A 288,358-nucleotide genomic window follows, 5' to 3' on the forward strand; every position below is an offset into this window, starting at 1 on the left:
TTCTATGCTCCTTCCCAGCTGCTTGGTGTCATTTGTTCATGCCTCTGTCGTCATTGCTGGCTTTGCCTGATGCTCGTTTCCAGGGCTTAGTACTCCCTTCTTGATGGAAAGGCTTGGAAAACAAAGAGCTTCAACTAACAACGCATTACACACCATTGAGAAATACTCTTTGTCATAATTTTGGTAAGTGGCAAACAACTAGTGGACCTTTTTAAAATCTATTTTGTCACCTCCCAACAAAGAGTGTCCTGGAAGACTTTGGGGAGCTCTCTGGTGGCTCAGGCTTAGCAATCAATTCTATTTATTCAAATTAACAACATGTCCAGTAGTTGGCTTTTCAATTCTCTTTGCTTTCACTCACTTCTTCCTTCAGTCCCACTTGCCAGTATTGCACTTAGCAGCAACATGGTCTCATGTAAGACACTAACCTCAGGTTCTGCTTTCTGTTGACTCCCAGCTAAAACAAGGCCCTCAAAATATTCCTGTCTCTGTTATTTAAACAATTATGGGGCTGTTACTAAAATTAAAAATATATTTTCATTCTTTCCTTAATTAAAAAAAATCCATATGTTCACATTACTTTCTAATAAAAGATAAAATGTTTTACTTTAAAAAGTATCTTGTCCTTTTATTACCAGTTTCTTCATTAAGTAGGGATTCCATTTTCAAAAGTATGAGTTTGCAAAAAGTATTCAAATTTCAATAAGCTCTTAAAAATAGATAAATATTATAAAAAAGAATATGAGCAGATGAGTTAATTTTTATTAATTTTATTGAGACTTGTGAAAAACTTATATTTTCAATAGTCCTTACTGTCAAAGGAAATGGATAAAAATAATTTTTGTCATTCAGGAAAATAGTGTTAAGTCTCCACATAAACCATAATAGCATTTTATTTGTTTTGGTCTTTAGTAATGGAACTTTTAATAATTTGAATGATTTGTGGAAATATTTTTCTTATATCTAAAAGAGCAATGCTTTCACAGAAAACTTTCTACAGAAGTGCTTTGTAGGAGAGTAAAAATTTCCCATCACCTTTCAAAATACAAGTAAGCAAGTAACCGGCTACTAAAAACCACTGCTGTGATTTAAGTAAGTTAAGGTAGTAACTACTTGTAGCGTCTTTTCAGATCCTCAAAAGGTAGTTTCACTCACAAGGCCATATAAGAGATCTTAAATGTTAGCATCTAATAGTCTCCATATAAAATTATGAAACTGATCCCCTTACATATCAGCTTTTCTTCTGGAAACCTTCCATTCCTCTCCAAAAATCTTAAAAGAAATCCCTGCTCAATTAGCTCAATATCCAATAGCCAACAATCTACTGTCTAAACTAACAGGCCTTTCCAGGTTTATTTGCCTTATCCTTCTACATGCAGTCTCTATAGAGAGACTCTTTTATTAGTTTAATTGTGATTCAGGGTTAGCTGTGTCTCTCCTATTTGTAGGTAGCCTAATGAGGCTGGTATTCGTATGATTTGCTTTTGGATTGAGAATGTTTTCTAGGAGGAAGTTTCCTATTCAGAGGTACAGTATTTAGAAATATAAACAAGATCATAGCTTCCTCTTTAACCTTCTATCTTTAGTATACATAGCCTGCACACAATATGTGGATGATCCAATGAACCGGGATGAGATAAAAGGGAAATGGCAAGGTTTGCTTTCATAAACTAGTTATCAGTGTCACAGAGAAAATTGGTGCAGGTATGCGCTGAAGGAGTATTTCCCGGGATGTCCTCATGAGACATTACATCTCACATAGCCCTGCTTTGGGCCTTAGTGAAAAATGAAACACAGAACCTTTGCCCATTACTTATAGAAATAAAACTTGACTGCTGCACTTTGAGGACTGGAATATAATATGGCCTTTGACAGAAATGAAAGCAATGCTGTTTCTTTTTGATCATTCATGGTAAAGATACTTTAAAGAGAATCGTAAGATAGCTTGCTGTGGAGAAAGTCAGCTTCCTTTGGGAGGCATCTTCTACAGTGCCAGCTGATTGAAGTCCCTGAAAGTGCACATGTATGAGCTCACCGAGATTCTGTGTTTTAGAGCAAGGCAGTGCTACCAGTGAATCTCTACATTGTCTAAATTTCAGCAACTCTTAACTGGTCTTTTTCAAAATACAGCCTCTGCAGCTTTAATATTTATTTATACCTTGCCCTTTGCCTAAACTGTCCTATATGTCTTCTCCACATATACTTATTGTTATTACATTTATACTTTAAGTTCACACTCTGATTCTATTGTAGAGCTTGACTAGATTCAATGTCAAGAATAGTCATTTACAAATGAAGGAGGCATCTCTAATGTCAAGTATACTCTCACCCTGCATAGGTCTCCAAAGTTATGACCACCCAGGATTTACTTTAAGCAGTGTTCCTGAAGACTCTTTGTAAAACATCACAGCTTTTAAACACTTACAATCTCTATGACGTTTTTATTTTATGCCCATTTACCATATTTATTATACTTGAGTAGAGAGGAGGGATAAAAGAACATTTCTAAATAGCATAAGAAGATAGCTCCTTGACATTGGCTTTGCTGCCAGGGCTTTTTGGGGTATCACACCAATAGTTGAGGCCATGAAAGAAAAAATCAAATAAATGATACTACATCAGACTTAGAAGATTCTGTACAGCAACACACAAAATAAAGGCAGCTTATGAAATTAGAAAAAAATTACACATATTTAATATATAAGCTATACACTTGATAAATAGTTAATATTCAGAATTTATAAAGAACACATACATCAATAGCAGAAGAACAAATAACCCAATTTTTACTATTGGATAAAAGATCTGAGCAGACATTTCTCCACAAAAAGGCAAATACACAAAGCCAACAGGTATATGTAGAGGTGCTCAATGCAAATTAAAACCATGAGCTATCACCTCACAATGATAGAATGAGTACTATCATCCAAAAGACAAGAGAAGACAAATGCTGGTGAGGATGTAGAGAAAAGGAGTTGTTGATTGAAATGTACACTGGCACAGCCATTGTTGAAATAAATAGAAATTCCTTTTAAAAATTAAAATTAGAAGTGTCACGTGACCAAGAAACCTCTTTTCTGTGTGTATACCCAAAGGAGGTGCATCAGCACCTCATGAGCATATCTGCATCCTGTGTCCAGTGCAACATTGTTCACATTAGCCAAGGCATGGAAACAACCTAAGGGTCTGTCAGTAGAGGAATGGATAAATAAAAGAGATTCTACCATTTGCCACAATATAAAAAATCTTGGGGGACATAAGAGAGCAATTGAGAAAAACTAGTTGAATGAAACCAGGAATTGATGACTCGGGAACCCTCAGCCTATCTAGATTTCAAAAGAAACTAAAATTAGAAGAGTCATTGCTAGGAAAGTATGCTCTGAAGAGAAAGCCAAGATTGAGGCTAGACCAGATGGGGCATGGGGAGATTCTCATCCACGGCTGTGGGAATGTGAAGTGATACAGCCACTCCAGACAGAAGACAGCCTTCCAGAGTCCTAGAAAAGTGGACACACTGTTTCCGTGTGATCTAGCAGTCACGCTTCTCGCTATTTCCCAAATGAGTTGAAAGTTTATGCCCACACAACATCCTGAACACAAATAGCAACTTTATTCTTAATTGCCAAAATCTGAAAGCAACTAGGATGAATGAACAAATAAAGTGTGGTACACCCAGACTGTGGAATATCACTTATTGCCAAAAAATTACCTATCAGATGAAAAGTCACGAAAGAAATGCATGTGTGTGTGTGTGTGTGTGTGTGTGTGTGTGTGTGTATTTAACTGGGGATTGAAACCAGGGCCTCATGCATGCTACATCCCTTTTTCTTCTTATTTTAATTTGAGACCATCACCCTGCTAATTTGCCAACACTAGCCTCAAACTAGCAATTCTCCTGCCTCACCCTTCTGAGTTAACTGGGAGTATGGGCATATACTACCAATCCCAGCTCCAGGCATGGAAGAAACCTACATGTATACTAATAAGTTAATGAAGCAAAATCAAAAAGGATATTTACTACATGATTCTAACTATAGGACTGACATTCTCAGAAACAAATCTACAATGATATTATTTGGCTCTATGAGTTCCAGGAGTTAAGGAGAAGGGATGAATGATTATGTTAAGCACACAGAATTTTTGTGTTTTCTGTTTTGTGTAATGCTATAATATTGGATTTATGTCCTTTTACATTTCTCAAATTCGTAGAATGTATATTGCCAATAGTGAACACTAATGCAAACTACGGACTTTGGGTGATAAATATGTAACAGTCAGAACTTTTGACCAGTGCACTAATTAATGAGGGCTTTTAGGGTGTAAGGTTGTGCATCTGTGGGAACAAGGCATTTGGAGGAACTGTACTTTCCACTTTATTGTTCTGTGAAGGTAAAAGTGCTCTAAAAATCTGTGTTAATGAAATAAGCCAAGCACAAGAAGAAAAATTCTACATCTTGTCATATAATACAGAAACCAATACAAGTTGACTTAATAGAAGTAGAGTGTGGAATAGTGCTCATTGGAGACTAGGAAGAATAGGCCAAGAAGGGCATAGATAGAAGTCCCGAATCTATAAAGAACTTAAAAAAAGAGACCTCTCAAATTTAAAGACCAAATCCAAAAATGGGCATCTGAAATGAACAGACATTTATCAGGCAAAAAAGTAGAAATAGCAAATAAATACATGAAAAAATGTTCAACATCACTGGTCATTTGAGAGATGCAAATGAAAGCAACACTGAGATTCTACCTCACTCCAGAAAGAATGGCTGCTATCAAGAAATCAACCAATAACAAATGCTGGTGGGGCTGTGGGGAAAGAGGAACCCTTCTCCATTGCTGGTAGGAGTGCAGACTGGTGCAACCACTGTGGAAATCAGTATGGAGATACCTCAAAGAACTAGGACTGGAAGTCCCATTTGACCCAGCTATTCCTCTGCTGGGTATCTTTCCCAAAGAATTAAAAGAATCATACCACAGTGATATATGTGGACCCATGTTCATAGCAGCACAATTTGTAATAGTTAAAATTTGGAAACAGCCCAAATGCCCATCAACTAGAGACTGGATAAAGAAAATGTGGGGTTTTTTGTAAAATGGAGTACTACTCAGCCATAAAAAATGAGAAATTTGAGCCATTTATTGCAAAATGGATGCACATTGAGGCGATACTCTTAAGTGAAATAAATAGGACACACATGTATAAATATCAAATAGTTTTTCTAGTGGGAGAAACTGAAAGTGTAAATAAGGACTAAAAGGTATAATAGATAATGTGAAATAGGAAGAAAAGTGGCAAAGAGGAAGGGGAAGTGGGAGGGGTAGGGAAAAGGAAAGAAGGGAATGGAATTAATATGAGAAAATGGAAAAATGCAAACAAAGTCTTTGTAAATGGAGAGGGATGGAGGGGTTGACGGGAGAGCAGGGGAAGGGGGAAAAATAAGAACCAAAAGAGATTATGTAAAGGTGCAAATTTCCAATGATGAATGTCATTATATTGTATACCTAAGATGTACCAATGATTAGAATGAATAATTGATAATCCGAAATAGGAAGGAAAAGTTCCAAAGGGGTAGGGGAAGTGGGAGAGGCAGAGGAAAGGAAAGAAGGGAAAGGAAAAATTATGAGAAATGGAAAAAATGGAAACAAAGTCATTCTAAATAGGGAAGGGTGGAGGGGGTGAAGGGAAGGCTAGGAATGGGGAAAAAATAAGAATCAAGATATATCATGTACTGGTATAAGTCCCAGTGAGAAATGTAAATGTGTTGTATACCTAAAATGTACCAATAAAAGAATTTTTAAAAATTATTGTTCCTTGTAAAATGGTACAATTAAACAATAAAATAATATTTTTTAAATAGTCTATTAAAAAAGAAAGTATTGTGTATTATCCAGCTTATTGTTTTTATAACAAGATATCTGAGGCAATTAACTTATAAAGAGAAAAGGCTTGAGCTCACAGCTCTTGAAGTTTCCATCCAAAATCAGGGGAATCTCTAGCTTTGGGGATCTGGCAAGGTACCCTGAAGATTCCCCTGCCTTCTTCTAGTGCCACCTTAGGCACCAGGCTCTAACATATGGGCACTTGAAGGTCCTCGTTCAACCTACAGCAAACTCAGGGTCAACTCTGAGTCTAGAGGATGAAGTGAGGGCCACAATGATTATGTCCAGGTCTTGAGACTCAACAGAGCTCAAGATTGGTTAGATTTTGTAATTTCTTTGGACCAGTGATATTTTTCCCCTCTTATTGCTTTTAGGGTTAGAACATTAGAAGAGCAATAAAACTGATTTCTGTTTTATTCCCAACATTGTATTTGGAGAGTAGATAATTTGTGTTCTAGTTTCACAGGTCTACAAATGTTGTGGAACTTTGCCTTGGTATTGATCACATCCCAGAAATCCAAGTATGTTGGATTTAGATGAAGGCAGTTTGCATGTGGGATGTACATGAATGTTTGGAGGCTATGAAGACGGTCTGAATAATGCCCCCTTTAAGGTGCCCATGTCTTGGTTCTTGTAACCCATAAATGCTAATTACAAACAAAAGGGACTTTGAAGATTTAATGAAGTGAGTGATTTAGATATGAAGACATTATCTTCATTTATCTAGATGGGCCTGATATATAATCCCAAGTCTCCCAAAATGGAATCACAGGGAAGAAGAACTAGAGAAATGATCATGTGATGGTGGAAGCAGAGTCTAGACTATTGTACTTTGAGCAGAAGGAGACTGTGATTATTAATTTTATGTCAAGTTGGCTAGGCTAGAATGCCCAGATGTTTGGTCAAACACAATTTCCAAAATTGCTGTAAAGGCATTTTTAGATGCGATTAACATTTAAATCAATTGGCTTTGTGTAAGGCAGGTTACTTTCTATAATGCACATGGACATCATCCAAACAGAGGAAAGCTCTCAAAGAAAAAGACTGAAGTTCTTCCAAGAAAGTAGAAATTCTGCTTCCAGACTAGCTTCAGACTCAAGAATGCAAAATCAGGCCTTCCCTGGAATTTCAGCCTGCTGGAATTCCCCACAGTTGGGTCAGTTAATCCCTTGAAATAAACCATTCCATGTGTTTGTTTCTGTCTCCTCTTCCCTATATATTCAAATATGAAAGATAAAGCATATATATATTTACACAAATATAAATATACATATGTATCTATATCTACAATAAATTTCTCTAGAGAACTCCAATACAGCAACATAAATTTAAAAAAACATCAACAGTTTCTATGAGTTGAATAAGACAAGAAAGCGTAGTGTGCCCTAGGGTATCCAGATGGTTTTACTGATGTGTTGAATTTAGTCCAAGTTAACTAATTTTGGACGGCTGGCCTTTAGAACAGGAGCAGAATATATCTGTAATGTTTTAAGCCATCAGGTTTGTGGTATTGTCTTATACCAGCTGCTGTATTTTGGATATGTTTTGAGTGCATCCCCCTAGGGTTCATGTGTGGAAAACATGGTCCCTATGTAGTGAGGTTGAGAGGTGGTGTGGAACCTTTAAAAGGTGGGGCTTAGCACAAGGATGCTTGGTTATTGGGAGTGCTGCTATTGGGAAGAATTGAAGTAGCCTTTGTGGGACCCTGTAGTTCTCAAGATAGGCCACAAAAGAGCAAGACAGTCCTCCTACCCATTCTCTGGCTTCTCATCTCTTTTGCATGTGACTCCACCATGATGTCATCCACATGATGTGACCCAGCCTGGGAGGACTTCAATAAGACTGATACCTTGCTTTTTGGATATTTACCTTGCAAAATCATGAGCTAAATAAATCTTTTTCTTTATATACAACATAGGCTCAGGTATTTTGTTATAGCAATGAGTGGCTAATAGAGTGGCCATTGCAAATGAATAAAAATATTATGCTCACTTAATTAGAAAAATATACTTTTTCTAAAATATGTTTAATATATATTATTAATATTTTTCCCATGGCTGAAAGAAAAAATATAACAGGTCAACTTGTATCTACATTTACATTATTTTGGCCTGCCTTTTTACTCCAGTTTTTGCTGTTTGCAGGTATAATCTCACTTCAGCTGAATGGAGTAACTTCTTTTCCTGAGTTTCTTTTCTGTTGTTCTGGGGAAATCACCAGAAAACACTGTGATACAGGAAAAAAATTGTAATTATGGGAGAGTTAAATCCAATATGGCTACTCTTAACCAATGAGTGATGGAAGCAACTAGATAAATTCTTTACTCTTGAAAACAAAGGAAATATATGAGCTCTTCCTACATGTCTCTTTCAAGACACCTAGAAAAATGTATAAAATATCATAGATGTCTGCTGTGGTGATTAGCATAACTTTGTTAGATTGGCCTGCTGGTTTTCATTCTTTCTTCCTTCCCTCCTTTTCTCCTTCCTTCCTCCCTTCCCTCCTTCCTTCCCACCTTTACTCTTACCGCTTAGAGTCACTTCTAAGACCAAGGTATCTGAACTATCTCCATGTAAGCCATCATTTCATACCTACCTTTGGAGGTAATTAGCCTAATTTGCTCAAGAATAGCAAAGGCCCTAGAAAACTTTCCATCAGGATGGGATCTTGCAACTAAAGTACTCACCAGTCACATTGCAGTAAGGCCCGTGTTGCTGGTGGTAAATGGATAACAACTCCCGCATATAATTACAATCTGTACTAAGAATTGTACCAGTCATCAGTTGGGATACGGTGCAAGTAGAAGGTGAAGTTTCAGTCTCCAAGGCAGTATTAAGTGATGACATTTTAATTAGAAAAGAGAGACAGTAATTCTTCAGCTTCACCTTTGGCTGATTTTTATTTACAACTTCAATAGCTTTGTTAAAAAATAAAATAAACTGAGAGACTTAGACAGTTACACTGGGAAAATAAGGAAGCCTTCATGGAAACATTCAGAGATCCTCTCTCCTGCAGTTACACAGACTCAAGATCCAATGTTAGAGGAAGCAGAGCTACTGAGGAGACTGCGTAACTTCAAAAGGTCTGTTACCAAGACCAGGTCCCGACAGAAAAAGAATGACAAAGAGGCCTTCCCCTTTGGATCTTTTCTTCCTATTTCACATTATCTATTATACATTTCAATCCTTGTTTACACTCTCAGTTTCTCACACCAGAGAAACCTTTTGGTATTTACACGTGTGTCCTATTTATTGCACTTAAGAGTATGGCCTCAATGTGGATCCATTTATCTATAAATGCCTCTAGTTTCTCATTCTTTATGGCAGAGTAATAATCCATTTTCTTAAAAATAAACACATTTTCTTTAGAGTAGGAGAAAGTAATAAATACAAAAAAAAGGAAAACATGGAAACAAAGTCTTTGTAAATAGGGAGGGGTGGAGGGGTTGAAGGGAGGGTAGGGCAATGGGGAAAAAAATAAGCACCAAGATGCATCATGTAAAGGTACAAATGCCCAATGATGAATGTCATCATATTGTATACTGAAAATGTAGCAATACAATCAATTTTTAAAAAGCTAGTATACAGGTTCCTCAATACTTGGAGGAAAAACAATTCACCATATTGAGTTCTGTAAGAACAATCTTTTCAAGGAAAGCAGAAGCACCCTGGGGGAGCTCTCTGGTCACAGATTTCATCTAAGGGGAAATACATAACTCTAAAGCTCAGCTGAATTACATTGGGCAAAACATTTTCCTAAAAAAAAAGAATGACAAAGAGGGGATTTCTTGCTTTACCTCCATACTAATAAATATATTCAACATGAGCAGGTAATGAAGGAGGAAGTAGAAGAGAGAAGAAAATGGAATAAAAGGTTAACAATAGGTAAATATGTACCAAAAAAAAAAAACATAAAAAGGCCGGTAACTTAGCTCAGTGGTTCTGCCGCCTGCCTCGCAAGTGCAAGATCCCAAGTTTGATCCCCAGTACCAAAAAAAACCAAACAAAAATAGGTAAATATGGGTAAAAGTTATATGGATATTCTTTTTTGTGGGGGGGGGGGTTACTGGGGATCGAACTCAGGACCTTGTGCTTTGTGAGGCAGGCGCAGAGCCACTGAGCTAAATCCCATTCATTTTTACTGTCTTCATTTTTCTAAGTTTTAAAGTATTTCCAAATGAAAATATTAGAAGTGCATAGTTTTCAAACTGTACTTTAAAGAAATGAAGAATCAGCTTTTCCATAAGCATTTCCTAACTTCTTCATCCCTAAGAGGAGCCAGACTTAGGCACATGTTCTTTGATTAATTTAAAGAGTTTGAGATCTTTGAAAACTCATATTCAACTTCCTCCAAAATACTTTAGAAATAAGTTTTAGATGATTAGTTGAATGAGGTCCTCTTTCTATCTAATAAAAGCACTTTCCTTAGACGTGACAGAGCAGGAGGTTGTGAAATTGGTACGAGCTGATTCAAAAGTAATCTGAGTCCTTGCTTGCATTCCAAACAAGCAAGATCATAAAGTAAGCTTAAGGAGCAGGTTGTTTCTTAAGGCTTTGACTTCTTTGACTTGCAGAAATAGCTGAATTTTAAGAAGTAAGACACCAGCAATTTAGTTGAATTTTCTGAGTCAATTAAATTATAAGATTTTATCATGGTGTCCAAAATGAATCTGAACTTCTATCTAGCTAAAAATTTTTAGGAAAGTTTTTTGCTTATTTTAAACATTTATGATATATGACAGGGAAACCAATTTTTAAAATCTGTCTGGGATTGTTTTATTGTGCCAATTAATGAATTATTTTCACCCACTTTTATAATTTAAAACCAAATTACAAATGACAAAATGCTTCAATTAATATGTAATCTGTTGCTTTGGAATGATTTAGGATGTATATAGTTCATTATTTCCCTAATCTGACTACTTGTCTGCCTTTTCATTGCAAAAATCAGTATCCTAGTTGCATTGGGAAACAAAAGACACACTGTAAACCCTCTTTCCTGAGACATTTATCATTAAACTGGGCATTCAGAGGCAAAAGCGTATCACCCATTGCAGAGATGACAACTTCAGAAAAAGATTTAGCAGTTCTTTCCTCTTTCTCACTTTCTAGAAATTACTTAGGACTTAAAAGCCACACCAGTTCCGGCCCCTATAGGAAGTGATCTATGTTAATAAATTAACGCTTTTAAGTTTTGCTAAAACTATCAGGTGAGTGAGCCCTTCCCTGGGTAGACAGACCGCATTCATTCTTCAGGTTATGATTTCACTGCCTAGGCTTCATTTTAAGCCCTAATATTATACAGGGAGAGGTTGTGGCCTAGACAGGGGAAGAAACCTGTCCAAAGCTGAGTCAGTGACTTGTCTCTGTCCAGTGTCACCTGTAGCACAAATAGAAGGCTGGTTTTGTTTACTCTGCATTTACCCTGCTGGTGACATCGGCCCCAAAGCCCTGATTCCTTAAGCTGATGATGGGACATGGATGATTATCTATGTGGTAATTTTAAAGTGAAACAAGATGTTTATCTGTGAAATCCAGCTGTTTCTGCAGAATTCAAATTACTTTTATCTTTTTATTTGATTGATGCTTTATTTTGGCTCAAATCTTTAAATTTTACTGTTTTTAGTTTAAAAAAATTGTTTTTCTCTTACAACCATTTCCTATATTTATTACTATTATAAGTCTTACTAAGAAGCTGAAAAATTCAATTGTTTTCTAATTGCATAGCTCCCTACTTGGGTGGAAACCAGAACAGAAAATGCCATTAGAACCCGAAAGCTATGTCTAAAATCCTGGTTCACAGGAACTACCTCCAGACCCAATAACAGGGGCACTGAGGTTCAGAAAATGTGTATATATTCATATTTTCTTAGACACTCTTACTTGTTTTAATTGCTAGAGTAACACAAAGTGAAATATTTTCAAGCAATCCAGATATGTAAATAATAGACCAAAAATAGAATAGAAAGGACTGTTGCAGTAATATCCCACAGGAGTAGCTATTGTTGATAACGTGGAGTTAAAGTTTTTCATAATTGATCCAGTTATACAATTATTTCAGTAATTAGATCATTTCATGTCCACTGTCCTGCTTTTTCTTTTAATAATAAATATTAAACCTCTTTCTATACAAAAAAATCTATTTTATACACTGTAGATTATTCTACTAGATAGATACAGCATTTGTTTTAAAAATGTATGGTTTAGGAGTGTAACTGAAGAGTAGAGTACATCCTTAGCATGAGGAAAACCATAGGTCCAATCCCCTGCTAATATACGTGTGTGTGTGTGTGTGTGTGTGTGTGTGTGTGTGCTTTAAAATATCCTCACTGTTTATGACTTTATGAAACAATAGTTTACTTGAGGAAAGACTCAAAGACTTACAAAAGTTTATAATATAAAGAGAAACCACCTCTTACCCTAACCCTACTTTCTAATGGTAACTGCTATTAATAGCTTGGTGTCATTCAAAATTTTATACAAACTTTCTAACTTATATTTATTAATATAAGCACTCATACTCTCTATCCTTTTTGTGGCTGGGGATTGAGCCCACATATGCATGTACACTAGGCAAGCATAAGTGGTATCCCTATTCCCTAGTATTTACCATCAGCAAGAAGAATGTGATATATTATTGTATGACCTGCTGGTTTTCACTTTGAACATGTGGATAATTCTCCATGTTGGTACGGTTAATCTACCAACAAGAATCCTCTACTGATGTGCATCATTGTTGTTTCTAATTTTTATTATTATAATTAATAGTTAAATAAATTTGTCTGTTTGATTTTTGGTACTAGCGATGATACCTGAGGGTGTTTTACTGCGAAGCTACATTTCCAGAACTTTTTATTTTTTACTTTGAGATAAAATCTCCTTAAATTGCTCAGGCTGGCCTCAAACTTGTGATCATCCTGCCTGAGTCTCGCTAGTAGCTGAGATTGCAGGGCTGCTTCACTCGGGCCCCTAATAGAATAAACATTTGTGAACATGGATAATTCAAAGTTCTATTTCTGGAGTCAGTTCTTCTAAATGGAGTTGTTCTGAGAGAAAGGATATATGCGTAAATCTGTAGAGTCGTGTCCTATTTTTACACTGTTCCTGGCAATAACACTGCCACAAGTAAAGTTGTGATTCTGTCTCAGTGTCATTTACCACATACGTCATAGAAGTCTTTGAAAATGATTTCTATTTTGTTGTTTTGATAGTGTTGTGTTTTTTTGTATATCCTTTTATTGGTACATTTTAGGTGTACAACATAATGACATTCATCATTGGAAATCTGCACCTTTACATACTCTCTTGGTTCTTATTTTTCCCCCTTCCCCTACCCTCCCTTCAACCCCTCCATCCCTCCCTATTTACAAAGACTTTGTTTCCATTTTTTCGTTTTCTTGTATTAATTCCATTCCCTTCTTTCCTTTCCCCTACCCCTCCCATTTCCCCCTCCCCTTTGCCCCTTTTCTTCCTATTTCACATTATCTATTATACCTGTTAGTCCTTATTTACACTTTCAGTTTCTCTCACTAGAGAAACTATTCGTATTTATACATGTGTGTCCTATTTATTTCACTTAAGAGTATCATCTCAATGTGCATCTATTTAGCAATAAATGGCTCTAATTTCTCATTTTTTGATGGCTGAGTAATACTCCGTTTTATTAAAAAAAAACACAACAATTTTCTTGATCCAGTCTCCAATTGATGGGCATTTGGGCTGTTTCCAAGTGTTAACTATTACAAACTCTGCTGCTATGAACATGGGTCCACATATATCACTGTGGTATGATTCTTTTAATTCTTTGGGGAAGATCCCCAGCAGAGGAATAGCTAGGTCAAATCAAATGGGACTTCCAGTCCTAGTTCTTTGAGGTATCTCCATACTGATTTCCACAGTGCTTGCACCAATCTACACTTCCACCAGCAGTGGAGCAGGGTTCCTCTTTCCCCACAGCCCCACCAGCATTTGTTATTGGTTGATTTCATGATAGCAGCCATTCTTTCTGGAGTGAGGTAGAATCTCAGTGTTGTTTTCATTTGCATCTCTAGAATGATCAGTGATGTTGAACATTTTTTCATATGTTTATTTGCCATATCTACTTCTCTGTCTGAGAAATGTCTGTTCATTTCAGATGCCCATTTTTGGATTGGGTCTTTAAATTTGGGAGATCTGATCTTTTTAAGCTCTTTATAGATTCAAGATAGTAGACCTTTGTCTGAGGAAAAGCAGGTAAACATTTTTTCCCACATTGTGGGTTGTCTCTTCACTCTCCTGGTGGTTTCTCTTGCTGTGCAGAAGTTTTCAGTAAAAAGAGATCCCACTTGCTGATTGTTTGTGCTAGGTCACGGGCAACTGAGGTTTTGTTCATAAAATCTTTTCCTACACTAATGTCTTCAAGGGTTCTACCTAACCTCTGTTCCAACTGGTTCAGAGTTTCTATTTTAATATTTCGATCTTTAATCCATTTTGATTTTAGATTAGTGAATGGTGAGAGATATAGGTCTAGTTTTAGTCTTTGGCAAGTTGAAACCCAATTTCTCCAGCACCATTTATTAAAGAGACTATCTTTCCTCCAGCGAGGGTGTTTGGCTCCTTTGTCAAAGATGAGGCAGCTGAGTGTGTCTGGAGTTCTTTCTGCATCTTGTAATCTGTTCCACCGGTCCTCAGGTCTGTTACTTTGCCAGTATGATGGTGTTGTTTTGACTTGTTTTAAGTTAAATTTGCTTTCAATATTTTTCCTAGAAAATTATCCAAATAATCTATTCTACACATTCACATTTGAATAAAATTTGACACAATATATATCTGTTGAATAAACTTGCTTATCTATGTTCTGATCTGCCCCATAATTACTCATGTTAAGCAGATTTCTTTTTACTTGTTAGTATTGCTATTAATGTAACTATTTTATTAGTTTTCCATTTTGTATCAATATTATTGAATTTATCCTACTTATTACTAATTTATTCACTTTTAATTAACCCTTTCTTTGGATGTTATTATTGTTATACTATCTCTAACATTGTTAGTTGAATGCTTACTCCTTTTATTATTCAACTCTTTTGCTTATTAAAATATAGTTCAATTTTATAAATGTTCTTCTGAGTAAATTCTTGGCTATATGATTTTTACTTTTCTAAACTATATCCATTTTGTTTACACTTTATTTCAGATATTTTAGAATAATATTTAAATTTGGTTATCTATTTTTAAATAATTTCTAATATTTTTGTATCACAGGGAAATAATGTGGCCTATAATGTTTCTACTCTGATGAATCTCTTAAGGCTTTCATTTTATAGAATACAGAATAAATTCTTAGAAAGTTCAATGGCATGTGAGAAAAATACATGTTATCTCTATTTTACAAATGTTTATATATACAGAGAGTGCATAAATTTTCTTAGTCAAATCCTACAAGTTCTTATTTTTGTCTTACTTGATCTGTTAAGACCCAGGATTGCATCAGTTTATCAAGTTTACTGTTTATTCATTTTCTGAGAGTTTTATTTATATTGTATGGCTATGCTTTGTGTTCATAAAGAATTATGATTCCGATTCATTTTTATGTAGTATATATTATATCATAAAATAACCTTCATGAATTCATTTAATACTTTGATCTTCGGTTGCTATCTGGCTTTAGTTTGTGTTAGATTGATGGAACTTTACTCCTCTGTTTATTGTCAGCTATTTAATGTCTTTTGGATAGAATCAGCTATATTAAATAGTTATATTTTCTTCTTACCTTAATGTGAATATTTCAGTTTTTCTTAGGAAAGTTCACCCCAAACAGGTAATTTGGAGTAATTCATATGTTTGTATGTGTGCTTTTTGTTTAATGTTTTGATAGTTATTATTTCTTACATGACCTTATTCTTTTCTCCTTTCTTTTAACCATGTTTTCTTGTAAATGCGGTTTGTTAGGATTTATTACTTTCAATATTTCTGATGCTTTATATTAACCTTCCCCTTTATGAATGTCTGTCTCTTTTAGGTCATATCTTGAATTGACTATTTTTAAAGTTTTTCCTATTATTTTGCAAGTTATGAAAGCTTATTTTATTTCATTTATTTTTGTAAATCGAATATGCATAGTCAATATGTAAATATGTGAAGTAAATGCCTTTCCGTACATTGCTTGAGCATTGCATGCTTTGCCCTCTCTTTTTGCTATTATTTTCAAGTATTTTAGTTCTTTATATTTCTTACATCTGCAAAACATCAGTATTCCAGGAAGCTAAAGTCTATTTAGACTTACTAGCACATTTGCTACTTTTTACTTCATTACACCTTTAGCTTCCTAGTCACCTAATAAATGTCATAACTTATCTCAGAGGGAACTTTCATTCTATCCACACTACATTGAGAATTTTCCCTCCCAGGATATTTTTGATTGCTTCAAAATGCATTTTTTTTCATTTCCATCCATAAAATAATGTTTACCCTGCAGTATGACTCTAGGTCTTTGGCTATTTTATCTCAAAATATTAAAGGTAACATTTCCCTGTGCTTTTTCACTGTTGCTATTGAGAATTCAGGTAAGTCTGATATCCTACCTTGACTTTGTTTAGGCCTTTGGTGATTTCTCACTTTATTGCAAGCTTTCCAAAACTTTGCATTTTAAAAATCATTGTTTGTTTTCTTGGGAACATAATCCAGTGTATTTCAAGTTAGCTGTAAATAAAAGAACACGTTGTTTCAAACCCAGATTGGAAGTTAAACTATCCATTTGTTCAACAAGATTTATTGAATTTCCATATGCTTCTAGAAACTGGAGATGCAGAAATAAATTAAAACAAAGTCCCTAACATCATGAGCCTATATTATAGGAAGTAGGCCATAAATCAGTAAATATGTAAGTAGGTCTGGGGAATTCCCTTTCCAAACCTTTTATGGTAGAACTCAGTCTATGTTGAACTTCACATGGGTCCTGATATGAGGAGTTGTTACCAGTTAGATGGTAGAAAGATTTAGTGTGGTAGCTGTCTTAGGGAGGGAAAATGAGTCAAGAAGTAGGGATTTTAATAACTTGTGTGTATGTGTGGTACTGGGGATCGAACTTGGGACCTTGTGCCTGTGAGGCAGGCATGGTGCCACTGAGCTAAATCCCTGGCCCAGAATTTAATAAATTTTAATTAAACTGAATGATAACTTCAACTTAAACTCTTGCATTTCCTTATTTTACCCAGGAGAAAAAGCACCAGAAAATACGTAATTTATTATAATTCTCTTTAGTAATTCAACTGTCAATCACTATGAACTTTTTGGGAAATAAAGGCTTTTCTTTTCCTACTAACTGAATCCTACTTTTCACTATATATTCACACTTTACAGATATTGAATTTTTTGAGGATATGGACATTCTCAGCAATGGTATGTTGAAATTTTTCATAAGTTTGAAGAGAATGTAATTCATGCCCCAAATTTCTGGCTTTTGCTTTATTACTCATAATTTGAATGAATCTCCATTTTAAAAAGAAATATATAATGCAATTATATATTACTCTTTGTATATCTACCTTATTTATTTTCACTAAGATGTTTTAAAAAACGTAACCATGACAGTTAATGAAAACTTCATGTGTATTTGTATATAAAATACATTTTAAAGAATCATATTTAGTTTGTTTCAAAGAGCAATGCTGAACCTCAGCAGAGTATTTCATGGTGCTTATTTTATCTCATATACAATTTTAAAAGAAAAATGTCATCTTTTCTTCTTCCTTATTGGTTCATCACTCAACTAACAGACAACTAGTATTGGAGACACAAAGATTTGCATTATACAATGTGTCACATTCCTGGGCACATGCATTTTCATGACCATCATAATGCAATATGCCAAGTGCCATAAAAGCAATTTATAAAATCACTCGCTGAGGATGAATTTGAAGTGACTCACTTAGTCTGAAGGGGTATAAACATGGAATTTTCATAGTATTTCATAACGCGTTAGCCCATTTTACCAAGACTTTAAAAAAATAAGTAATGGAAAATTTCTGGGTGTTCTGTCAAGCAGTAATGACACAATAAAGGCATCCTGTGTACAAGGAGGGTTTTGAATATACATCAAAGAATTTTAAATTTGTTCCCTGTATAAAACATGGTAACATTTAACATATGTCAGGCAAAGAAGATAATATATGCAAAGTCAGGAAGCTATGAAAAAACACAAATTTTTGAACATCAAGAAGGAGTTTTGGGGCCGGGGATTTAGCTCAGTGGTTCCACCACCTGCCTCGCAAGCGCAAGGTCTGGAGTTCCATCCTCGGTACCAAAAAAAAAAAGAGTTTGTATGACTAGATAGAGAGATATTTAGGGACTGGATTTCTACATATGGTAAGTAGAAGTCAATTTAAAATGGTTGTGTATGGCTTGCTGCGGAATATGGATTTGCCTTGCAGAACATAGTGAGCCAAAAATATATTTTTCCACAGTATGATTGATGTGATAATTATTTTTAGTAATGCGTGTGATGCACCACTAACCCTTTTGCACATCTGATGTCAGCCTGTGCCTCCTCCTGTGAGATGCATGACTCACTAAGGCAGTAGAACATGCTTGGGAGGAACACACCGGCTGTACTGGGAGAATCATCCCAGATCATCCTCTCTGAGCCAAGGCTGAGATGGAGCACAGGGTTGGCGACCGTAGTTTTTATGGGGCCTACGTGAATAAGAATGGCCAAGTCTTGGTGCTTAATCATAGCAGGAAAGCTGGATCTAACTTCACATTTGCTGTAGCAACAAAGGTGTTAGAATATTAGGAATCTGTGGTGATTGGCCTCAGTGATCCTGAGGGTGAAATAGATGACCTGTAGCTGGATAATCATAAAAATAAAGTATTGGTGAACAGAAAGCTGGTTTCACTGACTGCAAAGAGAAAAGTGCTCCTTCACCCAGTTTCTTTATGTAAAACAAAACAATTGGAGCAACAGTCCACCACTTTAAAGGGAGGGTGAGTCTTTCAGAGAAAGACTCCCCAATGATTACCACGTATCTATTAAATAGTTACTTCCCAGTTCTTCTCCCAAAGAAACCAGTAGCCATTCATGAGTAACAGCTCACAGGTATTTCTAAAACAGTGCGATATAGAATCTCAATTGCCATTAGATCTAAATATGGGTTCCGAAAGACATTGTGTAATCATCAGCCTGAAGAGTGAAATTAGGATCCAAGTGTATCCCAGCATACAAGCAGCAGACCTGTGGACCAGCATCCTCTGGTCATTTCCCTCATCTCAAGCATGTGACTGGGATGGGCATTCTTAATGGCCAGCAGAAATGTCCAGTATCATGACTGTGGAGTGAATGGCTTTATGCTAAGAAGAACCGAGTGACTGGTCCTAAAACTCTCCCATCAAACTACCAAGAGAGTCAGACAGTAGCAGTACCGCATTTCAGGAGAAACTGCCATGGTTAATGTCATTGGCAAAGACATAAAGTATATTGCAATGGTGGTCAAGTGAGCTATATGATATCTGCAAATTCAGATGGATCATGGAAGGTAACAGGAAGATAAGATCTTGCTCTCCAAATAGTGGGGTCAATAGCAGCTTTACTAGCTGTAGATCCTTGGTGGAATAGATGAAGACAGTCTTTGGTATTTGGTTTACAGTGGTGGATACAGATAATAAATTCTATTCAATCCATATCAATAAAGAAAAAAATAAGTGTTTTTCATGGGAGGTCAATTTTTATGCTTTCCATCACGTTAGTTTTCAGGGACATTGATCATCTTAAAATTCTATTTATTATTGTACTAGGCAACTGTATTGATCCACCAGGCTCACTGGACATGAGAAGGAGGAAATTGAAAGGACTTGAGTAATTTTTCTGTAATTTCAAAAATTGCAATATATGCCCTAGAAAAGTAACTACAATATTTTATGTATCTAATCCTCTAATATAATCCTATATATTTGGGGGTATATCTTGAGCAGTTAAATATTTTCCTTTCTAAACATTCATTTTAGACCCAATATTGGGTAAGCACCAAGCTCTCTGTTGATTTGCAAATATATATTTTCAAATATGTTAAATTGTAGCTGGGCAAGGGCTGCCTGTAGTCCCAGTACTTTAGGAATGAGTCAGAAGAATCATAAGTTTGACCTAGCCAGGCAACTTAGTGACTTAGTAAGACCCTGTCTCCCACAAAAAATAAATAAATAAAAATAAAAAAGGGCTGAGAATTCAGCTCACTGTGAAGGACCTGGTTTCAATTCCCAGTACTTTTAAAAAAGTTAATGAATTTATTTTATGTGGTATATTATTTTCTATTTTACACATCTATTTTATCTAGTACTGCATGTGTTAACTCATAAAAATGTATTCACATATATGCCCATTTTTCCATCTTTTGATATTCTTACCTGTTTATATTTTAAGCTGATTTTTCTTGTCTCATTGTAATTTCAAGAAAAATCACAGTAGGTCTAATTGTTAAGTAATAATAAGTATGAATTAATTTAGGAAAACTGGAATCTAGAAATTTAGAAAAACTTATCTATAATAAAAGTGTAACCACTTATTTTATATATCCAACAAATTATTACTGTTTATTAATTATGCACATTTTTCATTAGGTTAATCACTAGACATTCTGCATTGTTATCTTTGTTAATGTCATCTACATTAATTAATAATTTTCTTATAAATAAACATCAATAAGGTAAACAAAAAATAAGCCATAAAAATGCATTGTACATTATATCATGTAAGACTAAATTTTATAAACATGGATATACTTTAGGGTATGGAAACAGAAATCATAATAATAGAGAAAGTCCTTTATATCACATAGGAAAACAATTAAATGAAATAGCATTTAGCTTAAATAGATTAGAAGTTTCTCCTATTGAGTTTTTCATGGGAGTAGATACTCTTGTTATCATAAGAAATACGAGCGTGCTATGTATCAAAATTTAAAGGTACAGTGGACCCTCGAGTTACGACCAGCCTGACATACTAACGATTTGGGTTACAACTGGAATTTTAATTTTAACTAATGAACAAAGTCTTGAATTATGACCCAATGGCAGGCGGTCGCTTCCAGATGGTCTCAGATATAGATTTAACCCTTAAAGAGTTCTGGAAGGAACATTACAGTATCCTTTCCTGTGTGGAGTTAATTGAGAAATTCTGGGCCAATGTCTCTCTAAGGACACTGAGATCTGCAGTGATACAGGAGAGAGACTTTGAAGGCTGTGTAGAGGAGCCTGAGCCTTCAGTTGACCAACATGAGTTACAACCACCTCTTGCGAACAAAATGAGTTTGTAAGTTAAGGGTCTACTGTAATGGATGTTGCAAAGTATTTTAATCAATTCTTTTAAAGATAGTATAGATTCTCTAGTAAGTACTAAGTAATTTCATGTCTTGCAGTTATGCAGAAAAAGAGACCTCAGAAGGATATTTGTGAAACAGTTCAAATTTTGGTAATGATAATTTAAATATAATCAAACAGTTAATATTTGATAATGAACAACTTAATGGCTTAGTTCATTTATTCTTCACTTTGATGGTCTCCTAGTCCCATGAGTAAGATTTATGATCTTAAAAATATGGTAGAGGGGGCCGGGGATTTAGCTCAGTGGTTCTGGCGCCTGCCGTGCAAGCTCAAGGTTCCAAGTTCAATCCCCAGTACCAAAAAAAAAAAAAAAATATATATATATATATATATATATATATATATATATATATAGTAGATCCTCATTCCCATGACTGTCTTGTTCAGCCTGTAGCTCAGTAGATACTTCATTGGCAGATGTAAATTGTACCTGTAATATAGGAAATCCTTTGAGGACACAGGCATTATTTGAAATTCCTTCAGGGTTCATTTTAAAGGTATGGCTTCAGTTGATGTTTATGGATTTGATTCACATTGTTAAATACTTTAATAAAAGTTGGAAAGGCCAACTTACATTCTTTTGCATGTGAGCAGAATAAATCCCCTAAGAAAAAACCAAGAAGGATAACTGAACTAAGTTAGCTTTTGTGCCTTTATTTGTTGAGGAAGTCCAAAGTGCCATAAGACTGATTAAATCAAATAAATAGTTTGGGGTTGACACTTTGGGTAATTTGTTCATTTCTCTTTGTTTAATCCCTTTCTTAAGCATTGCCAAACCCTCCCCATGCAGACAAACGTGACTACTGGTAAATTTTCACTTTATGGAAACTGAGCTAACACTAGTTCCTCATTTAAAGAAATGAATGTTAAGTCTAATGTAAATACCTAACAGCCCACTCCTGTTTGTGTTTCGGTTGGGTGGTTTAAATGGTTTATGAATTTTGTTTCCTCACTTACAGAATCAGCTGATTCTCACTTTTAGCCTTCGATTCCAAACTGCTAACTTCATTTCATTTGAATACAAATAGAACGACTCTGAATCTCTTGACAAGGGTTTTAAGAAAACATTTATTTTTATATTTGGCATTCAACAATACATTTCCAAGCATTTCTGTAGGTGACACATTTCTCTAGAGAGAAACAAAAAAATCGCAAATCAGATTTTGCTCAGTGAAATTCAGGCATCTCTGGAACCCTGATTATAAGTTATATGCCAGGATCTATGTCAGTTTCTAAGGATGGAGGGTGAACTCAGTTTTTGGCACAAAGTTGTTTGCAAAGTGATGGGCAAGAAAAGAAGTAGGAATAATTCTTTATTATCATAACAAAATCCATGGGGTACAAGAGAGATACAATGTCACAAAATTTCCTGAGTCAGAGTGAGCACTTCTGATTACAGAAAATGTTGTGTGCTGAGAAACTGAACAGGGTTTGAAAGAGGAAAAATTTATGAGGAAGAGAAAGTAAGACCCAGTAGCAGGGAGGTAGTAGTCTGCTTTGTAAGTGAATCAAATGCACTAATGAATTTCAAAAAGCTTATGCTTTAGTCTAATGTAAGGTGAACATTGCCCTTTACAGCAATTATTTTTATAACTAAATTAGGTCATCCATAAAGGCTTGGTTATTTAGAGACACTGGAATTATGTATCACTATAAAATCTCCAGAGAAGTCTGACCTGATACTGCATATAATTGAGACATTCCTCTTTCCTTCAGGGAGTAAATCAGTTGATTTTCAACTCTTTTGTTCACCTCTAATTTCAGTGTCCTCTTTCTAAATGGCAATTTGACCCAGAACATCTTGAAAATGTCTGAGACATTTAGTAATTCCTCAAGGGGCTTTTATACCTGTGAGTCCTGATGAATTCAGAAGGTAGAACAAGTTAATGACTTTTGGAAAAAATGTATTTGATGTGGTAGGATTCACTTCCAGGAAATCACTTAGCATAAAATCTAAAGGTCAAGAGCATGGAAAGGTACAATATGATTGCCTAACACCATTCTTTAGGGTTAAATACAGGAAGTTTCTGAGTGCTTTTCAAAAAAGATCCTTTTATAAACCAGCATCTGAAAGGCAGCATGGTGTTGGTGACAAAGAACTAGGATAGGAATTGGAAGACATGAAACCCAGTTCTAGATCTCTGATGGATTTGTTTTATGGGTCTCATAAGGTTAGTCCTCCTGCTACCCCCAGGCTTTCTCCTTCATCAGCCCTGGGAAAGGACTGGAGAAAATTAAACTTTAAGTTCATGACCAATTCTAATAATTCTTCTATTATCATCCATTTGATTCTTTAAGAGTGTGAATGAAGACGGACACCTGATTGAGTTTACAAGCTGAAAAGTTTGGGAGTTATTCTATTAGTGAATTGGGCAAAGCCAAATCACAATTGCAACTGCATTAGAAATGGAGCTGAGAGGATCAGAAATGGATAACTTGGCCAAAAAGCCTGTATCTGAGACCTCGGGTTGAAAAACACAGAATATATTAATTGGTAGCATAATTTGAGGTTTTGCATTAAATTTGAGATACCGTTTAGAAATCTTGACATAGTAGGTACATTTACAAAATGTAAATTTTGCAAAATCATAGTCCTAACAATGACTAACTAGTAGGAAACATGTTGACCAATAAAGACTATAAAGTTCAAAAAATGAATTGTCTTTTCTGTTTTTAATGATGAATGTTTGATTGATTACATTTAAATGATAGATGAGAGCTGATTCAGAAAGTGGAAATATAAGGATTGAATAAGGCTTTTTAAAATATCCAGTTGACACAAAAAATGTAAGCCCCAGAAAGATTTGCCTGAAGAGAGAGAAAGGGCAAGGGGAGAGAAAGAGAGGATAAAAATTAAAACTGTATTACTGAGAATATGTATTTTATCATAGAAAAAATAAGTTGAATAAATAAATAAGCCCCAGTCATGCTGTGTGGCATGGCTGCCGCAGGAAATAATCACAGAAATGATAAAGCAATCTGAGACAAGTTACTTTTGCAAGAAGTCCCTGGTCAAGCGTCAGCTTCCATTTCTCCTGCTGTGAGTCACATGGCTGAATGATGATTGGGCTTACCCTGTTGCGAACCTTCCCTGTGTTTTGGATGAAGGTAGAAAATTCTAATACATGCTTCATGAATTTAATCTTCAAAGAAAAATTAAAGTATGAAAGTATTTAAAAACATTCTAGTGACAAGTGCAAGTTTGCCACATAATATTAAATATCAACTTTCCTGGATCAGAAAACTCCTGGAGAGGTGAGTGGATCATGCAGGGATTGTATCATCAGTGGCTGAACCTACTGAGGCTCTAGCAAAATGTACTGTTAGGCTGGGGAACCCAACTAGAGAAGATGAGTTGCTGGGGGGATATATATCTCTCTCTGGTGCTATTCACTGCTCTCTTTCTGGCTGCCATGATGTGAGCAGCTTTGTTCCACCATGCCCTTCTACTATACTTCCCTGCTTTGGAGCTGACCATGAACTGAAACCTCTAAAACCATAAGCCAACATAAATCATTTCCATTTATAAGTATTGCATGTTAGCCATTTTGTCTTAGTAACAAAAAAAGCTAATGATATGAGTGACAAGATATCATCTGGATGTATATGTGTATTTTAAAAATGAAGAATACAAAGATAAAAAAATCAAGATAATGCTTAGGCTTAAGTGATAGAAATATGACACGCATTATTTATTTATTTTAAAGTTATTCTCAAAGTAATAGTGTGTTTTTGTGCATGTGTATCTGTATGCTTGTATGGTGTGTGTGTGTTTGTGTGTGTTTAAGAGCTGCTGTCTTTAGTAGGTACTGATGAGGCTTTTGAGTTGGTTACATGTAGCCCTCTCATATCTTCAGCATGGCATCTCTGGAGCCACTCCAATTGTTCACTTGACAAAACAGCAGATATGTTAGCAGAAAACTGGCCTACAGATACGTAGATTTGACAGGCTTAAAAAGAAATCCAGCCCAAAACAAACAAAATCATTTGACTGCATAAAAACAAAGTCACAGAAGCTCTTTCTTTAATTTGAATATTATTAATTTAAAAGACCTGTCTTCCTAGTTCAGTATCAAATAAATCTAAGTTTATTGGAAATTGTAGAAATACATAAATTCCAGGGATTTTGATGTGTTAGCATTTCCAAAGTTGTCTCCTTTCCTAGAAACACATCCCTGCATTTGTCATGACCTGACCTCAAAGGGTTTATATAACCAAAAATATCAGGTCAGTGGCAAGACTGGATTAGCAAAAACTTTTAAATTGGACTTCACATTGCACTCTGAAAATTGAACTTCACTGTAGACAGCATAGAAATATTAATTTTGGAGACATCATTCAGGGTTGTTTAACCAATGTAATAATGGAAATTTTATTGCAACTTAATTAGCTGCTTTATCAGGAATTTCCAAAAGGAAATAGTAGCATATGACAAGATATAGGATATTTAAAATGCCAATAAATTTGTAAACAATGAGATATCAAAAGAAATTTCAAGCCTAGAAGAAGGAGATAAAATTTTCTTTTTAGAATAATAGTACTGGAAAAAAATAGAAGATAGAATGATCAAAAAGATAAAAGAAAGAAATTACATGTATATATTACACATATACTATTACATATATATTACATATATATATATATATATATGGAGAGAGAGAGAGAGACAGCAGAATGTGATTCCTAAAATACAATTAGTATGATTTTGCATCTCTAGCATAATTCTCTTCGGATTAGGATATAAAGGCAGAGAAAAGCAAAGGGCAACTTTGAATTTTCTAGCTTGGAAAACAAAGAACTATTTAACCATTTATCAAAATTAAGATGAATTAATTATCAACAATCAAATTTGTAAACTACATTGCCTTATTTCTTTTTGTCAGTTTTCGTGTATTTAGCCCTGCTTTATGCAAGTACAAACCTACCTGCAGGGCTGCAACTGTCTTCCACACTCAGGGAAATTCCAATCTATTTGGGGATAAGAATATGGATACAGTGACAGAAGACAGAGTGCCACAACAATTATAAAATCAGTATCAAATGCCATGTGAGTGCCAAGAACAAAGACGCTGATTTTGACTTCTCAGGGTTATGAATGCTGTAACTTTAATGTGTGGGCAAACGTACACCGGAAGAAACGGAATTTTACGTGGACAAAGCTTCGATGGAACGAATGGGCTAGTTTAGCCAAGAGTACCTCTGAGGTCTTATCTCAAAAGCTTTGAATTAAAGTTTTTGAAGGCAAGGATGTTGTTCCCCTGTTTATTATTTTGTTTCATAGATGGTCCTGGTATATGTTATCTAGTTGAAAATGGAGCCCATTTGCTAAGTAAGTCAGAATCACTTTCTCACTTAAAAATAAACTAAGATCAGATCCATTGTCTCTGCCTACCTGGCCATTTACTATGCATGGTGGGCTCTTGGCATTAGCTGATACTATACTTCACCAAATTCAGACAAGTAATCACATACTTAGTAGTTTTTCATAAGCAACTACTGAATCTCATCATGCTATGTTGTTTTGCTATTTAATTAGCTCACATAAGAATGGCTTGCAAAATACTTAACTAGACAGAACATTTCATTTTTAAGTATCTGGATATTTTCAGATACTTTTGCTTAGTAGTGGTAAAGGTGATTTATTTTTTGTATGTTTGAGCTCTCTGAATTTTCCCTGCCCCCATTTTTGAGCTGTCAAACTCCACTCACATATGCCTGTCAGTTCTGTACATTGTCCCTGTCTGTAGACACTACCTTGGAGGATCCAATATCAGCTACTGCCTCCCCAGCCACCTTGAGAAGAAGGCTGGAAAGAATGAATTCCTTAAGTTAATATTTTCAATATTCTTAGTTATTTGAGATTTATTTCCTCCTCAAGCATCTTGAAACTGTGGTCATACATCTCAGTTGTGGAAGTTGCTCCTGGACAGGCTGCCAAATCCCTGTATTAGAAGGACCCCGACTGCTGGAGTATCCACACCAAGAACTGATGTACACTTTCTGTGGTAGTGTATGGCTCAAAACTGGGGTTTGGGCCAGTTGAGCAGTGAAAATACCAGTTCTATTGCTCAAACTTAATTGCTCAAAATAATGAAATTTCTGAACAGGTGCTGAAAAATTTGGACTTTTGATTTAATCTTCTGTTAGGAGTCATATTTTTATTAGGCTTACTTTTCCTTTTGACGTTAAACAAGTTTCAGTCCAAACAAGAAAGAGAGCTCCATCCCTTCATATACTTATATTTCCTCCATACTCATCCCACCTGAATGGGTATACATTTATCCTAGATTACTTTTGACATCCTTTGCCTGGAAATAATGTCTACCCCACTTCCAATATCACCAAAAAAAGACAATGTAATGAGTATTTCTCATTATATAAAAAAAATCATAAAATTTAATAAATTTGGGGAGGATGATCGTTTTTGAATAAATTGTTATATTGACATCAATAATACTATCTTTTTAGTGATGGTGATGGAAGTTGGAGGAGTTGATTTTTTAATAAAATTAATAGATGGTATTGAGATTCCTCTAGCAAATCTTGGTTGATGACCTGAAATTAAAAGAAATCCATAAAATTTTGAAGCTACTTTACTTTAAAATCCATTAGTATATATTGGACTTGGAACACTATATGAACTCCTACTTAGAATTAAAAACTTGAAAAAGTTACTGAATGTTCCACAAACATTTTGCTTATTCCCTGTCATCATCATCATCATCATCATCATCATACTTTGAATTTTAAAAATATGTAGAAATACATAAATACTCTTAGACAAACACTTACTGAATAGTCATGAAAATTCTGTTAGCTAGGCTTTATTATCCTTATTTTAGAGATTATAACTATCAAAAAACATGCAGTTTACCCAAGTTAATGGAGTATTAAGAAGAGGAGGCAAGACTAGGACATTTGATTTCTGATATGAGCATATTTATTAAGAAGAACTTGTACAAAGCAAATACAATTGCATGAGGAGACAGACAATAGGCAAACAGTATCAAGTAAAATCACCCACTTTGGTCTCATTAACCGAATAACACTTAAGAGGTCAAGATCATTTATTACACTGTCCCTGTTCCTCTCCTGAGACTGCAGCTCTTTCCAGCACCAAAAGCTATTTCGACTGTAGATTGTTTTCTTTATGAACTTGATGTTTTTCATTCCAGGGTGAGAAACTGGGATAGCAATGTAATGCTCCAGGATGAAAGAGAAATAGTAGGTTTGGGGCCTACTACAAGTAAGAATGCCAAAAAATTGTATCTTGAAGTATCGCATATATCATTTCTGGAAAAATTATTATGCAGATTTTATTCACCCAGTGTCACACAGAAAACTGTCTCAGCAACAGGACTTCACATCTGATCTCCAAACTCAGTATAGTGCTCTTTCTACTCTTCTAACATGTAACTAAAATCTCCATATTATATTGATCTATCATCTCCCAAACTCCAGAAGTCAGATTTAAAATATTCTTGCAAAATTGAAGAGTAAAATATAGGATGGATAGAAGGAAACAGAGAGAGATTTATTGGAAATGGGAAAGGGTTCAAGAGGCCAAGGGCAAGGGAAGTGGATGATAGGAAGGGAAATCAAAGATCTAGGATCTATCGTGTACATGTACCAAATGCCCACAATGAATGTACACGTTGTATGTCATAAACATAAACTAAAAATAACAACAGTAATGAAAATGGTGAAAGCGGTTCTAGAGACAGAGGGAGGGAGGTGGGTGGTGAGGAAAGGGAATAAGAAAGAATCCGGATGTATTATGTACAGTACCCATTTCCTAAGATAAATGGAAACTTCGTGTATTGCAAATATTTACTAACAGAATCAAATTTTTAAAATATAAATAAATAAATTCAAACTGTGATGAAAAAGAACTCTCCAAGAGGAATGGGATTAGAATTTCAATACTTTTTGGTCAAAGACAACTAGGAGGACTAGTTTTAATCTGCCATTTTTTATGAGAAGTCATCCGCCCCCTAAATACTAATTCTTTATTATGATTACTAAAATAAATACATCATTTATTGAAAATATCAATGCTCAAAAATACAGGTTTAAGAAAGAGGGCTACTGTGATGATGCAAAGAATAAGTTTGTGTTCACTGGCAGTCATTTCAGTAATTAAATCCATCCTCATATTTACATTTCTACAATTAGATCCAACTATTTACTTGAAGTGAGATTTCTATTTAATGCAATCATTATTATCAGGCAGTAAATAATAAGCTTAAATTGCACTGATATATTTGGAAAGTATTATTTTTATAAGAATACCTTTCTAATGAAGCCCTATTATCAAAGCTTTAACCCAACACCCATTTTGGGCAAGGAATGTCAGTTATAACAGGTAGAATTCATAGACTCAACACTGACATGACTTACAGTGAAGTTGAATGAAGTCTCATAATAATACTTAGCCAGTAAAAAATATGTGACAAAATATAAAATGTAAATAATACACAATAGATGAGGTGAATGGTATGAACTCCAAGAGCTCAGAAAATAAAGATGTAAACTAAGAGAAAAAGATTGTGAAAACGTCATTTTCTTTCATGCAAGTGAAATACACTAAATAGAACAATTTCATCCATAACAATGAATCCTAAAATATCAGAGAGACTTTGAACCTGGCTAAGTGATTTCTCATTTAGTTTCATTGCTACCACAGCACTTAAGGTCTTATTAGCTATAAATTTATCAAAAACTTTGAGATATTAATCTCTCAAAAATATGTTTTCCCCTTCACTTTTATCTCTATATTATTTTCTTCCCACAGAAATAATTTTATCAGTCTATTGTATTTGGCTGGCAGAATATCTGGGGACCATAAAAGATTAAAGTTTAGACACATCATCAATTCCTTCATGTCATACCATCATTTTCTCCTCTGGAAAAGGATGGATATGAGAACCTTAAATCTGTTATTACTTCTTTAGACAGGTCTGTCCTTTTTATTTCTAGTAGTCACTTAGACGTTTTCCTCTTTTGGGATAAGGAAGCAAACCTTCATCAATAGCTCACTTTTTATTAATTATAACAATTCTTTAAGACAGAAGTGCTACAAATGTATTGAGCAGAAGACTGGCTCACTCTGTAGTCAGTGATAGGAGTCATGTAGGAACCTAGAAATCCTAAGTTACAGAAGTCAAAGTGACAGGTGTTCTGGACAGATATCTGCTCACCCAAGAATTTCCCTTTAGAGAAGGAATCCTGGTGTCAGCAGGTTGGTAGGCCCCTTGTCTATAGGAGAAGAACATTTCCTATTAAACAGTAAAATCTTTAAGGGTAAGGATTGTATCTATGTGCACACCTCTCCAATGTCTGTGGAGCCACAAACACAGTAGTAATGATAATGAGGGGAGGAGATCTAGAGACAGAGGGAGGGAGGTGGTCTGAAGGGGCATTAGAATAAAATATAGGAATTAACATCACAGACTTGAAATCAAAGCTCTTCACTACCACAACCCAGTTGTAGACTGTTGGGTACTGGTATAGGGAGGCAGAGGCAGTGCAATGGGATGGAAGGAGTAGAGCCTCAGGAAGCACACCATCAGCATTTCAGTCCCAAAGCCATCTTTCAGATACTCTGCATACTTAACCTCTCTGTTCCTCTACTTTCTCATCTTAAAATTGGGCCCAAAATGTTCCCTATTCAGAGAGATTTATTGTGTATTAAATGAGCTAATGTGACTGTACTCTTAAAGCATGGCCTTGTGAATAATAGGCACCAGATAACCATTCATTATTTTTATGATTAAACTGTTTCATTTGACTCCTCTGCCTTCCTTATCTTAAAAACAGAAAGATAGATAATATACTGACCTCAAAGGATTGATATTATAATTAAAGACTACATTGTAGGTAGAGTGCATAATACAGTGGCAGCACATGGTGGACCAACGTGTTTTATCTATTAGTATTATTACCATCATATCAGACACTGACTTCATTAAAATATTATATTTTAAAATATAACTGGTTTCTTGACGTAATTGAGTGTCTCATTAATGAGCCCATGGTCCCCTAAGGCCATTGCTCTCTTTAACTAAAGCTAGGCTGTGGCCATCAGAGCTCTCTGGTAATTCTCCCTTCTAAGTGGCAATTGGCCCAAAGTGTTATTCAGAAGATTAAGTGTCCTTTAATAGTACACTTAGGCAAGAAAAAAGAAAAGTTTGCGTTAGTCTCAAAGGTTGTTCTCTCATATGCCACTTTTCATTTTGAAAGTATGACCCTCCTGGGTGACAACTTCATCAGGGAAATTTCAATGACCCCATTACTTTGCAATGGAAATTGGTGAGGAACTAATCCAGCAGGAAGGAACATCTAGCAATTTGGTTTGTAGGGAATACTTTTTGGTTACATTCACAGGAAACAATAACATTTTTCCCTTCAACAGAGTATTTTTGCCTTGGTAAAGGGTATTTCTAGGGGTGGTCTTTGGATGGAATTACTTCTATCTTTCAGTCTTTAGCCATAGACTTGGTCTATCAGGAAATTTAAGGAGTTAGGAAACACATACGAAGTATAACCTCTTAGACTACCTTCTGCTATGAAAATCAAAGTCTTTTCTAGGTACTGCAAATGTCCATATTCTACCTTAAACAGAAAATGTTCAAATTTAGCTAAGGCAAAAGAAAGAACAAAGCAATACAAATACAGCCACCTCATCTAAAGAGATTACTTTTGTGCGTACAACGGGTAGCAGAATGAGAAGGAAGCAATCTATCTGTTATGAGAGGATTTTTGCCACTTTAATGGATTGGACACACTTGAAACCAGATAGCCATCATGGTTTGCTGACAGCTGAGGTCCAACAAAGAAATATAAACAAAGTGTTAGGGTTTTTCTGATGGATTTTCTTTCTGTCTTATGCTTAAATGCACGTGTAATTCATCCAGAGATTTTCTAGCCAATGAGAAATACTCAGTTTCTCTTTTTAAGTCTACCTAAGTGAATTAATTACTCCAATGGCTTTGCTTTCCAAAAATGCAATAAGACATTCTGCCAACAATATAGATTAGATTAAATTCTGGCAGTTTTCATAGAAATAACTTTTCATATCTGTTCCATTCATACCTCTGAATTGACTCGAACCAGAAAATACTTACTTTCTCCAACCTAAAAGTCTTGATGTTTTCATTGAGCCATGTGGAACTAGGTTAGCTAGAAGTTCATGTGTGTCTAAATATCAAATGTGGCTTTTCCAGGTAATAAATTCATAGCAGTACAATGACTAGTAGTAACTTAATAGGTAGAAAATTTGTACACATAGTGTTAGTAGTAGATTGACATTGGATAAAATGTTGAGTTTCATTTAACATACTTTGCTGGATTTAAAAAAATAAATATTGATCTTCTGGATTAATTTAACTGGAAATGTGAATTTATATGGTTACTAAAGCATTCTTAGGTTCTATTTCTCTTCCACTTCATGGTAGAAATCAAAAGGAGGTAGGTTGTTAACTGAAGGAATCAAATCGTACTCCTGCAGCAACATTCAGATTTGAGGGGGGGAGTCCAAATACATTCTCATATCAAATCACCAGGTAGAAGAATTGAGTAGATTAACCATAGAATTTTAATAGACAGTGTGTTCCAAATATAACGTTATCTTCTTTTTCCCTTGAATCAACTTTGGAAATTATATCAGTAAAATACTAATTTTCAACTGTCATTATCAACTACAGACACAGTCCCAAGATATCATTTTAAAATGCCATCCCTATAACAAAACCACTTTCTACATACTGCCAGATCTGACTTCTAATAGTTTGTTTTGTTAAACAAATTTCTATCTATGTTCATAGTTTTTTATTCTATTATCTTTACCCAGTTTTAGGATTAGCACAATGTTGAGTTCCTAAAATGAGGGGAGAAGTGTTCCTTCTTTTTTCTGCTTTAATTGTTTGATATAATTTGTCAGTTAAAATGTATATGAGCCTGCTGTTGTCATATAGGTAGATTTTCAAGCTAAGAATATACTTTCATTAATAGGTGCTATTCAAATTTTATATTTCCTCCAGAGTTAGTTTCATTAATTTGTCTTCCAAGGTACTTCTTAGAAGTTGTCAAATTTATTTCAAAACAGATTTTTGAAATATGCTTTCTATATCCTTTTAAATTCTGTAAAATCTGTGGTAATGTCTCCTAGATCTTGATATTGTAATTTAAAAAATGTATAATTGATATTGTGTAACAGGAAGAAAAGGTCTAAAGGTGCTGGGGGAAGTGGGAGGGGTAAGGGAAGGGAAAAAAGGGAAAAGAAAAAGTATGAGAAAAGGAAAAAAATGGCAACAAGGTCTTTGCAAATAGGGAAAGGTGGAGGGAGTGAAGGGAGGGCAGCGGAAGGAGAAAAAAATAAGAACCAAGATACATCAGGTAAGGTACAAGATCCCAATGATGAATGTAACTGTATTTTATACCGAAAATGTACCAATAAACTTAATGAGAAAAAAAATAAAATAAAAAATAAAATAAATCTTTGCCCTTTAATTGGCATCTCTTGGTAATATGACTAGAGCATGTTGTTCAGAGGGTGATCTCACCACAATATTCAATGCAAAATGTAGAGACCTCAGTCCTTTTCCTCTTCCTCCTTACATAATGTTTCATTCCTCTGATGAAAATTCAAAATAAATAACATGGGAATGTTTACTGTATTTCTTAACAAAGGGTCTCAGATGACCAAACTTTATTAAAAGCAATGCATTAGCTCTTCTAAACAGCATCCTTCCGACCACAAAGACCTACGCAAACATACCCAGAGTTGCATCTCATGACAAGTAGATAAATCAACCTGTGATTAAAGAAATTACTTTTGAAATGACTTAGTTATTGCTATTTCCCAAGCCTATTCCTTATGGGGGTCTCCCCATTTGGAATACTTTCATAGAAGGAACAATCGCATGGCTATGTTTAAATCCCAACTATGCTGAAGAGGATCTGCTATATGGCTAATGTTCAGTAATTATTTTGGATTAAATAATATCATCTATCTCAATGTTCTGTCCTCTAATTCAGAAAATGATTATAAGTGGCTGCTTTGTTGCTTGGATTTTTTAAATAATAACAACAAAAATGACGACTATTTTTAATACGATATGCATCTATTATGTTTTCTTTGCCCAGCAATCTGATCACTCTTGCAGAGTGGTAAGATAAAACCAATCAAAAATTACACTAGAGAAGAATGTTGTGGCACATTCCGGTAATTCTAGCACTTGGGAGGCTGAGGCAGGAGGATGGCAAGTTAGAGTTGGAAGAGAGACTAAGTGAGGTCCTGTCTTGCCAAAAATAAAGGCTGATGGAGTACCTGAGTGCAAAGGTTCTGAATTCAATACCCAATAGTGCCATCATAATAATAATAATGACAAACAATAATAATAAAGTGAGAACATCAGTGGTTATCAAAGCCTGCTACATATTTGTTCCTAATACATATTTATTCCAAACTTACCTTTTCTATGCATTGAAATGTGACAGAGGTCCTATTTGCTCTCCAACATAAGAAAGCCTCTACCATTTAAGAGGAAATATGCAATAAATGATAGAGAATTTTCTCACTATTCTATCTTATACATAGTAAGGGTCAAAGAAATACAAGATCAAACAAATTAAGGCCAATGTCCAGCAAATGTTTCAAGATAAGTTGAACATCATACTTGACTCACTCTGGGAAAAGAGCAAACCCATAGAGGACAGAGTTCATGCATGGCTTCTTAACCATGATGAGGTATTCTTTCATGGGTTTGTTCCTCTCTGCTTGTATGGTGTGAGACAGCAAAAGCTCCAGATGACAATATACCCCCATTGCTATAGGTTTCTTTAGCAAAGCAATCTTAGCCAACAAAGGCCAAGTGGACAGTCTTGGGAATGATATTGTTGGTGTACATTATTCCCTTTGTCCCATAAGATGTCTCAGTTATGAAAGAGAGTTTCACTGAGAAAGAAATAGATGATTTACTGCGACATATTTATGAAAGAAATAAGTTCTGGAAGTCTATTATACAGCATGGTCACTATAGTTAATAATAGCAATGCATTGTGTGTATGAAAATTGCTAAGAAAGTAGATTTTAAATGTTTTCAACATACTAAAAAAACAAATAAATATGTGAATTGGAAGATAAGATAATTAGCTTGATTGAATCCTTCTACAATGTTGCATATATCAAAACATCACATTGTTTCCCAGAAACATATATAATTTTTGTCCAAAAAAGCAATAAATAATAGTTATCTATAATTTTTAAATACTTCAAAATAAAATTATGAATCCTAATTGACTTACTATAATAATAAGCACTTATCAAATACCTATAATATGGTGCTAGTAACTGTAAACACAGTCTCCTGCTGAATTCTAACAACAACCCTATGGGATACAAATGAGAAAAATGAGACTTACAAAGAAGTAACTCACCCTAGATTATATACCCAACAAGTGGTGGAGACACTTTCTTTTCTAATTGGACTGTTGAAAGTGTCTCTCAGATTTGGCTCTGGTTTCTTACTTACTCTTATCTTTTAATACACATACAAACCACCTCACCCACTTACACACGGTTCTTCTTTCATTACCACTAGCATAATTATACTAACCCAGAGATCTAGTAATATCTCATTATTATTTAGAGAGAAAACATATCCAGTGACCTACATTGCCACTCCCTGCTGAATAAGTATCAATAGTTCGACCATGCTCACCAAAGTACTGTGTTTAGTATTCTAGGTGTTTCCTAATCTGGCCTCAAAGTGAAACTTTTCCTTTTCATATATTTTGTGCACGAACCACAGCCACCATATTTTCTCAATTTCAAACACTCTTCACCCAATCTTACAAATTGCATTGAAATCCATTTATCTTTTAAGATGCAATTCGAATGTCATCTCATTAATACACAAAAAGGCTTAAGAAAGATTCAGATTCCTTTCTTAACCCCTAAATGATAAACCTGAGGTGAATACTGTAAAAACACTAATGGTGGTCCTTAAATACTTGAGAAAACAAAACCAAACAAAAATGCTGTTACAGACAGTAAAACCTAAGAATTGAGAAAATAAATCCTGATTTGAAGTGTCTCCTTATCCGCATAAGAAATATTATAACAGTGTTCAAATAAAGGTGTGTGTTCTTTGAAAAATTTCATCTCTGCAGATTTTCATTGGATATTTTGTTTTAATGTCTCTGGGATTTGATCTATAGTTCAGGTCACTAAAGGATAACACAACACAAAATATAGATCTTGTCTTTTTTTTGTTTTTTTTTTTTTTGCAGGACAGGGGATTGAATACAGGGTTTTCATTCTGAGATATATCCTCACCTTTTTTATTCTTTGAGACAGAATCTCACTAAGTTGTTAAACTGCCCAGGTTGGCATTGAATTTGTGATTCTCTTGTCTCCATGTCCCAGAGTGCTGGTATTATAGGCAAGCACCATCACGCTGGAATATAGCTTACCATTGATCCTGTATCAACTACTTAAGACACTGACAAATGACAGAAACTATTTCTAGATATGTAAAATGGTATAAAATACTTCTTGGTATACCTTACAGTTTAATATATGAATAAAATTCATTAATTCATTCAACATATTTTATAGCATATTTGTATATGTGTAACATTGAGCTGTGAAGAAAAATTACAATTCAGATACTTTGTACATTATTCAAATTCTTACAATATAGTCAATACCTGATGTGAAAGCCCTCTGAATGCTCTAAAATGTTCACATATGTAAAGCACTATCATTGTGAAAAGTAGACATCCAGAACAACTGTCATATACCATCTAATAATTTGTCCATGAGAGGGGAGGATTTAGCTCAGGGGTTCCACTGCCTGCTTTGCAAGAGCAAGGTCTTGAGTTCAATCTCTGCTACCAAAAAAAAAAAATGCTAGCCTAATTTGTCCATGAGAAAAACTTCTGTATTAAAAAATAATCTGTAGAACAAGACCCATTGCTCACTCGTCTTGTTAGGCATACCTTTCTTATAAATTTAACTTAACAATTGCTTAGATGTCCTTGTAAGTTTGTTCTGTTCTACCTTTGATAGTGATATTTCACCAAAAGATGTGGTTAGTAACACATTAATAGTTTTCCAGATGTGTAGGGTTTAGCAAAACATTTAAATCCGGTAAAAAGTTATGGATCTAGGTCCATCCATAATTCTGCCCAAAGATAAATTCCCATGATTGTATCGGGGAAAGAAAAAAGTCCTTAACAGATTAGAATAAAACAGCATTGGTACCTGACATTCCAGAAAGCTGATAATCACTATAAGTTAATATTTAAACCATGTTTACTAGGATCTGCATTCAGTTTCAAGTGTTGGCTAACAGATGAGATAATAAGCTAATCAGAAAGGGTTCCCTTTCCAATTTGTAAATCAACATGGATTCATGGCCATCTTGGAGATTGTCCCTATACACAATTGTAAGTACATATTTAGATAGAATTTTTTTTTCTCATAGATTTGGAGATGTTTCCTTTTCAAGTCTTTTTAGAATAACATCCAGTGGAGGTTTATTCACTATGATCTTTGTTTCCTATAGTACTTTGAGATCACTCATCTCTTCCTAATTCTGGTGTGTACTCTAGAAATATAGTTTAATTCCAGTGTTGGAATAAAATCATAACAGAGGTATTCAGATGATGGCAGATCTAACCTTACTCAAAAATGTTTACAGAATGAAAAAATATATAAATTTTAAGATTTACTTTAAATTTTTGAAAAATTGTGCAGTTGTTGACAGTATTTGAAAACAATTGGAGACCCAAGACTGTTTTAATACCGAGGATTACAAAATATTGAGCTGAAAAATGTCCATAGGAACAATTCCAGTACAATCTTTGTACCTCACATATGAGAAAATGAAGTGCCCCAGAGGCAATATGATTTGCTTAAATAAGCAAAAGTGACTAAAGAAACAAAGACAATAAAAATGACTAAGATCCACCAGTTGGTGATAAAGCCCGACCTCTTGATACTGTTTCAATCCATTCCATGGTCTCACACCAACTGGCTTCTCAAAATCTCACTCTGTGACTTAAGACCACATGCTTTTCACAAAATGTACTAATTCACACCATGAAAAGTAGGCCTTTTAGATTCTTTAAATCTTTTTCTGATTATCCATGTTATTACCTGTAGAAAATCTAAAACATTAAAAGAAATATAAAGGATCTAACTGATCGGAGCTTTCGATGATACCAGACCTCTTGAGGCAATGATTTAAGTTGAGTTCTAAAGAATGATTAGGCACCAGTCACAAATTGGTGTTGCTGGGAAGAACATCCTAAGTGGAGAGAACAGCATAAGCAGGAAATTCCTCCTCGGTACTTTCCAAAGATTGGAAAAGAAACCACAATGGTTGGGCCTAAGGAAATGAAGCAAAACCTAAGGCTTCCCAGTGAGTAGGAATCAGCCTGGTCAGACCTGTGATCCATGGTAAGGATGTATATCTTATTCTTTGTTGTTATAGAAAATCTTTCAAACATTTCAGTCCAGAAAATGACATGATATACATATTAGAAAAGATCCTTTGTGGTTCCCAGATATGTAAGAAATGGATAAGAATGGGAGTGAGTTCTTCCAGTCGGAGGTCTTTTAGATAATCTAGAAGATGAGAAAGGGAGCAATGGAGTTGGGGAGAGAAGCACAGACTGGAGCTTTATTTTAGATGTAGAACTAACAGAGGTGCAACGTGCTTCTCTGAATAAAAGGATTTGCACTGTTTAGTCAAAATTATATAATCATGTGAGATTGTTTCTGTATTGATTCCTATTTTATGCTTGCAGAAAAAAATGCTGGGGGATCCTCATAAACTCTCCAAGAAACTGTTATCTAGGCTGGATCGGGTCATTGGGCTATTCATATTTCATATGATGTCTATGGAATTGACCTTCTCTACACCCGGATCCTGATTTATCCACTCAGCCACAGGAGAACATGGATACATCACTAAACTCCTTAAATTCCACTTCTATGAAGATAAGGTTAACACTTCTCATCTATTTACCTTCATCTTAACTTGCAATTTGTTATGAGGTTTAATAAGATGCCATTTTGTAGTTTAAAAAGCAAAAGCACTTTGATCATTTCCTCCTCTTGCACACTTAAAATACACCCAAAGCCAATATTGGTGGAATCATTTCCTCCGATTTAGTTAGCCCATGGAGAAAGACTACATCACCAAAGTCCTCGCTCATCACGTTGCTCCTAGCAAGGACCCAACAAGCACTGAGTTCCAATCCAATCCTGTGTCCTTGTTCTTAGCAGGACCAGCCAACTGCCAAGGATGGGCAGATAGCTCAAAGAATGAACTAATATAAAAGATAGAGACAAAAAATGGGCCGGGGATTTAGCTCAGTCCCTAGTTCGATCCCCAGTACAAAAAAAAAAAAAGACAAAAAATGTAACTTGGAGTAAGTAATGCCTATGTAACTAGAAGGAATTTCTGTAAAAACCTACAATTTTTGTCTTCACAGCAATAAGAAAAATATTTCAGCCATGAAACAAGAAGTACTATAAATAATTCAAAGAACAAAAACATCAAGTAGTAGAAGTGAGACGCTTAATAAAAAGTTGAAAAGAACAGGTTGAAAGAATGATAAAAAAAGGGAATAGCAAGAATGAAACATGAAAAATTGGAGAAATATTAAAATTAAAGGAGTTCAAGAAATGCAACTTATAAGTGAGAAGAAAAGAAAACGCAGGAGAGAAGAGTACTTATATAATGCATCAGAGCCTTTGTTCAGAAATAATCATAAGCTGTAAATAGAAGAAAATGCATAAAAATTGAGAAAAAGAATTGTGCTGGGCGGGGATGTAGCTCAGTGGTGCCGTGCCTGCCTGGCAAGCTCAAGTTCCTGAGTTTGATCCCCAGTACCGCATAAAAGATAGATAGATAAATAAATAAATAAATAAATAAATAAATAAATAAAATTCAAAATGAAAAAATAAAGAATGTGATATGAAGAGGAAAAATCTTACAAATTTTTAGGGAAGTGGATGGATTTGGACTTCTCAACAAACAATACTAGCAGCAAGAGGAAACTTGAACAATGCCTTCAAAATTCATAATTAAATAGTGAACATCCCAGCATTGTAATAAAACCTAATTAAAAATTACTTCCAAGGATAAAACTAAGACACTTTGTTCACAAAAGATTCCATCAACCATTTGCAGGAAGGTTCTGATTTTGTTTTCTGTTTCAATACAAGATCCAGATGGTCTAACACAGGTAAGAAGATACCCAGGATCATGTAAAAAGGCTAACCCAGGATGCCAGTTGAACAAAAGATATAGAAAGCAACTAGATTTAAGCAATGTGACCCCAGAAATAGACACCCTAGTTACTGTCATTAGTAAGAGCCACTGTTCCTAGTGAGCTGCATTCACATTGTCATCACCTGCACTACATCCTGATGAAGTTCTAGGCACTTGGAAAATGCCATTTACCTCACCATACTGGAATTTCCTGAGAGCTGAAAGTTGGACATGGTGAGCTTAGAAGAAAAAAAAATATCAAACCTTTCTATTCCTCTGACCACGTCTGTGTCAGGTGTTGCCTATTTGGGCCACTTTGTAGATGCTGGATTGTGGAGCTTTCTATTATTTTCATAGCCTCATTCACTACCTTTCCTACCAAATTTCCCCATGCTCAAAGAGAAAGTAAAAAGTGACTCAGATTCCACCTAAGTTATTTTCTGCTGGGATCCTTGTTCTTAAGAAAATGTGGCTCTTCTGTATACACTTTCATATTCGTCTACATGTAAATAATCTGAGAATTAGACAAATCAATGATGAAAGAAGTATGAGAAGTGAAGTGCCTGATGTATGTATTAAGTGCTCAATAAATCACGAGTACATTAGCTATAATTTTAAGCCATCTTTAGATGACTTGGGTTCCCGCCAAAGCTCCTATTGGTCTACACTCACCAGTATTTTAGGAAGAGCAGTCACTGGCCTTTTCTTAGCTCTTCCTACTCTCCACTAGATCTTCTTCTGAAGTTCCTACTACATCTGTGTAAGGTTGAAATCCTATAATAAATTCTTTATTCTCATAAAGCTTCTAATGACTCTGTTTCCCTCATGGACAAAATTGCAACAATGGGTTCTCAGGTTCCAAATCTGACATTCTAGGATTCTCTGATGTCATTCTGTATGATGCTGGATGATCCATCCCTGTCTCAATAAACAGCAAGAAGCAGATTCAAGCTCACTCCTTCATTTATACCAGAGAGTGGGGAAGTTAAATCTACCATAATTTTTCACATGATTTCTCAGAACACCAGCAAAGAACTGAGTTCTCATATTTCAAATTTATGACCAGTAAAAGGATTTACAATGACTGCATATGGATTAAGTAGACATTCAGACTCACCTGCATAATAGTATATATTTAGAGTATATTGCTTTAAAAAAAGAAATTGCATAAGAAATAACAAATCCTTCTATTCAAGCCTCTTAAGTATACAAAGGTAAAATGGAAACTAAAGATTTGTTCAAGAGTCAGAGCCATGGCTGAGAGTCCACATCCAACTCCTTCCTACTGGTCCTGAATTGCTGCAAAAGTATTTAGCTTGTACCTGAAGAAACAATAGCTCAGAAACTGTTCCAAGACAATAAATCACAAAATCTGGTTTGTCCACATTTTTTCCTTTTCTTTCTACTCTTGAGGTAAACCCCACATGGAGAAAGTTAAACCATGCAAAGGATTCAGCAAAATAAATGAAAAAATATTTATATTCACATAGGGATTCTTTTTTGTGGCATAGTTCCAACCAATAAATAGCTCTGGAAGAAGAAAAACGTGTTCATGTTTGTGTGTGTGCCTGTGTGTGTGTGTTATATGGTTCCTTAACTTTATAATTACAGCTGTTCAAACATTTATCATTTCATGTTTCAAAATAAGAAATTCACTGAAGCACAAAAAGGCAGCATATTCTTCCATCAGTTTTGCATTTGTTCTGGGATTTAAACAAAATAAATTAAGAAAGCATGTGGTTTTCATATAAACTAACGTGGCTCATCCACAACTAATTCCAAAATTGACCTTTCTTTGCAGCCTTCTTTTATGGAAAGCATTACCAATCTACCATTGCTGGCCACGTATATTATAAAAGTTAATGTTGGTATATTATTTCACACTTTAGAAGATGCTTCCATGTATGTAAAATAGGGCATCAAAATATAGAAAGAAGAGACATTAGCTTTGGAATCCTTCCCATGTGTGCAACAAAGTGGGTGGATTGTGGGTGGGGGATCACAACCATTCTAAGGATTCAGAGGCTCAAATTTCTTACAGATTTTCTATAAAGCTTAGATGAGATCATGCATGTGAAGGTGATTTGTAGAAATTCTGAAATGAAAGGTATAAATAGTATTAAATCAAATGGCATTAAATTCATTTACATTTTACAGGTGGAGAACAGCCGCTAAATGGTTCACTTAAAATTAAATAGAACAATATCAAGTCCAGAAATCCAGCGTCTTGATTTTGAATCCAATATTCTTTCTATTGCATCTCATTGCTTCTTGGTTTTTTTTTTTTTCCTTTTCTTTCTCTCCCTGACAGACTACATCATTTCATGTAGAAATAAAAAAGAAGGAACTGAAAATTAAGAGCAGATGATTGGAATCCAAAGTCTCTGAGTTTAAGTCTGAACTCTTTCCCTCACCAATTTCGGGACTTTTGTGTATATTAGTTAACTCCTCTGTACCTTGGCTACATCATCCGTAAAATCAGAATAAAATTAGCATCAACATCATAGGGCTATTCAGAAAATTAAGTGAATCATCTATAAAACACTTAGAATAGTCCTTGGGATATAAGAACATTTCATAAGTGTTAGCTAAATAGTGCTATAGTGTCTCTGGGGTAATGTGATTGCTTATACCAAACTTGGCAGCGATAATCAGAGAAACACCACTAGTATTCAGGTCTCCTAAGAGCATTGGCAGTGAGGTGAGAAGTATATTGCAGGCTGAAGCTAGTTTCACTGTCAGACCCTGAACAGGACCACATGAGAAAAGTTCCAGTTATAAAGTGAACAACACTCTTCATTACCAGAAAGTCCAGAATGCATGGAAGAACCGTATCTGGTTATAGGTATGTATTATTTATTTATTCTTAGGAAAAACTGTAGGAGTCTTCAACCTCTTAGTAATCACTAGGAAATATACAAGGTGAATTTTTTTTTCTATATTCGGTCAGATATTTAGAAACTCAATTAACAGAAAAGCCTTTTGATTCATAGAAGAGCCCTTTGATATGATACAGCTATAGGAAATAATTTATAGCCAAACCCAAATCCTAGAATATCAGGATAGGAAATGAATTAAGGGTCACTATCATCTCTGTCTTATCCAATAAATGACTTTCCCCTTCAGAACTCCTTATAAACAATCTCAAAGTCACTACTTAATAGTCTGGAAGCCAGCAAAATTCTAACCTCACAAGAAAATTAACCATCTGAGTTTGGATTTTTAGGAAGTTTTCCTTTGCTTTGAAGACAATTTTTTCATAGTAACCTCTATCTACAGAAACTGATTTTTTTGTCCACAGAAAATAATGATATTTTTATAAACAGGAGATATGAAAAATGTTATAAAACTTAAGTTGTTGCTATTACTAAGCATCATAAAGCAATCTATATTGCGTTTTATGAGATGGTCTTGACCATGGGAGCCCTGAAATTAGACACCTCATGCTCTTTGTTATGTTTTTCCAATTTCCAATTGTGATAAACATGATCTTTCTGTTTTCGTTGTTGGCTATTGTCCCATTCTTCCTTTTGTCTCTGAGCCCTCAGTATACTTTGAGTAGACCTCATTTCCTCCTGATCAAATTCGTTTGTGGATGAAATGTTCATTTTATTTTACCCCTTTCTGGACTTACCTTTCATTAATACTGATAATATTTCTCAGTTGTGTTAGCTAACAATCTTTTTTTTTTTTGGTACCAGGAATCGAACTCAGGTCCTTGCGCTTGCGCAGCAGGCAGCAAAACCACTGAGCTAAATTCTCTGCCCGGCTAACAGTCATTTTAAAAATAAAATTTTTTGAGCCATCTCCACACTGATTTCCACAGTGGTTACACCAGTCTACACTCCCACCAACAGTGGACAAGGGTTCCTTTTTCCCCACAGCCCCATCAGCATTTGTTATTGGTTGATTTCTATGTAATAGTCATTCTTTCTGGAGTGAGATGAAATCTCAGCATTGTTTTAATTTGCATCTCTTGAATGACCAATAATATTAAACACTTTTCACATATTTATTTGCCATTTATATTTTGTTGTTGTTGTTGTTGTTGTTATTTGTTCTTTTTTGGTACCGGGGATTGAACTCGGGTCCTTGCACTTGCGCAGCAGGCAGCGAAACCACTCAGGTAATCCCCAGCCCATCATTTATATTTCTTCATCTGAGAAGTATGTATTCATTTCAGATGTCCATTTAAGAATTGGGTCTTTAAATTGGGTGGTTTAATTTTTTCAGTTCTTTATATGTTCTAGATATCAGTCTTTTGTCTGAGGAACAGCTGGCAATTTTTTTCCCACTCTGTTGGTTGTTTCTTTACTCTGTTGGTGATTTCTTTTGCTGTGCAAAAGTTTTTTGTTGTTGTTGTTGTTGCTACCAGGAATTGAACTCGGGTCCTTGCGCTTATGCAGCAGGCGGCGAAACCACTAAGCTAAATACCTGGCCGCAAAAGCTTTTTAATAAGATGAGATCCCAGTTGTTGATTCTTTGTAATATTTCCCATGTGATCAGGTTTCATTCATGAAGTCTTTGCCTATACCTATGCTTTCAAGAGTTCCATCTATTCTCTCTTTGAGCAGATTTAGTGTTTCTGTTTTAATATTTAGATCTTTGATCCATTTTGATTTTAGCTTAGTGCATGGTGAGAGACATGGGTACAGTTTTAGGCTTTGGCATGTGGAAAGACAGTTTTTCCAGCACCATTTATTAAAGAGGCTATCTTTCTTCCAGTAAAGGTGTTTGGCCCCTTTGTCAAAGATGAGGTAGCTGAGTGTGTCTGGAGTTGTTTCTGCATCTTCTAATCTGTTCCATTGATCCTCAGATTTAATTTTTCCCAGTACCATGCTTTTTTTTCACAGTAGCTCTGTAGTATAACTTCAGGTCAGGGATTGTGATGTCTCCTGCCTTGCCTATGTTACCTGGAAATGTTTTTGCTATTCTAGGTCTCTTCTGGTTCCAAGTAAATTTTGGAAATGTTTCCTCTAATTCTGTGAGGATGCTATTGGTATTTTGATTGGGATGGCATTAAATCTGTATAACAATTTTGGAAGTATGGCCATTTTTAGTATGTTGCTTCTTCCTACCCATGAGCAAGGGATGTCTTTCCATTTTCTGATATCTTCTTCAGTCTCCTTTTTCAGACTACTGTAGTTTTCAATGCAGAGATTTTTTTTACTTCTTTTGTTAGATTGATTCCTAAGTATTTCATTTTTTTTGATGCTATTGTGAAAGGTGTGGTTTTTGGACTTGGTCCAGCTATCCCCCTTCCCAATAGAATTAAAGAATTAAAAGCATCATACCACAGTGATATATGCACACCAGTGTTCATAGCAGCACAACTGCAGAATTTTTAATTAGCTAAATCTTGGAAATAACCCAAATGCCCATCAACCAATAAATGTCTAAAAAGATGTGGTGGGTTTTTTTTTTAATATACGGTAGAATACTACTCAGCCATACAGAAGGGTAAAGTTGAGACATTTATAGTTAATGGATGCACCTAGAGACCATACTCTTAAGTGAAATAAATTTGACACACTGTTTCTCTCATATGAAAATCTGAAAGTGTAAATCAGGACCGAAATGTATAATAGATATTATGAAATAGGAAGAAAATGTTCAAGTGGGAAGGGGCACAAGGGAGGTGGGAGAAGGAAAGGAAGGAAGGGAAAAGAAGAAAAATGAGAAAAGAGAGTTAAAATAAAAACAAACATCTTGTAAATAAGGAGAGGAGTTGAAATGAGGGGATGGGAATGGGAAGAAGTATGATTCAAGTTGTATCATGTACAGGTACAAATTCCATGTGATGAATGTGAGCATTATGGATATCTAAATTATACCAATAAACTTAGATAAAAATAAATAAAAATGAAATGTTTATGACATATCCAGCAACATTTTTACAGGAATTGAAAACAGTTTTCTAAAATGTACTCATCATTGCCTTGAACTCCTCAGTAATGTGAATACTATTATTCATCTAACAAAGTCATAAGAAGGCTTTCCGTAGGTCTAGAAGAAAAACATGTAACGAGAGTGGAACATTGTCCTTACATTTTCTTTTCTGAGAAGTAGGAGTGTAGTTCAGCAGTTCCCAGATTTTGCATGTTACAGACCATAATATTTTTCAAATTCAGCAGTTAACTTTTAATCTACCTAATTAACACATTTATGAATATTATCACTATTGTTACATTGTTTTACATATATATTAAATGCTGTTATCACATCAAACATTGCAAGGAATTTAATTTCAAAATAAAGGACACTACTTTTAATGAAATACTTTTAACTTCGTTAAAACTTCATTTTTCTTATTTTCCTCATCTGCCATTGGAAAATTCATCAGTGTTCAGCAATCCACATTGTATGACTTTGAGTAAATCTCTTAATCATTTAGAGATTAAGTTTCTTAATTTCTATCTACATAGTCAAGGAAGGCTGAGGACTAGGTGAAAGAATAGTATTTGAAAATACACTTCGTTATAAGTATATAAGTACAGGCAATAAATATTGCCCATTAGTCATTCAGATGCTGACAGTCCATGGCATCTACCCCACTGTCACCAAATATGTACAAACCTGTTCAATGTCAACTAAAGGTGCCTCATCTCCTTTGCATATTTCCATCATGATACTACCCACGCGTGTCCTAGGTAACTCCTCAATAAGTGAGTTTCTCTCCCTAAAACCTTTCTGGCTTGCCCTACTGATATATGCACAATGAAAAGGTTTTGTGATTTAAGTGGTATGTCTTATTGCTGTGCTGTTAAGGGCCTTGATAGAAGAGGGAAGGGGATCATTGCAATAATCTCAGAGAAATGATGGCAATTGAAGCTGAAGAAGAGGTAGCAAGTGTCCAATTATGGATTATTGATCAGATAGTGAATTTGATAAAATAGGAGAGAGAGAAAGAGAGGGGGGGGTCAAAGATGACAATAGCCTTTAGCTTTTTTCACCCAAGGAACTGGAAGTTTCTATAAACTGAGATGAGAAAACAGTGTTGGCAGAAATATCAGCAACTGATATTGGAGACCTGCATTCTGCAGACATTGAAGCAGAGTTTTAAGGTCAGCATTAAAAAATAAGAATTAGGAGTGTATGAGAGAGACACAAGTTTGAAGAAATAAATTTTTGAGTCACTTTCTATAGGTGGTTTCCTAAGTCATGAAGCTGAAAGAGATCACAAAAGAGATGATGCAGATGTAGGAGAAAAGAAGATCTATGCCTGATCCCTGGGCATGGAAGTAAAGGCAACTGAGGAAGAGCAGACATTGATGGCAGACAATCAAGATTACAGCACTGAGAGCCGAGTGGGACCATCTTCAGTAGCCAGAGGTGAGAAGATCCCCTGTGATCTTTGTAATTCAGACAAATGAGTCCCAGTAGCCCTAAAACCAGCCACTTCCCCCAGAGTTGCCAGTAACGGAGGCTATAATGTAAAGCTTTTAATATACAGTCGACACAGAGGCACACTAAAACCAATTCAGGTCTGAAAACCATGTCCCCTCACCCCCAGTCTCCACTTGCAATCTGAGCACTCCAAGGCATATAAAGAGAAAGTAGAACTGAGAGCCACAGCTTCAAGATCAGAGGTAACATGAGTGGCCATGGAGTGGAGCCAGTGGACTAGGTCCATGACAGATTGGAGATTTGGAAATCTGATTCATTCTTTCAACCTGTGACTACACTAGTGATATGTCAAACTTTAGCTTAATAGAAAAGCTGTGGATTTATTCAAATGCTAAAGTAATATTTGCTTTCTAAAGTTTCTTTCCCTATGCCTAACTGACCTGCTTCTGCTGTCTTCTCATGGTGACATTGAGGATGGTGACATCCTTAATAGGTGCAGGTTTCAGAAACTCAATTTTCAGCAAACTGCTAGTGAACACATATTAAATGATACCAGGCGCATGAAGTGGAAAGCTGTAAATCAGCTATTACATCAGTGTTAACAATAAGACAGGCAGAGGACACAATCTATGGTGACCCATACTATATTTTACAACTCTTAAACCTCAGTCTCGGTGGCAGCATAACTTATTCTGAGACATCTGATTGTACCTTAGTTGTTCGGGTTTGCTGTGTTTTTGTCTGACCTAATAGCCATCATCTCTTTTTTTTTTCAATTTTATTGGTACACCATTAGGCATACACTATGATGACATTCGTCATTGGACATTTGCACCTTTACATAATATATCTTGGTGCTTATTTGTTCCCCATTCCCCTGCCCTCCCTTCAACCCCTCCACCCCTCCCTATCTACAAAGACTCTGTTTCCATTTTTTCATTTTCTCATATTAATTCCATTCCCTTCTTTCCTTTCCCCTACCCTTCCCACTTTCCCCTTCCCCTTTACCTTAGCTTTCCTCCAGTTAAGGGTTTGTTAAACCTCCCTCTGCTGACTGCCAACGCCCTCCAGTGGCACTTTGGAGGAAAAATAAACCTGAGTAAAAGGTCCCATTTCTAACAGAGTGTGAAAGGATGAAGATCTGAGTGATACTGAGAAATCATTGCCAGACCACTTGAGCATTCGCCAGCTTTCTTTTCCTTTCTGCTTTTGTATGTTCTCCTGACAATCTAACTTTCTTCAAGTTCTATCCAAATATTCTTCCTTTTCTCACATTACTTCCAAACATATAAATCAGTGTTCTGCATCAGTGCCATCTTGATAAGGATTTATATGTTTAGAGAGAATTTATGGCGTAATGGGCAAACAAAGGCAGACCATTTTTAACTTGCATGGATCCTAGAACAAAGCTGAATATTATTTGCAGAAGTTCTTATTCCTGGAAAATTAGTGTGAAAAATAGTGTTCGCAGCATGCTTTTCCTAAAATATGTTGCCTAGTGACCAAACCGAATCAATTGTCAATTGATGTGATGGGAGCCTCAATGGATGGTCTGTCTGACTACACTTTTCGAGGAAGAATAACAATGATCAGCTTGTAACACTCTCTCTCCAGGGGAAAGAAGTCCCTGGCAAGATGAAATCAGACAGCAGATTGGAGCCAAGGCAGGGAAAGAGCTATGTGAGTGAGAATAGGAGAGGAGAAGAAAGGTTTGATTAATTTTGTTGGAAAAAATGATCACTTTCATGTAAAATAAAGAGAGGACAAATACAGAGTATTTATAACAATAATATCTTTATATTTTCCAGGCTTCATCTTTATTATTAATGTCTAATGTCCACAACGGTCTGATGAGCAGAGAAGTACTAATGTTAGTCTTCTCTTACATTTTGGAAGATTTAGTAAAAGCAAGTTAAGGAATTTTGCCAAAGTAACAGATACTTTGTGTCCCAAATCCATTCTCTTACAATTATGGGGAAAAAAAAGAAAAACTAGGAAATAAAATGTAGAAGATTGGAAATTAGTAAGAATACATAAAAAATTAATGTGTATATTAACACATATGTATTTTATATATATATTATATATTATACATATGTGTGTGTGTCAGCTTGGATAACTGTAACACAACACCATTGACTATCAAGTGGCTTATACAGGAATTTATTTTCTCACAGTTCTACAGGCTGGTCTTCCCAGCTCAATTTTCCTTTAGGTGGGGCTCTTTCCCTTCCTGTGCACTCAATGGGCCCTCTCTCTACTCTACGTACAAAACAATATTCGTATTTCTGACTTTATTAAACTTTAATTACCTCCTTAAAGCCTATCTCCAAAAAAATTCATCTCCTCTGGGGATAGCATCTCAACAGAGAAAGAGAACAAGTGTATTATTCCCTGGATGACCTTCATCTAGGTTGCTATATGTGACCTCAACACTCAGTACCTGTTCCTTGCTATGATGTAACCAAATCCACACATTCTCTGTTATTTAAATCCCATCCCAAAGATGACTTTCCAATCCATTCTTCATTTAGATGTGAGAGAAGTTCCTGAGGAATCTCCTCAGACAAGCTCCTGTTGGAGTTAGCTTAGACAAATATTTAAAACAAAGTTACCGGAAGAAAAAAAAAACTAGTTGGAATTGAGAATACTGTGTGTTAGTCTCACATCAAAAACAAAATTCCAATCTCAGATTCTTCTATCTGGCTGGATGCTGGGCCTGCGAGGCCCCCAGCAGACTGCAGGCAGTTGGGACACCAACAGCCCAGGCACAGCATGGAGCCGTTAGAACAAAAAGACTCTTCTGTAAAGGAAGGACTGTGAGGCTTTCAGTATGAGTAAACCCCAAAGGGTAAAAATTACCCATCTGCCAAGAAACAAGTAGCTTTGTTTAAATGTTAAGACCAATACCTAAAATGCTCTAACAATAAGGCAGGAGTTAGAAGTGAAGAAAAACAAATACACTTTCTCATTTATGAACTAAAAAAAAAGGATATGGCACACGATTTATCTCACTGTTACCTTCCAACGTCAAATCTTTCTTCCTTTCTCCCTCCTTTGCTCATCCCTCCCTTCCTCTTTATTTACTCTGCTTCCCTCCCTCCCTTCCCCTCCTTTCTTTGCACTTTCTTTCTTTTCTAACTGCTTCAGACCTACTGCACTACTCATAATTCCCTAGGCTCTGCCCCAACTCCTTCTGCTACCCAGGACTATCGCTGCTCAATTCTAGGGACACTGCTTACTTACTTATCCTGTAAGTTCTCCCTTAGATCTCACCATTTTATAGGAGAAGCTCCCTGAACTTCCAAAGGGTGACTTTTGCTTCTTTCTGTATTCTCATAGGACACTTTTAATAACCTCATTCATTTTATTTTTAAAAGTTATCACATTGCCTTAGAGTGGCTTGCTTACTTGCTTGTCTGAAATCATGAGTAATAGGAATTTTTTCTTCTTTTTATTCAAATTCCAAATGCCTACTACAATGTTTGATAGCAAGGAAAACATACAAACCATGATGCTATAGATAGATGGATGGATGGATGGATAGATAGATTGTATGAAATAACTGAAGTCGAGTTGGCTTGGCCATTTATAATGCTGTACCAGGTACCAGCCCTAGTTTTCTGCTAAAGAAAATTTAGTTTAAGTCCTTCTAACTTGCCTAGTTTCTCAGCTTGAATGACCAAGCAAATTCATATCCATAAATCTCGACCCTTCTCTCTCTGGTCCTGACAAGGCAAGAATGTCATGATGGTTTCCAGAAAGAAACTGGGTGGTATCACTACGGGAAGGAAGTGTAGTTTCTACCCCAATGGAAAATTCCACGGGCCCATGGACTCAAAGCTTACAGCGTCAGAGTCTCTCTCTTCATTGTTCACATTGACTCAATTACCCAACTCTAACAACTGCATCTCGGGAATAATCCTAGAATCCGTATCCTCTGCCCTCCTCCACTGCAGCAGCCCTAGGTCATGTTCCTTGGCGATAATCTTCTTATAATTTACAGACCTTGGGTCACAGGTTGCTTCCATCATCCAAACCCGACCCTGCTTTACTCCCTCACTTCTGACACTGCATTCAGAATAATCGAAACTTTTCAAACTTTGTGTAAGGCCATCTTCGTGTACTGGATAAATGCCCATATCATGTGTTTGACAATTTTCTTCCCTAATTATAGAATGATAATTGATGAATACCATTTATCTTTTAATTTTTTTTCTGTTGTGACAAAAGTTTCTCATAGTCGAAAAATTGTTCACATGCACTGCGAGGGTATCTTGAAAATTATTTTTGAACCTGCAATTTCTATAAATGTTTTGTTGCCATAGCAGGCACCTGAGATACCTCTATTCTTATGCTTGGAGTATCTAGTTGCAAAGGAATTGCATTTCGATTTCAGACAATTTTTACTTAGGGGTTTCCAGAGGATATTAAGTTTTAAAAAAAACTTTTAAATTTTATAAAAAGGATGAAAGAAATAAAAGGAAGGGGAAATAAAAGCAAATATATAAGCAAACTGCTTAAGAATCAATCATATTTCAAGAATCACCACTAGGTGGAGCTAGATAAAATTTTTTTCAAACTGCATTCCACGTGAATTTTATACCAGAAACAATAAAAAAATATGCTGCGGTTTTACTGTCCTGGATTCCTTTTTGTTGTTTTTATTTAGCAATTCCAGTAGATTTAACACAGTTAGGGTGGTAGCCATTTGGATTTCAGATATTTTTTCAGTTTTCTAAGTATTCCCCGTGTCTTCCCACAACTGCAGAATACTACAATTTGAGGATGTGTAGGTAAGAAGTTAAGCTAAGTTTTTCTTCTTTGTTATGATTTTTAAACACACTCCTAGGAGAGGTACAGTTTGTCGAAGATTTTAGTTAAGTGTTTTCTGCCTTTGAGCCAGGGCAGACCCGGTCGTGCACATTAGTGGGTGATATGAGACCCTAGAGTGAAAGCTGACAGGATTTTCGAGCCCCGCCTAGTATCTAAGACTACAGGATCTAAATGTGAAGGTTAAATTCAACTCCAAAGAGATTTCTAGGGCTAAAAATACATGCTTCATAAGTTTCATATCAGAAATCTGAAGTTACCCATACGCAGCATTTCCCCTAGGGAAACTGAAGAGCAGGGGATTTAGGTAGGGCACTGCACGAAGAGGATTCTAGGAGACTGCATGAAGAGGATTCTGGGAGACTGCCTCTGTCAGTCGGTTGTACTGTAGGTTGTAAAATTGACGAATATATAGGGTCATGTAGATGTTAGTAGTCTCAGACTTATGAATAGCAAAAATTAAAGTGATCTTAGAGAATACAACCCAGTGCTTCCAGACTCAGCATGGCAGAGTTAACTCAGAGAAGTGATGGTAGCTGACAGAGAGCTGAGTGAGCAGAATTTTGGCACTTTCTCCAGTTCAGCCAAGACAATTTGTTTTACACTAATGTTTTTCCAAAGGAAAAGGATAACACTATGATGTACAATGCCACAGGGATATCTTGCTTTGAAGTCCAGGGTGCTAGCTGGTCGGACTACTTTCCTCAGGAGGAGACTGACTTTCCTAACTTCTATGATTAGATAATAACAGTGAATGGACTTTGATGCTTCCTGAAAGAAAAGCTTAGTAAGGGAAAAACAACAGACAAAGGAAAGATAGTGGTGCCAAACCCAAGTGTTGACCCAGTTCTTATCCAAGGATAGCTCACTAATGCCATTTTGCATATTAAGAGTGCTTTAAAATGTAAAAAGATTTTTGATCCATTGTATTATCTCAAACCCATAATTCTTTGTTGGAACTTTATCCTATGTGACTTATTTTATCATTGGTGCTTATTATGATCATTAGCATTGCCTATTAACCTTTATTTTATATGCAGAGATACATGTATATGTATAACTTACATTTTTCTGCTTATTTTCAGCACATTTTTTGATTCACCATATAGCTCAATAACATTTGTAGGATATGAAGATCCAGTTCCCAGCATAGTGTAGGTACTCAAAAAATGTCTATAATTGGTTTGGGTGAAGCATTTTAATGTACAACAAAGCATGTTTAACCTTTAGCAGCAAGTCATTTCTTTTAATCTTCTAAAGCTGGCTTAGCTAATATACCTGCTCCAAATGCTCACTAGCATATAGGAATAGAGAGTCTATTCCTGCAGCAAACTAAATTCATAGGCTCTGAGAGGGCAACAGCTTTGCCTGGAGCACCCTACTGACATTGACTTCTGGGAGGAAACCACCCTAGCATGAGAATGAGCTGAGCAAGCTGTAGGTGTTGCAAATAAGGACTTCACTTAGAAATCCAACACACCACACACAAGCAAAAAATTGTCACAGCTTGTCTTAAGCTAAGTGCACAGATGTGTGTGGGGGAATTCCTTAAATAGCAGAGGTGGATAATAATTTTAGATCATGATATCACAACACAGGCTATCAGAATGTGGAAAGGGGGAAAAAATAAACCAAAAGGGAAAGACATTTTAAGTTGGAATTATGAGTGTAAGAGGAATTGGATACTAGTATTTAGAGAGTATCAGATTCTCTTTGACATGACATTTGGATCATTAGATAGATAAGTGTGTGCACAGACACATACACACATAACCTGTGTACATTCATTTATTCCTACTTTTCCCTTCACTGGGGAACAAAACAAAAGTAGAGCTGCATTTGTTTGGATTAGTGCAAAGGAAAAGGAAAGTGGTTACAAAGTATATTCAATTGGAAGTTAACCATTGTGCAGTGAAATCTTTATCTTCTTTTAGAGGAAGGTTGGTACATAATTTTCTGTATGAGAATCAAGACATATATCTGGATCTGGGAAACAGAGGAAATATTCTCACTATTTCTCCCTGTGCTGTCACAATTACATGATGTGGGCTGCTTGTTGCTTTGTTTTTAGGCTTTGCTAACATAGAGTACCTGGTTACCATCAGGATAAATCCTTCAAGCAGCCACAGGAATGTCTCTCATGAACTTGCAACTGCACTTACCAAGTGCTTTATTTAGAGTCCTCATGCCAGTCGATAACAAGCAAAGAAAGGAAGTGATGTAATAAGAACATAATTAGCCTAGTTGATGATGAGCAGTGATGTTCTCTTGCTTAATGTAGGCAGAGAGGGGTGTGGTTGGAGCCGCCATGTTGGTTTCCTACCTAATGATAGACGTTAATGGACACTATCAGCAACCAAACCCAGGAAGCTGAATAAAGACTTTGACATCACTAATCAACCTGATGAGCCAATATTCTGGAAGAAAGAAGGATATCTAAAATGGAAAGAAGAAGATAATTGATTAATTCTTAATCATTGGAAGAAATAGCAGGCACCAGTGTTTATTTATTTATCTTATTTTAAATATTTACATCTGGGTGGATTTAAGTGGCCAACATCAAGAAGGACATTTGGTGACAGACTGAACAAAAGTAAAGGCATTTTGTTTTCACAAAGATGTGGCTCTGTATTGGTGTTAGCAAACAGAAATGATGATAGAACAGATGAAAGATCAAATGGTCTCTATGAGATATACTGTTTGGATCAATTTAGATCCTTTAGATCCCACCTGTCTCTTGATCCAGTTGCAACTGTTAGACTCTCCATCTTGCCACATGGAATTGGAAAATACACTGTCTGGGCCTCCATCATATATCTCCTGCCTCCCTCCTTGGGACATTCCTACCAATGCTGGAAACGGGGCTGAGAGAGTCCTCCTGAGTAAAGGTAAGTACAAGACAGAGTGTGAGGAATTTAAGAATTTATAGGGGAAACATTTGCCCAATAAGAGAAGACAGTTGAACCATAAATTATTTCCTTTCTCCTAAAGAAGCTGTCCTCATAAACTGTTTATACAGCTTCTTGGGGGATAGATCATGCCAATCAGTCATCCTTAGTATTGAGCTCTTGATCACATATGTGTACTAACATTCCTTCCTTTCCTTTTACTCTCCCCATACACCTCGTTCCTACATCGCAGACTTTTTCTTTGTGACAAAGCATAGAATGTACATGTTTGCACTTGTCTCAGGTTCCCACATTACCCGAGGCTGGACAGAGGGTTGGTGCTTTGCGTCAGTTTCCACAGACAACAACTGGGAGTTGAGCCCACATTATCTGAGAGAAACTTCACAGAGGTGACCATTTTGGTTTTTCATTGGTGCGTGTTAGTAATGCAGAATAGTGATGTTCGCATATTTCTATCATTTCCAATCTCTCTATCTGCTCTGTTTTCCCCTCATGGTGTCCTTCCCCATCTCCAAGAGAAAAGGCCACCTTTTTCACTCTTGGTGAACTAAAGTCCATGGCTACATTAACCAATGAAAGGTTCTTTCTTCAAATAATTTTAGAAAACTGAACTAAAGTAACTTCTGATTCATTACTACAAAGAAATTCCAGACCTGGATATTCTGCTTGTTTGACCTTTATGTTTTCTATATTGAAGAGATAATTAGATAGAAGAGCAGAGGGATATTCATGAGAAGCAAGAAGATGAGAGGGAGGCCATTCTTTACTGAGCAGTTCAAAGTAATTGTACAGCTTTTAGCAGTGTGTGGAGGCCATTTCTCCTGCTTAGGTCGTTGGGTGGCTGAATACTGGAATTTCTTCAGGCAAGTCATAGATTAGATCATCATCACAACTGCAACAACAAAACCCAATCCAGTTCATATAAAAACAAAAGAGACTCTGAGATAGGAAAGACCTCATGAAACAGAAATCCCTGCGTAGATAAGGTTATAACTAGTCTCAGCTCAGAGATTCTTGGCTTTGTCTTTGTGGACTTTCCAGGGAGGTAATGTAAGATTGTAGAAGAGGTGTGAAGTTTGAGAAAATATCACCTTCTCCTATCTATTCCTTCCATTCTTGGTCAATACAGATCCCTTAGTTTTTCTGTGCCTCAGATTCTTCATGCATAGAAAATAGTAATAATGTGTCCTATACACACACCCCATAGAGACGTCGTGAGATCAGCGAGATGATGTTTACAAAAGCACTTTATTAAGTATAAAGAGCAGATAAATATTGGTTGCTATTAATGATATCCCCATAATCCTTCTAAGTCATTTTTTTCTGGTTAAAGAGGTGTTTATTCCACATTAAATTCAACCAAGTAAGTTACAAATATATAATTGCCTCCTTGAGCTATCAATAATTAGGTTGAAGTACAAAGTTCATTTTCTGCAGATTGTCAGACTAAGAAGCTTTCTACATTACACCATGGGATCCTAAGATCTCCAAAGCCCGTGGGATATCCCTAGCCCGTTGAGAACAGACCTAGTTAGTTACGAGGTATTTCTTTAAATATTAACTGATTTATTAGAATCACACACACTCACACGCACACACACTGAACCCAGAGATGGAGGACAACTGATTTTGACCTGGGAAAACTATTTTTAAAAATCAGTGGAGTAAATATTTACAGTGTCTCTGTATTTCAGGCGTGACTAGCTTGAAGGTATGGTTGAAGGTACATATTAGTAGAGGCTGAAAGAACAAAGAGTGGATATTGGAAAAAGGAGACAGTTGAAATAGTCCTCCTCCTCCTCACGACATTCTTTGTAAGCATCCCAGAAAGCAAATATTTTCATAATTCCAAAGTACGTATCTTCCAAGAAGAACTTAAAACAAAAATTTAATGCATCTAAAATATATAGCTAATTAACATTTCAAAGACTTAACATATGTGTTTATTTTGTCTTTAACCATGTTTACAGGGTAGGGAAGGAGCGCCTTCCCTCCATCCTCTGAGGTTTTGGCTGGGCTACAAATGAAATCAAGGTAGACAAATGAAAAGGAGAAAAAACATTCTTAATCACAGGCACACACCCAGGGGCCCCACAAAATATGAGCTTCAAAGACAGCTTATAAAGGGTCCTGAAGTACAGAAAATATTAAGGTTGTGTGTCTTCTGGGAGGTGTTGGAAATAAGATAATAGGAAGGTAAGAGGAATAAAAGCATGGTGAATAAATGTTGTTTTCCTATGCAGATAAAAAAGGCTCTCTAGTAATAAAAGTTTTCTCACAGCAGCCTCTTCCAGATACAGATATATTTGCTAGAGTAGATTTCCTTCCTAATGCAAATTTTCTTTGCAGACAGGCAGCTTTTCTGAGTGACTCCTATTCTCACATTTTTCTGGAATATCCTGTGAACAAAGAAGAATATTGTGGGATGGAATGTTCTACTCTCTTGTAGTCTTATTTTGGGTGATATGTTCTGAGCCTCAACATTAGTTTGGAAAATAAAATACGATGCATGGGGCTGAGGATGTAGCTCAATGGTCCCATGCCTGTCTGGCAAGCATAAGGTCCTGAGTTTGATTCCCAGTACAAAAAAAATGCATTATAGAAGAATTGGAGGAAAAATTAGAAACAAGTCTCATGTGTATTGACAATAACTTCCAAATAACTCAACCTAAAGACATTTTTGCAATCACTTATTGAATTCCATTTTAATCAACAATACTTTTTGAAAAATAATTTCTTTGGCCTTTGGAATATTATATTTTCCTCATTTCGCTCCCAACTCTATGATACTTTCCTCTTTATGATCTTGACTTTTCTTCCTTTATTCAACATGTAAAAAGTGGATTAATTTGCAACTTAGTTCTGAACATTCTTTCTTATCTTCTGACTCCACATTTTGTAAGTGATCTGTTTACCCTCAGGTTCATTTCTCCCAAATGAAGATGATTCCCAGTACATTAATCATAAGCTTTCTTCTGAACTCTAGAATCTTGAACCTGACTACTGACCAAACATTTCTACTGGAATGTTTGAAAGCTCCCCAAGCATCACAACTTAAAAAGAAAGCAAAAAAAATTTAAAAACATGTTCCTTTACTTTATGAAATAGAGTATCACTCATTCAGTTGTGCTACATAAGTAGTATTTATCCTATCATTCATTAAGTTGAAGTCATGTGTGTCAGACACTATTTTATGTAGTTAGAAAAATATCATCAAAAAATAGCTAAAGATCCCTGCTCACAGGTGAGGAAACAATTTTCTTTCCTCCTATCTATCCACATAAGCTGTATTCATCAAGTCCCAACACTTTTACTATGGAATGGTCCTTAAATCTTTGCATTTTTTACAATGTGAACTCCAGCTAGTCAAATAATCATCAACTCTTATTTGTAACATTGCTAAATTCCTTTGAAGGAATCTCTCTTCTTCACTGCTCTCTCTCTATAGATAGATAGACAGATAGATAGATAGATAGATAGACCCTCTGTTCTTGCTGTGGCCAGAATGACCTTGAAAAATACATGGAAAAATGTTCATCATCACTGGCCATCAGAGAAATGCAAATTAAAACAACACTGTGATTCCATCTTAATTCAGAAGGAATGGCTATCATCAAGAAAGCAAATAATAACACATGCTTGTGGGGCTACAGATAAAAGGAACTCTTCTACATTGTGGGAATGTAAACTACCACAACCACTGTGGAAATCAGTATGAAGATTCCTCAAAAAAGTAAAATTAGCCATTCTCTTTGACCCAGCTATTCCCTTTCTATGTACCTTCCAGAAAAAGGTAAAGACATCATATTACAGTGATCCATGCATACCCATGTTTATAGTAGCACAATTTATAATAGTTAAATCTTTGAAACAGCTTGTATGTGCATCAACAGATGAATGGATAGAGAAAATGTACTCTTTACACACAATGGAGTACTACTGCACCATAAAGAAAAATAAACTTGAGTAATTTGTAAGAAAATGGATGCAACTTGAGACTCTAATGTTAGGTTACATAAATCAGACACACAGGTTTAAACATAACGTGGCTTTTCTGACATGAGAAACTCAAATTATAAATAAAAAGTGAAGGAAAAGACAGACAATAGGACATAGTGAGATACGTCTTCCTCAAATAAGAAGGGGATGAGAGATGGAGTGAGGAGAGAGAAAAGAAAAGGAAAGCAGATGAAAAGTGGAATTAAGGTGTGTTATGTACATGCTTCAATTCCACACAAGGAATGTAATTATGTACAGCAAATGAGTATTAATTAAACTAAAAAGTAATCTCATCGTGCCCTTCTCTTTTTCAAAATTCTTCACAACTCTCCATCATCCTTAAACTAAAGCTCAAAATATTTACAATGCATAAGGTCTCCATAGTCTGGCCAACTATTAAGTCCAGCCTAATTTTTAGATTCTTCTGTTTTGTTCGTTTTTGTACCTCGGCCACATTGACCTTATCACAGTTCTTTGAGAGTGCAATTCTTCCCACCACATCATTCACTTGTGCTAATCCTCCTGTCAGGAAAGTAGTTCACCTCCATCCAATGTATCCAACAGGGAACACGTGCGTATACTTAATGGAAGTTAACTGTGCCAGGGCCAAGAATGCAGCCTCTGAGACCTACAATAGTGGTGCAGATGGTTCTTAACTTGTGATGGGTTCCATCTCCATAAATATTTCGTAAGATGAAAAGGCATGCAATCCACTTAACTTACCAAGCACTGTAGCGTAGCCTTGGCTAAATGTGATCAGAATACTTACACTGGCCTCCAGTTGAGCAAAAATCATCGAATACAAACCTATTTTATAATAACGGGTGTAATATCTCTTGTAATTGACAAAATACTGTAGTGAAAATCCAAAACAGAATGGTTGAATGGATACACTTTTGCTCCAAAATGAAATGAAAAAATTATAAATTCAACCTTCATAAGACTATTTCTTCCTCTTATGAAGTACTTCAAATAATTATGATAATATTATATATATTAAAATAGGAATGAAGAGATGCCTGGCTTTTGGAATGATATAATGGGTATATCATTTAATCTTGGAAATAACAATACATTCTGAACAAACTTAAGAAGAAATCATCGAGGTCACTGAAGAGTGACAAAAACAGACAAATTGGAGGTGAGTCTCACCTTGAAAGAAGGAAATGATTGGGTGAACTCTGTATTAATGCAGCTTTCTGTGTAAGAGAAAGCTTTAGTGTGTGTAGCATGGTCAAGCCTCATAGGCTACTGGCACAAAGCCTGATTTGAAGGGGGAAAAAAAGAAATAGAGAATGATTCTACTAACATTGATGAAAAGAGAAGTGCGAAATCCTGGGAGAGATGGACTCATAGTGGTAGAACTAAAAAACCTGCCTATCACCCTACTCAAGTCCCTGGCTGACCCAGAACGACACGTATATGCAGAATACAGCGCCTACAGCCCGGAGGAATGCAGGAATCGGAAAGATGAAGAAACAAAATAGAGGTACTGCCTACTTCCAAGGACAGAGAAAGGAGTTTTAACATTGAAGCAAGCTCATTTAATTTACAATTTTGGGGGGGCAAAATCAATGTTTTATTGGAAAATGACCAAATCCAGCATATCAGGAAAATTATCAGTATGATATAAAAATATCAGTGCCCATGAAGAAACAAGAAATTATCATCAATAGTTTGAATAAATCAATGGGAAAAGATCCCAGGATGATCCAAGGTGACTATTGGCATAGAAATGCTCACTGAGAATAGCTGAATGGAATGTGGGGTGTTGATATGTATGATATCTGAAATTAAAGTTTCATTGTATTAACTTAGGAAATGGATGCAGAACAATGCACAAATGGATTTGAACATAGACTAATAGATAATACCAAATCTGAGGAAAGAAGTGAAAAATTGAGAGAGAAAAATGAAACAAAACTTCAGTTACCTGCCAGATAGCATCAGCAGTCTGGCATTTGTAATTATAATTCCTTTTTATTTATTTTGTATTTATTTAATTTATTTTTTGGTACCAGGAATTGAACTCAGGACCTTGCACTTCTGAGGCAGGTGGCAGGACCACAGAGCTAAATTCCCAGGCCCTATAATTCTTTTTTTAAATGTGAGAATTAGACAAATATTTTAGCAAAATTATGGATTAAATTTTCTGTAAAATATAATACACAAATCCGAATTATTTTTCAAATCATAATTTTAAAATGTCAGCAAAGATGAATGACGATAAATATATAGGAAAGTAATAGGTGTAATAAAAGCAAATGGCTGTAAACCAAAGATAAAACAATAGAGAAGATACTTGGTAAATAAATATAAAATAATATATACTATCTCATGTAAATTTCTTTAAAAGAAATGAATATTTAACATCAAACTTTGGATCCTGTACTGTATTTAGATATGATACAACTAATATCATGAAATATGGGAGGTGGTAATGGAGTTTTTCAAATTTCTTGTACTGAATATAAAGCAATGCAACAATATCTCTATGTAGATACTGACAAGTTAGAAATATACCTTGTAATTCTCAGAATGACCACTTAATGTAAAGAAGGGAGGATAAAAATGGAATGCTAAAATTTATCTTTATTAACTCAAAGAATAAAGTGATAAAATGGCAGACTTAGAAAACAAACAAAAATTTTAGACCTAAATCACACTACCATAATTACATGAAATAATAATGCAGCTAAATTTGAATGAAAATGAATATATATTCAATGTAATGCAATGCAAAATTAATGAATATTAAATTTAAAATTACTTTTCTTAAAGTTACATTAAAATTAACTGGAACGACATCAGAATCTAGTAGAATCAGTGGCCCTAGACCTCTCCATGAACATACACACACACACACACACACACACACACACACACACACGTGTGTGCACATGGATTAAAAAAGTAGACCAAAGCTTCCTGTGATCAAAATAGAAACCAGTGAACAGGTCCCTACTCCCCAGATAAGCATGAAGACAATCACATCAGGCGAGTAGAAAAATTTGTGACATTCTCCACTCTGCTCCGCTAGAACCCCTCCTCCTTGGACAGAAACTCTCAATTCCTGTCTCCTTTCTGAGAAAAGAAAAGCAATAAAATGTAGATAATGTTCTGACTTTGTGGGGCACTGCCCAGAGTGGTTTCTACTAAGTCCTGACCAAAACAGAGTCTTTCAGGTAACAGAAGAGGGACAATTTCCAGATATCATTATGAAGCAAGTTATAGCTTGAAACCAAAACTTGGTGAAGATAGTACAAGAAGATATAAACTAATAGACCTATTAACATAGAATAAAAGAATCTTGACAAAATATTTGCAAATTAAGCACAGTAACACATATGAAAAATCATAAATTATCACCAAGTAAAATTTAGCTTGTAATGTAAGATCTATTTAACAATTAAAAATCAATTGATATAATCCACCATATTAACTGAATACAAAATAAAATCCATAGCATTTTTTCTTAAAAGTGCAAAGAACATTTAATAATAATCAATGTCCATTCAGAATATAACTTTACGTAAACTAGGAAGAGAATGAAACTTCTGTTTAAATTATGTGTGTGTATATATATACCATATATATATGTGGTATATTCCCACTCTACCATAATATGTCATACTTATTGACAAAATATTAAAAGATCATTCTCACCAGGATAGGAAACAAAGCAAGGATCCCCACTCATACGAATCTATTTATCATTGTGCTAGAGGTCCCTGTCAGTGCAATAAGGCAAGAAAAACAAACAAAATGTACAGAGATTGCAAAGGAAATGTTAGAACTGTATTTGCAGACTACTGGTTGCTATTTAAAAATTACATGCCAAAGACTGCACAAAGCAACTACTGAACTAATAAATGAGTTAAGCTCTGTTGGTTGATACAAAGTTAATTTAACAAAGTATTATATTTCTACAGAGTAGTCATAAACATATGGAAAAATCAATCTTTTTGGAAAATCTATTTTTAGAAAAACAATTACATTGGCCGGTGCATGTGGCCAGAGCAGAACATTGGATGCTGGCTGCTCAACGCGTTAGTTGCTGGCCTCTATCTGCAGCTGACAAGAGGATCTGAAGCCGGCCTAGGGTCAAAAAGGAAAATGAAGTACATTCTAGTTACTGGTGGTGTTATATCAGGAATTGGAAAAGGAGTCATTGCCAGCAGTGTGGGCACCATGCTGAAGTCCTGTGGCTTACATGTGACTTCAATTAAAGTTGACCCCTACATTAACATTGATGCAGGAACATTCTCTCCTTATGAGCATGGTGAAGTGTTTGTTCTGGATGATGGTGGGGAAGTTGACCTTGACCTGGGGAACGATGAGCTGTTCCTTGACATCCGCCTCACCAAGGACAACAATCTCACCACTGGGAAGATCTACCAGCACATCATTAACAAGGAACGAAAAGGAGATTACTTGGGGAAAACTGTCCAGGTTGTCCCTCACATCACAGATGCAATCCAGGAGTGGGTGATGAAACAGGCATTAATACCTGTAGATGAAGATGGCCTAGAACCTCAAGCGTGTGTTATAGAGCTTGGTGGGACAGTAGGAGATATTGAAAGTATGCCCTTCGCTGAGGCCTTCTGGCATTTCCAGTTCAAGGTCAAAAAGGAGAACTTTTGTAATATCCACATCAGTCTAGTTCCACAGCCAAGTTCAACAGGGGAACAGAAGACAAAACCCACCCAAAACAGTGTTTGGGAACTTAGAGGGCTTGGACTTTTCCCAGACTTGGTTGCGTGCAGGTGCTCAATTCCTCTGGACACATCTGTGAAAGAGAAAATATCAACGTTCTGCCAAGTGGAACCTGAACAAGAGATCTGTGTCCATGATTTCTCAACTATCTACTGAGTCCCCTTGATGTTAGAAGAGCAAGGGGTTGTAGATTATTTTCTTCGAAGACTTGACCTTCCTGTTGAGAGGCAGCCATGAAAAATGCTGATGAAGTGGAAAGAGATGGCAGACAGATAGGATCGATTGCTAGAGACCTGTTCTATTGCCCTTGTGGGGAAATACACCAAGTTCTTAGATTCATATGCCTCAGTCATTAAAGCCCTAGAGCATTCTGCATTGGCAATCAACCACAAATTGGAAATCAAGTACATAGATTCCACAGACCTGGAGCTGAGCACCATGTAGGAGGAGCCCGTGCGCTACCACGACGCCTGGCAGAAGCTCTGTAGTGCCCATGGAGTGCTGGTTCCAGGAGGGTTTGGTGTTCAAGGAACTGAAGGAAAAATCCAAGCAATTTCCTGGGCTCGGAAGCAGAAAAAGCCTTTTTTGGGTGTGTGCTTAGGAATGCAGTTGGCAGTGGTTGAATTTTCAAGACATGTGCTGGGATGGCAAGATGCAAATTCTACAGAGTTTGACCCTAAGACCAGTCATCCTGTGGTCACAGAGATGCCAGAACACAACCTTGGGCAGATGGGCGGAACCATGAGGCTGGGCAAGTGGAGAGCCCTATTCCAGACCAAGAACTCGGTTCTGAGGAAACTCTATGGAGATGCAGACTACTTGGAAGAGAGGCATCATCATAGATTTGAGGTGAATCCAGTCTTGAAAAAGTGCCTGGAAGAGCAAGGCTTGAAATTTGTTGGCCAAGACTTTGAAGGCGAGAGGATGGAGATTGTGGAGTTGGAAGATAATCCTTTCTTTGTTGGGGTTCAGTGCCTGTAGGGGACAGAGGAAGGGGACGTTACCAGAACCTCTGCAGTGAGTCCTGGTACCCTGCGAGCCACAGCAGCACGTGGCGAATTACAGGAAAGGTAGAAAAATGAGACTGAGAAGAAGCAAGCTGAGCTCTGGGTCTGATCAGTGCTGCTCTGGGCAGCAAAGACAAAGCCCCCAGTTTACCACACCTTTTATTCAGTACATCGGGAGAAACAAATGTAACAAATGACTTGCAGAGAGTTCAATAGTTCACATTGGGATAAACAAGGTGTAACGGAAGGCTTGCAGAGAGTTCAGTACATCTCCGGCAAACAAGATGTTAATCAGTCCAAGAACAATGAGGAACTGAGCAGGTGTTTGTTCTCCCAGGATGTTTCTTGTCCTGGAGAATCACAGCATCACTGGATCAGTGAAGTCTCAGTTGTGACCGGAGGCCAAACTGGAGTTATTCTGTAGCTGGGCTGTAGGCAAGAGAACTAGGCTAACCAAATGATTTATCCCTAGAATTATGTAGCATTGCTCCCAACAAGTACCATCCTGAGTTCTGGTCCAGGCCTATCAAGCCCTCCCCACCCTACCTTGGGCTCCTCCTGACCTCCGTGGGGCAGCTTCCTCATTACCTCCAGAAAGGCTGCAGGCTCTCACCCAAGGACACCTACAGTGACAGAAGTGGGAGCAGTTCCCCTGACTCTGAAATCACTGAACTGTAGTTTCCATCAATAAATCAAGACTGATCTGGAGATTCAAGAGAACCTTTGACTTTGATGGAGTTTACCGCTATGATTTTACATTTGGCTTTTGACACTTCGTTTTTTTTAATTAATTATATTGGTACATTTTAGATATATATAATGATCGCATTCGCCATAGGGTATTTGTACCTGTACATGATATATATATATATATCTTGATGCTTCTTTTTCCCCCAATCCCTCAGCACTTCTTTTAAATTATGTTTTTATTAAGATTATTTTATTATGGAGAAAGGCATTTGGAAAACTCACTAGCATGTCCCATCATGGATACTGGCTCCTTTGACAGTATGTCCTGCCTATTGTGTGTACAGCTTCTTTGTAGTTCCTCAGTTTCTGAGATGAGAAGCTGGACATCAGGTCAGGAACTGATGGCCAGGGCTGGTAGAGGGCCCGTCAACCTTGTTTCTCCAACCACCTCACGTCGTCATGGATTGGAGTGTATTGCCTCTTGCTTTCCTGTGGGTGCCTGGGCCATTAGTGTGCCATGTGGATTCGCCAAAACTAGAAGTTCCTTGCAGCTAGTACCACGGATGACGTTTGGTGCTGGTAACCTGTGTGTGTAGCTTGCCTCTAAGAGCCATGAAACAAGAGCTGAAACCTCACTGCTGCTCCAAATTGATGAGGACACTCGGTGCCAGCTATAGCTGGTCCTCATCATCGAAAGGACAGTTTGATGGCACATGTAGCCATGAGAAGCCTGTGTCTCTGAAGTGTGGTTTTAAACCCCTGTGCTGCTTCTTGTTCCTGGGGCTGGGGACACTCCTTGCATGAAGGGGTCACTTAAAAACACCTTTGGGGAAACTGCCCCTAAAAACCCTCTCATCTATAGACAGCTTTGACTTGAGGGTACTTTCTTCTTCCAGAATGGTGTTACTCTAGGTGAGGTGCAATATGGGGCTATTTTTTTACTGTGATGAAATAAATGGCACAGCCATGTGCTCACTTTATTCTGACTGAACTCAATGTATACTCTAAGAAATAAACAATGCAGAATACAAAAAAAAAAGAAAAACAATTACACTTAGAGTAACATCAAATCACAAAAGTAATTAGGGAAAAGCCTATCAAAATATATTCAATATGGAGCAAAATTTTAAAAGACTTTGATAAAAGGGTCTACCATTACTGTGGATGGGACAATTCAAACTTTCCTAAGATGTTAAATCTCTCCAAATTGATTTATACATTCAACACAATCTTGATCATCATAGAAACAACTCTTTTAAGAAGACATTGACAAGATAATTCAAAATTTATATGAAAAAACAAAGGACTTGGAAAAGCAAAACTAAATGAAAAAGAAGACCCATGTTGAAGGACTTACACAACCTGATACCAAAATTCATTCTAAAGTGACAGTCATCAAAACAGTGTGGCACTGACAGATAAATAGATCAGTGCATCCGAGCAGTTAGCACAGAAATAGACCCAAAAGTACCCAGCAAAATGATTTCCATTTAAAACACCAAAACAATTCAATGTTGAAAATATTACCTTTGCAACCAATTGTGTTGGAATTATTAGCCATACCAAGAAATAAAACTGTGCTGTGGCTTTCCTTTTGCACCACACACAATCATGACTTCCAAACGGATGATGGAACTAAACACAAAAACACTAAAAATGAAAGCAGTAAAAAAAATTTTAGAGAAAAACCCAAGTGAATTTTCTTTCTGATCCAGTATAGGCAAACTTTGATACATAAGCCCCAGAAATTCAGAGCCACAAAAAAAGAGATAAATTATATTTCATTTGAATTAAAGTTTCTATTCAACAAAATTACATAAAATAGAATAAGCAATCTGTATAATGACATAAAATATCATGTATGTGTATAATTTATGAATGTGTATGAACATATATAGGAGTATGCACACACAAATATACACACATATAAATATATATATGCAAAGACTTGTTTCCAGACTATATTAAGAACGGCTAAAATTTAAAAATAAGGGATAGAAGGGATAGAGATCAGGCTCAGTGGTAGACCAGTAGCCTAGTATGTGGAAGGCCCAAGTTCTCTGTCCCATGGCCCAAAATAAATGTATTAAGTTAATTGTATGAAAAATACAATGGAATGTGGGAAGCAAAAGAGTTAGACATGCAAATGGCAAATTTCTAATTAGCATATAAAATGTTCTCAACATCATTACTCATTAAGAAAACACATTAAATTTACAGTATGATACCAGTACCCACCCACATGAATGACTAAGATTCAAAGCCTGACGGTAGCAAACACTGGCAAAGATATGAAGCGACATGAAAATAAGAGCTCTCACACACTGCTTGTGGGGATGTAAAATACCATGATCATTTTAAAGAGGGTTCAGCAGTTCCTTATATAATTTCAGACAGATACCTACCCTATAATTATGTAATTATACTCTTAGATATTTATGCAATAGAAATGAAGACAGAATTTCCCCCAAATCCTTTTCAGAATAGTTATAGATATTTATCTGATTCAAAAACTAGAAGCAACTCAAAAGTTTGTGAAAAACATAGTATCTTTTTAAAATGTAATGCATTCACACAAGCAAGGACTGTTCAATAATTAAAAAGAAACAAAATACTGATCTATGCCACCATATGGTGAATCTTACAGACAATATGCTAAGTGAAAGGAGACAAGATATGAAAAAGAATATATTATATAATTCTGCCTGTGAGGTTTCAGAGAAAGAAAAACTAGTCCTATAGTAAAAATAATAATTGCCTTTGACAGAGCATGTACGTCATTTTCTGGAAAAGCCATAAGGGAAATTTCTAGGATGATGGAAATATTTTAATATAATTTTATATTTTAATATAGAATGTAAATTATGTCAGTAAATTAACATACATAAATTTGAATTTATGTAAACGATATCAAAATATATTTATTTTAAGATATCCATGTAGAGGGCTGGGGATTTAGCTCAGTGGTTTCGCCACCTGCTACGCAAGCGCAAGGACCCGAGTTCGATCCCCAGTACCAAAAAAAAAAAAAGATATCCATGTAGAAAAGGCACTGTATATTGCACAGACAATAGTAGTTATACATATTACTACTGAGTTCTTACCAGAAGTTTTAAAAATGTTAAATTAAACAAATCAAAACAAACAAAACAATCAACCTTGAATTTTATACTCAGTATCAATATCTTTTAAAATTAAGATGAAATAAAACATTTTAGCACAGACAAAAATCTGAGATAATTCATTTCTAGAGGAGTTGCTCTATAAAAAATAAACTCCAATAATAATAAGTGAAATTATTCAAGCTGAAAAAATTAATACGAGATGAAATGTTAGATAAATGAGAAGAGTAAGATGATCAGAATAGAGAAATATTTGTATAAATCAAAAGATATTTTTAGTATATGTTTTATATATATCATTCAAAATGCTATTAGTTATTTAAAACAATAATAATGTCTTATGCTGTGTATTGGGTATGTGGAAATAGAATATAAGACAACTAGATTTCAATGGGTGGGAACATAAGCAGAAATCTATTGTTTCAGATTCTATGAAGTAGTAGGCATGGTAGTACACACCTGTAATGCCAGCATTCAGAAGGCTGAGCAGAAAGATCTCAAGTTGCATGCCAGACTACACTACATAATTCAAGGCCAGCTTGGACTACATAGTGAGACCATACCTCTAAATAAATAAATAAATAAATAATTCCTGTAGTGATATTCTACAATATTCTTTGAAGGTAAACTACAATATCTTAATAATGCTTATTTAATCTCTGGTACAACAATTAGAAAGTAACAAATACATTTAGCTAAAGCCAATCTAGAGAATAAAAATGAATACTAACCATAGTGATTCACTTTCCTCAAAAAAGGATGAAAAGAGGCTAGAGAAAAGGGGAGTAAATGGGATAAATGGAAAACTTAATCCACAACAATAAGTACCTTTAAATGAAAGTAAAATCAACATTCCAGTGAAACAGCAAAAGTTGCCATACTCAATTAAGAAAAGATCAGACCAGACGCTGTTTGTCAGAAACACACCTCAAATTTGGAGCACAGATGGATTGAAAATAATAGGGTAAAAAAATTAATTGTGCATCATTAAACATAAGAGAGCTGATATGCCTATATTAACATCAGAGAAAATGGACCTCTAGATACAGCAAGGATGTATGAGGAAAAATCTGTGCATTAAGAAGACGTAGGTAATCCCAATGCATCTGGAGGCTAACATAACCAGAGGCAATGCTGAGCTGTCTGTAGCTACACAGTAACTGTGATGGACAGTTACATGTCAACCTGAGTGAGCCACAGGGTGCTTAGATTAAGTACTGCTTCTGGGTCCTTTAGGGTATTGCTGGACAACATTCACATTTGGAATCAGTAAAGGGGATTTGTTTCTTCAGTAAAGGGGTCAGGTGTCATCTAATGGGTTGTGGGCCTGAATAGATCAAAAGGGAGAGACAGGAGAAATCCATCCCCTTCTTCCTGCCTCCTTGTTTGAGCTGGGGCATTCCATCATCATCTCCTGTGTAGAAGTTGGAATTTTATCACTGATGCCCCTGTATCTCAGGTCTTTGGATTTAGACCTAATTGCACCACGAGCTTTCCTGAGTACCCAGCTCAAAGATGGCAAATCTTGAGTCTTCTCAGCCTCCATAACCATGTAAGCCAATTCTATATAATGAATCTACCTATAGCTATGTATCTACACCTCGATCTATGTGCATTTATTTCCTATTGGTTCTTTTTCTCTGATGAGCCTGATAATTACAGTAGTCACAAGGGACTCCAGTGACATGGAAGCCAAGACTTCATAGACTCAAATGAAGAGATGGCAGAAATTTATCCGTCTAAGCCCTTGCTGGACCATTATAACATAAGCCATTTTGCCTTTAAAATCTCTATATGTGAGTTGATATATTTCTTTATGGTTTAATCTCATTTTTGGTCAACTTATAATATTTATATTATACCATATCCTATTTGAGATGATGCAAAATAAGACTATTGCTAAACTAAGTAAATAAAATGAAGATAACTCTGCAAATGAATAACATCAGTTGTGAAGCAAATGAAACCTTCTGAGTCATTTACCGTGCTGATACTAACACTGGAGAAACACACAGCTCTTTCCAACACCCTCTGGATCAAGCAGATCCATTACCAACATGGATCTTCTGATCTTGAAAGATGACATTTTTAAATTATATGCAAATTCAATTTTTTTAGAAAAATAGCATTTTAACGTTTTATTGGCTTAATATTTTACTTGTAACTAAAATATACTCTGACCATCTTGAATCAAAAAGAATTAAATTGTTATTTACTCTTCACATTACTACACTGATTCCATTGTCTCTGAGTAGCCCTTTATGACTGCTGCCAGTCAGGACTAATGCTCTACCATGCCTCCTTTTTGGATATATCCAGGTACATTTTTTTCTTCTGTGTCATTCTTTTTTTATTCTTTCTATTTACTGCTTCTCTTAGTTACTTTTCTCTCATTGCTGAGACAAAATACCTGAAAGTTAAAAGGGGAAAGGTTCATTTGGCTTACAATTCATAGAGATCTCAGTCCATAATGGGCTGGATCCAAGGGAGACATGGTAGACAGAAAGTAGCAAAGCAAGCAAGGGAGCTCAACAATATCTTTCTACCCCTATATCTTATCCAGACTACTAAAGGCAGGTAGCCCTCCCACCCTTAATCCCAGTGCCCTTGAGCCTAGCATTGAACCATGAATCAATTCCAGCCCCACACACTCTAGGTCCAGCCACCTCTGCAAAAGCCCCACCTAAGACCACATGAGGCTTTGGGAGGACATCTAGACAGGAGCCATAACACTGTTCAACCAATCCATAAGCTATCTGAAAAATAAGCTTTAGTGAATGTTTGTTGAATTACATTAAATTGAGTCAAATCAGAAGGAATCAAATCAAGTCAAACAGCTAGATTAGTAAAGATACTGACCTTTTTCAAAACCATTAGAGTTTCTTGGACTTTATATGTATAGTAAAGTTGTTTAAGGTAAAAGCAATAGAGATCTTCTTAAGCTACTTTAAGTAAAATAGGTTTTGTTTTAATATCATATGTGCTGGAAAATTTTTAAAAAATGAATTTCCAATGAACCCAGTGATATTTGTAGTTCATTTTTGTGGAAGCCTTAGTCATGGCATTATCTACTGGCACCTAGCAGAAGCAAGAGTTTACAACCTTTCATTCTATTAACATGAATTTACTATTTTCAATTTAAAATATAGACACTTAAGAAATTTAAAGCAGCGGGGCCGGGGATTTAGATCAGTGGTTCTGCCACCTGCCTTGCAAGCACAAGGTCCCAAGTTCGATCCCCAGTACCCACGCCCCCAAAAGAAAGAAAATTAAAGCAACAACATGGTATTTAAAATACCCATATATTCACCACCCAGATTTGAAAACTAACAAGGTATTATAGATTCTTTAAATCTTTTCTTACTAAAAGAAAAAAAAAATCACTGAAAATAAATTTGAACTCTTTTTACCCATTCCCAGCCATATTTCTCTTCCCTTTCTTCAGACAGAACTGCTGATATGAATTTAGAGCATATTATTTTCTTTACTTACACATACATATATCCATGATTCATATACAATATTTTCTCTATCTTAAATTTTTTTCAAGGAGATAGCATCTTTAAGCAATTACTAATAATATTAGAACTTAGTTGGTATCAATCCATGTTTGTGTTACAATAATGAAATACTTGAAGCTGGGTAATTTTATTTTGAAAAAAGGTTTATTTTGGCTTACGGATTTGGCTCAAGATTGACAGGGCACATTTGGTGATGGCATTCTTTCCTTTTTCTATAAAGCCAATTGTATCAAATCATCTTGATAATGTTATCTAATCCTATTGCCTCTGAAAGACTCCACCTCTAAACATCATAGTCAGATTCAGTTTCGACTATCTTAATACCTCATAACAGGGAATAAGCTTAACACATGTATCCTTGGAGAACACACCAAACTACACACTCTGAACTCTACCCAACTATAGCATAGCTTCTCTCTCTCTCTCTCTCTCTCTCTCTCTCTCTCTCTCTCTCTCCATCTCTTTCTCTGCCTCTTTTGTACTAGGCATCAAACATGCCAATCAAGTTTTCTGCCACTGAGCTACACTCTAGGACTCTATGGAGCTTTTGTTGTTTCCACTCTTTCCTGCCTTGTATAGGATTGATGGACTTATCTTTTTGTCTGTATAATTTTAAGCCTTTGTTTATTGCTTTTGAAAGTAAATACTTATGTTCTGCTGGTAGTATCTATTATATTATGATATATTCACTAGGATGGCATCTTTTTTAAAAAAGTAAAATTAATATTTCTTTCTTCTAAACAAGAAAAAATGAGTCCACTTCAGCCACTACCTTAATTATTGCCCGTTTGCTTTTCATATCATCACTGTTATTTTAATTCCTCCTCATTATTTCACACATGCAAAAAACCATCACTATGTTGATATTAGTTTTAATACTTAGATTTATCACTATAACTTACTTAATTATTTCTTCATATTCATTTCTTTTATACTACTTTTTCCTTCTGGATTTGTATTCTCTTCTTCTTCAGTAAATTTTCTATTTATAAATTCCATGGATAGTGCTTTCACTTAGCTTTTTTTTTTCAAATACATTTCATCCATGGCTTGCCTTGGTACGTAATTTTAGGGTGACAGTTTTATTTTGTTTCCTCAGCACTTCCATAATATCATTCCAGAAGTTTTCTAGCTTCAATTTTTGCTAAGAATGTCACTGACAGTAAAAACTCTTTATTTTTATGTCTTGATCTTTTATTCTTTTTCTTTTTTATAGATCTGACTTTTTATCACTTTGAGCATTGAAATAAACCCTTCAAACACACTTATTTTAAAGTCTCTTATTCCTCGGTTTCCTGTGATTCTTTGTGTATGAATTTTCACATTTGGTAAGACTGCTATCTGCTTACTTTTTGCATATGTAATAATATCTTCCCTGGTCAACTTTCTCTGGAGTCTTATGCAAATTCTAAATACCGCAAGTCTCTAGGTGATGACACTTTGATATGTGCCTTTGCTTAGGACCTATGGGGTAGGCTAGTTCCAATTTTTGCAGCAATTTTTCTACTTAGAATTCTTCTAAATAATTTAGTTAGTGTAACTTAGGGCTCCAGACAAGCACAGGGCAAAGATATAAATCTCTTATTGATAATTTCATATATACCTATGCCCTCAAGTGCCACTGGGCAGTGGGCAGAGATTTCAGACAATTTAGGACCCCTTGTATATAACAAAGTGGCACTAATTTTGACTCATGATTTACCCTGAAATACTGTCTGCAATTTTCACTACATGAGGGAATTGAGGCAATATAGTTTCAACTCTTGCACATTTTCATTGCTCGGGAATTATTTTTTACTTCTTTCATTTTGGATATTTACCTTTCTTGCCTTAAATACAGTATACCACTTTTCAATTCATTTTGATTGCATTATGCAGCAATGTTATGCTTTCAGAGTAAAGACCAAGGGCTTCTACTCAATTTTAAGTCTGCCATTCAGTTGAGAAATCTGACTATTCCCTCAATCTCTGACTCTCTTATTACCTTAGTGTCTTCCTATTTCCTTTTCTCTGACCAAAAGTGATTTTTATTTCCATATTTTCCTATGGAAGTTCCAGGCATATAATATCTGACTGGACCTTCCAAAGGCCATTGTCTTGTGAGTAGATATACCATGCTACACAATACTGTTAATAGCCACTTTATAGGTTTGCTTTTGTTGGTCTTGAACAAATCAATGAAATCACTAAAGGAACAAGGTAAGTTAGATTTTCCTAGAAGAAAAGTAGGTTGGAATTTGAAATGATGTTAAAGCTGGTTGGCATTATTATTAACACATTCATATATCCTGTACTATGAGGCTCAAGCTTACAAAATGAGCAGTCAGTTGGTTATCACTTAAGAGATATGCAATATTATTTTTTAGAAGACTGAATATATCAATGAATGAATAACCTATGTCTTCATATAGGCTCTTCATTCATTTGATTTGAACAAACATTTTCTCTGTCCTTCAATTTCCTGTTTGTAAAAGAGAAGAACATTAACCCTGTCTACTTCACTGACAGTTATAAGAACAGAATCACAAGGAGATAGAGCCGGTGGAAATATAAAATGTGATTTATTGATACTGCCTATAACAAACAGAAAACTATACTTTAACTCACAAAACCATTTATGTAGTCTTATTATAATCTGTAATGACAAAATAATAAGGGTTATTAATCACTGAACCATTCTTGATCACATTTCATCATCATAATATGTCCGTGGTGTCAAAAATATAAACAACCACTTAAGAATTCTGTTAATTGGAAATGTTATTAGGTATCCTGAATTTTAAGGAAAACTTAAACACTGGACCCAGACTTATCTTGTTTTCAAATCCTGGTTGGGTCTCTTGCTGGCTGTTTGATCAGGCAATAGATTAGTTTTTCTGAATCTCACTTTTCACACCTATGAAATGGGGACAGTTATCCTGTTCTTGTGACAACTGGGATGATTAAATGCCTTGATTTATGTGACTAAGTAAGCAGAGCTTGATGTCTCCCCCTCTTTGAAGCCAATCCCTACTTGTTTCCCACACAATCCTTTGAAAGTATTTCCATGGTTGGAGAGATCAGAAAAAACTGTATACTAGGAATAAAATATTTATTTTTAAAGGAAAACAAACTCCGTAAAAATATAAAATATAGAGCAGTGGTTTTTTTCATACAGTTCAATGTAAGCCACCAGAAATGTGCTCCTAGAGAGACATAACTGCTTCATTTAAGTGAACTGAATGTTCAGTCTCGATGTCCTTTTTTGTGCAATTAACGAAACTCTCTGGATTAGATACCTAGCCTAGGATTTTCTGGATTAAGGTGTGTGTAATAAGCCATGTCATATGTTATAGACTTGCTGTTGACTGTGATTCTCTTAGACTATAGCGAGTCATTTCTTCATTTCTACTCTGTTAATTCTTCAAAAAGCAATGTGTATCATAAAAAATAACTAACAAGACATGGCTTCATTCTGTTTTACAAAATTTGAAAGTAACCATACAGTGCACTTCAAAAATTCTCTCTGTGCCTATTGTATGCAGTCATTCACTGTTCTCTTCTGGCTCTTTGCTGAATTAGTGATAAATGATTAGTTGATAGATTTATATCTCTGAATTTAAAAATTGAACTTTCTAAATTAAACATGTTGAAAGCTCTTCCTAAGGGTAAGTGATTTGATAAAATGTAATAGGAACCAGAAATTCTGTTTTGATATTAAACTTTTTTGTATCCCTCAAGGTCAGGTTTTGTTGTAAGATTATATGTCTTGTGTTGAATATAGGCACTGTCATAATTGAATGAACCTTTAATTGTAGACATTGAATGACTTCCAAAAGGCAGAATATTTGTCTTTAATTATCTTTGGTTAATTATCTCTACATTAATGGCCTGACTGCTGTTATTCATCATATGGAAAGCATAAATAGAGGGTTAGAGCCAGAAAGAACACTTCAAGACAAGGTCTTTCTCTCTACTGTCAAAGAGACATACTGTTTTTTAATGGGTCTGAGAAGCCCCAGTAGTTCTCAGGATCTTGGGATTTGGTTACTGGACAAAAGCTTTCAGACTCACCATCATATAAAGTGACTGTATTAGTTATGGTCAGTTATTTATAATGGAAAGATACCCACCCCAACAATTTTCAGGAAAAAACAGAAAATTTATTGGTACTCGTGATTGAAAAGTCCAGAGACAGAAATTGCTTTAGGTATTGGCTGAGCTAGGGCCTCAAAATAGATTTTCCAGAATCATTCTTAATTCTTCCTTTGCTCCTATTTCTCCCTGTGTTAGCTTAATTCACACAAGGTTTTGTTTTGTTTTTTGTCATGTAGAAAGAAGGTCTTAGTAGCTCCTATTCTTTCAGCAATCCATGAAAAGATAATTTTCTTTTCTAAAAGTCCCAAAGCACTTCCAGTTGAATTTCTTTGGAGTATTTTGGATTACATGTCTTTTTTAAACTAATTATAATAGCCAGGACATTACTACTTATTGGAGGAGCTCACCTTTACTCTGGTGGATCTCATCATATTCATTAAGCAAGAAGTGAAAGAAAGGAAGAGCTGTATACCCTAAAAAATCAGAATATTACCACTGTGAAAATGAAGTATGGATACTGGGTTACCAAAAATACACTGGTCATGCATTTGTCAAGAATATGATTTTTGAGTTTAGCTTCAAATGCTAAGCAGAAGTTCATAAAGTGAGCAAGCGATTCACTTGTGAAAGGGGGAGTAGTACATATTTGAGGCACAGGGTATGTCAAAGACTTAGAGAGTGATAAAGAGTATAATAATTTGGAGAAGTAGGAATAGGCGGTTTATATGGCTAAATTTCACAGTAAGAAACTCTACATGGTATCTTTTCTGGCAGGGGTAGGAGACTTAGGAATTCTGTAGATAGGCATTTAGAATGGAAATAGATTTTTTTTCTCAAAAGAGAAGGGGATCGGCAGATGGAGGGAGGGGCAGGAAAGAGGATAAAAACAGAATTGAGATATTTATGTGCATGTAGTCATTGTGTAAAGCAAACATGTATCTTAAAAAATAAAAGCTGAAAAAAGTATACTGCACAAATTTAGGGAGGAATAGAAAGTTTAATCCCCAATAGTAAGTGGTGATGGCTAGCTTGTTATTTCAAAATGATTTATAAAGTACTTTCTTTGTGTGAGAGTCATACATAGATAATGCAGGACCTAAGAAAACAGCAATAATTATCCATACAAGGAAACTTACTAAAGGACTGTAAAACATCTAAATAAATTACTATGCACAGGCCAGAAAATAAAGAGCATAGATCTTATTCTTCAAACTTATAACAACATGGATTGAGAAATAACTAAAATTACTTATGCTTCTAGAGAGTCAGAGTCTTCTGACTCTCTCTAACTGAAACACTTAAAACCCCACCAGGGAGTACTGGGGCCATTCATTCCCAACATGCTCTAGAGTCCCTCTTTCTACCACCTATTATTACCACACAGAAAAAGAAAACCCAAGGCCTTCTGGTCATCCCCAAATCATCAAACCCTGCTCCTTGTAAGACTCTTCATATCTTCCCAACCTGATCCCCTCATTCTGTCCATTTGTCTGCTGGGGTCAATCAGACTAATTTCATCATCAAAGACACATGAACCCAAGCCTCTCAGAAGACCTTCTTTCCTGAATCGTAATTCACGTATGATTTTGTACTTTCTTCTTTCTCACCTCACTCCTCTCCTCATCAAGCACTGCAACACTTTGAAACTCAGTAAGTCATTAGCAAAATCGCTGATGTTTGTCTCCTTTCCATAAATTCTTTACTTAATGGAAACTGGATTAAACTGAATTGGCAGTGGAGGTATGGTTTCTCCTCTAGCCCTCTCAAACTGAGCCTGTTCTCGTTCCCTAACCCTTGTAAAACCAGCTAGTGGTAAAACAAATAGTCTCCTTTCTCTTTGTTACAGCTTCTAGATGACTGTCCTTACCTCGTGGATAAAATCAGCATTAAATTTTATATAAGTCACCCAGATTACTTTCCAGATGCAGTCATCCACTAACCCCTGATCCCTCCCTCTCAGTTTTATTTTTGTATTAAATTCTTTTATTGGTACATTGTAGGTATACAACACAATTACATTTCTCATTGGGAGTTGTACCTTTACATAATGCATCTTGGTTCTTATTTTTTCCCCATTCCTAGTCCTCCCTTCACCCCCTCCACCCTTCCCTATTTACAAAGACTTTATTTCCATTTTTTCCATTTCTCATCATTTTTCCTTTCCCTTCCTTCCTTTCCCTTGCCCCTCCCACTACCCCTACCCCTTTGGACCTTTTCTTTCTATTTTACATTACTGATTATTCATTCTAATCATTGGTACATTTTAGGCATACAATATAATGACATTCATCTCAGTTTGATTGTAATACCTGGATCACTGTTACTGCTTCTATAGCATTACCTGAATTTTTGGTGATTAAGAATAACAAAGACTAGTAATTTGGCCCCTCAGTTTTTCCTTTTCCTTTCCTACAGTGGTCCTATTTGCAACCTCTCTCTCTGCTTACTGCCAGTCTCTCACAGTAAACATTACAATGTGGAAAAATTTCAACTTCTCCATAATCTCTTGTTAATATTTGATCTTTCTAGGTGACTTAACCTAGAAAAAGAATTCCAACAAATATTTGACTTTCCCAAGACCACCAATCTATTTTACCTGTCTTTTCACTATTTCTACACTCTCTCATGTCCCCAGTTCATTCCTCCTAGAGTTTAAATTCTAGTCAATCCGAATGATCAAGCATTAACATGCATTCCCCACCCCATCCTAATAGTCCACCCGTCTGCCTACTCACTTCCTGCACAGGTGTTGCCAAAAGTGATGGAGAAAAGCCCATAACTATGATAGTTTGTCCTCTGTGAATCACATGGCCACCATTCTCATGTAGATATTTACTGCTCTCCAGAAATTATCCCACATTTCCTTGGAATATTCACTCTGTTCCTTTCCTAGGGACTATTCCCTACTTGACCATTTTATCTAAAATTCCACATCTCCTCTCATATTCTCACTCGAGGCTGATTACTTTGATCATTTTAAATTTAGAATCAATAGAAGATACTGACTTTAAATTCCCAGCACAATAGCCATCAACCTTCCTCCCTCATCTCTCCTGTTGCTTTGGACTATGTGCTATTGAAGAATACGCTTCCAATTGCCCACTCAATTCTATTTACTCATGGTCATGCTTGTAGCAATTCTTTCCTCTCTAGCCTGCTAGTTTAATTTTTCTCTTTGTATCTACTTGTCCTTGAATATCTAAATGTGAAGAAAAACAGAAATTACTAAATCGATACACGTGAAACTTAGACTATTTTTCTGAAATTCTATTGTTATTTACATCAGGCAGGAAAAACAGCACCAAGACACTTTTTGATGTCACTTTACACCCCACAACCATCTCATTCTTTATTGTCCTTCCTAGCTAGATTCCACTGGAAATTATCTCAAGGCTGTACTCATCATTCTCTACATTCTTGAACCTACTCCGACTGGGATTTTGCACTTCACAAGACTGTTCTTGTCAATTTTACCAATGAATTCCTTCTTATGAAGCCATTAGTGAATTCTCAATCCTAATCTTTCCTGTCCCAGTCCCTGAGCATGACATTGATCACTTCCTGCAGTATGAAGCACTTTCTTCACTTGACGTCCAGGGCTCTGTATTCTTCTGGTTGTCCGCATTTCAGACTTTTTATTCTTTCTCATTATCTTGATGTCTCCCCACTTGGATGCTTCAGCCTTTATTATCTTTATTCTCCCAATCAGCACCTGCTTTTCAAATAATGATTCCTGATTGTTTCACTATGAGTATATGCTGCATAGTTCTTTTTGTCAAATAGGAGACTCTCAGCATTCAGCTATCACTTAAACATCATTTTTGATTCTAAAAACAGCTTGAAATAAGAAAAACATAAATGCTCTGGTCTCTTCTCTCCATTAAAGCTCCATCTTCCCATTTATTCAAACCAAACTACGAATTGGTTCTTGGTTACTCTCCTACCTGACATTACTCAGAAAATCTTCGCCATTCAACTTTCTAAACTACACAGTTTGGAAATCCATTTTATTACTCTTCTGACAACACACTAATCTCAGTCTCTGTCATCTTTTTCTTTGTTTACTAGAGTCACCGCTCAATTCTATTTTTTATTTTAGTGATTTTATTCTCCCCCAAACAGCCAGCTATTTGCTAAACTATGAGTAGATCATGTTACTCTGCTCTGATCACCCCAAGAAAGCTCAGCTCTGGATGTCTTCTGTGATCTTCTTAGAATCATTCTTCTCTGTTCTTTTTTGCTTTGTTTCACTCCCTGGGTGGATGAACTTCTGAGGAGCATTTACGAGATCCCTTGGTCTTCAGATTCTATTTGGATTTGGTGATGAGAGTCACAAGCCAAGGTCTGATGGGAAGATGGAAGGGTAAGGTCTAGGTATTCCCTTTATTTCACCTGGGTCAAACAGTGCTGGGTGAGTCCCTCTACTGAAAGCCACAGCTGCTGTTCCACATATTATTCCATACAGATACCCCTGGTTACTTATTTAGGTCTAGAGTACTAGTACTTTAGTGCTGGTACTAGTACTGTGTGATATACTATCTCATACTGTGTTTCCTAAACTTTGTCTTCACATTTGTAAATAGAAAATTTGTTAAAATATCCTCACATTTCCCCAATTCTGTGTGTCATCTGTCTTCTGCTGCTATATCTGACATTTAACTTAGAGCAAAATGAAGTCTTAAGAATGTCTTATAAAGAAATATATTATTGTCTCCCCTGTCCAGTACCTAACTTCATGGCCTACTTTGTCATATGATATTTGTACTCCAAACACAGTTCTTCTTGTAGGGACCTTTTATCAACACTGTTTAAAATTAAAATACCCTCTCAGTATTCCCCATCCCATGAGCCTGCTTTACCTACTACTATATCATATTCTGTATTATCATATATTTTATTTATTTTCTGACTCTTTGCACTAGAATATAAGCTGGGTAGAAGACTGAAGTTATTCTTCTTTGTTCATTTATGTACCTTTTTTTATAAGTGCAGAGCAGAGAGTAGGTACATAGTTAAAGTACATGTTGAGTGAGTGAATGAATAAAAATATGGAAGAATGCTACATGGGATTTAATAAGAAAGAAAATGATTTATGCTGATGACATCAGAAAAATGGCATTGGAACTGAATCTAGAGAATGCATGTATAAGATGAGTAAAGTATTTTCCCAGGTTGAGCATCCTGAGTATGTCCATACTGGTGCAAAAAATGTTCAAGAAACCAGTCTTTTAGTTAGATTGTTGTGTTCAGTGCATGTATAGAAGCAGAAGAAAGTCAGTTTCTGAAGAAAGACAGTTTAGAGAATGGAAAGCCCAAAATGTAAAATAAAACAAGCCAAAATAAATTCATCTTGAAGGAAGAGAGTTGAAATATCATGATCAGAATGATAGTCTAGAAACATTGATTCTGTGATTAGCAGACACTTTGAGGAAGGGATAGTACAGTCATTAAGGGAAACCAGAAAGCTGTTTTGATGGATGATGAATCCTGAACCTCAGCAGTAGTGGTGAGTGGGGACAGGAGGTCTGAAAGATGTATTGTCTTGCCAGAATGCACTGGCCTGTAGAGGACAATATAGATGCTGAGTATTTGAAAGAACCGATCTCTTAATTACCACCTGACTTTACATCAAGACTACTCTATTTCATTTTTCTAATATGATCTCAATTTTGAAACAGGTTTATTTTTTTCTGTTTCAATTCATTAGCAAGAGATACTGTATAGTATGCTATAGGTAGACAGTATTTATCACAGCTTGGTGTTCTGGGATTTTGAGCCTTTTTAATAGCAAATAACATCTGCTGATGAGCCTGATGCTGATTCCAATGTGGGCTGTTACTGCAGACAGAGAGGAGCAGGAAGAGACGTCCTAAATTGAAGTAGCAACCAGGCCAGGCATGACAGAGCTGCAGCTCTTTCCACTCCCACCTGGTCATGGACCATCTATCCTCAAGGAATGCTGGTGGCCACATTTACTGCGGCTGGATGTGTGTTGGGAGCTGCAGGATTCCAACACTGAAATCCATTTCACACAGTGATGAACAGAAGTTTAAAGGGGTCCCTTTGATAAAACACTGCATCAGTGATGAAAGGAAGACACAAGAAAGAAAGAGGCAAGGCTCTTTCCCTTTGCGCTCAATGGTAATTGTTATTATAATCAGTTTACAGAAATGTTCATGGAAAAATTGATACATGCCAGTCACCAGACTAAGTGCTCAAATTAGAAATTTAATATATAGTATCTTATTGGAGCTGTAGCATAACAGGTGAAACGGGTATATACAATTATGAATGATCCAAGAGTAAGAGATGGACCATCCAATTCTGCCTTGGGAAATTTTCTTAGATTTCAAAACATTTGACCTGAACTTGAAGCACTTTAAGAGCCCTTACATAAAGAAGGAAAGGGCAGGCATTGCAAGCAGAAATAACACTCACAAAGGCACATAAGACATACAACTATGTGGCATGCTCAGGAAGGAGACTAAATGGTGTATATGTAGCTTACATTCTTGAGATTCTTGGGAAGAAGTAGGTGAGAAGAATTTTGAATGACTTTTTGGACGAGTAATTGAAGATGCAAGAAAGAGGAGATCTCTGGGATTTGGCTTAATTCTGTGCAAGTTAACTAGCATTTTATGCTTTTGTAGAGAATCCCAAGCTACTTTACACATCCTAGTTTGGACTATTTTGAATAATTCCTGGATTGCATCTTCAAACCTACGAAAACTTCTTGGTTCCTTGTTTTTACACCAACTTGTAGAACATCAAACTGGAACTGTACTGATGGCACAGCTAGTAATTTACTCAAGGGCCCACAGCAAAGAAATTATGGTTTGTATTAAAGCTAAGATGTACTAACTCCCCGGGATCTTGTTTATACACTGTGTGATTTCAAAGCCAGGTTGTATTCATTTTGGAGGTATCATGAGATATATCATAATAGAAAGGTCGCTATGAATTTGTATTGGGTAAGAGATAAGGTCATAAAGCTATTAAGAAGACAAAAGTTACCATTTGTTTCACCTAATTTACAAACCAGTCACCTTAGACCTTGAGATTTAAATTGATCTAGAGAAATTGGAGGCACCAGAGTTGAATTCTAAGCAAGTTTCATGTAAACACAATGTATCTTCTTAGAGCTAAGGCTCCAGACAGCAGGAGAAAATAGATAAGGAAGAAGCTAATTGTTTAGCTTTACAAATGAGAAGTGTATAAGGACTAGAAGTAAACAGAGGGAAGAAGTGGGTATGACTCATCTGAGAAAGTTCCTCCTGCTTTTTAAGCATTCTTCCTAGTATCATAGACGCTGAGTGCTAGTGGGTGTGTATATGTGGAGAGGGTAGGGGATTATTTAAGTGTTACTCAGTGAACCAAAGAATCACAGAATTACAGCATCCTACAAAAATTCTCCTCCAATCGCATCCATTTTGAGGACTCAGAAGTATGAGACAAGAGAGGAGAAATTACTTGTCTAATACTATATAACCATTTCAGTTTAGAGCTAAGATGAGAACCTCAGTTACTTTAGAGAAAGCAATTACCTAGTGGTTGCTTTTTGGAATGAACAGTCAATATCTCTGAAGTTTATTTCAGAATAAAACTTATGTTTCAAGACTTAGACCCCAGAACAAGCACGTAGCTCACCAGCCCCATCCATCTGGTCCATGTACATCCCAGAGCTTGACTTTCCTCTCTGACAAATAGGACAGGAGGTGAGCAACGCAGAGGGGAAAGAGAGAGGGAGAGAGCAGGGCAGCAGAAAATGTAACTTTTACCCATGCTGTAATTGTTCACTAGGCAAAAGAATGTCCTAACCTGAAAGAGAGAGGTCCTATCCAAAGTACTGCACCTCTATGGCCAGTAGGTTACCATATTAGGAAGGAATTTGGGAAGGCAAAAGACCAGTCAGTTTTTGAAGGGCCAATCCTTAATTTATTAAACTGAAAAGTAAAAAGCTACCTATGCTACTATGGTGTTTTTAAAACATGTCCATAAGTCCTTTGGCACTCCTCCCTTCGAGAGGAGGAGGTACATTCCCTACCTCTTGACTTTGAGCTGGCCTGACAATTCCTCTCTAGCCAATGGAATGTTGCAGAAATGACAGTGTCACTTTGGAGAAGAGGTCATAAGCGACTCTTTGGCTTCCTCTTTGATCTCTGGAGTAGATCACTTGCTCGGGGTACTCAGGTAGTCCCATGGGGAGGTTCCTACAGGGAAATTCCTACAGCAAGACCCTAAGGTTTCCTACCCACGTCCAGGGCTCAGTGGAAGTCCTGGCTTCTCCATCCCCAGTCAAAACTCAGATGAGCACAGTCCCCGCCAAGTGTTTGGAAGTCTCATTTGTAAAGTTGAGCACGAACCATGCAGCTAGGCTGTGCCCAAATTTCTGACCCATGGAAACTGAGGTCATGAATATTTGTTGTTTTAGTTTCTAAAGGGTGATTTTTTTTAATAGCAATCCAAAATAACTGAGTTATCTTTCCTACTTCTTACTTATTCAGATACCATTTTCATTGTCTTTAATACTTAAAGCAATCAGTAGCTAAACTTGCTATTTATAAATTTTAGATATAAAGCATTCCAATTAGACCATGTGCTTTTGAAAATAGCTCAGTATTCTACAATGTAAGAAAATCCTCATCTTCTTACCTTTCTTTGGTAACAAAATACTAACATCAATACTAATATTAATAATAATAACATAACTAAACATATATTTTATAAATTTATTATATAATTTTATCTAGCCTTACAATTGGAGATAAACACTTCGTTATCCCCATTTGATTCATAAACTGAGAATGAGAATGAAACTGTGCTATTGAAAGTTATACATTCAATAAAAGAATCTGTATTTCAAATTATATTTTCTGAGTCCACTGTAATATTTTTATAAATCGAGGGTGTTTATAATGAAAATAACCATTCAATTTTCATTCCTAAACCCTGACATCTACTCACTACATCCTGTGACTCTTCACTCTGATACCGGGCAGATTTTATACATCTCCTTTCTCTTTTATATTACTGATGTTTAGAAGTGGGCTAATGGGCTTTGTTTGTTTTCCCTTGTTTTGTGGGTGTCTCTTCTTAGAAATCATCTACAGTAATTGTCTTTGCCCATAAACAAGTCATTATATCTTAAACATTTTGTCCTGTTTAGGTGACCAATAACATAGAAATAATAAATACTAGGGCAATAGCCTCATTTGGCTACCCAGATTAGTAACTGCATTGATTATTTCTATAACTTGATTTTCTGTATTTTGTTCTTCTCCTGTTTTATGTAATTGCATAACAAGGTCAATAGTATAAAAATAAACCATTATAAATGATAAAGGATAGTGAATAAAAATTCAAATTTAGTATTTTCATTTCACAAAAAAGAATACTGTCTGCAATATGAGAATTTGTTTTTACCTTTTTATTCCATATTTATAATATATCATCATTGATTTTCCATTGAATAATTTTCAAAAATTGTAAAAGTACTTAAGGCAATTATCCTTACAAGAGCACACATCTAAATCATTCAGGGAGATTTACTGGGCTGGGATCGATCCCAGCTATTTACATTTTTTTTTTTTGAAGAATGACGTTCAATTCTTGTTAAAAACAACTTTCAAAAGGTGTTTCCAAACAGGGTACAGTTAATAATAAATTAACTGAAAGCACATGACACAGCTTATGACAATAGAAATGCATGTCCCATTTCATCTTAATTTTTAGAAATAAAACAAAGAGAGTATTAAAATGTCTATTATCTAGCAAAAAATAAAAATAACTCACGATCTGATTTTAGAATTTATTTGGAACCTTCCTGCTTTCTTCCCATAGGAACATTTCAGCATTGTTCTTTGCATTTAAATATTTCTAAATGTTTGAAATTTCCAAGGGAAAATAAGGATTCGAATTATTCTTAAAAGGATTTTGAAGGCGTACACTACACTAGGAAATAGCACTTCTTTGTTCAACCTTATGTATTAACTCATTAGAACTCATCTTTATCAGCCCAGAGATTTTTTTTCTTAGAATCAAATGATAGTTTACATAATAAAGAAGTCATATAAAATCCAGATCTTTAATACAGAATCCCAATCATAGACAGACTGCTACTCACACTAGTGTTCATACTACCCCGCTAGCATTTGTTTCTTTATCTGAGTTGTTAGCCTGCTCAATTTGAATTCCCTATTTAGCTCTTTAGATAAATGGATCATGTGTGGTTTTTTAATGACCATGTTACATGCTCTGCTGTGTTCTAAATACCTTCAATTCTTCTGAGGCTCCTTGAATATTCAAAATGAAATGGCTCATTTGTAGATAATTTGAGTGTCATATTCTTAGAGAACTAACTAAAGCCACAGAAAGGAAAGTAACCAAATAGAGTAACTTTCACATTTTTAAGCATGCTTTCTCTTCATGAGAAGCTGTCAGAATTATTATGCATTTGTTCAATAACTTTCATTTGGAGAATATTTATGGAAAATATCTACTCTTTTCTGTGTGCTGTTTTATCTTGATTCTTTGGGGTGTTGGCAACCAAGTCTTTCTATTCTTTCATTATCAAAGCATGAGTCCTATCTCATTTTAAAGTGTCTTCCCTCTTCGGGATATCTCATTTTCATCTTCTATATAGAAGAAGACAATACTACATATTTATGTATTTGCCAAGTTCAACTCAATTTTTCTCTTCCTGGGGACACAGAAAGTGTTTTTCTATGTTTTCTATGTTTTCTATGACTTTGTCTATGACTACATTTGAATCTTGGAGTCAATAAATTCTATGAAAATAATGGATGTTGATCTAAGCTGAAGCATTGACCAACAGCAAGCCACACACTTCAGATGGCAAAGCTACAAAAAAATTAACTCCCTCTGTTGGACATGTGTCATAAACAAGATATAAGGCTTCTTATATAGAACTGCTGAAATAAATACTGGAGCTGTTAGCCCAACAGAGCTTATCTTAGTCTATTTAATGCATATGATAACTATAGCAATCCAACCACATTACAAATATCGATGATAAATATACACTGCAAACCACCGTATTCAACTGTCTCCTTGTGTTGAGGCAACTCCAAGGGCTAAACATGCCCCATATTTTGATCTATTGCCTGCAAACAACTTGTTAAAATGACGATTCGTAGTCCTCCTTGGCTGGAGAAAATCAGAGCCTACAAAAGTAAAGAGGAGTAAAAGAGAAGTAAAAATTAAAGGTTCTTAAAAATTTTGTGCATCAGAATCACCTGAGAAATTTATTTAAAGTACAGATTGGCCACACCTCAAAGATACCTATTTAGTTACTCTTGGATAAGGTCAAGAACAATTCCTCTTGCTATGAATGTGAAATGATTCGTATGTATGATTCAAGGAATAGACTTTGTGAAGTCTTGGACAAGACCCTAGTGGAGGCATTCTCTCTTTACATCCTGAACAACAATATAGAAATTATGGGAAAGGTTTGAAAAGTTCCTGTAAGTGGTAGCTTTCAAAGTTTGACCCATGGAATACCTTATTCACATTATCAAGGTCACAGTTTTTGTTGTTGTTGTTTTTAGCAGACTCCTAGACAACGACTAGCATCTCATGAAACAGCCTTTCTGGTGAAGGACTCTGCCCCGAGATCTGAGGTCTTCCCTGTGACTTGTTCCTCAGCAATTCTTGGATGCACAAAAGTTTGAAACTATTATCACAGGGGTTGTCTGTGCATAACTGAATGATTAGTTTAATTTATTATCCATACCTTTTATCTGAACTGCAACTTTAGTTTTCCCACCACTTCAAATTTTCAACCTGGAAGTGAATATATTATTACTAGAGTTTTCCTAGTTATTGAAACCAGGTATCCACGAGGTCACTCTAGAATTTATAATGACTCACAGCTGCTGCAAGATTAAATTTATTTTCAAGGTCATTAAGGAATATATTTCTAGATTTCCACTAAGAAAAATGCAAAAGGTTGTATTTGGAGGAAAACTTAGAGCACAATCATAAGGTCTAGAGGACACCCAAAATGACTGCTTTTTGAAATTACAATATGTAAACAGGATGTTATATGAAACGATGGTATGACAAAGTCAGGTGATACAGCAGTGTGTAGGGTTACATTAAGTGTGTTTTTATTTGATAGAGTATGGTTCTGTAGAAATAGCGCCATCTAGATGACTTTGTAATAATACTATCATTTCTTTCCTCCAGGGCTGGCACTGAGCAACATGGTAGGAGATGGGATTAGGTGTCAAGTTTCTCACTAATTGGCTGAGTGTCTTTAAGAAGATCACTCATCCTGGGTAGTAGATTTCTGCTCTGAACTAATTTAGATCATTTTATAAAAGTAAAAAATAAAAGAGGTAATTCATATGAAATAAATTTGTAGTATATCAATACCCAGAGGGGTTAATATTATTAACTCCATTTAAGCTAACAGGAAATTGAGGTTCATGTGAGGTCATGATTGAACAAGAGAGAAGAAGAACTCTACTTGACTTTAAACTTATACTCCTTGAGAGTCAATATTTATTGCATAATGATATATTCATTTATTTAACCTTGTAATTATGCCATTTTCATTATGCATGCTCATGGCTTCTAAGATAGTTTTGTCTTATTATCATTTGTCTCATTGAAATACATGACACTGAATACCTCATACAACTGTGGCATAATGGGTCAAGGAATAATAACAGAACTTCCAAGCCTTTCTCCATACAGTAAAAGTAGAACCCATTATCATTCTGACCCCTGTATAACTAATGCCTGAAGTTAGGACTTTGCACTGCTTACACTGTACTTATATTGTCAAAGGAAATTGATACTCATCAAAATTTAGCCTGGAGAGCACACAAATTACACAGCTATTCACACGAGTTCAATGTTAAATTTCATTCTCTCTGCTATTCATTCTTGCATTTATTTTAGGTGCTCAGAAAGTAATTTATAAATAACAAAAGTAATATGTCAACTTTTTGCAAAGATATTTTGCAGTCTGAGATACTGTGTTAATAAGAAACAAGACTAAATATTAATAGGAGCCCCCTCTCCCTCTTGTAACTTACCCTACCCATAATTAACAGATTTGGAGAGAAACTGCTGTCTATCTGCCAAGACCCTTGAACATACATCAAAGATGGATGACTGTCTTCAAGAAAGCATGCAGTACAGAGTAAGGCTTTTCTGATTAATAGTCAGTTAGGGTTTCTTGTCATTCTCTAATGATATGTTCCATGGTGAGTAACATTGCCTCTTGAAGGCCCTTCTCTCCTCCCATTCAGAGAAGAGATCTCTAGTTTCTGGTTCCAACAGTGAAAGAATCTGACATTCATTGGACTAAGCTCACTAGCAGCCAGGATTAATGCACTGAAGGTGACTTTGCGTGCCTAATATAGTCCCTTGCTATTTTCATCTGCTACTATTTAGGGATAGCAGATTTTGTGCTTCTGATTTTCTTATAGTAAACCCAAAAGGCAGGGAACCTCTCCAGAGTATGTAGAAGACACACTACCTTTTAGCCTTTTCTCCCAGGGTGTAGGGATAGGTAAGATCAGCCCTATTCTGAAGACCCAGATGTATTCAGTTTGGAGAGAAATAAACACCCCCATTGCGACCTAGGGGCCAGCTCTGTCCAGTGCCAGTATGGCGGGGGGCACTTGGATCTCCCTTAAGACATATGTTCTTTGGCTGAATACTTCACTTCTGAAATTTCAAACTAGTGGGCCTCAGGCTGAGTATGTTCTACATATGTGTTTTCCTTGGCTCTTTGACTTCATTTTATTTTTTTTTAATAAATCTAAGTCAGCCTATCATTGAGGGTATACATACAAATCTACACTTTCAGTTTCTCTTCAAAAAACTACAATAGCTGGCAGTATAGGGGGATAAATTAATGGCAAAAAACAAATGGAGCTGAGTAAAACCTGTCCTCTGTTTAAGAAATATGTGCTCTTCAGTTACCTAAGGGTTCACAGATCCCTGTTGCATCCCAGACTTGAAAATCAAATGGAAGGTGTTCTTTATTTTTATGTGAAAATGTTTGCAGAAAAGAAATCCTTGCTTGTACTATATTCCATCTACCTTGGCACAGTACTAAATAGAGACCAAGAGCATTATGCTTATATCTGGCAGCCCATTTGCTTTTATTTTTGTTACCTTCTGATCCTTGTAGGCACTCGCATTTAATATCCCTTCTCAGAATTCTGAATGAGCAAAAGTGATCAAGACACCAAATTCTCCCTTAAATACCTTACATACTGAAATTTTCAGCTGTTAGCTTTGGGGGAAAAAAAAGCAATGAGATTATTAAATGAACTCCACGTCACTTGGAACATTTTCTCACTGTCTTTTCAGGTCCTTTCCCAGGTTTGTCTTAATAAACATCAGGAAGAAACTAAAGGACAGCTGAGTCTTCCTGGTACCTACGCCAAATCTCAATTTCCTGAAATGGAGCACTCTTCACATTTGAATACAAAAGCCAGAAAAAACAGAAGGGAGACAAGGAGTTAAAAATTTGTTAGTACAAATGAAATTACATAAAAATATAACTTTACTGATGCTAACAATGTTTGGAAGTTGGGAGCACGCTAATGTATAATGAGACAGAGAACATCATGTGTCCCTGTGTGGGTACGTTTGGTCCTTTGAGGGAAACGTGTTGTAAGTTTTGTTGTTGTTGTTGAACTTTGTTCTACAACTTCCACCAGAACCCATTCTTTCCCATGATGCTCCCTTGGTATATATACACTCTATAAGTCTCATAGCCCAAGTGCACCTGTCTAGCTCATCGCAACATGAGGTCAATCAACAAACTCAAAGGAAATGTGTTTAAATTCTTGGTTGCATTTTAAACCATTGGGCAAGGCAGAGGATCAGACTTCAGGCGACTTTCACATACTGACCTTCTAGGGCCCAAGAAGAGAGTGCTCTTCTGAGGCCAATAGACGCAATAACTCTGAATTCGGGTTCTTCAGGTCTTTTGACTCCTAGAAATAAATAGTTTTTTAAAAAATCAATCAAAGGGACACAGACCCGATAGTCCATGAGATGATAAAAAAGTCCGTTATTCCCAAAGGTTGATGACAGAAAGAGGGTTGGCAGGGATAGGCAGCAACCACCCACCACACACGGTAATTATAGGATATAAAAGTCATTGTTATTAGATACATCTGTGAAATGGTGAAGAGCAAGAGCAGAGATCTGGGGCACAGGGGGGGGTCCCAAGCTGGTGCCATTTTGCATCCACTGAGTTTCTGGCTCTTGGGGAGCAGGCTTACAGAGGTGCGTCTCCCACTGGGGCTGGCTGTGGATCTCTGCGCGGCTCTTGCTCCTCAGGTGGCTCTCCCCTTCACAGTAGGTGACACAGCAGCGGCAGGCTGCCGAGGGCTTCCCTCGCTGTTTGGACACTGTGCCTGTGGCTGCGGGAGCCCCCGAAGGCCTCTCTGAGCTCTGGAGTTCTGGGGCCTCTTTCAAACGACTTCTCCTCCTCTGAACGTGATCCAGACTGATGTCAGACTGAGAAGAGCAGCTTTCATTCCAGCCAGAACTGGCACTCAGACTTCTGAGGGGAAGAGCCAAGCGCAAGGCCTTCCAGAATTTGGAGCTGGAATGTTTGGACTTTTCTCCCTTCCAGCTCACAAAAGACACCGACTCCTTCAACTGCAGGATGCCTGGGTGTGGACGCTCAAGGGGCCGGTACTCCACCACAATGAGTTTGGTGGCAATGGAGTTCTGGCACATGACGCCCAGTTTGAACTCCAGCATGCTGATGCTCTTCTCCGTCAGGTAGTCTGGGCTCAGGACCACAATCATCCTCCGGCTCCTCTGAATGAAATCAAAAACTGCTTCCACTGTATCTACAGGAAAATGAAAAACAGCGTAATGGCTAGTGAAAACTTCTCTACAGCCCAGGTCCACACTGTTGAACCTAAAAAAGGACAGGCAGTGAAGAAACATTCGAGAAGACAGGATGTGAGTGCTGTATAACCCCCACATTCGAGAACTTAAGCAATCTCACGGACATCATCCTTTGTCACAGCTGCAAGGAATTTGCTACCTTTAAAGAGGAGGAGGAATTTTAGCTCATTCTTGTCCCCTACTGCAAAACTTCATGTCAGCAGTCTCCTTCTTGAATAAACCCTTCCTTTAACATCAAAAATGAATAAATAACTAAAATTGGTATTTAAATCAACCAACTCTAAAAGCAGCTACTTCTGTCTCTGTCTTGTTTTGAAATCTTCATCTCTGCTATTTTTACCTGATGCCAATATCTGACTCCCCATGTTTGCAGTACTTGACAACAGTTGCGATGTTACTGCTTTCTTCTTACCAATAGAATATATATGTTTAGGATTTCTCTCATATTCCATCCACAATATAATTTAAATCCTCCTACCCACTGGTATAATTTCCTCTGAAGAATATTGTTTATATATGTGGCTTCTAAGAATATTTGAAGAGCAAAGCCACTGACTTGGTTGATTAGCAAAGTACAGTAGGAATTAATATCTTCTAAGATCCTCAGTTACGTATTTCCTTTGACATCTAACTTTGGGATGTAACATTGACCTTGTCAAATAACGTTTCCTTCCTTCCTTCCTTCCTTCCTTCCTTCCTTCCTTCTTTCCTTCCTTGTCCTTTTATGTGCATGTATGAATGTTTATATGTATTTGTTTGTGTGTGTTGTGTAAGGAATCGACTAGAAATCAGTTAAAGACACAAAAATACAACAAAGGGTAAGAATCAGTCAATTAATTAAAACTTTTACAAATCACTCAATTCTGATAGTAAGGTGGATTTGGACAGGTATCCAAAGAAAGTTCTTCAAATAAATGCAGTGCTTAATGCACTGTGAGATTTAGCAACTCAGACAATGTAATTATCCAAAGGAAAGGTCTTTCCCAACTTTAAACAGGGTCTAGAGACAAACTTCAATTGTACTTACACTTTGGAGACACTTTTCGCCTTCAGAAGACAACATGAAGGTTTGTGGTGAGTTTGATCATTATGAACTTGACAGAGAATGAGGGAGCTAGGAACCTTCCCAAAGTATTTGTTTCCAATCAGGAAATTTAACATGAATTTGAATACAAATTGGAAAAGATGTCAATTTTCAAGAACATTTGATTGGCTTAATGAGAATGTAAACGTATTTTTAGAGCATTTTTGTTTTGCAATTGCAAGATAAATTTAAATTTTCGCTTCACTTGAAAACCTGTGTGTGCATGCTCACCTTCAAACCCATGTGTGTGTTCTGATAACTTCTTTGTTCCCTCCAGTCCTACTCAGAATTTTATGAAGTTGCTCATTCAATAAAATGGAGAATATAAGACTAGAAACTCTTCTATTTCTCCTGGCTCATAAGCACAAAAAAGACAACATGGCTAGCTTTTGAACACAAGGATTTTGTACAAATTCCACAAGTGTGTGTTGTTTGGAGGGGATCAGGGTGGGGTATGTGTGGTGTTTCTCCTCAAAATACAGTACTCACTTTAGAAAAATGTATGTTCTTTCTGATAGAGATCCCGAGGTTGAAAATAAAACACTTTCTTAGATCTAAAAACACTGCCTTTAGAGCTTCTTGCTGTTTAAAAAGTTGTGATGTTTCCAGAAAGGAGAACATTTACATTTGAAGGAGGACAATGGTAAATACAGACATGAGTGGCTGAACTGCAAACATAGTGGAATGAAAGAGGAAATGCTTCTCGGAGGAGCCCTAGGCATATGGCAAGGTTCCTCACTTGTTACTTTAAAAGAAGCTACTTCCTTTCATGGGGGACTTTAAAAATAACGTCCATATTGTCAAAACTTCCTACTTGAAGTTGGGAGTTACTATCATTTCTTAACAGTAAATAGTATTTGCAGAGGGAGTAATAAGTTAGATTGTTAATTGTTTGTCTCAAAACAATGAAGCGTGGTGGTGTAATGACAGGATCAATTTTCTTTTGCAGCACTCAATTGGCTTTGAAGTCATAGAAGTGGCACAGAACTCCATAATACTCAGGAACACTTCTGTGTTTAAAAGTCATAATCTTCCTGGAATTCACCTCGACTAAGTTACGGGTATAATTTCATTCTTTGTCTAGGATACTGGTGGAAGAAAGAATAGCAAGTCTCTCTCTCTTTCTCTCTTTCCCCCACACTCTCTCTCCCTCTCTTTCCCTCTTTCCCTCCCTCCCTGTCTCTGTCCTTTAAAACTTGAAGAGTAATAAAAATTTAGCACTTAATCTAGAAGATAAATTTAAATTAAAATCTTGATTTCTCTATTATGTTTTTATTTTAATATCTTTGAGTTCAATCATCTATAAAATGCATTTAAGAATAGACTTCTAGGGCTTTTGAAACAAATTGGATATCTACATGTAAATGTGTAGCATGCAGCAGATATTTGAATAATTTGACTAAATTATTACTAAATGTCTAGTGAGCATCATTTCAAATAGCATATACTGATGTTTATTGAACTTGTATCAATTCCTGATACTAACCTTAGAACATTACTTTATATGAATTTATGAGAAAAACAGGCTTCAATAAAATTCTTTGTATTCAATCTAAAATAGTTGTAGATAAGAAGTATTGCTGAAATAGTCAGTGTCCTACCTGATTGTGAATGTTACTTTACACCTCTTAAGTAGAAGTAGAAAAACAGGAAAGATTAGTTGTTAAATGTGTCTCTCATACAATGCGTCTCGTAAATGTGTCTCTGCAAATGTATTTGTGAGAAAGACCTAGTAGAATCAGTAAATGATTGAAGAAAATATCTGGAGAGTTTTAACAAGGTCAGTAATATCCTGGTGAACCATAGTGACAAAATGCTGATACCGAATCTTCTGAACACTCACCACTGTGTTCAAGAAGATCATATAATACTTGAGAGGATCTTAACACTCATCACCATCTATCCAATACAAAACACCCATTTATAAAATCTAATATGAGTCCTCGAGCCTCTAGTTGTGTATCTCCTATTATGGAGATGTAACATGTCCAAGTATAGTGAATTCCATTAATCTTCAACTATCTTACAGGTGTTTCTTAATTAACCAGAAATATGCTCTTGACTTTGACCCACTGATCCTAACTCTACCCTTTGGAGACTATTTGACAGGAGAAAAATACTTCAGTAGAAAAATTTTTACTAAGTTAACCAGTTCAGAATGTTACAGGGACTCAAAAAATATTTTTTGAACAAATAAGTAAATGGGTTTTTTTTTTTAAAGCAAGGAAAAAATATTTTTTGAACAAATAAGTAAATGGGTTTTTTTTTTAAAAGCAAGGAGTCATCCTTATCATTAAAGGCTCAATATTATTAACCCCAAAGAAAATGCATCCCAAATATTTTTCAATGGCTTATTTATTTGAAGTTTTATAGGAATGCATCTGATTCAAACTATCATATATTAAGGAAGGGCATTAATTTCTTTATCCTCTTCTAGAGCAAATGTCTTGGGCTCACATTAAAGCTGAAAAGGGAAAAGATTCATATAATCTACCCATGTTCCACACTGAACCAATAGGAGTAAGTTTGTGGTTTTTTTATTAAATGAATCACTCCTCTCCCCCATTTCTATACCTGTCTCTACACACACACACACACACACACACACACACACACACACATCCTAGTACACTTAATTCTTTTGCTAATATATAAAAGAAATATTCTTCATAAGAATTTCACCCCTTTCTCAGATTTCTTTCAGACAGAATCTTAACTATCAAAACTTACTTGATTTCCTTTTATAAGTACAATCTTTTTTTTATTCTAATTTTTATGCCCAAACATGAAAATAAAGACATGAACACATGCGCAAAATAAAATTCAAAGCTGTAAATAAATGGTTTATTTTAACAATATGTAAATTTACATACCAAATGAAAAACGGAAAATACAAAATACATGAATAAAATTAAAAGATAACCTTAAAATTCTAAAACTATCAAAAGAAAATGGGTAATTAACAAGTGAAGTGATCATGTCTCCAAATACAGTGGAATACTTTTTTATTAGAATACTAGGGAATCGCCTAAGTTACTGTACAAGAGAGAATTAAATAAACTGTCATTGTGTAATCAGACACTCTATACAGCATGGCTCTTTGTTAACCTGTATGCAGAAGTCCTTATATCATAGATCTAAAACCATTAGTTTTTTTCAATTAAGAGATATGACTTGTTCTTGCTGATAAATTATAAATATGTGTCCCCATCTCCCTCAAATATTCTGAACTGGGCATTTTCTGAAACACAAAAAACCAAAACAAAAACTTGAAACTAAGTTCTCTTCGGGCGAGACATGTTACTTAGATTTGACATGCTCTGTATCACAGCATTTGGAGAAGCCCAGTACCAAACACAGTAATATAAACAGGAAAAAAATTAAGTAATTTCTAGGAGCACCCAATGGGATTAGGGATAAATATGGAATCAAAAAGTGCAAAAGGAATGCAGCCTAAAAGAGAATAACCCCCAAAGATGAGACTATCCCTTGTGAACCTAAAGCTCAGGCAAAAAGAAAAGAAATGAAGCTGAAAGCTTATCTGGAGACAACTCTCCTCTGGTATTGTGACTGGAGTTAGTAGGACGAATAACAGTGATTCATAATAAGGAAAAGCATTAATAAGTCTAAAAATAATGATTCAAAGAATGACTCCATATCTATAGTTTTTTGGCAAGATTTCAGAGGGAAAACTTTTTTCATTTTAAAATCATCAGTAACTCATAGAGAAATGATTTATGAACTTTAACACTGATGAAGGACACAAAAATATAGAGGATAATTTTAGAGTTGTTTATTAACATTTACACTACTGAGATAAGGGCTTTCCTTAACTTATGGGTTATTGTTTCATAAGGTATTCAGACTCAATTATAGGTATATTTATTGTCCCGTATTATTCAACAGTCCCCATAGCTAAGCACTGAGATTAACATAGCTTAGTTTCTCAATGTATCTGCTGAGACTATAATAGAAAATCAACTGATACCAGGTGACTCTCTAGTGTTTAGCAATGACTATGGAAGTTCAGAATCATCCAAATCACTGCAACGCAGATCAACTGTAGCAGTAGTAAGTTATTATACTAATTTAAAGAAGAAAAGAACTAACAGCAACTACCACTGTGAATTCACAAATATTAATGGACTGAAAACACCAACACAAAAGCATAATAGCACAAACACATTAAAAACTGGACAAAAGTTCTAGTGGCTTGTAATATTGTTCCAATGGTATATATAATATATATCATACACAAAGATAATTCATGTGCAAAGGTAAAAACACACATATGTACATACAAGTTATGGATATTTATATCCATACACACATGTATGAATTTTATCTGCATGAATATGTGTGCATGTGTATACTACCTACATATAACACAGATACCCACCATTCTGTAAACTCTGCACTTAGGTCTGTCTTCTCCAAATCTGACATATCGTAAAATTTTCCTTAAAATCAAGTTTAATTGACAGTAACCTTTTAGGAGGACTTACTTGGAATAAACCATTTCCTGTACTGGTGATTAAATTATGGAAAGTACAATGAATTCTTTTAGAATATTAATGCTAAGAGCACCTTTCAAGGTCACTAAATCTACTCTCTACAATTTTTAATAAGGAGACACCAACAAATGAGGAGAAATCACTTTTCCAGTTCTCACATCAGCGAGGCTAGGATTAAAACACAAATTGCCCAACATTCTGTTCTGTGCTCTTTTCATAAGTCAAAAATGCCCTAAAAGCATTCTATTGTTTTCTTGCTCTCCATTAGCACCATTAAGGGATTCTTCTCAGGCTGTACTAAGTGCAAAGCCACCTGTAACGTCTGCTTTGCTTTGATTTTTACCTGCAAACTCTGAATGTTGATGTAAGAACTTAGGAGTTAGAGGGATGGATATAGTTTAATCTGTAGATAACTTGGAAATGACTATAATAAAAATTGTTCTATATTTTTCAAGCTTACAAACATGACGTTAAGTACCTGAGATGAGGGAAAATGTGGAATAATGGGAGGAAATCTAGCATGTCCTTTAAATCAATCATAAGGAACATTTCTCATCACACTGTTTTCTGTCATCCTAAGTGGGTGTGGGTCTTGTTGTAGTGGTGTGTTGTTTAGTAAAATGAGCAAACTTACCTTCAGCTAAAATGAATTTATGCCCCGATTATTTTTTTAAATTTTATAATGGATGTGTGAAAAATAAAATAAAATAAAAACTGTATTCATAAACTCATAATACTCCTGACAACAGATCTACTGGCAAGGCTGCTCCATAATGTTAAGATGGGAGATGAGAGGGAGGAGGAGGAAGAAGGAGGAGGAAGAGGAGAAGAGGAAGAGGAAGAAAGAGTAACAGGAAAGAGGAGGTGGAGGAATGGAAGGAGGAGGAGGAAGGGAAATTCACATCACCCAGGTCTTTGCTTGGAAAGAATGTGCGTAGTGACATCAGTGATGGTGACAGACTGCTGATGATATCATTCTAAACCTCTGTATTGCCTGAGAAGCAGAATAACCAGCCATACAGTCACCCTGAATTTATCCCCATGAGGACGCTCAGGCAGAATATTTTCTGCCTATGAAAACAAGAACTAGCAGTGAGGAAAGGGAAACTCTTTCTTCCAGGAGTGCCCTTTGTTTTTCTCTCTCCTTTCATTGTCCCTGTCATACATTTTTCAAGGACGAATAGGAAAGACCCTGCTTGTCACTGCTAGCCCGCCTGGGGCTCTTCTTCACTGGCAAGGCCACCTGCAGCTGCTTCCAGAACCTGCCCTGTGGATACTTGGATTTCTCCCCTTTCCACTTAATGACCGTGAGCACCGTCTTAGCCCTCTTCAGCTCTTTCACCTTCGTCTCCTTCACAGCTTTGTACTGTACTAAAATGACGTTGATGTTGCCCCGAGAGGCCATATTTTCTAGGCCAGCCTTGAACTCCAGGAGGGCTTGGGTTCCCTGGAGCACGTAGTTGGGGCTTAGGACAACCAGGAGGCGTCTGCTTTTCTGAATGAAGCTCAAGGTCTCATCTGTGACAACTGGGAAAGAAAACACCAGGGGGATTAGTGTCGGCCAAGAACTATCCAAAAGCATAGGGCTGGAGGAGCAAATGTAGGGGATTTCAGATGACAGCCTGAGAAATGAGGTGGGTTTTTTTGTTTTTACCAGCAACATTTTGAACAGCTTTCTCCTGCTGTCCACTAACCATCATCCTGTCCAGTAACTGCCATTTTCCTAAGGGAAAATGGAAACTGTATACAAATATTCTACTCTCCAAAGAATTTCAAACAAGCACAGCTCCAAAAGGTGCTATATTTCTCTGACCTCAGTCTTCAAAAGTATTATTTGATTCACAAGGGATGTGTTGTACTAAAATCAGTTTCTTCAAACAGTGTGGCATGTTGCAGCCTAGTCAAATTAGATTTGAACCTTTTTTCCCCCAAAGGCACCCAGCATGAAAAGCATTCATAAAGTTATATATTACAGAGTCAAAATCATAGAATTTCACTTTTTGCTAACACAGGACACGAAAAAGCAGAATCTTTACGTTTTAAAACTCCCTCTCTTTTGTTGGACAGCTCCCTGACTCAGATTGATACCTCTATGTCTTGGAATAAGAACTTCAAAAATTCTAGCCAATCAAATAATACTTCAACTAGCAAAACATTCCCAATTGAGGTTCTACATCTCTTTGCTCTAGAGATCATATTTGTTCCTACATCCTTCTCCTTATAATCCTTTTCTTACTGTGTGGAGCCATGGGTTTCAGCAGCTGCCAGCTCTGATGTGTCTGCTTTCATTAACTACCAAATACTTTCTCCACGTTAAAAAAAAAAAGAGGAAAATTAAAATGCAGAAGAATTTTATTCTGCTGTCAGGGCTTTGATTAATTCTCATCACTAAATTCTTCGGACTAATCTATCTCATTACAGATGCTTAGCAAGGACTGTACAGTCCTTTACTGGGTCAGATCTACTGCCAACTCCAGGTAATGCTGGAACTAAGAAACCTATATTAAGACTTGTCACTCCCCAAGCAGTCATTTCCATTCTTAATCTTCACAGGTACCAAAAGCTTGCATTAAAATCTAGCATGTGCAGCACAGAAGATAATCCATGAATGAGACACTGACCATGTGTTGTAGGCACGGAAAGAGACCTAGAAGCAAAGTGGATTGAGTAAGAGCATCAGGGAGACTATAAAGGGCCATCCACCAAAAGCAAGATGCAAAAGGAATTATGCAGAGCTTGAGTTCCTCAAAGAACTATTAACTCTTATAGTTATGTAGGGTTTAACTTTTTGTAACACTTCACAAAGTAAATAAGCAATTGTTGAATGGCTATATGGGTGAATAAATGAATGAATAGGAGATGTGGAAAATTAAGTGTTAAAATGAGTGAAATGTATCCCTTAAGTGTATAATTTAGTCATCATTTCCGGGCAAATTTAGACTGAAGGAGATGCTTTTTCTGGATAATGACTAGAAAGGTAATGTAACTGATCCATCTAATTCAAACTGAGAATACAATTTTAAATCTTTGTCTCAATTATCACATAATGATTTTTCAAAACCATGTAAACAAATGATGAATATAAACAGGATTTTTGAGGAAGAAAATGAGCTTATCATGCTTAAGATCAGAGACAGTACATAAATTTCAAAGGTAGGTAGTTTAACAGCGGGTTTATAAATGTTACTTATCTTAAAAAGACTCAAACCATTACTTAGTGTGTCACCAGTTGGACTTGAGAACATATATTTTTGTTATAAAATATTCAGCAATTGAAGCTTTCATTTTTTAAACCTACTAGAATATACTGACCTAATAAACTTTTACATTAAATCTCCAATTAAAAATTGGTAGAAAAGAAGATGCAGGCTTAAGGAAAAGGAGAAAGTGAGAAGCATTAGTTTGCTGGAAAATAAAGGAAAAGGAAATGTAAAAATGACAAAGGCAAATATTCTAATTATTTTCAGTAATGTATTCTTTTCTGCAACTCAATTTTAATACAAATGAGTAAACTTCAAGTTGTAAAAGTAACTTATTTTGTAAACTTAGTCTTTGTAAAAAAAGAAAATTCTAGGCAAAACAAAATAGATCAACTGAAGCCTAAAAATCTCAATGTGACTAAACAGAAAGCTGTGGTACTTTAATAGAGCTCTAATCTACCACATACCCACAGTTTTCTGGTAAGGAGTTCTTAAAAATTACAAGGGTAACTATTTTGAAATCATAAACCAGACTGAATAGTATACATACTATAATGAGGTTTTAATTTAAAAGAAATCTCTATTCCTTTAAAACTTGCATATTAAATATCCAAAGTTGCGAATATAAGCTATGACTCTCATATTTGGTCCAAAATTGAGGATCATCTTTGCCTTTCAGAATGGCATCTTTTGAAATACCTACTTCCCCCAGGCAGACTATCTCGATCAAAGATGCACAGCTTGTATCCAAATTCATTCTCCAAAACTCCACGGAGGGTCAGTAAGACGAATTCTTCTTCTTCAGCATTTCTTGCGTAAGACACATAAATATCATACTCCTTCCCATCTACCAAAAGGAGCACAGATCCATTTAGATTAGGAGTTTATTAATAGTGTTACTTTTTTCTTAAATCTAATTTCTGCATATTAGACAGTTTTATTTTTTACAAGCATGAATTATGTGACAGATTCAATGTGATTTTCCACTGGTGACAGTCTCCAGGCAAAATGGCTATTTAAATTCAAATTTTATCTGATGTGTCTTTAACTGCTGACTTAATTAGCTTAGGAGCTCCCTAAGGACTTGGTAAAGCATACTTCAGGGTGTGTCATAGAAGTGTGGCTTTGAGGTCTATATCTAGGCCCTGGATCCCTCATTGCTCTGGGGGCTCTTCTTTCTGGCCACCTGGAAGCCAGCAGCTTTGCTCCACCATTCCCCTCCACCGTGATGTTCCTACCTTAAAGATAGTCAAACATGAACTGAATCCTCTGAAACCATGAGCCTAATTAAACCTCTTTTCCTTTAAGTTGTGGTTGTCAGGTATTTTGTACCAGTAAGATGAAAGCTGACTTATACAGTCTCCTAATCTAATCTCATTTAGTTGAGTCTATAGTGGAGAATGAGTGAGGTTTGGTGCATTCAACTGTGAATAACAGAACAAGGATGTAAACTGTATGTGCTAGCATTTAATGCCATGCAAAAAATTCCTACTCCCTATCATAGTATATCATTCAACACTATATTAAAATTAAAAATCGAGTAAGACTTTTTGACAGTATTTAAATTATACATGAAATGGGCCAGGGATTTAGTTCAGTGGTTGCGCCACCTGCCTTACAAGTGCAAGGACCTGAGTTGGATCCCCAGTACCAAAAAAAAAAGAGACTAAATTATACATGAAAAGAACTACAGTTAAAATATACTTATATCCAATGGAATAATCTTTCCCCAAATTGCCTAATTATAGAAGTCACAAGTCACTGGAAATACAGATTATGTGCCTGTTCCAAAAGCCTACTGCATTAGAATCCTTATGGGATAGACCTAAGAATCTGTATATTAAAAAAATGCTTCTTTCCCATTGAAAGGCATTCTTTTTTCACTAGATCACTGTTTCTTAAACTTTAATGTGCACATGAATCATCTGGAATATGGCTAAAATATAGGTTCTGATTTAGTAGGGGTTAGATCTAAAATTTTCCCTCTGTTATCAGATGATGCAGATGCTTCTGTTTGATGGATCACTCTTGAATATAAATAGTGTGAACTTGCACCATACAATACAGATACCATAAAGCATGTGACTATTGAAGACCTGAAATAGAGCTAGTGTAAACTGAGACGTACTATAAGTATGCAATAGAATGTATTCTACATTTTGAGTATTTTCATGCCAAAAGGAATGTAAAATGTCTCTTATTAAATTTTTAATCTCAATTACATGTTGAAATTACAATATGAATACACAATCAAATCAGTACTCTCATTTGTTTCTTTTTACTTTTTCTAATGTGGGCATTAGAAACACATGGTATCTTAGTTACCTTTCCTGACTGCTGAGACAAAATACCTGACACTCAAAGTTAAAGGAGGAAAGGTTTATTTTGGCTCACAATTTGTAGAGGTTTCAGTCCATAATTGGCTGACTCCAAGGCATGGTGGCATGGCAGAGGGGCATCACAGAGGAGAAACAGTTCATGGCAGGCAGAAGGCAGCAAAGGCATCCAAGCAGCAAGCAACAAGTGACAAGCCACAACAATAGCCATTTTTTCCCTTATATCTTACCCAGGCTACTCACACCCTGAATCCTAGCATCACACCTTGAATCAATCCCAGCATCACATCCTTGATCCCAGCAGCACAAACTCTAGATCCAGCCACCTCTGAAAATCCCCATCTATGACCACATGAGGCTTTGAGGGGACATCTAGAAACAAGCCTTAACATATGGCTTGCATTTTATTTTCCATTTGGACAATGCAAATCTAGATTAAATGACACACCAATGTACAAAAAGATGACAATATACATTGGAAAGATTTTGGATAATAAAGGTTGAACTGAATTTTCTAGTTAATCTAGGTTTTATCAAGTGAATATTTTCTAAGGACAATAGAGGAGATTTACATTAAACTCCCATTCCTTACCTAGAATGGTTTCATCTGTTCCAAAATGAGCCCGATAAAAGAGAACCATCTCCAGCCAGTAAACGTGGTAAACAACAATAAGAATTACCACCAGCAGGACTGTAGCTCCAAAACCACATGCCAATTCCACTGTGTATCTTGGTGCTACCAAAAGAAATAATAAAACAGCAAAACCAAATTAATTTCCATTCAGTGATCATGTTGACACATCACCCTATAATAACTGGAAAAGCCAAGTGGCTGAATCATGAAACTGACCTCTGTGTATAAACAAACAGTTAACATGGTAGAGTTTAGGGTCTATTTTTTAATATTAGGTTGTGTCATATTTACTCATGTGTGCATGTGTGTGTGTGTGTGTGTGTGTGTGTCTAGCACCTGTCATGGGATGAGATTTATAGACTTTGATGATACACAAATTTAAGTAAAATCTTAATATTGGGAAGGATTTAGAAGGATGGCTAATTCAATGCACAATTTGTTACCTAAATCTTCTTAAAACTATTTTTGAATAGTATCATTCCATTCTATGATTGACCATCTATTGGGATGGGGTTCCAAAAGTTCTACCTGGAGAATCTCATCATATTGGCAGAATTTTAATTGTTGGAGCAGCTGACTTGAGTAAAATTTTTAGTGAGTTTCCATTAATTGTAGTTTGTGTAGTGTCATATGGAAGGAATTTAATTTATTTTTCTTTATTTTCTCTGGGCAGAAATGGGGGGCATCCATCAAATGCTGAGCATGCTTGGCTCTGGAAGGATCCCCCATGTTGACAGTTCTAAGATACACATTCAAAAGACTGACTTGTAGAACCTTGCTATGCACACATTTCCATATATAACTGCTTATTTTCAAATCAAAGACACCTTAGCAGATTTTTTTAACTATCAGAAAGAACAAAGTAATTTTGATTTAACTGAAAACTAGATATTAAGTCATTATCCCTGTAAGAAATCCCATTACAACCAAATCATGGGCCACTTTCCTGTCTTACTTACCTTTAGATTTTCCTTTAAAACATCTGGAATATTTAATATCAAGCCTTTGCTCTGCTATGATTCTGGCTGGAATAGTCCTATCCTTTCTTTTTTTAGTTTTCAAGTTCATGTTCAAATATCATTACTTTGTATGAGGTATCATAGAACAAAATTTTGTAACTTGAGCTCTGCCAGTAGAAATTCCCATTCCTCTTGTTTATAATTTTATTAAATCATTGCTCGTACACTGTAATTTGTCTGCAGGCCTGCTTTTCCACCTGCTAACTCTCCACTAAATTATTCATAGTCTTCCAAGTGGAGACTTTTCATTCATGCTACCCTTAGAACATGCAGTATTTCAAATTAACATTTCCAGATATAAAACTTTGCACTACTGGGATGTTAAAAGAAGCCTAGGCATGATTAGGCATCAGAAACTTCTGGTTATTATATCAGCTGTAGTAACAAAATTTATGAGTTTCAAGATAAAACACAAGATTTGCTGGATCTGAAGCAGGAGTGACTCACATTAGGTATAAATTGATTTGATAATTACTTATTGACATTTGTTATTTTCTACAATGGTGGATACAACAGAAATGGTGTCTGAACTTTGGAAGTTAACATTACAACGCAGGGATGTAAGTAAATAAGGCCATAAATATGTTAATTTTAAGTAGCGATGAATGTTAAAAATAGAGGTAATGTGGGAGAGGTGACTGAAGGACAAGGTTTCCCCAGGGGATGGACCTTAGTTAAGGTGGTCTGAGCACCTGGAACAGCGTAGATGCTGTGTCTGCTAAGACAAGTCATGGAAGGTTCTTATTCAAAGCTGGGATAGCTGCTGAGACTCTCCAAAGTGCAGGGATCTTTTCACAATATGTTTTAAAGTTTAATTATATACTAGTGGGGAAAAACATGTCCTTTAGAAGATAATTTATTGTAGAGAAAACAGTAAACAGCCCAGAGCTGAACCTGACCATCTCTGAACAAAGGGCAAACTACAGGGTTTTCAGTTCATTATCCCAGACCCAGGATATTAATCCTACCCCGGATATAGCCTGAGACGTAGCAGTGCAAAATTTTTGGGTACTCTTGTATTTGTTCCAGGAGAAATGGTCCTTCAACATAAGAAGACTCCATCACATGCTCCCAGAACCAATATCAGTGTAGTTATTGAGAATTTACTAAGATCAATTCAGGCAGCTGACATAAAAATCATTGTGTCTCCGGAATTTCTGAGTACCTAGTATGTTAACAGCACACTGGGCTAATCCTGCTGTTATTTTCATTATCTGCTCAGTTTGGGCTGTCTCTGAATGGACACTTTGTCCATCTGCACAAAATCAGGCAAGGGCTAAGAAAGGTCCTTGGCTAGACTTACCTGAAATGGGCTTTTTCTAAATGTCAATCGACATCTTCCTTAATGACCAGGAGATAGATTACCCTCATAAATCTCCCTCTGCCACATTCATTTTACTACTTCCTATTTCATTTCCAATGGGGCTTTTATATTATGTGTCAGATACAGAATGTATTTTGTGTAGCCATCTTGATATTAAGGAGTCTCAAGTGCTATTTAACTTCCTGGACTCTTAAGATAAATGATACTCCAGTATGATTCTTCCACATGCTTGAACCATATGCAAAAAGGGCTGCACAAAGCTTGCAGGTGTAGCTTCCAGGGAACGGTGTCCCTCAGCCTACATTCTCTGTCTTCCCTGACTGGAACCTCTGGCCTTCTGGCGTAATGATTTTACCTTGATGTAATACCAGACCAAAGGGTTTCCAACTGAAGACAAGTGCAGCACTTTGACCAAAATGGACTCCCTCCATCCTTCTTCCATTAGTTTCACTACAAATCTAATTTAGGATATAGCCAAATGGAGGCACATGCTTGCTTTTACTCCTTGAGTTAGAATTTCCTCCATTTCTTCTGCAGTTCCATAGTAAAATTTGTCTCCAGATTATAAACTTCAAACTTTTCAACACTTCATGTCTAATTTCTACCTCACTTTGCGTTCTAGTTCTACACCCATCTGCCTCCTTGGAGATCTCAGTTATTCATCTTCACTGTAGCAATTAGAATCTTGTTAGGTATTGAGTCTTCCAACCAAATGCCAGTTGCTTGGACTTTAAAGTGTTCCCTGCCACAGAACCTGGGGCTACTCAGTGCTACATTGTGGGCACTTCCTTATGATTTTTGAAACTGCAGCAATGACCGTTTTTTTGAATTTTAAACAAAGAGTACACATTATTTAAATGCTGGTTAACAAGAGAGCTAGGACTCAAATTGACTTGCAGACTTGGTTGAATTGGCTACAGTGTGTTACAACTTACATGATGCAGACTTCAGTTTTTGTCCATAGAAGAGAAAGTGATATTGGATTAGCCTTCTTTCTATAATTTCTAAAATAAGGGCTTTTCTTAAATTGGACAAATGATATAGCATATGAGTGTGATTTTTTGAGGGGAAAAACACACAAAATGATTAGCCCCACAATCACTCTGGCTTTTTGCCTGAAGACACTTTTTTGGGTTATGACACAGAAAGGGGAAAGCCAAAAGAAGACAGTGGCTGCACTGAGGTAAGGAGAGAAAAATCAGAGTCCAACGCTATTGTGTTAAACTGAATTCATTGGCCTGGGTATCACAGAGAAAAGAACTGTATACAAAAGCAACTCTAGAAATGTACATGGGTTATCATGACTCTTTTGGGCAAGTGCAAATCTGTGCTAATTTAGGGCGATACTCTCCAAGGTCAGGCAGAGAGTAACACGGAGCTGAAGAATTCTCAGAGCACAGCAAGGCTTGGAGAGAGCTGAACCCAGAGCACTTAGAGGGAAGAGCCTTGGTCAAGCTTCCCGGACACACCAGAGACAAGTAAGTAGGAGCAATCTAGCCCTAGAGGAAAGGCCATTTAGAGCTACTCTTACACAAATAAATGCGATGATTAAAAAAAAAAGAAAGCCAACTAATTGGTGGAATAAAATTCAACACTTACAAAACCAGACATTCAATGATACAGCATCTATAATGTCCACAATGGGAGATCACACAGGAAAAAAAAAGGAAGAATATGATCCACATTCAGAAGAAAAATTGTCAAATAGAAACAGACCCAGAATTGGCAAAGATGATGTAAGTACCAGATTAATACTTTAAACCGTATACTAAAATGTATCTGTTCAATGAACACTGTGAAGAGCAAATAGAAAATATCAACAGAAGCATGTCAGTGGAAAAATTGAAATTAAAAAACTAAAACCTGCATTTCTGAAATAAAAAATGCTACACATTAGATATTACAAAATAAATTATCAGCAGATACTAGAAGCTACCAAAACAGAGAGAAAAAAACAAATGAAAATGGATTTTAAAACTGAGAATGTCAGTCATCTGTGGGAAACTACTGAGCTGTATATCATAAATACAACTGTAGGACTAAAATAATCAGAGAGGCAGGATGACATACTTGAAGAAACAGTGATGGAAAGTTTTTCAATTTAAATGAAAAATGTAAACTTGCAGAACAGGAAAGGCTAATAAATAAGATACATAGAAATCTAGGCCTACTTAAGGATACTGTAATTGTTCAAACCCAGTAATGAGAAAAATCCCAAAACTTGCCACCAGAACAAGAAATGAGACATACGTGAAGGAAACAATAATAAACAAAATGAAAAATTGTCCAATTCACCTTATAAATCATATTAGCCAGGAGAAAATAACATTTTAAAGAGCTAGAATAAAAAGATAAACAAAAAATTTTCAATCAAAAATTATACATCCAATGAAAATATAAACAGAACCATCAGTACAGCATAATGGAAAAAAATCTCTAACAAATTGTTTTGGAACCAATGGACATCAGTGTGAAAAGAAAATTAAACTTTAATTCCTACTTCATATCAATAAAGAAATAGAGATATCTCACAGACCTCAACAAATGGTGAAACTTCATGATTTTGAAATATAAACCTCACCTCAAAATTAAGGTTTTGTATACAATAAAATGTCCAGAAAAAGAAGAAAATAGCATTTGACAGAGTGCGAAAATGTAAATAAGGATCAAAATGTATAATAGATAAATTGAAATAGGAAGAAAAGGTCCAAAGGGGAAGGCAAACAGGGAGGCGGAGGGGAAAGGAATAAATATGAGAAAAGGAAAAAATGGAAACAAAGTCTTTGTAAATAGAGGGGGATGGAGGGGTTGAAGGGAGGACAGGGGAATGGGGGGGCGACCAAGTTAAATCTTGTAAAGGTACAGATTCCCAATGATGCATGTCATCATATTACATAGCTAAAATGTACCAATAAACTTAATGAATTAAAAAAATATTTGCAAAACGTGTCTGATAAAGGGCTGGTATCCAGGGATGATAATAACACCTAATATTTAATGTTGAAAATATAACCCATCTAATTATACAATGGGTGAAATATTCAGTCACACCCAAGAGAAGACATTCAGATAGCCAATCAGCACATGAAAAAGTGCTCAGTATTTAGTGATCAGAGAAATGACAGTAAAACCATAGTAAGGTACCACCGTATGCTCACCATGATGGCTAAAGCCAAACAGGGCAGTGTCAAATAGTGAAGATGTGCATCTATTTTTTGGTGACAGTATGCAATAACCAATGACTGGGGACAGATCTAGCAGTTTCAGATAACAGTAAGCTAGCGATTCATCACTAGCTCATTGCTCTTCACCTCAGAAGTAAAAAGCAAAAGTCCATAAAGAGAACTGGATGAGAATGTTCACAGAAAGTTTAATTAAGAGACCCCAAACTGGAAACAAGCCAAATGTTCCCCACCTAGAAAGTGAACACACAAATTGTAATAATTCTTTTAAGTAACTATTCCTTGGTAAACAAAAGGAGCCAATGACTGATATGGACTAGAATGAATGAATATTAATAACATCTGGTCACTCAAAGAACCCTAAATTCTGTGCCTTCCCTACATTCAAGTGCATTCTGTGTGGGTCTATGTATATACATTTTTAGAGGAAGAAAAAAATCTATTCTGAAAAGGAAACTCAAAAATATTGTGGAAATAAAGTCTATGTAAATAGGGAAGGGTGGAGGGGGTGAAGGGTGCACAGGTAATGGGGAAAAAATAAGAACCAAGATACATCATATACAGGTACAAGTACCCAATGATAAATGTAAATGTATTGTATACCTAAAATGTACCAATAAAATGACTTAAAAAGAAAAAAAAGATGCTATATAAAAAAACTCAAACTATTCTGTTGCCAGTGGTAGGGGGTGAGGGTAGCAGGGATTAATTTGTAAAAGGAAAGAGCAGGAAGGCATCTTCTGTGGTGAACGTAATATTCTATATCTTGACAGGCTGTTAGGATATGCAGATATATACATTTGTCAAAAATTATCACATTGTACAGCACATTTGGGTTATCCAGTTTGTTACGCTACCAAAGTTTTACCTAAAACCAAAAGTACTATAAATGAGTATTAAAATTCTCAATAATGACAAGATGCTTAATAATGACAAGATGCTTAATGACAAGATGCTGAGGCAATATCTTTATTGATGTCTACGACTACTTTCAAAGGTTTTAAAAACATAAGATGGATTGATGGATGGAAAGCAGAATGAATACATAAATATATGTGTGTGTGTGTAAAAAGATAAAGATAAAAATGGTAAAACTTTGATGTTAAAATGTATGTAGGGTCATGACTTCTCACTGTGTAATTCCTTAAAATATTCCATGCATTTGAAAACTTCCTTAACAAAGTTTCAGATATAAAACTTAAAATGAAATAAGACAATTTCAGAAGATTTACCACCAGCAGATGTGCACCTCCAGAAATATTACACAGCTCTGGAGATTAAAATGTTGCTACCAATACACAGTGCCAGAAATTGAAAAAATGCAAATGATTAAAAAATAATTTTCGCAGTTCTTAACTTCATTAAAAGATAAGTGTAAAGCAAAACTGCTAACAGTATATCATGGTACTTCTTAATATATGCAAAACAAATAATACTTCTAAATTCTAGATAAAAAATTTTATAAAAATACAAAACAAAACAAAAACTAAATAAACAGATAAAGCAAAATAAGAAAGGATGAAATAGAATACTAAGAAACCGCCAATTTCTCAGAAAGTACAAAAAAGAATAAAGAATCGATCAAGGAAAAAAACTATAAATAGCAATATGTAAGAATTAAAGCCAGTAAATAGTTACATTAAAGATAAATATATAGGGCCAGGGATTTAGCTCAGTGGTTTCGCCGCCTGCTGTGCAAGCGCAAGGACCTGAGTTCAATTCCCGGTACCAAAAAAAAAAAAAAAAGATAGATATATTAAACATTTGAATCAAAAGGCAGACATTGTAAGATTGGATTAAAATCCAAGATCCAGTAATACGATCTACATGATACATACAAAGAGACTGACAGATAAAACAAAGGGATAGAAAAATGTACCATGTAAACATTAATTTAAATAAAGCTGAAAAATGTAAATTAATTAGCCATAGAGTATTACAGAAAATAGACATTTCATAATTTAAGAGTCAATTCATCAAAAGATATTGAATTTGAATATTATATATGGTTAGTAACACATTTCCAAAGTACATGAAACAAATACTGGCAGAAGTGAAAATAAATAAGAAAAATTCATATCATATATAAAGATTTCAATGAAATCTTTCTCTCTTTCAATTATTAAATGACTAAGTTTATTGACAAAAAAAACTAGTAAGATGATAGAAGACTTAAATCACACTGACACCACTTGGATTAGCTGACATTGACAGAGCACCATCTCAGTATCTGCAAAATGTTTATATCTTTCTCAGGAAATAGTAACTGTAACAGGCAATATGTAAGGTCTTAAAGCTCTCAATATACTTAAAAGCAATGAAATCATACTGACTATGCCTGTGTTTACAACAGACTCAAATTAAAAATCAGAAATCAGAACTGAGTATGTAGCACCATGCAAAGTACTTGTTACCTATTTCCTCATTGCTCTCTGAGGGAGCTGGGAAGAGAAAAGTCTGGCTTAGACCAGTTTATACACAGTGAAAACCAGGGCCAGAACTTGAAGTTCTGTTGGAGCCCAAATCCATGTTTCTCCTGTTCCAACACAGTTTTCTCAGATGGTTCTCAAGCCAGGGAAGCCCTCTCCTTGACCTTTTATGTCAACAGCTATATCTCAATTACCTAGATATAAAAGCATTATATAGTATCATATTATATCAAGGGTGACTATAAAGTCAATTGTGAAATTAGAATAAAATTTCATACTCCATTTAATGAAGAGATCAAGAAACTAACCACATATATATAAATTAAATAGCATACTTCTAAATAATCATGGGATAAAATGAAATGAAAGGGAAAATTTGAAGATAGCATAACTCTTTATAATAAAAATACACTTCCTTAATTTTTTAAAGTAAATCTTTTGAAATTCATAGCTCTGAATGCTTTACATAAACTCAATTATTGTACTTTTCATTTTATGATGGAAAAAACAAATTAAATGCAAAGTAAGTCAAAAGAAAGTAATAAAGATAACACTAATGTAATAACAAAATAACTTCGCAATGAAAAAATGTTCGTTGGAAAAAATCAGTAAAATTGGGGCTAATAATAAAGAACAAAAAATGAAAACACAAATTCCTAATATCAGGAATGACAATGAAAACTCACTGAAAATTCTGCATACATAGAATGATAATAAGAAATGATGTAACAAGAAAGTTATGCCAATATTGTAAATACTTAGACAAATTTTTATTTTGCTAGAGTCTGAAGCAAAACCCCAGAAAACATATCACTCAACAAGCGGAAAAAGTACCTGATCCCTAAAATAGTCAAATCACTCCTGGGGGGAAAAAAGCAGTAGGATGTATATGGACGACTTGGAAGCTCTGCTAATTAAGATACTGGACTAATGGTAGCCAAAGAGATTCACAGAACACAACCGGGGAACTTATACTTCAAATAGGTTTTCAAAATAATGAAAGAAAAAAAGGAAATGATTTTTCAACATGATTTTGAAACATCATTTGGGAAAACAAAACAAGACAAGATTCTTGATATATTATATCATGTATATATTTTGAAAGCGATCATAGGAAAATACAGTACTAATCTTCCAGAAGAAACTGCAGAATATTTCTAACCTAATGTGGGCAAAACTGCTAATACAAGATTTAGAAAACAACTAAACATAAAAGAAAAAATTGATAAAATAACTTCAGAATTTTAAAAAATTTTATCAAAAAATGAATTCACAAACTGCATAAAAATATGTAAAATTATGTTTGACAAAAGATTTGCATTCAAAATGTGTGTGGCCTATTACTATTAAATTAAAAACAAATGACCCAATAACAAAATGGACTAAAGATTTAATGAATGCTTTACAAAAAATTATTAATTAATGACTGGTAAATTCATGAAAAAGTACTTAGTATCTGAAAAATGCAAATTAAAAAAAGTGTGATACCAGTACTCATCTATTAGTACTGCTAAAATTTAACATTTGATAGCTACAAAAGTTGGTGAGGAAGCATAGCATCCAAAGTGTATGTACATCCCAAGAGGCAGTGTAAATGGATATAACCTCTAGGAAAACAGGCTTGGCAGATTCTCATAAAGTTAAACATACACCTTCCCTTAATCCTTACCACTCTCATATTATAAAACAACTGCACAGTTGGCATGCTTACATTAACTCCCTCTTCTTTTATACTTTGCTTTAGCTGACTAAATTGTGCTGTCAACAAAGTTTAATCAGTAAATCTCTCTGATTCTGTATCCTAGTGTTTTCCCCTTTTATTTCTGATGAAGTACTGGGAATGTGTTGTGAATGAATTCAGGGAAGGACTAGTATATATAAAGAAGGGATATGAGCTCAGATATTCTCTCTGAATTTCAGCATTTGCTGCCCCAGACCAGAAGCTAAGCAAACAAAGCCACAATCCCTCTGGTACCACTGGACCTAAAAACATCCCTATGTCAGCACGATTCATCCAGCCTTCTGGGTCCACACCTCCCTTCACGTCCCTGCAGCTGTCCACACTACACTCAGAGAGGGGGTTCTGTGCCAGCGAAGCTGCTCGGGAGGCTCTGGTGGCAGACTTGTGCTTCACTCCTACGTAAAATATTTCACTTGGCTGTTTTGATTTTTTATTTTGACAATAAGAGAATAATTTATGTCATCTTCCATAATTGCTTCTCAGAATACATGCCTTAGAAGAGGTGTCCCACACAATGTTCCATCCTTTAGAAATCTTAAGTGAAATATATTTGAAAACACCCTCCTATCATAAACCTTATGGAGAGCCCCACCAAATGCTAACATGTTAAAGACCGTAAGGGTTCCTGAGATAAAGAAATCTGATTGAGTGCCTGGGATTTAGCTCAATGGTTTCGGTGCCTGATCTGCTTGCAAGCACAAGGTCCCAAGTTCGATCCCTGGTATCCCCCCGCCAAAAAAAGAAATCTGATTGATTTTGTTAAACCTAGAGTATAATGATACACATTTGATTATAAAAGCCTCTGTCAAATAATGCCTATGAAAACCTTGTGGAAATCGTGAGGGTAACATTCAGTTAATATTTAATATATATTATGATAGACAATATCTGTTCTGAGTACTTTCAAACAACCTGATGAGGTACTGACATTATTTTGCTTTCTTTGAATATCAAGAAATTGATGCTCCGAGAGATTTTGTGACTTTACCAGGGTCATATGTTAGGATATACAAAAACCAGAATTTCAAAGGCGTCTCTGAACTCTAGGGTTCAGGAGATGCAGTGGAGGGCTGTAGTCATTCCCAGCACGGTTCTCAGGAACTGAGGCTGGGAAGCTGTTAAACCATGTACATCAATCTTTAGCATGCTTTCTGAGGAGCAAGAGCAATGACTTATCCCAATCAAACCAACCAAGGCTTCTGAAGAGGCATACACACGTCCAGCCTTGCTCATTTCTTTTTCATTTGTAATAAAATGTTTGGATGTATCCTGCTGGTTCATCAGCTTTTTAAAAAAGATTCAGTCCCAGGGCAAGAGGTAACAATTATAAACTAGTTTTCTTACACTTTTGATAGAAATGTTTTAAGCTCTGTCAAATTCTAGGATCCAGGATGGTTCTAAACAGCCTGATTGCAAGTGTGATGATGTCTTTACGGTTTTGCCAGACCATGGAAACACTTTCTGACAGGGATGGATTGACTGGGATTCTGGGTTAGGGGAGAGACCCAAAGAGATCTTTAGACAGTCTGTTTTGGAGCAACCGCTCACACAAGAAAGCTTCATAAGTTTTATTTATTATACAAGAATATTGTCATATTAACATAGAAATCATTTTTACAACATTTAAAATCATAGTTTAATTTTCATTTTAGCAATTATAGCTGGTAGTACATTATAAATCTTAAATATTGACACAGGGTATCTAAAATGATATCTTAAAAATATGTATTTTTGAGAACTAGCATTCTATATCTTACTTAACTCCTTTTATGCAATTAGATGGTTGCTGTGTTTCATTATTATAATTATTTAAGCATATTAATGGGTATATAATTATCTGGTCTTTATTCAGGAAAATTCCAAAACCATTAGGTCAGATATAAATTCATTTTTATGACTCTTGAAATTTGCCATTAATGATTTCTAAGAGTGTCTTCATACTTTACTAACAATAGGTGACTATCAATTTTGGTATATTCTTGGCAGCTTTGAATATTTTCTTTTTATTTTTCATGACGGTATAGGTATAAAATTGTGCTTCATTATTATGATCGTATGTATTTTTAAGCAACATTTAGGCACTAAAGTATTAATATGGTTAGAAATATTTTGAGGGGCTGGGGCTATAGCTCATTAGTCCTTGCAAAACATGCCAAAAACCCTGAGTTCAATCCCCAAGATAGCAAAAAAAAGTACGATTTTGAGTAGTATTTTTCTTCATGTAGATGGAAACCTTCTCTCACAAGTTTTCATTCAACTTGGCCTCATTCTTACGTGTCAGATGCTGTGCTAAGGGCAGGCGCCCTCTCGTTCTCAGTGTCTCCTCGCCTACTCACCATGTTACATTTGGAGTTCAGAGATTCATCTGCCGGGGGCATCCATTACCTTTCTGTTTCACAACGGCTGCTTTGTCAACCTCTCCTTTGGCATTTCTAGCATGACAGACATAGTTGCGCCTGAGATCCTCAGGGGTTACTTTCTTGATGCTTAAGACCTGAGTTCTTGTTTCATCTTCCGTTTTAGAATAACTTGTACTAGAGAAAGGGGAAAGAAAATCAAAGCATTTGTGAGACTCAAGGGCTGTGCAATGTAAATCAGACAAAGAAGCAGCCACAGAACCCCCATGAGAGGGTAAACAGAATCTTTACACAGTGTTGCCTGTAACACAATGTCCACAAAAGGGAACAGCTAGATATTGATACTGCTGTTCACCATCTATACTGCACACTGTCCTAGTGCCTAAAGCTTCTTAGTACTGCTCTCTTCAAAGCAAAATGTCTCAAACTTCTGAGGTACGATGCTGTATTGGTTTAGAAGGAATCTTTTGTGATTAGATCCACTTAAGTTTTATTGCAGATTTTCCCATTTACAGCCACATAGTTTGGGCAAAGAAACTAATGTTTCCATGCTTCGTGTTTTGCAGAAGAGGAAGGTTATAATGGCTACATGGTGCATGGCATATATTAATTTACTGAAGAATTCTGAAGACTGAATATGTGTATGGATAAGTATATGAACAAAGCTTCAGAAATGATGATGTAGGTGTCATTATTATCTCACAGTAGCAGCTTCAGTGCACTTCAGTGATTCCAGAAGCTTGGATGCTGAACACAGAGTATTTGGTCATGGTTAAATCCTAACACTATAAAGAAAAGAAATGGCTCAGAGCAAGAAAACTAAAAATAAATATACCCAAATGCAGTGAGTCAAAGATCAAGTGCTTTGGGTCTAAGATCAAGATTTAAAATCCCTTTGAATTACTCTATTCCTACAGCCTACTGTATCCAGGTTCTGTGTTGTATCAGGTTTACTGTGTATCAGTCCTGCAAATCTCGTTAAGGGCTGATTGGTTTAACCTAGGCTTCCCTCTCCTTCTCTGATAAACACTGAGAACATGTCTCAATCATAGCACGGAGGAAGGACATGATTTCATTATGATTCATTATTACTACGAGGATGAGAAATTCAAAGATGAGAATTCCTGAAGTGACTGGTAACCTTCTCTCGGACACGCTAGCCACATCTTTCGTAAATTCCTTTCTGCAAAAAGTAATTCAGCTTTGGAAAGTCAACATCTGTGTCTTTGCATATGTTTTTTTCTAACCTCTAAGCCTTTGCATGTGATGTTTCCCATACTAGGAATTCTCTCCTTTTTTTTTTTTTGGTCCAGTTAATTTCTACCCAAATACTCATTTTGGTAATGTACCATCTAAAAAGCTCCTAAACTGAACCCTAAAACTGACTAAATCTCCTAAAACTGACTAAATCCCCTAAAACTGACTAAATCCCCTCTTCAATCTTCCTGTGCTGCCCAATCCTTCTGAGTCACCTCGCTTACCATATTATCCTGCAACGTCTGCTCTATCATTGTTACCTCCTATAAAACCTGCCTGGTAAGCAGCTAAGTATCCAATACAAAGTAAACATTTTTAAATTTCTCCACAAAGTCTGAAAGTATTATTAATAAACAGCTTTTGAATTCTATCTGTAAATAGGTGATAAAGCTTAAGATTTTAGAATCCCATTGTCATGTAATTGATTAGCTACTAATTTTGTTAATAGTTGCAGTGAACCAATTGCTCTTGGTAATGCTGTAGTTCATTTTCAGAGAAATATTATGTCTTTAAAAACTCATACTTTTCTTTTAAAAATTCAGGTTTAAGAATAAAATGCCCTGAGGTTGTTATTTTATAAGTGAGTGATATCACTACTCAACCATTTTAAAAATAAGATTTTCAAAACATAAAGGTATTTAGTCAACATTTAAAAAATGATTATGTATTTACAGAGGAAGAAAATAGGAAATGTATGAACACTGCGATAATAATTAAACATAGTTTTCTGAGGCACACAAACATAGGCATGTACTCCAAGATTGTGACAAAAACTAACAAGTACTTTCACGTACATATTCACAACCCTACACTGTAACCTTCTCATTCATGTAGGATAGGCATTCCACCTACTTCCAAATGAGTGTCATAAATGTGGGAATTTTACTAGGCTTAAACCAATCGTGGATGATAGGAAAACTATGGTGAAGCTGCAGGACATTCTAATTCATTTCTTTTTTTTTTGTACTGGGGATCAAACTCGGGTCCTTGCGCTTCCACAGCAGACAGTGAAACCACTGAGCTAAATCCCCGGCCCTCTAATTCAATTCTTTAACAGATATTAGCTGGCATACAGCTCTCGGATAGCACGTAAAGTAGCTATGCTTTGGGAATACAGCCATTAAAGACCTGAAAATCTTCACAATTTTTGTGAATGATGGGCAAAATTTTTATTTTCATCCATTAGTATATATTAAAGTCTCTTAGACTGAAGGGCAAAAGTTAATCATTTCTTTGCAGACCGCTATAATACCTTTCACTAATGGTTATGTCAACAGTGATGTCATCAGGCTTTTTTCCATCAATGGTCCACCAAATCTCATTGTGAGAGTCCATGAGAAAACTAAAATAGACTGTACAAGGGATGAGTAGCTCCTCTCCTAAAAAAAAAAAAAACCAAAAGAAATTAGATGAAGTTAACCCATGCGTTTGTAACTTTCACGTGGTTGGTTATATTGATATAATTCTCTAGTAGACTACCATAGTTAATATACCATACCTCACTCTAAAAGCAACCAAACAAATGGACAAAACCAAAAACAGGGAAAAGTCAATAACTTTGTATAAAATTACTAGAATAACCATTTTAATATAATCTAAATACGGTCCAAAAAAGCAGCAGTTGTTCAAAAAGTCTCTGACCATATCTTTTTTAGTGCTCAAGCTCTATGGACAGCTCTTCTCTTTTAATTCCTTCCTAAGCAAAGTTTTGTAGAAAAGATTCTCCAGATCTCTGCTTCTCTCCACAGAAGATGCCATCACCGAGAGAACTGGCCAAGGAGGCCTCATCTTGAAATGCTCAGGCTAGTTAATAAGCTTAGAGAGAACTTAGAAATAGAAATTCTAAGCTGTCTTTCTCAGAGGGAAATGCCGAGAGGAGGGAGAGAGGGAGAGAGAGAGAGAGAGAGAGAGGGAGAGAGAGGGAGAGAGAGAGAGAGAGAGAGAGAGAGAGAGAGGGAGAGAAACAACAGCAGCAGCAATACACTCTCTGAGAACTCTGCAAAATATTTACATCTGTTAATGTTCTTATTTAATCTTAATAAAATACTATGAGATTTTTTTAAAGCAAAAGCTGAAACTTAGAAACGTTAAAGGATATGTCTAGGTCAAATTGTTAATAAATAGTAGGCCAGAATTTGGGATGAGATCTCCCACCTCAGTTTTCCTAGAAAAATTGTTTTATTCATGCTTTCCTGATTATCTATTAATATTGAAGGCTTTCATTCTCCAGAAGTGTCTAGCTTTAGATGATAAATCATGTTATCACCTTAATTAGAACTTAGCTTTATCTAACTGAGTGGTCATATTCTAGTCCTCATCCTAAGACAGGGCTTTTAGGTCTTTCCAGTTTTCTCTATCATTGTTTCACTGAGGAAGATAAAGTGAAGGTGAATTCAGGAATTTTTTTATGATCAAGATTAACAGTTAAGCCTGACAGTGAAAGAATGGTCACATTCCTATAAAACACCACAGCTAAATCTAACAAACTCAGTTGGTTTGTGGTTGGCAGATGCCTACTATGGTCTCTATATTTTTTTAAACTAGGCAAATCATACTTGCAAACACAGTTTACTGCTTTCTGGTTTTGGTGGTGGTGTTCTCCAACTGGATAACAACAATATCAATATATTGGTCACTGATTCTATTATCTTTAGTATACTTTAAACAAATGCTTTTTTATACCATTCATTGTGTCCAAATTCAATTTAGCATAAAGGATACAATAAAGAAGATGCTCAAATTTTCGACTAGTTTTTATTCATTTAACAAGTGTGAGGCTTTGAGTCAGGACAATTATTTCTCATTGATATTTATCTAGATTAAAAAACTATATAAACTAACAGGGGACTCAGGATGTTATAAAAAAACATTTGACAGTGTTCTGCATGAGGTGAAATAGCTGTAATCATTTTTTCCTATGATAGACACAGTGCGGTCTCCAAGGCCCACCCTCTGCCCTTTAACAGTGGAGCAGAAGCTTAAAGATGTCTTGTGTCCATGTCTCTATAAAGCACAGCACTGTGCAAAGTCAAGTCCACATCAAGCAGAAATCACTGAGCAGCAGAGGAAGACAGAGGGCGCAAATGCTGAGAGAGAGGCAAAGAATCTCAGAGTTGCCCATGAGATCCCTGAAGTAGCTCATCGCTAGAGGTGCCTTGGTTCCTGCCAACAGCGTTTCAAACTCCTGCGTTTCTTTCTAATAGCTCTTTGTTGTCTTTTGCTAACGTAAATGACATTTCACTTCTTGTAATTAAGAGACTCTCACTGAAATTCAGTAGCACAGCTAATAATTACCTGGTTCTTTCTCATAGACCACATGATCGTTGGGGGAATAAATCTTGGGGGGCGATGCATCTTTTGGAGAGCCTGTGGTAGAACATTTTTTAAAAAGAGAGAGATGATGTTAAATCAAATGGCCTTATTAATCTTCTGTGAAGTCATGCCCAACTTCCTGGCATAGATTTTCAGTTCCTAAGAAGACTCATATATATATTGGACTTCATTCCTTTAAAGCAACCATCAAAGTATAACATCCTGGAAAATGTATATTTAGTCTGTTACTGGCTTCTGACATGGAGTTCCTAATTCTTTTTAATTTCCTGAGTGTTATAGTGAATATGAGTATCTTTTGTCTTAGGTCTTCATTATTTGGTATTAGTCCCCAGTTTGTGACCTAAAGCTTCTAAAACCTTTGGACCTTCTGGAGGGATGAGTGTCTTTGTGTATGCTAATCAGATGACAGGTGGTGGTTAGTCCTTAAATAGCTTCAAAATGAGTCTGGGAGCAGGAAAGACAAGCAAGGTATGATAAAAGTCTGGAACTTTTAGCCCCAAACCTCAGCTTGCAGGGAGAGGAAAGGGGCTGGAAACTGAATTGCAAATGGACAATGATTTAATCAACCATGTCTATGTAATAGAGCCTCCAAAATCTTAAGCAAAGAGGTTTGGAGAGTGTCCCAGTTGGTAAACTAACACATCCCTATGTGAGGCTAGATCGTGGGTGGTGCCCCCAACATCACAGGGACAGGATCCTTTTAGACTTCACCCCATGTACCTCTTCACCTGTGTGGTATTTTGAATCGTTTTAGTAACTCTAAAAAAACCCCTAGGAAATGCAAGTAAAATGATTTCCTGCATTTTGTGAGCCACTAAAAAGGAAGTTGAGGGAACCATCATTTTGTAAGCAAGTGGGACAGAAATGTGGGTAAACCGGGGCTCATGGCTTGAAAGTAGGGGAGAAGTGGGGCAGTTCTGGGAGGCTTAGCCCTTAAACTGTGAGATCTGTGTGAACTCCAAGTGATCAGTATCAAATCGATTTAAACTGTAGGAAACACGGTATCCTCAGAGAACTGGAGGATCACTTGGTTGAAAAATTCACACATTCGGTGAGAAGTGTTGTGAGCACAGAAAAACAAGTTTTTTTCTTTATAAAGGCTCTAAACAAGTGTACTGAGTTCCTTTCATGTTTCAGGATAGACTGTTTAACTCATGTCCTTGACTTCTAAAGCTCACATGAGACAGACTTCTCATTTATGTCATATACAATATAATTAATAGTTTAATGTCTTATTTCTTCTCTAAACAGTTTCTTTTAGATACCAAATTCGTACACAGTATGGTGTTAATAGGTATTTTCAATTTATAATTCATGATTATTGGAGCTATTATTTAAATCTTTATCAAATCCTCAGACTGTCTAGTATGGGACCTAGCTAAGTGTTTTAAATGAACGGATACATACATGGAAATTTTAAAGTAACATATATCTGCCTAATTGATGCTACCAGTTGAATGTCCATTCATGGGATTGCTGCTCTTTATAATAATCTGTATTCCTAAATTGAAAGAAAAACACCTTCCGGGGACTTTTTGGGGTTTTAGAGATTTATTGACCAGGTTTTAATCATGACTTGCCTATATATTAACCATACGAACCTGAGTTTTTACTTAAAAGCAATTTGTCCTTAACTCTAAGATGAGAATAAATAAAAACCCACCTCGCAGAGTGGTACGAGGAATAAACTAAATAATACATATAATGAATTGAATATATGCAGCAAGTATTGCATACTTTGCAGCTTTAAAAAGTGAACTTATGTTGCTTGAAAGTTAGGCTACAAAAGCGCCTCTTATCCCAAGCTGTGTCTATCCGCTGGTATATCTCCAACACACATGTTCTCAAATTTACAAAAATGGACACACTTAAGAACCTGCATTAGAAACAACTGCTGAGGTGAACATACGCTTGACTAGTTCATTTGACTTCTAAAATCCATCCATGTTAGACTCATTCATGTAGTATTTTTATTCTCCTGAATTAATCCCCACCCCAGCATTATTCCAAAATTGAGCAGGAAAAGATAAATGATTACAAAATTATTTGATTTGAATTTTATTTGCACTATGTTAAAACCTTTTTGTCTTGTAATTGACACCAAATCTGGTGTCTGACTAGTTTAAAAAGTCCTAACTACAAACCAAGGATTTAAAATGGCTTGCTCCACTAACTCACGGGGCGTCTCTAAACAAATAACTTCCTGTTTCTGGGACTCAATATTTCCATTTAGTAAAACATGAGTATGGAAAAACTTTACTCACATATCTTATTTTTATCAGGGTAGACATGGTGGTGTTTATAACCTGCCCTAGAAGCCACATATTCTAACATCAGTTCTCTTGATGTCTGGGTTTGATGGGAATCCAACTCTGACGAAGGACTGTCCCTTCCACTTCCCTGTTTCTCACTCAGAGTTCCCTCAATGCAAAACCATAGTTGAAAACTGCTAGAAAATATCACCAGCAAGAGCAACAGCAGTTTCAGTACATAGAGTGATACAGCTTACTTAACCCAAGTAAAACATTTTTTTGACAATAATATTAACCATTCATTCAGTGTCCAAGGCTTGCCTAGAACTCTATTAGCACATACGTGTATTCTGACATTCTCATTTACTAGATAATTTAGTTTCAGACTACAGATAAGGCAACTTGGAGGACTTGATCAAAGCCATATGGCTAAACTGGAAGTGATATAATCTGAACACTGCTCTGCCTGGTACACTTATTGTTCCCCCATATGCTTTACTTCATTCACATACTCATGCAGTCAACTAGTAGTTGTTACATGCTTACTTTGTACAAGGAATTGGTGAAGGCTCTGAGGACAGTGTGATAAACAAAAATGTCCCTTTTTATAGAGTTTACAGACTGTGTATAATAAAGTATTAAGAGCCAGAATAAGATTACCGTATTTGTCTTGTGCGTATGTAATGCAGGTCATGCTTACCTACCACCTTTACAGTCACACTCCTGGTGAGATGAAAGATGCGTCCGTGTTCTGGATATGTAACAACACACGTGTAATTTCCATTATTTGAAGTAAAGGGAATGAAAAAGCTCAAGTTCATGCCATCAGGCAGTACATTATGAAAATCCTTTATTAAATTACAATCCTGGAAGAAGATAAGATGTTTATGCCTTAACCACACTCAGTGCAAATATAAAAGCACACATAGTCTGGCATCTAATTTTTCATAGAACATCGAAATAATTTATTCTGCCCTTTTTACAAAACTATTTTGGTCAATTATCTGGACAACATTTCTACAAGGTGGAATAAATGTCATTAATTTTTTTACAACAGGGAAATTAAAATTTTAAGCTGGGTTACAACTCCCAAAACAGAGGCTTCCTGTCTCAGGATCCAGGATTCAAATTGCTGGAACCCTGTGTTGACTGTGAAGCAAGGTTAAAGTTTTGAAATGATGATGATGGAGAAATCTTGAGCGAATCCAAACTCTGCTTTAGAAAACAATTATTGTAGGTTTTTCTACAGTTATCACTGGTTATATTAATTCAGTAACCCACTCATTCTTTCAGATTAAACAGCCTCCAATTTAGATGTCATTTGCCATTCTTGTTTTCTTCTACTTTATCTTAATTTTCAATTGAGCGGTACAGACTCTAGAATTTAAATATTAAAAGCTTTGTATGAGCCTTACCCAGATATGAGTGTATTTTTGATTCCCATACTATCCTACAATTCAGTTGATGTTAAAAATTTTGAGATTGTACTGTCTCACACAAAGTAATTAGTCTTGTTTTGAATCTCCAACTTTCATCAAATGGCTACGTGGTTTTATTTTTTATTTTAGTGAAAAATTCAGGATCTCACTCAGGACTAAAACCTATGTTGATCATTTACTTTTCAAAGAAAGACTTTGTTTAACCAACAAGGTAAAAGATAGATGATAGGAAACAGGGAGATAGGCTTTGTGGAGATTGATAGGCAATCTGGGGACAACGAAAGACACGGAGGGGAGGGAAAGGAGAAGTAAATAGGATCAAGATGCCTACGTGCTAACTTCCCATGGTGGATGTATTTATTCTGTATCCCATATGCTAATAAAAAAAACTTTGTTTTTCTTTTAAACATCATTAATTCATGGATGACACAAAAGATTAGTTTATCTCTAAGGTCCTCTAAATCTTTCAAATTCTAATCTACTGATGACTTGTAGGTTCAGTTTCCTATATTCATATGTGTAACTCTAATTCTTGTACATTCAAGATTTTTTTCAACTTCCAGAGCACGTACTTTGAAATAGGACAGTTACCACAGAGGCAGATTTTGTAATTCTTTTGCACCGGAAATACGTCTTCTGAGAATAGCACTGCACTTGGGTTGCATGGAAAGCTGAGGTATGATATTTTCTCAATGCAATTCCTCCTGTTTGGATAAGCAGTGCTTCTGGACACTTGTCACATTGGCAGAAGATTTCAATACCCTTAGGTTATCGCAAAGAATGAAGTCACAAAGGCCTAGACTCATAACGGATTTATGTCAGACTGGGTTTAGATTGAGTATGGAATGTCTATAGAACTCTATTTGATTTTGGTGGCACCTTTCATTTAAACAGTTCAAAGATATTTTTCTCTTCATTTGTTAGCTTAGCTGTTATTAAATCCCTGTGAAGTAGACAGAACAGAATATGCTCTGGTTTTATGAATAGAAAAAAACCAAAAACATAGAAGACAGAGATATCCTAGATAGCAAAGTGCACAGCTGTAACTCAGTTTTCCAGACAGCTGCATAAAAGCCTAGTACTGTACTGGCTTAACTAACACTGAATACCTCTTCTCAGCCATGAGCTAGCTGATGCTGTACAAATTATACTGAAATATACAATTAACATGTACACTGTTACCTCATCCCATTCTTACTCCAAACTTAGAAAGTTTGCAGTGCTTTTATCTGCATTTTATAGATGCAGAAACAAAGCCCTATAACATTTAATTAGGAGTCAATGTTGCAGCGGTAGGTAGGGTCAAAACTGAAATGTGAACCTAGGTCTATTTGTTTCAATTGTGAACCTAAGTCTTTGTGTCAGAGATTTGTTTTTAATTCTACCTGTTAGGTTCTCACATCCTATCCAGCCACTCTGAACCTATGGGAACCTGAGGCCAACTCCCGGGCTCACGGCGGGTGCTGGGCCTCTGTCGTGTAAATCAGGCTGATTCCTGCAATTAGTGGTAAACTGGTAAAGCGTATTTTTCAAGATGAGACGTCAGTTATTATTACTGAACTTGTCCACAGCACCTTTTAAGAATGTGCTGAAAGGAATCTTTTATAGCTGTTTCAAAGCTATTAGGCCTAAAGCATTTTGGGGAATAGAAATAAAGGCCGTATTTTACATTCTAAGTGTTTATATGTGCAAGGAGTTAGTATCAGGACACTCATAAACTTTTAATTTTAGCGCATACTGGTTGGTTAATTCTCAGGTTTTCTTATAAGCAGTTCAGTCTGTTGACCCTTCAGCATATGACTCGAAGACATTGTTAAACATAATGAAGAAATGCTGAAAAATAAATTCTGTGAATCTTATAATGATTTCAGAACCATTTGTTTGGAATCCAGAAAAAAAAAATGGAAATGAACAAAGATGTGGAAACTCAAGTAGAAAACATTTCCAAAAATAAGCTATGAATAATGGTAAGTGGATTTCTACAAAGAAACAAACACTTGTCTAACTATAAGATAAATAGTCCTTCTAGGTGACCCAGCAGTTCCTCATTCTGAATTCAAAATAGAGAAGTTAAATAGAAGACCAACTCTTCAACCACGAAGTTGTTGCTGTGACAACCAACCCCAACATATACGTAAAGAACAGCGCAAGAAGTGACTTTGAAATCCTTGAGCGGACATAAAGCATATGGAGAGGTGAAGGTTGTTGGTAGGGGAATGTCATGGTGAAGTGAAAGATAAGTATTTCCCTTCAGTAAACCTATAGCATGTAAAGAGCTCAGTGAAGGCACAAAAATGGGAAGCTCAGGGCTCCTAATCTATAGATACTTAGTTTAGTGGAAGATTGCCACAAATCAAATAGAAGGCATATTGAGGAAAGGGAGTGTGTGAAGAAAGTTCAACTATATATACATTCAGAAAAACTTGGTGAAGAAGGAAAACCTGGCCTGGACCTTAAAGGATAAGTACAACATCAATAGATATTGGGAAGAAGGAAAAACATTAGAGTGAAACACTCCAGGCAGAGGAAAGAGTATGAAGAATTCATCTGCACTCTCATAATGTTTCCTAATTCTTGTTAGACTTAAATTACTTCATTACAATGCTCTGTTTCCATATCAACCTCCTTCACCTCTAGAAAAGTAACTGCTTATGGGCCAGCAGGAGGTGCGCAAGTGCCTCATCTGCCTGATCAGCCATCTACCCAATGTTTGACACATGGAGCTCTATACGTTTGTGTTTCATGATCAAACATATGCATGAAGGAAGCAAAGGCACAAGACAAGGAATAGAAAGCTAACAGTATGGAATGGGTATTCAGAATAGAGATTACAAAGCATAGAGTGGTAGGATTTAGGATGGATGGGAAAGAGAGTAAAAATTCAAAGAGTTTTACTAAAACACAAGCTCTGGAAAGTCAGGAGTAGCTACTGAAGCTTCTGCCCCCAAGATTATGTTGATATAAAATACATTATATTTTGTCATGAAGCCTCAGAACAGTTACATAACTCAGCCACTTCCAATAAACAGAATTAAGTCTTCCAATATCTATAAATATTTACAAGGTCCCTCCAATGTGCCAGGCACTGTTAGGAGCTGTGGACATAACAGCCAATGAGAACAGAAATGGCATTTGTTCTCATGGAATTTTACACTCCGGTCTACTTCATTCAATTATTTAATCAATTCCTAAGTGAAATATATATTGGGTCCATTTTGTGCTGTGTGCTTGGTATTCAAGGAACAGAAAGAGAAAGAGAGAGCACACTATCTGGCACGGAAGAGAAATACAATCACTCCATGAACAAAGATGACATGTGAATTAAATTCTATCAAAGTACAGAATGGGTGATTGATTTGGCCTCATTTAGCCTGCAGGCTTAACAGATAGTTAGTTTTAAGTTTGAATGGTGAATCTTGAGTCCCTGAAAGCCCTAAAAGTGTATATAAAATATGGTATGTTTAAGTGCATACAAGTAACTCTGAAAGACAATCTGATATGCTATCTTCATGCAAAAGGTCAGAAATCACTCTGTAGGAAGTATAGGGAAAGGAATGGGAACAAGAACCAATCTAAGCTGTCAAACCAAATTAAGGCAAGCATTTAAAAAAACAAAGCCTATTACACAAACCCTGGACTAACTTCCCAACAGTCCAAGCTATGCCAACAAGGAAGCTTGGCTTGGCACTTCATCAGAAGTGTTCTCTCCTGATGGCATTTTGTCAGAAAAAAAGCAAAGGCGTTGCTGTTTTCTGAGAGAGACTCACATATCTAATATCTGACCAAATCTGGCTAATTTCACAGTAAAAATTACAGGTCTGGGTAATACACCAATTTTAAACATCACAATGGGTATAAGGACAGTGTGCTTTTGGTAAACTGACACCAGTATGGTATCAATTTTGCTGACTGGCAGCTGAGAGGATTTTAGCCATTGTCATAAATGTAATACACAAAACACCCAATAAAGTGGTTCCTCTGATCCTCAGGGGAAAGGAGAAATTGCTTTAGCTTTTACTAGTGTTTCTATAAAATGGAATTTCCAATATCTAACCATAATGATGATTTAGAGAATTAATCCAGTAATATGAAAGTCAAGATGGCTTGCCATATTTTAAAACCCAGGTCTCCAAATAAATGTAGTAATAATAGTAATAAAAACGACGACAATAACAAGATCACATTTACCTCTAATTTTACTGCTATATGTTTGGAAGTCCCTAGGTGCATAAACAGGCAGTTTCCAATTTATCAACATACTGTGTTCTAGAAGTTCCTTGACAAACCAGTTATTTGAAATTCAGTAAATCACTTACAAACCACAATTTGCTTTTCAGGCCGGTTACCAAACCTAACTTACTCAACAAACATTTACTGAACATCAATTTACCTCACAGGATTGTTGAATTAGAGAACTGTGAATTGTGGTTCCTGAATTAAGGAAACTGCCAAAGAGAGGAGGAAGAGGAAGTAAAGATGTGCAGAGGAGGAAAATGAAATCCTGTCCCATTTCCTCTGCAATTTTGAAATAGAAATATTAGGTTTTCTGCTCCCTTCAATGTCATTTTGTCAGAGCCCCCCTGATTTCTCATGGCTTGCCACTCACAGGGTTCCCCAGGTCCCCCACTTCAGCTCAACACCCAGTATGTGTTCAAAGATTCCCCTACTGTTCAAAGTGCCCTAAACTCTAAAAGTAAAGACCTTCCACAAGTCAGTCCTGGGGAGTTCAAGTTTTGGAACCACATAAAACTGATATGAAATCCCTCACTCTTCCATTTGCATCTTGATTGTTTTGAGTAAATTACAGAAAAGAATAGATAGTAACACATGGGATTCAATCTTGGCTCCCAGCCCTATGCTCTTTGGCAAATCACTCAATTGCACTCTACCTTGCTTTCCTTGGAAAACAAGAGAAGCTACTTCATAAGAACGTTGAGAAAGAAGCTGAAATAAAGCACCCAGAAAAATCCCTGTGTTCAACAGATGTTAACAATAAGTGTTTACTCTTCTAAGGCGCCATTTCTTTATCTATTGGAAGATGACATCCCCCTCTGATGAGCATTGCCAATAATACCACGTAAAGTGATCACACTGGCATGTTGCCTTGTACAGGACTGGTAAAATGTCTGATTCTTATTAACTTTCTCTTCATCCTTTCAGTACAGCAGTTTTCAACTTTCAGATAACAGAAAAACAAATCTGCTAGAACTGATTACAATTAATGTAACTTTAAACCTTTGTATTCCTAAAAGATACCATTCCCACGATGTTCGAGAAGGAATTCCCACAAAGAGAAACCTGCTGCAGTGGGACTGAGGTGCCTGAGCAGATGCTTGAGGGTGAGTGTAGAAGGTAGAAAACAGAAAGCAGTATCCCCACTGTTTCACAGCAGTAGAAAATGCAGCTACTGAAAACTGGTTTTGTTCCCAAGATGGAAGAAATCTTAAGATTAAAGATACCAGTAGGCAAAAGCAGACATAAAGATAAAGATAAAATAGGCAAAGGTAGAGAAGTAAAAAGCCGTATATCGTGCACCGTAGCAATCGTTTTATAACCAGAGGAAGAAAAGATAGTGGTTTACTGATTGTCATTTTTGATCACCTGTATACTTTCAGGCCATGCCATGGCAACTCTTTTACATCAGTAATGTGTTCTTTTTCTGTCTCTTTTACATACTTTATGCTGGCCTTCACCTCATGGACTGACTTAGCTGGCTTCTCTTCTCACGTTATTTCCTCCTCTAAAGGGCTTCAGCTATCATATAGCTACATGCAATTCTCTATCGCCTGGCCTAATTTTTCTCTTATGCTCCAGATCCACATATAGGCAACCACGACCCACTTAGCACTGCCAACTAGCTGTCTCCGACACCTCTGTGAAAGCCCGATGTTCATGCTTCAGAACTGCAGAGGAAACGAAGTAGGATTTATTTGCAAGTACTATTTTATTCAAAATCTAAATTGCAGATTGCTCATCTTTAGCCAACAGAAGACTCTAAGTCAATTCTTAAGTTATTTCATTAGCAATTTAGAGAAATCAAAAATTTTCACCATGACTGTGGTATTGTCTTTTCCCCCTTGAATTCACCCAACTCTTGCTACATGCATTTGGGGGTACTGTATTGCATGGTTATAAGACATCATTATAGTTATATTTTTAGGTCTTCCTGATAAAATGATCTTTTCATTACTATGAAATGCCCTCTTTATCTCTAGTAATACTCATTGTCTTAAGCCATACTACCTGATATTTGTATATCTACTCTAATCCTACTCAGTATTGTTTGTAAAAGTTTTCTGCATCTCATGTCCTACTAACTTTACGGCTTTATGTATTATGTGTGTTTGCAATTGCTATGTTCTCAGGTTAGCTTCATTTCTGAAAAAAATTATTTCCTTCACTCTAAGTTTTCAAGGAGTTGTATAATTTCTGGCCTTTTCTAAATGGATTTATTTATGTCTTAAGGCTGTTAGTGCCTTGTCCCACTCACTTTGTTAAAATCAGTTCTTGGGAATAACCTGTCATGTGTATTGCTCCAACTACTGCCCTTGAGGTTTTGGCTTTGGCTTACGTGGAGACTTAAAGAGATTCGAGGCTGTGCTGTTGCCACCAATGTCACCTTCCAACACTTTCGTTTATTCATTACACATTTTTCAAAGCCCTCGGGTATGGAAAAGACCACAGATGGATGGTGCCCACAAATGAGGGCAAACAGGGAAACACATACAAATAGTAAATGACAGTGCTGACTCATGGAGGAGCTGAAATTCACCAGATGAGTCAGCAGCTTCTGGATTCATTAAGTAGTAAGTGGAAATGGGCAACATTTCTTAAAAATGTGTCCCACAGGAAGTCAGCAGAAATATGTCAATTCTGGTGTTCCAGTGAGTGTAACTTAAGAAACAGTGGGCAGGGGCAAAGCAACATTTACCTCTTTCTTTTAAACAGTACCAAATACGGAAATGATGAAATATTTGTATAAAGTTATTAACAAAGAAATAAAAAAATCTGAGAATAAAACAATCTGAGTTTCTACATTTAATGCAGCAAATAACTATTGCCATTTTAGAAAGGATGAAATTTGCTTACCATATACCAAGTGACATTTGGTTTGACAGTGGAAGGAAAATACCCATCAATATTTGGACAAGTGATCTTCTGAATACCATCTTCTACATACAATTTTTCCACTGGGAGTTTCATAGGGGATTTGAAACAGCTATCTTTTTGAACAACTTCCAGGGGGAATGCAACTTTGCTGCAATATGTAGTATTTCTGAAAAGAGAAGTATGCAGTGAGTAGGTAGTTCCTTTTGCATTTGATTTAGCATTGCAACCATATTAAAATGAACTCAATTGATACCTCATTTATATGTATACATTTGTGTAAAAATCAAATGAGTTATGGAAGTATTTCCTATATCAACTGACATCACAGAATAAAAAAATAATTATCTATTCTTTTTTGGGGGGGGAGGATTGAACTTGGGACCTTGTGCTTTCAAGGTAGGCAGCAGAACCACTGTGCTAAATCCCCAGCATACCAAATTATCTGTTCTTAATGTATTAAACTATTTGAACTTTATAAAAGAACCTAAAAGTGTGTGTATGTTTAAAATTTTTCTCTTAAAATATTTTTAATATTACTCAGTATTAGCAAAGCAAAAGCAAGAATGGCATATTTATGCATAGCTGATAATAGTTAAAACAACGTTTGGAAAATAACTGTTTCCAGGATAACTGATAAAGCCTTAGGTTTTGGCCTAATAACCTTATGTCTGGAAGTTTTTGTTTGTTTTCCTGGTGGTAGAGATCGGGAAAAGTGGAAATGGAGATGGCACATTATCAAAAATGTCCATCCAGTGCCATGTTAGAAAATATTGGAATAAACAGAAAAATCAAAAATAAAATTGCAAAGAAAACTGTATTACAACCACTTAAAATTGTTGTCATCCCAATCAAACATGAAGGGCGAAAATAAACGCATAAGATTTTTTAGAATTACTGGGAAATTGTACAATGTTCTTTCTGGCTAGAGAGTTTCCCATCTCTGTCATCCTCTACCTATCCCATGTCTCAATTAGGGCTCCCATTCCTTATTCACCTAGGCCATTTATTTGACTAAACCGATCACACTTTGAAATGATGTAGTTATATTATAGATATCTATCAATATCCCCTATAAAATGTAAGTTCCACATGACCATTTTTGTTTATTATATTTATTGAATATGCTATAGCATCTAAACTCTTGGCAGATTATGAATAAATATTGAATGAATGGAATAGATGTAAAACTTGTATCTATATATCTATATAGGGAAAACAGAATAATAAAAGAGAACACAGGATAATAAAATAACTACCTAGGAAATGGAACAGTGAGTCTTAACTGTTCATCTTTACAGCTGATTTTTAGCTGCAGGACCAAACTCAAAGTAGACATTCAATGACTCATAAACTAATACTAAGAACAATGGAAGAGGTGGGGCATGCTTTTCCAAACAGGATGGGAAAGGCCCTCAAGATTTTGAGAGTCATAGGAACACGGCAAGGGGAATGTCAGGTATGATCTCTGTCTACCAACAGAAGGTACACTATGTGGTAGACATATTCTATGGGTAGAAGTTATCAAGGGTATATTTTAACTTAATACTGAGGTACAGTTTCTGATTTTAATAAAAGTGACAACCAGTGGTTGGACTGGCTTTTGAAACTCTTAAAGTGAATAGTACTGGAGCAAAAATATAAACTGTAAAATACTGAAAGATGAATCTCACTTCATAGCTTAAAAGACATCCAGCCATGATTCTACATGACTATGTTGAAGGCTAGTCTCAGTTTAGGAATCACTGCAGGGAAATGGGAAGTTCTGTAGGCCTCCCAGCAGACAATTTCAGTTCTGGGTTTGCTTAAGATACAAAGATAAGCAGACAGTTAACTGAAAAAGACCATCTGGAAATTGATAAATAACACTTAGAGATACAAAGAGATCTTAACATTCAAGCAGCTCTACTCCTGAAACGGAAAAAGATTACAGAAGTTTGGACAAGAGTTTCAAGCAAATAGTGGGTAATTAAACAGGGGAAGTACAGATGCAGAAGTGGGAGAATGCACTGTAGAGACCAGAATCAAAAAGAAAACAGATAATGACTGCTTCCCGAAGATTTGCTAGTGTTCCCTTGGGAAATATTAATGGATAACAATTGTCAATGATGAAAAGGAGCTCAAAGAGCATGCAGGCCAATGTTCTCATTGTGCAGATAAAGACATCAAAAATCCAGATGTGACCGCGATTTGCCTAAATTCATCAGCTAAGCAGTGATGAAGCTGGCATGATGGCCTGGCTTCTCTGCCTGCTCACCAGGGCTCTTTCCGGTATAATCTGTTTTAACTTATATCGAGTTGTATTAGGACATAAGTAATGGCACATGAGTATTCTGGGCTCCTTTGGAGCCTATATGTCAGTCTGGAGTCCATTCCAGTGAAATTGGTGTCAGGCTAAAGGTGCAGAAGAGACTATGCAGGCTGCATAGACCAAAGGCTTTTTAGTGATACAGAAGATGCCCTCTTTATATAATCATAGCATAGCTTACATTTATCAAAACATAGCTATAATTCTCAATCAGAGAATAGTTAGCATTCACTAGAGAAAAAGGGTACAGGACTACTTATTATTATGACTTCATGGTGTTCCCCACTCCCCCCAAATTCATCTGTAGCAGTTCAAATGCATAGCACCTCAGAATTTGCCTGTATTTGGAATGGGGCCCTTAAAGATATAGTTAAGTAAAATAAATTAATAAGGCTGGGCCCTGAACTAATATTACTAGTGTCCTTATTAGAAGAGTAGGACACAGGCACACACAAACAGAAGCCCACACAAAAACATGGAGACAGCATAATCACATAGAAGCAAAGGAGAGATTTAGTGGGAAAGAAATCCACCCTGCCAACTTCAATCACAGAGACTTCCAGCCTCCAGAACTGTGCAAAAATAAATTTCTGTTGTGTAAGCCATCTAGTCTGTGGCATTTTGTTGTTGCAATTCTGGCAAACAATATACCTGGTTAAGGATTGTGTAGGAAATTATGTTAAATGAAAAAAAGAAAAAAACAGATGAGAGTTTAGAAAAGTACAGCCTGGTAGTTAAAAAGAGACAATAAGTATAAAGTAACCAAAGAAGTAAGACTTAAAATGGCTATTCTTTGCTGGGGCCTCAGTTCTTTTTTGTTTGTTTGTTTCTGTTTTTTTTTTTTTGCTTGCCAAACAAAATATTAATCTGTTATAAAAGGAAAATAGGCATGTTGAAGATAAAACATACAATTTACAAAGATGTCCAAGAAAAAAATGGATTTGATAAACTTTACAAAATGGTTAGCTGCTTTAGACTAAGTCTTAGATTCCTCAGGATGTGCTGTTCATTTAGTTCCTCGGGGAGTTTTGGTAGAAAGGTTTAAAAACATTACCCTAAATACATTTACTGTGTCTCAAATATTCTTTCTTCCATGAAAGTACTCTGAGAAAGATGCCAAGAATAACACAATGAACAAGCCCTACTCCCTGCCCTGTATAACTTCTAAGGAAACGGATGCCTGCAGGTGAGCCCCATATGTGGGCAGGTTCTGAGGTTGTGGAAAACTGTGACAGATGTCAAGGTCTGAGAAGGAGCCACTAGTGCAAAATGTTCTCAGGGGCACAATGATCTTCCTGGACCAATCTTCCTAACCCACTCTATCTAAATGCTTCGTTTCTCTCCTCATCTTTGCGGCCCACTCATGATGCAAATAAAGGACTAGGAACCCAAGAGGAAAACGAAAATTACTGCTGAGAGTTAAGCTACCTCAACATGCAGGTATAGTTTCCTGTGTCATTGAGGAGGGTAGGCCGGAACCAGAGCACATCCTTCTCCTTACTAATGCGGTTTTCAGGGAGCCGGAAGTTAATTGGCTCTTCAAGGTCTCGGTCCTGCCTAGTCCAATACCAGATCAGAGTGAGGCCAGCTGAATGGGCTGTGCTGTAGTTAAACTTCAAGAAGTGTTCAAAGAGTGGGCACTTGATTCGAGCGGGTTCATCTTCAAATACTTGGATCTGTCTCATGGTATCCAGTCCCCAGTCATCACAGCGTTCTGGAAGAGTCACAAAGGAAAAAAGGACAGATGAGTCACTTCACAGTAAAGGCCTTCAGAGAACACACTTTCTCCTCTGGATACCTGTGAGCCTCCAAAAATCATCTTAAAACACTACTCTTTGTTTCTCTCTCACACACACACACACACACACACACACACACACACACACGCATACGTATAGTAGATATATGGTTTTAGCTTTGTAATTTCTCACTTCAGTTGACATCTAAAATTTGTAGTTCTAAGCATCATATTGGAAAGGATAAAATTTGTGTCATATTTTAAGTATTGGTATTTTAAAATAAAGTGGTCACACTACTCTTTTATTCATATCCAATGGAATGGTGATTTGCCTACACATCAGTAACAACCCTAAAGTCCTGTAAACAAGCTTTCTTTTAACCACCCAAAATTCCATACTATCTTTTCCTTGAACTTGTATTCTTTCTACTCTCTCCACACAAATTTTACCTTAATGGAATCTACTCTTATGTTTGATAGATTTAAAATTTTTTTCGAACTATTCTCCTGAGCGATATATAAAATGCTAAGTATTAAAAATGGGTTTATGATTACAGTATATACGGTTGAAATAATATATGTTACCTGCTTTATGAGTAACTGTTAAATATAAAATTTTATTGACATCCTGTCTCAATAATTTGAATGGGTTGGTTTTGAATGAGAGGGGTTAGGTTAGTTGAGAATTAATTATTTACATGTAAGCATTGAGGAAAGTTTCCATATCCAGAAACAAAAGGTCACTCAATTCTGTAAGTTCCTCCAGTAAACTACCTAGTTTGTGCATGTTAACATCAAAAAGACTCACTTTCAAATGGCAGAGGGTGGAGATACAGGCAAGAATAAAAATGGGCTGTTTTTGCAGATTCTGTCTTCCACAGCTGTCAAGTAATCATTAAAAACGGAATCTCCAATAGGGAATGACAGTGTTTCCCAGCTCCTGAATCTGGGCTGCATCTGTGGCACATTAGCCAAGACAATGCAGCAAAAGTCATTGTGTGACAAACCAAACCTAGGACTCAAAAGCTTTTGCCTTTCTGTGAAAGCAGCTGAAGAAAGCTGGCTAGTGAATAAGAGAACACAAGGAGGGGACCTGAAGTCTCCCTGCTGCAACCGACCACCTCCAAAAGCCTGCAGCCCACCCTCTCCACAGCTTCCCATGGTCGTGAGAGCAAGCCAGCCCAGACTAACTGCACCAGGAGACTTACAGGCTCGTAAGCAAAAATGCATGTGCCAAAAATAAAGGGAAGTTATGTCACTGAACTTTGTGACTGTTTGTTAGGCAACGCTTTTGTAGTAGTGACTGTTAAAATGACTGAAGAGCAGTTACTTTCCTTTTGATGAAAGCAAAGAATTAAATCCTTCTCAATTGCAAAATGATCTGACATTAAGTAAGCACTAAATCTAAGGGAAATTAAACAGACTGCCTTTTCAAGATTCAACAAATGAATATTTCTCGCTATGCTTTCATTAGAATTACCTTTTAAAATGTAACATGGAGAGAGAATTGGAAAAATAAAAAGGTTCTTTATATCAATACCTGTACAGAATTTTAATAAAATCTTCATCATACCACATTCATTAACTCTATAGTATTTTCATTAACATTGTGAAGTTACAGAATTAGCTCCTTCAGTTCATGAAAAATTACACCTATAGTTTTTCTGGTAAACACAATATATTTAATGTATTCATACAACTTCACTCCTTTGTTAAACTCCACTAAAACAAAAATCTTTGAGGCATAATCCCAAAAAAGGGCAAGTACCAGGGAAAAGACAATGGAAACATGAAAATGAACAAGTGGTAACCAGTTTAGCAGATTTAAAAACACATTCTAAACCAGTAGGGGAGAAACCTGAGGAAGAAACCAGTCTGCAGTTCACAATGTTGAAAAGATCCAGGAACTATCAGCACCCAGACAAGGAAGGAGTCTATAGATAGTGCTATTGGCACAATATTTCTGGTTCTCCTCCTGGGCTTATTTTAAGATTGTATTTTTCTGCACCTTTGAAGAAGAAAAGACTGTCTGACTTATTATGGTTAAAATGATAAGAGGGTCACTTTGTGATGACTGTTTTAACAGCTAGAGAATATTTCACCAAGTTCTCTTCTCCTCTGCCCTTGCAAATCTGAAAGCAGGTACTGAGCCTCCCTTAGACTTGGGTCTCTGAGACAATATAGCAGATCTTTGTTACTAAAACATAGATAATAGGGATTTGCTTGTTACCCATACCAATAATATATCCTAACCTGGCAAAGATAAATGATATCTCATAGTATCCATGGTTACAGTGGTGAAATAAAGAGGATCGAGTGACATGTAACAAATAGTCACATCCTTTGTTTCAATCCCACTCTTCCAGTACTGGACACCTTTCCCCACTGGGCTCAGAGGTCAGGGGCAGCCAGACCTTTTTACCTTCTAGGTAGGAATGGGAAAAAAATCCTCCGTGAGAAATTTAACCGTATTAAGCAGGAAGATCTAACAATTTCATAGATCACAGGCTTTTTAACACATGTGGCCACATCATCAAAAAGCAAAGCTCAAAGTTATTAACAAACTTCACACACATTTAGAATTTCTAATCAGCTTAACTTCTAAAATATGAACAAACAACCCAAGAAGACGTCAGAGGAAAATCTCTACAACAATATATAGTGTCCAATAAAATAAAGTAAAAGAAGCTTGGAGAAAATTAAGATTACTCAAGGCAAAAAAAAAAGTTTTAAAAATACTATCATTACCATCTTCAGAAAGATAAAGAATCTACTGCCTTCATGAAGCAAGAAGAGGATGCTATGACAAAGGAATATTCAGACACAGAGCTGGTTAAAATTCAAAACATAATTGTAAACATAAAACCTTAATACATGATTTGTTTTGCAATTAAAGTTGTGGATTTTGTGGAGATGTAGAGTAAAAAGAAAAGTACACAATACATGTAAATAGAAAATAGCTCAGGATTTTAGATTGGCCCAGAAATTTCAACATTTCTCTAAGAGAAGCCCTCCAAATAGGGGAAAAATACAAAAATGAAAATTCTCAATTAAATATTTGAAAAAAAATCCAGAAGCAACCTTCTAAGTTAAAAAGACTCGTTATTACTCTCCATGCTACCCAATGCGTGAAAACACTTGTGATACTAATATATTTTGAAAAAAACATAGTAAATATAGTAAAAGAGAAGATTCTATAAACTACCCAGTAGTATAAATGGGCAAAAAATAGACACACAAAATATGAGGAGGAAAAACTGATTTTGAAGTCTGAAAAGCATGACTGGAAAGTAGAAGGAAGTGAAGCAATGCATGTGAAAGAAAATGATGTCCAAACTTGAATCTAAACCTAACGAAAGAATGGGTTGTGAAGCGCACATTTTCTGACAAATAAAGACCACACCATTTTAGTTCTCATGTTCTCTTTATCAGGAAGCTCCTGGGTATTTGTGCCATTGAAATTAGAGAATAAAATAAGACAGGAAAGCAGGGGAAGCCAGAATGGGGCATTCAATTCAAAAGACAGATAAAAGGATCCCTAGAATGGCAGAGAAAATTCCAGAAAAACAGCTATGCAGCAGGGCTTAGTAAGGAGCCAGTGTAAGCAGAAGGAAACTAGTCACCAACAAAAGAAAACCAAGTGAAAATTTTAAAATGGTTTCCTAGAGACACATATTTAAAGGAAGCACATGAAAAATGCAATCAATAAATTCAAAAAATAGGAAAGGGAACATAATTATAAACAGTCCATTAATAATGTAAGGCATTAATTAAATGATTTTTAATTCAACTAAGCATGCAATGGTATTATATTGAGAAGAATGGATCGGGGAAGTAGAGGAAATGGTAGTTCAGATAATCCTTTCACTGTAACAAAAAGTGAAAATATAATGCCTAGGGTTGACTGAATTTAAAAAATAGCAATATACACAAATTTGTTAACAAAGTATAGAGAGCAAATGCCACAGGAAAAAAAGTACTCAAAAGTAGTTTCCTCTGAGGAGGATAACCAGTGGGAGTGAGGAAAATTAGAGCAGATAGAATAAAATTATTTGGGTAAGTGTTTTTTAATATGTTGATCCTATAAAATCTTTTTGTATGTATCTTTTAAAATAATTAAAATAATATTTAGAGAAAAGGAAAGAAATATCTACCAAGTCATAAAATGGGCAAAGCCATCCTCTGTATATACATTCTTTTAGGAAAAGTCTTTATTTTTGTAATTCCAAAAATAGTGTTGCTGTTCATTAGTACGACAGTTGTTTCACTCTTGAATTATACAGTGTGTAGTTTGGAAGAGAAAGACAGCCGATGAAGGCTAGAACTTTACCCTATTATGTGTGGTCTGAATGAAATCAGGTGTCACTGCCCTCTGGATTTCTTTTTTCTTTTTTTTTTTTCTATATCCTTTTATTGGTACATTTTAGGTACACAATATAATGACATTCATCATTGGAAATTTGCACCTTTACATAATCTCTCTTGGTTCTTATTTTTCCCCCCTCCCCTGCCCTCCCTTCAACCCCTCCACCCCTCCCTATTTACAAAGACTTTGTTTCCATGTTTTCATTTTCTCATATTAATTCCATTCTCTTCTTTCCTTTCCCCTACCCCTCCCACTTCCCCCTCCCCTTTGCCCCTTTTCTTCCTGTTTCACATTATTTATTATATTTTTAGTCCTTATTTACACTTTCAGTTTCTCACATTAGAGAAACTATTCAGTATTTACACGTGTGTCCTGTTTATTTCACTTAAGAGTATCGCCTCAATGTGCATCCATTTAGCAATAAATGTCTCTATGGATTTCTTAAAGATACTCTTCAGGCTGTTCTCAGAGGCATCTCCTTGAACACTGCACTGTTTGACCAAACCTAGAATGACAGTAGCGGTAGCGATGAGACTTTTGAATGAAAGTTAGCATCCTCTGTGCAAGGATACAGCATATCACAATCCACTGAACCACTGGGAGCACATACTGCAGGGCTGTCACGACTCACTATTACAAGAATACCAGTAAACTGGAAGAAGCCCTGCTGGGGTTAACAGTGCCTTTATTAATAAAGACTTTCTGACACCAATATTGCAGTGTCACTGTGGCCCCTGGAGGTCTTTATACCCCTAAGCAATGATTAATAGTAAGCTAGATAAGGAATCAAGGAAGGGCCACTATTTCTTTTGAAAAGTAGAAGAATGTGACTGTGAAAGAACAGAACGAAAAAAAGAGGTAGGAAACCATCTCAACCACACCCAGGGACTCAGGGCAAAGAATTTAGGAAGAAATATGAAGTGGAGTTTTGGTGATCATGAGGACAGACTCTCAAGGTGGTAGAAACCGTCTAGGTGCTCATTAGCCCTGTTTTCTTTTCCTTGGCCCACATGAAAACTATTTATCACTAGTAGTTTGGCTCTGGTCAAAGGAATGTGGCTGGTCAAAGAAATGCTGTATAACCTGAAACCCCTGTATAATAATTAGTGTTTACCCCTTCCCTTCCAGAGGGACACTGGAGACCAGAAATATTTAAAGGGGGCAATGTCCCAAGATGCAAGGGGTCTCCATCCTGGCCACTGCTCGGAGCTCAAGAATGCCACCTGATTTCAAGGGACTGTGATGTGAGTGAAAAATAAACCTCTGTTGTGACAAGCCACTGAGATCTGCCATGGCAACTAGTCTTGCCTACTGTAACTAATAAGGGGGCATTTTTCCTTTTATAACACAAGTTAAAAGATTAGGAGCATATTAAATTAAATCACTTTTTAAAATAATAATAGCTGAAGGTCCTGCCATATTGAAATTTAAATACGGATAAATCATTAAAATGTTTCACTGATTCACCTGACTTAATAAGTTTCCTATCAAATTAAATGTGATATATTTCAGGGAAAGCATACCTGCTCAATCCTCTACATTATGCTTTGTGGGCAAAACGAGAATATCTCAAGACTCCTGAAGACACCTTAATTATAGAACCTGAAAGCATATGTATTAGCATTCATAAATATTAGCAAAATGCTAGTATTTATGAGGTTTATCTTTGGGGATATTTGTCCACTTGAAATTTGTTCTATGTGTTTCTAACTTTCTCTCGCCAGCTACCTGAGGGTATTTTGTCAGAGCTTTTTAAATTATTCAAGGAACAAATAAAAATAAAATCTATGGCAACAGGCTGGAGTGCCATGTAATACCAAATTAATTATATGATTCACTGCAGGCACCAGCCTCAGAAAAGTCAGGGAAAGGCTGTTATGCAAATAGGTTTGTCTCTAATAACAGCAAAGGGAATTTAGCAAATTACTGGCACAGTGAATTACTTTTTGTTTCAAATATCCCTTTCTCCTCCAGTTTACTCCACAGTGGAAATCCTTTCTAAATTGGCCCTTCAACGTGGAGGGACCACAAAGCCATCCTCTTGGTGCAGACAAATGATTTCTTAAGGCTGAGACAGGGTGGCACAGAGGACTAATGGAAATGTGCCAGCCAAGTCACTGGAAAACCCAACCCACGCTCCTGACAGCAATTAGCATTTATATAGCAGGGTATACATTTTAACTAATTAATCTCACAACGCCCTCTTGGGCTTTTCATGCCCATTCCCACATTACATGCCAGGAAACTGAGACAGAGAGATTAATTGACTTACTTTTGCCTGAGTGGTAGTGCAAATAAAAGCTGCCTGAACACAGATCTAGGATGCTTGTCCCAAATCTATGCTCACACATTCAAAGCAAGATATCTCCCACAGGAAAGCTGTTCATATATTTGTATTTATTAAATATTTATTGAGAACCTGCTGGGAGCAAGGCCCTGTGGTGACTGCTGGGGTAGAGAAACACATAAGCATAAAAACTCAGGAAGCTCGGGTATAGAAAAGAAAGCAAAAATTTGAACCGTGGACGACTGAAGGTAGAACTACTTTCCATGTGTAATTATTTGCCACGTGCAACTTACTTGCATTATGACCTAGGTTAAAATGCTTCTCCTTTTAAACTCAATTTCCACATGTTTAACCTTCCTGTATTACAATGTTGTACGAGAATTAAAGGGCCTAGGATATGAAAGGAACTCAGTGCCTGTGTGTTAGTTAGGTTTCCACTGCTGTAAAAAATGCTTGAGACAAATCATCTTAAAAATAGAAAGTGGTTTTGTTTTTTTTTTGGCTTATGATTTCAGAGGTTTCAGTCCATACATGCTCCCTTGGCCCTATGGTGGCATGTATATCATAGCGGAAATGTGGTGAAGGCCAATTCACCTTAGGACAGCTAGGAGGCAAAGAGAGACAGAGAGGAAGGGCACAAGGTCCCAACATCCCCTAGTGACCTAAACTTCTCCCACTAGGCTCTTCCTGCTAAAAGATCCACCACCTCCCAATCATGCCAGAGCTGGTGACCAAGTCTTCAACAGATGGGCTTCTGGAAGATGTTCAAGATTCAAACTATATCAATACATTAGCTGAATCTGCAGGACAAATCTGAATGGATTACAGTCCATCAACAAGTTAATAATCTTCATTAAAAGAAAGGCACATATATAAAATAAATTAATTAAATGAACTAAAGTAACAAGGACCTAGAGGCTGCTTTTCATAAAAAGACTGACTTTTCTCTTGGTCCCATAGATGCTCAATAACTAAAAGCAGGATAAAAGCTTGGCATCTCTATCTTCATTTTGTATCTGTCTCTTCCCTACCTTAATTTCTGGGTCAGCTTCCTGCTCAACTGTACATATAGAAATGTTATTCATCTCTCACCATGCACTAAACTAAAATCGAAATGGATTAAAGATCTAAATATTAAAATAGAAATGCTGAATCAGCTGGAACAGAGGTTAGGTAGAACTCTTGAAGACATCGGTGTAGGAAAAGATTTTATGAATAAAACTTCAGTTGCCCGTGAACTAGCACAAACAATCAACAAGTGGGATCTCTTCTTATTAAAAAGCTTCTGCACAGCAAGAGAAACCACCAGCAGTGTGAAGAGACAACCCACAATGTGGGAAAAAATCTTCACCTTCTGTTCCTCAGACAAAGGTCTACTATCTAGAATCTATAAAGAACTTTATAGATTTTCCAGAAAGAATGGCTGCTGTCATGGAATCAACCAATAACAAATGCTGTCAGGGCTGTGGGGAAAGAGGAACCCTGCTCCACTGCTGGTGGGAGTGTAGACTGGTGCAACCACTGTGGAAATCAGTATGGAGATACCTCAAAGAACTAGGACTGGAAGTTCCATTTGACTCAGCTATTCCCCTGCTGGGTATCTTCCCCATAGAATTAAAAGAATCATATCACAGTGATATATGCCCACCCATGTTCATAGCAGCACAGTTTGTAATAGCTAAAGCTTGGAAACAGCCCAAATGCCCATCAACTGGAGACTGGATAAAGAAAATGTGGGTTTTTTTTAATAAAATGGAGTACTATTCTACAATAAAAAATGAGAAATTATAGACATAGCTAAATCGATGCACATTGAGGCGATACTCTTAAGTGAAATAAATAGGACGGACACACATGTGTAAATACTGAATAGTTTCTCTAGTGTGAGAAACTGAAAGTTTAAACAAGGACTAAAAGCTGTAATAGATAATGTGAAATAGGAATAAAAGCGGCAAAGGGGAAGGGGAAGTGGGAGGGGTAGGGGAAAGGAAAGAAGGGAACGGAATTAATATGAGAAAATGAAAAAATGGAAACAAGGTCTTTGTAAATAGAGAGGGACAGAGAGGTTGTAGGGAGGGCAGGGGAAGGGGGAAAAAGTAAGAACCAAGAGAGATTATGTAAAGGTGCAAATTTCCAATGATGAATGTCATTATATTGTATACCTAAAATGTACCAATAAAATTAAATTTTTAAAAAAGAAATGTTACTCATGTAAGAGATGTCTGTTTAAAAGCTGGTAATAAAAGATTCATTAGTCCTAAATGTTAACCTTTTTCATATCCCTTCAAGACTGAAGACATCGAGAAAAGAGTAACTGAAGTATTATCAAGATTCTGGAATCACCAAGTCTGGAGGGCAGATCACCCTATAAGAAATCTGCTTTCTTAAGCAGAAGCAATTACCCCAGGAGGGAACTGAGGCTTTCCCCCTAGGCAAGAGCAATCATCTCAACAAGGGGATCAAATTGCCACTGCAAAGAATAAAGACTTTTCCCGGGCAAACAAGGATCAACCAGACCACTGTTTGACCAAGATTGCTGAACGATACATACCTTTTGTCCCCTACCCCACTTCTCCCTTTATTTAAACCTGAAGCGTATGTCAGTTTCCCCAAAGACAGAGCTGAAGATGCTAGTCTGCTTATCCTCCCAGTGTGGCTATTCTGAATATTAATTTTTTCCCTCCTTTTCACCATTCATTTTTTTGTTTGTTTTTGTGGGGCGAGGCTAGGCCTGGGTAGCTGGGACTCCCAAAATTCATAATCTAAGGCTACAGTAACACTAACTGAATAAAGCTTCTACACAGAAGCATCGTAGCATATTATACTGTATTATATTATACATTGTATTATTATAAACAAGGTGGATGCTGGATGCAGCATTCGTGACACCAGATTGAGGTCAGTATTTGTTTACATTCCAAACACAGAAACACTGTGAATGAGGTCACTTTAAAAATCTTCCCATTGGTTTCAGAATGTCTATTTTCATATATAGGTCTTTAATCCATTTTTATTTGACCTTAGTACAAGGTGAGAGATAGATATATAGCTTTAATTTCCACTTGAAGCCACTAGCTCAGCTGAGGACCTCCTGACCAGAACTCCAATAGCTCAGAAAATGGTATCAACAAACAACAAATGGAATTACATCAAATGAAAGTCTTCTGCACAGGAAAGAAAACAATCAACAGAGTGAAAAGACAACCTACAGTATTGAGAAAAATTCTGCCAGCAACTCTTCCGATAAAGAACTCATATCTAGAATATATAAAGAACTCAAAAAAGTAATTCCCCCAAATAAATGACCCAATAAAAATGGGCAAATAAACTTCATAAACACTTCTCAAAAGAAATAAAAATAGCCAATTAGACCCTGAAAATAAGTTTGTCATCTTCAGCCATTAGGGAAATGCAAATCAGAACAACTCTGAGATTCCATCTTACCCCAATCAGTATGGCTATCATCAAGAACAAAACAAGCAACAAATGTTGATGAAGATGTGAAACAAAAAACCTTTCTACATCGTTGTTGGGAAATTTAAACTTGTACAACCACTTGTATAGAGATTCCTCAACAAAGTAAAAACTAATTCCATTAGACCCAGCTATACCTCCTCTCGGTAAATTCTTGAAGGAATTACAGACATCAAAATACACTGATACATGCATACCCATGTTTATAGCAGCTCAATTCATAACAGCTAAGCTCTACAAACAGCCTAGCTGTCCAACAACAGATGAATAAAGAAAATGTGGTCTACAGACACAATGGAATGTATTCAGCCACAAAAAATGAAATCATATTTGCAGGAAAGTAAATGGAACATGAGAGCACAATGCTAAGTGATATAATTCAAACACAGAGTACAATATAGCATAGTTTCTTTTATATGAGAAACCTAACATATAAATAAATAAAACAATGAAATATAGGAGAGATGGTAGAAAACTAAAGACAGACATTTTAGAGATGGGTAAGGGAATAAAAAATGATTAAGATAAATTATATATAAATTATATAATATATATATATAAATTCTCCCAAACTATCATATAACTATTATGTATTGCAAACATACACTAATAAAATAAGTTTTTTTTTAAAAAGCCCTCCCACCTAGCAATTCCACCTAGGCTGACAGCAGAGACTGACTCCAACAGAAGGGATGGTTTTATAACTGTTCCAGTAGTTTTCCATAATTTTGTTTTATCTAGTGGTATCCATGACTCCTCAAAAAATATTAACCGTGGACTATGATGCCTACAGAGTTCAAGTTTAGGTTGGCTAATTGAGTATGTTGTCCAAATTTTATTGGAATTACAAAGGCAAACTGTAAAGATAAGAAATCAGTTAGTGAAGTATGGACAAAATGTTGTGATAAATACAATACAGGAGTATCACAACTAAATCACAGGGAGGATCATTGTAGAAGAAGAATGTGGTACAGAGAACAAGGGTTGGGGATGATAGTCATGATTCAAAGGCAGACTATGACACATATTTATTTTATTCACTCATTGAAAACTATGTACTGTCCACCCACCATGAGCCAAGCAGTAAAGTAGGTACCTGAGATACACTGGGGAAAAAAACGAAGGTCTAATGGAAGTCACTTTCTGATGCTGGGCAACTGACTATGAACAATCAACATGCTAACTAAAACAATGGTACATACGGTAGCATGTTGGAAGGTGATAATTCAATGTAACAAGAAAAATACAGAGCCTGGAAAGAGGGATCAGGAATAGGTGAGCAAAAGGGAAAGGAGAGACAAGAGTATGCAGTATTAAAGAAGATAGGAAGGGTAGGTACATTAATCAGCTTTCTTGTCACTGGAACACAATGTCTGACAGCTACAAATTAAAGAAAGAGAGGTCTGGCTTGGCTTATGGTTTCAGGGGGTTCAGTTCATGTTTTTATGGCTCCGAGAATAAACATGACAGAAGGCCATGGAGGAGCAAACTACTTAGTTTAGTGCCCAGGAAGCACAATAAAGGAACAGAATCAGAGAGAAATGGGACCATGTATAGAATCCAACATCACCACTCCATGACCTACAGACACATCTAAATGTATGGTTTGCTAATTGGCTACATGCTTCTTAATACAATCAAGTTGCTAAAGCAGGGTTAGAAGTCACAGTAGGCATCATCACCGATGGGATTCCTCAATCATTTGGAACTTAAATTTTCACATCCAAGAAATGAGGCTCAGAATAATACAGAATACTGTAGTTATTAAAAGTGAATGACCTTACAATATAAAGTCCTTATAAACTAGGAAATTTTATGCCTATTCTAGCTACAATTAATCTGTGAATGGTAATTTTCCTTGCAATCTTTGATAAGCCATTTCCTGTGGGTGACCTTCGAGTCTGTGACCCAGAACAAGTTGCATATGTCCTACTTGAGATGTTCGCCAATTTCCATCCCTCTGTGCCACTCCCTCCTTTTCTTCTGGAGTTTGGGAATTTTCAGTTCAGCACAGAGCCAGTCAGAATAAAGGCAACATTTCTCAGCTAGCCTCTCACTTGGTGAGTGGACTAAGTTCTGGCCAATGGAATACTTTTGAAATTATCTTGGGCTAGATTTCAGAAACCTCTCTTGAGAAGCTCTGGTCTGTTCCTATGATCCTTCTACTCCATTACTTCTATCTTAAATTCTGAGTTGCAGCTTGGAACATGGATGTGATGGTAGGAGCTGTGTTGAGAGCCACCCTAAAGATAATGAAACCTACAAGTGAAAGGACATGGGACTCGGCACAACGTAAGAAGCTGCATTATCAGCCCTGGATTTTCTACCTCCGTACTTCACATGAGAAATAAACTAATTTAATCCTTGTTACTCAAAGTGTGGACCATGATGTAACAACATCTTTGGTGGGACCTGGAAGCTTGTCAGAACTGCAGGCTTTCAGATGCTATTATGATGATCTATTAAATTAGAATCTTCATTTTCTACATGTTTAGATGATCTTCACCCACAATGGAGTTGCAGAACCATTAGTTTAAACTACTCTTATTTAGAGTCTAAGTATTTCTAGCTGATCATCATCATCACTGACAACATTGTCCTATTTTGTCTGTTATGTGTGTAGTTGAACAATTCTTGACATTTTATCCAACCCACGAGACTGTCTCTGATTGGTGATTAAATTCAAATACATATATTTTGTTCTTCAATGAAAAAAATATATAAAATTTCTAAATATTTCTCTAGCACTGTCACATAATAAACCAGCAGTTTTCAAAAATATCTGCAAACACTATTCACACAGTACATGACTTTCAGTGAGAAATATTACTAAACCTTACTTTTTTTTTAAGTCGGGAGAGACAAAAGTCTAATTGCAGGTATACAAAAAATGTTTCTGAAAATTCAAACTTATCAACTGTGCCATCAAAAGGAAAGAGACAGAAGTTAGGAGAGGGAGGAAGAGCTGGCGTGGCCAGGAGCATCCATCATCCACCCTCGTGTTGTTTGTACTGCTCAACAATGCGGGCTAATCACTCACCAGATGGCTTCCCTGGACCACATAATTAGAAATACCTGACTCCCACCCAAAAAGGGAGTTTTCTTGATTGAGTAATCTGAAGAAAATAGGAAATAGCTGTGGGCAGATGATAACAGACGATGAGATTTGCCAGGTAAGGAAACAATGCTAAATTCAGAAAAAGGGTCATGAGGAGGGAGAGAAATCTACAAGGCATGGCTTCCAATTTTGAGGGACTGCCAGAGATTGTTCCTAGAACAAGTTTTGTCCCCAGCAGTGTACTACTTCCTGTGGCACTGGATATTTATCTTTACACTGTCCCAAAGACTATTATTTTATATCAATGAGAAGTGTCAGGCCTAGCTAGTTAAAAAAAAAAAAAAAAAAAGTATGGCAAAAGTCATTACCAGGCAAACAGATAGACAAAGAAAAAAGAAAACAGAATGAAAGAAAAGAAAAAGAAGACATTAGAAAAGAAAAAACCACCGTATACATGGATGAAAACAACCACATCTATAGTTTAAATTCAGAGCCATAGTAGCTAAAACTTAAAAGTTATAAAATGAAATTATTTAAAGGATGCCTTAGGGTTGGTGTCTTTCAGAGACTATCATTATTGGATCAACATTCTAGGGCAGTGATGGTGAACCTCTTAGAGACAAGTGGCCAAATTGCAATCCAAAACCCACTTATTTATTGCAAAGTGCCCACACTATAATTAAACCTGAATCCTGAGGTTGTAGTTAAGCATACACACACACACACACACACACACACACACACACACACACATTAACATATTTTGTCTTAAAAGAAAAACAAGCAACTCGTGTGCCATAGGTTCACCAATCCTGGTCTAGGTTCTCTGAACAGTTTGGTTTTTGTTCAGTATCTGCTATGCTGAAGGTCTTCTCAGTTTATAAACACAACTGTCAAGTTTCTACAAAGTTTTCCTGGTAGTAAGGGAATTGAGTACAAATCCTGGGTTTCTAGCATATCATTTCAACTGGTTTTGTTGTACCGCCAAACATACCCTGAACCATCATGCCTGGGTGTCCAAAAAGGGTCCAGTAGATACCCTTTCTGACGCTGTGCATAATAGGAGGAATGTGAAATAGCATCATCTCATAGCTATTCTAATAGCTGAGAACAGGCTGTTTCTCTCATCAAAGTGGCAGCAGGGGTTATCAGGCTAAAGAATGGATTCTGGGTTTGCTGCCTTTGAACCATGTTTCCATTATTTTCTTTACAAAACAATTATTATAATGAGTATTCTCATGTGGCTGAAGGGAATGATTTTCTTTGCAGGGCTGTTGTGACAATAAATAAACTGGCTCATGTCAAGTGTGGCACAGTACACTGGGGAAACTCTAAGCAGTCATTAGCTGGGTTTTGTAATTCTTTTTTTTTCCCAAGCAATCTTTTCTAATCTATTATTAAGATGTAAAGATCCAATTACAAGTCTTATAAAGTAATCAAGCAGCTTTCTATCTCTATTTTTATTATTACAAAATATTTATCCAAGATCATAGCAGTGATGGGGACTATAAACAAAATCCAGAAAAAAATATTTTTCTGCCTTCAAATTTCCATTCAAGAAGGAAATTGCTTGTATTAAAAGTAAAGATATTTCAGACAGTTTTGTAGATTCCCAGAATATATGGTCTTAGAGCTAGTTACAACTTCCAGGTCCAGTAGCACAGCAGTGAGACCCCACTGCACATGTGCAGTTCAGCAGCCAAGAGACAAGTCTAAGAAACGGGCCTTCAATATATGATAACGGTGTGAGGCACCAAGCCGAGTCTCTTCCATCCTAAAACCACTTTCCCTATGGAGCACAGGGGCAAGTATTTCACAATCCCAGTTCTTATCCTTGTGCTGCTACTTCTTATTCATGTAACTTTGTGAAAGTAAATTAAATACCCTCCTGTGTAAAAGAAGAAGAAATGAGACATTTATAAATCGTTTAGCAGAGAGCTCTTCAAGTTCCCCTTACTGTAGTTTATATTATATGCCTCTCTTCTCAATTCCAGTCTGAATATGACCATTTTTAGATTAGATATTGCTCAACAAATACTGTTCATATTTTACTTATGGGGATGGACTTCTAGCAGCCAGTTTGAATGATGTACTACAAGAGAATGTTTAAAATATTTAAGAAAATCCTCTTTGGTTAAACCAAGCCCAGAGAGCTAGCCTAATGTATAACACACAGCTTACTAGTAGCAAGTGTGATTCATTCCCTTTCAACTAAAATTTCATATATTTTTTTACTGCATTATCTTGGTAAAATATGTCTTTCAAATACATAACTGTATTGACATTTTCAGTCGATACTGAGATACAGTACAGTAGTACACTCCCCTTCAAAACAGAGAGAAAATATAGGTAAAGAATCAAGCCCAGGAAAAGTAGTGCACCATAGAAGATAGCTACGCATGTGTTCCATTTGGCCAAGCCACAAAATTATGATTATTTCTCACTTCTGTCATTTTAGGCAAAAAATCTGATGTTTAAGTCTTGCATCTGAGACCAAATGCAGCTTCCTCAATGCTTCCTACAGGTGTAGAACCTTAAAAGAAGGATCTTGTACCTCAGTTTCCTCATATATATAGTACATGAAACTAAATGTGAAATTATTAAAACACTGCCCTCTACACCTATTGTTAGGGGTAAATCAAATAACACATGAAAACCCACTTCACCTCTAGGGCTTGGTAAGAACTTATTAGCTATAGTTATCCCACTGAATTTTACAACTGGAGATATTCAGACTTAGAAAGAGGGTCATTAAGGAAAGAACTATTTTGCATGTTTGTTTCTGAGTTTTTGTCACATTTTACTAGAGCCAAGGTCACAAAACCCAAAATTAAGATTTGAGTCCTCAAATGAAGGAAGTCAACCAAATATGGATCCTTTGGTTTCTGTTTTTGTTTTGTTTGTTGTTGTTTCTGGTTTTTTTGTGTTTTAGTGTTTTTTTGGCACAGTACTAGGGATTGAACCCAAGGCCTTCATCCTGAGCTACATGCACAGCCCTTTTTAATTTTTATTTTGAGATAGGGTCTCACTGAGTCTGCTAAACTACCCGGGCTGGGCTCAAATATGCGTCCTCCCGCTTTAACCTCCCAGAATGCTGGGATTGCAGGCAGATGCCAAGATGTCCAGTGGATTCATTTCTTAAGCAGCAGTAATCCCTCAAAAATCACTTTTTACTCAACAGTATGATGGAAATTTATGCTCTCTGGGTCTGCAAGGGTCTTCAAAACCCCCTTCTCTCTTCCCTGTTGAAGGAACAGGGAGGCTCCAACAGCATAAGCATAGCAGGGGCCTTCATTTTTCATTTAGGAGCCATCTGATTCCCTAATCTCAGTGTTTGCATCCTTTTTTTATGCACAACTATAAAATCAAAGGAAAGCACATCTTGTGGGCCTTGCCTGCACCCTCCCCAGCAATTCTGAGAAAATTGCCTGGAGTAAAAGGGGACTTCCGATCTGATCATCACCTGCCAGAGAAAGAGGCACGGGCGACAATCTTGCCGCTGTATTTAACAGAGGCATCACCTGTGAAACACCAGTGCGGTCTCATCCAATTTTAATAATGTGTCAAGCATGTAGATTTTTCTTGAAGGCAGGTAATGACAAGCAGAAAACAAAAGATTCTGAGAGAAAATCAGGTGAAGCCAGCATTAAAAGCAAGAAGCATGAGAAAGGGAGTATGGAGAAATGTTTGACAGGCAAATAATGATGGGGTGACAGGGAAAAAACCCTCAAGAGGTGGGTGTTCTTTGAGGCTGCTTCCAATAGTCTTTTACTGGAGAACAGTGTTATCTCCCAAGGAGAGGAGCAGGATTTGGGAAGAAGAAATGCTAAGATGAAATCGCAGCCCAAGGTGCTAAATATTTTTGTCACTATAACCTGTTGTGCATCTCAGGACACTGCCACCCATTCGAGTAGGAAGGGGGCCTTATAAATCATCCATTTCCATGACACATTATATGTACTAGGCTCTGAGGCTAGAGGAGTGAAAGAATTTCTAAGGTCAAAGACTGGGTTTGCAGCAGGGCAAGGATAAAATTCTCCTCAATTCCTAGCTATTTGCTTTGTACCACTCCTATTACTTCTGTATATAAAACCAAATACAACAGACAGTTTACACTACACTTACATTGGTCTATTTTCTTCTGGTAAGTCAGAGGCTGAATTTTTCGACCTACATTTATTTACGCTCAGCTTCTTGACTCACTACAATCTTAAGGTTGAGAATGTTTGTGTCTTACATATTTATTGCTGAAGAGGAAGCAGAAACTACAAACCCACTTCTCTGAAATCTATAGCTCTCAAAGGAAACAAAACAGGAGATGGCACTTTTTTATACCACATGAACACTCCAAAAAGATCAAATTTTTAATTTCTTATATAATCCCCATTTGTCAGTTTCTCTTTCACGTAACACATCCAATTCCCTCTCCCTTTCATTCACTGCTGGCTATATCAGCCAAGTTCTGCCATGGAAGAAAACAAATTATCAGAAAGTAGAAAGACTCAAATTCTAGAAATAAGTGCTAAATCAGGGAAAGGGTCTGCAGTCATAGGAAAAGGGCTTTTAGGAGCTTCACTGTACAATGATAACTGCCCCAAACTAGAACTTTTACATGTGAACATACAGGTGTGTGTGTGTGTGTGTGTGTGTGTGTGTGTGTGTCTGTGTGTGTGTCCAGAATATACCCCAAAGCAACACCATCATATCTAGTACACTTATCTTTAGGGATTCAGGTCTCACAGTGCTATGGTTCTCTGACTCATGGAAAAAAATGATAGGATGGTTCCCTGGTATGACAGTTTATATCTAGATGTCCCCCAGGAGTCACAGGAGCCCATACCACAGTTTCTAGAGGGTGACGGAACGATGGAAGTGTCTAGCTGACTTGTCAGGAGGTGGGGTCTGGCCGGAAGATGAGGGTCACTGTTGGTGTGGCCCGAAAGGGTTTATTTCCCTCCCCAGCCCATCTCTTGACTCTCTGCTGCTTCCCCACTGTCAGGCCATGAGCAGCTTCTCCTCAAACACGCTCTGGTACCATAGCATCCCGCCCCAGAGCCAGCCAACCAGGGAATGAAACCTCCACAAACTGTGGACCAAATAAGCTTTCTTCCTTTAAACTGTGGGTGTCAGGTATTGTGTGGTCCACCAGAGACTACAAATCCATAATTGTTAACAGAGACCACAGTGACCCACGGTTGGGAAGGCAGTTTCAGACACGAGGACTCCTCTGATCATGGGGTGGGTGTACTTCCTCCACAGGGGAGTTTGGAAAGGGGCTCTGGGAGCACTGTGGAAAGCTCCCTGCACCAGTGGGCAGCAGTCTCCTGATTCCAGAAGCAGTCCTCTCTCCACCAGTCTTCTCCGCCATGCAGGTCACTCAGCTCCTAGGCATCTGATTTTCAGATCTTATGTAACACTCCTTCCCTCAAATACACCACTCGTGTTGATTCCTTATGGTGACAAACTTCTGAAGCCCTGTTCTTCCTTCTGTCCTATAGCAAATTACCCACTGATTCTTTCTTTGAATTCATCTTCAGACGAAGCTCTTCCCATTTTCTTATCACTAAATACAGTTCCTGAGTTATACCTCAACATAGTCTCTGTGGAGAACAATGGCGTATAACCACCTGGCTTGGTTTCTCATCCAAATTCTATCAGCCAGGATGACTATTATTGGTATAATAACTACCATCACCACTTAAATACTGAGATTTCCATATACCAGATTTTACATTTATTATCATCTTTAGTCCTCATAACAAATCTCTCATGTAGTTCTATTATTGTCTCATTTTAAAAAATGAGGATCTTGGGCTTAAGCTAAGTTAAAGGATATCCACACAATTACACAGTAAGTGGAAGACAGTGATTCTACCACACATCTGCCTCTTTCCAGAATGTAAAATCCAATGCCAACAGTGGTCAGGTAGCTCCTCCTCCAAAACTCAGTTTTCTCTTGTATAAATATAGAACTGTGAAACCAGATGATCTCTAACCCCTTCCATCTTCATGATGTGATGAATCTATAATCAATGCTAACATCAAGAGCATTTCCCAGTCTGAATCCTAAAAAGGTAAAATTGAGCCAATTTTTCAGAGACAAAGGTGGGGGTTGAGGGCCTGTGGTAATAGAAAGCAGGACAAAGTGAGTGAGACTCCTCCCCGAGGTGCATAAAACCCTTATCAGTGGTTCCAGCATCAGACAGCACACGCCACGGCTAACGGAGCGTGGGGATGATCATGTCTTCTGAATCAGAGTGTCAAGATGTAGACCTGCTTCCAGGGAAGACTCCAAAGCTCTTCATGCTCAACTACCCCTCCGCCCCCAACACCCACTTTTGAAAAGCAGAGGAATCAGAAATGTCAGCCTGTCCTTAGAGGCATCTCCCTCCCGGCATGAGCTGCCTCTGTCTTATTAAGTATAGTCAGGCATGACTCAGCTCCTCCATCAACTGTCTGGAAGGAGAACATTTCATGCTGGTAGAAAATCACCTTAAACAGAACAATGGAAGGCATTTAAGGCAGACAATTAGTCTGGTGTCTTATTACTCAAAATCAAATCACCCTTTTCCTATTCTAGACAGGGGAGTATAATCACAGCCAATAGGGAGACAGGACTGCCTTTGCTTAGAATACATCAGATCACCCTGTCACCTCCAGTTACAACCATCAGCCACTCAGACACCTCTTCTGTCCGCTCCACAAAGCAAGGTGAACCGTGGGTTACTTCATGTCCTTCAATCAACAGGCTCTTAGTGAGAACCTACCACATACGACAGTTTACAATGGGGGTAAAAAGATCTCACTATCCAGAAAGAAAAGAAAGTCGGGCAAGCACACCCAATGCAAAATAAAAGGAAGCAAATGTTAAAAAGGGAAAAGATGCAGCATGTCATACCAGGGCAAACGGAGCTCTTAATTCTGATGGTGAAAGGGGCGGAGTTCAACAGTGACTTTACAGAAGAGATTAACATCTGATTTCAGACTGAAAAATGAATAAATTGTGCACTGAGCGACACAAGGGAAGGAGTCCAGGCTATGGGCTGTGACAAGTCAGTCCATTAGTCACCTGAGTTACAGAGTGTGGGATAATTTAGTAAAGCATGATAAAGATGTTAGGTTAGTGTCATCTAGGGTAAGAACTGACTTTATGTTGGTGGCAACTGAGAGCCACCAATGGTACCTGAGGAATGACGTAATAGAGATTAATAACCATGAGCAGAGATAAACAATGGATTGGGAAGTATGCTTGTGCCCTGGCCTGTGTGATGGACCACATGGGCATCTCCTATATCCACACATGTGAAGAACGCAATGTCTTTATTCCATTTCTTTTCTCTGCATTTACTTGTATAAACCACAGGTGAAATCAAGAGACAATTATAGCAACCTGGGCTGAGGAGGGATGCAGTGGGGCTACTGACTTCTTAGAGACTCCATCTGCTCCATAGTTGTAAAAATGGGGACTGTGATTTATCAGGAAGAGGAAGGCTGCACTCCATGCCTGTCCCTTTTTCATTACCAGTGCCCGTCACCATCAGTGACTGGGTCTGTAGACTGGGCGATCACAACATTGCAGTTTGTGAGACCTAATTATCTAGAATCTTCACTGCCCCTTGCTTGTGAAGTCTGATCTCAAGGTATTTTAACAACCAGAAATCTCAATGAACGACAATGCTCAGCAGTGTTGTACACTGTCTATGCATTCCTCAGAGTATGCAGTATGCAGGTTTCAGATAGATGAATGCCTAGATTCTCTTTCCAAGTACCTATTGGCTCCTTGTTAGCAAGAGAGTTGTCTTTTTCATTTTCATACCCTTTCACTGCTGATGGGGCCTTAAAAAAGCCTAGAAGTCTGTAAACATGTTAAATAGAGAATAGAATAATAGTAAATTCAATGATGGATGTGTGAGCAGGACTTTAAAAGGAAATATAAAATTTTATTTAAAAATAAATTAAAAAATTAGACATTAACTAAATCAAACTATAGATGAGAAGAAAATATTTACAAATCACCTACCTGATGAAAACTTTATATCCAGAATAGGTAAAGAATCTCAAAATTCAATAATAAAGCAAACAATTTAAAAAGCAAAACAATTAGTTTCAACAAACACTTCATCGAAGAAAATACAAATAAGTAGGCATATGAAAAGATGCCCCCAAATCATTAATCACCAGATAAAAGCAAATTAGAAGTCAATACAAAATACTATTACATAAGTATAAAAATGAGTAATATTTAAAAAGTGGAAAATCCCAGGTGTTGGTGAGATACACACAGGTAGAACTGTTATTCACTGAAGATGTGAATCACAATAGAATATGGTAACTTTGGAAAACAGTTTGGCAGCTTCTATTAAGTTAAAGATATTCCTACCATACAACTTCGCAATATCCGTCCTAAATATTTACCCAAGAGAAATGAAAACAGACAAATCTGTACAAAAATGTTTCTAAGAACCTTTAGCGTAATAGCCAAAAACATGAATTCAAATGTCCTTACAATATGGAGTGAAAAAAGAATCATGAAAAAAAAAATCATAGGATTAAATACTACTCAGCAGAAAGGAATGAACTTCTGCTACACATAACATGAATGTATCTTAAACGCATTCTGTTAAGTAAAAGAAGCCAGTTCTGTGTGATTCCATTTAGCTGAGATTTTGGAAAAGGAAGAGACACAGGAACAAAAAGCAAAGCAGTGATGGCTAGGGATTGCAAAGGGTTCGATTATACCGTGGGGGCATGAAAGAAATTTTGGGGAAGTAATGGAACTTTTCTGTACCTTAGAGTATGATTGTATGCATTTTTTCAAAATCATAGACTTTATATACAAAAACATGAATAATATGTAAATAAAAATGAATAAGAGAATAAAAATTAAATTTAAGTTACAGTTCTTGGGTCTTACTTGGGAACTTGGCTTTGCTTGTGAGAACGGGGAGGAAGCAATTATCTGGTCACAGATCTCTTTTGCAACAATCACGTAGTTAAACCACACTACTCATTTAAAGCTTCAGTTGGATACGGTAGCCCTAGACATAGCTACCTGCTCTCTGTTTGAAGCAATTTCTTTCATTTTGAAACCACTAGAGCAGTTTCTCTGGCCCTCTCTTGTGACACTATTCACTTTGTAGCTTGCACAGAATAATCATGTAGTTGATGTAAAGAAGGAAATTTTTGTTACTTATTACATCTACTCCCTCACTGACTATTTCCAGAGTTCCTGCTAAGGTCAAAGTTTTCTTTTCAGTACTAAAGGTACAGAAGTGAATAACACTGTATCCATTCTAGGGAAGGTGACACATTTAAATAACTAGTTAATTAAGTAAATATTTACACAATTAACAGCATAGTTGTTATTGGCAGGGATACAAAAAAAAATGTTCAGCATAATACAAAGAGGTAGATAAGATGGGTTTTTACTTATCCTGAGCTACTGTACTTGGGGAGAGAGGAATTTTCCTGAGGCTTTTGAGCTGAGTGCTACCGAGAGAAGGTGAAGGGCAAGGTTGAGAGGAAAAGGTGGAAGGAAGAACTTAGACTGGGAAGGAAATAATATAAGTCAATGCTAGGAAGAATCCGAGGAAGCATCACTGTGAGAAGCAAGAAAGACAATGAAATAGAGAGATATGGAAGCAATAAATATGGACACGAACAATAGGATCGTGCAGGCTACCATAAGAACCTGAAAGTTAAATCTTAGGACAACAGGAAATATTTGGAGTATTTTCTTTAGAAGAGACAGCAATTTCAGTTAGCATTTTAAGGACAGAACAGTGGTTGGTGGGTGAAGCATGGATTGTAGGGAATAAGAGTGACAGAGGAACAGCCAGGTATGAAGCTACTACAGAAAAGAAGAGCAAAACAGTGTGGCTTGGAAGAGGGTGACAGGAGTTGACAGAACCTCATCAAAAAAGAGCTAAAAGGGTAAGAAATGAGCTAAGCAAAAGTAAGGTGACTCCGTTCAGAGACTCTGTTCACATCGAACCTTTTGCAATTACAGATTCCTAGTGTATTAGAGTCAGAAGGAACTGAACAATTTCACAGATGAGGAAAAACAAACTCAGGTTAAGTAGCCTACCCAAGGCCACCTAGCAAGCTAGCTAGAGTTGAACTGTGGTATAATGATCTTTTCTCTTCCTTGTATTATTTCTCACAGACTTTTAGAGTTTGTTCTACTGACCTCTACTTTGTTCTTCACTTTTAAATAAAACATAGTAATGGTGCCATTCATGGATCACGATGAATAACAAAGACAAAGAGGCATTTAGACCAAAGAAACTCCCACAAGATTATAAGTAATACAGAAAGGAACAAAACCTATTCTGCTCACCATTGTATCCCATGCTGGGCAGATGCTTCAAGAAATCACTGTTGAATAAATGAATAAATTTTCTTTTCCCATCTTTCTTTTGCAATTATATTAAAAAAAACACAATTGAAAAATACTACAAGACAGAGCAGATTTAGAGTCATCAAAACCAGAATGAGTGGCAGAGAATCCTAGGACCAAGGTTTGGTTTCCAAGCAAGTAGATTTGAAGACAATACTACTACCTGCCTTTGAGTCTTTAGAAAGTTGGAAAACAAACAAACATTTACAGTTGGTGGACAGGCTTTCTAGTCAAAAGTTTAATCATATTTAGAAACATGTATTCCTGTAGACAATCACCTCCAATGCAAAAATCTCAATCCTAATCTACAACACAGAGGACCAGTGGTGCTTTGGCTAAACGTGATTTGGTTTCTAAGCTCCTTCCAAGGTACCTCTGCCTCCTGTTATCACCTACAGAAAACTTTTCAATATGTCATCTCACTGGATCCCCATAACACTTCTGTGGCATTGGCAAGAAACAATATTATTATGTTCATTTTACAGGTAAGGACGCTAAGAATCCTATTAAACCATGATATAACTTGAGTCCATTAATTTTGGCTCTGCATTATCTACTGAAAATGGTGAATTACCCAGACCATTTTGTGACCCAGGATACTTTCTGAGCTCCCCTAGCACTGAGATTTGATTTTGTTACAGCAGCAAAAAAGACCCTCCTCTGCTGGATCAGAGATTAAAAGCCTATGAAGATCTCAGAATTCACCATGATCTCCTTTTCCTACTCTTCTTCCCACTGTAAATATTTAAATCATTGATGCACAAAACCTGTACATATTTAATGTATACACCTTGATGAATCTGGAGATGGGTAACATACATCCACAAAGCCACCAATCTATGCCATAAACGTATCTCTGAAGAATTCCTCTCACCATCCTTATTGTTATTATTTTACTACTATTATGCAGACGGAACACTTTACATAAAAACTGCCCTCTTAAGAAATTTTTAAGTACACAATACGGTTTTGCTAACAACAAAACTGTGCGGGAGAATTTATTCATCTTGTGTAACTAAACTATGTACCATTTGACTAATTCCTCTCTATTTCCTCCTCTCTGTCCCCTGACACCCACCATTTCTTCTATGTGGTTTAGTATTTTTATTCCTCATGTAAGTGGTATCATGTGGTGGATTCATACTTCAAAAAGCCATTTAGACTGCTGCAGATACCTTCGAAAGTGGTTTGACAGTTCTTCAAAATGTTAAACACAGCATTATCATGATCCAGTAATTCCACTTCTAGGTATTCCAAGAAAAATAAAAATATATGTTCATACAAAAACATACTCAAATGTGTGCAGCAGGATTATTCACAATAGTCAAAAAGTGTAAGCATTATAAATGCCTGCCAATGAGAAAGGAATGAACAGAGGAATGTTATCTGTCCCTAAAATGTAAGCAAGTTCTTTCTATAACATGGATGCACCGTGAAAACATTTTAGTAAGTGAAAAAGTTTTATGTCAAATAAAGTCACAAAAAGCCATATATAGAATGATTCCACTTGTATGAGATGTGTGGAATAGGTAAATATGTAGAAAAAGAAAATAGACCAGTGGTTGATTATGGCTAAGGAAGGAGTGAACCAGCTAAAGATACAGGATTTCTTCTTATGGTGAGGAAATGCTCTGAAATTAGGTTGTAGTGACGGCTCTAAGACTAACGTGTCCGCTTTTATTGTTTGCAACACATTCAGTGTTTAGAAAATAAAGGATACCCTTAGGAGGGAAAGGGTAGGAAATCCCAGGAGTCTGCCAGGAAAAGGAATAATGAACTTGGACTAGAAGACAAAGGCTTGAGTTCTAGTTCTTTCACAGAGTATTTATATGACTCTGGCTAAGTCATCCAGCCTCCCTACACCTGTACTTTCTCATCTGTGAACCTGGAAAAAGGCTATGATTTACAATGTTATTCTGAGGATTAAAAAATGCAAGCAGGGCCAGGGATTTAGCTCAGTGGTTCCGGTCCCTGCCTCGCAAGCACAAGGTCCCGAGTTCGATCCCTGGTACCAAAAAACAAAACAAAACACAACAAAAATCCAAGTATTTTAAAACTGTAAAACACTGTATGATGTCATTTACCACTGAGATGATTAGAGAAAGTAAAATGTGAATGGTCTAGGGCACATAGTGTAAAGCCAGTACTACATATGTTTCTCACAAGGCGAAATGTAGGAATGCTGACAGATGAAGGAAGAAGTATTCATTTCTTTAACACATGCATAATCATGGCTACAGAAATTGAAAAGCTGACAGCTGGCTGAGCATACTCTGTGGTACTGATCTTATGTTTCTAAAGCATAAAACAAATGTGAAAAGGAGAGCTGCTTATGAATGGAAATGTTTAAAGTGGAGATAAATTAGGTAACAATACAGGTGCTTCGGGGACCAATTCCTGAATTAGCAAATTCTACTGAGAGAAAGTGGGGACTCATTGATTGTAACTTCCAAGTATGTGTGTAGCTAATATATATTTCTGGACATTATATACCTAACAAATATCAGTCATGGTTATAATGCAGGAAAACAACAGTGTTGCTTTTCCCTCTCAAAACACCTAACTTAGTGGTCTACTGAGGCCGTTTAATGAATACTAAAATCATTTCCGCAATAGGGAAGTTGTTAATATACCAATTCACAGATACAACAAAAATGACAATGCTTAAACAACAGCATCTGCAAAATTCCTCCTTGCTTACCACTCCCAGACTCGAAGAGTTCAGATCGTCATTCTTCCTTATTTCCAAAAATTAAATTAGGATTATAGCTATTCAGAGAATTAGTAATTATTTTTTAAATGGGGAAATAAATCTGAACGTGATTCCATTTTCAAACTCTAAGCACTGTTAAGATTTGCACGTATATGCCCCCAAAGGTTTGCCACGTGACATGCACACGTATGCTTACTTCAGTGTGTAGACGCCAGTGGTGGCTGGTGAACTAGCAGTGAACTGAGGAGGAGCTCATTTGTACCATCTCTAGTCCAATGTCTATGGTACAAATATTCTCACCAAATGTGGTAGCTACCACATACCTGAAAACTGGCTCAAAAATGCCTGAATATAAAACTGGCTCTTATGAGGTGGTTCTCTCCAGCTCCAAAAACAACTGAAAAGCCATAGCTTTTAAAGGTTTCATTTTAGTTCTACTTTATGGTACCCGTTTTTACACAAAAACATCTATTATAAGCTCACTGCCACAACAATAATTATAAAGACATATTATATTTTAATAGGGCCACAGTCTTCTATTTTACCGATACAGGGATTTATTTAAGTGTACTTTATTAGTGAAATACTGACACTGATTTCAATGTTAACTCATTTTAACCGTCTTATGAAAAACACAGCCATGAATACATCTCACTGCTTTACTTTGATGGTTTTCTTAGAATGCATGTGTGGAAGATTCGCTCCAAGGTGAAAGGGAGGCACTTTGGTGACAGCTTTGCATCCAATAACCGAGCTTACTGCAGTTACACGCTCACCCACTCTGCCTACCGGGCCCGAGCATGAGGCACCCGGCCTAGATCACCACAAATTCACCAATGCCAGGTAGGATTGTTCTCGTTAATCACTACCAAGCTGACGGAGGAAAACTGACTCTCATTGTTGCTTTCCTTTCCTTACTCATAAATTGAGCTTAATTTTGGTATAATAAGCTTGTTTTTATTTTTGGAACTTTCTGAACTGCCAGTTTCAGATCTTTGCTCCTTTTTTTCCAGGATATGCTTTATATGGGAAGGGCTCCTTTTAGGCACATGAGCCCCTCATATTTGGATGATACTCACTAACCATTTGCTGTTATCTATATTTCCCCAATTTATTATTTGTCTTCTAACTTACAACGTTTTGATGCTCTACTTATTTTTCCAATCTTTATGAAGTCAAATATGTTAAATTTTCCTTCGTGGGTTTACCTTTAATCATATATTTAGAAAAGCCTTCCTTATCCTAAATTTAATAAAATGTTTACATCATTGATGGCTATTACTTTTAGAGGTTTTTGGTTGTTGTTGTTCTGTTTTGTTTTGTTTTGGTACCGGGGACCGGACTCAGAACCTTGTGCTTTTGAGGCAGATGCCATGCCACTGAGTTAAATCCCCAGCCCTTGTGGTTGTGTTTTTTTTTTTTACATTCCATCATTCTGTTCAACTGAGATTTATTTTGGGGTAGACTGTAAGGTAGGAATTCAACTGCATTTAAAAATATCCATATGATTTAGCATACAAATACACCTTTCGTCACTGACTGGGGATGTTATCCTGGATAGCCATCAGCTACAGAGCTGGCTTGTTTTCTTTTCTAGATTTCTGTTTTCATTTCAGTTTTGGCCTCTGAGGATTTCTTACCAATTCAGTAATTCACTTTTAAAGATATTTATTTCAAAAGACAGCATTTCTACCTGCTTCAGGGAAAAGGTAGCCTATGTGACCTTGTTCAGTAGACTGGGAGGAACTGGGCTGGTCTCCACTCTGTTTCCCACACGGTAATGGGGATGGGCATTTATGGGCTTAGCTGGATTATGTCAGAGCCCTGCTCAAACCCTTTCAGTGGCTTTCGACTGCAATGAAGGAAAATGTGAAAGGACACTTCACATGTGCTGAACCCTCTGTATCTTTTCCGCTTCACTCCGTGTTCTTTGTTCCTTAATTAATTCTCAAGTTCCAGCAACATGGGTAAAGTGACCTTTATGGCCACACCCTGCTTTTCCCTCAGCACTGCACATAAATAAATGACCGTTTCTCGTCCTTCAATTCTCAGAAGAATGGCATTTTCTTACACAGATCTTTCCTTACCACCAGACAGAAGTATTATTCCATCCTTTCCATCAGTCCAATGCTGCAGACATAACCATCACAGAATTTTTATAACAATCTGGTTATTTACGTTGCTTCATTCTGAACCCCTTCTCCAAGACCATAAGCACTGTGAGGGCAGAAATAATTTCCTTCTTTTTTCTGCGCACTTTTTTTGGTTTTTACTATTTTATTTTTATTGGTACATTTGAAGTACATAATGATTACATTTCTCACGGAGAGCTGGTATTCGTACATAATACATCTTAATTCTTTTTTATCCCCTTTTTCATCCCTCCTCCCTCCCTCTAGCTCTCCGTCTCCCTTTCTTCTGCCAAAGTTCTATCTCCTTGTTTCCTATTATCTTTTATTTCACTCTTTAATTATTTGCCAAAATAAATAAGCACAGTGGCTAGCACATTCCCATATACTATGAATAAATGAATGAATGAATGAATGCAAAATATGTCATTATATTCTTCATTATATAAATATTTGTACATAACAGGTGCTCAAGAAACATCTGCTCAGCTCAGTTTCACCTCTTATCATGAAGCAGCAGCCTCCCTAGATGTGGCACTTATAGAAAGCTTTGCTTTATTTCTATTCAATTACAGGGTATAGTCTCAAAATAAGATGGAAACATTTATTCTTTGGTGACAAAAGTACTGCTTGCTTTAAAATGGATAACTAGCCTATTGAGAAACTGATTTCCTTGGGACTGAAGACGATTTGTACATTACCATGCTTGGGTTTCATTTTGGAGACTTTGCAGTGAGCGGACTAGCTTACCTATGCGTGGATTGGTGATAATCCCTCCAGCCCAACCTTTTGTGTACTTGTCAAGCCCACATGACAAGTACGCTATTTTGTTGCCACACATGAAAAAGTGACAGTTTCTGAGAATGATAAAACCTTCCGTCTTTATCAAAAATAAAATGGAACTTGGAGTTGAAATCACAATCAAATTTCAAAATTCACACTGAATCACTGCCAAAGTCTAGCACACACACACACACATACACACACACATAAACTGGCACTTTTAGACTAAAAAGAATTTCCTAGTGTTATACACTGCTGCACTGCTGGGTACCAAAAAAATCCTCTAAGCCATAAGTAAACATTATTTATTAAATTCCTTAACATCTCAGAGGAAGGACAGAGCCTGCAGTACTTGGGTAATGAGGAAAATCGAGGAAGCTAGTTAGTATTTCTAAGTTAGCCACAGGGGAAACCAAATGAATAATACCAAAGCAAGCTAGCACCACGCTGAAGTTAACAGCATCCCACTCCACACAGACTCACTGCATCTGTACCGAGCCACCTTTCCTCCTTCCATCTGCAAACTTGTTCTTAGGTAGAACTGATTTCCTCCAGGACAATGTTTATAAACTTGGAAAGATGTCTATAATCTGTATGATACATATAACTGAAAAATATTGTGTATGTTTTAAAAAGCCTGGACAAATCAAGATAGTATCTGCATCATAAAAAGCACATTTTATGTTTCCTGTCTTGTTAATTGGGCATTCTTTTGAAAATGTGTATTTTCTTTCTCCTCAATTATTGACAGGCAGCTCTGGTTGGCATGTTTTGAAAATGAGAGTTTTACTGACAAAGAGTTTGGTATTCACATGGTATATATATATTTTTTTATTAGCATGGTACATTTTATTTATTTATTTATTTATTTGCTTGTTTATTTAATTTTTTTTGGCTCCAGGGATTGAACTCGGGACCTTGCTCTTGCGAGGCAGGCGGTGGAACCATTGAGCTAAATCCCAGGCCCTGCATGGTACATTTTAAATGGCATGCATCTTAAAATCAAACAGCATTGCAGGTTCCACAATTTACTAGCTATAGTGAGTTTGGGCAAGTTAATTACTTTTCTGACTCTGGAGTTTCTCACGCATGAAGATAGAAGAAAGCATCACTTTATCTTATGGGAACATTTAGTACTTTATGTAGTATTACATAAATATACATTTTGATTAAATTAATGTTATTTCTCTTGCATACTTCCTTTAACTCTGTTGCACACGCACACACACACACGCACACACACACACACCCTATACTTATTACTCACATATACAGAATTAAAACAAGTCAGGGATTTAGTTCAGTGGTGCCACCCCCTGCCTGGCAAGCGCAAGGTCTCGAGTTCAATTTCCGGTACCAATAAATAAATAAATAAAACACAATTAAAACAAAAGAGATTTAAAGTCATGTTTAGCATAACATGATCTTTATTTAGTGATTAAAAAAATCAATACTGCATAATGTTTCATGGCTATTACTGCGGTCATCAATTATCACTGTGCTGAAGGTGAAGGAAGGACCTTTAAATAACAGAATATTTAGAGTAATAAAGGGAAGATAACTAAGACTTGCTTTAATAAAGTACCCAGGAAGAATGACGACAATGCCTTTATTTTTTTTCTTGAAAACCTTACTATCTCACTAACATTGCACACAGTGGGAGGGAGAGATTCCTCCAATACTTCCATTTACTAATTACTCTATTCACAGTTTCCATGATTGCAGTCATTCTGCTAACAAAGCTACATCCTCTGTCTAGACCTGAATATAAGCTGAGTTTATACTGAGCTTACAACAATGTGTAGCTACTAAGAAAGGCATTACACAGCTGTCAACTGCAAGCAACCGCAGATTATTTCTGCCTTCGAATTTAAGGGGATCCAGACTCCTACACTGTCCTACCTTCATTATTGTGAAAGCCATGACAAGCTAAGCGTGCACCATCCCTACCTTCAGAATCCAAGTACATTGACTGAAAAAGCCTTATTCGCCTAGTATAACTGGAGTTATACTAAATGTAAGGATACATTTGGCATACTTAAGGTTTCTACTTCCTCTCATCACTTTAATACACTAAGGAGGAAAGTTATAAGATTGGGAAAAAAGGGCGGGGGACTTAGCTCAGTGGCTCCTCACCTGCCTCAAAAGCTCAAGGTCCTAAGTTCAATTCCTGGTATAAGAAAACAAAAAAGATTGAAAAAAAAAAGAAAAAGAAAAAAATAACTACTCAAAAAAGAAACAAATGCAAAGCACAAGAAAAAAGAATATTTAAGGGTGGTTAAAAAAAAGTTTTCTTGGAATCTGAAAATATATATATATACAGTTCGATGCATGTCAAATCCAGTGAATTTCTCTTGGGAGACTATACCTGTATCTCTATTTTATTTTTTTGTTTGTATTCTCATTTCTCTCTCACTATTTCTCTCTTTCTATTTCTTCCTCTTCTTCTTTTCTCCCTTTCCTCTGTTCTCATTTTCCTTTACTCTGAGCAGACAGTAGAAAATCCTGAAGAGACACTTAAAATCAAGCCAGGGATGTCAAAACATCTTGTGTAAGAGATATCCAATTTTCCCAAGGAGGCTAGGTAAATCAAGAGTCCAAAGAAAATTAGAAAATATAAAATTAATGTTTTCTCTCTGAAAAGCAAAAAATCAGTCCATTAATCAACTCTGAGGGCAGTCTGAAGTCCTAGAGAGCCCAGAGAAGTATAGATCTTTCAGGTTAACTCAGGCACATCAATTTAAACCCAGTAAGTTTACCACATTTAATCATCGAACTAGTCTATGGTGAGCAATTAAAATTTTCTCCTCCAAGTACAATAGGATAAACAAAACTAGAGTAAATGATGGTTATAAATACCCTGGATCACCTTAGGAACAATAATTTGCATATGTATTTTTGTTTTGCTTTGTTTTTTTGGTACCAGGGATCGAACTCCAGACCTTGAGCTTGCGAGGCAGGAGGCAGAGCCACTGAGCTAAATTCCGGGCCTTTGCGTATCGATTTTTGCTTTAAAACACGATGTCCTTCTATATTTTAAATGTAGCTGTACTTATTATTCAATTAGGTATTAAAATCCACTACAATAAATTCATTAAATGCAATATTTATATAGAAAAAGCATTAGTGAATTATGGATACATTAGCTTTGTTTTTTGCTTTTATTTTCTTGTTTACCTTTATTTTCGTGTTTACCTTTCAGCAATAGGCTCTGAATTTCCACAGACAAAGCATAACATGGAAATACTCTCACATACTCTGTCTTGCCAACCTGGTAGACCACAACACCCTGTTGCATTAGTGGAGGAAACATGGAAAAACTAGTGCCCTGGTGCACATACCACAGTGCCCACTCTTATCTACCTCAAATAACACTTTAAAAAATATGAAAGTCTCTTGGATGGAAAAAACAATGGGCTTAAGGGTTAAGGCTTTAAACTATTATTCCAAACCCTACATCACTATAACAAAGTGATATTCCCTTTCCAATAATGTACTGCTATAACCAAATTATGATTCCTAGGTAGAAGGAGAAATAGAATTCCTGAAAACAACAGAACACAGTCCAATCTTATTTTATCTCTTTTTATTTTCTTAGCCATCATGTATTTTGAATCCTCTTATTTCTTCTAAAGCAGGGGAAAACAAAACAAGATAACTCTGTACATTAGCTTTTATAGGTTTAGAAGGCAGATACCAGAAGTTACTGACTGAGGTTTCCAGATTCTTGGGAAAATGTACATTTTCCCCACTGTCTCTCCAAAGTAAATGTGAGATTAAATGTGAGCATCCAGTGGATTAAAACTGCAATCATCATGTTGTTATCTTGGGTGGAAAAGCATTTCATTTCCCAAAGAAGTTAATTAGCTTAAGCAGAGAAGAAAATTTTATAAGAGTGGAATAAAAATGGGAAGCACTGGCCTGGCAGAGTCACTGCTAAGATAGTGAGATCTAGGACTACAAAACTTATCTCCACAGGACAGAGACAAATATTCTGGAAGGTAGAAGGGAAAGTAGAAACAAAGGTGATTCAAGCCTTGCCACCTACAACCACAGGCATGCATGGATTCCCTCCAAAAAGTCTAGTTTCCCTTAACTCCCATGGCCATGTGAAGGGAGAATCAAGCCATTTTTCTAAACAGAATGAGCACTGTGATACAAGATAATGTTCATTTGCAAAGTCAGCATCAAGCTAATAAGCCATGATTCTCAAATCGCTTTCCAAACAAGCTACATGATATTCACCCTTGGGAAGTGTAGGTAACGTAAAAGCAATCATCTGCATATTTCCAAAAGGGGGCTTGACAAAAAGGAGGGAAGAGATCTGCTCGTGAGAAGCAGCAGTTAGAACACAACAGAGTGAAATTCTGGGACTCCAATGACCTTTAGGTCTAAGAATAAAATGAAATGGCTTCATACATTCTCCAAATATTTGGACTAAACTGCATAGAAATGAAGAATATTCAGTATGATCAGCCATGGGGATCAGAGACAGGACTGAATGTCAGAAGTACATCTGAGCATGGAGCTTTTCAAAAAGCACATTAAAAGAATATGAAGCCGGCCGGGGATTTAGCTCAGTGGTTTCGCCGCCTGCTGTGCAAGCGCAAGGACCCAAGTTCGATCCCCAGTACTAAATAGATAAATAAATAAATATGAGGCCATTATTGAAGCTGGCAAAAAAGTGAACTTTTCTTACTAGAAGCTGAGAGAACCACTACATAACATTAAAAATATCATATGTCCTTGTAGAAATAAGATTTTTTTTTAAAAAAAAGCATCACACTACACTAGCCAATTACATGTAAATGCATTAAACACAAAATGTTCTATTCTTGAAAGGATTCTTGTCCCCCCAAATCCTTCCTAACTTGCCTTCCCAGATTGGCTTTAAATGCCTTCACAGTATTTTTCTAGTTACTCTGCACTATGCTGTCCCATAAGAGATGTATTTCTTCCCAGGAAAGAACACTTTTTCTGTGACTGAAGTGTTCCTCCAACAACTTTTGAAAGGTTTAGTAAATTCTGTGCTCTCTCATGACATCCAATTAGATATTTGTTTACTCTTTCCTCTCAAGGACCCTTAAAAAAGAAGTTTCCCTTTTTCTTTCTGGATTCCACAATATAAAATGCTCGAGTACATGAGATTTAGAATGAAGTGAAACTGTTGTAAAGATTGTCATTATGAACAATTTAATTAAGCACTAGGGAAAAAAAATCTACCCCGTGTATGTCTGAGATATATTAATAAAAACAAGAAAGCCAAATTGGTTGTGGCCTACTTCTGTTGTTAGTTAGGTGGTTGCTTCCTTTGGTTTACAGGTAGAACACAGTAACAAAAACTGATGAAATGACTTCTTTAAAGTCACTAAGGAACTCACAGAATGAAATATAACCTAAACCAATGTCTCTCAACTTCTAGGGAACCACAGCATTTTTACCTATGTATTTTGCATTATGTAATACACTGCCCAATATACCAATAAATTATTTCCACTCTCTATAAACATCATAGAAAACATAATGGAAGAGGAATCGGAAGATTTTTACTTCCATGAGCTGAACCAAGTCCTCGGAAACCAATATACTGTAAAGGAAAGAGGTGTTTTGGGAATGAAGGCAGCCAAAACCTAACCCTATGAGGCAGTCACCACAAGCATCATGCACTTATGTTGTCTCCCTGATTCTTCATTTCTCAAATCCACCACTCAGGATGCAGTAACACTTTTACCATCTTCCCAACATGGATTCACAGGTTCCAGATATTGGTATCTACTCTGCAGGCAGCTTCAACAGTTTAACTTCCCAAAATGCAGCCAATGGGAAGCTCGCCAAAAGTGGCATGCGTGAGGCGCTGAAGTTTTCCTCTTGAAATCCTGCAAATGGAAACTTTCTTTGGCTTAATAGTAGACAGAGTGAACACCATTACAAATAAAAAGGGGAATTCTGAGGATTTAAATTAGGAGAGCAGTGATTTTTTTTTTTTCCTGAAGAAACCGACTTGAGGGAGAGAACTGTTGGGAAGATGCTTCCAGTGTGGACATCACGGAAACCTGTTACTGAGTAGTTTTTTTTGTTTTGTTTTGTTTTTTGTGGTACTGGGGATCGAACTCAGGACCTTGCGCTTTCGAGGCAGGCACCAGAACCACTGAGCTAAATCCCCAGCCCCGTTACTGAGTAGTTTTTCAGCAATGCGCAAAATGATTACCTGGGACTCTTTTAAAATACCAATGATTCCTTAACCATAATCCTTCCAAATTCTTTACATTCTGTTACAGCCCAAGGGGAAAACATTGAGGAAAAATAACAGGAATAACATGCGGCTTGGGAAATGAAGAACTAGTTGAAGTCACAATTTTGCTAAGCAGTAGCTTGTGTCTTTGGGTAATTCAACGAAGCATTTGGGTTTTTAAAAATGTATTTATTATATATTTTATTAGTACATGTCTGCCGTGCATAACGATGGCTTTCATCTGGCAAAATTGACACCTGTACATAATGTGTCTTAATTCTTCTGTTCACCTCTTTCCCTTCCAACTTCCTCGGCCTTGCCTCATCTCCTGATCCCCTTCCATTTTGCAAAAGATGTCTCTCCCTGTTTCATACTCTCTATCTTCTCTTTTGCTCTTTAACTTATGTACCACTTTGGTCCTCTTTTCTTTTCAAAAATGGGAGCTATGACAGCCCAGTCTACGCCATGATTTTCATATAAGAATCAACTGGCAATGGAAATGTAAAATGCAAACTGCTTTTAAGAATAATAAGGAACTTTACTATTGCTATTATAATCACGTTACAATCATATTATCACTATTATAATTATCAAGCTTTAATTCCTTAAACGAAAATAATGCTTTTTTAAGGGTGTGTTTATGAACACCAGCAATGAAAATGTTGCTTGTCCATTCCTAAAGGGATAAAGAAATTGCAGTTCTGCTACTGCAGAATGACCATGGTCTGAGGTCAGAATTCTGTGGCCTGAAAGTGAGTTCGCTGCACTTAAATTTCGCTGCACAACGCAAAATCCGCCCTTTTATTAAGATGGGAACCTGTAGCACAGGGAGAGCCTCGTGCGCCACCAACTCTGCCTGCATCTCCACCCCTGCAGGAGGCGACACCTTCGCGCACAGAAAGGTTGGGTTTTCCCTCAAAATGCGCAATGATCCCTTTTTTCCCAAGGGCCGATTGCCCCTTTTATTTTTGTCCACAACGCTTCCTTTTTGTTCCTCTCCCTCCAGCGAGGAAGTCCAGCCCTGACATGAACACAATATACCTCTTCATGAGGAAGGCAAATGAGTATGCTCCAGATGGGCCTGGGCATTACAACATGTTTCCTGCTCCGTGGTGACCCAATAGGGCTGGTATGAGAACTCATCTTATTCAAGACGGGGGCTTCCCTGGCAGAAGTATGAGTCACAGTTCCTGGGTAGAAAGCTCACTTACCAACAGCACTTGGAGAACTGGGCAGGGGGCCGCCCTTGGATGGATATAGTAAAGGTCATTCAGACCAGCAGCACTGCCAGGACTCCTGGGCAGGCCCCAGATCTAGCTGACTGCTGGGAATTCCTGATCTCTCAACAAAAGAAATAGTTACCTCTCCCTTCCCTTCAGGGTGAATGAAGGAGGACATGAAAACACAAAGATGAATTACTAATAAGGATTTAAACACTTCCGTCATACAACTGGCTAGTTTGGGGGGGAGAAAGAGGAGATGTGAAGCAATATTTATTCATTCATTGAACATTGAGCATCTACTCTGTCTCCGTGTGTTGATTATTCTTCTGGATGTTTGGAGAACAGACAAAACACATAAATTTTAAGCCACTCGAGTAGCTTAAAATCAGGGACAGAGGGAATGATGAGCTAAACCAAAGAAGGAGGGGAGAGAGGGAGGAAAGAAAGGAAGACAGGAGAGGAGGAAGGGAAGGACAGGGGTTGGGGAAGAAAAAGAGAAGGAAGAAGAAACAGGAGAAGAGAAAAGAAAAAGAGTCAGGAAATAAGTGGTAAGAAGAACCCTAAAGCAAAGTAGAGGGATAGCGTGATTGACATGACTATTTTAGTTAAAAATAGCCACGAAATGCCTCTGTGAGCAGACAACGTTCAAATATCAAACTAAATCAAATAAGAACAAATTATAATGAGGGCTTATACTCAATATATATAAAAATCAGGATATCAAGTCAATCACCAATCAAATGCAACACCTAGCCAAGCAGGACAGATGCTGGTATTCTAGGGTACCCCAGCTGGGTACCAGTGTACCCCTACTGAGCATCAGCCCTTGTTACAATACATACTTTGCCCTGTGAAGTCTCAAAGGCCCACAAGTTTAGACGTTAGTCAGCTTTGAGCTGCACTCTGTCCCAGTTATACCCCTCTGTCACAGTTATTTTTGGTTTCTAATACAATGCTTTAAGTGACAGAAAAACTGAAATGCACCCAGCAAAGATGATCAGGATGGTAGGAGGGCTGGAATCCATGCCATGTGAAGAATACACTGGAGAAACTGGGGACACAGTTATATAATCACTGATGTAACAGCTCTGAAGTCCTCTCACATGTAATAGAAATGAATGATATTCAAAGTATGGGCCATTGTATTCAGGGGAATTATACATGGGATCCTTTTACAATGAGGATCCCTATGTCTCCTATATTAAAATTAAAGGAGCTTTGCATGAGGTAAGTTCTGTTTCGATCATGCAGTTTGAGGCATTTTTCAGCTTTATGTACTAAAATCTTTCTGAAAATCTGACCCATTCAAATATAAAACAGGCTGAAAACAGGATCCCTGATTAAAGGAACTAGAGCAGTAACTGGGGAAAGAAGTAAAAGACAATAATGGGCTCTCGCCTCTTGACTTCTTGTGATCTGGGTTCATAGTGGCTGAGATGGTTATTCAAAGAGAGGAAGGGGTGGGAGACATGGGGAAAGAAAGGGAGGAAGGAAAGAAGAAAAGAAGGAAGAAAGGAGAATAGAAAGGAAGGGAAAGGAAGGGAAAGAGAGGAGAGAAGATAAGGCCAGGAGCTGGGGAGGAAAGTGGGTTTTCACCTCTGATTTCAGAACATCTTAGTACATAAAGGCTGAGTTTGGCTATTCAAACTCAAGAAAGGTCTTGTTTGGCTCTTCTTGAGAAACAACATCCAAAGAAAAAATGAGCCTGAACCTACAGACAAGCCCTTTTTGTCTACACAGAAGGAGCGTGATAGAAGCTACTTCCCTCCTCATTCCTTTCCCTCCCTCCTCTCTCTCACGCTTTTGTTTTAAGGCCTCACGGGACTGGTAGCCACTGTGGCCTTCACTGCTGGTTCCTGTTTGGAAAACAGATTGTGCTACCCTCGTCACCATTTATTTCGTCACAAAACCTAGGGTAAAGAAAAAAGCAGTACTCTAATTAACTTGGGTGTTAAGGTGAGGAAACTTTCCAGTAGTGACACACAACAAACCAAGTACACTGTGGCCTGTGGTGAAAAACAGCAGTGGTTCCTCCACTATTCTATGATTCCCTGCTACCACAAATGACACAGGAAATAAACAGCATTGGTGCTCTTTTAAATTCATTCTCACAGAGAGCTCAAACCCTGTATATAACTTAAATTGTAATTGATTATGAAAAGCTATTCACTTACCCGAGGCATCACTTTGCAGGATCCCAAAGAAGTAGATACTCAGGACACACCATAGAATTCCCATCCTGTCAACATAAATATGAAGATAAGAGAGAGTCCTTGTTACCTTCAAGCGCTTAGATAATAAGACCTGGTGTTTGCATGTTGACTATAACTAAGAACTGTTCCAATATTTTCACAATAATAATAAGGTTACCTGTCAACACCAAACAATAAGACGGGATATGCTTTGCTTTGCCATTTACTTTCCAATCTTCAAACTATACACAGAGAAGGAAACTCAGACCAGTTGAAATAATATAATCAAGTGGTAGAGCCATGAGCTATCGGGCTCCAAAACTCTTTCTTAACTACTGAACAATAACTTCTGACATTAAAAAAAAAAAAAAAACTCATCTGGGTTTTCTAATGAAAAGTCACATTTTTGGCAGTTAAATCTGACCTGCTTCCCCTGCCTCAAATTCCTTTAATCTGTCCTCTATGAAGAAGTTTATGTCCCAGGTACATTTTCTAGTTAGTGATGAATGAGAAAGCCTAGAAACCCTGGACTCAGACTAAGTCTGCCGTCCACCACCCTCTGAATTTATATTAGGGGACAGATATACAACTCATCCCCTTTAGGCCCTGTTCTTCTCACGGGAAGAGACACATGAGGAGGCAGGAGTCCAGTTTCTGCGCTCTTTAGCCTTCCTACTGAGAGCCAGCAGAAACAGCCAACCAGCAGGACACACGCCCTTACCTCTGGTTGTGTGCTCTTCAATGGAGAAGACGGAGAGATTGAACAACTGGCCGAAGTCTTTCTTTTCCTACTGCCTTAGACATGTTGGCCACCAGTACAAACCTCTGTACAGTCACAGACACTGGAAGATTTAGAAATTCTATATGCCCAAGACCTCTGCTTTCTTTTGTGAAGACACTGTTCATATAACAGTGCTTACAGTGGTCTTGATAACTTCTCCAGATCATATCTCTAGAAACTGACAAGAAATGAGATTTATGCTTAATGGGGATGGCAACATTCAACTGCCTCAAATGGGCTATGTCACATTTTACAACCACAGTTGACGCACTGGCCTAACATGGCCAAAGAAGTATTTGATAAAGAGTGTTCCCATATAATATCAGGTAAAATGGGCCACTTGTAAGAATGTGACGTGGAACCAAAAGTATAAACTGGCACGCACCAGGCAAACAGGCTGTGTGGTCATGTGAAAGGACAAGGAAAGTCTCCAGCCCGTCACCCGTCTCATCACTCACTCCACCAGACACTTCTGATTCACATCATACTTCCTTCTTTACCTTAGCTGTTCAGAGACTGGAGGTGAGTTTACTGTACCATGAGCAGCCACATTCTCTCAGAGACTACGTGTCTCTTTTTTTCCCCACAACATCTCCTTTCCAATCTTCATACCATTACCTTGTGGGAATCTGCTTTCCATCATTCCCCGATTTATTCCATAAAATACACGTTGAGCCTTGGAAAGGGGCCATAGCTCAGGGGTAGCACGCTTCCCTGCCACATCCAAAGCCTTGGGCTTGATCCCCAGCCCCACAAAACCAAAAACAAAATATGTATTGAGCACTTTCTTTCCACAAGTTCCTATAAAATAACCAGAAGGGCAGGAAAGATGGAGGGCCTTTTCTCAAGGCACTGCTGCAACTGATAAACCCCACACAAGCCTTTCAATATCATCAACTGTGCGTAAAACATATGCATGAGACACTCTCAGGGAATACAAAGATTTATCAGATAGGCCTCATAATACTAGGGAGAGTCCTGCAAGGACTTAAAATGTGTATAAAAAGTAACTGCAGCACAAAGTAAAAAGTGAGAAAAATAGAGGGAAACAGATAAGTGTTATTGATGATTAGCAAAAGAAATCTATTACTCCAGTGAAGGCAGCAAAGAAGAGTAACCACAGCGGTGCTCTCTACCTGTGTGTAAGCTCTGGCTCGATCACTTAGAATCGAGGCAGAGAAAAGCACATATGATATGAGAAAAAGAAACTTCTGGTGGAGAATAATGTTCACAAGTAATGAAAACATGGAGCATAAGTAGGAAATAGGCTACAAATAATTCAATTTGGCTCATTTACAGTGTATTACGAAAAGAACTACAAATTATGTTTTTTGGAAAGCAGAGAGCATTAGGATCAGAATATGGCAAGGCCCTGAAGATCAGGCTAAAGATGGGATTTAATTTAAACAGTAAATAGGGAATCACTGAAATTTTCTGCTTATAGGAATGATATAATCATAACATTGGACTTTATGGAGGTCAGTCTGAGAGGTGCGTGGTATACGGACCGCCACTAAATTCTGTCTTGGAATCATTTTGGATCCCGAGTCTGTCACTGCAATAATTGCTATCCCCCTAGCGTTGTGTCATCTACAAACTTGATCAGCATGCTACCTATGTCCTCATCGAAGTCATTAATAAAAGTAATTAATAATTCTGCATTAATCCTTGTCAGTAACACCAACTAAATATATCATTGCAGATTCAGGGCACAGTAATTTCACCCCCACAACTCAGCTATCCTACTGCATTCAGGCCTCCCAAATTGCTTGCAGCTATAAAAAAAGAAAAGAAAACACCCAGAATTCTAGATTTTCCTAATTTCCCTGTTTATAAGCTGCTGAATTCCTAAAGCAACATTTAGAAGACATTCTAATTAGTGTGACTGAGGACCTTAATTGATATTCCCAAGAGTAACTGGATCATGCCAGAGGAAGCAGCAGCAACATCAGGTTATCAAGGTAAGGCTAATCTAAAGATAACCTTTGAGCAATCACAAGTCCAGGGTTAGTCCTTCCCTGTGATGAATTCAAACAAAGCAGACTGAAAAGAAATGCCGTTGTGCAGGCTGGTTTTGAGAAATACCAAGGTTGGAAGGAGGAAGTTGGCTGGACTGAATCCTGTGGGAGGATGCTGGTTCTTGCATTCAACCTTAGAACTGTAACACTATAACCAGTAATACACTTTTGGTTCCTTTTTTGAGGGAGAGGGTGCTGGATCAAAGATGAAGAAATTGTCAGAAGGCAAAGGAAATTGTCTAATAATGCCTGAGTCCAGTGTCTGAACTACCACTTAGTTTTAGATTATTGTGGTGGTCAAATGTTGCCCTTGCTTCAGACAACTGGAATTTAACACACAATAAATTCCAAGTCAACCTCTCCTGGGTCATCCATTTTATTTACCATATGATTATTTTCATATCCCCTTATGTACTGTTATTTCTTCATATTTAACACCAGTGTTTCCCATTGTGTCCATTTGGATGCATGTATCATCAAGCCAGAAGTTTCAATATGCACTCACTTCTATGTAATCAAAGAAAATATTAATGAGGCTTGTTAACATGTGTGTTAACATCTATCCCTGTACATGGAACTTTCTGCTGTCTGCATTCTCTACACTTAATAAACTTAAAGATGTCCTTACCTCTGAGTTACCCTGACTACTGAACTCTCTCATCAAGCCAGCAAGTGACAAGGTGACATTAGTTTGCTGCCCCAAAGCTGGTATTTTTTCTGGATCACCATTTGCTCAACCTTACTTCTGCACAGAGCCATTTCACCAAACCACAGGACTGGATTCCTTTTGATTCCCTGTTCCCCTATATAACTCCATAGTCATATAATATATACTTCTTTAACTTCACCAGGCTAGCTGGGGCTGGGACCTTCAGCCTGATGCTTGTCAGTGCCAGGAACCTCATTTTGTCCACTGTAATTCTCCTGTAAGCATGAAGCATCTATCATTTGTTTCATGTTGCCACGGTTGACAGATGCCCTTTGCTAGGATCTGAAAAGGGCCATTAACAGTAAGGAGCAAACTTTACATGGCCATCCACATATGGGGAAAACCTTACCTTGCTATCAAACCATGCCTTTACATTGTCTATCCTGATCTCATTCATATTTTTCCACTTCTCTTCTCTAAATTACTGAAAATTTTAGTAGGTTTTACATTAATGTCTACCTAAAATACAACAAACATTTGCAGGACACAGGCCAATCTAGTAATTACCCATTTTACAGAACGGAATTCGCTATTATTTGCTTTTTAGAGTTCTCAAAAACTAGGTAACCCTTAGTAAGAAATTAGGAAGATATTCACCTCAGTTTTCATCTAGTTTACAGTTTTTGAACCATCAGAGGGTGCATATGCAGACTATGTCAGAACCCAGCATTTATCAGTAAACAAGAATTCTGACAAAGTGACACTTCTGGAAGGTTCTAATACCGGGAAATATGAAAGAAGCCTATTCCACCCTATCTTTCTTAGATGTGAACACATCTATAAAACATGAGCATACAGTAGGGAACAACTTTTAGAGAACTCCAAAAAGTGAATAACAGCATATTCTTTTTAAGTACAGAGAAAGCATTCATCAAGATAGGTCATATCATGTACCACAAATCAAACCATTACAAATTTAAAGTACTCGAGAGTATGTTTTCTAATCACAGGGTTGAGGTAAACATAAAAAACAGTAAGATAAAAGGAAAAATCTCCCAACACTTCAAGATTAAAGCTAAATAACCCATGGATCCAAAAGAAAGTTTCAAGGAAAATTGCACAAAAACTTGAATGGGCTAAAAATGAACATATAACACAACAAATGTGTTCTGAGAGGATAATTCATTGCATTAAAGGCTTATATTTGAAAAGAATAATGATCTCAAATCAATAATCTAAATTTCCACCTTAGGAAAACAGAAAAAGAGGAGAACAAATGAACCACAAAATGAAAGGGGAAATTATGCATTGATAAACAGCTGATTTTAAAATAGAATAATAATGAAAATTAAATATGAATTTTTTGCAGAGAAAAATAATACTGATACACTTCCAGCCAGATGAGGGAAGGAAAAAAATGCACAGCACTAACAACAGGACTAGAAAAAGGGACATGATTATTGATCACAAAGACATTAAAGTCATTATAGAGCAATTCTACAAACTCTACACAAATAAATTCCACAACTTAAATAAAATAGACCTGTCTCTACAAAATTACAAACTGCCAAATCTCAACTGATATGAAATAACCTGAAATTTCTTACACCTATTAAAGAAAGTGAACTATATTTATCTCTAGAATCTCCAGATGCTAACACCTAGATTTTAACCCTGAAAACCCTAAGCAGAGAATGAACTATGTCACATGTTACTTGCTCTTCTGACCCACAGCAACGTGCAATAATACATGGACTTTTAAAGAAGCATTTGGCTAATTTGTTACAGTAGTAATAGAAAATAATACAAGGGATATTCCGTCTTGCTGTATTGAAAAACTCAACATTGAAGAGATATACAATTCCCCCCAAATAAACCTACAGATTTAATCCCAATCAAAATCCCAGCAATTTTTTTTCAGATCTAGAAGAGCTACATCTAATATTTATAGAGAAAGTGAAAGGCTATACAATATTTGAAAACAATTTTAAAAGTTTAATAAAGTTACAGAAATCATACTACAAATACCTTAATTTAAAATGTTAAAAATAGATACTTTATAAAAGATGATATGCAGAAGGCAAATAGATGATAAAAATGTTCAAAATCATTGGTCATTAAGGAAAAGTATACAAAGAGAAAAGAAAATAGCATTACATACCTTACAGAATGACTGGAAAAAACTGTGAAACTACTAAGTATCAAAAGAGAATGTAAAGCAACTAGATATTTCATACTGTAGAATAGTAATTGTACAGGCAAGAGGACAATAGTGTGATACTTTCTTGTAGTGTCAAATATAATCTTGCCATGCGACAAAGTAATCTTATCCCTAGGTATTTTTCCCATGAAAAATATAAGCTATGTTCACACAGGATGCTAAGCATGAATATTTGCAGCAGCTCTCTTATTAATTGCCTAAATGCAGAAACAACACAGGGATTCCACAGGTGAATGGATGGACAAACTTTGGTACATTCAAAAAACAGAATACTATTCAGCAGCCCCAAACAATGAGCTTTATAAACTGTACATCCATAAGCAACTTGGATCAACCTCAAAGATGTTGTGAGAGATGAAAGAAGCCAGTCTGACTAGACCAACTACTGTAGGGTTCCATTGAAATGACATTCTCAGAAAGACAGAGAACAGACTGGAGAGGTCGGGATAATGGAAGAGTCCAACATCAAAGGAGGAGCACAGGAGTACTGTGATTTAATCATGGCAGTCGTTAGGTGATTCAACGTAAGAGTTAAAAGTCATAGAGCTCCACTCCAAAAATGTCCATTTTCTTCTATACAAATTAAAAATATATTTTAAATGGCATGTTTCTTTTTTTAAAAAAACTGAACAAATGATTTGTGGGCCCTTTAAAGCAGTTTGAATAAAAGAAGATTGCTTCAACCTAAATATGGTTTCTATTTTCAGCATGCACTTTGAAAATAACACAATCTTGTCATTAAATACTCAATGTTCAAGGAAAGTCTAGCAGTGGATACACACAGAGAAGAGATCAATGAACTGCCTCAACCTTCAGTTTATCAAGCTAGCGCTGCTTGCCTTTACTAACAGAAAGACAGAGTCAAAGTTCACAGGAGAAAACATCAGCACATTGCTCTTGGATACTCTCTTCCCCCATGGCTTCAAAGTGCTTGGAAGTCTGAGGGGAAAGATATAATACGACAAACCACCCTGCCATCTTTAGAAGCTTGGAATAGAATGGGAGCAGATTGGTATCCTTTTGTTCCTTAAGATTTTGAAAACCAGCATGCACTGAGGGGTGAGGGAAGAAATATCATGAAGTCCTGTCTCCCCAGAGAGAACAAGAACTGGGTTTTCAGTGAGAGGAAGGTGAAAGAGCAATTTTAAAAGAGCATTGAAATTAGAGTTCCACATCTGACACCATGATCTTGCAAATTCAGTGACCACTCAGGGAGGCTTGTGATCTGCTAACTCTTCATGACCAGTTTAAGGGTGATGTGGTACAAGATCACTAATGCTCTTCTGAATGAAGTCAGGAAAGGTGTTCTATTCCACCCTCTCTCTAGTGTGTAGAAAATGTGATGGATAAGTATTCTCCATTGAGGGACACTGTGGCTGGTGGATGATACAAATCAATACCAACCTCATCTTTTTTTTAAGGAATATTCTTGATAATTCTCTGTAGAGTACTAGCATTGTCCAGGAACATCCATAGCCCACAGTAAGTGCTGGTTTGTTTTGTTTTGTTTTTTAGGGGGGTTTCTTGGTACAAGGATCGAACTCGGAACCTTGTGCTTGCGAGGCAGGTGCAGTGCCACTGTGCTAAATCTCCAGCCCAGTAAATGCTGGTTATTAAGTGAGATAATACATGTGAAACACATGAAAATGTGGAGCAATAGATATCATGGACTACCATTAATAGTATTTACAAAGAAGTACCCAAGTAACTTGGTTAATATTCACAGTCAACCACTGGATTATAACGTTCTGCATCTTAGATGATGGTTACCTAATAAAAAAATGAACAAGCTGTATTTTAATTTTTAGGTACTTCAAAAGCCAGACAAGGTTGCATACCCCTGTAAACCCAGCATTTGGGAGCCTGAGGCAGGAAGATTGCCATGAGCTCCAGGCCAGCTTTGGCTACATAGTGTGTCCAAGGCCAGACTTAAGAGCACAGTGAGACCCTGTCTCTAAAAAAACATTTAGGTACGTCACTGTTCGTGTGTTATGTTTCAGTAAAATAATATGGAAGAAATCTTGCTTGATTGAATTTAAAGAATGTTTAAAACAACAGGAAAATGTTACAGAAAGGTAGAGAATAACAATAGACACACACACATATACATATTTAAGCCAAAATAGTAGATTAAATCTAACATACTGTGACAAAGAATCATGTCCGAGAACTTGAGGGTTGGAAGGTAGAAAAATGACAACGAGAGGGTATAACACACATTCTAATTCACACAGCAAGTACATATCGAGCCTTGGACACAATCTGGAGAAGGAGGAGGGATAGAAAGTGCCCTTGTCCTCATAAAGGTTGCAATTCTAAGGCATAGGAAAGCCCCAAAGCTAGAGAACATGCTGCAGCAGTGTGTGAGATGTGACAGCAGAGCAGGAAGCACCACCCTGGGGTCCTAGGATGACATTTGAAGTTCAAGTAGGGAATCAGGTGAAATTATAACGACCGGAGCCACAAAAGGTTCGGACCACCTTGTGGTCACTTCCAGGTTAGGAAATTATTTTCTTTCCCCAGCCTAGGAAAGCTTCCTGGCCATCTGAGGTTTTCTCTCCTTAAACTGCATGTAGCGACTTGCTCACTAATAACCTCTCTAACTCGAAGGGGTGGCCTGAGGACCACGGTCCTGTCTGCAAGGCTCTCAAGAGAAAGGCACCTTCTGCAGACTGTTACAAAGGGTCCGAAAACGAGGCCACGTTGTCACAGATTTATCCATAACAACTGCATACTCTGGCTTCTGAGTCTACAGCCCCTTCGAATTTCATTCAAATCAAGGGTTATTTATTGTGCGCGTATTTCATAGTAATAAACATCGTGCAAAATATAGAAATCAACAAACTGTTCTTAAAATCAGGAATCTTACAGTTTGGGAGCAAAGTCAGATAAACAGACAACAGAAAGAAAGGAAAAATGTAGAAAAAAGAAACAGAAAGTAAACAGCCTAGTTCCATACAATCCCACCACTTACAATGTGTTTTTAAACTCTCATATCCTTAATGAGCATTCTGCAGAAGGACTATGCAGTCTAAGAACATGAACATGGGAAGTAACGTACCACATATACCACATATCTTCTGAAGATTGACAATACATAAGTGATATTTTAAAGTCTTGAAGCAATCTATCAAGTCAATATTGTGGTCAACTTAGCCTAACAAAACTAACTAGTTTGACCATCCACTCCATTTTATACAAAATATCTCATTAGAAACACTGATACAATAGTGAAAATTTTAACTCAGGGAGAGAAAGCCCAGTCCATAGTTCGCAAATCAATTCTCAACTCATAAGGTTCAGTTTTTCCACTTGAGACTGAATGGGCTACCACAGAAAAACAAATCTAACTTCCCCACCGCCTCAGGCAACATACTACCCCTCTGCAGCCGTTCCTGGTTCTCTCTTACCTTGCCTTTCTAGAAATAGACTCTCCTTCTACTAAAAACTTTGAGCAGGTGTCTGTACTCCTCTGGAAACCCTGAGAAAGTTCTGCCGAGGTCTGTTTTGTTTAAGTTATTTCTCATTATTCCCCTTTTTGGACTGAATTTCAAGTGTGTGTCCACAGCACACAGTCTAGTGTTCTCACACAACAAAAACACATTCATGTAGAGAGAACATTTCCTTTGAACACAGTTGACTTCTCTTCTACACTCTATTGGTCACTTTTTAGTTGTGTGGGCTGGGATAACTTATGCAATTGCTCTAGACCCTGGTACACTTATCAATAAAGTGGAGAAAATAACAATTTATTGCAAAGAATGTTACAGGATTGCACTAGATAATGTTTATGAAAAACCTTCACAAATTGGTTCAACGTGATACAAATAGGTGTTGGTACTCTTATTTCGCACACTTATTCACAGCTGAGTTCCTCAGCAAGGCCGAGGCCACGCTAGGGAAGCAGCTTCGTGGGGGATTGGTATAAACCACTATCACTGAGCTCTGAGACTCTTCCATCAAGCTCCTCTGCGCTCAAAATAAATTTGTCTTCAGATGGCTCCACACCATCTTTGTAAGCTGACGCGTTTCACTTTCACAGAACATTTCTTTGAAGCATCCCCCGATTCTGTCAGAAACTGCTGGCTCCCTACAAGACCACCCACTCCAGTCCAGGGCTCAAAACCCATGCAGGTCTCCCTTCCTCATTCCGACCTACAGCACCCAGCTTCCTAGTCCTGACTCTGGCATTAACTATCCATGTAACATGGGCCACGCACTTTAGTGTTTGTGTGTCACAGCTACATTCATTACAAGGAGTTAAAGTCGAGTTAAATTGGAATCTTCATGGAGCGCTCAGCGCACTGCAGTCTGACACAGTGCCTGCTGTGAGCACAAGGAATAGTCACCACGTTCCACGTTCTCCATCCACTGCAGAAAAGTCTGCTTGTCAACCCTGCTGACCCCATCCCAAGTCTTGTCCATGAAACACAAAGCTGATATTCCAAGTCTTGCTGGGAACTTTCTGGGAACTTACAGTAGCTAAAGAAGAAGAAAAAAGAAAGCCGCCTGTAAAACATTCCGTGGCTGAATCTAACATGTTAAAGAGCTAACACTGCAGAGGGCTATGTGAGCCTGCGACCCTGTTGAGGAAATTCTATGGCTTCTTTCACTCATTTTTGGGCACCAGGATCATCCTGACAGATGGCAATGCATGCCCAACAGCCCCACAGTCTGGGCCATGACCTCAGCCCACCACATTGGATGGAGTGAAAGGGTAGGGAACTCTGACAGCAGTTATTTTCCTATGCATTTGGCATTTATGACCTCATTACAAATAACCTAAGACCATGCAATCCTCCTTACACAAGAATGAAAATGAGCCTGAATATTATAGTGTTATTATTTACCTATCCAGGAACCATTAGAGATGCAAGTGACCCTAGTTTCAACAAGTGTGTTTTATCTGCACCGGATAGGTACTCACAGAAAACACTGGACTCACTCATAGAGAGGTGATACAAATCAGTGGTGATACAAATCAGAGAGGTGATACAAAGAAGTGCTTAAGATGAGGTTTTAAACCAAACAAGTACTGACAGAGTACAAGGATGGATATGTTGTGGCTCCCCCATAAGCTTGGGGGGGAGGCGTTTTTGCAGTGCAAACCTGATTAAAAATAATTGAGTACCAAAGGTGAAGCTCATGTGCTAAATGCTAAAGGAATGCACAAGTTTTATCAAGCCCCAGGCATCCAAAATCTCCAACTTAGTGGGGATCTCCAACTTGGATATAGCTAATTATACACTTGTGAGTTAAAAATCCTATTCCTTTCATTAAACATGCAAATCCTGGCTCTAGCCCACAGTTCATATGGAATATTGAGCAAGTTAATTAATCTCTTTCTACCTTATTCTCTCAAATTATAAAACAGGAAGAATAACAGTTCCTACTTCATATGTTCATTTTTCAAATACATATATAAAACATCATTTGTTATTATTTCTAACTGCACAAAGAAGTTTATCCATGTTTACTCATACTATTACTGAGTATACAAATCGGTCCAAGCACCATGCCAACACAGCTTGAGAAAGGAACTACTTGCATTTATAGAAAGGCGAGGGCAGTGAGGTTAGGGAAGGGATTTTGACCATGGGGTGAGTGAGTATGAAGACTTCATTACTTTACACCCGGGCCCTGAAAACAGGTTGTACTCTGCAATGAAGCCATGCATGAGAAAGGAAGACATTTAGAGCAAAATTAAAACCACACAAAACAAGCCTGTGTTGAAAAATTCCAATTAGATGAGCATTACCATGCAGATACAAAGTCCCCAAAAACCATGACCGAGAAACAAATTTTTTTCGGTCCTTCATTTCAAGGACATACGCTGCTTGGAGCTACTAAATATCAATGCATGGTTGCCACTTCCTGCACTCGGCAGCCCTACTGCTCTGATGACATGAGTGGATAGGACATTACCCAACCATTGGGCCCACAAAAAGCAACACCAACCATGACACTACTGACAGTCCAAGAATGGGTCCAGTTCCCATTAGCATAAAGAGTATTTTTCAAACACTTTGTCATTTACAAAGTTTCCTTCGCATATATATACCTTTAAACCTCTTAAGATTGTCAGGATTTTGGCATTTAATACTAATCCAGTTTTATGGAAGACAATGATTTCTTCAAAGTTTCACAGATCATGAATGGTTCAAACCCATGTTCAAACTCAAATACCTTGATGCCAAAACGCATGCTCTTTTTTTTTTTTTTTTGCTATATGTTCCCTAGCTGCTTGTGTGATTATTAATTTAAAAGTTAGTGGCAAAGACAACAAACCACAGAGATGCACTGTTTTCTACCAGAATTTGAATGTCTGTCTTCTGCTCAGCAAAGAATCTCAGCATTCATCATGTCCCAAGGAAAACCCCATCTGTCGCTTCATGTCATTGATCTGTAACTGTCTCCAACGAAAGGACTGGAGCACCTGCCAGGGTCCTGGGAATTTTAAATAAGAAGTCAATGAGAGATACTGGTAAGTAGTTCTGTAATTGTCTAGGGACGGATAAAACCTAGGTGGAATAATAATCATAGCAATATGCCAGCTACATGAATGATCCTGCAGTGAATTACAACAGGGTACTTCAACTCCAAAGCCTAGGGTGGCAGATCTGCATAATTAATCTCACTCTGCAAAAACCCCGCGGGGTCAGCAACATCGGAGTTCTGCAGCTGAAATTAATGTCTTATTATTTCAGTCCCCTTTGGTGTTTCTTTGGATTCATGAAAATAATATCAGATGCAGCAACTCTGTTGACACAGACAGGACTTTAAAGCATTGCCACGTTATAAAAAATTCTTCGTGCAAATCATGGTAGATGGAGGATGGATTCAATACATCGTTCTAAAAGAGACAGCTACCAAATTCAAGCCTGCTGAAATATTCAGATTTTATTCTTAGATTAACTTAGAACCTCCAAACAGTCTATTGTGTCTATTATGGGCTTCTATAAAAGATTTTAAGAAGTTATGTTTTGGTATTTTGCCCTCATTTTAGAGGAACACTAGGTTTTATAAATATTAGGTGAACTAATAGGTTAAAAAGTTACCTTTTTTAAAAAACTCCTCAGGGTCTTTTAAATGCTAATGCACATTGTGCAGCTAAATTACTTAAGAATAATTTACAGTGTTCCTCAAATTTAATTGACCTGAGGAGTTCTTCCTTAGTAATATCTCCAAGCATGAGGATCTTTGGCACAGTTTAGAAATGCTGACTGAAGTGTTTTGGAAAGAAAGAAAAAAAAAAAGAGGTTTTGATTTTAAACCATCCCTACAATAGGCCATCCTTTGAGAAATTCCTGCAAATTCTGCCATGAGAGTGTAGTACTCCTAGCTGCAGTGGTTTTATAGTAAGGGTCATAAATTCTTAATTAGGAAAAAAGTGAGAAATTTGAATCAATTTTCTAATTTGCTAAGCCATTCCTAGGGCAAGCTGATGGAGGAGCCATAGCATAGTGATTAGCTAAAATGAGACATAAGACATGCAGGTGGATTTAAGTATGATAATGCTATGCTCCACCAGTATAGCTAATGGGAGGTGATTATCATTTCCTTTCTTATAGAATTCTGGACACTTAAAGACAAAATCGAAACATAAGACACCATAGAGAAAGAGCCAGAAAACAGAGGCCTTCCTTCCTCCAATTATAAAAGGAGTCAGCATACATAGGAACCAACAAATCATTCCTTTACCTATATGCCCTTAAGATATAATAGGAAAAAGAAAGGCCATATTATTTTAATTGTTCTGCCATTTCTGAAAAAGAGAAAATGCAACTCTTCATTCGGCTAACCAAACAGCACATTAGCTTTTGCGTTTAAATATGCTTCCCATCCACCAACACGTGAAAAACTGACTGGAATTTTGTTCTCTAAATCCGAAGGAAGACATGTTTGCCACATCACTAATAAGAAGGTTGTAAAAGTCTTAGGTAAGCTTGAGGTGCCATGGGGACATCTGTACAAACTGACGGATGACAAGAACCAAAGCAATTTCCCGACACAGCGCATCCTAATGCTATTTCCCTGATGTCCTTCCTATGACATTCTGTATCCTCCAAGACTCGACAGCAAACTTCACTTTCCAATCCTTTCGTGCATCACTCCTTCTCATATGACCCAGACTCCTGCCACAGGTACACGAACAGATGGGGCCATAAATCATCCCTGTGTCTTCCTTCCCCTTTAATTGCTCCTTTTGTCTGAAATGTCCTTCTTCCCCTATTCACATGTACAAATACCTCCTAGCCTTCAGGACTTTTAATTTCTCCCCTTCTCTTATACCTCTCACTATGCTTCCCTTATGGTCCCAATATTGTACTTGTTTCTCTTTTACTGCAATTAAGTACATATGGTGTCTCTCCTGGGACTACTTCAGACTGCTCTACTACTACTACTACTGCTGCTGCTCTACCTCTACTACAGGATATTTTTTGTCTCCCAGGTCCTATCAACAAGTTTAGCACACAGAAAGTACTCTGGACTACTGACTGAATGATTGCAGTCTTCTTATAGAGTGATTCTACAGGCTGTTTCTCAGTTCAGAAAAAATACTATAACTTTTTCATTTGTTTTTCATATCTTGGTCTCTGAACACTCATTTCTTTCCTCAATCACCTTTGGTTATGGGTTTTTGCACTAAAATTGGTCAATTTACATTCAACAGAAATCCCTGAGATTGTCATCTGCCTTTGTCAATGTAAGCTTTGTATGCTTTATAATTCAGACATCTGCATTTGTTATGTACATGGTGATACTGAAAGTAAGAGTCACTCAGTGAGCGACTGCCCAAGTGTCCATGTAGGGAACTACTGGGATTAGACCCAGAATATTGCTTAATTTGGATGCACACTGTCTGGTTCAACATTATTGCAGCTCATTATCTTTTGGCCAGGGTGAAATCCCCTGAGCATGATGATGCTGGGCAAAAACAAGACGGTTCTCTTCATCCTAACGGGGTATGTTCCAGTGGATGCCTGCTTCTAACTGACATTTTAAATTCCCCAGAAGCTTAGGGGAGGAAGCTAGATTTAGAAAGGAAAGGCTAATGGGAGGCTACAACAGAAATTCCTTGTGCTGCACAAGATCACACCCCAAACTCTGAAATCTGAGACTTTGATTCTAAAGCATAATTTTGGGAAAGAGAGGAGAGTAACAGCAGAGACCGGATAGAAGTCAAGAGTGGGGAAATTATAAACCACGTCAGGAGTACACATGGTAAAGAGAGAAACCTAGAAAATATAACTACGAGAACAATAGCTGTTCATTCATTCAAAAAATATTTTCCACATTCCTACTATACGCTAGGTATCTTACTGAGTGGAAGTAATTTGTGCTTTGACAGAATACAATGTGCTTCTTTTCATATCTTATTTCACTTGATATTCACACATATTCAAAGGGGAATATAATTCTCCTGTTTCACAGATGATGAAATTAGGCCCCAAAAGTTGAAGTGTCTAACAGTTAGACTCTAACTCAAGATAGCACCGAAATCAAATAGAAGAGCTTAGTTTTAAATAAGGATCTCTGACTGCAGCAGATTGTCCACCCTGATTGTTTGACATCATTCTCCTCAGTGGCCAGGGCAGGCTATAAAACAAAAACATGAAGGAAGTGTTCAGTATTTCATTTGCTGTGTTTCACAAAACAATCCAAAAGATCAATTAAGAAAGACAAAGATTCACTGGGGCAAGGTCATGGAAAACGCCAAGTCTACAGTAGTAAAATGCCTGAATTATAAGCAAAAATATGTATTTCACTAGAAAAGCTTTTTTTATTACTTTGAAAGTAATGGAGTGGCACAAATGAGACATTTCTGAGGAGTTGCAAAGACTTAAATTATTTGTAACTAGGGTAACATCACTTACATAAATGGTGGCACAGCGTTCAAAGGTTCAAAGGCTGTAAAGATGTTTTCCCAGTGGGCTTGACAAGGAAACACCTTTGTTTTTCAAATGCTGGGAAAACTCAACTCTATTTACAACCCATAGGCAGGATATGGGTATTTCAGAGGCATTCTTTAATAGGAAGGTTAAAATGTTAATGCAATTGGTTGCCCAGGGCTTGAAGGAGGAGAGAATGGAGAACTAGTGTTTAAGGGTACAGTTTCAGTAGGGGAAGAAGATGAGTGTGACTAGTCACAGAGTAATGTGAGCATGGTGTGTACATATATACAATGATCACAGTAAAAGTAAAAAATTAAGGCGCTAGTGAATTTGAAAATCACATGCCATCATGGAGGCATAAAATTTGTCACCTAAAGCCAAAGGTAAACCGCAGCTAAATCTCTGGTTGACCTCACACTCAGAAAAAAAAAAAAAAGATTTTATTCTCAATGGCATTACACCTACAAAACTACTGCATACTCTCTGCAAGTACAAACACAAACTAAAAATAAGAGGCTTAATTCTCCTTGGCGAAACTAAATGAAGAGGTTCCTATCCCTCACTATAACCCACCCTTCCCTCAGAACGTTTGCTTTAGAAACCTAGTCAAGGCTAGGTACTTTCTCCTCTCTTTGAAATGTATATAAAGCCTTTTGAAACCAGATAGGGCTTTTGTCAGCTTGTGACCTAGGAATGCAAAGACCTGGGGGCCTTCTCTTTGAAAAGTAGACTTCAGGAGAGATCGAGCCAGCGGCACCCACCAGTTTCTTGGGAAAATAGGAACCCAACTCTGGTAGGCACCTGCTCCAAATTCCAAAATTACCTCCTGTCAAAGAGATGTGAGAAGCTTCCTTTTTCACAGGACAAAGCCAATTACCTAACAAAGTTGTTTGTCCCAATTACCAAGTACCTCGAGCAGAGAGGAAGTGGGACAAGTGGTACCCCGAGGCCTCCTTACTTGACAAGTTATTGTTCATCTTGAAAACATGTATGTAATGGGCTGCTTGGGTGAACAGAGGAGTGGGATTTCCTTCCTTCCCCGCAATCTCTGAGTGGATTTCCTACAACATTCATTATTTCTGGATAATCAATGTATTTTCTTTCATTCTGTACTTGTGGAGAGAAAACGTTGGGGAAGATTTTTGTTTTTAATTTTATTTGCCCAACCCCTCTTATACCTATAACCTTTAAATTTTCCATTAAAATGACTTTTAGATGGGAGAAACTAAAACACAGACACGCATACGAAAAATTAATTCAATCATTAAAAGCAAGCAGAAAACGCAGAGGAAAGTACCAGATGAACTCGGTGGTGAACAAATCTTAAAATAATGAGTATTGCTATTTATAAAACCAAATATTTACCTAATTGTACAACTAGGACAGGAAAATAGAAATCTCCACCGACAGGTTCATGAAAAGGGTTTGTAAAATGTCTTCCAAAAAGAGAAACGTGCTTGTAAAGCTTTCAGCTTCAGAATACAAAAATGGAAGTACCCAAAAAGAAAGGAAGGGCAATATGAGACTTTTGAAAGAGGAAGGGAGGCAGAGGAAGGACTCTTGAGTGAGGGAGAGGTACGAAATTCTGAGAACTCTTCTGCTCAACTCACTCCTGGATTTCTCTACATAAAAACTGTGACTTTTCTTTTACACATGTATTAGAATTTACCCTTCCACCTTGTCTTCTGTTTATGCCCGTTTCACTGTGAGCACCTTTAAGGTTTAAAGCCAAATCAATGTTTTTTAAATTGCTTTTGCACCCATTGTACTACCACATGCAGAAAACAGATCGAAAAATATCTCTACAAATTTAATGGAGAAAGTAGAATGGCGCATTCAGTAAATTCCTTCCTTCCTTCCTGCCTGCCTGCCTGCCTTCCTTCCTTTTTTCTTTTCTTTTGCAGTACTGGGGACTCACTGCATGGGCTTCCCACAGAGCTAGACCTCCAGTCCTTTTAATTTTTTACTTTGAGACAGTCTTCCTAAATCACCAAGTTGCCCGGGCAGGGCTGGAACTTGCATGTCCCCAGGCATGACCACTGCTCCCAGCTTTCAATTTCTTGATCTTTGTTTTATAAAAGAAATGAATATAACAAGTCTCATCTATTCAAGGTTTATATTTTATCTTTTTACAGTACTGGAGATTGAATCCAGGGCCTCTGTGCTGAGCTACATCCCCGGCCCTGTTTACATTTCATTTTGAAACAGGGTCTCTCTATGTTGCCCAAGTGGGTCTCAAACCTGCTATCTTCCCTCCCCAGATCTGCAGAGTTCTGAGGTTCCAGGTATGTACCCCAACACCGGACTCAAGATTCATTTTTAATAGCATTACAAAATGTGCAAACCTCCAATGGTCTTGTTCTTATACTCGTCAAATAATCATCTCTTTCATTATTTTAATATTTGTTTAATTTTATTTATAGTTTTATATTTATATTTATGTATTCTATTTATTTAAGTTCATCTTATTTCTTTAATATATTTATTTCTTACTATATATATTTACTTATTTTTTTGTTTTCTATGCCTGAGTACATACTTATTGTAATTCTTTTTTTTTTGGTACCGGAGATCGAACTCCGGTCCTTGCACTTGCACAGCAGGCAGCGAAACCACTGAGCTAAATCCCCGGCTACTTATTGTAATTTTATTAATCACACTCAACATTTCTGTGAGGAATGAGGGACATCAGCAGAATTAAGACAGTACAAATGTGTTGGTGTGTTGACTTTCCAAATACAAGTAGAGTAGCTAAGAAAGTTGCAAAATAAATATGTAGAGACTACCAGGGAGGCACAAGTGATTGGCAATAAGAAAAATAGTAATGACAGGGAAAATGGAGCAGATGGAGACACTGCAAGAATGAAAGGCAATCCGAACAGGAGGTGAAAAAACTCTTGAAATTATGAAGCTTCTCCCTTGACAACTTTGTAAAAAGCAAATAAAATCAACTAAAACAATGTTTTGTTTTTGTTTTGCTGCAATCAGATGTACCAAAATCTGATGTTGGACCTTAAACTGACTTTCTGATCAGGCTTCCACTTCCTGGAACAAAAACAGACTCATATCAGTTATACAGATAGAACCCTACTACTAAATGACAACAATAATAATAATGCAAAACATTTCTCTGTGCTTTAAAAACAATCCCTTGGTCAGTGAATTCACCTGGCCTCAAAAACTCAAATCCCCATATCCAGTTAGAGAAGATTTGATAAGGAGTAGGCTCCTCCGTAGCCTCCTCATTAAAACACAGACTCTCTTTCAACAACAGACACTTATAGGGCCCTTCTGTGTGTGGGGTACTCTGTCCTGCCTTGCAGAGAAACGCTGAAGATACAGTTTCTGATTATAAGACAAGGCCTTTCAGAATCCACTGACACAAAAGCAACCAACTGAAAGGCGAAGCTGGATATCTGCTCGAAGAACATGTTTCTCAAGCACTGATGTGTACAAGGATGAGCTGAAGATCAGGATAGAAGAGAGATTTGTATTCCCTAAGTCTAGGGCAAGACTCAAGATTATACATTTCTAGTCCACCCCCAGAGGCTGCTATCACAGCTCCAAAGAGCAGACACTGAAAACCAGCAGTCTAAGTGACAATATGTTAAAAAGAGCTAAGGTAGAAGTGACTCCTCCTAGCTGACAGCATCAGAGCTGTTTCATAGAGAAGACCATACATCTAAGCAGGCAGAAAAGCAGAGGTGATGGCTGTGTGTTTCCGGGTGGGCAAGTGGAGACCAGAGAGAGCAGGGGAAGTAAAAGAGAAAGGAGGGGAAGAGGAAATGGAATTCCAAAAAGAAAAGAATTCCCCCCAAAAAGAAAATAGCTTGAGCAAAGTTCTGAAAGCAGAAACACTAATGAGGTTTTAGAAGAAAGTAAGAATTCTCTTAAGTATAGAGGGGCTAGCAAAGAATTTTGCAAAATAGGACCAGGGGGAAATATACAGATGTTACGTAAATTTGACTCCTTTTTTTTCTTTTTGGGAAAAAGAATATCTGATCACCAAAAAAAGCAATTCCAATGATTATAATGTATTATGCAAATTTAAAGATTATATATATATATATATATATATATATATATATACACACACACACATATCCCACAATTTGATATTGATATTGATCATTGTTACCATTATTTTTCAATATAACTGCCTCACTGCTAATCATAACGCATTGTCAAATGAAAAATCTTTTCTTCAAGTTAATATTTAAGACTCTTTAAGACCAACGCAAAATGTAACCTGTCCCAAACTCACTGCAGTGTGTACATCTCAGCACCCTAAAATCAGTGGCTCGGTGGAAACACAAATAATCTTTATTTATTCTCAAAATCTCATCACTTCTAGAAATGTTCATAATGTACTATCCTGAAAAAGGAAACTCAATGAACTTGTAAGAGGGCAGAGGTTTCTGCACTGCTGTAAGCATGTAAAAGTGGACAGAAAAAAATAGAGGTGCAGGGAGACAGAAAGGACTCACAGGATGTTTGAGAAACTCAGGCAAAGAGCAGTCGCTAAAGGGCAAGTTTGCTGCCTCCCCTGTCGAGATTATTCATAATTTCTAAAGAGAGAGAGAGAATGTATCTAAAATAAAAGCGTCTAATAATTTCTCTACCAGTACTTGGCCCTGTGTTCATGAAAATCAGTAAAATTTCTAAATATGATCCTATGGCTCTTTGGATAGGTAATAAATTTCTTTTACCAAAAGGCTCCAGATTCACTTCTTAAATACCTAGACAAGTCTAAAATGAAGTACAAAACACACCACACACACACACACACACACACACACACACACACAGATCACCCACAGATACATGTATGTTTAGATATATGATAAAGTCATCCATAAAGTCAATAGTGGAATCTAGGGGGTGGATACTTAGGTGTTCACTGTGACATACTTCCAACTTTGTTGTGTTTTAAAACATCCATACTAATGTTAGGAGAAATTGTACACTTTTTTGAAAATTGTATTAGGTATGAAGTAAAAAATTATCTCCCGTTGTCTCCTCTGATCATTGACTTAATAGCGCGCTCAACATGATCACATGTAACTACCATGATCAGGGTTTACAATTTTCACATACCACTTTTCCCTTTTTATTCTTTTTCTTTTTACAAAAACTAAGCCATACATGGATCTACAATTTCTTTCTTTTACTTAACAGAATATCATTTCTATTTACCCAGGTCAGTTCACGTAATTATATTTCATTCCTCTTAATGATTAAATACGATTGTATCATCCAGCTATAGCGTGGCGGGTTTAACCATTTCCTTAATGATGATTATTCTGATTATTTTCCAAAATGTGTCCTTTTTATACCACATTTAGGCTTAGGGTCATTTTCCCTTGAAATAAATCAATCAGGGCCTAGAGGATCACAGTAAAAACCTGAAATGAGTTTATAGACTGAAGAGCTTAATACTGTATCTAAATGAGGGAGGGAGACCCACAGATTCAGACATAATTCATACCTCAACAACTGATAACAGTTCCTCTTCCTGGACAGCATACATTATCAAGTCAATGCCCATTCATCAAGAACTAGGCAAACTGGGTCAACTGGGTCAGGGATTTAGCTCAGTGGTTTCCCCGCCTGCTGAGCAAGTGCAAGGACCCAAGTTCAATCCCCGGTACCCAAAAAAAACCAAGCACTAGGCAAACTGGAGACCTAAACAACAGCTATGCTACATCAATTTTAAAACAAACAAACAACAAACATGGTCAACTTCCCTGATAATACAAACCCTCATACTCTTATTCAAACAACTTGATGAACCGAGTCCATAGGCCAAAGCAGAGAAATAGCAAACTTGAATAGAAGGCAAGACATTTTATTAATAATTGCAATTATTAATAAAAGCATTCATTCATTAGGACATTTGTTGTGGAATAGACATCAGAAATACAGCTCACCAAAACAGATCCAAAAAATTTCTTGGTCACAGGAGTCTCCAAGAAGAGGCTGAGTCAGCCACTGTACTGACGAGACAGAAAAACAAAAGCAGAAAGGTAGACTGACCAAAAGTCAGTGAGTTGTTGAAGATAATCACAGCTATAAGGCAAGATATGTGAATTTGATGCTTCTGTGTTTGTGGCCATTCTGGGACGGCAAAATTGGTAAGGAGAGGTTGAAACTGTAACTTTCCATAATGGCCTATGATCTAGAATGTACTGAACACTGAATATTTTTACTAAACTGAAGTTCTAACTTGAAATATTGCAATGAGAAATGTGAATAAGTGGTTTTAATGGGGAGCTAAAACTCCCCACTAAGTGATAGTGATAAGGCATAGTTTCTCCTGGAGAAGTTACACAGTATAAAATCCAAGAAAATGAAAGTCATACTTGCTGGTCAGAAATAGAGCTTCATGAAAGGGGTATTATGGTGGCACCTTGGTTCTCCAACTTAATTCATTTCACAATTCTGGAAAAGATGCTCAAGTTTGTGTTCATGTGGGAAAGATGGCTGCAGTCATATTCGTCACCCGATGCAGAGTGCACAAACAAAAACAAAATTTTGCCAAACACTTCTGTTTGCGAACCAGGTTGTTCACAAACAAAAGCATTCGTGAACTGAGGCACCACTCTATCTCCATCACATTTAAAATGGGAAACTAAGCCACACACATTCACAATGAGCCAATGTCCTTGCTAGCACGTTCTTCTGACCACCAAACTCTCATTCTTTGAGTACTCGTCATAACTAAAATAACTGAAGAGACAAGGTATTTGAAGGAAAATTGCCCAAAGAGGGAGGAGATTTCAGCTGAAAACTGTGTGCTCTGACTCAACAGTGTCAGAGTTGATATTTAAAACAAGTGAATTGAAAGCTTTACGCTTCCCAATGGCTATAATTCTTATCACAATAAGCTCTAGAACATCAGAATAGATCTCAAAGGTCAATAATGTTATTTGGGACACTACTTGGGAAATAGAAGCCTAGAAAAAAAGGTGACTTTCATGCAGTCAATAACTTTCTAGTGGAAATGTGAGATGATGTCTTTTGATTCCCATTTTAGGCTTTCTCTGATGAAGCCTGCTGCCTCCCAATCCTGAAAGACTGCTAAAAAAAATATAGCTGTCCCCTAAAAATAAAGCACCATTTATATCTAAGGAAAGAGTCATCCCTAAACAGGCAATGGTCTGTAGCAAAAGAAGACAGCTACTCAGGTCCAGGAGCAATGAGCAAGCTGCTAAAGAAGCTGAAGTTGCTGTTCTCTTTTTGAGAAGACTGGCAAAGATTTATGGTGTACAAGAGAAATCTTGGCCAAACTTCCTATAGGCAGTGTTGGATCAGATCCCTAAGGAGGGCTCGTAGCTATAAGTCTTTAATATCTTTATTTCCTGGGGACATTTGGATTGACCTGATTGAAAATGCCTAGGACTTTCTGAAGCTTCTTTACAAGGCCTAAAACTTTAGCATGAGATATCAAAACATAATGTAAACATAATGTAGTTGAGCAAAGCATACTGAACTATAATAATGAAGTTTTGGGCAAGTCCTCAGTGGAAAGATCACCTACTTTAACTGAAAAGCAATGTCCATTCTCAGTTGCGGCCCTGATCAATAGGACCAATCTTCCCCTGCTTCTTTTTATTCCTTCAAACTCAAGCTGTTAATGAGCTGAGGAACACTTCCTGTCACTGCAACATTCCTTCCTCCCTCGGAGAACCAATGCACTGTCTCTGATTCTGATGTTAAATCAAAGGACTGACATTTCTGAACAGCAGAGCTTGCAGATTAGTAATAAACTAACTTAAAGGGAAAAAAGAGAAGAAAATAGAAAAGAAAAGGAGGAGGGAGCTTTGCACCCCTGACATCCTGGCCTGCGAGAAGCTTGCCTTTGAAATAGCAAGAAGAAACTGGTCTCAGAGACACTTTCTCATACGCTGCCAACTGCAAAGGGAATATTTGTCAGGGGATGCTTGTCTGGTCTGACTCAAACTTGTTTTGGGGTGTGTTATCTATCACCCCTTCAAGAGTTTGCACTGGGCAAGACTGCATTCATTAGGATTTTTTTTTTTTCATTTTTAATTCAGAGCTGGCAGCCACTGGGAGGTTTTTACACACGGATGTGCAACTCCCACGTGCTCCGGTCACAGACCGGCCTGGGCTGGTAGGAGGCCCTGATGACGGAACGGTGCCAGGCCTAGACACAAGTCTTCCATTCTGACACGGAGTGCTGCCAAGCGGGAAGGAGCCACATCCTGCCTCATCCTAAGACCCCTTCTTAAATTGAGTAGTTGTTCCGAAAGGGGAAGCACAGGGGGGAGAGAGGAGGCGACATCACTAGTTGGTGTTAATTATAACAAGGGGAAACCTTTATTCCCAATATGAAGTTTCTAAGTGAATTCAAGACAGAATCACAAGGCCGGAAAGATCTTTAAATGTCATTTTGATTCAAACTCCTTTTATACAATATTCAAATCTCCCTGGGACATCCTGGCCAAGTGGCTGTCTGGGCCCTCTTTAAATCTCTCTAGTGATGGTGAACTCATTACCAATCTAGTTCTCCTATGGTCCTTACTGTGATAAATGTATGACTACATTGTGCTGGTCTCTGACCCTCTGCAATTGTGACCTTTGGTTCTGGTTGAAGTCTCTGGAGCCAGGCTGGGCAAGCAGACCTTTCTTCCACCAACACCTATGGTCATTTCATACAGCAACCCCAGTTTTTGAAAGCAGAATTTCCATATCTCCATAGAGCTCACTTTCAAAAATGGGAAACTAAGACTTTTGCAAAGCACTTGTTCCTCTATTCCCCTCTCCAACCTTGAAAGTGAGAAAAACACAACAAGGAAATGAAAATGCTATTAAAATGAGGACAATGGTCATTAATTGATTAGGGCATTCCCCCTGGTGTTTGAAACTAAACGGAAATTGAAAAGGAAGCAGTAAGAGGCCAGAAATGCCAACCGCCAGTGGGGCTGGCTCAGGCTAAGATGGTTTTTTGGCAAATTGTCCGACAAATCAGGCTAGTAACTAAACGCCTGTTACAGGTGCTCAGCTGTACGTGTAAACAATCCGGACAGGTGCCGTGAGATGGTGCAAGCCTGAGCAAGCAGAAGGGAAGCACGGAGCTTGACAATTTAAAGTCACTTAGATTTGGGCTCAGATCCTCTCCATGAGTGTGAAAGTACTAGCCATGCTAAGTTTCACCTTCCTTAGTGAACAGGGTCACCAAAGCACCTCATGAAGTTAGGTAAGATCATGTAAAATAAGGCACCTTGTATACAGTAAGCATTCAAACATGTTACCTGCTATCATTGTTATTATTATTACTTTATTTTTAGAAGTCTAACATTTGCTTATCCCAAATATTTCCCTATATATGGTAGTAAAGAGAATTAAGTGAAGTATGTAGCTGATATGAAGCAAGGAAACCGGTTCTCAAGCCAAGAGAAACCACACTGCAGTAGAAAATATCCTGGAATAGAACTTGGAAGGCAAATTGTAGAAAGGTTGGCTGACTCAACACAGCAGCTTCCTCAATGACTCACTTGCAAAGCCAAGGATTAAGTCTTTTTGACCTTAGCAATCTAGCATTTCTTATATTGCTTAAAGGCACCTGTGAAAACTTAATTTGTCCATGCCTCCTCCTATTCCTTCGTCTATGCCCATGACTGCACATCATTAGCTACAAAAGTCTTAGATTCTCCAAAGTGAGAATCCAGGGCAGATACTTCAACTATACATGGTATTGGTATCCCAGTAAGAGGAGAATTGCCTGGCGGGTGCATTGAATAAAATTATAAGGTTTGGTAGTCACTGGTTGAACTCTCAAGCAACATAGCACTGCAAGTGTGTGGTTTAAATAAGGCAAGATAAGTAAATGAGTTCAGTGGTGTTTGACAAGCAGGAAAGAAGAAAATATGATTTTGAAATATTCAGTACTATATGCTAGGAAGTACTGACAGGGGAGCCTTAAGGAATGACCTAATTCAAAGATGTATGAACATCCCAGGGATGGTAAAGTATTCACTCAGGCATGTTTGTAAAGGACACTCTCCTTTCTGTCACGTGTTTGATGGAAGGCAGTAAAAGTACTGTGGGGTAGGGGGGAGGTGAAGAATCAGAATAGCTGGAACTGTATCACCTGGACTAGTAGGAGCCTGCTGTCTGTAAGGAAAGAGATCTTAAACACGATGAAGTCTAAAAACCATGGGCAGATTTAGAACAGGGACGCAGCATGATCGAAGATGTGTCACAAGATGAGGCAGTGGTGTCCAGAACGAAACAGAAGGACGAATGACGGGAAGGGGCCCAGTGCCGACACCATACCCCAGTGAGCTCTCTGGAATCATCAAGGTCTAAGTGGCCACTTGAAGGTAACCTCAAGCTCGGAGCTGCCGTCTGCTCACTTACAATAATTCAGCACACACTGACCTTACAGAGCTCTTATCAAGCCAAGTGACATAGAGGACATGTAACAGTCTGTAAAGTGTTCGGCACTTGGTCAAACAAGGAAATTCTCTTACAACCACTGTCCGAAGCCAAATGCCTTAGTTTACTAAGAGAAATAACTGAGGAGGATTCATCTTTACAGGATCTCTTCCTTCAAAATGATATTGATATGGTCGCATAAATGAATTTCCCTTAAATCAATGCTCAATTACACATACCTCCCTTACCTTCACATTCTGATCACAGAATGATCAGAGAATTTTAAAGAACAATTACCTGAACATGTTAGCATTACCTAAACATGTTAGCGGCATTATAGTTGACAATGTTATCCATAGTTTAAAAACACCTTGGCTTACAATATACATCCTTAATCACCAGGATGGGCTTGAACAACCTCTTGTGAAACCTGTGGATCACTACCCTGTGTAAGAACCAAAAAGAGCTCTGGGAAGGCAGAATTCCCCCCTGGATTATCATAATTCTCATTAATTGCCCCACTTAGTCCTGTAGGTTTTCACACCCAAACCAGTTCTATCTGCAACACAGATCTGATAATGCCCCTCCTTTTCTCAAGAATGTTCAGTGTTTCTCCTTGCCCTGCAGAATCAAACACAAATTACCCAACAGGGCATTTAAAGTACTCACCAATACAGCTCAGGCTCACTTTGGGGGTAGAAGGGGGACAGAGGAGGGTCTGGTAACTGAAACCCAATCAAACTGGGCTCTTCTCAAGGAAAGCACTTTTTTTTTTCTTTCACTATATTTTCAACTTTTCCCCTTTATCTGGTGTACCACTTGTGGTGTTAAACTATGTCAAAATTCCCTGCCCTACAAGACTTGGAGTTAGGGCTGGCCATAGGGTATATTTGTTCAAAGAGCCTGTCAAGTTTCCTAGGGGTGAATACAGCTAATGCGCACTGTGGCCAACTGCTGGTTTCCTTCCAAGTGGGAGCCATATACACATCCATTGTTCTTCAACCCTTGCCAGATCTGCCCCTCAACTTCTCCATGTCTGAGGCCAGGCAAGTGTGCCATTCCATGGCCAAGGGCACCGGCCCTTTCTGCAAGCCACCTACACCATCAGGGTTAAACACAGTGAGATGGTAGTGTGTCTCGAGCTGTCCTCATGGTTCTGTCAGTTCTCTTCCACTTCATGCTCACCTTCTCTTCCTGCCTCCCTGCCACAGGGAGAGGCTATAGCCTTCCAAAGACTTCTTCACCTACTCTTTCTCAGTGGCCCTGGTTAGTGACATTTCTCTGCTCTTCAAACTGTCCCCGTCTGGGCCTTTAATTACCATCTCTTTCCCATAATTGTAGCTTTCTCTGAGAAATCTCAAACTCCACATCATTCACATCGTTCATCCACACCATTTCTGTTTCCCCTGGCAGGAACAAATTCACAGAGCACATCTCCTCACCAATTTATCTGTGTCTAAATCCTATCCTATCCACCATCCCCTCAAGACTCACCTCAAGCATGACTTCCTCATAATCTCTTTCCTGAGCTACTCAGCTGTCACTTTTTCTGAAAGACCAAAATATTTTATTATATACCAGTTTAAAATTACATTTTATTATTTCAAATGCTAAATAAGATGTGTCACAAACTCCTATATCTTATCTTTCATAGCAATCTATAAATTCTTACTCCTCAGAAACTGTGATTTTTTAAATCTCTCTACTCACCACTGTCTTGCCTACATAAGGTTCTCAGAAAATAATACTGTCCAAAATAGTAAATGAATTATCCCTGTGACCATTCCCCTTTTACTAATACAGGTAACAGAAAACCAGTGCTACTATGAGAAATATCCTCACATATAACAGCTTTTTTTTATAATATCACACTTTTCCATCTCCTCCACTCAGAGAACAATCTCTCGAGTTTCCTTTCAATATTGTTTATTCTCATCATGGTTTGAACAAATGTGTTGCATGTTGCCCGGATTTCTAGTCTATTGGGGAATGGAAAGAAAACTGCTAGAGAAAGATGAGTAATGGCACGAGGTAGCAGAAAATAAGAGAAAAGACAGAAAATTTATGAAAATCAGACTACACAAATTTGAAAGTATAACAGTCTGCAGCCACATCATATAAGGGTAAATGATCTAACCTTAACAAATTTTAAAGGAATAATACTCCACTCCAATAAACTGTCCTGAATAACCAAGATTAAGTAATGCCACATATTTTAGAATAATCTCTTCCTGAAATATGTTTTAGAGCCAAAATTAAAAAAGAAAGTTGCATACTGAAATGCCACCATTTTTTATTGCCCCATAACAACATCTATTATCACAGGAAAAACCGGGATGCTTATTTTCTCATACATTCATTCAAAAATATGTATAAGTGATATCTCAGTCACTTTCCCATCACTGGACATAATACCCAACACTCAAAAAAAAAAAAAAAAAAAAAAAAAAGGAGGGGAAGTTTATTTAGGCTTGTGGCTATTAGAGGATTCAGTCTGTAGTCAACTGGCTGTAAGGCAGGGAGGGAATAGTGGAAAGGTCTCACAGAGGAAAGCTGCTCACAGGATGGCAGCCAGATATTTAGAAAGAGAAATGGAGAAAATGGGGATGGAGATATATATTCCAGGTTACTCTATAAGTGATCCATCTCTTCCAACCAGACCTGACCTCCTAGCAGCACATTTAGTTCTGAAATCTTCAGTGGATTGATCCAGTGATGTATATAGTGCCCCATGATGCACTCACCTTCCAAAACCCAAGCCTCTAAGTGAGGGTTTGGGGAGTTTTTCACATAACTATAACATTTCATTCCTGGCTCCTGAAAGACTCATGTCCAACTCATTATGCAAAATTCATCTCTAAGAGCTGCCAGAAAGTTCAAGTACAAAGTTTCCTGTGAGACTCAAGGCAAACTCTTAGCTGTAAACCCCCATAAAAATAAAAAGAAAGTTAAGTACTGCTGACATACAATGGCACAGAGTAAACATTCCCATTCCAAAAAGGAGGAATGGAATAGAAATAAATCAGACCAAAGCATGTCAGCAAGGCAAACATTAAATCCTTTAGCTTTGTGTCCAATACCTGGAGCAAGCTGTGGTAAGATGTGAGCTCCTAATTGTCTGAGTGGTTCTATCCTTCCAACATTGCCTCTTATAGCCCTCATGGCCTCTCTCTTAGGCCAGCACAGCTCACTGCCTACAGCTTTCCTCATTCCTAACATATCCAAATTCCTGGCTCTCCACTGCACTTCTGACTTCACTCCTACGACTTCTTTCATTGCCCTCTCAGGGACACACTGCCTGGCCTCCCATTCCTTCTTCTAAAATCTGAGTGGAAGCCTTCCTGACATCACAACCCTTGCATGCTGCATGCCTGTAAAACCAGCACCTTTTGAATGACACCAAGGTCTGCTGCCAGCTTGAGCAATAGCCAGGCCCCCTTGAATCATAGTTGCAAAGGCTTCTGAGTTCCTGGTTATTAATTGTAAAATGGACCATTTTAAACCAAATCCCAGGAAACCAATTCACTAGGCCACCCTTGCCCTTATCAAGCACCTAGCCTTAGGTATCTCTTCTTAAAGCAAAGTTTTCCAAAGGAGTTTACCTTCACCTTTTTACACCTTTGAGACAGTGAAGGGTGGGGTCTTGATGATTTCTGAGATGCCTTCAAGCCATCTTTACTATTGTCCTCATCCAAAGTACTTGGCTTCTTTTTAATGCTAATTTTTTCAGGAATCATGTTCTCCTTGGCCACAACTTTGTAGAAGCTTCCTTTCTGGTGTAATTCAAAACAGTCTCAAATCATTCAGCTCTGCCTTATGCTCTTTATTATCAACTTGGAACTGGCTAAAAGCCCCCAGCAGTACCCACCCCACAACTTGAACATCAGGCTGACCTGACATTTCCTCCACCAGATTAATCACTCTATCATCCTAATCTCAGTCTCCCACTAGGTCTCAGGATATGGGCAAAACACAGAAAAAACTTCTGCCACAGCTTCACATACATGATCTCTAGCCCAATTTTCAATGGATTTGGAGGACATTAAGACCTAAACCACAACAAATGCCAATCATGAATCAGGCACCATTCTCCTGTGTATACACAAGCATGCTCAGACTTTTCCTCAAAGAAAAGTATCAAACTTTGTCAAGGTCATTAAAACACTTGAGCTTTACTTGGAGATGAATGGGAATGAAAGTTACTCCTCTTAATCATTCCATAACAACTACAACCACCACCATCACCATTAAAACAACACAAACAACAACAAAAACTCATTGAAATGCCATAGTGTGAATGTATCCCTCAAAATTCACATGGTGGAAATTTAATTCCCAATCCAACAGTATTGAGAAGTGGGCCATATAAGAGGGGATTAAGTCATGAGGGATTTACCTTCAGGATGGACGGATTAATGCTATCATACTGGGAATGGAGGAGTAGAAAAGGGAGTGGACTTCAAGAGAGATAAATTCAGTTCTTCTTTTGTCTTCCTATCTTCTCCCTTTCAACAAGACCAAGCAATAAGATGCCCTTGCCAAATGTAGGTCACTCAACCTTGGGCTTTCCAGCCCTCCAGAACTATAAGAAGTAAATCTCTGCTCTCCCTCAATTACCTAGTCTGATGTATGCTGTCACAACTCCACAAACTGAACTGAGACAGTAAATCAGCACCATATTGGTTTCTTACAAAGAAGCAAATAAATGCAACCAACAAAACCAGACTCAGCTCATTGCAAAACAAACTGTCAAGTGGAACAAAGTTGCTTCCTTCCCCCAACAACATTTGTCTCTTTTCTGTGCCAAACATCTCTTCTGCAGGGAAGTCCCTGGAGAATCCAAAGGTGCTACAATCCTGCACATTTTCTTTTTGAAGAAAAATGTAGCTAAAAAGAAATGAGAACTACTTGTTGCCCTCATCACAGTCCCCCATGCACATGTGGAGGCAACTCTGGTACCTTTTACTGTTAATTTTTTTAGTTATAAGTTAAATTTATAAGCAACATTTAAAATTCTTCTAGGACTCCAATAATGATTGAAGGAAATAATGAAAATAAAGCATTCAGTGCAGCCTCTGACCCACAAGAATCCTTGGATCAATATTAGGCCCTAAACTTTTAGCAAGCTCTGTGAATTGGCCTCAAGTAAGTGTTATCTGGGGCAAAAGGTTGGTGATTGGTTGTTTTACCTTTGTCACCCAGGATGCCTGGGAACCATCATGGGAATACAAAATAACATTCCGGCAAGGCAGACTCATTGTGGGGAGAAAGACAGGCAGGGCTGAAAGTGCTGCCTGCAGGTATGTCAGATGTTTGGAAAGGAGAGACAGTGTGGTCACACAGGACTCACTCCCCGTGCAGTTCCACAGGACTTGCTGTTCTTCCTACAAGAGTGTCTTTGAGACTCCATAGTGCGTGCTTTCCTGTAGGCAAAGTGCCAGAATCAGCCTGGAGCAAAATTAACAGCACTGATTATAATTGGATCTTTGGCTTCGATTTTTTAAAGAGTTAATAAAACAAGCGCAACTGAAAAAGTGCCTGTATATGTAAGTATAAACATGATTGGGGAGGTTATTTTAGTTCAAAAAAATAACTGAAACAGCTCAAATGGGCTGAACACTAATTATGTTCCAGGCACTGTGCTGAGTACTTTATATGCATATTTTATTTAATCCTCACGAGAGCCCCATCGTTAGGGTGTTAAGCAATTTTACCATATCCCAGAGGCTGTGCATAGCATTTGCCTCCTGCGATTGTTGTCTCAATCTAAAACTCAAGTTCTTAAAGACGAAATGGTTATGAAATGATACAGCCTGGAATAACAGGTCACATATTCATTCATTTATTAAATACACTTATTCAACTATTGCTTCATACAAAACAACATGAAGTAAGTAGTACAAGTAGATATGAATAAATATTCAGGGTCACATCTTATAATCAAAGTTCATAATGCTATAATGGTTAGTTCTGCTCAAGTTCAAACAGTCTCTAGCACTGACTAACTCTGTGACTTTAGACTTCCTTTTCCTCTTCAGTGAAAAACTGGTTATAGCTGTACCTGTCTCATAGGGTTATTCTGAGACTTCAAAGCTAATATTTATAAAGCATTTGAAATAGTGTCTGTCATATATTGTCAAACTATCTCCAACTCATATTATTGAGGCATGCATTGTGAGATTGGATGTAAATGGGCCAATAAAGACTTCATGAAGGACACAGCCTGAACACTACTTCTTGAAGAGTCAGGTACCCTTTAAACGTGTAGAAGCAGAAAGAAAAATCGATTTTATATAGAATTAAATTTGCTCACTCCAGTACAGCAGATTTCAGAAACTAGCAGCTGAAGTTTTATAAGGAAATAACTCTACAATGTTTTGGGAGACTGATTACATAAAACACCTACATAAGAACTGTAAAATTTCCAGTTGAATTGAATTGAGCAACAGAGCATACATTTCCTTCTATTACTCAATGATTTGGAAATAAGAACAGTATCATTTAAGAACAGCCAAAGAAATCTGATTTGCCTATTTTATCTACTTCTTTTTTACTTTGAGACATTCTAATGGGAACAAGAGGCTACGAATGACACATCAATGAAATGAAATTGTCCTTCTCCTCTGTTCACAGCAGCTTATAGGAGATCAGTTCAGTCCATTGCCTCATCTTTGGAAAAACTTCCTGCATTTTGCTTCAGCATCCCGCTGCACTTCTCATGAAACCTACACTCCTGACCTGACTCCAAGGCCAGTCCCACGTGTCCCTGCCCAGCATAGGACTTTATATCCAGTCCTTTCCCCCTCTACTAAGCTCAGCTGCACCTCAGGCCTAGCCTGGCTTCTTTGCAGACTCTTTTCTCTGTTCAAATGTCACCTTCCCACCGACGGCGTTCCCAGACTATGCTACAACAGTCCTCATCCACATCCCACCAATGTTATCACTGGGTTTTTCTTTTGTTTTGGTTTGGTTTTTGAGATAAGGTTTCACTAGGTAGCCCAGGCTGGCCTGGAACTAATGGTGATCCTCCTGCCTCAGCCTCCCAAGTGCTGGATTACAGGTGTGCGTCACTATGCACGGCTTAATGTCAGTCTCTCATTTCTTAATCCTGAAACACTTGCTTTTCTTTTTATCTCTGTTTTCCTCTCTGTCTCTGTCCCAGTCTCCGTCTCTCTGCTTCCCTCTCTTCCTCCCTTCCAGTTACACTATCTGTCAACTAAAATATACAAACAATAAGGAATCACTTCAACACCTCTACTTCCTAAGGCAGTTTTGGACATCTCCACAACAGATAGATACATACAGATATTTATATTTAGGCACAAACATACACATTTGTGTATATATCCACAAATAATCATTTCAACATTCTAAACGTATAAATAGTCAACATTCCACATATATGTACACATAAACCGATCTTTAGACTTGTGTGTATGTATAGGTATCAAATTTTATTTCAATATTGTATAATTTATTTCCTTACCCAGTTCCACATATTTTTAAATAATACTAATATTTATCCACATATTTATTCATCATTGACTCATGGCTGGAATTTGCTATTTGTCAGGCACTTTCCTAGGCACCTGGGACTCAACAGTATATAAAACAAATGTTCCTGACCTTGTAGATTTTATATTCTAGTGAGGGCGAAATAAAAAAGAAACAACAGACTAAGTAAAAAGATTCAATAATTTGTGAAAGTTTATCTCTTTATTTTTATCTATTTACCAGGAACTATACAGCCAATGTTATTGTTTTTCAAATAAGGAAACTTGGGTCTGGACAGGCTAATCAAGCAGTGTCTAAGGTTCAAATCCGATCCCAAATCCAAAGCCTGGCAGTTTTGACTTCCCACTCTCCACAGTCAACCCCACTCCCCACTGGTCTCACCTTGTTAAATGGAAAAACTGAAGTCAAATCTTCCAGAAAAGTGCTATTTAGTGTGCAGGATCGCTCGCATTTTATAAAGTGAAAGAAGTCCTACGTTTCAATGAGAGGCAAGCTTTTTCTACACACTGGTTTTTTCTTTGCAGAAGATTATGGTGATTAATGGTAATACAGAGCTTGCTTTATATTTTAAAATGGTTCTACTCTCATTTCTCAAACAATAATATAAATATGCGAACCCACTTGTTTTCTGATCCCCAAACCTGGATTCTGGGTGCTGGGGGGCGGTGCAGGTCAGAGGAGCACAGCAAGGTCCTGTCCCTAACTAAGGGCATAAAGATATCTCTCTGGTTCTGACTCAGTGCCCTGTTCAGCTGTGATTCTCACTGAGGCAGGGAGGGTGCCAGGTGCCTTGGGCCTGCGATGCTCCCCATGCCGAGGTACAGAGAGGCCCAGGTGGAGTGTGTGAAGTTGTGCTCTTGCATGGCTGCTCCCAAGACATCATCCGTGTTCACAAACTCATCACAACTGCCTTAGACAGCATCCTGCCCTCCTATTCACTTCAGAGGTGAAAACACGGGAAAAACGGCAAATAACCAGTCCCGGGGCTAGCAGACTGCATGGCTGTGGGAAGAAACCACAGTCTTGGATCATGCAATCCTCCACTTAGAAAGCTGGGGTCTGAGCTTCAGCTCCACCATTCCCTGCACGCATGGCCTGTGCGAATGTTTAGTGTCTTTGAAATTCAGGATAAAAATTGTTGGCAGCCCCTCTCCCAATTACCTCAGAGTTATTGTAAAACAAAGTAATGTTTTTGACTGTGAATGTGCTATAGAATAACAAGCACTTTGAGATTTTTGACGGCTTTGCATCTAGATAAATAAAAAATTATTACTTGAACCTAAGCCCTTTATTTTCTAATCCACATGGATATCATTAGCATTACTGTTGGTCATAGTACAGGTTAAAATCCCCATACAGTAGGCTCCTAACAAAGCACATGCCATGTGACTAACACCTACCAAAAGCCTGATGGAATGGGCTTACTATCCCTCTTTTACAGATGATCAAAAAATATGACAGAGATAGACCATATTCAAAAAATATCCAAATTCAAGTCCAGGGAAGTGAGTCTGATGTCAAAGCCAATTACGTTACACAGCCACAATAATAAGTCACTACAACTTTCAAACACGAATGGCTTAAAGGACTGCACTATCCATGAAATACACATTTTCAGATATTAGAATGTACAAAATGACTGATTCTCTTTACTGTTGCATTTAGAATTGATAGGGAGAGAAACATTCACCGCAACCAAGGGTTTGTGCGCCAGGCAGGGAAAACCCACAGTCATCTGCTAGACACAAACTAGACATAAAAGGTTACCTGTCCTTATGTTCAACTGATGCCAATTATATCAAAGTACAAGTGGACTACAGGGAATTCTTCAACACTTTCAGAAGTCTTGCGAGCACAGCACATTGAAGCTGTCCACGTCCATGGAAATTTGCAGCTGCCTACTTCCAAGGAAACTTCCTATTTTCAGGTAATTTACTGATCCCACTTGACACTGGCTGTGCTGTCCATATATGCAAGCATGTGTTTCAGTGTCACCATGCACCGTGTTTGCAGCAAAATGGCCTTTATTATGACAACCGAGATGTGTTTTGCCACCATTGAGCCGAAGATGTGCAGTCTTCCTAGGATCTGTGTGGATCCTTATCAAATGTCTTAGTTTCGTAACCACAAAATTAAAGGAAATTAAAATTATCCTATTTGTCTACAGAGACCACCTTTAAGTTAATGGGTGCTATGATAAAGAGAAAAATCACAAAGCTAATTCTAGGTCTGTCTGACCTTGTATGAATCCATCTTCTATTCAGTTCTGTACTTTGTACATTCAAGGCATTGTGATAGGCAAGGGGCAAGACAACCCTTATTCTCATACTTAGGTGCTAATCGGGACCTGAACAAAGGCACAGTAAAAATAAAATGTATCAAATGGATATGCTATTATAAACATTTAAGGGAATTTCATGAACTGGGAAGGATCAAGAAGGGATATGAACTTCATGTCTGGAAGATAAGAGGAAAACAAGAAAGGAAACAATTTAGGTGGCATAGTATAAGGATACAGGTAGGTAGAGGGGCATTAATGGGTCTAGTTATACAGGTCCTCAGATTCTATGATCTGGTATCCAGTAAACAATACTGGATATACTGGAACAATATAGTATACTGGAACAACACATAAGAACAAAAGGCTTTGCATTCAAGGACATACTTTACTAATTGGGTAACCTTGAGCAAGTCTGTAAGCTTTCTGAACCTCAGTTCTTTCATCTGGAAAAGGCAGACAATAATATATATGAGAGTTATTTTTGTGCTTAAATGTAATGACAAGTGCACATGCACCCGCGAATGCTGATTTCTCTTGTCCTTCTCTTTGGCTGGGGAATCCATCTCCTGGGCATAAAACGACAAGGGTATTTTCTCTTTAGGCCCCTTTACCTTTTATAGCCTTGACTTTTGCAAAGCAATATGATTGCAGAATTTCAGAGCTGAAAGGAATCCTAGAGAAAAATTCACAATGCACTGTAGCAGAAGAAACTCAAGAGATCAGCTGGTTCAGGTCTCTCATATTTTAGGCCCCAAACAGAAAAGTCAGTCGCAGGCAAAGCTATACCAGGATTAGAAGGCAAGATGTGGAGGAGATGAACCAGAAGTCTTACTCCAAGTCCTCAGATCTACTCCAGAGGCAGGACAACTTATGCTTCTTCCTAGCTCTAAAATGAAATGCAAAGGTGAGTCTCAGCGTCAGTTCTTGATTTGTGCTAGATGACACGGGTCGTACTACTTAATTTTTATAAGCCTCGGTTTCCTTCACAAATGAGATGAGATTATTGCAAGAAATGAATGAGAGGGTGTCTGTAAAATACTCAGAACAAACAATAATGGAACTCAATAGGTAGTTGCTAAATGCTGATGATCATAATTTAACAGACTAGTAAACTGAAGGAATTGCTGATAGAAGAATTAATGATTATTACAGCCTCCCAAGAATAGGTCTTAAGCTTCTAAGTAGACATCTGTGTCCCTAGTTCCCATGTGCGGAGCCCTACTGAAGGGCTTGCCTCAGGTACCTGCCACACGCTAGGGCTCACACTGCTGCAGCTGATACAGAGAGTTAAAATAAAGTCAGTCTAAAGGGAAGTCTCCTAGCCATTCGTCAGCATACACTGTGCACTCTAAGTTTTTGAAAATGAGCACATGAAATGCTAACCTGAATTTACCTCCCAGAATGTCAGATACCAAATGTTCTGTGACCTCCCTGTTCTTTGGTGATATTTTTCCCCCACAGAACAATTTCCAAAATGGGTAAAGAGCATGGTAGGTGGCTCCCTAATATTTCACAGGCAAAGCAACGGTGACTCACCAGATTCTACATCTGTGTCACCACCAAAAGCCTGATGAAGTTGAGCAACAAACGAAATTGTGTGTACACTGTAGATAACCTTTTTTTTTCCCTGCTGCCTCTCCTTCTAATTTTCTCCAGCCACATTCTGCTTTCATAATTATGCCAGGTAAAATGACGCTACCTTCCTACCTTTTAGCAAAAACAAGCATACGTTTCCAAATGTCAAACGTGAAGCACATAACATTTCTCCCAGAACTGTATTTTCAAGCCTGTCTTCTTGCACAAAGAGGAGAAACCTGGTAGCCTGTGAAAAGCCACCATGGATAAATGGCCCACTGCCTGTCCTGTGCTGGCAGCAGATCTGTTCAGCTTCATGCATAAGCTTACAACCATCACTTTCCACAGTGAGGACTGAATCTGCAGACCAGTGATCAGCACTATCAGCAAGTAGTGTTTTTGTTTTTTAAATGTTGTTTTTGCACACTGTTGTGCAAAAGGGTGTGTGCTCCACCCCTTACTCTTAGAGCTGATGAAAACATTGAATAATGCTATGGCTACTCATGATTTTTGTTTCTCACTCTTCATATCAGTCTTCCAACTACTATAGACGGCAGAGGGAAGAAACCACACAGAACAAGGAGAAAAACATTATAAAACTGAGCTTTATGTCTTCACAGTGCCCTTCCTTCTAGAAACTGAAGGTGTATCACATTAAACAGGTGAGAATAAAAAGGTTGCCTTAGAGATCATTACTTTAAAATCTCCTGAGAATTGGTTCCATTACATTCCAAAGAGCCATGCTGACGAGTTGTTCTCTTATCAAGGAAAAATCTACTTTGGGACAACAAAAAAGATATCCTGATATCACTAACCAAGTAAGATCAACCTAAGAACTGAAGTAAATTGCTCAATATCTCACCAAAGAGGCAGCAGAGTGGGACGGGGAAAATCTCCGATCTAGAAGTCAAAAGGCGTGAACTAGATTCCTAGAGCTAAAATTTACAAACCATGTGACCCTTGGCACCCGCCCATTTCTGGGTCTCATTCCAATTTTCTTTTTAATCAATTGAGACTAGCTAAGAAAAGGCTTCATTTAATGAACACCTACTCACTACATGAACTGGATACTATGTTCATGAATTTAATCATAACACAAATTCTTAAAGCACATATGTTTATTCCATTTGAGAATTGGACAAAATAGAAGCTCTAAATAATGAAATGAATTGCTTAGTATCAACCAGCTACTTAGGTACTGGAGCTGGAATTTGAAATCAAGTAGGTTTTATCACAATACATGGCCTCCTTTCACTATTAATATGCCTGCCATGTCCTTCTCCCAGGGCTATTGGAAGTAGCAAGGAAAATAACATGTGGAATGCACTTTAAAATTTTGCAAGAAATAATAGTATGTATAAGGAGGAAGGGTATAACTAGGCATGCTTTCTTCAAAGAACCTACAAGAATTTGCTATCAGTCTCCCTTCCATCCCCTTGTTCTGACCTTATTCTGAACATTTTCCTTTTCCCCACAAGTCCTTGGTCCCACAGGCACTCATTCAGATGTATCGCAGCCAGCTCATCACAATGCACGCACACGGAACCAGCTGATGGACACAAGTGATCCCATCCTCTGCCCATGTCTGGTGTGGGAGGAACCCAAGTGGGCACTAGACTCTCACCTTCCCTCAAAAGGCATCACACTCCTTCTCATCAATCCTGCAATTGAATGCTGTGGATGCTGAAGGAGGCAGCCTACTATAAATGCTAAGCACTCGATTCAAATAGCCAGGAGACAATAGCAAATAACTGTGTGAATTAAAATAAAATTAACTGTCATGAGCAGGGTAGGGATATATGAAGGGAGCTATTTAATTATAAAAGACTAATAATACAGAAAGACATGTCATGTGTCAGTGTGTGTGTTTGTGTGTGTGCTTAAATAAAGCAAGTTAAGAGTCCAGAAGAGACTGAATTCAGCAGCATCCTGGCACAATTCCCGAGAAATGCATTCCAATTTTGTTGCTGTTTTCTGATACTGGCTGAAAACTATAGACTTGCTTGATTGGTCTGAGACAGCAGGAGGAAGAGGCTTGGCAGTCTACATTGTAGCTGCAACTTCCAACTTCCTCTTATCTTTTTGATTCCTCATCAAACTCAAGACCCTCTCTGTCTACAAAGAATACCTACGATCAGGGCAGATCTCAATCCTAAGCCTTGACCGAAAAGCTAGTAGGAAATTCTCATCACTAAAAAGCATCAATTTGGTATTCCAGATGAAGGATCTATTACTCAAGTCACATGGGGACAACAGTCAGGAAAAAAAAAAAAAACTTACTATAAAAAACTATTCCAACTCCAAAGAAGAAAGTAGCATCACCTTTCCAGATATAAAACACGGTCAGTCCTAGGCAGTAAAACTACCCTTCTCAAACTCGATGTCTCCAGGATCACTACCCAACGACAGTCACAATGGTGCTATCTGTTTTGAATTGACCAGGTGCCAGGCCGGGCTCTCCGCTGAACATGCGATTTGCATTTTCCCATTTCAGACTCACGACTCTCAAGATTCACGGTGACCGTGAGAATCTCCACTTTGCGAATGGGGGGAAAGTATCTTTAAAGGTGGGCTGGCTTCCCCAAGCTCACACAGCTAACACACAGCGGAGTTGTAAATCCGGTAAGTCCCCCTTTTCCAGCTGGTACCAAACCCGCGGATGTGGGATGTGCAGGGCTGAGCCTCGAATGCTTCCTGTGATGCCCAGATTCACAATTTCGCAACCCAGGGGTGGAGGGTAGACTGGCTCTCAGAGGAGACAACATAAGTTTGCTTGTATGTTTTTGATTTTGCCTTTAACTCAGCTTCCTTGGTTCCCCTCACTACTTGGAAGAGGACAGGGTCGACGGAGCTCCCGGAAGCCAGCTCTTCCTGCATGAGGACATCTAGGGTCCCACAGGGCCGACAGCTCAGCTCCCTCTGGGGCTGGGAGACAACTGTGGCTCCCAGAGGAGGTCACCAGAGAGAGAGGTTCCTCGCCTCTTCTCCAACTGGGCCAGGAGCCTGTTGGACACCCTTGGTAGGAGCATCTTTAGGAAAAAGCAGGTCAGGAAAAGCTGGAGAGAGGCTGCTGGCAGCGGTACCCACACTGTCACAGCTGGGGCTGAGAGCGAGGTGGCACCAGCGCGCAGGCTGCGGCTCACCGACTCCTACTCAGGGCTCACGGAGCGCTCCCGGGAAACCAAAGCGGAGGGAGACGAGAGCAGACCTCTCCAAGGCTAAGGAGGGCAGGCAGCGCGCAGCGGTCCCACGACTGAGTAACTCAATCCCTACACCAAAGACGGCGTCCGGGCTGCCAGGTTCGAATCCCGCCCACCGCTCTACTAGACTGATCTACCCTGGCCGCTGCCCGGTCTGGCGTCTCAGTTTTCCCTTTTGTAGAACAGGGGGATGGAGGAGAAGACTTCCGAGACTCCATCGAGCCCGAGTTCCTGCGGCTGGGGCTAGGTGACTGCCGAGCCCCCGCCGCGGCGCGAGACTCACCTTTCCGGGGAAGCCGATCGGGCGCAGCCAGGCGGCGGGACAGGCGGACGGTCGCCGGAAGCTGCTCCACTCCGTGCCCCTGGCCGAGGCGCGCCCCAGAGTCCTGGATCCAGGCTGTCTCCCCTCCCAGCCTCTTACTTTCCGCCGCACTTTCTTTTTCCCCCTTCGGGGCTCCTCCCCCGGCGCCGCGCGATTGGCCGCGAGCTCACGGATCAGGCTCCACCCGCCGCCCGGGCTCGCGATCCCCGGGTGCCCGGGGCTTCCCGAGGCGGCGGCCTCTGGGCGGCGCGGTGGCGGGCCCGCCCGCCGTGAGGAGGAGCTGCGGCCGGCCGCTGCGGGCGGAGGCGAGGCTGCGTGCCCCCCTCGGGGGCCCGGGCCAGTGCGAGCGCAGGGAGCGGAGCACACGTCCCGCAGCCCCAGCGGGCCCGCCCCCGCCAGCCCTGGGGCGCACGCGGGCGCGCACTGCGAGGTCGCGGTCCCGGGGTGGGGGCTGCAGCCGTGTCCCGCTCTCCGCCTTTAGCCCTCAGGCTGCGAGGCCCGAGTCCATCCGGGGTTCGCGATTGGAGCGCCCACCGCGTGCCCAGCACAGAGCGCAACAGAAAGAAGCTGAAAAGCCGTGGCTCAGAGCCACGTCCAGAGCTCTGGCTGAGCTGGAAGTGAGGTCAGGACTGGATCTTTACTGTCCGAGCTCGGTATGTGACCGGTGCCCACCACAACACCTGCCACAAAGTGGGCACTCAGTATATATGGGATGGATGGATGGATGGATGGATAAATGGATAAATGAATGAATGAATGAATGAATGGGTCATGGAACGAATTATCTCAGAAGAATGATTTTCTTTCACTCATCTCATTGTCCAGGTTTCTACGAAAGCCTTCAGCTGCCCTTGTCACACTGGATGGTATTCTTACCATCCTAATGAGAAGCTTTATAATGACTTTCCCCAAATCCACTGCATACCCGAGAGCCTTCTATTAGCTTTGTTAGCCCACTGGGAGTTTCATTTCCCCGCAGTTTCCTCCTCCTCGGAGCCCAAGCACGGGCCACCGCTGACCTACATTCCCAGCCCTTTTCATTGCTTAGTTTGAGATGGGCTCGAGCTGAGTTGCTCAGGCTACCTGGAACTTGCAATTCTCCTCCCTCAGCTGCCAGTGTAGCTGAGATTCCAGGCGCTGCTCCAGAGGTATTTCTTCCTGACTGGCAGGGCCCTTCAAGCCCTGTTCTCATTCCCAAGACTTGCTAACCAAGGCAATCAGCCAGGCTGACTCCTCTCCTTGACTTTCCTCCCACTTCCAAATAACTGGATCTTATCAATTTATTTATTCAGAAAATTGACATCTCGACATTCAGGAGAAGCAAAAAGATGATGAAGAAGAAGAAATAGTCCAGGGTGAGTGGGCACAAAAGTGGAGCTAGAGCCGGCGGGTCTCTGTGCCTGCCCAGGGAGGGAAACTCACCAAGGTGACCTGACAGTGTGATCTGCACCACGCAAAGGATCACCTTCTGTCTTCTTCACCTTAACCTGGACACTTAGCAAATAGTAGATGCTCACTAAAGTGTTACAGATGCAAAAGAGGAAGTAACCCCACAGCATTTAAACTGTTACCCATATAAACCAAGAATAAAACTCCTTTTTATTTTATTCATCCATTAAATACGTTTTAGGCACCAACCGTTTTTGTTGTTGTTCATGTGTAGTACACTTACTAAGCACTTGGGTATGGGTAGGGCCTACAAAACAGCAGTACAATCATAAGGACTTTGAATATATTAATTCACCTAACCCTCACAACCTATGGGGTACTACTATTATCTACACTTTATAGATGAGATGAAGAGAAGTTAAATAACATGGTCCAACGTACAAACCTACAAGTGGAGAATGTGAAATAAGAACCCAGACAGTCACCATTTATATTCTTAAATGCTTCAGTATACGATCTCTTGTGCTACCTAGAAACCATGCAGAGGATGGTAATTTAAAATTGAACCAGATGTAGTTTGGGACTTTGAGGAGCTACTCATGGTTTAACAAAGGTAAACGCCATTAAATAAATAATCAGTGTAGTTTGAAGGCTACATGAATGGTTGGCAAGGAAAACAATAGTTTGAGCAATGCTATGTCTGCTGTCATAATTACCATATTATAAAAATATATCTACCAAGAGATTTGTAATGTGATTAATAAAGTTGAGTAGAAGTTATGAAGGCATGTAGACAGCAATGAAAAGGAATGTGAAAAATTTGCCAAGATTATGGAGATAGTCATGTCTTTTCTTTAGAAATTTTGTTTTAATATCAAAACATGACTGTGACAATTCAGAAAAATGTTTTAAAATAGCCATCACTTGCTAAGTATTCGATGAATGGATCCCTTCTTGAATACATGAATGAGAGAAGGTGAAAACTCATTGCTATTCAGTGCCCAGGAGGGTTGAGCATGTAGGAGACGCTCAGTAACATATTTTGTCAATAATTGAAGTATTTGGGAAAAGCATTATTATTTTCTTTTTTCTTTTTTTTTTGGTACTGGGGATCGAACTCGGGTCCTTGTGCTTGCGCAGCAGGCGGCGAAACCACTGAGCTAAATCCCCGACCCAGCATTATTATTTTCTTCTTCACCCTGCTACTGCTCTCTACCTCTTAGATATCTTAAATCACCTTCCTAAAACTATAAAGGTCCTTAGGTTTTGAACGTTATCTAATCACACTTTTGTCCCTAACATTCATATCCAAGATCACTGTTGACCTCCACTTTGCCAAACTCAAGGGTCAGTTTTCAGCCTGCATTTTAGTCGACCTGTTTGCATTATGCACATTTGACCTACTGCTTCTTCACTTTCTTCCTTACCTCCTTGTTTGGCTTCTGTTTCATCTACTCATTCTTATTTGATCCTTTGCTGAATCCCTGACCCCTTCACAATCTCAGAAGGCAGGAATGTCCCAGAACTCCAACTTCGGGGTAGTTATATTTCTTTCCTCAGGGATCTTACCCAGATGCATAGCTTTCTAAAATGTCTATATGATAATGACCTGAAAATGCAGATGATGGACTTACACACTGTAGTGCTTCTTCATATAGTTACCCGTTTGACTCTTGAGCTCTGTTCCTCACCAACCCATGTCCTCTCCATTTCTCCACCTTTGTAAGAAATACCATGTTTTACCCAGTTGATCTTAGTCATCATGGATTCCTCTTTCTCTCATATGCAATCCGTGACCAATCTTTCTGTTTTAGATAAATCCAGAACTCATCTCAAGCCCAGACAATAATCCTCTTCTCTACCACAAGCACCATATTCCAAGTTACTGTCCTCTCTTCCTTCCATAGTTAGCCTGCCTAAACTTTTATCCAACACATTTATTTCGCACCTGTCAGAGATTCTTATAAATGAAAATCAGAATAAATACAGGCTAGGAATTAAGGGCAAAGATTCTGAAGCCAGACTGCCTGGCTCCAGGTTCAAATGCTGTAACACATTGACATTGTCAAGATATTTATCTTCTTTTTACTTCAGTTTCATCCTCTATAAAATGGGAATCGTAAAATCTTTATTCTACTTCTGCTTTCAAATTAAATGAGCTTATGTAAGTAAAAGGTTTGGAAGAGGAATTGGCACCAATAAAGGCTATATAAGTATGATTATTATTTTTATAAGAAAAAGTATGTCATACTCTGCTCTAGAATATTCAGTGATTTCTTGTCGTGATCAGGTAAATTTCCACAGTGCTTATTGTGGCCTTTGTGGTCTCTGATTCAGCACTGGTATTGTTGTATGCTCCTTGCAGCTGTCCACATAATGTGTTCCTATCCTTTTGCAGTTGCTTTTGCAGTTGCTGTTCTCACTTCTTGGAATGCTGTTCCTCTTGGCTTACTACATTTCTTGAACATCTTCATTCCTGTTGCTACGCAACTGTTGGCTTCTCGGTAAAGCTTTTTTCCACCACCACATTAAATAACACCCTTTTTATTCTCTGCCTCAGTTATGCTACATTGTAACTGATTTGTTTATTGAATGTCTCTTAACTGGAATAGAAATTTCGGGAGGGTAATGTGATATAACCCTGGAAAACATAGACAGTGCTCCGCATGAGGTGTTCATTCAATAAACATTAGTCGAGTTGCTAACCCAGCCCAAATTATGACTCAAAAATTTAAATGATCAATGTGTTGCCCTCCTCCTTTTAGACTTTGGGAGGCCAGAAACATGGGAAGAGAAGAAGTAAAACAAAAAAACCGCAAGTTGGGGTTGGGTTCAAGGTAAAGAATGTACAATACAGAGACATTTTCTTTTGTGCTTTTTGATGAAAAAAGCAGGGTTGAGCAAAAAGAAAAATATGTGGAAATGGGAAAGAAGTAATTATGTCACTTTCTATATTTTCCATGTTTCTACCTTTTATACTCTGAGTTCTTTTTTCTTCCTTCCCCACAGATGCCTCTGCCTGCTCTCTACCTACGTGAAGTCTCTCCTGGCATACTCAAAACAGTCTTTCCCCACTCTCTATGGGGACCTCTTCTTCCTTATTGCTCTGTTCCTGATAAAAGTCCTCAGTTTTCATCAGCTACTGTGGGAAAACAAGCCAACTCAATAAAGCCACATTAAAGGGGAGACTGTGAAACTGAGCTCTACCTGGTCATAGATGTATGCTCATTTGCCTAAGCACGTATGACTGTCAAAGACAAACACCACTGGACACTAAGAAAAGTGGTGAAAACATACTATTCAGTGACTGCTGACAGGAGAGGAACTGATTGAGCTCACTCCTATTTGTGCAGAGGTAATTTGGGCATTTTAAAGGCAGAAGAAGGAGAAGGCAGGGCAGGGGTACGGTAGTGTCAGAGAAATGAAAAATTACAAAAGATCAGTCAGTGTACGTGCGATTAGGTCAGCTGGGGCTGTTGGCTAGCAGTTACTCAGGGATTCTAACCTCATATAGTCTGGGAGAGGTGACCTTAGGCTTCCAGAGGACTGTATTTCAAAGGAACAGTGCTCAGGTTCTTGAGAGATTATTGAGTTGTAAAAGATAAATATATATTCACAATAGTAAGCCCTTTTTAATAAGTTCTTCAAGGAAGGAAAGTCAAAGTATTCGCTGAAAAAAAAAAAATCCAGCCATCCTGACCTCCTGATACTGTTAAGCTTTCTTGTGTAGGTGTTTCAGAGGGAACTGGAGTCATCCTAGGAACAGCATCTTACCCTGTAGCATTCATGCCAGTGTTTTGTTAGGTCTGTAAGATCGGGGCATGGAACAAGCTCACCTGTGCAGAGCTTGTAGTTTTAGAGGTCTGGGATCCTCCCCTTGAGCACCCATAGCAAGAGAGTCAGAATCCCATTCTTTCAGCTGCTTCTCCTTCCCAGTTGGCTTCTGCTTCCTTGGAGAGCATGTCTTCTCGCTGATACTTCTCTGTTGCCCCCATGGGGCCATATCCCTGACTTGCTGACCAGCAAGAGGATATTTTCCAAAAATAGCTTGAATCTTTCTGGCCCGTGGCCTAAAGCTTCTAGAGAAGCTGATTTTCTCTCCTTGCTTTTCTCCTTCCAAACAGAAACTTTGAAGCAAAGGTCAAGATTTTAATAAAGTCTTGGAGGATGGTTATTATGCAATGTTGACACTTTACTACAACCGGAAATTTAAAGACAAGAACTTTGCATGCAAAGAGGGAAAACTTACCCTTTAGAGTTCTAACTTGGTCTTGTAGATCTGTAACACTTTTACTAGCTTACAGCCTCCAAAATTGGATCTAAATTGAAGGCACACTCTCCAGATAGATACCATCACCTGTATCATCCCATAAGCCAACTGAGTGCAATATTCTTTAAGCCAGACCCAATCTAAATTGGTCACCGTCTGGTAAATAGGTAGCAGTCAACACCAGTTAAAATCCTGCTAATATTTGCTTATTCCTGCAGCAATAGCAGAGGACTGTGCTGTCTAGCCCTATTTTCCTTTTCTGTGCAGCAATACAGAGATAAAATAGACCTTTAACAGGAGGCATTTGTATTGTTCATTTCCAGAGAAGAATTTCCAAATAGTCATATGGGATTCAGGGATTTTTGTATAGGATTCTTTCTCTACCACCAGTGCTGAGAAATTTGTTTCATCTTTTATTCATTCATTTATTCAAACTTGTGTTGAACATTTACTCTATACAGGAACGTAAGTAATGCTGAGATAGGTAGACAAGGCTTCTTTATTGTAGGAAAGAAGAGGAGAGAAGAAAAGAAGATACAATGTCAAATGTTGAAATAGCATCTTCTCTTCCTAGAGGAATTGCTGTGAGCAGGTGGCATGCTCTTGGAACATCCATTATTTCAAATCTTTCTAATAGCCTTAAATGGTTGAAGAGATTTTCCCTACTTTTAGTGATCAGAAAATATAGTCAGAGAAGCTATCCTACCTAAAATCACACAGCTAGTTACTATGAAAGCCAATTGTAATCCTGGAGTAGAACAGATTCTAAAAGGCCACATTTTCCCTATGCTACACTAAGATCCATAAGAAAGCCCAAATAAAGTATCCTTGGTATATTGAGTAAGGAAATAGCTTTTGATTAAAAAGGATCAAGATAGTTGTTGTGCACTGGAAAGGGAATCTAGCTATGAGGGACGATGGGGGAAGGGTACAGGAAGGGGGAACAAAAAGGATCAAGATGCCATATGCATGTACACCAAGACCCATGATGAATGTATTCATTATGCATCACAAACATATACTAATAAAAAAATTAACGTAAGAAAGAAGGAAAAAGAAACAGAAGGCATCACTAAAAGGGATTGAAAGAACAGTTGGGGACAAAAGCTTATGGGGACAAAAGAGGAAACCCCAAGACACAACAGGGCAAGAGAAGAGCACTCATCCATCCATTCAGCTATTATTAAATATATAAATAAAACAGTTGCAGTGTGCTGTGGTTCAGGCCTTTGGAAAGATGATGACATTTCCTGTAAGCGCCGAGGGAGGTGTGTTCACCTGTCATTGTTGGGTGGGAAGGATGAAGCAGGGGGAATTCTCTGACGAGCAGGAGAATGTGGGAAGTAGGGAGAGAGAAGCCCAGACAACTATAGTTGGCTCAGGCATTGCTAAAAGCAGACAAGAAGGGTCTCACTTAAGTTGCTCAGAGAGCAAGTGCTGCTATTATTTTCTTTTCTGTCTCAGAATTGTGCTTGAACCAATCAGACAATTGCTCTTTAAGGCCATGTTTCTTACAAATGCAAATTTACCAGTAACAACAGTATAAGGTAAGTATTTTTTCCAATTTTAGAGATATGAAATACTTTGTGTCTCAGAGAGATAATATGGATTTTCCAACCTCTCAGAGCTAAGGTGATGTAGAACTGGGTTTTAAAGTTTGACTGCAAAACTTATAATTATTTCTACTCTCTGCCTTGCTCTAATGACAAGCTAATGAATGCACTGTTGTGTTGTTGCTATTTTTATTGTTTTAACTTTTTAAAAATTTTCTACCAAAAGGAATTTAATAATCTTAATTAAGAATGGTGAATTCTGTTGCAGGCTTTGGCATGAGCCCCTTTGAATTGTCCTCAGACCCCCTGTTGGACAGGAGGCCTACCCCCTGCCACATGGCAAAGAGCTACCTGGGAGTTACTTCAATACAAGATCAAAAATCCACAAGGATTTACAAATAAACAATTTTACTTCCATTAGACTCTCTTGATTGGCAGTTTCATACAAACTGCTTAAACTTTTTTCACAGAAACCACATTTCTCTTCAGTGTTCTCTGTCCATCATGGCTTTCGGTCTGGTGAATTCTTGCAGGCTGCTGGGAGTAGTCGGCAGGCCTTCCTGGTGCACAGATCCAAGGGCCACAGGGTAGCTCTTGTAATACCTGGGGTAGGCAGCCCCTCTGGTCAGCAAGAGAGTCCTGTGAAGGGGAAGACTGTGGCTGCTGCAAAGGCAGTCACTTCCGGGGAGTTGTCTACTGACTCATTAACGTCTTCCTTTTCTGTGCTCTAGGGGAGGGCAGGCTACAAATAGCAAGAGTTATGCACAGTCTTTCCGGGCACCTTGTGAGGCATGTGTTTCTGAAAAGCACTGCAGGACTCTGCTTTGGGAGAACAGGTGGGAAAGAGAGCTCAGGATGAGACAGTGTCTGATACCAAGAACAAGACTGTCACATAATTACAAAGCCCCAAACTATGGCGGGGAAAGAGGCTGCACCTGTGTGGACTTTTCTGAGGTTGTTGAAATGGATTACACGTACAGAGAAGTTTTATTAATCTACATGTGTGATGGAGGCTTATACCGTGAAGTCTTTGGCAGACGTAGGCTTGGAGTTGTGTATTAGCTCCAGTTGCTGGGACTAAATACTCAGCACCTGCAACTTACAGGCTAAGTTTTTATTTTGGTTCAGAGTTTTTTAGAAGATTCCATCTATTGTTGATTGGCTTCAAGGTGGAAAGAATATGGCAGAAAGACATGGAAGAGGAAAGCTATTCACTCCATGGAAGTTGAGAGAGAGAGAGAGAGGGGAGAGGGAGAGAGACAGAGACAGAGAGACAGAGAAGAAAGAGACAGAGAGACAGAAGAGAGAGAGAGACAGAGACACACAGAGACATAATACCAAATGTTATCCAGCGATGACCATGAAGCTGTTTCCTAGCTAAACTGACTCATGCTCTGAGGATTTCAGGAGCTGAAAAGCACAGGGGTATTCAACAAGGATAACATTACTCAGGGAATCAGGTAGGACTGTTAATGCTCATGGCCTCTAAGGAATGAAAACCAGAATGAGCTGTCCTCTGTCTTGTTTTCCTTTATCCACAGAGTCTAATCTAGGGCATGGTAGCTACTCAATAAATAACATGCTTGAATAAATGGATGGCCCTGACTCATTCACTAGAGGTTGCTCTCCACCTTGTCCGTCAACACTCAGGAGACCCTCAGGGAGACCCTCCCAGGAACTTGTTTATTACTGATGGAAAAGATGAACTAAGTCCCAGAGTCACCTCAGCCTCCAATTCCTGTGGGAGAATCAGCTGCGATTTCCAGATTTCTGAGTGGAGAGGAAAGACCTTAGGAGGAAGGGGAAGGAGGGAATGGCCTGGAGGGCTGCAAGTGAGCAATAAATACTTTCTGTCTCTTACCTCTGACCAAAAACTTCAGAAAACCTGCACCCATGTCTCCTGAGGAGCATGCAGCTTCCCTCATTGCTCCACCTAGTATTTTATACCATCTTCCAAGGCATTTCAACCTCAGTCCAAGGTGGATACTGTTTTCAACCCTAAGGGGTGTGTGTGTGTGTGTGTGTTGGATCATCCTTTGCTTCAGCACTGTTCTGAGATGATGGAGAACCCACCCCAGGATCCTGTGATGCTGGAGGTGTCACATATACCTGTCTCCACTGTCTGGAGCCACACTTTCATGCCAGAAGACACCTGTGCTTGAGTTGGAGGGGGTGAGGTGACCGTGGCAGGAGACGTGCTCTGTGTCCAGCGGCTGCGAGGAGTCTCCTCTGTTCCCACTTCCCTGCTCCTGACAATGCTTCATCCAGGCCTCTTGGGGTTCTGCTTCCTCCCTGGTGTATGGGGCCGGGGGCCATAGGGCCACAGGATGGGCCTGAGACCCACAAACAGCAGATCCCATGATTAGGATTGTAGCACAAGGAAAACCGCACCAGCTCCAGGTCCCTAGCCAAGGTGCCCTTCAGGAAGAACTCTTCATGGGTTCAGAAAGAAGCAGGTTAAAGGGCACCCAGATCTGTTCTCCACATCAGAATCTGCACCTAGGGGCCCCTCACAGACCATTTAGGAGGTATCTTTAGGACAAATAAAAAGCACATATGACAGAGAACAAATTTGCTGTTTATCCATTACACCAGAAGATTTAGGCTGATCCTGGAGACAGTGCCTGATGCATGGACAATGCCAAGGGCTTCATAACACAATGGAGTGGTGAGGAGGCAAGAGTTCTTCCTCTCTGGTACCATGCAGACCTGCACTACAGAGCTGCAGGGCAGGTGGAGCCCCACTCCAGCCCCCCATCCCTCTCCTGAAGGTCGTACAGGATGACAGCCGGAGCGACGTTAGATTTGCAGCCACGCAGTGTTATCACTCCAGTGGGAGCAGGCTGGGAACCTGAGGTCCACACTCAAGGGACACACAAGGAGCAACTGGCACTCTCCTGGAGCATTCCAGAAAAGACAAATCTGGGCCATAGATTCTGAGAATTCACTCTGCATACACGATGTCAACAGACATGTGAGGTGGGAGGTGGGGAGCAGGAGGCCCCACCTGCTCCCTCAGCTGGCTTAGTCGGAGCAGGGCTGGCTGACATTTGATGGATGGAAACAGACTGAATGTCACAAAGGTTTACCAGTGTGCTGGGCTCTGTCATTGCCGGCCTCAGAGGGTAAGTAACTCTACCCCTGGAAAAGGCCTCCCAGGGCAGCTCCCAGTTAGCTTCATTTTTCTAACAGCAACCAGTAAAATCTAACTGTGACACCATCATGGGAGAATGTGAATCCAGTTATCCCCCAAGTGAAGTTTTACAGTCTACAAAATGTTCTGTTTAAATGTAATTTTGGAAACACTGGCTTTGCTGCACCCAGGCATACTTCCATCCAAGAGCAAAACACAATTTGGTTCCTTCTAAGAGTGGGAGGGCCTGGTTTTCCGCCTCAGCCCTGCATGGTCTCACAGCTTCAGCCTTCTGACATGGGCTCTCGGCAAAGCTGTAGGAGCAGGTCTATGCTCAGCACACCTAAGCTGTGTGAATTCTTGGCTCCCCCTGGAAACAGAGAGGACTTCCTGCCATTTCCAATCATAGATAGGGGTTCAGGCCCTAGTGTGATTCTGAGCAGGTCTGTGGGTCTCAGCCTGTGAGTCCTTCCTCTGTGTCGTGTTGAGACTGAGTCTTCAACTCCGTCCTTTTGGTCACAAGCTGCACATTCTCGGCCCCAGCTGCTTCCCATGAGGCAGTGTATGTCTTCCTGCAGGTAGCAATTGACTGGGTGTGTATGAGAGGGAAGGTGGGAAGGGAAATAGGAATGCTGGTCCCAAGAAGCCTTTACCAAAACCAGAACTGGGATCCCAAGCCTGCCCTCTCCAAATTAGATAGCAGTGGGAGTCAAGACTACTGTTTCTCAGATGTAGACAATGTAGCAGGAAGCAGCACCCCGGGCACGGGGGAGGGGGGGATGCTACTGGCAGCTGGGGAACGTTGGAAACATTACTCTGGGTAGCAGAACCCACCTTTCCCTGGCTGCCCTCTGATGCCTCCTCAGCCAGGGCTTTTGGGCTGCTCTAGGTTCAGGGGGCCCCTCCCAGAGGCATCTCTCTCCTCCAACACACAGAAACTAGGAGATGCTGCCCTACTTCCCTGTCTCCTCCATAGAGTCTGTGACCCTTAAGAGTGGAGGATCTCCACTGATGACTATAAAATACCCTAGGGTCCCATTGCTACTGAGTGGTGAAGTTGTGCCTCTGATGAAGGAGGCCTTCACTGCTGCTCTCCCTGGTCCTACCTGGGCACGTTGCTGTCCAGGTGGATGCTGAGGAAGAGCTAGCTGAGAAGCTTGAAGATTCTTGCTCTTTCAAGCCACTCCACAGTGAGGTGGCCTCAGCCACACCTGGGCTGCTGTTGGCCGTGCTGCAGCCAGGCACCTGGTGTACCTTCCCCACATTCCTGATGAACAGTGTGACTGGAACCCAGAAGCCATTCTCAACAGGCCCGCTTAGTCCACATGGCAAAATCTTGGTAGAACATTCTGGGAGTAGCACAGGCTCTGTGAGCTGGGGTTTGGGTACTTGTTGTCGTGACCTAGCCTAGTCTCCTTAGTGTCCCTGTTGTAGATTGAGTTGCACTGATCCTTGGTGGTGCCCAAACACTGCCATAGTATGGCCTCTCCCTCTTACTCCTTGCTGTAGAGGTTGGTCCTGTCTGACAGGATGGCTCAGCATACCACCATCCCACAGCTGCCTGCACTGGATATTTTATGGCTTAGGGATGACTTAAACTCCAGCTCTGACTTCGTCAACACATCCTGCATGTACTGGAGATGAAGCAGCAGGACCACCTTGACCTCCTTCTCCTCACATATGCTTATTGGTGTCTCATCTATGGATATCCTGGCTGTGAGAGGAGCCCCATGGGATACCAATCGCTCTACAACCAGCATGTCTCTAGAAAGCAGTCACAGGCTGGGGCTGCCAACTGCCTCAGTCCTCTTCCCATCCAAGTGCACTCCGTGATCAAGGAGGAGCTCAGCTGCCCACAGAGAGCCATTGGCTCCGGCTATGTGCAGCAGTGTGGTACCTTGGGCATTCATCCAGTCAAGATCCTGCCTGCTCCTATCATTCAGTGGATGTCCACGACCATCTGCTGCCTGGGAGATGTTTACTTTTCTCTTCAGCATTGCTCTGATATTCCTCGCAGGTCTAGAAGACACCCAAGATAGGCTTGTCCCAATAGAGGCCATATGGTATTTTCCTATCAGAGTTGACAGCAAGCATGGTCAGCCTTGCACCGAAGGAGGATTGTCATCAAGTTGATGTAGTCATGGGTAGCTGCAGCATTCAGGGGTGTCCACAGAGCAATATCTTTTGTCTTCACATCACACCAGGGGAAATGAATATCTTGATCATTTCCTCAAAATTTTTGATGCAGCACTGGTGCAGAGCTGAGTGTCCCCTTGCTGCACAAATCAACACTGATCTTATTCTTCAGGAAGTAGCCCTTTCCTGGTCATTGTTCCTCAGTGAAGTTTCCTGTAAGGCTCCACTCTCTTCAAAGGACACCTTCTTGAAGTGGCTGATGGTGCCGTCACTCCACTTCTGCTTGCATTTGGTTGCACTGCAGGTCTTGTTCCTACTGTCGTCATTTCTCTAACTCCTGGGCTGGCTCCTCTGGGTGGCACACAGCTGTTCCCACGTGAACACCTTTAGCAGCTGCATCTGCATCAATAGCTCCACATGCCTGGCCATTCCCTGGGTAGGGGCTAGCAAAGTGCCCCAAGGGCTCAAGGGATTCTGAGTAGCTGGGGCCTCATGGGAAGGCTGGCTTTGCAGAGCTTGCCCTTGGTGGCTCTGGGCCCTGGCTCTGTAGGTCCCACAGCTGCAGCAACTCCTGTAATGACAGAATCAGCTTCACTGGGCTGTGAGTCTCCACCAACATTTATTTTAATGCAACATGCATACATAAAACTGTAGCAGTCACATGTTTATAGCATGATGAACTTTAACAAAGTAAACACAACCATTTCTACAAGGATTCAGTTCAAAATGATTATTTGACTGCAGGCTATAGATACTTTATTTTGAAATGATATGCTATGAATTTTTACTTAATATGATTGTATCTTCATTTCTTTCGGTGCAAAATAGTTCTCCTTGTAGCCTTTATTCAAGCATTTACTATTACCAGTAACTCATGAGCTATTGAATCATAACTTTCCAGGAAAATGAGCCAGTTGGCAAATGATAGTGTCTCTTGGGGGAGCATGTATGTGCCCTACATTAAGGAACAGCACTGAAGAAATACTTTGAGGTCATGGACCTGGGGCAATTCTAGCTGCCTCTGAATCTGACGCAGCAAAAAGAGAAGCAGCAGTAAACTTCTGCATCTTATTTTTTAAATGACCTATAATTGGCATACTTGTTTGCTGTACCTTTATAATTATTACCTGTAAAAGTTAAAACAAACAGTGCAGATACAGAGCCCTAGAAAAAATAAATAGGGTGGCAATGTCTAGAGTAGAAGAACCACAGGGTACACGCCTCAGTTCCATTCCAGGCTTAGCTGATCTTTCTCTCTCAGTTCTGGACACAGTCACATCTGCCTTCTGAGCTGCTGGTTCCTTACTTTTAAAAAGGCTAGAAATGGGCCAGGGATTTAGCTCAGTGGTGCCACACCTGTCTCAAAAGTGCAAGGTCATGAGTTCAATCCCTGGCACCAAAAAAAAAAAAAAAAAAAAGCTAGAAACTTGCAGTGTCATCCAAGAACATGGGTCATCTGTCCATATGACACACTCGAGTCACCTGCTGTTATGGTTTAGATCTCAAATGACTTTCGAAAGTCTCATCCCTGGATGATGAGTGGATGGTGAGAGCACTATACTCATCACTGGATTCATCCAGGGATGAGTTCAGTAGAGCTAAATGTGATGTGAGGAGGTGGAATCCAGCCATGGTGAGTCAGTGAGGAATGACTTGGAAGGGTGGGTTCTTCTCCCTGGTTCCTTCCTTCTCTCTCTGTTTCCTGGCTACCATGGTCTGAGCGCTCTTCCTCTGCCATTCATGCCTGCCATGCCATTTCCGCCTTGGAACCAGCTAACTGTGGACTGAATTCTCTAAAAACTGTGAGCCAAAATACTCTTCTTTCCTTTAGGTTGTAAGTGTCGGGTATTTTTTTCCCAGTGACGGGAAGGTGAGTAGTACACCTGTGGTTTTCAAATTTAGTTTTATTGGGTTTTGTGTGGTTTGGTTTAGATTTAGTAATTAAAACTACCCAATCTCCATGCAGACCTGTGGGTTATGGGTATTGTGTGAGATGAATAACTCTACTCCAGAAGAAAGTCTTAAAATGAAAATTTGATAGAGATAACTGGATTAGCTGATTCTTCAGTTATTTTCCAGGGCAACATTTCTAAGACCATATGAATTCAAATGCAAGTTTTAAAAAGTTCACAAATGGTTGCTTAACTCCGCAAAAAATCACATAAAAACTATATATTAAAATGTATCTATTGGAAAGAATATTCCACTCTCTTATCACAAAAGCATTAAATTTAAAATACATTTGGTAAAATTTGTACACATATAGTTCATGAATATCTTCTAAAGTCCATAGCAAAGAAGAACACTTAAGAAATTATGCATACTTATTAACCTCAAGTGAACTATCGTATTCTTTGCTTATTTAAGATCTGTTTTGCTATTCAGATAACTATCACAAAAATAGGGATTATAATAATTATTAAATATAAAATCTTGTATTGTGCTTCACAGGAAATGAAAAGTAGTCTTAGAGAAAATTCTGGTATGAGAGATACGTATGGCAATTATACGCACTCACATTGGTACTGTGGAATGGAAGATAACTTCTTGTTGGAAATCAAAGATGATTTTACAGAGATGATATTTTGGGTCAGTATTGAAAGACAGATAAGACGTGTCAAGTGAAGAAAAAGGCAGGAGGCACACAGAAGTAGAAATGACAGTGAACAAGGCAAAGTGGCACAACCTTGCGCAAGGCAAAGACAGGAGATTGTCTATTTTTTTGACGGAATATTCTAGGGAGTAGGTAGAAATAAGATAGGAAAGTTAGATTTTAGTCATAAGGGACCTGCCTATGTCAAACCATGGGAAGTCTGGTCACCGAGAAATAAAACAGAATTGCTGAAGGCCACATAGGTAACAAGAATTGGAAAAACTGTACAATATTTCAGACCCTCTGCATTTCAATGATCTTTTTACTGCCTCCACATTCCCAAATCTAGTCTGTAGAGTTACAAAGGAATACCCAGACCAAACACATTATACTTAATTATCCCCAGAGTTTTCTACACCAGGAAGTGGGGTCCATTAGAAGTGAATGACTTTTATAATAAACATTTCCCTGGTGGCTTCAGGGTGTTCTCCAGGATAGAGTTCAACTGTGACTTATCAATGCAGAGTGGCGGCATGCAATAGGTTGGCATGCAGAAGCACAGAAGGGGATTGCATTAGAAATTGCAGAGGGAATTTAAAATTGACTGCATGCAATTACCCACATTGGAATTTGGCCAAGGTCTTAAGATTTAAGATCATCATTCATCCTGGTCCTTGTAAAGACCCTCTGTGGTCGGAGACCTTAATTTTATTGTTCCTGTAAAATTCATAGGACAGTATTTGTCAGTCTTTCCTCTCTGAAACCAGCACCCTTTACTTTCTTAATTTGGCCACACTGCTTCCAATATGGCTTTGATTGCTGCAGCTGACACCAAGTCACTTTCATTGTTCCTGAAAAGGACATTTTATTTATTGATGCTATGTTTCCAAAAGACGCATTTTCCTCCACCAGTATGTACAACTGGCCACATAATAGCACAGGCTGACATTTTGGTGACCACTCAGGAGAGCAGTAGATTGTGTAAATTTCATAGCTCCAGCATGTCAATTGTGAAGTATCTTGAAAAGATTTATACAGGTTGACCTTGCTTTTTAAAAAAGAATCATAGAAAATATAGCAGGAAGAAGAATTCAGTGCCACATGTCAGTAATCAGAAAGATTTAATTCATGATTATGCACACACACAGTCAAAGCTTTAAACACTGAAATCTAAAACATGACTAAAATTAAAAATATGCATAAAGACAATATTGTAGGATATTTGAAAAAATGATAAGACAAATGTCCACATTCTAATAGTTAAATAGGCACATACGTGATCAGATTGAATGAATAAAGAAAGGCAGGCAAACCAAAACTTATAATGCATTCTTCTTTACAATTTTACTAATAGTCATACAAATGTAAATGGAGGCTAAGAAGAACATTTTTACCTGTGCTATTGAAAAAATTCTTAAAATTAATTTTACTGATGAAATTTTGGCTTTAAAGCTAAATGATTATATTGCCATGATACTAAAGTCAACAGACACAAATCTTTGAAGAAGCAATTTGTCCACTCATTCAGGATCTTAAAAATGTAATATTCATCAGGAAATTCCAATCCTGGAGACTAACCCAAAGGAATAATTCAAACAAAAATGAAATGTATCACATAGGTGCTGATTACAAAAAACAGTGTCAACCTGGAGCTAATAACTAGAATACACAATGAAGTCCCATGACTCAACAACAAAAATACAAAGAACCTAATTAAATAATGACTGAAAATGTGAAAAGACAATTCTTTAAAGAAGTTATGCCAGTGGCCAATAAATGCTTGTAAAAATGCTCAATACGACGAACTACCAGAGAAATGCAATAACAATGAGATATCATGTCTCACCTAATAGAATGACTAATATCACAAAGAAAAAAGACAAGAGCAGAGAGGGGGAACTGAGAGAGGGAGAAACAGAGTGAAGGAAAGAAGGAAGAAAGGAAGGAAGGAAGCAAGGAAGGAAGGTAGGAAATAAATTTGCATGTGGGAGAAATTGAAATTCTTGTTCAGTGTTGATAATATGTAAAATGTTCCTGCCTTTACAGAAAATAGTATGGTAATTTCTCTCAAAATTACAAATTCATGAATTACCATAAAATCCAAGTGTAGTCCTGGATAAATCTTCAAACTAACTGAAAGGTTCTCCAAGAGATATATTCATGCTCATGTTCATAGCAGCACTATTCACAACAGCCCCAAATGAAAACAACCCAATGCCTAGATGAATGGGTAAATAATATGGCCCCTAATACACTGAAATATTATTCAACTTTAGAAAGAAAGGAAATGCTGACATATGATACAACTTGCATGAACCTTGAAAACATTATGCTAAGCAAAATAAACCAGTCACAAAAATACAAACACGATTCCATTTACATGAGGTACTTAGGCAGAAAATAGGACAGTGGCTACAAAATGCTTGGGGTGGGGGGAATGGGGAGTTATCATTTAATGGATATACAATTCCAGTTTTACAAGATGAAAAACAATGCACTTAACACTATTAAACACTTTAAAAATTGGTTAAGAGAGTAAATTTTGTGCCAGGTATATTTTAGCACAATTTAAAAAATGATAATCTGATATTGTTAGAAATTAGGAAAAATATTTAGACATCTGTTTGTGTGTGGCAGGGTGTGTGCCAGGGACTGAACCAAGGGCCTCATGTATGCTAATCTTATGCTCCGTCACTGAGCTACACCATATCCCAATTCAGTCAATTTAGAATATCATGTGATAGAGTATTACACAATCATTAGAAATTATAATTATGTATCACAAGAATTCTTATTTTAAATTTTAAAATATAAAACTAAAAATCTTTGTATTTACAGGCATTCAGTCAACTATAAAAAAGAAAAGAAGTAATAAGATATTTGGACTATATGTAACCACTATGAGGTTCTACTTATATTATTCTACAGTGTTATTTGTAAATGAAATAAACTTGGCATCACATCTCCCAAAGGGGGCTTTGTCGATATCTTTTCTCTTTAGCAAAAGGACTAAAAATAAACATTCTGCCTTCCCATAGAAAAATGAACAAATAAGTACGTTATTTTATATTTGAAAAGAAAAATCAAAATGCTGCATTAAGTTTAGTACAGAAACAAAGCCACAATCTAGAAGTTAAACTTGAGCTATAAAAAAGCTCAGGGATATGAGGCAACTGAGAGTATTATTTATTGTTTTCCTTTCAGAATTCCTAATTTGGGATTCACTTGTAATGATTATTAATGTTTTTACCAAATAGTTTTTTCCCTTTAGATGTATGATTTTATAAGGTTAACAGTCTTCCTTTCTGAATATGTGTTAATATCATCTAATGCTGTAGAGAAAACTTTGTATTGGAATGGACCTCCCACGTTACAACAGACATTAATGGAAAAATGTATCTATGTGGCCTTTGTAATATGTAACTTTAGAGATTATCAATGCTAGCTTTACATGTTCATACATTCAGTAAATGTACACCTGTTTTTCCTCACTAAGCAATTTTTAATTATTGATATTTAAATTTGATGTTAGCAAATGTGTGCAATGTTTCTTAGGTGTTATTTAATATACCTCAGTTTTTCTAGCTGGAAAAATGAAGTAAGGTCCCTCATCTGCTTTGTGCTGTCAAATATCCAGTGAGGACAATGAAGACTTAGGAGACAATCACATTCAAAATGATTAACACTGAGATGAAGATTTCCCTTGTGAGTCACTCTACCAGGGAAGGGAAGAAAAAGGAGAAGGGGAACGGAAGAGTCGACAGAGTAAGGTTTCCAAAGTATATTGTCTTAAGTCACTCTCTTTGTTGCTGGGATGAAGTACCCAACACTGGCAACTTCAAACCTTGAGAGGTTTCTGTTGGCTCATTTCAGAAGTTTTAGTCCATTGCTCAAATGCACAAATGGCGTGGGGGTGGAAGGAGCTGCCACAGAGGAAAGATGCTCAAGGAATGGCGGTGAGAAAGTAGACCCTTCATCTCTACACACATCACTGGATCCATCCACTGATGAGTACAGTGCCTCTTGATCAGTCACCTTCCAAAGGCCCCGCTGAGGAACACATGAAGCTGTGGGTGACACTGTATACATTTATGCTTGTGGAGAAATTGGAAGAGGAACCACAGGAACCAAGAGAGGAAAGGACTGCTCTCATCTCACCCTGCCTTACCTCACTGGCCCTTCCTAGTTTTTGATTGTGCTCTGGAGTGAGTTGGATTACCAGCTCTCTGAATGACCAACTGTGGGCCTTTGACTAAATTATCTGCCTTATCTACATCTTGGTGTTTTCAGATGAGAAATGAGAGTTTAAAAACTTCTATCACTAAAGGTAAGCTTTTGATAGTATTAAATGGGATAACACAGTTAGCACATCTACTACCATCATATCTGGTACATATTATACGTGAAGAGAAAAAAGGAAATTCCTTCCCCATTCTCTTCATATGAATTTCTAATTTGTGTCCTGTCCCTAAAGAACTATAGGATCTTTAAGGGAACCATAGATAATGCTAATTCTTTTTCTCCACAAAGCCTAACACAATTCCTTACATGCGATATGTTGTTGACATATATTTATTGATAGCAGGAGCACCCAATAAATACTTTTGATTGATCAACACTGTCACAGGACATAAATGGTTTTAAGATGTTTTCCTGATTTATTGTGAGAAGACTGAGGTGCTCAAAGTAGAGAAGCTATGGGGTCACCTTCTACTTAAATATTTTAGAAGGAACCAGAGAAGGAGGCTTCCAGGAAGTTAGAGAAAAAAAAAACAACAAATCACATACAAAGGAAAGCTCATCAGAATCACAGCAGACTTCTCAACCCAAACCCTCAAGACAAGAAGAGCTTGGAGTGACCCAATCCCTAAAGGAAAACAGCCTCTGACCCAGATTAATGTACCCTGCAAAACTATCTTTCAAAATTGATGGAGAAATAATATACTTTCATTACAAAGGCCACCTTAGGAACTTGATGATTACCAAACCAGTGCTCCAAAAAATTTTAGACAATATCCTAGGAAAAGACAATGAGGATCACAACCCCAGGAAACCCAGCAGAATGAATTCCATTGGACATGACAAGAAATTAAAGGAAAGGGGGAAAATCCAATAAAAAGAAAAAGTCATGACAATGATAAGTCAATACATATCAGTTATAACCATCAATGTTAACAGTCTCAATTCACCAGTCAATAGAAATAGACTGGAAGAATGGGTCAAGAAGCAAGATCCAACAATATGCTGCATACAAGAAACACTTAATTCAAAATGAAACTCATAGACTGAAAGTTAAAGGGTGGAAAACAATACTCCATGTGACAGGAACCTGAAAAAAAGCAGGAGTAGTTATCCTCTTTGCAGATCAAGTGGATTTCATACCAACACTGATTAAGAGACACAAAGAAGTACACTAAGAGATAACAATCATGAATATACATGCACCAAACACTAGTGTGCCCAACTATAAAAAACAATACTAACGGACATGAAAAATCATATAAACACTAATACAATAGTAGTGGGGGCCCTCAGTATTCCACTGTCACAAATAGATAGATCAACTAGACAAAAAGTACACAATGAAATACTAGAACTCAATCAAACTCTTGAACAAGTGAACTTAGCAGATGTTTACAGAGTGTTCCACCCCACAGAATCAGTATACACATTCTTTTCAGCTGCACATGGGTCATTCTCCAAAATATATCACATACTCACTCATAGAACATGTTTAAGTAAGTACAAAGGAATTGAAGTTATCCCCTGTATATTATCAGACCATAGTATGTTGAAATTTGAGATCAATAGCAAAAGAAACTGCAAACATTTCACAAACACGTGGAAACTGAACAAAACACTTCTGAATAACCAATGGGTCACAGAGGAAATTAAAGAAGAAATCAGACAGTTCCTTCAATTAAATAACAATGACAATACAACATATCAGAATCTATGGGACACAATGAAAACAGTCTTATGAGGGAAAGTCATAGCCATGAATACTGACATTAGGAAAACAGAGCAAGCTCAATTATAAAACCTGAAGCTGAATCTCAAGTTTCTAGAAAAAGAAGAGCAGGACAAACCCAAAGCCCATACAAGGGAGGAAATTATAAAGATCAGAGGAGAAATCAATACAATGGAGACTGAGAGAGCAATACATAAAATCAATGAAGCCAAGAGTTGGTTCTTCAAAAGAATAAACAAAATTGACAAACCCTTAACCAACCTTACCAGAAAAAGGAAAGAAAAGGTCCAAATCCATACAATTACAAATGAAAAGAATGAAATTACAACGGACCCAGCAGAAATCCAGAGGATCGTCAGTACCTACTTCCAGAACCTATACTCCAATAAGATGGAAAACACAGAAGAAATGGACAGATTCCTAGACACGTATGAATTACCAAAGTTGAATGAAGAAGACCTAAAAATTCTAAACAACCCAATATCAATCAATGAAATTGAAAATGTAATTAAAAACTTACCAACTAAGATAAGCCCGGGTCCTGATGGCTTCATTACTGAATTCTACAAGACATTTAGAGAAGAACTACTGCCACTACTGTTTAAACACTTCAATGAAATTAAAAGGGAAGCAACACTCTTGAATTCATTCCTGGAAGCAAGCATCACCTTGATACCCAAAGCAGAGAAAGCCCCAACCGAAAAAGAGAACTACAGGCCAATCTCACTAATGAACATAGATGCAAAAATCCTTAATAAGATACTGGCAAATAGAATGTAGAAGATCATCAAGGAGATCATACACCCTGACTAAGTGGGATTCATCCCAGGGATGTAGGAATGGTTCAACATATGTAAATCAATAAATGTAATACATTAGATCAATACAGCCAAGTACAAAAACCATATGATCATCTCAATAGATGCAGAAACACCATTTGAAAAAATCCAACATGCATTTATGATGAAAACCCTACAAAAAATTGGAATAGATTGTCTCTACCTCAATCTGTTAAAAGCCATCTATGAAAAACCAACAGCCAATATCATACTAAATGGTTAAAAAGTGAAATCTTTCACACTAAAATCAGGAACAAGACAAAGATGTCCACTATCACCACTCCTGTTCAATACAGTTTTGGAAACATTAGCCATGGCAATTAGACAAGAGAAAGAAATAAAAGGAATAAAGATAGGAAATGAAGAAGTCAAATTGTCATTATTTGCAGATGACATGATACTCTATCTAGAAAACCTCAAGAACTACACCTAAACTATTCTAGACTCAATGACCAAATTCAGTCAAGTAACTGGATACAAGGTCAACACACAAAAATCCATAGCTTTCCTCTACATGAACAACAGACTCACTGAGACAGAAATAGGGCAAACAATTCCTTTCACAATACCATCCAAAAAACTGAAATACCTAGGAATCAACCTAACAAAAGAAATCAAAGACCTCTTCTCTGAAAATTACAGCACTCTATAAGAGAGATTGAAGATGATATCAGAAAATGGAAGGACATCCCCTGTTCCTGGGTAGGAAGGATCAACATAATGAAAATGGCCATACTTCCAAAACTGCTATATAGATTCAATGCAATCCCAATTGAAATCCCAGCAGCACACTTCATGGACCTTAAGAAAACAGTCTAGAAATTCATTTGGAACAAGAAGAGATCCAGAATGGTAAAATCAATTCTAGGTAACAGAAACATGGCAGGGGGTATTATAACGCCCAACTTGAAACTATACTACAAATCTACTGTGATAAAAACAACATGGTACTGGCAAAGAAACAGACCTGAGGACCAGTGGAACAGATTAGAAGATGCAGGAACAACTCCAGACACACTCAGCCACCTCATCTTTGACAAAGGAGCCAGGCACCCTCACTGGAGGAAAGATAGCCTCTTTAATAAATGGTGCTGCAAAAACTGTGTTCCCACTTGCCAAAGATTAAAACTAGACCTATATCTCTCACCATGCACTAAAATAAAATTGAAATGGATTAAAGATCTAAATATTAATATAGAAACACTAAACTTGCTGGAAGATAGGTAGAACTCTTGAAGACATCTGTGTAGGAAAAGATTTTATGAACAAAACCTCAGTTGCATGTGAACCAGCACAATCAACAAGTGGGATCTCTTCTTACTAAAAAGCTTCTGGACACCAAGAGAAACCACCAACAAAGTGAAGAGACAACCCACAATGTGGAAAAAAAATCTTCACCTGCTGTTCCTCAGACAAAGGTCTACTATCTTGAATCTATAAAGAACTTAAAAAAATCAGACCTCCCAAATTTAAAGACCCAATCCAAAAATGGGCTTCTGAAATGAACAGACATTTCTCAGGCAAAGAAGTAGAAATAGCAAATAAATATATGAATAAATGTTCAACATCACTGGTCATTCGAGAGATGCAAAGGAAAACAACACTGAGATTCCACCTCACCCCAGAAAGAATGGCTGTTATCAAAAAAATCAACCAATAACAAATGCTGGTGGGGCTGTGGGGAAAGAGGAACCCTGCTCCACTGCTGGTGGGAGTGTAGACTGGTGCAACCACTGTGGAAATCAGTATGGAGATACCTCAAAGAACAAGGACTGAAAGTCCCATTTGACCCAGCTATTCCCCTGCTGAGTATCTTCCCCAAAGAATTAAAAGAATCATACCACAGTGATATATATGCACCATGTTTATAGCGGCACAGTTAGTAATAGCTAAAACTTGGAAACAGCCCAAATACCCATCAACTGGAGACTGGATAAAGAAAATGTTTTTTTTTTAAAGTATAATGGAGTACTACTCAGCTGTAAAAAATGAGAAATTAGAGATATTTATAGCTAAATGGATGCACATTCAGGCAATAATCTTAAGTAAAATAAATAGAACACACATGTGTAAATACCAAATAGTTTCTCTAGTGTGAGAAACTTAAAGTGTAAATAAGGACTAAAAGGTATAACAGATAATGTGAAATAGGAAGAAAAGGGGCAAAGGGGAAGGGGAAGTGGGAGGGGTAGAGGAAAGGAAAGAGGGGAATGAAATTAATATGAGATAAAAAAAAGGAAAGGCCTTTCCCTGCAATTGTAATATATAAGCTCTTTGTGTATGTGTTCTTTAGTATGCCTTACATAAGCATTAGCATCTATAAATTCAATCCTCAAATTAGTCATGTAAGGAAGCTAATAGCAGGAACTCCTATTTTTATTTTAAAATGAAGCTCAAAGTGACTTTCCTGGAGAGAAATATAAATAGGAAAAGCCAGCAAAAGGAGTTAATCCCAGGTCAGCCATACCTGCTTTTCTCTATGATATCGTTTTGGTTTTTCTGTCACAAGCCTTCACAGAGCACTGTTGTCCTGAGTTAAGTTTTTTTTACATATTCATGTAACAGAGCTAGTCAGTATGCTTTCATCACTGAGCTCAGAAAGTTCAGCCTCCACCAAGTGTTGCACTGAGGTTTAATGAGCCAACTTGACCTCCCTTGGAGAAAAACACAAAGAGACAATTTTACTACAATTACTGTAGTCATCATTACTTCATATGGGCTATTCCAACAGTGCTTTTCAGACTCCATCCATGTTATACAGTCATCACCTCTTGAAGCTCCTCCCCTTTGAAGACCTACAACACAGAGCTGAGGTCTGGAAAAGAGCCTTAGTATATAAAATGAGTTAGGGAAACTGTTTTGTCCTCAAATCAATTAAAAGAAGTTTGCATCTCAAATGGGAAACTGCCACCATCTTTCCTAGGATCACTGGTGTAGCTGTCTGACATGTGCATGATTTCTATGTAGTTTGAGTTGACAAGGCCACCCTTGCTCAAACACCAAGCCAATATCTCATTTCCGAAGAAGTCCTTATGTGTTAGGGACATTAAATCACGTAGTTGAATTTTGTATCCCACTGACACGTCTTACTTTAAGAAACAGAAAGCAAAATTGATCAACAATACCATGCAGAGGTATGGAATTCACACACTATGATCCATGGTCCCTTAATGATGGTTTCATGTCCCCTCTGATACCTTCAGCCTGTTGGTAATCATTCACCACACACCTGCTAAGTACAAACTTCTGTGAAAGGGGAAGAATGCTCTGAACCAGACCTACTCTCCACCCTTAGTAAATTTATGTAATCTTATAGGAGGTGAAAGCACACAAATAGATATCACAGAAGGGAGATGTCACAAGAGAGCCATAGACAGATGTCATGAAGGAGTTTAGAGAAGTGTAAAAAAATCACTGCATTGGTTCAATCTGGCAAATTGTCTCCTCCATGTATATTCCTCAGTTTTAAAGACTTCTGCTGAAACTCATCATCCCACACTCTTCACTCCGTATCCTATGCTGGTTCTTCGTGAATTAATCACCATCAAAAAAATAATTTTTTTTTTGCCTCTTCCTCTTGGCTTTAAAGAGAAAGAGGTTAGTTCTCTCCATTTTCTTTCCTACTGATAGCAGTCTTGGCGTCCTTATAGTCAAATTTTCAAAGGAGATAGAATATGGGTATTTTTCCAATTGTCTGCATTTAAGCTCACGACTTCTGACCTAGGATCATTGCTTGCAAAGGACAATGGAGGAGAGACAAAAACTAACAGAGAAACGTGCTGGAGGTTTCAAAGGTGAGACTGCAAGTGACCTACTCTTCTATGTGACGAAAGAACAAATGTTCTGAAGAGATTAGCTGGATAAAATGACTATTATAAACTCACCGTTTATGTATGTCAGGACAAATTGAGCAGTGTAATAGCATTTTTTTTCTGAATTTCTTTGAGGTATGACAGAGAAAATTAATTTGGGACTAGAGAATAGGAAAGGAGAGTTATAAATTTGGAATTTGACAAATAAGGAATGCTTATACAATGTGCCAAGTCTGAAATAAAAAGTGAAAGTTTTAGAAAATCCCAAGTCCTTGTAAAAAAGCCTCTTTTCTTGAAAATTTTTTTGCCAGTTAGATATTTATCTATTTTTTGTTATTGTTCCTATTTTTATTGTTTTCAAAATCTTGAGCCATAATCAGATCATTGCTACTATTATCCTCACAGAAAAAATATATAAAGGGGATGTAATTCTGTTTAGTTGTATACAAGCTAGCACATAATCATTTTAAGCTACATAGCCTTGGGTGAGGAAATGTGAAGAAACTACTAAAATTAAACAATAGCATTTATATACCTATATATGATATGCATATAGGGCAGCTACAAACTTAGGATGCTGATGTTCATATATATATGATATACATCACACATATTAGTCAGTTCTCATTATATATGTGTGTAAATACACATATGTAAACTGCTTTATAGTGCACTTGGTCCATCTGTTTAAGAAGTTTTCATATATTCCTGCAGATATAAATCTGAACATGAGTTTCCTGTTTAGGATTCAATTTATTTCTGGCTATCACATGTAAGCGAGTACCCCAAACCCAGCAAGTACTTCATGAATACTATTTGCATTAAATTGGACTGAGTAGCGAACATTCAACACAATGGTTTAACTATGTAATCAGAATATTTCAAGACTTGAGGTTTTGAAGTATATTACAGTGTTGAAAAGTGTCTTTTCTTGGCTTGAAGTCACAGAACCTATGTGTAAATTTCTGTCTGTCATTAGCTAGGTGACTGGGGGTGCTTCCTTTAATGTCTCAAAGTGTACTTAGTTAAAGATTTGAAATGTTAAACTAAATAACAAGTAAGGGCTACTAATACATTGTAGATATTTGATGTATGTACCTTTCCCTTTTCTGTTTTGAGCACATGTTTGCTGTTTAATATATGGAAATAATATATTTATGCTTTGTGGTTTATAAATGTAGAGTCCTCCCACTTACAAGAATATTAAGCGCTTTATAAATATTCAACCTTTGAATTACTTCAGTTATATTCTCCATTATTTTACTCAAGAAACATATTTTCCAGTGTAATTGGCAATGATGGTGGATTCATTTGTATGCAAATGTGTGACTATTAAGCTCCTCACAGAAGGGCAACAAGGCTGACATGATGGTTAGGACTCTAAGATCCAGACCCAGGACCTTTGTGATTATGAACAAATCACTTCTCCAATCCTTGGTCCATATTTTTGGAGCCACCATTTGTTTTTGGTCACTCTCTCCAAAATGAAGGAGTGTAACCTTATCTAAGTGACAGAGTAATGGTTTTGTGATTTTGTACCCAGAAACAGCATTTTTTGTTCACTAGAATTTATGGGAAACAACATAAACGAAAGAGGAAAAAGACAATTATTTAACATGGTTTAAAATGGATTCATCCTTCATCCTTTTGAATTTCCTCTAGCCCTCAAGTGTTCAAAATTGAAGTAGATTTTATTCTCAAATTTACTTTTTGTTCAGCATATGTATTCCAACTACTTGCTGAAAACTTTCTGTGTGTCAGTACCTTGGTGCTGGGGGGACCACAAAATACAATGAATTTACTTGTCAAATTGCTTACGCCTTGCAACAGAGAGACAGAAAAAAAAGAATAAATAAACTCAGGTATTTAATTAGAGACTGGGAAGGCAGGGAGTACTGAGTGGAGAATGAATAGTTCTGAGTGAAGGAAACAATGTTTACAATTTTAAAACAAAGATGTTTTCATACACCTTTCCAAGATGATTACACCCTTGAAGAAAACATTTAGGCCAGTGGTGGCAGATACCTGGATCACCTCGAGTTCAAGGCCAGCCTGGGCTACATAGTGAGACTTTGTTTCAAAACAAAACAAAACATTCAAAACATTTAAAACATTTAAAGATAAAACAAGTCCTGCAGTTCTGCACATGAAAGGTTTTATCCCAAAGTACTCCATCCCTCTTACCCTGATCAAAGAAGAATTAGATATGAGGAGGGGTTTCTGACTCTAACAGTCTTATCCATTCCTCCCTTTGCTGATTCATTAAATTATTCATTCAACAGTCATTTATTGAGGTGCTTCTGTGTGCCTGGTACCATTTTGCCTGCTATGGACAAAGAAAAAATTGAACTAACAACTCACTGCTGTTCCTAGGATGGGGGCAGGAAATACACAAAATGAGTTGGGAACATCTTATAATTCCAAAAGTAAAAGAATACTACAAAGTATTAATGAGGATGTATCAAATGCTTAGAGGAGCAATTTAAAGCCACCCAATGGTCAAAATGAAACAGTTTGCTCCACTAAACAATGTAGTAAGGATTGTTGTTCAAAAAAAGAAATAAATATCCATTAGTTGATGCTGATAACATGAATGATTGAAAAGTTAATAAATCATGAGAGGAAACCTATCTGTAGGCAGAAGTATTCTAAATAATCTACATCGGTTCTGCTCCTTAAGGAGTCAGACAGTCTTAACTATGGGCTGTGTGTAGTGACTTCCTTTCAAAGGGTTCAGTATTAAAAGGAAGAAAGCAACAACATGACAGTGGGCAAGCCCGACGCTATGTCAGCCGGGAAACTAAGGTCAAGGTCACTGTTCGTTACTTGAGCTGATAGTATGTGCATTTGATACAATGTGATTAAGATAGCGCTTTACCCCTGTGAACTCCTCCAAAGCCTTTGACCCTCATTTAATCATGAGAAAAACATCAGAAAATTCCCAATAAAGTGACACCCTACAGCACATCTGTCCAGAGCTTCTCTAAATTTTCAAGATAACAAAAAATAGGCAAAGTCTTAGAAATTATCATAACTAAGAGGAGCATAGGGTAAGGCATGACAATTTAATGCAATGCAGTATTCTGGGTAAATTCCTGGAATAGAGAAAGGACATTGGAGATATACTGAAGAGAATTGAGTAAACCATAGACTTTAAAAGCAATAATATATCAATACTGGTTCATTAATTGTGACAAATGCACTGTAGTAAAATGAGATGTGGACAGTAGGAGGAACTGAGTGCCAGGTATGCAAGAACAGTCTGTACTGTTGCATTTCTTCTGAAAATATGAAGCTGCCCTAAAAATTAAAGTCTATTTAAAGAATCCTACCATTCATGCAGCTTACTAATTCATGTAAAACAAATTGAAAAATATATAGTATGTAGATAAAATAAGATATATTGGAGAGAATAAAGCAGAAAAACTGGTCTGGGGGTAACACGATTTTATATAACAGCCAGATAAGATCTCCCTCAGAGAGTGATATTTGAATAAAAAACTAAAAAGAAGTGAGGTAGTGAATCATGCAGTTCACTGGGAAAAGATTCCAGGAAGAAATAGTAAGAGCCAAGATCCTGAGGCAGGAACAAACTTGTCGTGTTTGAGAAACAGTGAAGAAACCAGTGTGGCCAGCAGTCTAAAGTGACACGAGAGATGCAATAATTGGTCAGATCATGTTGTGCCTTTGAGTCATGGTATTTTTCTCATACTCACATATCAGAATCTATTTGAGCTGTGAGGATCATGGTGTTGTTCGGGCAGAGCAAAAAACAAACAGTCCTAAAGCTATTGCAGAATCTGCAAGACAGAGGATGGTGGCATGGGCCAAGGATTTAGAGGCAGAATTGGAGAAGTTGCTGATTCTGGTTGTATTTTGAATGTAGAAGAATTCTCCATTCAAAGAACATTGCTGAGTGTTTGAATGAAAGATGTGAGGGACAGACTCCTAGAAAGAGCAACAAGGATAGAGCTGTCATTAACAAAATCTACGAAGAGCATAAAAGGAGAAAAGGAGTGTGCTTGTGGTAGTAGACCGGAAGTTCACCATCAAGTTTCTCCTCTTTTACCCCATGAATATATCTCAGGTTTGTCCTTTTGAGGTCTCCACTGATGCCCCTTTGTCATCAAATACCCATAAACCGTCTCCTGCATCCCTGCTAAAGTTGGGGAGCTGGACTCCCTGTCCCATTCTTGTCCTCTTGCTACAAGTTTGCATTTCCTGAAAATAAATACGGTCTTTTAAAAATATAAATGAGATCAAGTCAGTTGCGCATAAAACCCTCAAAAGGATTTCCATTTACTCACTGAAGCTAGAATCCAAATGCCCACTGCCTCCACTTCATGAGGGCATTTCCAGGAGTGGTTTCTTGTCTGAAATACACTCCACCGGACTAGCACCCTCTTGGTCTTTGAAAGCTCTTCTTTTTGTACTTCATTTAAAATAAACATTCTCTTTTTTGTTATTCGATCTTGGCAAGGTGTTTATTTCTTACAATTTGTCACTATGGTGGTTTTATTTATTTGTCTGTCTTTCCATCCAAAGTATAAATTCTATGGTATTGAGGTCAAGTCTTTCTAGTTGAGTAATTTGTTTCAAGTGCATAAAGCAATACATCAAGTATAATTGATGCTGGATAAATGGATCAAATAATGTATTTATTATTTTTCCCATTTTATCTGTACATACTTTCGGCAGGTCCTTTTTCTCAGTTTTGTCCCCTCACTCTGGTTACCTAACTATGGAATTGATAGAGAAACAGTGATACATGCTTAACCTGCAATAGCTGTTTTGAAGCTCAACTCCAGGCTAGATCGATCATCCATCCAGTAGGTCTCTGTTCTACTCAAGTGGAGTAAAAATAGGCACTGCTTAGCAGTCGGCGTTTTCTACTAAGCTCTCTCCTCTCAAAGACCAAGCAGTGCTAAGGCTCAAATAGTGAAAGGATTTAGGCACTGATGAGTATATCAAACAATTAGGGAAAAATGCTTTCAAGAAAAGGCTCCACACAATTGCTTGAGAAATAACAAGAACATGACATGCTAATGATGAAGGGATCCCATTTTACAGGAAGCCTTTGCATCTCCCAAATTAGGCAGTGCACTCAGGTCATAGCACAGGCAGCTCTTTCCATAAACTAAGGTAGACTAATTGCACACAAATCTTCCCTTCCTCTCCTGTTTAGCTAGATTCATTGCTATTGTTTTAACGACACTCACAAACTATGGAAGTGAGTTAAAACCACACTAGAAAACAGTTTTATTTATTCTTGTGGGGCTTTAGTTTTGAGTTTTAATCTGCTATCTGTTTTATCCAGACTTCAATTCTGCTTTAGCCATTGCATTTTTGAGCAAATGTGAGCAAGTCAGTACTGCTCAAGATTCACTTTCTTCTACTGTCAAGGGAGGTGATTTGGTGACTTCCAGAGCCCCTTTAAGATCTAAAAGTAAAAAGCATCAACCATTAAGAGAACAGAGGCTCACACAGCCATTGGTTCCATCTGTAAGCTTATCCTCCAGTTTGTTGGCTCCAGGATTCCCACTGTGCTCCCCACACCACAGATTGCTGTTCCCATGCAGCTTGTTTCTACTCCACATAGTTACTTCTCATTTGCCTGGCAATGAGAGGCCAGATCTGGCCAACTCTGCTAGCCTGTAGCTCAACCACACATTTTTCAATGAGGTCTAAACTCCCTCCAAGTGTACTCTTTATTGGATACTCACTCCATCCATGTTGTTGTGCCATATAGACTTTTCTTATATCCATAGTTACTCTTTTATCATAGTTAATTCTTCATGCTCAGACCCTCTTATTTTGTCTACTACTTTGTGTCTCCTCAGTAGACCCAGTCTAGTATATTGGTGGAATTAACTCTGATACTTTTTTTTTGGTACTTGGGATCGAACTCCGGACCTTTCATTTTTGAAGCAGGTGGAGGAACCACTGAGCTAAATCCCCAGCCCAGCTTTGATACTTTTAACCAAGGTATTCATTAGGAAGACAGTGAATCTCTCAATCATAAAAAAGTGACATCTCAGGTAATATACTTTGGAGAGGATAAGTTTTCAATATATGTTGATCTCAGCTTAACCTGGTTGATTTCATTTAGCAAAAAAGGCAGATTGTCAAAGACAGGTCTAGCAACCAACCCTAAAGAGAGATTAAGAAGCAATTTAAGTCGCTGAAAATTGCATATTCAGTAACAGTTCCAATTTTGTGCCTTCTTTCCCTATTTTGCACATTATCTCCGTATTTGAATTAAAAGAGAAGGGAGCAGGATGGCAACTGCAAGTGACACTGACCCCTCATTATCCTTAGGAAGTTTTTGTTTGGAGTTTTCTATCCTTTAGGAGCTTTTTGAGTATCTAGCTCAACTTGGAGGGAAGTCTCTAGTGGGAAGACACAGGAATTCATTTTGTGTCTAAATTACTTTTGTGTTTTTGCTAGTAGATAAAAACAAAAAGAGAAGATTCATTAACCTTCCCAATAACACATGCTGGGAGGAATAACAAATATATACTACCAAATAAAGAACCACAAAGTTCTGTGTAAAGTAGAAATGAAACAGTCTGTAGTTTAACAGGGCCAAACGAAAGTTGAGTCTTTAGTAGATTTATAGGTCAAGACAAGTTCCCATAATTTTACAGCTCTCCCCAAAGGAGAGGAGGTTTACTGTTTTCTCTACAAAAAGTTAGGGATGTTGCCTATCTCTGCCGATTTCTCTTTGTGAAAGCAGAATCCTTGATAAATTTTCAGTAAAATTCGTAAATAGAGAATTTGTTCTTCTGGTCTGAGTTTCTCTTAACAGTGTCTAAGGATCAGATTGAGTTGTGACAAAATAATTAGTCCAGTCAATTCATGTTGAAAAGTAAAGCAAATAAATAAATAAAAAAAACAAATCATGCAAGATATCAGCTACACATCAACTTTCATAATCCAATTTTTCAGTTTCCAAATAATCATATGAGTCTCTTATGCAGTATTTATACACAATCACAGACAGTTTGAAGTGAGTTTATGGGAAATTATAGGCAGATATGAATTATTAACCCATATCTGAAAATGATCTACCATGTACGTGGTTCAGATAAAATCACCTTAAAATATTAGTAATAATCAGTGATGGTATTTATAATAAAATACCTAATAATTATTGAGAGCATTCTCTTTGCCATGTACTGTGGTATACGCTTTTTCTTAGACATACGTAATTTGATTAAGTTCATACAGCTGGAAAATTGGAGGTATTAGATGTGTCTGATTCTGTTGTGTCTGATACCAGAGCCATTTATTTACACTGCCACAGTTGAAAGGGGTCTAGAGATCATTTTATCCATCCCTTATTTTGTGGGAGATCAAGGTCTGAGAGGAAAAATGAGTGTATAAAATGAACTCAAAGAGTCAGAGCACAAATCTATGTCTCCCGACTCCATGTCTGCTATTTTCCATCTCCTAGAGTGCAGGAGGGACTTTAATCTCTCCCTGTGGTGTGAGTGTGTGTTTCTAAGTCTGCCTGGATCAGAGGTACACTAGTGAAGAGCAGTCAGAAATTAAATTTATTTAGAGTTTGGGGAGTTTGTTACATTTGGATATGGGCAGTAAGTCCAATGCATTTTTATTGATGTTTGCTATGGGACAGTTACTGAGCCAGATGCTATGGGAGAACAATAAATCAATCACATATAATTCTTTCTTTAAAGGATTTATAGTATAGCAGGGGGAATAGATAATTCTATAAACTCATTCAATCTATGTTTCCCTTATTTAAACTCACAGAATATTTTAAAAAACAGAATAACCAATTGCATAACTAATTAAAGTGTCTTTGCTAAAGTGTCAGTTCCATAGAATAGGGTTAAGTGCTCAATTTATAGATTTACATTCCCCCTTGAGTTTGAATACCAAATGTACTCCTTGTAAATTTGGAGACTTTGGACAGGTTGCTTGATTATCAGTTAACTTGTATTTAAATTGGCATGGGAAAATGAAAGTATTTGCCTCACAGGGTGAGTTAAATTGGTTCAGAAGAAGGAAGTCAGGCAGGACAGCAGGCAAGCAGGCAAGAGGAAGGAGGGAGGGTGGAATGCAAAATGATACTTGACATAGAGGAGAAAGCAATTAATCTCATTAAGTAAATTACTTCTTGGTTCCAGGAAAGCCATGAATGGTATCTGAACTCGATATAAAATCTTCATAGAATTTCAGTATGGACAAAGAACATAATTTATTCAACTTCAAATTTGTCTTATTCTCAGAATTCTAATAAGTTTATAAAAATTTTTAAAAATTAAAAGTTTCACTCTCTACTTCCCTTCCCCTGGATAGAAAAGCCTCAGTATCCTAAAATTTAGGGCAGAGATGAGCGACTTACAGCCCATGAACCAAATTTACCTAAAAATGTGTCCCAACTGGTCCATGAAGTTTTTAGATGTAAAATTATTTGCTAACCTTTAAAAATCAAGAAATTCTCCATAAATTTTGGCATATCTTGTTTCTTCATCCTCAGTAGGAACAGCTAAGGAATGACTAAGGCACAGAAACTGTTCTACCAGTTTTCCAAACTCCAGAAGCTTTTCAAATACCAACATGGCACAAAAGGAGAGAAAAGAGTCTCTCACCCCCAACACTTGCCTCTCCCAAACAATAGCTGAGGTCAGATTCCATGCCCATTCTGTGGGCATAGGCAAATCCAGACATATTTAGTTTAGAATAATAAATAAATATGAAGTTTTGAGGGCATATGAACAGAAATAGATCTTTTTCACAAATACAGATGGAAGGGGGAAAGGTCATGCTAGGTTGAGAGAAGACAAGGCAAGGTATGTCAGGGAAGATAAATATGTAAGGAATTGCTGCTATGTGTGTTGGAGTCAGGTGGTAAGGAAGACAGGAACAAGGGGGAAGTGTGGGAAGGTGGGCTCCAGTCCCATCATAGATCTCCAATGCTAATATAAGGAGCACTGTTAAGCTCTTTCCCCTTTCTCATTCATTTTTGCTATTTGTTTATTTTAAAAATTCCCATTTTCATCTTTGAAAAAAGCTTAAAATTTATTAAATACACCTAACAATCTTAAAAAATTAAAATTAAATCTCTGACTCGATATTCACTAAATCAGAATGCATTCCCTTTTTCCTTGCATCCCCCTTACATTTTTGGGGGGTGTGTGTGTCAAGTTTTTTAAAATTGTAATCTTTATTAGTACACGTGTGCAGTGCATAATGACTACATTCCTGGTGGGGAGTTGGTGCATGCACCTAATATGTCTTAATTCATTTTTCCATCCCCTCTCCCTCCCCTCTCCCTCTTGGTCCACTTACCTTTTGCAAAAGATCTATCTCCCTCTTTCCTATTATGTATCTTTTATTTTGTCCTTTAAGTTACTTATATTTTGGGTTTCTCATATGAGAGAAATCACGCAATTGTTCATTACTTACCACAGTCTCTAGACAATCTCTAAAATACATCTGTAGTAGAGATGTGTTTTAAACGAGTCTTTTCATGGCTGTAAAGCTAGAGCAGAGGGCTGATCCTGGGCATCTGCTGAACCCAAGCTGCTCACCCACTCCAAAAGGTAAATTGAAGGGATAGATGGGGAAGACAGGAATTTAGTCTCAGTTGGTCCCACTGGGGAGGAAAACAGCAGTCTAGTGATTGAAAGTCCGATTTCTGAGCAGCTATCAACAGTCTTGGGGTTAGACAGGAAAAGTGAAGAGCTTTCAGTACTGGTGATCTTGAACGGGTCATGATCTTATCGATCATTGTATCAATTTTGGCTCTGTGAGGTCTGAGAGAAGTTATTATAGCTGCAGGGGATAATTTAGTTCCCCTAATGAGATGATTCCTCTGCTTAGGAAGTGAGTTCTGTCAGGTGATAATCTGCCTGCAGGACTCACTGTTCTGGAATCTGGAAAATACCTTCTTCACTCTTATCTTGGTGACTTGATGACTTCAGCCATGAAGAAAGAAGTTGACCATTTTAGATGAGCCCCCCTTAAATCATTAATGTGTCTACCTCCTGACTTGGGCAAGCATCTGATGGAAGATAATATAGGAGACAGAGACAAAATGAAAGCAGAGATGGCAAACTTTAATCCTACTTTTAGCTCTCCATCACACATCTGTAGGCCTGAGTGAAGTCAGTGCTTTTCAGAAGAAGCAGCCTCTGAGTCCTTGTTACAATTTTGTCCTATAATCATCTGCCAGTCAAATTGTCCAAGAGTATTTTAGTGTTTGACTTTTCTAAGTGCTTCCACGCACATTACTATTAATGTCCCACAACAACTTCAGATGTGGCTGAAATTATATTTGCTCCAGAGGCAGCTGAAAGCTCAGCAATTAAGTCACAACACCAACCACCAGATTAAGTTAAATTTGACACCATATTCTTCTCTGTCTACACAGTCATCTGCTATCATCACTGAGTATCATTTAGTCTTTATGCTCTGGAACCTATGGACACACAAAAAAGTTAGACTACTCAGTACAGGACTAATGAAAATAAACTTACATAGATCCAGATGTGTCCACCATGCTGAATCAAAGTCCAGCAGGATCGTAAGGCTGGCGAGTGTCCAGTCTCCAAGTGCAAAGCCTATGATCAGTGGTGGTGAACCTATGGCCTGCGTGCCACAGCAGGCACACGGAGCCCTCTCAGCACTCCAGCAGAAATAACAGCTCACATAGGGTCCCTGCATATGTTCAGAAAGGAGTAGTGGCACCAGTTGATGACATCAGGAGCAGTTTGGCACCCGGTCTCTAAAACGTTAGCCGTCCCTGGCCTACATCCTTGGAGGGAGAAGTGGAACATGAATGGAAGATCCTCAAGAGCCCCAGCACTTAGGCTGGAAAGTGTTTATGTGGTGGGGGCCAGGATACTGCAAAGAATAAGGACAGGTCCACATCCACAGGCTCCCTGGCAATGGCTACAGGAGATCCCGGGTAAAAGGTAGAGTTTGAATATGATAAACAGCAATATTTCTCTGAATTTCAGGTGGCTCTGAATCCCCTGAGAGTTTTTTTTTTTTCTTTTTTAAAAGAGTTTCTGATTGTATAAGTCAGGATTTGGGCCTGATCTTCTGCATTTTTAACAAGTGATTAAGTATTGCAGATGCTGGTCGTATTCTGCTGAGTAGCAAAGCTCTGTGGTGAAGGAGAAATCAGGTCAGACCGCAGCCAGGGCCCTAATGCAAACTTAGGTGAGAAACTTTGCTCCAGGGGCCCTAGATCTACCTTAGATGAACTATATTTGTTTTGTGCTCTAGAATCCTCGGTGTAGAGGTCATGTGAATTCCAAGTTCAGGCTAGCAGGTGGAGATCACCAACCCCTGCTACATAGAATAGGAGGCCAAGGCAGCACAACACATGGGTGAGCTTCTACCACATCTCCAAGCACTGATGACAGCTGTGATAGAGAAAACTCCCAAAGCAGCGAACGCATCTCACGCAGGCCAGTTCTGAAGTGAATAATTTGATAGATAAATTGCTTTTTAAACAGGCTGTCAAATCTGCAGAAAAATCAGAATCCATCATTTTAGATCCTGCCTAGATCAGGAGGAAGTAATAATGGCTAGATTTTTCATTGTTTTAAAACTGGCAGTAAAGTCGGTAGCACGGCTCAGCTTGTACAGCTTGCCCAAGAGAGCTGAAAATAGGATCCACTGGCAGAGAATGTCATCTGCTGTGTTAGAGATTAAAACAAAAGCCAGATGGGCTCCAAAGACAGAAGTGATGGGGCAGATGGAAAATGCCCACCATAGACTAAATAAAATGCAGGATGAGAAACTTGCTCCAGTTCTACCCTTTTGAACCAAAGAGGTGGTGAAAAAATATTCACCTTGGGATGAGCCAGGCAGTTATCTAAGTAGTGAGACAGTGAAGCTGTTGGGCTGGTCCTAAAGGGCTCTTTCTGTGAGGAGATTCTGGAACCTAGAAAGGTCGGCCATAGAGTGGTCCTTTTAGATGCAATGCAGTCATAGTATCTGGGGCAACCTTTAGAAATAACCAGCTTGATTAATAAGAGCCAAGTGAATCCAAAAATGATTAGTGCTAAAAGGACTGAAAGTGCTCATCTTTATAGCCCCAACTTCAGCATTTCCATCTCTGGTCCATTTTATAAATGGATAGGAGTCTTACAAGAAAGGCAAGGGTCACTTTCCAAAAAGATACGCTAAAAGTTAGGAAGAGGGTCAGACATATTTTAATCAAGCAAAAAAGGCAGAACTAAAGCCATGTCAGTAATTTGGCTTCACAAATCCTGAGATTTTTACTGCTAAATGGAGCTCAGCACCTTTCCAAACTCCCCACACCCACAGCCATGCCTGTCTTATGGGTATCTAGAGCCTCAGGTGTGGTGGGAAGCAGTTAGTCCCTGCTGCCAGCGGCCATCTCTGCTGCTACAACACCCTGGTATCTCCATCCTCCATCCACTTGTATGTCTTATCTCCTCCCCTGTGTTTTCGTTTTTTTTTTCCTTGAGAAAATTCTGCAGTAGAAGCAGAGAACTGTTTCCTCTCCTTTCCTTATCACTCCCGCCCCGCACCCCTATACACACATTTCCCCCTTGAGTCAATTTGTCAAACCTTTTCTTATTTACCCTTTAGCATTATAAATAAGTCTGGTCTTGCCAACAGCAACCACATTGCAGTATTATTTATATAGCAGCAACTGCTTCCTGCATCTGTGATTATAACCTAGGGGAAAGAACCAGAGCACCGGTTGGTCTTTCTAGTGTTTCCTTTTTGCTTGAGTCATTAATGTTCCAACATTCGGTGCAGGTTCTCTGCCACGGCTTTTAGCCTCTAAACTAATGTTACTTTAAAGTGATAAATGATACTATAAAAATGAGCAACCCCAGCTGAGGGATTAATGTGAGGTGCCCTTTAAAATGGATTTATATCGTGTATTTTAAATGTATTTGTTAGGGGATTCCTTGAGCGTTTTAGTAGCACACCAGTATTAAACCCCTGCATTCTGATGTTGTCTGTTTAAACAATGTTAGATCATCACTCACTACATAGGCATCAAAGATAAATCTTCTCATTAAATGATGCTCCTTTGGTCCTTTCCAGATAGAAGCCCATGGAAGGCAATGATTAAGCGACTCCTCTGAACACATTACCATTCATTCAGCCCACTGCCTTCCTCTTCCTGATCCCTTCTCTGTTTGCCTTCACAAGAACCACTCTGCTTTTTCACACAAATGGGTTGAAGCCCAGCTCTGGCATCCTACCGCACAAAGGCAAGCTTTGGCAGAGGATAAAATCTTCATTGCTAAGAAGAACTGTGCTACTGAGTCTTCCCCCTAAAACAGGGCCGTTTTATGTTATCATTCAGTTGTTCCAGACCACTTAGACATTCATTAAGGAAAAGCTCCGTTTCTCAGGCTTGTCAGAGGTAAAATAAATCTAGTTTATTTTGTTCTCCACTTTTGAGAAGATTTTAAACTAAAATACTTTCTCAACCAGTCCCTCAAGTGTGCACTCTTAAAGTCTTTGCATCATAAGATGTGTTAATATTTGCTGTGAAGACAATTGCATTTCCATTAACTAGAATATTGACATTAAATTCGTGCTTACTATCACCTGCAGCGAGTAGAGATATTTCCATCATGCCCTTAATCTTATGTCATTATCTGATCTCTGACTAACACAGAAAAACATTCATGGTAAAGCACAGTGTTGTTATACGAAGTGTTACTGCAAGGAGAACTTTAATTATTCTACAGTGCCATCAGATGTCAATTAGGCTTTGCAGAGAGTTATGTTCCTTATTTTACAAAAACACTATACTTTCTTTTCAAGGCAAGGCAGTTAGAAGTCTGTGCAGATTGGCTAATACATGTTACCTTCAAAAGCACATCTGAGCCCAGTTACTCTGCTTCCCATTTGCAACACAAACAGTGCAGACTGATGCAAAGAAAAGCAGGGAAACTAAAAATAACATTGGAAATGCAAGCCAAAAATGCTTTCAGGGATTCCTTTGTGTCTCTTATCTTTTCATTAAAGTCTTAATTGAACACATAAAAGTCTTCCCAAATTCCTCAGTTTTCTTGTTTCTCTGATTTACTTTGTTTTTGGGGGAGAATTGATTTGCAAGTGGCAAGTCATGTGTTTGGGGGCACATTCTGAGACAGAAAAATGCTTTAGAGCATTAAATTGAAACCCCCAAAGTAAATCTTGATAATTAAAAATCACTTTCTACTCACGGATAATAAGCAAAATCACTTTCCTTTATTAAAGACTCTAATTTAAAAACATATTCAGAAGGAAGGAATATTACAGAAATAATACTATCTCAGTTTTGCTCTACCCAGACCACCATTTTCAAATCCCTGCTACTGACTAGTCACTAAAATTATGTTTCAGTTGACTCCTACTTAAAGTAAAAAACATCTCTAAGAAATCATTCATTATACAATTGCATGTGTCTAATTTTTCACCTTTTCTCTTTAAAAATATTTTATTACCCTCTCCGTTTCCCTCTCCTTTCCCATTCTCTAAGAAATTAAACAACATTTTATTTTATAAATGACTTATCAGCATTAAGATGTGACCTTTTATATCATCAGATAATCTTATTCTGGCTAAACCTATAGTCTTTAAGGGGTGCTTTTGGGAGTTTGCTCAGTTAGTTTTGGTCAGATTTCTGGATTCAGGGATAAGATGTGCTTATTTTCACATCAGTCTTTAGAACTGTGCTCAATTGGCCTGAAATAAGCAAGACATAGAAATAATAAAGGCAGCTAAGGAAACACAGATGAGAAACCCAGGAGGTATTCACACGCTCACAATTACCATATTGGAATATTATTGAAGAGTATTTGTTAGTGTGCATGACTTGGTAGCACCTGATTATAATCTAAGCACTCCGGGAGGCTGAAGGGGGAGGATCACAATTCAAGCCCAGCTTGGGCAATTTAGGAAGTTAGGAAGATCCAATCTCAAAAAAAAAAAAAGAGTGTGTGTGTAGACGTATCGCAGTCCAGTGGCCTTGAGTTCCATCTCGAGTACCACCAAGAATAAAAGTATTTGTTATATCCATAGTCACTTTGCTTCTATGATTACTTATGAAACATTTAGAATATTCTAATACTTTACTTATTGGTCTCCTTATTTTTGTATCTATTCCACAATGAAAATAATTATAAAATGCCCTACTAAAAATTATTTATCAAATTTCTATTGGGGTTGTCTCTAAATACTCTAATTCCTAATCCTCAAACAACATATTAAAATGGTGAATTCTTAGTCCCATCCCTAACCTAGTGAGTCAAAGTCTTCCTCCTAAGAGATGACAATCATACACATACATGCACCAAATACAAATGCTCCCAACTATACAAAACAAATATTTGGTTGTTTGTTTGGTTTTTTTGGTACCGGGAATTGAAATTGGGTCCTTGCGCTTGCGGAGCAGGTGGCAAAACCACTGAGCTAAATCTCCGGTCCTACAAAACAAATATTAATGGACATGAAAAGCCAAATAAGCACCAATACAGTTGTAGTGGGAGACCTCAATACCACATTATCACAAATAGACAGATCATCTAGACAAAAAATCAGCAGTGAAATTCTAGAACTGAACCAAGCTATTGAACAAATGGATTTAGTAGATGTCTAAAGTGTTCCACCCCATAAAATCAGACTATACATTCTTTTTGGCTGCATTTGGGTCACTCTCCAAAACAGACCACATGCTAGCTCATAGGACATGTTTAAGTAAATGTAAAAGAATTGAAGTTACCCCCTGTATATTATCAGACCATAGTGCAATAGAATTGGAGATCAATAGCATAAGAAACCACAAAACCCTACAAACACATGGAAATTGAATAACACTCTCCTGAACAACCAATGGATCACAGAGGAAATTAAAGAAGAAATTAGACAATATCTACAAGTAAATGATAATGCCAGTACAACATACAGGAATCTATGGGACACAATGAAAGCAGTTCTACAAGGGAAATTCATAGCACTGAATGCCCATATTAGGAAAACAGAGAGAGCTCAAATAAACAACCTAATGCTGAACCTCAAGCTCCTAGAAAAAGAAGAGAATGACAAGCCCAAAGTTCATACAAGAAAGGAAATTATAAGATCAGAGCAGAAATCAATGCAATGGGGACAAGAGAATGATAGAAAAAAATCAACAAATCAAAGAGTTGTTTTTTCAAAAGAATAAATAAAATTGATAAACCTTTAGGCAACCTTATCAAAAAAAGGAAAGAAAAGGCTCAAATCCATGCAATTAAGAACAAAAAAGGTGAAGTCACAACAGACCCAGCAGAAATCTAGAGGATCATCAATACCTACTCTGAGAACCTGTACTCTAATAAAATGGAAAATACAGAAGAAATGGACAGATTTCTAGATACGGATGAAATGCCAAAGTTAAATGAAGAAGATATAAAAATTCTAAACACCCCAATTACAATGAGTGAAATTGAAAATGTAATTAAAAATTTACCACCAAAGAAAAGCACAGGTCCTGATGGCTTCATTGCTGAATTCTATAACACATTTAGAGAAGAAATTTTGTCATTATTCTTTAAACTCATCACTGAGATTGAAAGGGAAGCAATACTTCCAAATTCATTCCTGGAAGCTAGTGTTATTTTGATTCCAAAATGAGAGAAAGACACAACCAAAAAAGAGAACAGGCCAATCTCCCTAATGAACATAGATGCAAAAATCCTCAACAAGATACTGGCAAACAGAATACAGAGGGTCATCTATAAGATCATACATCCTGATCAACTTGGATTTATCCGAGGGATGCAAGGATGGTTCAATATACATAAACCGATAAATGTAATATACTATATTTACAGAGCCAAGGACAAAAACCACATGATCATCTCAATAGATGTAGAAAAAGCATTCGACAAAATCCAACACACATTCATGATAAAAATCTCACAGAATATTGGAATAGAAGATCTTTATCTCAACCTGATTAAGGCCATCTATGAAAAACCAACAGCCAACATCATACTAAATGGTCAAAAACCGAAAATTTTCATGCTAAAATCAGTAACAAGAAATGGATGCCCACTATCACCACTCCTGTTCCATATAGTTCTGGAAACATTAGCCACAGCAATTAGAAAACAGAAAGAAATAAAAAGAATAAAGATAGGAAAGGAAGAAGTTAAACTGTCATTATCTGCTGATGATATGATACTTTACATAGAAGATCCAAAAAACTCTGCCAACAGACTTCTAGACTTAATTGACAGATTCTGTAGAGTAGCTGAATACAAGGTCAACACTCAAAAAACAATAGCCTTCTTGTACACAAATAACAGACTCACTGAGAGAGAAATTAGGGAAACAATTCCTTTTACAATAGCATCCAAAAAGATGAAATATCTAGGAATCAATCTAACAAAGGAACCAAAGGACTCTACACTGAAAACTACAGCATTCCGAAAAAGGAGATCAAGGAGGATATAAGAAAATGGAAAGACATCCCTTGTCCCTGGGTAGGAAGAACCAATATAGTGAAAATGGCCATACTTCCAAAGCTGCTATATAGATTTAACACAATGCCAATTGAAATTCCAACAATATATTTAACAGAACTAGAGAAACAACCCAAAAATTCATTTGGAACCAAAAGAGACCTAGAATATCAAAAGCAATTCTAGGCGCTAGAGACATGGCAGGGAGTATCACAATCCCCAACTTGAAACTATACTACAAAGCTACTGTGATAAAACAGCATGGTACTGGCAAAGAAACAGATCTGAGGACCAGAGGAACAGATTAGAAGATGCAGAAACAACTCCAGACACACTCAGCCACCTCATCTTTGACAAAGGAGCCAGATACCCTCACTGGAGGAAAGATAGCCTCTTTAATAAATGGTGCTGCAAAAATTGGGTTCCCACTTGCCAAAGATTAAAACTAGACCTATATCTCTCACCATGCACTAAAATAAAATCAAAATGAATTAAAGATCTAAATATTAAAACAGAAACACTAAACTTGCTGGAAGATAAGTTAGGTAGAACTCTTGAAGACATTGGCATAGGAAAAGACTTTATGAACAAAACTTCAGTAGCATGGGAACTAGCATAAATAATTAACAACTGGGATCTCATCTCATTAAAAAGCTTCTGCACTGCAAGAGAAACCACCAACAGAGCTAAGAGACAACCTACAACGTAGGAAAAAATTTTCACCAGCTGTTCCTCAGACAAAGGTCTACTATCTAGAATACATAAATAACTTTAAAAAATTAGACCCCCCCAAAATAAAGACCCAATCCAAAAATGGGCATCTGAAGTGAACAGACATTCTCAGATAAAGAAGTAAAAGCTGCAAATAAACATATGAAAAAATGTTCAACATCACTGGTCATTAGAGAGGTGCAGATGAAACAACACTGAGATTCCACCTCACTCCAGAGAGAATGGCTGCTATCAAGAAATCAACCAATAACAAATGCTGGTGGGGGTGTGGGGGGAAAAGGAACCCTTCTCCACTGTTGGTGGGAGTGCAGACTGGTGCAACCACTGTGGAAATCAGTATGGAGATACCTCAAAGAACTAGGGCTAGAGGTCCCATTTGACCCAGCTATTCCCCTGCTGGATATCTTCCCCAAAGAATTAGAAGAATCATACCACAGTGATATATGTGCACCCATGTTTATAGTGGCACAATTTGTAATAGCTAAAGTTTGGAAACAGCCCAAGTGCCCATCAACCAGAAACTGGATAAAGAAAATGTGGGTTTTTTTTTTTTAATAAAATGAAGTACTACTCAGCTATAAGGAATGAGAAACTAGAGACATTTATGGCTAAGTGGATGCATGTTGAGGCCATACTCTTAAGTGAAATAAATAGGACACACATGTGTAAATACCAAATAGTTTCTCTGGTGTGAGAAATTGAAAGTATAAATAAGGATTAAAATGATTGAAATGAATAATTGATAATTTGAAATAGGAAGAAAAGATGCATAGGGGTAGGGCAAGTGGAAGGGGAAGGAGAAAGGAAAGAAGGGAAAGGAAAAATTTAAGAAAAGGAAAAAATGGAAACAAATTCTTTGTAAGTAGGGAAGGGTGGAGGGGGTGAAGGGAAGACAGGGAATGGGGAAAAAATAAGAACCAAGATACATAATGTACAGGTATAAGTACCCAATGATAAATGTAAATGTATTGTATACATAAAATGTAGCAATAAAATGATTTAAGGAAGAAAAAATAAAAACAAAGTCTTCCTCCTTTTTTTTTTTTTGGTACTGGGGATCGAACTCGGGTCCTTACGCTTGCGCAGCAGGTGGCAAAACCACTGAGTGAAAACCCCAGCCTCTTCCTCCTTTTTTAACAAGCCACATAGTAATTCCTAGATCATCAGCTATTAATGCACACAATACAATCTAAACACACACCTCGCCTCAATCAGCGTACTACAGTGTGGCCTAATTTTCCACCAGGTTTTTTCATTCCTGGATTAGCCAGACTCTTCTGGTTTGAGAATCAGAGACTACTCAAGGTTACTCAAGTTAAAAGTTCACAAGATATATATATATATATACATGAATGATAGCTGATTGATTTCTAATTTAATAAGGGGCACATAGATTCAAGGATAATAAGAGTAAATACGGCTACATAACGGAAATCTTCAAGTAAGAGCTTCATTCATAGGTAGCTTCAAAGAAGAAATTGTGTATAAGGGAAACACCACAACTCAGAACCTAAACATATTTTATTCCTTGTAGTGAATGTACTACACGCACATGGTGTTTTTATCTTTCTTTTGAAAGCCTGCTGGACTTTACATCTCTCTGCCTTTGTGAGTGGTATTTTTTTTTCAATCTGAAATGGCCTGCTTTGCCAAACTATATCTGAAGACTTAATATTCCTACAAGAACTTTTGTCCATTTAATTTCATGAGTATTTCTAAACTATCAAAGAAGAAGTAAACTCATGTCATTATTTTCTCGGTATCCCTTTAAAACTGCCTTTATTTATTTGTTGTTTATTTATTTTTTCTGTCAAAGTTAATGCCACTTAGGTAACTATAAATCTTTGAAGGTCAGGGACATTGTTGAATTCATTTTAGGTTTCCTCTGTATAGTTAAGCATAGTGCATGAAAGCATTAAGCATCAAAATAGCATTCTTAAATTTTATTTGACCATGTGACTAATCCAAAATTACAAACTTCAAATCATTAGTTTAAACTTTGGGTGTGATTTAGGCTGGTGTTACATTCAGTTTGGTTGTAATATTTATATAATATCAGAATATATAATATTTATAAAATATCAATATTTATATAATATCAAAATATATTAATGAAAAGCAGCATCTATGATGTATGTTCCTTCAAAAGTCATGGAGATTCTAAGAGTTGCTGTGCATCTTTTAGTTTTTCTGATGTCAAATTAAATGACAACATTAAAAACATCAAGCCAAAGCTAGGTACAGGGATGTGTACCTATAGTCTCGGCTACTCAGGAGGCTGAGACAGAAGGATCCTTTGAACTCTCTAAAGGGTTCTAGACCAATCAGAGGAATGTAACAAGAATTCATCCAAAACACCGTAAGTTCCTACCACTTTAATTATTCTGGGTTTTATTTTCCCATTTATAGAATAAAGAACTTGGCCTGGATGGTCTATAAAATACCTTCCAGTTTGGACGTAGTCATCATAGGGACTTTATGTGCCATTATCAGTATCACTCGCCGGCCTGTCACTACTCTCTCCTCTTCATCTCTCTGTCTATGGATTTTTCCATTATTGTCTCACTTATTTCTGAAGATAAAATTTGAGCTCCCAAGTTGATTGAATCAGCATTAGTCAGACACTACTTACCCACGTCCTAGAGTTTCACAGTGACCCTTTTATCTTTCATTTCATGGAAGAAATGCTCTATATCATCTACCTGTTTTAATTCCCTGGAATTCAACTTCATTAAAATGCTTAGAATATTTTGTGTGGCAACACAATCTCATCTTCACAGTGGAAGGCACGGGGGTTCCAGAAAGTGTGTTAGAAGACACTCTCTGGGGATTCTCTCTGCTCTGTCTCTCTTCAGGGAGCCCCAGGTGATGAGTCAGGGTGGTGCTGGCAGAATCCTGGAGGAGCCTGGAAAATAAAATACTTGTAATGAGCAGATGATGCTCTGTGTGAAATGCCAGGTTGTAAAAACAGAGGCTGAATGACTGAATGTACAGCAGTAATTATCTCAGAATGATAATTAACTATTTTATTCAAGTTTTCAGAGATCTAAACTCCTCCTACATGGCTGTAACCCTATCTGTTTTAGTATGAATGTGTTTGGACTCCAAAGAATAATAACTTGCTTTTCTTTGCCTTCCTGAAGTACTTAGCACCATTCCTCTACTAGGTCTCATTGTCTATGAAGGTTATTGCTTTGCTGTAGATTTCAGTGACCACACTCAAACATGTAACTTTTCTGTTATGATATTAACATAACTCATAACACATTGTGGCTGTTACAGTCTCAACTGTTTGACATCAGATGAATTCAGATTTACTTCTGTATGTGTTCACAGCCTTGTAGCCAGGATAGGATGGTGGGAGGAGTCTATTTTAGATGTAGACATTAAAGGGTTAATTGTTGGTAGAGGATTTAGAAACAATAATAAAATTGACTAAAATAACCATTCTGATTCTTGGTACCATCATGTGCAAGTGCTTCTAAGCCATGTCAGTAAAATACACTCTTGCAAACATTCCTCTCTCTCTCTGTCCAAATTTGAAATCAATGCTCTTAGAAATATGGTCCTGGCTTCCGGGCCACAATCTGTCCAGCTGCTCCAGGCCCAGAGGTAGGGGATTCTGAGCCACCATCCCACTGCCCCTGGTCCAGAGGAAGGGGCTTTTGGGCCACCATCTGTCCCGCCATTCATGGCCCAGAAGAAAGGGCTTTTGGGCCAACTTCTGTCCCACTGCTCCTGGCCCAGAGAAATGGGCTTCCGGGCCACCATCCCTACCTCCGCTCCCGGCCCCTGGCCCACCTCTCCCAGCTCAGAGGAGGTGAGCCGCGCGGGTGCCAACAGCACCCCTGCTGCCCCTCAAGTCAAAATGAGAAAACACGTAAATAAGTCTCAAAACTAGACTTCCAGGTCACCTACAGCAACCCCAAAAGGAAATGAGATAGAGCACTCTGATACTCAACCACCTGGACCCACTGAACTGGCAACAAAAGGGGATCTGGAAAAAATGAAATCTGAAATAATTTCTCAGATAACAGGAGAAATTGTGCTCCTAGTGCAAGACATGATTAATAAATCTAGAGAGGAACTCAGGAACATGATGGAATCCCAACATAGGAAACAAATGGAATCCATAAAACAGATGCAAATAGATTTCCAGGACATGAAAAACTCCACTGAAAGTCTACACAGCAGAATGAGCCAATGTGAGGACAGAATTTCAGATATAGAAGATAAGATTGCAATTAATGACCAGGAAAAGAAAAATTGCTTCAAAATTATAAGGGAACATGAGAAATCAATCCAGCAGCTGCTAGATGATGCAAAAAAGAATAACATAAGACTGATTGGGCTCAATGAAGAAACAGGAGAGAGTGCAGATGACATAAAAAAATCTCTTCACAGAAATAATGGCAGAAAACTTCCCAAGCAGGGGAAAAAAACTTGACATATAGATAAATGAGGCATATAGGACTCCAAATAGCCTTGATCAAAAAAAATCTACACATAGGCATATAATTGTTATGATTCCAGAAACTCAACAGAAGAACAAAGTTCTCCAAGCAGTCAGAGAAAAGAAACAAATCACATACAAAGGAAAGCCCATCAGAATCACAGCAGACTTCTCAACACAAACCATCAAGGCAAGAAGAGCTTGGAGTGACATATTCCAAGCCCTAAAAGAAAACAACCTCCAACCTAGATTGATGTACCCTGCAAAACTATCTTACAAAATTGATGGCGAAATAAGATACTTTCATGACAAAGAGCACCTTAGGAACTTCGTGAATACCAAACCAGAACTCCAAAGAATTTTACACAATATCCTAGGAACAGACATTGAGGATCACAACCCCAGGAAGCAAAGCAGAATGAACCCATCTGGCATGACAAGAAATTAAATGTAAAGGGGGAGAACCCAACAAAAAGAAAAAGTCATGGCAATGACAAGTCAATACGTTTCAGTTATAACCATCAATGTTAATGGTCTCAGTTCACCAATCAAAAGAAATAGACTGGCAGAATGGGTCAAGAAGCAAAATCCAACAATATGCTGCATACAAGAAACACACTTAATTCAAAAGGAAACTCATAGACTTAAAGTTAAAGGGTGGAAAACAATACTCCATGCAACGGGAACTCGAAAAAAAGCAGGAGTAGCTATCCTCTTTGCAGATCAAGTAGATTTCAAACCAACACTGATGAAGAGAGAAGAAGAAGGACACTACATCCTTGTAAAGGGAAGAATCCAAGAGGAAGAGATGACAATCATAAATATCTATGCACCAAACACTAGTGCACCCAACTATATAAAACAAATACTAACAGACATAAACAGTCATTTATGCACTAATACAATTGTAGTGGGGGACCTCAACACCCCACTGTCACAAATAGATAGATCAACTAGACAAAAAAAAGTAATGAAATACAGAACTCAATCGAAATCTTGAACAAATGAACTTAACAGATGTTTACAGAGTCTTCCATCCCACAAAATCAGAATACACATTCTTCTCAGCTGCACATGGGTCATTCTCCAAAATAGACCACATACTCATACATAGAACATGTTTAAGTAAGTGCAAAGGAATTGAAGTTATCCCCTGTATATTATCAGACCATAGTGTGATGAAATTGGAGATCCATAGCAAAAGGAACTGGAAAAATTTCATAAACACGTGGAAATTGAACAACACACTTCAGAATAACCAATGGGTCACAGAGGAAATTAAGGAATAAATCAGACCATTCCTTCAATTAAATGACAATGACAATACAACATATGGGAATCTATGGGACACAATGAAAGCAGACTTACAAGTAGAAATTCACAGCAGTGAATACGCATATTAGGAAAACAGAACGAGCCCAATTAAAAAACGTGATGCTGAACCTCAAGCTTCTAGAAAAAGAAGAGCAGGACAACTCCAAAGCTCATAAAAGGGAGGAAATTATAAAGATCAGAGGAGAAATCAATGCAATGGAGACTAAGAGAATGATACAAAAAATCAATGAAGCCAAGAGTTGGTTTTTCAAAAGAATAAAAATTGACAAACCCTTAGCCAACCTTATCAGAAAGAGGAAAGAAAAGGCCCAATTCCATGCAATTAGGAATGAAAAGGGTGAAATTACAACAGACCCAGCAGAAATCCAGAGGATCATGAATATCTACTTCCAGAACTTATAAGCCAATAAGATGGAAAACACAGAAGAAATGGATAGATTCCTAGATACATATGAATTACCAAAGTTGAACGAAGAAGACCTAAAAATTCTAAACAAGCCAATATCAACAAATGAAATTGAAAATGTAATTAAAAACTTATCAACTAAGAAAAGCCCGGGTCCTGATGGCTTCACTGCTGAATTCTACAAGACATTTAGAGAGGAACTGCTGCCACTACTGTTTAAACTCTTCAATGAAATTGAAAGGGAAGCAATACTCCCAAACTCATTCCTGGAAGCAAGCATCACCTTGATCCCCAAAGCAGAGAAAGACCCAAATGCAAAGGAGAACCATAGGGCAATTTTACTAATGAACAGAGATGCAAAAATCCTTAATAAGATACTGGCAAATAGAATGCAGAAGATCATCAAGATCATACACCCTGATCAAGTGGGATTCATCCCAGGGATGCAGGGATGGTTCAACATATGCAAATCAATCAATGTAATACACTATATCAATAGAGCCAAGGACAAAAACCATATGATTATCTCCATAAATGCAGAAAAAGCATTTGACAAAATCCAACATGCATTTATGATAAAAACCCTACAAAAAATTGGAATAGATGGTCTCTACCTCAAACTGATAGAAGCCATCTATGAAAAACCAACAGCCAATATCATACTAAATGGTCAAAAACTGAAATCCTTCACACTAAAATCAGGAACAAGACAAGGATGTCCACTATCACCACTCTTGTTCAATACAGTTCTGGAAACATTAGCCAGGGCAATTAGGCAAGAGAAAGAAATAAAAGGAATAAAGATAGGAAATGAAGAAGTCAAATTGTCATTATTTGCAGATGACATGATACTCTATATAGAAGACCCCAAGAACTCCACCAAAAGTCTTCTAGACTTAATAACCAAATTCAGTCAAGTAGCTGGTTACAAGGTCAACACACAAAAATCAATAGCTTTCCTCTACACCAATGACAGACTCACTGAGAGAGAAATAGGGCAAATAATTCCTTTCACAATAGCATCCAAAAAACTGAAATACCTAGGAATCATCCTAATGAAAGAAATCAAAGACCTCTTCTCTGAAAACTATGGCACTCTGAAAAGAGAGATTGAAGATGATATCAGAAAATGGACAGACATCCCCTGCTCCTGGGTAGGAAGGATTAATATAGTGAAAATGGCCATACTTTCAAAACTGCTATATAGATTTAATGCAATTTCAATTGAGATCCCAGCAGCATGCTTCATAGACCTCAAGAAAACAATCCAAAAATTCATTTGGAACAAGAAGAGACCCTAAATAGCAAAAGCAATTCTAGGTAAGAGAGACATGGCAGGGGGTATCACAATCCCCAACCTGCAACTATACTACAAAGTCAGCATGGTACTGGCAAAGAAACAGACCTGGGGACCAGTGGAACAGGTTAGAAGATGCAGAAACAATGTCAGACACACTCAGCCATGTCATCTTCGATAAAGGAGCCAAACACCCTCATCGGAGGAAAGATAACCTCTTTAATAAATGGTGCTAGAAAAATTGGGTTTCAATTTGCCAAAGATTAAAACTAGACCTATATCTTTCACCATGCACTAAACTAAAATCAAAATGGATTAAATATCTAAATATTAAAATAGAACCACTGAAAGAGTTGGAAGTGAGGTTAGGTAGAACTCTTGAAGACATCGGTGTAGGAAAAGATTTTATGAACAAAACCTCAGTTGCCCGTGAACTAGCACAAACAATCAACAAGTGGGATCTCTTCTTATTAAAAGGCTTCTGCACAGCAAGAGAAACCACCAGCAGTGTGAAGAGACAACCCACAATGTGAGAAAAAGTCTTCACCTGCTTTTCCTCAGACAAAGGTCTACTATCTTGAATCTATAAAGAACTTAAAAAGATCAGACCTCCCAAATTTAAAGACCCAATCTGAAAATGGGCATCTGAAATGAACAGACATGTCTCAAACAATGAAGTAGAAATAGCAAATAAATATATGAAGAAATGTTCAACATCACTGGTCATTTGAGACATGCAAATGAAAACAACACTGAGATTCCACCTCACTCCAGAAAGAATGGCTGCTATCATGAAATCAACCAATAACAAATGCTGGCGGGGCTGTGGGGAAAGAGGAACCCTGCTGCACTGCTGGTGGGAGTGTAGACTGGTGCATGCACTGTGGAAATCAGTATGGAGATACCTCAAAGAACCAGGACTGGAAGTCCCATTTGACCCCGCTATTCCACTGCTGGGGATCTTCCCCAAAGAATTAAAAGAATCATACCACAGTGATATATGTGCACCCATGTTCATAGCAGCACAGTTTGTGATAGCTAAAACTTGGAAACAGCCCAAATGCCCATCAACTGGAGACTGGATAAAGAAAATGTGATTTCTTTTTATAAAATGGAGTACTACTCAGCCATAAAAAATGAGAAATTAGGGACATTTATAGCTAAATGGGTGCACATTGAGGCGATACTCTTAAGTGAAATAAATAGGACACACATGAATAAATACCAAATAGTTTCTCTGGTGTGAGAAACTGAAAGTGTAAATAAGGACTAAAAGGTACAATAGGTAATGTGAAATAGGAAGAAAAGGGGCAAAGGGGAAGGAAGTGGGAGGGCTAGGGGAAAGGAAAGAAGAGAATGGAATTAATATGAGAAAATGGAAAAATAGGAACAAAATCTTTGTAAATAGAGAAATGGAGGGGTTGAAGGGAGGGCTGGGCAAGGGTGAAAAATAAGAACCAAGAGAGATTATGTAAAGGTGCAAATTTCCAATGATGAATGTCATTATATTGTATACCTAAAATGTACCAATGATTAGAATGAATAATGGATAATGCAAATTAGGAAGAAAAGGTCCAAAGGGGTAGGGGTAGTGGGAGTGGCAGGGGAAAGGAAAGAAGGGAAAGGAAAAATGATGAGAAATGGAAATAAAGTCTTTGTAAATAGGGAAGGGTGGAGGGGGTGAAGGGAGGGCTAGGAATGGGGAAGAAATAAGAACCAAGATGCGTCATGTAAAGGTACAAGTTCCCAATGAGAAATGTAATTGTGTTGTATACCTACAATGTACCAATGAAAGAATTTAAGAAAAAAAAGAGAAATATGGTCCCATGGCTATGGGAGTCCTAGAGATCCTTTTAGGAAGGACATGAGGTCAAGATCATTTTTATAATAGTCTTAAAATGGCATTTACCTTACTTGAATTCCTTCTTCAATATTCAGTGACATTCTGGAAACCCTATGCTCTGTGAAAGTAGGACATATTGGATAGGGAAGAAAATGGAAGTGTTCTACAAAATGTATAGCTATGTACTTTCATGCTCATTTTAAATATGGGACCTTTTTATTAAAATAAATTTGTTACTATTTGTTATTTATGAGAATTTCAGTACATATAAATACCTCTACATAATAGCTAAATAATATCTATATAATATATGTATTTGTTTTCATATTATAATTTCTAATATGGTAAATATCACCAAATTTCGGCCATCAAAACAGAAAATGTTTGAGGTCCTCAATGATTTTTAATAGTTTAAGCGGCTATAAGGCCAATGGGCTTGAAAGTCACTGCTTTAAACAACTGTTAGGATTAATTTTCTTTTTGATGTCTGCATTTATTCCACTGAATAGACACTATACTAACAAGTAACGCCATCAATAGGCATTTTTACAATCTATGCTATTATCAGAATCCCAGTTAATACATTCACTTGTGATTACTTCCACAAGTATTTATAATGTGTGTATATAATGCATCACCCAAAGGAGAACATCGTTGAAATGAAAAAATGGGGGTATTAGTAATTACAGTGGACAAGGTGGTGTAAATTTGGACTATATCTCAAAAAATCTGGGAGGCATGATCATTCTACTTACATAATGCTATTATATGCCAAAGCATTATACATATATTACCTTATTTCATACTCTTAAGAACTCTCTGGAATTGTTGTTATTATTGAGCTCATTTTATATATTACAAGACTCTGGCACAAGCAAGTTTAAATAATTTTCCCAGGGCTATGAAATTAATAAATACAGTATACCAGAATTCAAACCCATACAACACACCTCCAGCCTCTGTATTCTCTTAGCCATCACATAATAATATATTTTAATATTTAAAAAATTTATATTATTGCTGGCTCTTTTTCTCTTTTCTATTCTACTGGATTGAGTTTTAGTGTACTATAAGATAAGGTATCTTAATTTTTTTGTCATCGCTAGTTTCAAGGTTTTCCATTTTCATTTTCATTTTTGGGGGTTAAATTGAATTTCAGGATTTGATTTTAATATTTAGTTAATAGCTTTATCTGAGGCATTATGATAAAACTTTAATTTTATATTTACACACATTTCTTAATATTTTGCTTACCATTGATTCTTGCATCCACCTTCTTCTGGGATTTCAATTTTTTCTTCTTGAAGGAAAGGTCTGTCAGGGGAAATCTCTCTGTCTTTGTTTATCTGTGATTCTCTTTATATTGTTCTCTCTCTTGCTAGATTAGCTAGGTAGGGAGAATTATAGTTTGGGAGTTATTTTCTCTCCATATCTTGAAGACATTATTCCATAATCTTGACCTTCACTTTTTGTTGTCCTTATATGGTCAATTTTCAATATTTTTAGTGTAATGTCTTTTCTATTTAGTTATGTTTTACCTACATTTTTGATTTAGCATTCTAAATTTTCACCAAAATGTGTCAAAGTACGGAACTATTCAGAATTTATAAAACTCCTGCTCTTGAATATGTAGAATTTAAATTTTGAAATCGTGTTCTATTCAAACATAGACTCCCTTATTTCAATATTGTCTTCCTGTGGAACTCCTCTTAAACATATGCTGCCTATTTGTATTCTAAAATTCCTGTCTTCCATGGGTTTGTCTTATAAGTTTATCACAAAAGAATTTCTTCAGTTCATCTTTAAATTCTTTAATTCACCCTTTAGTATTTATTAACTTCCTATGAACTATTTTTATTGGGTTATCATTTCAACAAACCTTTCGTGAGGTTTCCTTTTGACCTAGATTGTAGACCAACTCCTTAGAATGTTGTTATATTTACTTCTGTTAGGCACACACTGAATTTAATTTTTATCTTAATTATTGAGGTGAAAGTTTCTACATCTTGCATCTGTAGGCAATTTAGAAGCTGAGACCTTCTTTGTCAGCTTCCTACTTATGCAGGCTAAAGTGGGGTCATTAGAATCCAAGGGCTAGTCTCATCTAATGCTCTCTATGGTCTCCAGATTCTTTCCTAGCACCCCAGAATTCTCCTCCCATCTTGTTAGTTTACATACACATTTTATATAATAATGTATTAATTCCAGCATCTCTAGTTGTTCATAACAAGAGAAATTTTGTATTATTCTATCCTGTCATGTTATCAGAATTGGATGAGCTGGCACTATCAACATCAAAACTTTGTATGTTAGGGAATGGGAAAAAGAACCAAGATACATCATGTACAGGTACAGGCAACCAAAATGTAAACATATTGTATACCTAAAATATACCAATAAAAGAATTTAAGCAAAAAAAAAAATAACTTTATATGCTGAATGATCACCATGCACAGGTGTCCTAGAAGAATAAGATCTTACTTTTCCTAGAGATTTTAATGCAAGCTTGTGTTATGGTAATGACACTAACATTTTTCCACTTAGGAATGGTAGGAAACTAAGGTTTACTTAGTTAATCAAAAGCTATTCAGCAAGACGCAGAGCAAGCACCCAAAGTGTACGGCTTCCTTTCTAAGTTTTTCCTATAAATCACAATTTCAAAGACCAGAAATAAATATCTAGGTCATAATAATACAACGAATCATGTATTGTAGTTCCAGAGATGTTACTAATAAATAAACTATGAGTAAAAAGTAAAGATTGCAAAAGTATATCAACAGGAGAATTAGAGACAAGTTCTTTGAAAATCTGAAATGAAAGAGAAAATAAATTATTCACAGCCATTGAAATTCCAAGGTTCTCAACAATCATTTTTTATATTTATCATGCTGTATTCATATGTACCATCCCAATGTGAAATTTGCAATACAGCATGTGTGAATTAGCTGATAAAGTACCTTAAAGCAGAATATATTTAAGTGTTCATTGCTAAATGGCTTTGGGAAGGAAACTGACTTGATAATGCTTCATGAAAAGTACCAGCCATTATTATCTAATTCAAAGTCCAGTGTAAAACTATACCTGTATCTCAAAAATGAAATAAAAGCTGCAACTCTTACATCTTTAAAAGTCATTTGCTTCCTTTCTGTCCTTTTTGCCACAGGACTAAGTGAAACTTAAGGCTTGACATCACAAATAAAGTATTTTTTCATAACTTATTTTCCTGTGTGCCAAAAAGAAGTTAGATACGAATTCTAATGAACAGAAGGGTGAATTCAGGGGAGGCAGAAATAAAAATAACTGCATGAGAGAGCAAATGCAATTTAAAAATTATTCCTTATTCATTTACTGAAGAGTAAAAAGCTTATTAAGTTCAAAAATTACAGTCACAGTATTTGAAGACTGAAATCCATAAATTTCAGATGTATTTTATTGCATTGCTATTCTTCTAAGTTCTCAGAACCATAAAAAGCTTTCTGACAGTTTCTCTTACTGCAAGTTCATCATATTCTTAATTGCTTTCTCTAAAAAACGAAAGAGTTCTATAAGTTAATAATCAGATAGGATTTATCCTTAATTCCAAGCTGCACTGAAATCTAGACCAAAAAAAATGCTAAAGGCATGATAGCTCAGTAGAAAATGATTACTTCAACTATGACTTTGGCAATAATGTAGATAAAAACTTAATTCCTGAATGCTTCTTAGGTTCTTCTTTTGGTTTTGCAAAATGGATGAATTCATTCTAAAATACTTCTCAATACTCAGAGAGAGAGAAAACAAATCTAATGAGCTCACTGTGTAAGCATTCTAAGTGTAACAACCTGTTATACTAGACAGAAATCTAAAATTTATGAAAAATTTCTACAGAGAGGCTTAGTAATATAATCCCAAATACAATGATCCTCAGAGATACAAAGTGACTTTTCAAACACAAGCAGCTAATTAAATCCAAATAGGAATAAAACTCAGACTGCCTTCCCTCTCTAAGTCTCACTATACACTGGAGGTATAGAATAAATAATTGAATACAGTTTCTTTTGTCACTATCCTTTTTTTCCCACTGTAACCTACAGTGTAATTACCTATGGGCTCTATGATAAAAAATGAAATAGAACTCTTGAAAACACTGAAAGTTTCAGTTCTGATACAGTGGTTGTGAGCCCCTGGTTTCTCATGACAATAATGTTCAACTCCAGACAAATAAGACAACTGCACGCTGGTACTAGGGATAATAAAAGTGGATAGATTATGGAAAGGAATCAAAATATGGAGAAACAGCAGGTACAGGAGCAGAGTAGTTTTCAGGTTTCTGTCTTTTTGGCAGAAAACACAACTGCAGACAGGTATAGTGAGAGCTATTAGAATCTCAAAGCTCAGCCTTTTCTTTCAGCTCACAGGGAATAAGAAAAGAAGCAAAGGTGGAGTGAGGTGAAGGTGGAGAAAGGACCTTTAATCCTTCCTGGAAATGACACTGTGCAAGTCTCAGCCTAAGGACATGTACTGGATTGGCCCAACAATGGAGCTGAGTTGGAAAGAAATGAACTGAGATTGAGTCATCATTCTTAGAAGGCGAGATAGGATTTACAATTAAAATGTAATTAGTTTGAATGTTTGCTAAGAGGAAAAATAAGAACATTTTCCTGAGAATTATAGCAGAACCCATTATAATAGAACCAAAGAGGAGAGGAAGGGTGAATTCCCCTACAAATGGTAATCGAAATATATGGTTAATGCTTAAACAAAAGTATTTATAATCCCATCAATCCCCTTCAAAGTACACCTCACTTTAAACACACTTATCCTATCATGCTTGTCACTTTCTGAAGCAATTCTGGTAGTCCTCTTTCATGAGTGTCTCAAGGTGAATGCTGCTGCCTAGTGCCATCCAACAGAAGGGCAGCCTCGTAAAAACATAATGGTGTCTTCTCCTCCACCTAATTCACTGGATCTAGCAATGTGCAACTTGTGGCTCTTCCCTAAAGTCAAAATGACCATGAAAAGACATCAAGATTCAGGAATGGATTCAGGACATCAAGACAGCTACAATAGTGCAACCAAAGACATCCAAGGAAAGAAGACTTCCAGAACTGCTTTAGAAAGTGGGTAACTGTGTTCAAAGGGAGGGGCAGTGTTTTGAGTGGGATTAATGGCAATATGTCTTTTACCACAGTAAATGTTTTGAAAATGACCTGGACATTCACTATGTTTTTCAATCACACTTGGTATTTTACGCAGTGCAGACACTCATCTTTTCCTGAGGCCTTGGAGCTCCAGAGCCTCTCAGACTGTTGGCCTCAGATTGAGAATTACACTGTTAACTACCGGGGCTTTCAGGTCTTTGGGCTTGGACTGAATTATACCACTGGTTTGCTTGGTACTCCAGCTCGCAGATGATGTGCAGGAGCCCTTCTTGATCTTCATAATTGCATGAGCCAATTCCTGTAACAAATCCCCATATATATTCTATTGGTTCTATTTCTCAGTAGATCCTAATACACCACCACAGGTCATATATAGATATTAAAAGGAAAATGGAAAAATATTAGAAACTTTTCAATGCAAACAAATTCAACAATTAAGTTTGTAGAAAAGTATGATAGCTAAATTGATCCCAAAAAGAATTCCCCAAAAGAATCTCACATAAATTGAACTTACAGTTAAAACAATCCTTCACAAAAATCTTCAGGCCCCTAAAAATGATAAAGGATTTCTTTCAAACATTTAAATCACATTTATCACCAGAGTTATACATACTTCTTCAGAAAAATATAAATCTCCAAATAAGATACACAAATTGTGAAGAAGTTCAAGAAAAAATGATAAAAATCGTTAGCTTTTGGAAAATGTTAATCCAAACAAGATACCATCTCACACCTCTATCCGCTATGGCTAGAACTTAAAATGCAGATAATAGAAAATGTTGAAAACAGTGTGTAGAATTCTGAATCTTCATATATTGCTGGAGAAGTATAAAATGTTACAGCCACTGTGGAAAACAGGCTGGCAGTTCTTCAAAAATCTAAATACAGAGTAACCATCTGACTCAGCAATTCAACGTGTGTGTGTGTGTGTGTGTGTGTGTGTGTGTGTGTGTATGATAAATAGAACTGAAAATACAAAACTTCTAGAAGGAAGTATCTTTGTAAAGTTAGAGTGGGCAAAAATTGAATGAAAAACATGTAAAGTCATGAAATATAAATAAAAATATTCATTAGACTTTATAAAAATAAAAACTAACACTCCTAAGAAAATAAAAATATAGGAACCTGATTAAGAGGAAACTTTGCAACATATCAGCAAAGGATTTGTATTCAGAATATATTAAAAACTTTTACAACTGAATAACAACAATCTGAAAACTGGCAAAATTTGAACAGAAATAAAAGATGTATCAATAGCCAATATCATCAGAATCTTGCAAATAAAGAAAAAAATGTCATGTGACCACATGTTCTTTAGAACAACTAAAATTAAAACAACTGCCTATAACAAAGACAAAAATATGTAGCAATTTTTTTCCCCCTGTTATCAGGGATCAAACTCAGGACTTTGCACTTGCCAGGTTGGTATGCCGCCACTGAGCTAAATCCCTGGCCCCAATATGTAGCAAATTTAACTATCATTCACTGTTGGTAGTAATCTAATATATTACAATTGAATTGAAAAACATTTTGAAATTTTTCTAAATAGTTAAGTTTTTAATTTCCCGGATGATTCTGCCATTCTATTCCTAGGCCACTTATCAAAGCAAAGTAAAAACGTGTATCCACAAAACTTACACGTGTATGTTCATACAAGTTTTATTTATAATTGATAAAACCTGTAAACAAAATCTCCATCAATGTCTGAATCCATAAACAAATTGTGACAAATGAAATGCTATTCAGCAATAAAAACAAATGAACTATTAAAAATATACAGCAACATGGATGAATAGGATTAAAGAAACTAGACATAAAAGCACTCCAACTGGATGATTCCATTTGTATAAGATTCTGAAGATTTCTGGTGAACCATAGCATTAGAAATCATGTAGTGACTTCCTAGGTACTATTTGAGAGAAGGGGTGAAATGCAAAGAGGCCAGGAATATTTGGTGTTTGTGGAATTCTTTGTTATCATCATTATAGTACATCTATGGGCATACACTTGAGTCAAAATCATTTATATATAGATTTAAAGTATTTTTAAAATTTAGTGCATATTCATTATACTATAATAAACTTATAAAACAAAAGAAAATAGTGATATAATCTATTAATTAAAAGTCAAGTTCTTCCCAATTATCTCATTTAATTTTTGTGCAATATTTTATAATTGTCAGATCTGATGATTCATTAGTCCTGGTACATTTTGATATAAGCTTTCCATAATCTTTTAGGTAATATAGGAAAATGTGAACTCCGTAATACTATAGATTCAACAGGTAATGAAAAGGTAGGTAATGTACTACTTACCACTCTTACAAGAACACAATGAGCTGGAAAATGACTCAAATGGGTAACAATAGACAGAAGTTCATTTTCTCCATCAGCAAATAGGTTCTGCCCAGGGTAAAATGGAAATCTACTTGTATTGGCAAATGTCATGGCAATAATGGGCCATGTGAAAAGAATCACTGGTGAGATGAAGAAACTGCCATTTCTGGCTGTCTCTGTAATTCCTTCTTTCTAACCTTGTCGGTAGATGAGTTGACTCAGGCCAGCCTTTCCACACAGCTCCAGGTGTGTTGGGCTTGCTCTTCTGCTTTCTGCTTTCATGTATTTAAGCCTATCAATAGGTTAACTCTCTCCTCCCTGTAGCAAGTGTGGTTTTTTGTTATTGTTGTTATTTTTATCTTACCTCACTCCCTCAAGCCTCACTCCTCAGATAATTAATCAACAGTCAGTCTTGCCTGAAAGGAAGAATAGGAAAACAGAGAACAATGCCAGTCATATGACCTCCCAACCAGTAGTCTTTCTGTGGGGTTACAGGAACCAGGGAATTTTGGAACACCTAGTGACCTGTGTATACATTGAAACCACAGCGAGACAGTTAATCACCAGAGGAATGAACAAAGATTCCGATGCTTTCTGGGCTATTGCTAAAATTAGATTCCTGGAAACCCATATAAGCTTTTGTGGCTACAATCCCTGGCCAGATGGACTATGAGGTGAAGGCCTCCATTTTCCAACTTGCTAGCTTATTGCCAATAAAGTTCTTTCCTCTGTCATTTTATCTCTCCAGTTATTGAATTCATCAGATAGCAGTGGAACCAGACCATTCACATTTAAGTTGCTCCAAATGTAAGTTCATTTGAGTCTCTCTTAATTTTGGACCATGGTCTCTCTTTATTCCTCCATCATCCTCCCTCTTTTCTTCTCTTCCTGGCTCCCTCTTTACCCTCTGCTCTTCTGAATCTTTCTTCTTTTTCCTCCTCCTCCTCCTTCCCCTTTCTTCTCTTGCTGCTGCTTCTCTTTTTCTTTCTCTCCTTTCATACATACTTATATAAGAAAAATATCTCTCTTGCCCTCCGTCCCTCTTTGGCCCTCTTTCTTTTCTTCTAATACATTGCCTTCTAATCTATACTGAGCAAGGATTACATTGACCTGTTAAGATACTGAAATATTTGATCTCTCTCTCCTCCTATTTTCTACCTTCCTGTGCTAATTTAGTTCTGAGTGCTGTTGAAAGCCAATAGATATTTTGTTTAAGAGACAGAACTATATGACTGACAGTAGAGTTTTATAGTATCAGTCTGCATGGGAGATTATACTGGAGAGGAAGGGAAAGAAAGGAAGGGGAACAGAGTAGGGAAAACTATACTAAACCAATTCACTAACAAGAAAACTGTTGAATACATTCAGTCCTTAACTGGTACAAACAGGAGAGACTACTCTTGGGAGTCACTGAAGGGACAAAATTTGTGTGTTGTTGAGTTGGGGAGCAGAGAGTGAGTACTGTATGATGTTGTTAGAGAGACTTGCGCTTCTGCCTTGGGTAGTGGTGGATGGAGAAATATCGTGAATAGAATACTGAATAGATGATAGCTAGACACAAGACAGTGTATTTGGATGTGGAAAGGTTTATTTGGAACTGTATGTAGAACTTTAAATGGATATATGCATGAGATAGCTGAACTATAGACCTGCAGTTGAAAGAATTTTCAACTAGAGCCATAAGTAGGGAAACATTCAGCACACTGATGACAATTAAAGCCAAGGGAGGGATAGGATGAGGTCCCCTAAGGGTCCTTTCATGAACAATGCAAAGAAGTAAACATGGTTACCTGGAACACTGGGGTTGAATGGGTTACTCAAAGAAGCATCCACAAAAATCAAAGAAGAATCTGAGAAGCAGGAAGGCAATCAGAAAGCCACCTAAGTCAAGAGAGGAAAAAATCCTGAAGATGAGTGACCACTAATTTCCAATGTTTCGCACTACCACATTTCAGGCGAGGCGCCTGAACTGCTTAGGTCAGAGAAGTGAAGATTGCTGTACCAGATAGGAGCAGAAGTAAGTGCAAAGTTGGATGGCTGAGGATTAATCATATATAAAATTGAGTAGATGGGCCTGAGGTTTAGCTCAGTACACCAGCGCCTGCCTGGCAAGTGCAAGATCCTGAGTTTGATCTCTGGTTCTGCAAAAAAATAAAAAAATAAAACATGAGTAGATTTATAAAGGGTAGAATTAGAAGCAATGAGTAGAAGGTCCAAAGAAACCAAATGAAGAAGAAAAGCTCTTCTGGATCACGTGAGAATTACCCAAAGATAAAAACGATTGCCAAATTGGAAATTTTAAGTATTCGATTGAGAGAGAAGTTCCAAGCATAGAAAGAGTCCATATATGTAACACCCTCACCTGGAAGTACTTAATAAACAGTGGGTTGAATTATATGTAATTGACAACATTAAATCATTTTTAATCAACAAAAAATGATTTTGTTACAGATGTATGTAATCTCAGCACTCTGGGAGGCTGAGGCAAAAGTTCACAAGATCAAACCCAGCCAGGGCAACTTAGTGACTTAGTGAGACACTGTTTCAAAATAAGAAAGGGGAGATGCTGGGAATGAAGGTCAATGCAAAGGTTCTAGTTTCAATCTCTGGTACCAAAAAAAGAGATAATTTTATGTGATTTAGTCTAATATATATTGTGGGAACAAATAAATGTATATATTAGATCAGGAAGTCCTACTGATTTTCAGTGGATAAGAACACAGCTAATTTTTTAAAAAATGGCTCTAAAAAGATTAAGGCAAATGAAAACACGAATTGACCACAAAAGCAGAATAATGATTTTTTGTTTCATTTGAAAAAGAACAGTCTTATCTTCTGATTCAATTTCTGTTGATTTTTATCATCCATTTATAATATTAAGTCTTACAGAAGGAAATAAATTGCTAGCTGTTGATTTTTTTAAACGATTCTGAGTTAGCATGAATATAATTTTCTCATGTTGTTGCCAGGGAATCATAAATGTCTCCACAAGTGCAATTTTTTGGTTCTTATTTTGATTTCCATTGACTCAGCCTTTCCGTTTTCAGCCACTTAGTGTCACCCTATCACAACCCAAATTATAGCCTAAATTACAGAGATGAAGTACTCTTCCCCTCAACCACAGTGGGGCACTGACTCCAAGGAGCATAAATTGTTCCCTCAGGCATTCAGTAGTCAATCTTTCATTTTTCTTCACTTTCTTCATTCAAGAGAATTTCTGACAAGACTATGTGACATGAAAATGAATATTTTGCTTCTTTGATGTGTTTATATTTATTGCCTAAATTATATTAATACTTCTTTCTGAAACCTGATCAACTATTAGCATGTGTAACATCTGAATAAGAGTTATGTAACTATGTGACTAACTATTGATAATACATGCAGCCATTTCCTGGCTGTTAGGTTAATAATGGCAAGTACTTCATGTGACATTTTGTCTAGGCTGAGTCATCTCTAGATGACGTATTATTCAAAAATTTTCAAAGCAATCTCATTTCATGAAGAAAAAGGTTGGCCTATTCTCTTTGTTCTGGTAGTCAAAGCTCTATGATCTGTCCCTCCATCCCTGTTTCAGCCTCATTAGAGATTCTGGATGCCATTCCCAATAATATCTTTAATATTCTTGGCTCTATTCCTTTGTTCATTCTATTTTTTCCACCTGAGATGTCCAAGCCATTCACTTAACTTCATGTACCCTTCATGATCCATTTCTACTATTATTTATTCCATGGGACATTTGGAACACAAAATATCCACAGTAAATAAGTTTTGCAATTCCTTGGTTAATATTTTATAATTGTGGAGAAACATTTCCTATCACTTTTCTCAAAGCACATTTTCTCTCATATCTCATTGGCAGAAGTAGACTGTACTGTTTTCAGTACTTTTTAATATTCAATTGTTTGCCATCTCTTTAAATTCAAAACAAATTTTCTTTACATATTTATTAAAGAAAATCTATTCCAGTCTTCCCTGTATGTGGCATCAGGGACAGACTTGATATTTTATTCTGTATCTGCAGGAACTAGCACACAGTGAGTGCCAGCAAAGTCATATGGAGACAAATTTCATTAGAGTGACCATCACTTATATTCTTGAATAACAGAATGATTGTATGTACTCCCTGTCTAAGCAGAAAATAAGTTGAAGTTAAAGAGAAAAGAGGAGTATTTCAGTATGCACACTAATGCAAGTCATTTCTGCTTCTAATTTCACCTTTGTCGTTTCCTAACTATAAGAATTTTTGCAAGTTACATAAGGCCCATAGCTTCATTTTCTGCATCTGTAAAATAGAATGCTAACATGCAATTCATGGTAAGGTTTACATGAATCAATGCTGGTAAATGCTAGCTTCTGTTAGTATGATATGCTCAGATCAGAAAAGTAATGACTATTTTGGTCAGAGTGAGATGTGGAAACAAAATCACTTACCTGGAGCTCCTAATTTCTCTACCAGGCAAAAACAGCCAATTTCCATAATGATAGGTGAAGCAAGGAAGTCACAGTTTTCCTTTACTAACTGTGAGGAAAACAGTAAAATTGATAACTAAATTCTTCCATTACCACTTCTGGATTTAAAATAACAAAATAGCTCAAAAGCATTTTTTGATTATTATTTTTTCAGAAGAAACACTGGCTCTCACATTTATGTGAAAAGATAGAAAATCAGGTACACCAAATGGAAGTGGGAAGGGCAGTAGCGTGAGGTGCATAACAAAAACTAAGTGAATTTATCCTCACACAGTCATAAAAGTTTGGGTAATGTTTTGCAAAACCAGTTTTTGGAGTTAGAATCCTAAACTTTTAATATTTGACAAGAAAGAAAGAAAAGTCTGCTAAAATTTGTGAAAGGTACTAAGATGTAGTATTTACTCACATTATATTGAGTAGAGTAACAAATTCAGTTACTTCGCAACTGCAATCTTTAAGCAATGAGTTTTAATACACAACTAGAATTTATAATTTTTCAGGAATTCGGTAATGCCCCAAGTTAATAAAACAACTTCTACCCTCACACACGTCGAGCCTAAGCATGATTTGTCAATTATTACCATAAGCAGTGGCACTTACAGCAAATGTTTAACTTGAAGTTATGTCAAAACAGTTTTCAAAGTGATATAATTTGTGTTACATCTGCAAAGGACTACATGTAATGGTTCATTTAAGACGTGGCCTCTTAGTTGCTGGTACAATTTAGTAATGAATGTGGAACAAACCAATGTCAAGATTTTCCATTCAGAGAACCATAGGGACCCTGTCTCCCAAACCTGGCATTAGATTCGTCTGTCATGCCTTTGGGACAACCTTGCAATTTGCTTTTATATGACTGACACCTCCTTAATCTCCTATGACACTAACTTAGTCAAGTTTCAGCAACACTGGTCTAACATATTGCTTATATTTTCCTCTCTCACATCTGGAAGATGCCTTCCCTGTAGAAAAATGTTCAGTTCTCTGCTCCTAGTCTCTAGAGCGGTACATTGACACATCACATACTTTGTTAATTAAAATCAGTCCATTTACTCATCAGATGACTGTGAATGTTTACTATGTGAAAAGCAATGGTCCAGGCAGTGGAGATACACAGTGAGTAAAACATGTAAGAGCCCCCTTTTAAATGAAGTTTACATTGAAAAAGAGGGAGAAACACAAAAACATCCTTTATGTGGTATTATAGACAAGCATTTTCCAAAACTCTCTCGAAAGCATAAATAACAGAATAGGACAAGAAGTGTTTAGCTGGGGAGGAGGTTGTTGCAATGTCAGATATAATGGTCAGGGGAAACTTTATTCAGCACATGGCATTTTAGCAAAGGTCTTAAAAAGAAAAGGCAGTATGGATACAAGGGAAAGGTGATTTTCAGACAATGGAAAGAGCAAATGCAAAGACCCTGAAGCAGGAGAATGCATGCCTGGAATATTCAAGAAAAAGCAAGGAGGCCAGTGTGCCTGGCAGAGAATGAGCCAAGAGATTAGTAGGATATGAGGTGAGAAAGGGAAGAGAACAGACTTGTGAGGCTCCATAAGCCATTACAAAGATGGCCCTTTTTCCACTTTGAGGGAAATGATCTACTTGCGAATTTTGCGTAGAGATGCAACAAGATTTGACTTATTGTTAAGAACATTACTTTGGTTGGTATATTAGTGCAATCTGCAGATGAGCAAGTGTGTGCAACAGAAATGCTTGCTAAGAAGCTACTGCAACAATTGCAGTGACAGATAATGCTTATTAGTGAATAATATAGATGAAAAGTTGGGAGTTAAAATAATGAAAAGTAGTTGAAGTCCATATATTTTGAAAGTAGAGGCTGCAAGATTTTCTGACTGTTTGGAAGTAGAATGTGAAAGAGAAAAATAAAAAATTATTAGAAGTCTTCATGATTTGAATAATCATAAGAAAATATTTGGAACTTACTTATATGGGGAAAATCTGTAGGGAAAATGTGAAGAGAAATGCGAAAGATGGGAGACAGGTTTGTGGTGAGTTTATTTGCAGAAGTCAAATGGACATCCAAATGATGACGTAAATTTGGCAACAATTTGGGGAAGAGAACTGAATTGAATATATGAATATGGGATTGGTCAGTTTCTGTGTGACAATCTATGAGACTAAACGGCATTCCTGATAGAATATAGATACAAAAGACAAGGGTCTGAGGACTGAGTCTTAGGGTTCTTCTAACAGATCAAGTCTGGGGAGATAGAAAAAAGTGGTTATTAAAATGGGAGGAAAATCAGAAAATGTATTGTTCTGGAAGCTAAAGGAGAAAAATGATTAATGAAAAAAAATTGCTGACAGATACTTCAAGTAAGAGGAAGACTAAAATTTGATTATCAGTTTAGCAATGTGATCGATATTTCTTCTTACTGGGGAGAATCAATGAAGAAACCAGAGGTTATGATAACATGCTACATCATTATACATCCTCCTTACCTTATGCCAGCTCCTATAGTTTCCATGGATCTCTGAACTGATACCGGAATTCTTTTTATTTTATTTTATTTTTCAGTCTGCTAATCAATTGCTTGTATTTGTGTAATGTCAGGTTTTATGTTAATATTTTCAATTTCATCTATTTCAAAATGAAATGATATGCAGGAGGTAAAGTGAGACTATTATCATTTCAGAAAATATAATTTCAGGAAACAGAAGTACTGGTTAGTGGTGACGTTAGTCATCATTTGCAACTGCGAAAAACTTTCCTGCTCGCTCAGCTTTCATAAAGAGAACAATGATGCCTCTTTGCTTGTTCCTCTTGCTTGTGTGCCACTTCCACTTATACCTTTTATTTATTCTTGCTCAGTCCCTGGTGTTTTGGCCCTTAGTTCCTTCTGAGCAGCTGCATGCCATGACCTTTAAGGACAAATATTGATATGACTTCAGAGCTTCAGGGAATTTGGGCTTTTTCCAGGCTTTGAAACCAAAGGACAGTTTTCATATCTCCTGATCTCTATCCATTTCTGCAGGATATAGTTCCTCTTAGAAAAGAGGAGACCTGTGCAAGTGACCAGCACTGAACAGGTGCACGTATATGCACCCATGCTCCTGTTAGAAAAACGAAGATATGAGGCTCACCACCCATATGGTCAGCAAATTCTGGGTGTTTGATTTAATATATCTTTACAGTTCATCTCCTTTCCTTCTTTTCCCTGATTCTTTTTTAGATTTTTTTCCATCAACCCTTACAATCAAATATAGGAAGTCTCTGTGGACCTAAGTGACCTTATTAATATGATAGCAGTTATGTCTTTGACTTGGCTTTCTATTAATGAAAATTCATTATCACAAGTTCTGGCATATAAGAATATGGTTGGAGAAAAATAACTAATCAAAAACTGTAAATGATGAAGTATAAATTACAAACATCGTATGGCTTGTGAATTGTATCAGGGTCAACTTCCTGATTGTAATATTGTACAATAGGGTGTGCAAGATGCTACCTTTGGGGGAAAATGGATCGAGGTGACATACAATCTCTATTCATTTTTAATACTGTGTGTGAATCTAAGGTTGTCTTAGAACGAAAAGATAAAAATAGTATGCAAGTAAAACAGCACTCATGTCAGACTTCTTTTCTTCTAAGGTCATCAAAGTCCTGACACTAGGCAGGAAATGTACTAGCGAAACTACTATCTTAGGTAGAATTCCACCGTGTTGGCCTTTGGAAGTGGTATGGGAAGTCAAAGGACTAAGTGGGTAAATGGCAGCCTGGGAAGACAAAGGTGGTAATGAACATAATTTTTAATTTTAGTGCCAAATGCAATAATGGCATTTGCAGCATAATTATGAGGATAGATTCCGTATCCACTTGGTTGTCATACTCCTTGTCAGCCACCTGCTGCAGGATCATGTATATTTTGACAAGAATTATTCAATCCATGTCTCTGTTTGGTCATTCTTCCAATTTCCAAAGCTAAACCAAACACGCAGCCCTTGTTTCCCTTCCACTTCTTTTCTAGTCATCTGGCCTTCCCTTCTTTTCCCAGAAATTCTTAAGATCATTGACTCCACTGACGGAAGTCAGGGTTCTGACTGACTAATAAATAAGTTCACCAGTGAAAAGCCTACTTTTCATTCTGTTTAATTACAGGCTTCAGAGACACTCAAAATGGAGGGTGTCTTAGCGACAAATAATACTGTAGGCTCAGTTTACTTCTGTCCTATTGGCATTGGCACCGAGCCCTTCCTCTGCTTTGAAATTCATGGCTGTGACTGTGGCTGCATACTAAACAGACTGTGGCCACCACACAGCCTGCTCGGCCTGCCCAGATGTGGCTCAAATAATCCATGCACCTTAATGGCCAATTCAGAGCAGTAGTTTAAGTAACTAATATGGCTCATTTTTTTCTAATGCAATCTATTGTATGTGATCATAAGTGAGTTCATATATTAATTTGATTTGGATTTGGTGAACTATACTGGAGCTTGAACTATAATATGCTTCTTTGAAATTCTACATGTTTGGCTTCAAAATTGGCCCTTGGAAATATAAGATGTTTAAATGACATATATAATATATATAATATATATTATATATGTAATATATATAATGATTTATATATATCAGAGAAATGTTGTTTTCCCAATTTTTTTCTTTTACTCTCATTTTCCCTTTACAGATGAAACCTTAGAGATCTCTCCATATTAGCTGGTTTCTGTGACCTGCTTCCACCTTGAAAAACACCTTCTAAGATCAGCCTTGCAGCTTCCAAGTATACTGTTGAATAGATAAAACCATTTTGTATTTAGCCAGTTGTATTTTGACGGACTTTCCTCTCTCAGGGAATATCACTGTATATGATTATTTGTACCATTTGTAGGTACAAATAATCTATATCCACCGGACACATTTTGGAAAGGATAATTCTTGAACAAAGGGTATATTTTTAGTTTGATAGATTTCACCTAATTGTCTTCCAAAGAAATAATGCAGTCTTCTCAATTGTATATGAAAGGATGGTTCTCTGAGTCTACCCTTTCCTACCGCATTATCAAAGTTTGAACACTGCCAATCCAGTAATCTTAAACTCAAGGCTGGTTTAGACCTGGAAATGAAAATAATGTATAGAACAAAAAGAACAAGGAGGATCTGCAAAGGATAGAAAACTGAGTATATATTCCAAATGTGAGATTCTATGAAAAAAACAATTTTTTTAAAACTTGCACTTGAATTTTAAAATTTATTCAAGCAGTCAGCTAGCTATGCAAATCAACTTTAGAATCAGCAAAGTGCTATCTCTGAGTACATCATGAGTTAAGTATGTCTAGTTTCAGACCATTCAGTGTCACGTTAGTGATCTCGACAATGGGGACCTGGTGTTTGCAACTATTCCAGGTAACCATCTCTCTTTCTGGGAGATTGTCTGAAATAGTCTGAGAACTTTATTTGCTATAGATTTGTTTTCTGGGCAGCATCACTACTCTTGCATTTAAAAAATTTATTTTAAGAGAGTGTTACCAGCATCTTATAATATTTATTGGTCAGAGATATTGAAAACAAAATATTCATTACATTAGTCTTCTGTCTTCTTTATATTGTGCTATTGCTATTGAAATAATGTGATGCAAATTTAAGCTTTACTTCGCTTTGCTATGCTGTGAAACTTTTTAAAAATCAAAAATGCTATGAACAAAGAGCAAGGTGCTATGGCTGAATTAATTTAAGAAATGCTTACTGTTGCCTGCAACCATTCTGGATTTCAGTGCTGACTTATGTAGACAGAATCATTTTAGGTTTCCTTTTCCTTCTAATGCTTCAGCATCCCTTCCTGAACAATATCTGCATCCTTGTATCTGTGTTATTTCAGTGCTATATATCTGAAAGATTTAGACTCAAAACATATTAAGACTTCTCTTGCCATTTCCTGATAATGGAGAAATTTGACAGCTAATGCATTGGCAGTTAGGTGGTAATAATGAAATGCCATGTACTTTTTGCCGAGGTACAACACGTAGACAACACTAAGAGGTGGACTGAAAGTGAAATATAGGCTTTGCTTTTTTTTTTTTTAAGCAAGATCCCAAATGATTTCACCTACTCATAAATCTCAAAAATAAACTTTCTTACGGATAAAATTTGAATGGTCATTTTCCTCTGTTAGCATGCAAATCGATTTGCAGCATTCTAGCAAAAAAGAATGCAACTCATTTTCTGTGCTTATAAATTGTTCATTACCATGCTCTCTGATGTCCAATTCGTGGCTCCATCTGCAACTCCACAAATCTCTTTGTCCAGACAAACTTGGTAGTATAAATAGAAGGTGCTAAAGAGGAGGCATTTGAAATTAGGGGGAAAGTACATTTCTCAGTAAAAATCCCAAGTCTATCATTTAAAATTTTGTAACGTGGTACTTGTAGCTATATGTTATAGTTCAGGAGAATAAATGGTTCAATTGACCTCATCAACACTTCTATAGCTACATAACGGTGCCATTTAACGATTTTTCTCATACACAGAAAGATTCCCAGTTCATAGGTGGAAACAAACAAAGAAATATAAGCAAAGTCTCTAGAAAGAACTACTTTCTCTTCTTGTGATTGTGAGTAGGTGATGTTGTAATCTATAAGGGTCAACACAGAGAACTAAGATAATTTTTTAAATAATTAGGGCTTGAGATTTTTAAAGGTTATTTCTCCCTTTGTTTGATAAATAGAATATTGTGCCTCTCAACAGAATTTCATGTGATCTTAAAAGGAACCTGGTCTTTGAATAGTTTTAAGTTACCCTTCATGCCTAGCACCCATTACTACTAATAGGATTGATTTCTGTGTCCATATCCTGGGAACTTGGTTCATTTATGTGGAATTTCTTGTGGGTAATGAAACCCCTTCCTTAACCTAAAATAGGAAAATAAAGAGAAAGGGCAAGATGCACAAAAATTCTTTAGAGTAAGCAAAATCTGCCTACAAAGAAAACAAAAAATGGTTTTCAAATCTGCATACAGTGGTATGTTGGATAGGAATCTGATTCACAATATACATCTCCTGTCACTGGCGAAATTAAAAATCTACTCAGAGAATTTTTTTTCAATTAAAACTCTGCACCAACAATAAAGTATACTGAGCTTTTAATTAAAGTAAACAAATGAAAAGATGTAAATCCACAATGTCTCTAGGTACTGCTTGTATTAAAGGATTATACTGATGAGATGTTTGGATTTTATTGTTCTAAACATGTGTTTCAGTTGGTACACTCAGATCTACTGTGTGAAGAAAATGAAACATAAGTACATAGCCAGAGATTCTATGTTTTGACTTGCATTTAGAAATTCAAAGTATTAAAAATGTTCAAGATATTTGAAAAGCCTCAAAAGAGTTCCAAATGCTCATTGTGATCATGTAAGAAAAACAGAAGTGAATAGTTTTTAAAATGGAGATGGCTCACCCAAATTTCTCATTCCTCATTCTGTATTCTTTATTCACTTTTTCAAGTTAATCTCTTTTGTTGCATAATCTGATTGTTAACTAGTTATGGAACAATAAATAAATGCCTGCTTAATAAAGAACTCTGAAAAAGGCTA

General features: G+C 37.4%; 3 protein-coding genes, 1 long non-coding RNA gene and 1 pseudogene across 12 annotated transcripts in view; 3 read left to right on the forward strand and 2 right to left on the reverse strand.

Moving 5' to 3' along the window:
* Positions 1–7,983: 7,983 nt before the first annotated feature.
* Positions 7,984–41,363, reverse strand: LOC110349388 (uncharacterized). Its single transcript, XR_002395302.2, has 3 exons — positions 41,198–41,363; positions 16,445–16,562; positions 7,984–8,109 (listed from the first exon to the last, which is right to left on the reverse strand). It is a non-coding gene; the product is annotated as an uncharacterized LOC110349388 (long non-coding RNA).
* A 22,258-nt stretch (positions 41,364–63,621) lies between these two features.
* Positions 63,622–66,038, forward strand: LOC101707027 (CTP synthase 1-like; annotated as a pseudogene).
* Positions 66,039–86,163: 20,125 nt separating this feature from the next.
* Il1rap (interleukin 1 receptor accessory protein) lies at positions 86,164–215,821 on the reverse strand. Of its 8 annotated transcripts, none has more exons than XR_001183431.3 (13): positions 215,592–215,815; positions 174,754–174,818; positions 135,606–135,891; positions 131,852–132,038; positions 124,024–124,189; positions 121,033–121,104; positions 118,991–119,117; positions 116,510–116,658; positions 104,388–104,531; positions 102,163–102,306; positions 92,022–92,600; positions 91,647–91,730; positions 86,165–87,929 (listed from the first exon to the last, which is right to left on the reverse strand). XR_001183431.3 is itself a non-coding variant. In XM_021255671.2 (12 exons), coding segments are annotated over exons 2-12 (1,920 nt in total). In that variant the 5' UTR covers position 174,818; positions 215,592–215,815; the 3' UTR covers positions 88,301–91,728. The 8 variants fall into 8 exon arrangements, 4 of the variants coding, with proteins under 4 accessions (XP_021111330.2, XP_004834838.2, XP_087042830.1 ...); XR_015441028.1 differs by lacking the exon at positions 86,165–87,929 and adding an exon at positions 88,301–88,548; XR_001183428.3 differs by having other exon boundaries at positions 86,164–87,929; positions 91,647–92,600; positions 215,592–215,819.
* On the forward strand, positions 214,390–215,614 carry LOC147825393 (uncharacterized). 2 transcript variants are annotated; one of them, XM_087186706.1, is made up of 3 exons: positions 214,390–214,730; positions 214,913–215,407; positions 215,495–215,614. In XM_087186706.1, exons 1-3 carry the CDS (start codon positions 214,577–214,579, stop codon positions 215,557–215,559), a joined length of 714 nt encoding a protein of 237 aa, XP_087042832.1. In that variant the 5' UTR covers positions 214,390–214,576; the 3' UTR covers positions 215,560–215,614. The 2 variants fall into 2 exon arrangements, with proteins under 2 accessions (XP_087042832.1, XP_087042831.1); XM_087186705.1 differs by having other exon boundaries at positions 214,913–215,595.
* Positions 215,822–286,098: 70,277 nt separating the features above from the next.
* Tmem207 (transmembrane protein 207) overlaps positions 286,099–288,358 on the forward strand; it is a 19,350-nt gene continuing 17,090 nt past the window's right edge. The window contains exon 1 of the mRNA XM_087185988.1: positions 286,099–286,173. Within this exon, the coding sequence (XP_087042114.1) occupies positions 286,099–286,173 (75 nt within the window). The remainder of the gene's footprint in view (positions 286,174–288,358) is intronic.

The sequence above is a fragment of the Heterocephalus glaber genome, unplaced genomic scaffold (genome assembly GCF_053883595.1).
Source record: "Heterocephalus glaber isolate CG9 unplaced genomic scaffold, H.glaber_assembly_v1.0 deba00001504, whole genome shotgun sequence".
Taxonomy (NCBI): Eukaryota; Metazoa; Chordata; class Mammalia; order Rodentia; family Bathyergidae; genus Heterocephalus; species Heterocephalus glaber.

Excerpts from the sequence above, each read along its gene's own strand:
- Il1rap (XM_004834781.3), bottom strand. The coding sequence starts at position 174,817 with ATGGGAATTCTATGGTGTGTCCTGAGTATCTACTTCTTTGGGATCCTG. Across the intron at positions 135,892-174,753 it reads CCTGCAAAGTGATGCCTCGG|AACGCTGTGATGACTGGGGA; the intron begins GTAAGTGAATAG and ends TGACTCTTCCAG. Across the intron at positions 92,601-102,162 it reads AGATAGTCTGCCTGGGGGAA|ATACAGTGGAAGCAGTTTTT; the intron begins GTAGGTATTTCA and ends ATTTTCCTGTAG.
- LOC147825393 (XM_087186705.1), top strand. The coding sequence starts at position 214,577 with ATGCGATTTGCATTTTCCCATTTCAGACTCACGACTCTCAAGATTCAC. Across the intron at positions 214,731-214,912 it reads ACAGCGGAGTTGTAAATCCG|CTTCCTTGGTTCCCCTCACT; the intron begins GTAAGTCCCCCT and ends CCTTTAACTCAG.